This window comes from Dipteris shenzhenensis, chromosome 5, assembly GCF_047967505.1.
Source record: "Dipteris shenzhenensis isolate YYH24624 ecotype China chromosome 5, Dip_SZ_1.0, whole genome shotgun sequence".
NCBI classification, from domain to species: Eukaryota; Viridiplantae; Streptophyta; class Polypodiopsida; order Gleicheniales; family Dipteridaceae; genus Dipteris; species Dipteris shenzhenensis.
Window position 1 is genome coordinate 4,811,695 of NC_141600.1, and position 288,358 is coordinate 5,100,052.

General features: G+C 43.7%; 2 protein-coding genes, 1 long non-coding RNA gene and 1 pseudogene across 3 annotated transcripts; 1 reads left to right on the forward strand and 3 right to left on the reverse strand.

The window, feature by feature from the left end:
* Nucleotides 1-19,612: 19,612 nt before the first annotated feature.
* Nucleotides 19,613-20,580, reverse strand: LOC147901537 (uncharacterized; annotated as a pseudogene).
* Nucleotides 20,581-23,292: 2,712 nt separating this feature from the next.
* Nucleotides 23,293-26,685, reverse strand: LOC147901538 (pentatricopeptide repeat-containing protein At5g27110-like). Its single transcript, XM_087375165.1, has one exon. It carries the CDS (start codon nucleotides 26,683-26,685, stop codon nucleotides 23,293-23,295), a length of 3,393 nt encoding a protein of 1,130 aa, XP_087231291.1.
* Nucleotides 26,686-84,415: 57,730 nt separating this feature from the next.
* On the reverse strand, nucleotides 84,416-202,343 carry LOC147901539 (transcription factor TGA2.2-like). Its single transcript, XM_087375333.1, has 9 exons — nucleotides 202,309-202,343; nucleotides 202,010-202,177; nucleotides 136,558-136,641; nucleotides 136,265-136,324; nucleotides 135,542-135,619; nucleotides 135,382-135,457; nucleotides 112,054-112,325; nucleotides 85,124-85,366; nucleotides 84,416-84,960 (listed from the first exon to the last, which is right to left on the reverse strand). The coding sequence occupies exons 1-9, from the start codon at nucleotides 202,312-202,314 to the stop codon at nucleotides 84,814-84,816; spliced, it is 1,134 nt and encodes a 377-aa protein (XP_087231459.1). The 5' UTR covers nucleotides 202,315-202,343; the 3' UTR covers nucleotides 84,416-84,813.
* On the forward strand, nucleotides 171,382-198,340 carry LOC147901540 (uncharacterized). The gene is made up of 3 exons (XR_015540982.1): nucleotides 171,382-171,512; nucleotides 182,661-182,733; nucleotides 198,189-198,340. It is a non-coding gene; the product is annotated as an uncharacterized LOC147901540 (long non-coding RNA).
* Nucleotides 202,344-288,358: the final 86,015 nt, after the last annotated feature.

The following is a 288,358-nucleotide window of genomic DNA, read 5'->3' on the forward strand; positions in this document are numbered from 1 at the left end:
AGAGCTTCCATAGACCTTACTTTATCATCCCCGATCCACAACCCTGATGTTGCGAGGCAATATAGCCTCTCCTTGTTGATCCCCCCCAGGGGCTTCATCCCCCAGTCCAGAGTGGTGACTGTCTTGCAAACCAAAAGTGGTTTCAGTAAACAATCACTTCAGCCACAAGCTTGTTATCTAATTGTTGTTGTTCCACGTGCAATCCCCACAATTCACTTACTTGTACCATCTTGCCCCTAGTGCAAGGTCAGACAACTTCAAGAGTCAATGTGTATGCTTCAAGAGCTTGTCATTCACATTGTAGTATGTTTTGCTCCATTTCTTTCAAAAGTCGGCATCCGATAACTTGCTGTGGCTATGCAGGGCACAAACCTCTAGGATTGATGAATTGCTCTTTTTCTACATCAATAACCTACTCTAGACTCCTACAAAGATTTGGAGCTTGGTTGACAAGAGAAAAAGGGATATCTAGAAGTTCGACCTACACTGGCACAAAGGTGGATCTAGGCTTGTCTAGGTTAAAGTCTTGGAACCAAAATTCTAAATATAGAGGCTAGTGTCTAATGGTCTAGAGAGCATGGTGTAAAGCTTTCTAAGCCATGTCTTACATTTCAAAAAAGAAGGAAAAAAAAACTTTTCTTAGAAATCTTACACTAGTGACAACTAGGCCTTTTCTAATGTAGTTTCGCAACCAACCTTCAAGAAAAGCAACAAGAAATCTGGGTCCAAGAAGATATCCTATCAATGCATCAGAAGAAAGCCACTCTATAGATTGTTCTAGTCTATCTTTATCCAAAAAAGCTGCAACTCCTCCTCATCCTCAAACTGAGGATCCTCTTGCTGATGTGAGTGTGAACCTGCTGATGCATTGCCTTGAGTTGGGAAGCTAGTGTTTGTTGGCTTGGGCCCTCCATCAGCTCTGTCCTTGAAAAATCTTGCATTGAGAGCTACTCTGGCATCTGTGTTAGACCCCTGTACTGTGCCCAGTTGATGTGTTTGAATCGGTGCTCTTGGAGGTCTGCTACACATTCTCTTTTTTCTGGCTCTGAACGTCCTCCCTCCTCATGGAGCTTGGATCGGTGCTGACTATCTTTCATCCATTGAAGGAGCCTCCTCCAGTATCTTTGGATGCACCATGAGAATCTCCACTACTACGAGGACACACTATACCTCTTTTTGAGGCCTCCTTTTTGGCATCAGTGGCAGCACCAAGAGGACTACACGTGAATGAGGGGGTGAAAAGCCCTCCTTTGAACTTCTATACTACCCGTGCATAAAAGGGCCTTGCTTCCTTCTTGGAAGATCCATGACCAATGTTTGGAAACTGGGAGAGGGTGTTTTGATTGCTTTGTAGCTCATCCTCTCAGAAGAAGACATCATTAGCATTGAGGTGTTTGTCATGGAAGATCCATGACCAATGTTTGGAAACTGGGAGAGGGTGTTTTGATTGCTTTGTAGCTCATCCTCTCAGAAGAAGACATCATTAGCATTGAGGTGTTTGTCATATGTGTCCTACACATGCATTTGTTGCCTTGTCATCAAACATATTACGAAAACTAGAGAAGGAAAGAGAAAAGTGTCTCGTTATTGATCCTTACCTTCCACATCACCTGTGCGATGACTGGAAGAGGGTTTTTTACCAATGCTCTTTCGTAGCTGCCTTCTTCCTGTGGGCGTCCAACCACTCTTTCTGCTCGGTTGAAAATTTTTTGTGGATTGCCACATCTGAAGTAGCACCCAACACCCTGGCCTTGCAAATGAGGTCCAGAAAAGTGGTGGTGACAACCCCCTTTTGTGCTAGCCTGGCATTGAAAGTAACATATTAAATGATCCTTCAGCGAGGGCAAGGAAGCTAAAGACTTTGCATTCATGAAGAATGATCGAACTCTCCTTGTGGCCCTCCAGCAACAAAAGAATTCATGAGTTGAAAACAAATGAAACGTGGCTACTAATGTTGAATCACCAAATCAATGGACTACAATACTTACATGTTTTACCTCCCCCTTGCGATGATGTAACACCCCTGGGACCACGCAATCTTCTTTTTGTAGAAGTTGCACCTCCGTTAGAGGCATGTCCTCATCATCAGGCTAGACTATATCATCAAGTCTCTATTCACAAAAATTGGTAAAATGGGTTCAGGAAAATCCAAAGCCCACTCTAAGCTAATGCAAAGGAAGAAGGACATGATAGAAGAGCTCACTGCTTGTTCAATAGGCCACATGAGTAACGCGTTCTCATTGAGTTCCACTTCAGCCCCATCCTTGTTAATTCCTTTCAATGGGGCCTTCTCATACATGCTCGAAATGATGACACCAACATCGCTGGATTGAATGCCTTCCGATTCCTATTTCTGACTGGATGGGTGCCTAAGCCACAGGATTGTGTTTGTCATTATATAAGATAACAATGTCATCTCGCTTGAATACGAGTGATGCCATTCTTGCTCGAATGTAGATTGATGATACGATACAAAGTTAGGGTTTACAAGACCTGAATTCATGGCACAAAAGCCCCTCATTACAAGACAAAAAAGGGAAGGATAGGGGGAGAAATATAGAAGCACAAAGAGAGAAAGAGAGAGAGAGAGAGAGAGAGAGAGAGAGAGAGAGAGAGAGAGAGAGAGAGAGAGGGAGAGAGGGAGGGAGAGAGAGGGGGAGAGGGAGAGAGAGAGAGAGAGAGAGAGAGAGAGAGGGGGGGGGGAAAGAGACAGACAAAGAGTGAGTGTATGGAGGAGGAGTTGAGAGAGAATGAGAGCTTAAGAGAGATGGGGGGGGTTTGCAGGCTTAGGTGGTCTTTATATAGTTGATGTCTAACAAATAGCATTTAATGAGTATTTAATGCAAGAACAGATGTAAGGGTGAAGATGCCATTGTTTGTAAGGGGGGGGAGAGAGAGAGAGAGAGAGAGAAGGGGGGGGAGAAAGGGGAGAGATCATAGGAGAGAAAGGGGGTACCTTGATAGCTCACTCACAAAGTGAGGTATCATGGAGGGGGAGGTTAGCTTTTCTAAAAAGCTTGTTTTTTTTTTGGCTTTTTCCTCTCTCTTTTGTTTGAAAAAATAAAATAAAAAAGGGGCCATGTTTGGTGCCCAGAGGAGGATGCCGGCCAAAGGAGGGCACCGACACCCTCCTCTGGGCACCAACTTCACCCTTTTTTTGGGGATTATTTTGCAAAAAAATATAAAAAATATAAAAAAATAACCAAAAAAAGGGCAAACTTGGCACCCATAGATTCTATATAATTTTTACTAGTTTTCATGTTTTTCTAAGGGCTTGCTTGCCTTTCACATGAATCACCTACACTTTCTAATTGTTGCATAGTTAAGATTTCTTTGCCAAGAGCCATGATGCTCTTTTTTTGAGGGGGGGTTTAAAGATTTTTTTGTTTTTTGGGGTGGAGGTGGGGGGTATAGTAGTTTTTTTTTTATATTTGACAACAAATACTTTACAAAAAATGGCATGTTCACCCTTACTCCTATTCTTTTATTAAATACTCATTAAATGCTAAGTGTCAGACATCAACTATATAAAGACCCCCTAACCCCCCCCATCTCTCTCAAGCTCTCGTTCTCTCTCAACTCCTCCTCCATACCCTTGCTCTTTGTCCACCTCTCCCTCCCCCCCCCCTCTCTCTCTCTCTCTCTCTCTCTCTCTCTCTCTCTCTCTCTCTCTCTCTCTCTCACACACACACACACACACACACACACTCATTAAATGCTATTTATCAGACATCAACTATATAAAGACCACATAAACCCCCTAACCCCCCCCATCTCTCTCAACTCCTCCTCCATACCCTTGCTCTTTGTCCATCTCTCTCTCTCTCTCTCTCTCTCTCTCTCTCTCTCTCTCTCTCTCTCTCTCTCTCTCTCTCTCTCTCTCACTCACTCATCCCTCTTGAAACAATGACAATGTGGACCATACCTAGAATATATGCTCCTCGATCGAAAATTCCCTCGCTAGAGTTTCACAAGTATGGCCAATAGCTCGTGGAACAAATCTCACTCAAGATGAGATAAACTCCCTAGAGACGGGAGGACTTGTTCTACACAAGGTGTCGATAGAGTGTCATTCAAATGCATCTACACCAAGCTATCGATCGGGAGTCTCAAAAGCTACAACTACAAGGGTGAATTCCGCCCTTGCTCTAGAAGCAATAGTAAATGACCACACAGTATTGAAAACCTTGAAACATGAAGTTTTCAAGATAGAGACTAAAAACTCTAGAGTGATGGGGGAAAGTTATAATGCCGATGTTAAAAACCCAATATGTAGTTGTCGGGATTTCATGGATCTAGTGATGGAGGGGAAGGCATTCCTTCCATGCAACCATTTGTATTTTTTGTACCTCTCTGTGTTTGGGATGGATGCCAATGAGAACATGTTACACACCGATAGGATATTCAAGTATCCCTCCGGGCCCCACCAAGAGATGACTAAATCCCGATGGGATTTCTGGGTAGACTATGTGATGCTTACTGATTGCGGGGAGCCTTCTTGCTATAGAGAGGCTATGATGCGTGAGGATCAACGCAAGTGGGAGTATGCTATGCAATCAGAGATGAGTTCACTTATGAAGAATAAGACTTGGGACTTGGTTTCTTTGCCACATGGAAAGAAAGCATTGCCATGTAAATGGGTCTACAAAATGAAGGTCACAGGTGATGATGTGCCTAGGTACAAGGCCCGTTTGGTTGCTAAATGGTTCAAGCAAGAGAAGGGTGTGGACTTTGATGAGATATTCTCTCCGGTTGTGAAGATGACCACACTTAGATGCATGCTTGGACTAGTGGCATCAGAGGATATGGAGCTTATGCAGATGGATGTCAAGACAGCTTTCTTGCATGGGGATTTGCATGAGGAAATTTACATGGTGCAGCCGGAAGGCTTTGAAGAAAAGGGCAAAGAGCATTTAGTTTGCAAGCTAAAGAAGAGTCTCTATGGTTTTAAGCAAGCACCTAGAGAATGGTATCAAAAGTTTGATGCTTTCATTCGGTCCTAGGGTTTTAGAAGGAGTGAAATTGATCATTGCCTCTACACTAAAAGGGCTAAGGATAATAGCCTGATAATCTTGGCACTATACGTGGATGATATGCTATTGGCTAGCAAGAATACTTATGAGCTAGATGCTTTAAAGGCCAAGTTGCATGAGGCCTTTGATATGAAGGATTTGGGACTTGCAGATGGGAAGGGCCTACATATGAGGCCTTGCAGACAAGAGAGCTAAGAAGAGAGAGGGAATGTGTGGAAGACCAAATGAAGCCCTTGAAAGAGACTTGGAAAAAATATGGATGCACACTCTTATGCGATGGATGGTCAGATGCACGCAAGAGGAATGTGTACAATATTTTAGTGTCTTCTTGCAAGGGAACCATGTTCTTGAGAGCCATAGACGCTTCCACTACAGGTATAGTGATTACAGGGCTGTATATCTGGGAGCATTTATGGGCAGCCATTATGGAGATAGGTGTTGAGTATGTGGTGCAGGTGGTGACAGATAATGGCAGCAATTGTGTGTCAATGGGTGCCATGTTAGAAGATGAGTTCCCTAAGATTGTGTGGACACCCTGTGCCTCACATTGCCTTGATCTTTGCGTGAAGCTTTGGTTGGCCACCTAGTTCGTGGAGAAGCTGTTGAATGCTATCGTGGAGGAGTGCTGATTACTACCTGTGTGGGGAGATCTCTGATTTCTACAAAGAAGAGTTGCTGAATTCTGCCCTGCTCCTATTCGTTTCTTTCTAGCTCGTGGCTCCCTGCTTCATTTCCTACTTGAGATATTGATGATCACAAGGTTCCACCTCTGAATTTGCTACTTGCAAGTTGATTGCTATGGAGTCCTCGAAGTCAAGTGCCTTTATTGAAAAGTTCACGGGTAAGAACTTTCCGACATGGCAAACAAAGCTGCGTCTTATCCTTATGAAAGACGGGGTGTGGAACGTGGTTTGTGGCAAGGATAAAAAGCCACAATCGGATGAGAAGAAAATTCTACACTGGGAGAATTTAAACGACAAAGCCCTTTCTCTCATTGGTTTGGGTTTGGGTGATGAAGTTATTCATCATCTTGACTTTGATTCCACTGCTCAAGAATTATGGGAGAAGTTTGAAGGTCTTTTCGGCAATAAGGTAATCAATTCTAAGGTCTTTCTCCGCCAAGAATTCTTCAAACTCCAGATGAAGCATGAGGACTCTCTTCTCGCCCATCTGAATCATATGGAGTCTCTCATCACTCAACTTGCAGATCTACCAGATTATTATTGGGCTGAAGCAGTTGCTACAGCAGTCTATATAATGAACAAGACTCTGAATCCTCAGTGCCAGATTCACTTAGAAGATTCACCCTTGGAATATTGGGACATTTCGTGCGATAATGACCTTTCTGGTGGCACTCGTAGCATACAACATTAGCTCGGTCTCTTGGAGGGCAGTTGGCTTGATTTATGATGCCCACCATCTCAAGCCGAAGATCATTCAAGGCCTTGGCTAGGTCATTGACTCCGGTTTCTTTTGCAGGAGGGGCCTCTTTAGCTGGAGGGGCCAAGGGAGTAGAAAGGAGGGGGGCTTGTGGGTGAGGCTGGGGAAATCTTCGAGCCAGAGGGTGAGAATATACACCTTGTTGAGGGTAAGCATCTAAGGGAGGACCATACATTTGAGGTGGAGGTGGTGGATACATCTCATGGCCTTCCTCCATCGTGTAGTCTTCGCCACATGAAAGGGTATTACACATTGTATGAAGAGCTTTGTGAGCTCACTAGTGGCCTCCTTCACTGCTTGCTTTTGCAAGCGTGCTTGAATGCTAGACCTTTGCAATGATCCTCTTTTCCCCGCACTAGCATCCACACTAATTGATCCATGTGGCAAGGGTGTTCTTGTGGCACTAGGACCCATGCTCAATGTAGTTGATGCCCCTCTACTTCTCTTTGCAGAACCCAATGTGCTGGCATCATCCAATGGCTCAGTGTCAGCAGCCTCTTCTTCATCTTGCAGCCCTTGTCCTCCACTTTTTGCAGCCAAGGCTGCCATACGCGCACGCTTCCATTCTGTTAGGCCACCTTTCACTGCAATAGGCACGAACTCACAAGGTCCTACATCCTTGCAGGGAACACCTGCTAGATGGTCTTTCACCCGTGTGACAGACCCCGTCTTGTTTATGCCTCAATAGTTGCATCTCCACTTCTTGGAGCCACCGCCTCCTTTATAACTATCCAGGAGGGAGACATGGACCCAATAAGCATCTCTCAGCATTGAGGAGAATGGAGAGGTGAGAAGGAGGATGGAGAGGTCACAAGTGACTCGTGAGAAAGGATGGGAGGTAGACCGTAGAAGGAGGATGGAGAGATAGAGGTAAAAGAGGATGGAGAGGATGGAGAGGTAGAAGTGAAGGAGAATGGAGAGGAGGAGGATGGAGAGGTAGAAGGTAAGATTAAAGAGAGGATGGAGAGAAGAAGGATGGAAGGATGGAGTTAGGAGAGCAGGCTGCAGCTTGCAGGGGGGTATCACACTCCCCTGCGGGTGGTCCGAAAGTGGACACCCTTAACTTGCTACCTCCCCATATTTTTGTTGAGAGATGAAGATCTTGCCTGGCTCTTGCCAGACTTCAATCCCCAAACAGGTGTACCAAGCCTAAGTCTGTCATCTCAAACTCTGTGCTTAATGCCTTTCTAGTCTGCTAGATCATGTCTTCATAGTCACCTATAATAAGATCATCCACATATAGAACAATAATAGTAGATTTTTCACCTTTCCTGTACACATACAAGTTAGCATCTCAGGCACATCTTTTGAAGTTTAATTAATACGAAGATTTTGATCACTTGGAGTAAATGATTCATGTACTACAATCAATGCCTTCCCTTATACAGTTGATCCTTGTGACGTTATGTTCCCCCCTACTTGGAGTACCACTCCCATTGTGCCAATACACAAAGCAAGGGATCCCATGGGCATTGGGAACTACTGCACACTCATGATTGGTCGCACATTAGCCAAGTTTTATGAATCAATACTAGAGAGAGAGAGATTAGCTCCTACACAAAGGCATGGGGAAAGTGGGATTTAGGTCAAGAGGGTGTGTCAAAATCCTACATAACTTAAACAAGCCCTACATAACTCCCCACTGCCTAGAAATGACAAACATGGCTGACTAAACACCAAGTGCCGAGTCCACTTCTACCCAGTAGTGCACACTTCTAAGAACAACACACATAGTTGAATAAACAACTAAGTTCCGAACTATACCTAGATATTGGTTGGAAAGAAAGGTGTTACGACTCAATGACACACACGACCACAAAGATGACCAAGTGTTGAGGAGAGTAACATACCTATGCAAACAACCCATCTTGCCGAATGAATGACAAAGGGCCGATAGCTAGGTACCATATAAATGGCCTACTATTTTACTAGTTATAGTATTTTTGAATGACCTGATATGTCAAAAGTATGACATCAGGCCGAACATTTTTACATTAACTACCTAAACTAGTGAGATGACTCATTATGTCAAATTAACGACATAGAACCGAATCAAAACTATGAAATTAAAATTCAACATAACATAATGATAAAGGTTTAAATTTTACGTGAAGGCTGAAGGTTGAAGACTGTAGGACAAGTAGGTTGTAGGGAGATGAATGTGGGGGGGCCTGCCGGGATTTTTGATAACCCTAGTGGGCCTCGGTGGGATTTTGAGTTTTCTCGTCGGGCCCGATGGGAAAAGCATATTTCTCGGTGGGTCCTGGTGGGATTTTGCCAAATCCCACCGGGGTTTTTGTAGGTTATCAAGTCACTACATAGCGGCTTGTTACCAAGCTCTTAATAATGTGATGATGTGAAGTTGTTATTAACACATGTTATTAACGTAAAAAAGTCCTGTGATTTTGTAACTACTTGAGCCCTGAGTGATGAATAATAGAAAAACTATCATATTGGTATTGCTTGGTCATGTTAATCCTTAAAACCCAAATTTGGCACTGTTAGATGAAAAGAAAGTAGATTTTGAAGATAACTTTCAAGAGTTTATTCTACAAGCAATGGTATGAAGGTATTGTACCTTGTATACAAATAACAAATCAAATAGTAGAAACCTTAAGTCTTTTATAGAGTTGTCTTGTATAGTTAGCTATCTGAATCTTTCCAATTATTTTGTCCTATTCTTTTTTTTTTGGGGCAGAAAAAAGTTTGTATTATATTATATCATCATCATCAATATGCATAGTACATGTTCTTTAGCATAGAATAGCCAGCCCCCATGGGGATATGTTTCTTTAACAAAACATTTCTGACAGACACTCATGAGCTTGAGGGCTTCTGAGTTTTTCATAGCAGCAGAATTAGAAGAGAGGTACATATGAATCATCTATGCCATCATCATTAAAGTAGTTAGAGTAGTTGAAGTCCTTTGAATCACTAGAACTATCAGAGTCATCTGTGGCAGCAGCTTGGGCTTCACTAGGTGACACAGGTTCCTTCTTTACAATTGGAGAAGGGACCTGTTTAAGAGAACCAGTAAACTCAGGGGGGATTTTTAAAGAGTAGTGTTGTCCATCCCAAAGCAGCTTTGAACATGGTCATGTAGGTCAGCATCAAAGAGGGCAGCATCAGTTTTGAACTGGTTTATCATTTTTGTAATTTTCCTTTGGTCTTGTGCAACCAATTGAGACAAACTAAGTCATCATACAAATCAATTTGATTAAACTAAAATTTATTTCTGGTTATCCAAATAAACCACAATGCATGTGCTTTGATAGGTGTCCATATCTCTTGTTTTGTCCTTGAAGAGTCTCCTAGTAGTATGGCCTTCCAATTTATTGGCTCCCCTGTTTCAAATTGTACTATTTTCCACACCTTTCTAGCAATGGGATAGGCAACAAAGAGGTGAAAAATATCTTCATTTATAAAGGGGCACCTCATGCATTTGTCATTTCCCTTTCCAATTCTCAGTCCTCTATTGTTAGTCCACATAGCTTTATGTATTATTAGCCAAAGCAAGGCAGACAATTTGTCAAGAATTGAGCTTGATCAAATGGAGAAGAATCTAAATTCCATTTGCCCCTAGAGTCCTGTAATTTCCACCTAGTATTAAGGATAATGCAGAGATCACCTATGTTGCTGATTGGAGTGGGGATAGGGAAGAACGAAGTACTCTCAACCCAATTGAACTCTCTGTTGTAAACCAAGAATGATCCAACTTTCCATTGCTGATTGCCCTCCCAGAGGTGAATTCTGTTCAAGACTAGTGTCTGGCATTTATTGTTTAAATTGAACTCCCTCCTAATCTCAATCTAGGTTTTCCATCTCTTTTCCAAAGCTGACCCTAGCATTGCAGTCCCTTTTTGAAGAGTACAGCAGCCTTATCAAAGTCTTCATCACAGAGAACAGCCTCCTTGAAGATAATAGAGACCCAGATTTAGTCTAATGTCATAAAAGCTCCTTTGCTAGAGAAGAAAATTTCCTTCAAAGGCTATCCATAGTGAGAGCCAAAGTTGACTGCCTTTACCTTTGTAGGGTTCAGGGTTACAAATAGCTGACAGCATAGGGTACTTTTTCCACTTGGGAGTTCTCAGAGGTCTTAGGGAGTTGACAATCCTTAGAAGGATTTGGGTCCAATCCTCAAGACGATGGAGGATTGCTTTAATTATCCAAGTTGAGGATAGTTTCAGAGAAGCTTGCTCTATATTTATCACACCTAAGCCTGCTTTTTGCTTGGGTTTGATACAAAACTCCCACCTAAGCTTGGCTATCTTGCCCCCCCAAAGAAAAGATCTACAAATTCTAATGAGCCCATCAATTCTAGTTCTAGCAGGGGACTAAGAAGTGAGGTAGAAAATGACAATTGGGTATATGCAGTGGTTGAGAACCATTCTCCTTCCAGCTAGACTTGCCTAGAACCCTCTCCATTTCTCAATCTTACTTTGAAACCTGTTTAAGAACTAGTCCCATCTCTGTTTGATGGAAATGTCAAACCCTATGGGGATACCCAATAATCTGAAGGCTATACCATGTTTGATTCTCTAGCAGCCCATCTCTTCCAAGAAAGCCTGCTCATCCCTTTTGAGAGTTGCATATCCAGTCTTGGAGTGGTTGATTTTGGATTCAGAAGCTTTACAAAAGATCTCTAAGGACTCCATAACCTTTCTTATAACTAGAGTCTCATTCTTGAGGGTTAAATTTGTGTCATCAGCAAACTGTGGGCCAATCATGCTATGAGCATTGAAGTGCATCCCATGCCCATCCACTGTATCCTCATTCAGCACACTCTTCACCATAGAGCATCGCAATAAGTAATAATCCACACCCTCCTCATTTCCCTCCGAAGCAATAACCGCAAAGATATCACCAATACACAACATATCTATAAGCTGGTCATAATCTCTAGAGGAACTGAATCCCGCATCCTGATCATCATGTACCTCCTCCCAAGGTTGGAAGGGATAAAGCACTCGTCGTGCCCATGGATCGGCCCATGGTACCATGGAGCACCCTCCCCAATCATCATCAATGCATGCAGAGCAAAAACATGCAAACCGTCGAGAAAAGATTGCGGGGTGAGACTCACCTATGTTCCTGATGGAATGGAAATCAAGAGTGCCAGACATTGAACGACAATCAAAAGGCCTAGACTGTCAGATAAGTACCACCACCTCTACAACACTTGAAGTTTTCTGTAAAATAAACCTTCTTTTTTTGAAATTACAGCAAGACATTTTCTCTCTTGTATTAATAAAAGGAAAGAATGGAAGGGGAAGGGACATATAACAATGAACTTATTCCTTTTCCTCCATTAACCCAAGGAGAGAGAGAAAGAACACCTTCACCCCCTCTTGAAGAGGATGGATTAGGTGAGAGTTATACACATCTTGAGTATGATAACCCACAAATAGATTTATAGCAGTCTCTCCTTCAAGAACCTACTGATAGGGAGTTCTCCTTTCGTAATGAAAGAAGAAATGAGACCAGCCAAGAACAAGGTGATGAGTTCACGCCTTTAACTCAAAACCCAATACACATGGATTCTAATCCAAGTGCAAGAGGAAGAGAGGAGACTCCTGTTGATAAGCTGGTTTTCCACTTAGCAATATGATTGAGCAGTCCATTATGACAAGATTAGGGACTAAGAGGACTTTAAACTTCGGGGATGAAGAGTTGAGTAACCCTCCTAAGAGGTCCAAATTCCAACCGCGAGAGAGAATTGAGTTCCCCAAATATGATGGGGCAAGGGAGGCTGACAAAATCCTCAATTGGATTCGTCATTTTGAGCTATACTTTGCCCATCAAGACAAGACCGAGCAAGAGAAGCTTGCTCTTGCCACATTGCATCTGTAGAAGGATGCTCTAATGTGGTGGTCCTTGTCACAAACAAGAAAAGAGCCTATTCATGAATGGGCTAAATTTGTGGAGCAACTAAAAACCACTTTCATGCCACTGAGGGATGAAGAGAACCTAACCTTTCGTTGGGAGAGGTTTAGGCAGTTCGATAATGAGAGTAATGCAGATTTTACAGCCAGATTTTGGAAACTCTCTTTAGAGTTACCCGAAAAGAGTGAGGAAGATAGGAGAAAGAAGTATTTAGCAGCTTTAAGCCCAAAAGTAAGGTACGAGGTTGAAATGTTTAACCCGACCACGCTTAAGGACCTCACTAAGCTGGCTGAAATAGTCGAGAGAAAATTGAATCCTCGTAAACCCTTTAATAAGGAGTATGGGTCATCATCTAAGACCAATAATATACCCACTTTTAGGAAACCAAACCGGTTTAAGAATAATAAAGGGAAGGGTAAAGCTCTTGTAAGGAATGTGAATAGCCAATCACATCCTAGATGGGTGCCATTTCCTTCTATGACTGACGAAGAGAAGAGGAAGTTGATTAAGGAAGGAAAATGTTTCGGTTGTAAGAAACATAAGCCAGGGCATGTATGGCATAAGTGTCCCGTTCTCTTGGCTAAGATTGCCAAGATGAATTTAGTAAAAGGGAAAGCCAAGGCATCCAAGCAGGAGGGTGAGGCTTCTACCTTGTCACCCTCGAAATCTACTGTGACTATTGAGCCAATAGTGAATGCTGTCCATTCAGCCAATACCTTTGGGCCTCATGATCTTTTTAAGGTGTATGGATTCGTGAATGGACAGAGAATAGTGGTTCTCCTAGATGATGGATGTAATTATGACTTAGTAAGTGATAGATTGGCAAAATTACTCCATCTTAAACCAGAACCTATAAAAAACATGTCGCTTTCAGGAGCTTTTAGGGGACACAATGAAGAAGACACATCCATAGTACGAAATATTCCTTTTCATATACAAAAATATAGAGATCGAAGGGATTTTCTAGTAGCCCCTTTACAAGACGTTGACATGATACTAGGTAAACCATGGCGGTATGATTTTAACCCTGCTATTCATCCTCATACTCATCATTGTTGCTTTGTACATAAGGATCGTAGGGGATCGGGACGTGTATACAATTCCATTGATTACTCCTACCCAAGCCAAAAGATTGGTAAAAAGAGGGGTAGATTGTAATCTTGTGTATATACGGGATTCACAAGATCTTCATATCTCAAAAGAAGATTGGAAGAGAAATGAGTTCCTTAGAGCTTATGAGGATCGATTTTCAAGAGATGACTCATTCGAATTGCCCATGGAGAGAGAAGATGATCATGCCATAGACTTAGAGCCAGGAGCTTCCCCTCCATGTAGAGCCCCATATAGGATGAACAGGATAGAAATGGAGGAGGTAGAAAAACAAATTGAAGATCTGTTGCAAAAAGGCCTGATTCGACCAAGCAGTTCTCCATTTGGAGCACCTGTATTATTGGTTAAGAAGAAGGATGAATCATATCGTATGTGTATAGATTACCGTGCTTTGAATAAACTTACGATTAAGAACCGGTATCCGATTCCAAGAGTGGATGATTTATTGGATATGCTTAAAGGTGCTAAAGTTTTTAGCAAATTGGATTTGAAATCTGGTTATCATCAACTTCGTATGAAAGCTGGGCATGAACATAAGACAGCTTTTCGCACTCTCACTGGACATTATGAGTTTTTGGTCATGCCTTTTGGCCTAACTAATGCTCCAACCACTTTTAGTAGGCTGATGAGAAGGGTTTTGCGACCCTACTTGGGAAAATTTGTCATAGTCTTTTTTTATGACATTTTAGTGTTCAGCCAGAATGAGGAAGAGCATAAGGATCACCTTGCTAAGGTGATGGAGCTCCTAAGGAAGGATCGATTGTTCCTAAATATCAAGAAGAGTGAGTTCTTCAAGATAGAAATAGAGTATTTGGGACAATTGTGTCTGCCGAGGGAATTCGGGTTGACCCTAAAAAGGTCAAGGCCATAATTGAATGGCCAATACCCAAAAACTTACATGAGCTGAGATCCTACCTAGGGATGTGTAGTTATTATCGCAGATTCATTAAGAATTTTGCACGTCTTGCTTCCCCACTAACAGATTTGTTGAAGAAGCATTCCTTGTATGAGTGGGGAGAGGTTCACCAAGTAGCTTTTGAGGAGCTTAAGAGAACATTAGTGACTGCACCAGTGTTAACACTTCCGGACATGGACAAAGAGTTCTTTGTTGTATGTACGGATGCTAGTGGTACCTCGATTGGGGCAGTGTTGATGCAAGGAGGGATCCCATTGCTTATGAGAGTAGAAAACTTCAAGGGGCTGAATTGAAATATATCACGTATGAGAAGGAGTTATTGGCAGTCATTCATGCTCTAAAGTTATGGAAGCATTATTTATATGGTTCTGCTTTCAAGACTAAGACTGACCATCAAAGTATCAAGCACTTGTTCTCTCAACCCATTGTCTCTTCAAGACAAATCAAATGGGCTGAATATATTCAATCCTTTGGGCAACCAAATATCGAATATCAGCCGGGAAAGGAGAATTTAGTAGCTGATGCTTTGAGTAGACGGCCCCAAGTTAATCACGTTTCTGTGATTAAGGAGAAATCATTAGGAGCAATGGTTGAAGCTTATCCTTTAGATGAGGACTTCGCTGACATTTATGGGAAGATTCAACGTAATGAGGTTGGGGATTTTGAGGCTTATTCCATCGTGGATGGATACATATTTTTGGGACGTGCCATATGTGTACCCAAAACATTTCGGTATCTAGTCATGAGTGAGTTACATGTGAGTCCATATTCTGGACATAGAGGTATTAGAGGAACCATTGACAATATTGAGAGATACTTCCATTGGCCTAAACTTCGCAAAGAAGTTTCGACCTTTGTTCAACAATGTGACGTATGTCAGCGCATTAAATCTGACACAAGTAAGACTGCTGGTCTTTTACAGCCTTTGCCTATTCCTTCGGAAAGGTGGGAACACATTACAATGGATTTTGTGTCTGGTTTCCCCAAGGTTGGTCAGTTTGAGCAGATTTTCACTATTATAGATAGGCTGAGTAAACAAGCTCATTTTATTCCCTATAAAAAAGAGTTGTCTGCTCCTGAAACAGCAAGGTTATTCATTAGGGAAATCTTTAGGTTACATGGGTTACCAAAATCCATTATATCCGATAATGATGGCCGTTTCATTAGCAACTTTTGGACAGCTCTATTAGAGAATCTCGGAACCAAACTGAAATTTACTACAGCCTTCCATCCTCAAGGAGATGGACAAAGTGAGAATGCCAATCAAACCATAATTACTTTACTTCGAGCTTATGTCCATGACCAACCTAGAAGGTGGCCAGAGTTCTTACCCATGTTAGAGTTTGCTTATAATAACACTGTACATACTTCCACCAAGAAAGCCCCATTTGAAATCATCTATGGGCAATGTTTACCCACTCCAATAACACACTTGGGGGAGCGAATTTTTGCTGCTGACCAGTTTGCTGAGGATATGTCACAGGTTATTGAGCAGGTAAAAGAACATATTAAGAAGGCCCAGGTTCAACAATCCAAGGCAGCCAATAAAAAAAGAAAAGAAGTTTATTACAAGGAGGATGATTGGGTTTTATTGAAGATTGATAAAAGAAGAATCAAGTCAGTGAGAGGAAGTACCAAACATGTCAAGCTAGCACCGAAGTTTTATGGTCCATTTCAGATTTCAGTAGCTTTATATCCAGAAGAAGGATCCAGAGCGTATGAGCTGAAGTTACCAGCCCACTGGCGTATGAAGAACATCTTTCATGTGAGCAATTTGAAGAGATACCGTGGCGATACTTCTGCGTTTTTGGATACTCAGCAGCAAGAAGAACCTGAACTTGAAGATGGGACTGAAGTTCTTACTCCGAAACAGATCTCATAGAAGAGTACTCGTGGAAAGAAGAGATATATGTATTTACTGAAGTTTAAAAACCAGCCAGCTAGTGATGCACAATGGATGGAAGAAGAGTTCTTTACAGATTTTCCACAGATACTCACAGATTACAAAGAGGCGAGATTATTTAGTTAATTAATAGTCATTAGAACTTTATTATTATTAGGCGCCAATTTGATGGTGCGGTTATATGTTTGTATTTATGATCGATCAAGCGGTGTAAATAGTACTGCCAAAACTATGTAACATTGGCCAATGATTAGTAATAAAGATGTGCACACACGTGTCTAGGTCCTAGGGGCAATAGGAAAGGGAAAGGGTGCATTAGAGTGCATTGAATGGTAGGTGCATGGGTCATAGGCTAAGGGTAGGTGTAAATGGGAAGATGGAACTTGAGTGATCTCAAGGGACATTAATGAAAGGGTATCACCCTTTCATTGTGAATCTCACGTAGCATTCTTTCTACCACGTTGCATTCATCTTTCATCTCTCTCCCACCTTGCATGTAGGTCGAAAAAGAAACAAGTACTCTCACGAGGGCGCTCTTCCCCATTGGAGGGCCAATCGGCATTCAAATTCTGCATGCATTGCACACATTTGCATTTTCGAAAAGTGTGGATTTTCACACAACCATTTTCATACGTTGACTACAACCATCCTAGTCAGTCAAAAAGGAGTGGATCTTCGAAGTTGCTATATAAATTTGTGCAGCTCGAGAGGGGCTTGGCTACAGCCTTAGGGCTCTATGGGGGGATGTGTTGGATGGTGCATGTCTCATCTCCCCCTCATGCAAGACCTTGGCTCATTCTGATAGGCTAGTGGATGCAGTTCTTAAGTCTGCTACCGTAGCTTTGCAGCCTTGGCACATGTTGCACCAAAGGCAGTGTGTATGGCTTCTTGAAACATAGTCACACACTCTTGCCTAGTATGTTGCACTAGCATAGCAAGCATGGGCACCCTCATGCAAAGTATGAGGAGCTGATTTTTTTCTATTCTCGGACGGTTATGTGGTATGCATGCAGGACATACTTGATCCCAACTTTGGTGAAGTGGATCCACATAGATGGTGATCATTTGTTTTATTGTCTTTGTTTGAGGATGATAGAGTAAAGCGAATGCGTGTTTGATTCTTATGGTTGGGATGGTAGATTTTGTGAATCTTAATTCTCGACGGTTTTGGAAGAGATGGTCAGACCAATGAAACTGGTATGAAAAGCGATGTATGCTTTGCAATTTAAAGCCCAGGTTGAAGTAAATATATTGATATTGTGAAATGTTCAGGTTTCGTGTAAATGGCTTCTGTCCCAAAACAAGCTAGCCTCCTCTGTATATAGTTAAGATTAGTTACAACTGTTTCCACGTGTCACCACGCCACGTGTCATGCCACGTGTCAATACCCCTCACACCTCCCCCTTCAACTAAAAATCCTAACAAATGGTTTTATGCGGCATACATGAGCACAAGAGCGAGCGCCGTTAGAGATTCGTTGCAGTTTGTAAGTGTAGCGTTAGAGTTGCTTTATGATTTTATATGGGTCGATCCAATTGTGCATTAAGCTTTCGGACAACCCCTTTTTGTGCACAGGGTAGTAGACGGAAACTAAGGGCCTTAGCACATGGATGGGGCTAGGATGGGAATCTTTTTGTCATCATTACTCCCATCCTATACCAAGTGGTCTAGGATGGATTTAGAATGGGAGTAGACCATGGCCTCTAGACCCTGGCAGCCAGCCAGAATGGGTTCCCCTTTTTTAGGGATTCAAAAACATGCAAGGATGACATGTATCCTTGTCCCGTAAAACTGTTCCCAAACCTTCATTAGAAGCATCAGTTCTTAAAAGAAAGGGTTTTTGAAACTTGTGATATTTGAGAACAGCCGTAATTGTATATCAACACTTTCAACTTATTATATGCTGCAGCGCATTCAGTTGTCCAAACAAATGTTGTATTCTTTTTTAAGAGATGACGAAGAGGATGAGTGACCTGCCCATACTGAGGTAGAAACCTTGATATTGCATCTATCATGCCCAAAGAATCGTTGAAGTTGCTTGAAGTTCTGAGGTGCAGGATAGTGAGTTATTACTTGAATTTTTACGGGATCCATCTCAATACCAGCGGAAGAAATAATGAATCCAAGAAATTTAACTGTAGTGCAAGCCCATTTGCATTTTTTCAATTGAAACTTGAGATTGTATTTGTGTAGGCGTCGAAGAACTTCTTCCAAAACTTTGAGGTGCTCCTCCCAGGTGGCGATATGAATCAGAATGTTGTCAAGATAGACAACCAAAATTACTTTTTTCTGAATGAGATCAAAGAAGATGTGACCAGCCGTACGTTAAAACGTGCTCGGTGCATCCGATAAACCAAATGGCATGACCTCGAATTGATAAAGCCCTGATGGGGTCCGGAATGCTGTTTTCTCTGCATCTTGTGGATTGATGGGAATTTGCCAATAGCCAGCAGCCAAGTCAAGAGAGATGAAATATGTTGAAGCGCCCAATCGATCCAGCAAGTCGTCCATATGAGGTGAAGGATAAACATCATGAATAGTTACTTCATTAAGTGGACGATAATCAATACAAAACCTGAGCTCTCCATTAGCTTTTTTGGTGAGATGGGTTTCAGCAGCCCAAGGACTTTTAGAAGGTCGAATGACTTTCTTATCGAGCATTTCTTTTACTACTTTGTTGATGCAAGCTATCTACTTTGGTGATCGCCTGCGAATCGCCATTTTGATTGGGTGTACCTCTTTTGTGTGGATGGAATGATAAATAGGAGCAGTGGTTGTAGTCGGTTGATGTGGATCAGAAATGAATGATGGGAACTGAGAGAGTAAGCGTCGAACTTCTTGAACTCTAGTTGTGATGGGTATTTGTAGAAGAGACTGGGAGCAAGAGATTTCTGAATAGGATCCCCATCGTGACCAGGGAACGACAGTTTTGCCATGAAGAATCATATTATGATTTTTAAAATCTAAAACTGCATCTTTTTTGGCCAGCCAATCACACCCCAAAGTGAGAGGGAACAGCTCCTTTGGTAACAAGTAGACAAGATGCGAAAATTTTTGATTACCGAAATTGAATTGAGGATCGACCAGGGTTGTTGAACTATAGAGCGTCTGATGATCTCCGAAAAGGACTTGTACTGCTGGACCGTGAGTGGTAGCAAAAGAGAACTTGTGTTGTAATTCGGGACTGATGGAAGATATTGAACTTCCAGTATCAATGAGCACATTAAACCGGAAAGCATTGTGGACGGTGGAAATTACACAAACATGTCGGACTATGGACGGTGGAGGCTTGAACGTGCGGTTGGTGAGCCTCAAAGAGCCAACCACTCAAACGTTTCCCGGCAATTCTGCCAAAGAAGCGGTCGCATCTACTTGAGTCGCGTCGATTTGGGCATGTTGTATCACAGATCCACTATCTCTGGGAGATCGACAGTGTTTGGCTACCTGACCATACCGGTTACAGTTGAAGCAGCGTGGACGTCCGCGTTCATCACGATCTGGTAACCTCTTCCGGAAATTAGTGCGTTTGTTGTTTTGGACGTTCTGGACATCAATGTCCATTGGCACTGCTGAGTCATTAACTGATTTTCGCTTTTCCCAGAAAGAAGATGACTGTGATCCCTTGAATGTGTCACTGGCAATGCATGATTCAATACGTTGTGCGATCTGTACCGCTTCGTAGAAAGTTTTGGGGCCTTGATCTCGTGTACGTCGAGAGATATCATGACGAAGTCTGGGCCAAAGGAAGAACAATTTCATGTCTTCTGACATCGGGGAATCGCACGAAGAAGAAGTTGATTTAGCTTAACCACAAACTGAGCCACAGGTTCGTGATCCTTCTGTCAGTGTTCTTGCAATTGTTGCAAAGCAGTCTGAGTGACATCGGCGTGAGCAAAATTCTGGAGCAGTTGATGTTTTAGACTGGGCCAATGCTGTTTGATTGAGTCATGTTGTTGGATAAACCAAGTAGCAGCAGTACCTTCTAGCACGGTGCGCAGCTTGAGAGCCTTTCATTCATCCGGCCAACTGTGATAATCGGCGATATTTTCAAAATGATCGATCCAAGCCATCACGTCCTCCGTTGGTAGTCCGTTGAAAGACTTGGGTCGGATTTTGTTGTCTTTGGACGGTGCATGGGGAGCGGAATTGTGGTAGGAGGCCAGAAGGGACATGAGAGCTTGATTCGTTTGGGAAAGTTGTGTCATCAACGTGAAGACGGGATCTGGAGGCGGCTGTGGTTCTTCCATACGTTGCTCATGAACGAAATGGTGTTCTGGAGAAGCTGGGAACGACATGACGACGACGGCGTCTCCACCAAGAAGACGTGAAATGCTCAGGTCTCGTGTAAACGGCTTCTGGCCCAAACAGGCCAGCCTCCTCTGTATATAGTTGGGATTAGTTACAACCGTTTCCACGTGTCACCATGCCACGTGTCAGCACCCCTCACAATATCCAACTTGTAATCTGGGCTCGCTAATGATCTTTAAATCGTCGTGAGCTTTGGCACATTTAAGTGATGAAAAACTGCACTCGTGTTCCTTAAAGTATTCTTTTAAATTCCAGTTCTGCTTTTATTTAGTTCGGGCATGTTCCCTCGACCCGCTGAATGGAGACTGGTAAAAGCATTCGCAACCTTGCATGTACATGCTTGTTGTGTGTAAGAGCTTCACGTTGTCCTGGTAGTATGTCACAAGGTCTAACCCTTTCTTTGTTGTGATGTTTTTAAACCCTGGTAGAGCTATTACATTTGACGGGTGAACATGGGTTTCTTGCAAACATAGGATTCTGGCGTTCATGATGTTCGCAGAATGTAGGAAATCCTATGTGTGGCAAGGCAAGGACCTTGCGTTTAGGCTCTGTATTGAGTTTTTTGTTGTGTTTTCAGTTTTGCGAAGATGGTTTGGTCAAAAGACCACAAATGTGCTGTTCACAAGCGTTATATTCTTCTAGAACCAGTGGGTCGACTTTTATGTTTTTTTTTCCAATCCTATGAAGAAGGTTAAAATTAGCTGGGTTGATGAAGCTATGTAAACAATCCCACGCGTCTTTATATTGGAGGGTTCAAACACAACTACATCCATGGTCAGACCTTGCGATCAGTGTATAGTTCTGGCTGCTGCAGGTTGTATACGGAATTGTGCTCTGTAAGTAGTGTGACGTTTTACAGAGCTGTTGAAGTTCGAGCAGATGAAGAGCGACCCTTTACCTAGCGATGGAACCTCCATGGACGTTCACAAATAGGGGGAGTAGAGCGCCGCCACCATGAATCTAGGTAATTGCTTCAAAAGCTGCTTACAATGGAATTGATATAATTGTTGCATTGTCTTCACCTTACTGAAGCTGTCGTGTTCTTGTAAAGGACCAATGCTTAGGTTTGTTTTGTCATTATTTTCTTGCAGAATTAACAAAATACATGATGTGATGTAATTTTCCTATGCAGCTTAGTACTGTCAAGACTTACAGTGGAGAATTCAAGAGCAGGTTTATGTTTTGGACTCTTATTTCCCAGCTGCTGTCTCTAGATAATACTACATTCCTTAATGTAGCTCCATTCAGCCAACCGAACTATGACTTGGATGTCCTCCAAATAATTTTGTTGGCCTACCATGAGGAGTAAGTATTGTGACAGATCACAACTATATGCATATACTGTGTTTTCCAATTCTCATCGTCAAAGATTGTTTTGTAGTGGGCACTAGAGTTTGCTCGCATTGGATATCCAAAGTAGGCGTTGTTACCTAGCAAACTCGACGCAAGGTGACCATGGCAACGCATCATTATAATGTGTTGTGGGATATATGAGAGAGAGAGAGAGAGAGAGAGAGAGAGAGAGAGGACTATAAATCGGCATGCAGATCGATAAGAAAACTTTTAAGTGCTTTAGAGTGCGTCACCTAGGAGACGGATGTTTGTGAGAACATCACGACAATATGAGGCGTTGTTTGCTCGCATTGGATATCCAAAGTAGGCGTTGTTACCTAGCAAACTCGACGCAAGGTGACCATGGCAACATATCATTGTAAGTCCAAATAATGTGTTGTGGGATATATGTGAGAGAGAGAGAGAGAGATAGAGAGAGACGACTATAAATCAGCATGCAGATCGATAAGAAAACTTTGAAGTGCTTTAGAGTGTGTCACCTAGGAGACGGACGTTTCTGAGAACATCACAACAATATGAGTTAAATGTCCACTTAAACAAGATGACTTCAGATGTGTGGCAAGAGAATGGCCGAATTGTTGTTGCACTTAATTTTTTATTTGCCCATGCAACATGTATCTATCAAGTGTTTTTAATGATGTATATAACTTTCATTTCTTATTATATAAGCTCTTACTTTTTATTTTGCATTTCGTGTAGCTTCCACGATTAAGTTGCTACACTGAACTAGATGTGGAGCTGTTCCGAGAACAATGCATTGATGATATCATCAACAAAGCCCAGTTTCACCCAACTGATGCCCCTTCTAATTGGGTACCCCCTCCTCCATGAGTGTAGAGACCACCACATGACCCATTCAATTTCGAAAGGGAATTCGGTGAAAATTTTGTATACGTACCTCGTGAGTAGTCTCCACCGACCATATGTTTAGGAGGATTGGCATTGTACAATATTTCTCAATGTAAATTCATTCTTTACACTTCTTAATGTAATTACAGTTGTTTTGTATAAATATATTTACACGCACGTCCCATTGTACAAATTTGAGAACCAAAAAGTTGAGGCCTTGCTAAGAATCAAGGCCTGCTGTCTAAAGTTGGCCTACATAATAATTATGACATCTGCCACAGGTATATGGTTCATACCCTTTTCAAAAGCAACCTATACAGTGCCAAGTTTGAGGGTACTCAAATAAATTTGGGAAGAGGCACATACAGACTTGGACACTAGGCTAGGTCTTCCAATTTTTTTTTCATTAGTCTGCTTCAAATTTTCTTTTAGCAGTGGCATTATCGCAATTGGATTGATCATTAGCAGCACAACATGTATGTGCACGTTGACCTAGATCAAGTCAGATTCATAAGGTACTCTTTCTCATACACCGAAACATTTCTATTACTACATTGCTTGATAAGTTTATTCATATGATTTGCATTTTCCCCACAAGATGTCGTTTTTAAGGCACCTAGCAAACCTGGAAGCAATGCCCTTGTGTCAGGCACACTAACAGCATCCTTTATGCACAAGGTCAACGTCTGTAACTTGGCAAGTATATCATCCTGTTGAGAATCTGATGTGTCTTTAACAACTAAGTCATGCACCAGGTCATTCACCTCAATACAAAGATTACCTTGTACTTTCTTAACACCCTTATTTATCATTGCCTTCAATACATTGGACCTACCCAAGTTAGCATGAACATTTGCTAGCAATACATATGGTGCGGCATTCCTTGGATCTAACACTAAAACACAGTTTGCAGCACGCATGGCCCGTTCCAAATCACTGTGAACTCTGCATGATGAAAGCAAGATCAACCATGCTGGAGAACTATTATGTTCAAAAGGCATGCTGAAGATCAGGTCCTCTGCCTCTTCCAATAGTCCTGCTCGTCCAAGGAGATCAACCATGCACTCATGATGCTCCACAGAAGGGGTTATGCCATGGTCTCTATTCATAGAGACAAAGTATTGCCTCCCATCAGCAACTAGACCTGCATGACTGCATGCAGTGAGAATGCATAGGAAAGTGACCTTGTCTGGGTTTAAGCCTTCTTCTTGCATTTGACAGAACAGTTGTTGGGTCTCCCTGCCAAGACCATTCTGGGCGCACGCTGCCATCATGGTGTTCCAGGACACCACATCTCGTAGTGGCATCTCTGTAAACACATCCCTTGCATCATCTAAGCTCCCACACTTTCCATACATATTGATGAGGGTATTGCCCATGACAACATCCGACTCCCATCCATTGCCAGAAACAGTCGCATGCATACCTTGACCTTCTTCTAGGGCTGTCAAACTGACACAGGCATCCAGAACACAGATGAAGGTGATCTTGTCTGGCTTGATGCCTTCTGCCTGCATTTGATCAAACAAAAGTAGGACCTCCTTGCTGTGATCATTCTGGGCACAGGCTGTGATCATGGCATTCCACGAGACAACATTCCGGACTGGCATCTCTGCAAATACAGCTCTTGCATCATCTAGGCTCCCACATTTGCCATGCATACTGATGAGGGCTGTCCCAACGACCACATCCAACTCCCATGCATTCCCTGAAACAATAGCATGCATCTGTCGACCCTCGTCAAGGCCTGCTACAATGGCACACCCCTCCAAAACGCAGACGATGCTGATCTTGTCTGGCTCAAAACCTTCTGCCTGCATTTCGCCAAACAATTGTAAAGCCTCCTTACAGCGCCCGTTCCAGGCACACACAGACATCATGGTATTCCAGGACACGACATTATGCACTGGCATCCCTGTAAACAAAGCCCTGACATCATCAAGACTCCCACACTTGCCGTAAAATTTGACCAAGGTATTCCCAACAACCACATCCAACTCCCATCCCTTGTAAGCAAGGGCAGCATGAATCTGTTGACCCTTTTCAAGGGCTGCCACACTGGCACAAGCATCCATAACGCAGACGAAAGTGGCCTTGTCAGGCTCAACACCTTCAGTATGCATATTACCAAACAAGTGCAGGACCTCCTCGTTGTGTCCATTCGGGGCACATGCTGACATCATGGCATTCCAAAACACCACATCCCGCAGTGGCATCTCTGCAAACACAGCCCTTGCATCATCCAGGCTCTCACACTTCCCGTACATATTGACAATTGCTGTCCCTACAACAACATCCAACTCCCATCCATTGCCAGCAACAATATCATGCATCTGTCGACCCTCATCTAGGGCTACTGTACTGGCACACGCATCAAAAACACAGACGAAGGTGATCTTGTCAGGCTCACAACCATCTGCCTGCATTTCACCAAACAGGTGTAGGACTTCCACACCATGCCCATTCTGAGCACATGCTCCCATCATTGCATTCCAGGAGACCACATCTGAAAATGGCATCTCTGCAAACACTGAGCTTGCATCATCCAGGCTCCTGCACTTGCCATACATATTGACGAGGGCTGTCCCCACCACAACATCGAACTCCCATCCATTGTGAACAGCTGTATCATGCATCTGTCGACCTTCCTCCAGCGCTGCCATACTAGCACACACATCCAGAACACAGATGGAGGTGACCTTGTCTGGCTCAAAGCCTTCTGTCTTCATTTGACCATACAGTTGTAGGGCATGCATGCCATACCCGTTCTGGGCACATGCTGCCATCATGGCATTCCAGGAGACCACATTCCGCAGTGGCATCTCAGCAAACACAGCCCTTGCATCGTCCCAGCTGCCATACTTGCCATACATGTTGACAAGGGCTGTCCCGACTACAAGATCCGAGTCCCATCCATTTCCAGAAACAGTAGCATGCATCTCTTGACCCTCTTTAATGCCTGCCACAGCAACACCCACATCTAAAACGCAGATAAAAGTTATCTTGTCTCGCTCAAACCCTTCTGCCTGTATCTGGCCAAACAGTTGTAGGGCCTCCTTCCCATGCCTGTTCTGGGCACATGCTCCTATCATAGCATTCCAAGAGACCACATCGCGCAGTGGCATTTCTGTGAAAACGGCCCTCGCATCATCCAGGCTCCTGCACTTCCCATACATATTGATGAGGGTATTCCCTACAACAACATCTGACTCAAATTCCTTGCCAGCAAGAGTAGCATGCATTTGTCGACCCTCTTCAAGGGCTGTCACACTAGCACACGCATCTAAAAGGCAGATGAAGGTGATCCTGTCTGGCTCAAAGCCTTCTTCTTGCATTCGTCCAAACAATTGTAGGGCCTCGTTGCCGTGACCGTGCTGGGCACAAGCACCGATCATAATTGTCCAGGAGTACAAATTCCGACAGATTTTTCTGTCAAACACCGCGCGTGCACGTCCGAGGCTCCCACACTTGCTGTACATTTGGACGAGAAGATTACTCAGATATATGTTGCCTGCATGTCCACGCCTGGTCAAGTGCTCATGCACACGTTCACCGTCACACAGGGCCTTCGCTTTGATGCAACGCCTTAAAAGCGAGGCATAGGCAGCAACGTTCGTTTCTGAGCCCAGCTTACCAAGAATCGCCTCATTCAAGCTTTCAGGATAGCAGTCTTCATTTCTCGCAAACCCATTATAGCAAGTCCTTCCTAGCTCGCCTAGCAATTCTGCAGAGAACGTAGCCAAGTTGGGATCCAGCTTATCGCTAGTCCGAGTGCAACTTACTGACTTGTTTGGTTGCCTTCTCTCCAAGGATAGCGGCTCGATGGAAAGACGAGGTTCATCCGGTGCAAATGATGGAGGAGGAGGAATCCAGCAGAGGAATACAGCCATAGATTTCAGGTTAGTGACGCATTTCCCCCTCGTGGAAACAGGCCCCTAGTCCAGGAGATGTCACAAGGAACGACCGTACACAGCAAGAAACAGTATTGTCGCGCGAACGGTCAGTGGCGAAAGCAGGAGAATGAGAGCGATAGATTACGTACAGCAACAAAGAAGAGCAAGAAAGGAGAAGGTTGCAAAGTGAACAGCCATCTCCTCGCTAATATATTTTCATTGTGTTTTGGATGAACGAACAAGGTCTACGTAGATGTGCCAGAGAACTTGTTCTACGTAGATGTGCCAGAGAAGAGCGTTGCTTGCTTGCACACAACCCACTTTGGAGCACTTACATTAGTGTCTTTGCTAACAAACAGAGCGAAATAAGCCCCTAAGGCCATGTGTGTATTTCATCAAGGTTTTGCTTTCTCATAGAGTTACCTTCCATTTCAAAATTAGAGGATAAGATCTTAGCAAATTGATAGGAAGGTGGTCTAAAGTGTGCATGCATTGCAAGCCTAAGTTGTGGTTTGATGTGCTATTGTGAAGATTGTTCTACATTGATGTTTATTGACTCAAGATTAACGTTCACAAAGTATAGATCTACTTCCTCCTACCCAAGATTTTTGAGGTTTATATATGGGGACTATAAGGATAGTATTTCCAAGATTTATGTTGATGCACTACATTCCAGAGCAAGATTTTGTTTTGATGATTTTGGTCGGCTTCCTTTTCTCCATGCCATCACAACAATCTCTCCCCTTTGTCAAGTGGTTAATGATGCATTTGTGAATTCTTCAGTGTAAGCCCTCCATCTATGAGACGGTTTCCAAGGCCCTCCATGCCTAGGGATGTTCTAAGGATCCCATGCCTATCGTTGTTACTAAGAACCCCATGCTACAAGCTTTGAAGATTTAGAGCTTGAATTGAGGTTCCTTATAATAAGCTTTGCTTTACATCTCTAGATCAATGTTGTGCAATCACCTCTTTGGATGGGGAAGGATCATTGTTCGCTAGGCCATGCAATGTGACATGGCTCATAGAAAGTAACAACCTACTCTCCGAGGTTGAACTATACGGCCTTCATTAAAGTTCATGCACGATGCTGTTTGCCACAAAACTTGGTTCATTGTGAGGTGCTACCCTTTAGTGAGCTCTAATCAAGGTAGTTCTGGTACGCATACTGTACGAAATTTTACATATGGTACAATAGGACGATAGAGTACATGTACAGAGTCTTTTGTTTAAAAAAAAAGGTTTTTTTGTTTATTGTTGGGTGGGTTGGTGTGTTTAAAACAAAAATGTAATTTTTAAACAAAGGGTGTGGTTCAAATGTGTGCCCTTTCCTTTGAATGTATATCTATATCTATAATGCCTTCACAGGCAGCTCTCGGCTGGCACAAGGCTTTAGAGGCTCTATACACAGCAGAAAGGAATAAAGCTGCTCCCGTATTGTCATGTGGTTAATGATGCATTTGTGTAAGCTGGGCCTTCCATCTATGAGAGGGTTTCCAAGGCCCTCCATGCCTAGGGATGTTCCTAAGGATCCCATGCCTATCGATGTTCCTAAGACACATCACACCCAAAAAAAAAGATCTGGGCAAGTAGCTATATTGATCGGAGAATATGAATTTCATAAATTTAGCATATAACTACAGGTTTTGACTTTAGATAAATGACCTTTGCACATAGCAATTTAAGTATGGCACATAGCACTTTGTAATTCACATATGGCACTTTGCATTTAGCACATAACCCCATATTTGTATGGGGGAGAGTTGGCACAATTCCTCTCCAAAAATCATAAGACCAAGGAGTGTGCCCTTTTTTAGGGTTCATTTCAATTTGCATTTAGCACGCATTTAGCACAAAGCAATTTGAATTTGGCACGTAGCACTTTGAATTTGGCTTATGATACTTTGCATTTAGTACATAACCACACAATTGTGTGGGGGGAGAGTTGGCACATTCTCTCTCCAAAAATTTTAAGACCAAGGAACATGTCCTTTCTTGGGTTCAGTTTAATTTGCATTTCGCACAAAGAAATTGTTTGCACATTGCAATTTGAATTTGACACATAGCACCTTTGCATTTGGCTTATGGTACTTTGCATTTAGCACAGAACCACATAGTTGTGTGGAGGGAGAGTTGGCGCACTTCCTCTCCAAAAATTATAAGACCAAGGAACGTGCCCTTCCTTGGGTTTCATATAGATTTGCATTTAGCACATAGCAATTTGCATATAGCATATAGCAATTTGAATTTGGCACATAGCACTTTGCAGTTGGCAATTAGCACAGAGAATTTTGCATTTGCATTCAACAAATAGCACTTTGTATTAATAGTATTTGCAATTGGCTAGTCTACTCGACTAAAAGAAAAACTACTATGGAAGAAAACTTTACCTTTGAGCAATAAAGAATGATGGGAAGATGAGGATTACAATTTAATTGTCAACATAGCGACGAACAATTAGTGAGAACTGATGGCTTCTAAGCCTCGTAGTCCCTAATTAACTAGCTTCTTCTTGACAAGTGGTCACAAAGGTTGGAGCATGAAGGGCTTTACGTAGCACCTTCATTAACATATCGGAGAAAAATATGGGACCTTCTCACTTGATTTTTAAGGATACACACACATAGATAGATGGATAGCTAAAAGAAGGCAATAACTCTCTGGATGATGATCAAAGGTTTCGCCTGCCTAGTCCCTCCTATAATGCAAAGCTAAGCACTCTGGTGTAACCACACAAGAAGTCTTTATCTTTAATTACTACCCTCCATACAATTTCCTAAGGGCCAACTAGCTTTTTAATTTGACCCAAAAGGGTGATTGGAAATGAAGTCGTAAGATCAGGTTCAACATGTAGATCAAAATTCAAAATAGTATATGTAGTCACTCATAAGTGATCCACAACTAGCCTCACATAAAGAACTCTTACCTTTCAAATGTTGTGATAGATAGAAGCATTGAAAATGGAAGAACTTGCTCAATCCATCTCGCTAACTACTAAAAGTTGTATCTTTGTGTAGTTGTTTTCCTCTCATTCACCATAGTACCGATTTTAGAATTGTCTATGCCTTCACGTCCGATCAATGGAATTGTTGATGGGGATAAACTTGGACCACTCTCAACAGAGGCCACTATAGGCAAAGATATTGCAAAGCTGCTAGTGCCTTCATTGGTTGTCGTCCTCCCTGTTCTGCATCTCCCCGAAAGCAATTATTTTGATAGATACCTCTCCATCACCTGTAGATGCCCGTGTGCTAGGATCTCTATTTTGGTTCAATGCAAGTCGCGAAGAAGTACGTGAAGCTTTGTTATCAGATTGATGTATAGCACCTCTGAAGATGCCAAGCAGCTCCAGGAATGCAGAAATCGAAGCCTATAATAGACCAAAGGACAACTGCAGGCCATATCTCCTCCTCCAGTATGCTTTTGGAGAGGATCTAGAGCTCTCCATCAATAAAGCATGTAGTGAAAGGTTGAAGGCAATTCCCTTAGGCAAACAAAAGATAATTGAAAAGCAAGTGGAGATTATTGCGACAACCAAAAGTCTTGATTTTGCAAGTTAAGGCTGGTTGTGCCTTATTGTTCTCCTAGGATGACAATCCCTTTAGATGGCAGACTCGACTAGTACAAACTCACAAACAATACTCAGAACTTTCGTCAACGGTCTGTAGGGAGGGTACGCTACTTACGATTGAGGTAGGAGAAAGGGGAGGCAGGGCGGAAAAGTTGGCAAACTCACAAAATTGAGCAGGTGTATCCAAATTGATGAGTCGAGGGATGTTGTTGCACGATGTTTGCTGCGACAGCAATTGGTGTTGTGGTTGTTTGATGGAGGGGTGAAGAATAAACTTGAGGATGAGGCACTCGAATCTGGTATCCAAAATGTTGATCGAAGGCGAGGGAGCATGGATTGATGGTGTAGGGATGCTGTCTGGTATGCTTCTTTGTCCTCTTCCTTCTTCGTCTTCTTCTTCTTTGTCTTCTTCTTCTTTGAATTTGCACCTCCTCTGACAATGAACAATGATAAGGAAAAGTAGGGAAGCAATGAGAAATGCAAGAAGCGAGGAAGAAGGAATACGTGCACCCTAAACATAAGAGGAAAGAAGGAAAACGATGAGCGGTTACGCTGAAACATTTTCTTACTGTTCACAAAAGAAAAATAAATGTATTGAATTTTAAAAATGATTTTGAAATATAACACGTGGCTTCATGAGAGGCCAAATTTTCATTTCATGGCACAATGCTACCTGCCTAAATATTGTCCATTGATTCATTCATCACCGTAGGTCTATGTTTCATCAATCAATCCATCTATCACAATAAATTCATTACCACTCATCCCAATAAGCAATAAATATCTAAAACACCCTAGATTTTATTGTTGCCCCACTCCTCGTCCTCCACCCTTCTAATCTCCAACCCTACCCTCTGCTCTTCTCCTTTCCCCACCTTAAAAAATTTGCTCAATTTTAATTGTTAGTCCATCCATCATTATAGGGTTGTTCTCCTCCTTCACCCTCTGCCCCTCTAAAAAGCAAAAGAAGCAAAAACGAAATTGCAAAAAAGAATTATATCTGTCGGTCCATTGTACACCTCTTCTGGCCCATCTCCACCTCCTCTCCACCCCCGTCTGTGCATCTTATCCATGATCCCCTCTAAGTCTACCCCCCCCCCAAGAAGGGGAGGTGTGGGAAGGAGCTCACCTCTCCCACTCCTAGGCTCCCCCTAAACTCTTCTCCCATAGTATTAGTCCCTGAACTCTTGACCTCCATGATCTACGAGGGAGACGAGTTCTCCACCCTGTACTCTACTCTGAACCTTGGATCCTCCTTCTAATCCTTAAACTCATTCTAAACCCTGAACCCTCTTCTAAACCCTGGACCCTCTCCTAAACCCTTCTGAACCCTATCACATGTCTCAACCACCACCTCAGACTTATCCAAGGCAAGAAAACGTATGGTGTCCACATTGCATGGCCAATTATATAGCAAATGAATGTCCCATTCTAAGAGCCAAGATTAATGCAAAAATCAATCCACCACCAAGGTTGTGGTGCCACATCTGTGTAGTCGATGGGCATGAAGAAAATAGTTGCATCTTCAACATGTGCAACAACCTACCTTGACCTCAACAATACCAATCGGCACCCATCCTAGTGTATAGGAAACTAGCACTTGCACAAGCACCACCAGCTCTGAGGTTGAATCATGTTCTCGCCCGGACCCAATTCTCGCAATTACTCAAAAATCAAATCCATGCCAATATCCAAAAGCGCCAAATCAAGCTCCTCCGACAATTCAAATACAACAACTTCAAGCCGAGGAAGTGGAGTCACAATTTGATTATGAAGCTAAGTACCCAGTGTACTATGTGGAAGGAGTAGAAAGTTTGATCCTTGTCTATGCAAATCAAGTTTGGCACAACACATATTGAGCACCAATCAAGTGCTACAGTTGTCGAGAGAATCACTAGATTGCAGAATGACCTCATCATGGTAGCCCCGCTACTTTCCAACCACTCTGTAGAGATTGTAGCATTCGCCATGCTTATTTCAATTGTCCCTTAAAAACTAAGGCCCCACAACAAAACGAGACTAAGCCTGACATCCCAATCGACATGATTGGGGTAGACCATCAAAGTCTAGGATGCACAAGCATATTATCACAACATATGAATGTAATTACACGCCAACAAAACGAGGCAACCAAGGGGCCTACTATTCCAATTCAATCCAGAAGACCTCTCCAAAAGAAAGCACAAGTGCCTATACCTCCGCCAAGCAATGAGCAGCCAAGTACATCAACATCAGCTCTAGATCCTAAAATAAAAGAAGTTCCATACCCTAATGTAGAAGTGGAGAAGGTTCAATTTTAGGCACTTCAACAATGGGTGGAAAAAGAACAAGCTCAATTCGAGGCTAAGAAGCAAGCATAAGATCCAATCCCTGACTTGGCCCCACCAAGTATTGACACTGTTCTTGATCCTTTGTTCCAGCAACAAGATCCACAACATAATGTACCACCATGCCAACTTGAAGGTGTCGCACTCTCTAGCATTCTAAGTTGCCCTGTGTCCATTCTCATTGGAATCCTCTTACGGAATTGTTCCAATCTCTAGGAGAGTTTCAAAGGATGGATTGAATTAGAAAATCCCCCTCCACCTATGGAAGACACAGAAGATATCCTTGTGTGGATGGGTGAAAGAGATGACATACACAGCATCAAGCCAGTTGTGCAACGCTCAAGGCGATTGGGGGTGATCCAAGCTGAGGCACTAAAGAAAGAGGTAACACAACTACTTGATGCAAGATTCATTTTTCATGTTGATAATTCAGAATGGATATATCTCGTAGTTGTTGTCACACCAAAGAAAGGAAATAAGTGGTGGGTTTGTGTGGATTTTCGTCCTTTGAATGCATGCACCAAGAGGGATCATTTTCCTTTGCCATTCCAAGATGAAATACTAGACCAAGTGGCAAGGCATGAGATGTATTTTGTATGTGATGGGTATTCTGGGTACTTTCAAATTTGTATTCGAGAGGAAGATCAAAAGAAAAGAAGCATCAGTACTCCATGATTGGATAACTAATAGATTGACAATATAAAATCATGACACCGTAGTAAGAGTCAATGTGGGGCCATAAGCAATAAAATCCATTGTGCCTAGAGCATTGGATGAAACCTCTTCAACGATGGTCTCAAGCAAATCAGCCCTCCTGCAATAACATGCCTTAGCAAGAGATACACAAAGAAATGTCAACAATTGGATCCAAGCATTGGTGACCATTGACAATTGCCATACACTAGATCCAATCTTCTCACAAATTGAGGCTAAGGTCATGCAAGTAAAACCATGAAGAACCAATAGATCTAGAAGTGCCATTTTTTATGGTTGACCTTGAATGGAATAGTGATCTTGAAGAAGCTATCCATGACAATAAGGACTTGGATTTTCCTTGGGACCCGTAAGAAAACCGAAGGATGACATCGCCATAAAGCCAAGGCCGAAAGCCAAGGCCGACCACTTCAATGAGTTTGAACCAGTCCAAACTAGGATCGTAGAGTTGTATCTTACCAAGACATATCTCCCAAAATATCAGCTACCTCCTCTTGAATGGTCCCCTAATGGACTTAAAGGAGTATGCACAACCAATGAACCATTACTTAGGAATAATTTGCCAATGGAAAAGTTTCCCAACGTAACAAGTTTTTGAAGTTTAAGCCACATGTACGGATGAAGTTTGATAATGAGACTCTAGAAAAACAAAGTCCAAAAGATCCTCAAAATTTGGTTAATGATACTATGCCATACAGTGACCATAGCCCATGTAAGGCTAGTTCAACACCATCAGAGACTGATCTTCATGAAGTACCAGAGTACTTCAAGAAGTACCCCAATAGTAGTGTCCCTAGAGCAATGCCAAGACGAGTGTGAGAATCTGAAGTGCAAGAAACTGAGAACATTGGAGAGACTCAAATCTATGAGGGACCGGCCAAAACTAGAACGATAAACCTTGCCCTTGAAGGAGAGGAGAGAAATTGGTATTCATTTTGGGAAAAAACTCACACAAGAAGAGCAAACAAAGCTAAAATCACTCCTAATGGAATATCGAGATTGCCTAGCATGGTCATACAGGAAATCAAGGGAATTTCACCAAAAGTGGCAGTGCACACGATACCTATTAGGGAAGGTGCCGGCCCTAAGGTATGTGGACCTTATAGAACAAATCCAAAATATGGCACCATGGTCTATGATGAACTAGAAAAACTCTTAGATGCAAGATTCATCTATGAGATAAAGCACATTGATTTGTTTTCACCCACCATCATCATGCCTAAACACAACAAGAAGCTAGGGATATGTGTCAACTTAAAGAATGTGAATGGTGCCACAATCAGGGATCATTATCCCGCTACCCTTAGTGTTGGAAAAGGTGGCTAGATCAGAGATATACAACTTCTTGGATGGCTTTAGTGGCTATAACCAATTCCAAAATGCTCCTATCAACCAATCAAAAATAGAATTTGCCATAGAATGGGGAATATTTGCCTATAAAGTCATGCCCTTCGGCCTATGTAATGCCTCAACCACATTCTAGAGAGTCATGTTCACCACTTTCAAGTCATTTTTTGAATAAGCTCCTATAGGTATTCTTGGATGATTGATGCATCCACTCCAACAAGAAAGATCACTTAAAATGTCTTGAAGAAGTTGTGGGAGAGGAGAGCACACACAAAGGGATAAGGAGACACCAAAAGTGGTGGAGCAAAAGCTACTCCAGCTTATTCCTCTATCAAATATATATGAATATACAAGGGTACTGTACAAGTGGGTGGGCACACTGTACTTTACCCCAACAACCTCCCACTTAAAGGTAGTGTGCCTTTATGGGAGTATAGTACACATATAATACAATCAGCCATAGGGTGAAAAACAAGATGACCAAACCGTCATCCTATGCCCATCAGCACTTTACAATGTGCAAAATGCATAGAGGATAAGCTGCTAGCAGACATCAGGTCTGCAGGATAGAAAATGACAAGCTGTAGATGCCTATCAACCAAGATCTCATGCCAGATCTCACTAGGAGAGTGAACTCTCACCACCACGTGCTCTTGTGCTAAGTCCATAGCACCCGAACTATCACTGTGCAGAGAAAATGTCTCTGTATTACCTGTGACCATAAGCACATAACCTACAATAGACCTCTGCTAGTCTACCCAACCTGCATCACCTGCATGCTACTCCTGGAAGCATAAGAACCTGATGTCCACAACCGCTTCCCTAATGCCAAAATCTACCATAATCATGCTACCAACTCCCACTGCAACAGAAGCAAGAACCGGAAGTGTAGCCCCAATGGCAAACATGTGAGAACCAAGTCTCAACACATTCATGGATGCATGAAATACTATGGCTGCCATATCAACCATAACTTGCTGCTCAACTGATCTATGATCATCAAACCTGTTGTGTTTCAAGTATGGAGCCAATATAGGCAATGGAGTACTCAGTAACTTCCCCCTCTCCATACTGAAACAACCAAGTATCTGACAAACATCATCAAGACCATGCAGCTCCCACTGCAAAGCATCCCTATCCATAAGGAACCATATGGCAAGTAACTTCAGAAGGATAGCAACCTCCTGAATACTGAGACCATAACCTGTCTCACTGCGCATCACATCCTGAGCTCTCATAACCGTATCAAACCTATGAAGCCAAGCTCGAGGGGATTGCTTCTGGCCATGGAGGCCCTTATGAAGCAAACATATCAATGATTCCTGCCCATGCGCAATATGACCCAAGTCAATAACTGCAAAAACCACATCTGTCCTGGCATAACCAGCCAATGGATCACACCGGGCATTATTAGCCAAGGTATCCTCCTCACCATGCATAGCCTCATCCTCATCTGCAAGAGGCAATCCGCATCCTGGGAGTAAATTGTAATTGTCCATAGAAGATGCATCAACAATCTCCATAGGAGTATAAACCTGTGGAATACTAGAGACATCTGACCATCTCTGACCAAAATCAGGAAGTAATCATGGCTACCCCAACTTTATAACCTGCTCACCATGGGAAAAACCTCCCACTCCAAGGGATATGGGCTGCCCTTGCATAGAATTCAGAGGTATCAGTGCACTTACACCCTCCTAGAACACCACTCTCCTGCTATCCACAGTCACAGGCTGTCTAAACATAGCATCCTCTCTGAAATAGATATTATGGCTACGTATCAACTCTCTAGTTGAAGAATCCCATAACCTATAGTCCCTACTAGACTCACTATATCTAAGGAAGATACGCCTCCTCGATCGGGAACCATGAGCATAAGCCTCGCAGCCAAACACACGTAAATGCTCATAACATGGTGCCCTGCCTATCAAGAAGTCAAATGGCACTCTACCATTCAGAGATCTCCGATCTCCTGGGTGACCTATTAAGCAAGTATGCAGTTGTCTTACATGCCTCAGCCCAATAGCATTCGGTAAGACCTGCATATCGTAGCATGCTACCAATCCTGTCCAATAGAATCCGATTTATGCCTTCTGCCAAGGCATCGTGAGCAGAAAGATGAGGAGTGGTCAACACCCTCCTGATACCAAATGTATCACATAGATGCTGAAATCTAGAAGAGGTAAACTCTGCATCACCATCAGTCATCAAGCTCAATAGCTTCTTTCCTGACTGATTTTTAGCATTACCCAAGAAGCGCTGAAATGTATCATATACATCATGCTTCTGCCGAATCGGATATACCCATATGTACTTTGTAGCAGCATCAATAAATGTCACAAAGTAAGAGGTGCCACCCAGTGAAACAGTAGGCATAGGCCCACAAACTACACTATGAACCAACTGCAATGGCTCAACATACCTCTCACTGACTGTCTTCCTCACAAAACAGGATCCTGATTGCTGATCATCATCACAATCATGACATAAAATTTGAGAGACATCCATAACAGGAATGTATCTCAATGTTCTAAGGGCTTCCATACCTGCAGTAGACATATGTCCAAGTCTGGCATACCATAAACTAACTGATGGCTGCTTACTAATCATAAGCATCTTATCTTAGACATTTGATACATGCAATGCATAAGAGAATCCAACCCGTGATCCCCTAGCCATAACCAGATTGCCTCTAGCAATCTTCCATGCATGATCACCCAAAGAGACATGATAACCTGCCTCAACCAACTGTCCAGTACTGATCTTGCTTGTAGCAAGTCCTGGTATATGTCTAACCCTCTGTAGAACAAGAATAGAGCCACTAGACATAACAAGGTGGATATCCCCATAACCAGAGACATCCATAAAATGATCAATGCCCATCAAACCACTCTCCACAATGCATTCCTGATATGCAGTGAACCATGACCTATGAGGGGTCATATGACATGAAGCACATGGATCTAACATCCAATCACTGAGAATGGGTACATTAGTGGCCAAGAAGGAGGTGTCAGACATAGACAAAAGAATGCCTTCATCACTGCTACTGTCAGTGGAAACCCTGGCATCCACGCCTTGAAGCTCAACATGCTTCTTCTCCTTCTTCCTGTGATTTATAACCTTGCTCTTCTTCTTGCATTTTCTCAACCATTTCCAGCAATACTTTTTCATGTGGCCATACTTTCCACAATAGAAACATCTAACACAAGTCCAAGAGCTAGACTTGCTCTTGGAATTCCCCCTTGAACATGACCTGTTTCTACCAATTGATCTACCTCTGGAGTGCATATCAAGGCTGTATTTCAGCAAATCAGGGCATTTCAACCCATCATGCTATAACATGACACTATCATGGTCATACATCCGGCATATATGAGTATAGAACTCATATGCATGGCAGTCTACACCCTGTATACCCACCATCTTGTACCTGCAAGTAGACTGACTTTGAGAGTGATGACTGAATGATAAAGCATGCTTGCTCATCCATGTCATCCCAATCACTCTGTTTAATGCTGTTAGGCTTGACACCTTTGCATTGAATGGGCTTATGCTGCCTCTTCTGCACTAACACATCATAAATCTGCTCTTTCCAATACTGAAAGTTTGATCCATCCAACCTCTCAATATCAACGAGGGCACTACCAGCTGTAGATGCCATATTTGTGGCACAATAGCTCACAACCAAAGAGCAGTACAGTGCAATAGGCAACCCAAATGACCAAAAAATATAGTGTTGTCCAGACCAATCAGGTCTCCAAATAAATTGGCTGATCCAATGCTCAAAAGCACTCAGCCATAAAGAGGCATAAACAAGAATATATGCAGCCCAGCAACCTGCCAATGCCTGGCAATCCAAGTAAGAAATGCATTGAACCAAATGAGCAATGCCTGCTCAACCAATGGCAATAGGAGCCCAGCTCAACTATCCATAAACATCAGTGCGGCATCCACCAATGCAAAGCCATAATGCATCGAAATGGCATTTACTGCATCACTAATGCATCAGCTCAAGTGTGCAATCCTTTGGCAACAAAATCAAGCATTCATCACCACTTGCCAAATGTGCCAAAGTGACTTGCCAAAATGCCAATAATGCCCTTGGACTGAAGTGAGATCCCAATCACTTTTTGTAATTTACTGTTATGCAAGAGAAATCACATCCACTTTGGGCAAGATAACACGATGTCCTTGTCTTTAAATAGTGATATCTTTTCACCGAAAGACCGGATGCCAAAACTCTAAACAGCAAAGTTGTAGCTTGTAGAAAGATCTACAACTTATCAGTTGAGCTCAAGAGCCAAATCCTTGTGGATTCTTAGATATTCTCACCTAAAAAAACAACTTCCTGCACATTGGTCACAAATAGATAGTAGACTGCAACTTTTTGTGGTTTTACAGAGGCTGTAACTCCTACAACTTATACCAGATCACCTTGCTTCCAAAAGCAAAGTTGTAGTATTTTTGTGAACTACAACTTTTCAGTTCAGCACAAAGTGCAATTCTGCACCAGGAAAGAGATATTCAGTCCTAAAAATGATTGTTTTGTCATAAAAATAGCAACAGCAACAATTGTAATGTCTTGACCAATGGCAAACACAATGCCATAAAATCAGCCGTGAATACGATAATAAATCAGCCCCAAAATCCTAACAAAATACATCCAGTAGATCACCCCGTATGTCAACTGTAACACCAGTAAAATGGCAATTACAATGCCCAACCAAATCAGCCCCGAGAATGCTCACAGATCAGCAATAAAATAGCCCGAAAGCACTGGCAAAATAGCCTCAAAATGTGCTCCAAACAACGGCAAATCACTGACAATACATCCTCCTTAGCTGTTCAATGAACTTACATAAACACCACCATACATGTAGGTGTAAAACCGTCAAAATGTCCATTGAATCACTGTCAAAATGACCTCAAAGCATGTGTCCTCAATCGACAAAAGTATCTGCAATGGCCTTTGACAAGAGAACTCCTAACCTGAGTCTCTGTTAGCCTACTGTCACTCGGGGAGACCTACACCTATCCTCGAGCCAAGCCAAGACAAACTGAAAAAAAAAAACTGACGCTGTCTAATTCCCAACACAGACAAGATGCAGCAAATTATGTCTAACAGGACCCAAATGCACAGGAAAACATGAGCTAACAAAGCTCAATTGCAACTTAAAGAAGCTGCATAGTGCACAAGCACATATCCCACACAATGTCCACAAGGCGTACTTCTACAAAATGTCCCGCAAAGAGAACAAAATCAGCCAATGCTCAGCTCCAAGACCTCAAATGCAACACCGACTATCTCCCAAGCATACAACTGCATCAAACATGCAATCCACAAGCTCCCCAATAGCGAGTTGCTGCTAGTGTTGGGATGCTCTTGTTCCTTTGCTCACATCTCTTCCTTTTGAAATAGCCTATTTTGTGCCATCCTCTCAAGGGCACCTCTAGTGTCCACAGCTCCATCAGCCCTTACAAGTGCCTCAGACTTGAAATACTCTCCTGCTCACGAGCCATCTGCAGTAGCTACATCTACAAAGAGCTTCCCTATAGCCCTCCATGTAACACCTCACCTCCAATGACGAGCAAGATTCACTTGCAAGGGGATCTATGGCTGCTCCATGGCTCCATAAGCTGGCAACACATGACATCATCGATGATCTCCATCGACAGTCTCCTTCCAACGCTAGGCGATCGACTCCACAACCCTTCTCATAAACGAGCTCAAGGGCTCACAGGCAATCCGAAATGCCACCACCAACTGCTCAACAAGCTCCTGGATGGCTTCCGAACAAGCTCCGCAAAATGGCAAAGAAATATGTATGGATGATATCTACCCAAAATCTCTCTGTGAATGAGGGAATCGAGCTCTCCAAAGCTCCCGGTAGATCTCTCAAAGCAGTGACCGTTCTCCTCTCACCGAGCTCCTCGTAGATTGAATGCCATGGGCTCTAATACTAGTTGTGGGAGAGGAGAGCACACACAAAGGTGTGGAGCAAAAGCTACTCCAGCTTATTACTCTATCAAATATATATGAGTATACATCGGCACTGTACAAGTGGGTGGGCACACTACCCTTTACCCCAAGAGAAGTTCTAATCAAATGTAGGGAGCATGGCATCTCCCTAAATCCAACAAAATGCCAGTTCATGGTCATCGACGGAGTTGTTTTGGGACACATCATTTCTCAACATGGGATTACAACTGACATGGACAAAATCAAAATCATCATGGAATTGCCTCCTCCTACAAATTCCAAAGGTGTACAGGTCTTTATGGAACATGTTGCTACTATAGAAGATTTATCTTGTGATATGCCATGATAGCTAGACCACTTTACAAATTGTTGGTGGAATTCTTATGGACAGAAGAGTGCGACCAAGCCCTAGGGCGTCAACTCCCTTTAGTAACAAAAACCTATCAAAATCTTGAGTATGAGATGAATTTAAAAATATGCCATGAGTCAGAGTCCAACACTTATTTCATTAGTTTTGGACTTGTCAATGTACAAATTCATTTTTACATATACTTTTGGAGTAGTTTTTTGATAAATTTTAAGAAGAAATCCAATCTTCAAAGCACAGGTGAAAACATAAAAACAAGCATTTTTTTAAATATTTTTAAAGGAGATGAAACTAAAATTATAAAATTTAATGCAGCCTAGATAAGTTACATCCAAAAAATAAGCTTCACCAGTTGTAAACTCTCTTAATATTTATAATGGTGTTAACAAACACCTTCAAAAGTCACAGTTTTAAGGAAACTCTCACAATATTTATAAAGGTGTTAACAAACACCAAAAGTTACAATAAGCCTCAGATAAGTTACACCAAAAAATAAGATTCAACAGTTGTAAACTCTTTTAATATTTATAATGGTGTTTAGGAAAGATTCTAATAATTATATCATTCTTGTGTTCCATCACTTTATTTTATAGATTTCAATGTACTCAAAATCTACTGTCTCGCATTACGGTCTTGCATCTGTTACTTCACACAATCTAGTCATCTCAACGTCTCCCAATTCTTTATTCTCAATCTTTCATCTCACATTATGAGTCTGCAGTTCTATAAATCCCTCTCTAGTTGTTCGTCTTCTACATCTCACCCACAGTAAGCACTTCTTCCACTTTGCTCTGGTTACCTTACTCCTCTCCTCAAGCTTACTCCTTCCATCTTGCCCGCCGCAGTCTTACCTCCTCTCCTCAAGCTTACTCCTTCCATCTTGCCTTACCTCTTCTTGTTACCTTCCTCGCTCTCGTTACCTTCCTCCTCTCGTTTCCATGGATCTTTTAGAAGTCATTGATTCCGTCGAGCAAGCCATTAGCACTAGCAAAGAATGGATTACCGTAAGAACTTATCGTATGGGCATGCAGCTCTGCACCCAAGTCCATACCATCTAGCTTGAGGTATGTGCATAGTATTGTGCACATCGCATATGGTTTGAATGGTTGATCAAGAATTAAACATCATTTATGTCTTAGTGTCATGCACAACCATATAAAAGCATGGTCCTAGGTGTGCTATTCCAACATGCACATATCGGATGGCTGCTCCACTTTGTAAGCATGTAAATACCACCTAGGTTGAGGTGCATGCAAAGTATTGTGCCCATGGGATAGACTTTGCATTGTTAATCAAGCATTAAACACTATTTGTGCCTCAATGTGATGCACATCCGTAAAAAACGCTCCTAGGTGTGTTATCTGAACAAGTACTCATTGGATAGCTGCATCACTTTGCAAGCAAGTCAATACCATATAGTTTGAGATGCTTTCAAAGTATTGTGTCCATCGGATATTATTTGCATGCTCAATCATGCATTATACAACATTTTCCTCCTAGCCATCAATAAAAGCACTCCGAGGTGTGTTATCTGAACAAGTACTTGTGGGATGGGCATGCCACTTTGCATGCATACCAATATCACCTGAATAGAGACTTGTGCAAAGTACTTAGGCAATCGGATATGATATGCATGGTAGGCCAAGCATTAAACTCTACTTTTGCCTTAGTGTCATGCATAATCGTAAAAAAACATTGTCCTAGGTTTGTTATTCCAACAAGTAGTTATTGGATTAGCACGCCACATTGCACGCAGATCAATAACACCTAGGTTGAGGTGTGTACAAAGTATTGTGCCCATCGGATATTCTTTGCATGCTCGATCACATATTATATACTATTTTTTTCCTAGTGTTATGAACAACCGTCAAAAAATGCACTCCCAAGTGTGTTATCTAAACAAGTACTATCAGATGGGCATGCCACTTCGCACCCAATTCAATACCATCTACGTTAAGATGCATGCAATGTATTGTGTCCATCAGATATGCTTTGTATGGTCGATCAAGAATTAAACATCATTTTTTCCTTAGTGTCATGCACAACTTAAAAACATGGTCATAGGTGTGTTATTCCAACAAGTACTTATCAGATGAATGCGCCACTTTTCAAGCATGTAAATACCACCTAGGTTGAGACACATGCAAAGTATTGTGTTTATCGGATATGATTTGCATGGTCGATCACACATTATACACCATTTTCCCCCTAGTGTTATGCACCACCATAAAAAAACTTAGTCCTAGGTGTATTATTCGAACAATAACTTATTGTATGGGTGCACAAATTTTTACACAAGTCCATACCATCTAGGTTGAGGTGCATATAAAGTATTGTGCCCATCGCATATGCTTTGAATGGTCGATCAAGAATTAAACCTCGTTTTTGCCTTAATGTCATGCACAACCATCTAGGTGTGTTATTCCAACATGTACTTATTGAATGGTAGCTCCGCTTTGAAAGCATGTAAATACCACCTAGTTTGAGGCACATGCAAAGTGTTGTGTCCATCGGATAGGCTTTGCAATGTCAATCAGGCATTAAATACTGTTTTTGCCTCAATGTCATGCACAACCATATAAAAATATGGTCCTAAGTGTGTTATTCCAATAAGTACTTATCGTATGGACGTGCCACTTTGCAAGCATGTAAATACCAACTAGGTTGAGATGCATGAAAAGTATTGTGTCCATCGGATATGATTTTCATGGCCGATCATGCATTATACACTGTTTTCCCACTAGTGTTATGCACCATCATAAAACAACATAGTCCTAGGTGTGTTATTCGAACAAGAACTTATCGTATGGGCACGCAACTTTGCACCCAATTCCATACCATCTAGCTTGAGGTACGTGCAAAGTATTTTGGACATGGCATATGCTTTGAATGGTCGATCAAGAATTAAACATCGTTTTGGCCTTGATGTCATGCACAACCACATAAAAACATGATCCTAGGTGTGTTATTCCAACATGTACTTATCGGATGGGTGCTACACATTGCAAGAATGTAAATACCACCTAGGTTGAGGCACTTGCACAGTATTATGCCCATCGGATAGGCTTTGCATTATTAATCAAGCATTAAACATCGTTTTTACCTCAATGATGATGCACATCCATAAAAAACACGCTCCTACGTGTGTTATCCAAACAAGTACTCATCGGATGGGTGCACCACTTTGCATGCAAGTCAATACCATCAGATGGTTATTCCAATGCAATTCTATTTTGATAGCAATTTGCAATCTAATATTCTATCCTTGTATCTGTAATTCTGAAATTCCTATCGCAGGTCTGATTTGGGCTGTAACACATTTAGTGATCATGCAGTTGGTTCTCTCATAAAAGAGGACATTTTGATTGGTGTGTTGGCATTGAGGAGAAATGTGATGAAAGTGCAAACGAGACATGCTAAGTGCTACTCAAGATTGGGAGGTTTTTGACTCAAGAATGATCAGAATCAAAGAATTGAACGCTAGGAGTTTCTCAAATGCCAAGTTTTTTGAAGATTGCAAGCGTGAAGTGAAAACTTTGAATAACCAAAATGAAGGAGAGGATGGTGCTAGCGTCCAGCATCTAGCAAGTTTTGTGAGCAGTGAGTGCAAAATGGCAAAGGAAAAGATGAAACAAATCTTGACGAAGATTTTGCACAAATTAGTTGAGTGCAAGGAGTCCGCACGCTAAAAGAAGCTCTTTTAGAGGAGATCCAAGTGCATGAGCTTTCCACGCAACAACTAATGTGCATTGATGCTATGTTGATTAGTAATGGCACCTTCCTATAAGCAATACGAAGCTGATTGACATTGGGTAGGCCCATCTCGTGCATCAAAGATTTCCAAGCTATATGAGATTCAATGTTTGTAGAGGCAGATTAGTATCATTGAAGGGGATATTGCAACATTGAAGGCAATTCAAGCCACCACAAACTCCCACAAAGGAGGATTTCATTGGTCATCCACAATTCATGATTCACCAATTAGAACAGAAGATTCTTGACTTGTCTTGAGAAGAAGTTGTGCAACTAGTAAAGGGAGAATCAAATCATGAAAATTAGCAAAGCGGTTGATTTTTTTAGCAATGTTCATGGAGTTATTCTTTGCACATGTTAGACGGGGAGGAAGCCGCGAGTCTGAGTCCCCATTGCATCATGTTAGCCAGCCGTATTTCACCAAATCAAGGGCAAGAGATCAAGCCACTACTTTTGAAGATGATGACAATTCCATTTGAAGCTCCAATTTCTCCTTAAATCTTTTACAAATTGAAATTTTCGCTCTATTTGATGGATTTTTATTTGTAGGATTGCTCTACAAGCTGCTCGCGATTAAGAACAAATAGTTAGCACAATTTTTGAGCCAAATTTGGTGGCACATTAGGATGCTCTGATATCTTGCAAATGTGGTAATAACTCTGAATGAGCAATTCAACAAGGTTCCACCAGTTTGGTCAAAAGAATGTGATTTGGTCTTTGACAACTCAAGTTGATGCTAGCTAGCACCCTAATAGTCCAACCTCAGAATTGTAACCTTCACTTCCATGTTTTTGTGGATACCTCCAATGTAGTGGTAGATTTATTGTGTCTTGATGAAACAACAAAGACTAAGGTGGTATTCATCAGTTATTATGTAAATTGTAGAACCAACTATGCCACCATAGAAAACCCCATGCCTCTTCAAGTATACCACCATCCAAACTCTTACTAGGTGATCTATTGATCACATGCACTACAGCCTTCATTGCCTCATCACAAAAGCCACTAGAAAGACTTGCATTGGAAAGCATAAATTGCAATTTTTCCTATGGTTCATCTTTTATGCAGCTGGATTTTGCTCTAGAGTACGAGGGGACATGAGCTCCTTCTTGATCCCATGTGTATCACAAAAATACTGAAAGTCATGAGAGAGATACTCTCCACCATTGTCAGCCTGTAGGCATTTAAGCATTCTACCTATCTAATTTTCAACCAAAGCCAACCATTTTTGAAATACCCAAAACACATCTTCCGAGCTATAGCATAAGTCCACACTTTCCTAGTTGCATTATCAAATGAATGTCACATAGTATTCAGCCCCACTTAGTGACCATGTAGACATGGGACCACATATGCCTGAATGTGCCAAATCAAGCTTTTCAAGCTCTTTAAACCTTCTTTTATGGGCTTATTTAGTTTACTTCCCCTAGAGACAATTAAAGTTAGAAAAACTCAAATGCGGTACATAACCCAAATGGCATAAGAGTTTCATTCCATTTTGGCTCATGTGACCCAACCGACAATGCCACAAAGAAGTACTTGGCTACTCGGTTATTGTAACAATAGATCAAACACCCCTTATACATGTAAGGGATGCAATGTACCACACTTGGCACCTCTTGGCAAAACCATAGAGCCCTTGTGAATTTTCTAACTTTGAAAGCCAAAGGTGGTCTGAAAACTAGCATCATCTAGCTGACCCACTAAATGAGATTCTTGGTCAGCTTAGGCACATGTCTCACATTTTTCAAAACAAAAGCAGACCCATTTGCAAAAGAAAACTTTATGTCACCTGCTCCCACTATGTCACATGCATAGTTATTTCCAAGATGCACACAACCTATCTTTCCACTATTATAAGTGGAGAACCATTCCCTATGGGGAGTAACATGGAATGAAGCACCAAAATCCAAAATCCAATCCTGGGAATATGCATCATCTAAAGTGGTACGCAACTCTACAGGTAGATTAGACAAGAAGAGAATGTCATTGTCACTATCATCAGTGACTGCATTGATCTCCTCGATTGCTCTCTTTTGAGCTTGTAGTAATCCTTTTTCATGTGGCCCTTCTTGCCACAATGGTAACACTCAATGTTCCTTGCCCTGGATTTACAACGAGAATTCCTTCTTTCTTGGGACTTCCCCTTGACTTGTGACCTGCTCCTTTGCACATTTAAGGCTGCATCCTACTTGTTGCCATCCATAGACTTCCGTCTAATCTCCTTGGCCAACAAGCTATCCACAACATCATCAAACTTTAGTACTCAACTAGATGTAGAGTTATTGATAGCTGTACGGAAGGTATCCCATGAGGATGGCAATGAACACAAGAGGAATGTTACCTTAGTCTCTGTATCAAATTCAGCTTCTGAGCTTGAAGTTGGCTAAAAATAATATTGAATTCATTCAAGTGAGAAGCAATGGAGACCCCTTCCTTCATCTATAGTTCAAATAACCTCTTCATGAGGTAAACTTTAAGTCTGCTCATTTACTGCTATGAAATAGACTGACTCTACAAGATGGAGTCTAATAGTAGACTTTGCTATTGCATCTAACTCATTTGAATCATCCTCAGACATAGCTATAGACTTAGCTGCAATCCCTTCCAAGGGTTTAATTTGCTTCTTTTGAATAAACACATCCCTTATCTACTCTTTCCTTAGAGAAAATTTTGTCTCATTAAAATTTTCAATGTTGAAAAACTCCTTTTCAGACATGGAAGAGGATGACATGATGCAAATAAAGCAAAATCCAAAATGTAGTGCCTCCAAGGAAGAATCACACCAAATACTAGGTGCACCCAAATATGTCTGCCACAATGGAGGGTAATATCCCCAAAAACTCAAAGGATCAAAGAATAAAAAAATGCAACTAACTAATGTGCATATACTATGCATCCATATGAGTAAATCTAGCCCAAAAGAAAATGTCAACATGCAATCACAAAACAATGGCAAACCCAATGCCAATAAGAACCAAATGCCTTAAGCATAAATACCATCCATGGGCATAAGCATTAATAATGTCTCATCCAAGAGAGCATAGCACTATCAGTGCATCAATTGCAATGTGCCAAAGCTGTCCCTCAGCATAAAATAGCATCTATGTGCTAAACGTCCATCAATAAAGCATCCCACAAGGAAATCGAGGCCTCTCATCACATACAACAAGGATCACAATGCATCCAAACTTCCTATAAAGCATCCACTACAACCCAATGCAAACCATGAATGAGCAAACATGGCTCAAACTACAACTAGAGTGATCTGCATAAGGTATGTTTAAAATCACGACCTTTCTTCTTTGTTTTAGGGGGAAACACATAGCTATTGTTGCCCTGTTTATAGATATTTGATCTAAGCTATGCACACCTTTCACTTGCATAGATCATCTCTAAAGTTAGAGAGAAGCGTTATCTCTTGAGGTGTTGGTAGAGTTTTCACTCTATGAATTTCTAGGTATAGGCTAAGGCTTTTGAAGATTTGAGAGTGGTAGCCATTGAAAAAGCCTGATATCAATTGCTACCTTGAATGCTCCAACCAATTGTGAGACCATAGATCATGTTCTTTACTCTGATGGCAATGTTCAAATCTTATTCAAATGTGTGAATTTGTGATTACTACCTGCTACTACTTTACAAGGATCCCTTTTTATGCTTTGTTTCTCCCTTCGCAAAACATTGCAAACATGTCTTTCGATTTTGTTCTGATATGTGCTATTTCTTTCCTTAACTTGCAATATGCTCCTTGTGCCTTAACCAAGCTTTTCATCTATCCTATCTTGCAACCTCTATTTAGTTATCTTTCAATCCACAATGGGATACATCCATGGGGTGCCAAATCAATCTGTAATATGTTACTACCCTCGTCCAAATTCCAGGGTATGGGGGGACAAGGTCCATATATAATATGCATGGATTTGTTTTAAAAATTTCAAATATGCAAGAGAAAAATATGAAAATTTCATGTCCTCCCTCCCACAAAATATAAGTTATATACCTTCAAAAATATGCAAGATTTTAAGATTTGTACATATTTTTCATAATATGTGAGGCGCAACGGGGGAGGGGGGGGGGGTATTTTGGATGAGGTGGGGTAAAACAAAAAATACACTAAAATATGAAAACCCATATCCTTTCAAATTAATGTAACTTTTTCATGTGTTACCCAAATTTCAAGGTGTAAAGACATATTTGAAGCTCTTTTAGTGTAGAACACAACCGTGTTAATTTGAATAATTTCTACTCATGGCATATTGTTAAATTCATCTCATACTCAAGATTTTGATAGGTTTTCTTACTAAAGGGAGTTGGCACCCCAGGGCTACATCTTGTCATATATGCATAATGACATGGTGAACAACCAAAATAGAGGCTAACTAGCTTGTGAGGAGAGCAAAAAAAGAAGATGAGAGTCCAAATTACAATCCAATACACATATACATGGATGGCAAGAGTGGAAAATTTCCCTCCTCTCTAATCTACATTTTTTTTCTTCTAAGTACAAAGATCAAACAAGATTGGACCAAGCATATGGCCCTCCTATTACTAAAAAAACTTTGCTACTCATCTACCCATAAGTTTGTATTCCCCACTTACTAGTATTGTAGAGGTGCGGATTCCATTTGTGAGCCTAAGACTGGTGAAGATGTGGATGTTGCACTGATTAAGACTCCTCGCGTGACCTACAAAATATCCGATTGGCTTCTTGTCCCTTTGCTAAGTGCTCCAAAAGATCATGCAATAGGCGAAGGAAAGAGTGCCAACTTCCAAGGATTAGAGGTCTATTCAATGTAGGACTTAGAATTAGCCCATGATCCATTGCCTACAATCTTCTATGGGTCTCGTATGAAAATTAGGGAACTTTCGTGAGTGAGAGAGATGGCTAACAGCGATGAGATTCAATGGAGGATGGCTAAAGAATTCAAACACTTACTAAAGAGCTAAAGTGATTGAAAGGCAAGGATGTCGTTGGTAATTCTGAAAGAAACAAGATGAATGGAGATCTCAACAATGGTATTTATGTGGAAATACCTTAAGATGTTGATGCTACAGGGCCAAGGCCATGGAAGAGGACAAGATCCAAGGAAGATGATGTTGATATTGATGTAATAGAACCACGACCTCGAAAGAGAACAAGGGTTAAAGAGGATGTTGCTGAATCGGCTCTTAAGCAAGTTTTCAAGAAGGCCAAACTTTTAGAGTTCGATGGTGAGAAAAAGACTAGAGAAGACCTTGAGGCTTGGCTCAAGGAGGTTAAAGATTTCTTTGCCCTGTAGGAATTTAATGAGGTAGAAAAGGTAAAGATCACATCTCTACAACTCCACCGAGTTGCAAAGTGATGGTGGAAATCTCATCTACAGATTGGAGAAAAACCAAATGAAGCTATCACTTGGGCGGAATTTTGAGTAGTTGAAAAGAGGTATTGTTCCCCTCATTACTACATGGAAAAGAAGATGGAATTTAATAATTTCAAATAGGTTCAAGAAGGGAAGCATAATCGCTCTATGGATGAGTACAAAGAAAAAAACCTTCACCTACATAAATATGCACTCAAAGTGATAGGTGACTCTCTCACACACAAGTTTGTAGAAGGTCTCAGGGAGGATCTTTTATACATAATGAAAGGGACAAGGTTCAAGGATTTCTTAGATGCCATGGCCAAGGCAAAAAATTTTGAGAAATTGGAGGCATACTACGAAAGAAAGGTTGCAAAGACAAAGATAATTCCAACAGGTCAGCATTTTCTAAGAGCTCAAAGTTCAAATATTCCCCAACACAGGCCAGATTTTTCTAGTACTAATAAATTTCAATGGCATAATGAAGAGCAAGATGGTAAAAATTTTAGAAATCAAAGAAGGTTTGTTCCTTATAGCTAGCAAGGTTGCTAGAACAAAGAACAAGCTAATTAAACCAGAGAGGTCAACAAGCAGCTCCTTGGAAGAATGACCTTGCCTTTATTGAACGAGCACAAAGGCTTGGATTATGTTTTAGCTATGGAGAACAAGTGCATCGAACATTCGAGTGTCTAAACAAAGCAAAATTCAATTTTGTCAAAGGATCAATGATGGAATCTTGGATGGGTGAGATGAATCCAACCATCGATGAAGTAGAGGAAGAAGAAGGTAAGTCATTTGAACCTACAATGAAATCCATGTTTCTTCTTCATCTCATGCGCATGCTACTATGATTAGAGTAAAAGGAAGGATTGGAGTTCATGACATAAATTTCCTAATTGATTCGAGTAGCACACTTTGTTTTATCTCTCCCAAACTCACACGAGCACAACACTTAGAAGTTATGAATGAGATAAGAAAACTTGTACAATTAGCTAATGGGAAAATACACTATACCCAAGGTCTTTTTGAAAATTTACAATTTACCTTAGCACATAGGAAGTGTAAGGGAAATTTTTATGCCATAGACATGGGAAGATGTGATGCCATAATTGGAATGGAATGGATATCTGAGAACAAAACCTTAATTGAATGTGGAGAGAGAACCATTAGGTTTTTTGGAGAGGATGGTAGAAATAAAATTATTCAAGGAGAGGAAAGAGATAGTCAAGCTTTTCTTATCTCAGCCACAAAATTGCTAAGAGGAATGAGAGAAAGTTGTGAGACATTCTTGGTATTTGTTGTAAAGATCGAGGAGGAAACCCATAATATTGAGTGGGAGAGACAGAAGGAAGAACAACCTAAATATGTTTGAAAACTCTTTGATGAGTTTTCTGACATCTTTCCTGATGATCTACCTGGGATGCCACCACCTTGACATCTTGACGACGCTATAGAACTAGAACCAAGAACTCAACCTTATTGTAAGGCACCTTATAGATTCAATGTGGATGAATTGAAGGAATTAAATTCAATTAGAGAATTTACAAAAAAAGGGATTTATTCAGCCTAGCATTTCTCCTTGGGGTGCTCCAGTTTTATTCCAAAAGAAAAAGGATGGAAATTTTCGGTTATGCATTAAATATAGAGGATTAAATAGACAAACCATCGATAATAAATATCCTCCACCTCACATAGATTAGTTGTTGTTTCAATTTAGTGGAAGTACTATCTTCTCCAAGATTGATTTAAGATCTGGATATCATCAAATACGTATTAAGAAAGAGGACACATCAAAGATTGCTTTTAGAACTCGATACGGACATTATGAATTCATAGTTCTTCACCAATGCACCTGCCACTTTTATGTCTCTAATGATTTATGTGTTTCGTGAATTTGTAGATGATTTTATTTTGGTCTTCCTAGATGATATTCTAGTATATTCAAAGAACGTGAAAGAACATGAGATACCTCTTAGGAAAACACTTGAAAATTTAAGGGATCATCAATCATATGGAAAAAGTAGTAAATTCTTCTTTGCTAAAGATAAAATTATCTATTTGGTGTGAATTATTTCCAAAGAAGGCATCCATATAGATCTTGATAAAGCAAAAGTGATTTAGGAATGGCGAAAACTTAAAACAGTGACAGATGTGAGGAGTTTTATTGGTTTGGCACAATATGAGAGAAAACAAGGATTGCTCTAAAATAACATTCCCTTTGATAGACCTGACAAAGCAAGATAACAAATTTGTTTGGAATGAGAAATGTCAAGAAGCTTTTGATACAATAAGGAAAAAGTGGCAAAAAATTGCATCTTGAAGATACCTGAGCTAGGAAAACCTTTTATTATGACTTGTGATGTGAGTGGGATGCAAATTGTGTGGGTTCTTTCTCTTGATGGTAGAGTAATGGAGTCCGAGTCTAGAAAACTTAGAAAACATGAAGAGAAATACCCCACGCATGATCGTGAATTGCTTGATGTTGTTCATGCATTGAAACACTAGATACAATTTCTACTTGGTGAAAGATCATGGATGCTTCTTCTTTCCAAATATGATTTTGAGATTAAATAAATTGAGGGTTAAGAAAATAAGGTGGCTGATGCTTTGAGTAGACGTCCTCTTGTGAATCCTTTTTATGTTACTATCCTTGACAAACTTGCAAAGAATCCTTCTAAGAGAGTTGAGGGAAGATTTCACTTAGTAAATGGGAATTTGTATTGTAATGATAGACTTTGTGTGTCTAAACGATCTTCTATTAAGGCTAAAATTTTTCATGAATGTCATGATGCACCATTCTCTAGACATGTAGGATATAACAAAATGTATAGCAAAGTTAGAAATTCTTTCTTTTGCCCAAATCTGAAGAATGATGTTTGCTATTATGCTAGGGAATGTTTACATTGTCAATGAGTCAAAGTTGAACAACATAGAATGCCAGGTCTAATGGAATCCCTAGATATTCCTCTTCGAAAGTGGAAATATATTTCAATGGACTTCATCACTAAGTTGCCTACTACTAGGGGGGTATGACACTATTCTTGTTGTTTTTTATCATTTAACCAAAATCAAGGAAAAAAATAGGGGCGAATATTAGCCCAAAGGTGAATTTAGAGCCTTTTAGAAGTTGCCTATGCTAATATTTACAACATTAAATTTAATATATTTGCCCAAATTTTAACATAAGTTTCTCATAAAGGCTCCAAATTTAGCCCTCCAAGTACTCAAATTGATTGGCATAATTCATCTAGACACATCTATAATGCTAGATTTTTTAAATTCTATCTTATTAAAAACTTGCATCTATGAAGATTAAGTATACTTAAACCCATTAAAGCCTTGAAATGGTAGTATGGGATAATATTTGTAACTTCATTATCTATGTTCCTAAAAGATTTGCCCAATGACCTACACTTCATTATCTATGTTCCTAAAAGATTCGCCCAATGACCTACACTTCCATAACTATGTTTCCCTCTTATTTTTTACCCTGACCAAAATGGCCCATTTCTTCCCCATGAAAATGATTGATGGTGCTCTTGAGATAGCCAAATTATTTGTAAGGGAAATATTTTGCTTGCATGGTATGCCTAAGAGTATTTTTTTTTATAGGGATTCAAAGTTCACATCTAATTTTTGGCAAGCTACATTTAAAGGCATAGGAACCGAACTTAAAATGAGCATAGAATTTCATCTACAAACAGATGGGGAAACTGAAATAGTAAATCATTTTCTGGAAGACATTCTTAGAATGTATGTCAATGAGAAGCAAACTAATTGGATTGAATTCTTATCTTTGGCTAAATTTGCTTACAATGCTTCATGGCATAGCTCAATCCAATGACTCCCTTTGAAGCTGTATATGGACAAAATTGTCATTCACCCTGGTAAATTTTTTTGATTCCGAGAACAAATTTGAGATTTCAAAACAAATGCTTGAGAGGATGGATGAGGAGGTTAAACACATCAAACATTGTATTAAAAGAGCACAGGATAGACAGAGACATAACTATGACAAGCACCACAATTTTTGAGAATTTAAGTAGAGCGACATGGTATTTTTGAAAATCATTCTAAAGAAAAGTAATTTAATTCTTGAAAGAGATGGAAGGCTCTTACCTCATTTGTAGGACCTTTCAAAATTTTAAAGCGAGTGGAAAGATTGACGTACCAACTTGAATTACCTAAGAACATCAAAGTACATCCTATTTTTCATGTGAGCTTATTGAAAATCCATGTTGCTAATCCTTCTCATGTTTTGCAGGACACATCTAGAATTCAAGAAGATGGAACATTGAAGGTTGAATCTCAACTTGTTTTGGATAGATAAACAAAGCAACTTAGAAACATAACAATAGTAGAAGTTTTGGTAAAATTGTATAGTTGCCCTACAATGAGTTTATAGGGTGCAGCTTTTCTGGCATCCACTGCTTTCATTTCAGGGGGTGGTCTTCCTACCATTAAGTACCCAATGATATCTGCACATTAATCTAAAACAGCATCTATTTAAAATAGTGTGGCATCTGCAAGTCATCTTCTACTCCAATGGCTTCTTCTCCCGACTTGACATGAGACATGTGATCAGGAATGTAGTGTTGGGCACCTTTGCAAACCACTATTTTGAAATTGAATTCTTGAAGCAAGAGGAGCCATCTAGTTATTCTTCCTAGTGTACATACATAGATGGTTCACGAGATAAAGCAATGCTTGATATGGTGGTTGGTGTAGAAGACAAAATTATTTGCCAATAAATAGTGTCAAATTTTCTTAACACTATACGCCATTACCAGGGCTTCTCTTTCTATGGTGGTATAGTTGATCTCTGCATCATTAAGTTGTCAACTGGCAAAGTAGAATGGGTAGTCCTTCTTATGTTCACCATGTTGGCAAAGCACACTCCCAATTGCATACTTGGAGACATCAGTATGAACATGAAAATCAATATCCCAATTGGGAGATATAAGGATGGGTGTTGTAATTAGGCACCACTTTAAAAGCTCAAAGGTTTGGTCCCTGGGGCACCAACTCAATATGTATTATGTTACTACCCTCGTCTAAAATCCAGGGTATGGGGGGACAAGGTCCATATACAATATGCATGGATTTACTCTAAAATTTTTAAATATGCAAGGGAAAAATATGAAAGTATCATGTCCCCCCTCCCACAAAATATAAGGCATATACTTTGAAAAATATGCAAGATTTTAAGATTTGTACATATTTTTCATAATATGTGAGGCCCAAGTAGGGGGGTCTTTTGGATGAGGGGGGGGGAAACAAAAAATACACTAAAATATGAAAACCCATCTCCTTTCCAATTAATGTAACTTTTTCATGTGTTACCTAAATCTCAAGGTGTAAAAACATATTTGAAGCTCTTTTAGTGTAGAACACAACCATGTTAATTTGTCTACTTTCTACTCAATGTTCATTAATTTTGGACTCATATATCTATGCTTGGACTAATCCCCAAAATCCTTCCCAATTGAAAAGTTTACTTTATGAAAATATCATTCGAGAATCAAAAGTTTACTTTTTGGCACTATCATTTCCACATAATAAATTTTGCAATCTATCTCTATAATGGTGCACTACTAATGCAAAAACTTCGATTAAATCCTACTTTTTACTTCTTCTTTTTAATAATCCTATTCACGGTTTAAAAAAATCACGAGTTATTAATTTAAATCCATGAAAAATCACTTTCAAAAGAAATACTTATTAATATAATTTAATCCAAAAGAATGCACTTAAAATTTGATGTAGAAAACTATAACTCTTGTAAGTCCTAAAAATTTTAAAGGTTAAAATAGATAAGAGGCATATGTGCTCCAAAAATAGTAACAGCTATTCTTGCAATTTTACAATGTCATATGTTTACAAGAAATATTGCTCTCCATGAGTCTTTGTACAAAGGAGTCTGACACGCAGCCTTTTCAATAACTCAATTCTGCCTTTACAAATGTGTTAAGTACAAATAGGTAGCTAGTTTGTTTGAATGTCCGATTCGTCGTTGTCACTTGTTGCTTGGATGCTTGAATGGTATTGTCATGGGCATTCTTCATTTGCGCCATCTGCTTCTACTTCCTCCTTAGCGAGCATCTTCAAAAACTCTATAATGTGCGAAATAATGGGGAGCAGTATTCTTATTTTTTCTTCTACATCATATCCCATGTGCTTCCTTGTTTTCTTTGTCCTTGATTTCCAAGATACTATGGCTATCTCTGTGGAAAGCTCTAAAATTTCTTCATGGTTTAGAACCCATTCCTTTTTCAAACAGCCAATATACAATGTATTGTTATCATGGTTCTCCTTCCTACCCCTTGGCTCATACCATAGTGCTGTAAATGTTGCAACTTTTCCCTTGTCATCCATGCTCACGTCTACCACTTTTGCAACCCAGAACTTAACATTCTCATGCTCATCGTCCGATGGTCGAACTGCAACAAAGCAGTGGATGCCTATGTCTACTTCTAGCATAAACTCTCTCTTCCTCGGACCACAATATGGACATGGGAGTAGCAAATCAAACTCATTCTCAAAGACATCAAATGATGGGTGCAAGTCGTTACCAACATTTGGCCAAAATAAAGTCCGTTTTGCCTTGGCATCATTTGCTCACATTTTCTCAAGGTCCTTTATCAATTGATAGGTCTTCTTAATTACAATAGCAGTGTTTTCCTTCAAAGATGGCTTCCAATTAGGAAATCTACGAAGCATTTCCTCTTTGTATGCAATAAAAGATTTTAAGCCTTCTATTTCACCTTTAGATTTCTCACTGAATTCTTTTATAGGAGCCCATATTGGATGCATTTCTTTGCTCGAGATTGATGTTAAGAGACAGTAAGGTTCTTTGGGTTCCCATATTGTATCATGAGAATAGTGTTGCCACTACATCACTAGTTTTTCATCCTTTAAGAAAAAGTGAAAGTAGTGTGGAGCACTATGACCAATCAGGGCATCACCACCTTTTTGTATGAAAGGTAGAATAAAGCTCTTCCAATCATACATCCTTTCAACCATGGAGCATACTATACCTTCCTTGTGGCCACCAACTTGCCTTTCACATTTTTATTATCAAGTCGTCCATCATCTCCATGTCCTTGTGTTTTATCTCTGTTGATACTGTGCTAAAAACCTGATCGATATCCTCATGTGTCTGTCCAATCAACAAAAACCCAACTTCAATCTCATTGAAGATTCGATGAGCGATTAGCATTGAGAAAAATGCAAAAAAGAGGACATTCTTATTCTCTCATCCTCAATTGTCTGCTTGTATTCTCAAATTTGCTAGTAGGTGACCTTTTTCTGCATGTACACTGTGAATTGCCTTCATAACTGACATTACAACTTGATTGCTATCATGTAGTTGCAAGGAATAAATCCATATGTCTGCAAAAACCTTAAATCCATGCACTAAAACTCCACATAGATGTGTCTTCAAAAAGTATTTTCCTTGTAGCTTAGGTGGAGTATTTATGAATCGAGGTAATATTGTTGTGTTCTGATCCATACCATCTACAATAACGCACATGTACTCATTTGGATGAGAAATAGCTTGCTCCTTCCAAAATGCATATTTTAGTCTAGAATGCTGAACCAGTCCATGATGAAGTTCTCTTTTTTTTTGTATGATTCTCTTTGTTCCCGAGATGTTGCACTCTCAAGTGCTCGCTTTAGATGATCACAATCACTACACTTTGACATTTTTTGCCTTTTTGGGACTTTAACATGTACAAAGCTCTTCTTCAAAAGAGTATACAAATTGTGAAAAGCTCTTGGAGCATATGTCCTCTTTGCCTTTGTGTTTCTCCAATAGACTTAAACACTTATTTTTTTGTCAAACCTATCGGAAGATGCATTTCAGATAGATGGGGTTGAGGTAAAGAATTTTCATGAATGTAGTCTTTTAAAATTGATGTTACCGACACTGTTGAGGCTCTTGTTTTGGGCCTTCCTATGTTTCCATGAATGTTAAAATTTACTCCATACTTTGCTTTGTTTGCCAAATCCCAATATGTGCCATGTGATAATCCTATAGTAATGCGATATGCATTATGAGAGTGCTCTCAACAGAAGCAAGAACGGAAGAAGGAGAGAGAGAGATAGAGAGCCACACAAGTTTGGTGGGTGCAAAACCACCCTAATCTTCTTTTTCATTCATTTATATATGTGTTTGAGTATTGTACATAACCGGGGTTAAGGCACAGTGACCTTTAACCCCCACAACCTCCCACTTAAAGGACAATGTGCCTTTAAGGGAGAATAACTAGTGAGCATACTATCCAATGCCCATCAATACACGATAATACTCAAACCGCTGACTAGGTAGACTCTTCGTCAACATATCTGCAGGTTTATCATCTGTATGAACCTTGACAAGCTCTATGCGCTTGTCCTCAAGTACCTCCCTGATGAAATGGTACCTGACCTCAATGTGTTTGGTCTTTGCATGAAAGACCGGATTCCGTGCTAGCTGAATTAGCACTCATGGAATCACTATGCAATGTCGGTACACCTGTATGAATCCCCAAATCTCCCACTAGCCGATCAAGCCATATAGCCTCCTTGCAACCCTCTGTGGCTGCAACATACTCAGCCTCTGTGGTAGACAAAGCAACGCACTTTTGTGCACAAGACATCCACGACACTGCACCACCTGCAAAGGTGAACACATAACCAGAAGTGGATCTCCTACTATCCACATGCCCTGCATAGTCTGAATCTATGTACCCAAGTACACACATGTCTCCTCTACCAAAGCAGATGCACATCTCCTTGGTACCCTTCATGTACCTCATGATGCACTTAACTGCCTCCCAATGCCTCTTTCCTGGATTAGCCATATACCGGCTAACAACTCCCACTGCAAATGCAATGTCTGGTCTAGTAGCTATCATAGCATACATAAGACTCCCAACCGCTGATGCATAAGGAACCTTGGCCATCATGGCCCTCTCCTCTTCTGATTTGGGACTATCTGTATGACTCAGTTTCACATATGGAGGCAATGGAGTACTCACTGCCTTCCCCCCCTCCATATTGAAACGCTGCAATACTTTGGTAACATACTCTTTTTGTGAAAGCCAAAGGAGTTGCCTACTCCGATCACGCGTGATGCGCATACCAAGAATATGACCTGCAAGTCCCAAATCCTTCATATCAAAGGCCTCATGCAACTTGGCCTTTAATGCATCTAGCTCATAAGTATTCTTGCTAGCCAATAGCATGTCATCCACATATAGTGCCAGGATTATCAGGCTACTATCCTTAGCCCTTTTAGTGTAGAGGCAGTGATCAATTTCACTCCTTCTAAAACCCTGGGACCGAATGAAAGCATCAAACTTCTGATACCATTCTCTAGGTGCTTGCTTAAGACCATAAAGACTCTTTTTCAGCTTGCAAACTAAATGCTCTTTGCCCTTTTCTTCAAAGCGTTCCGGCTGCACCATGTAAATTTCCTCATGCAAATCCCCATGCAAGAAAGCTGTCTTGACATCCATTTGCATAAGCTCCATATCCTCTACTGCCACTAGTCCAAGCATGCATCTAAGTGTGGTCATCTTCACAACTGGAGAGAATATCTCATCAAAGTCCACACCCTTCTCTTGCTTGAACCCTTTAGCAACCAAACAGGCCTTGTACCTAGGCACATCATCACTTGTGACCTTCATTTTGTAGACCCATTTACATGGCAATGTTTTCTTTCCATGTGGCAAAGAAACCAAGTCCCAAGTCTTATTCTTCATAAGTGAACTCATCTCTGATTGCATAGCATAGTCCCACTTGCGTTTATCCTCATGCATCATAGCCTCTCTGTAGCAAGAAGGCTCCCTGCAATCAGTAAGCATCACATAGTCTACCCCTGGAACAAACCTATTAGGCGGTCTAGACACTCTAGATGATCTTCTCAAGGGCATTTCAGCTTGCTGTCCCACCTACATATCAGCCACATTTGGCTCATCATTTCCACCAATAGATAATCCATCATCTACCCTTGATTGTATACCTGTGGGAGTACTTGGTGGTACCATTTCTTGCACATTTGGTGCATGGACAGCTTGTTGTCTATCAACATAGGTAGGTGGATTCACATCCTGGAAAGTGATTCTCCTCATTTCCACATCCCTCATGGGTGCCTTATGCATCTTCTTCTCATTGAAGACCACATCATGGCTGCATATGATCTTCTTTGCTTCTAGATCCCAGAGACGATAGCCCATCTCTCCACTTTCACCATAACCTAGAAAGATGCATTTCCTAGACTTAGGATCTAGCTTCTTTCGAAGCTCTTTTGGCACATGTGCATATGCCTCACACCCAAATATACGCAAATGAGAGTAAGAGGGCTTCTTTCCACTCCATGCCTCTTCAGGAATACCACCATCCAAACTCTTACTAGGTGATCTATTGATCACATGCACTGCAGTCTTCATTGAGTCAGCCCAAAAACCACCAGAAAGACTTGCATTGGAAAGCATGCATTGCAACCTTTCTTGAATGGTACGGTTCATCTTTTCTACAACTGGATTTCGCTTTGGAGTACGAGGGGATGTAAGCTCCCTCTTAATCCCACGAGTATCACAGAAATGTTGAAAGTCATGAGAGAGATACTCTCCACCATTGTCAGTCCGTAGGCATTTAAGCGTTCTACCTTACTGATTCTCAACCAAGGCCAGCCATTTCTGAAATACCTAGAACACATCACTCTTCCGAGCTATAGCATAAGCCCACACTTTCCTAGTTGCATCATCAATGAATGTCACATAGTATTCAGCCCTGCCTAATGACCGTGTAGGCATGGGACCACATACGTCTGAATGCACCAAATCAAGCATTTCAAACTCTTTCTTTCCCCTTCTTTTATGGGCTGATTTAGTCTGCTTCCCATAGAGACAGTGCTCACAGAATTCAGAATCAGAGAAACTCAAATGCGGTACATAACCCAAACGGCATAAAATAAGACTCTTGGTCAGCTTAGGCACATGTCTCACATGTTTCAAAACAAATGTAGACCCATTTTCAAAAGAAAACTTTATGTCACCTGCTCCCACTATGTCACATGCATAGTCATTTCCAAGATGCACACAACCTGTCTTTCCACTATCATAAGTGGAGAACCATTCCCTATGGGGAGTAACATGGAATGAAGCACCAGAATCCAAAATCCAATCCTGGGAATATTCATCATCTGAAGTGGTAAGCAACTCTGCAGATAAAGTAGACATGAAGAGGACATCATTGTCACTATCATGTGTGATTGCATTGATCTCCTCGATCTTCACTTTTCCTTTGTCCTCCCTTGGACTCTCTTCCTTTTGATTTGCACCCCAATTTGCATTCTTTTTCTTATTCTTTTGCTCTCTTTTCAGCTTGTAGCAATCCTTTTTCATATGGCCCTTCTTGCCACAATGGTAACACTCAATGTTCCGGGCCCTGGATTTGCTACAAGACTTCCCTCTTTCTTGGGACTTCCCCCTAAACTGTGATCTGCCCCTTTGCACATTTAAGGCTACATCCTGCTTGTTGCCATCCATAGACTTCCGTCTAATCTCCTCGGCCAACAAGCTACCCACAACATCATCAAATTTCAGTACTCCACCAAGTGCAGAGTTACTGACAGCTGTACGGAAGGTATCCCATGAGGATGGCAATGAACATAAGAGAAATATTGCCTTAGTCTCCGCATCAAAATTCATTTTCTGAGCCTGAAGCTGCCTGAAAATAATATTGAATTCATTCAAGTGAGAAGCAATGGAGACCCCTTCCTTCATTTGCAGCTCAAACAACCTCTTCATGAGGTAAACTTTATTAGAGGCAGTTTCCTTCTCATAAGTGGCACACAGTTTCTTCCACAAATCTTCCGTAGTCTGCTCATTTACTACTGTGAAATAAACTGACTCTGCAAGATGAAGTCTAATAGTAGACTTTGCTAATGCATCCAACTCATTCCAATCATCCTCAGACATATCCGCAAGCTTAGCTTCAATACCTGCCAAGGGTTTAATCTGCTTCTTTTGAATAAGCACATCCCTTATTTGTTCTTTCCACAAAGAAAAGTTTGTCCCATCAAACTTTTTAATGCTGAAAAACTCCTTTTCAGACGTGGAAGAGGATGCCATGATGCAAATGAAACAAAATCCCAAATGCTAGTGCCTACAAGAGAGAATCACACCAAATACTAGGTGCACCCAAATGTGTATGCCACAATAGAGTGAAATATCACCAAAATTAAAAGCTCAAAGCATCAAAAGATGCATCTGACACATGTGCATATACTATGCATCCATATGAGCAAATCTGACCCAAAAGAAAATGCCAATAAGTGCCAAATGACTCAAGCATAAACACCGTCCACTGGCATATGCATCAATAATATCTCATCCAAGAGAGCATAGCACTATCAGTGCATCACCAGCAATGTGTCAAAGCTGTCCCTCAGCATAAAATAGCATCCATGTACAAAGCGTCCATAAAAAATAGCATCCCACAAGGCAATTTAGGCCTATCAGCGCATCCAACAAGGACCGCAATGCATCCAAATGGCCTATAAATCATCCACTGCAACCCAATGCATACCACGAATGAGCACACACTGCTCAAACTACAACCAGAGTGATCTGCATAAGGTATGCTCAAGAAATCATAGTCCCACGGTAATGAGCGGTACTGAAAATAGAACCTGAGATGCCTCAAAACATGGGCGCCATTGCATAATCGGACTCAGCAAGAAAATCTGCAAATATCTCTCTTCTGCCAGAACTCCAAAATCCCAACCGATGAGTGAGAAATGGGAGTCAACACTTATCCACTGCCATGTGGCATAAATCTAAGGTTTCAAAACCTTAGAATGAAAAATGCATAACAGAGAGACGAAATCGAATACACAGAGATCTATAACTCTGAAAATCCTCCACCGAATCGTGCAAGAACTGATAGGTAGGGGTTTTTGGGCGTCGGGAAGGCAATGGGACAGACGGTTTTAGAAACCGTGGTCTCAATCACTGGGTCCAACACACGGACTGAAAAACGTTTTTGGAAACAGAGCTGTTTGTAAACTCCACCGGAGTGCAAATGATGAGCAACATAGAAGTTTTAGGACCTCTTGAGTCCACTGGAACTGACAGATCTACAAATGGTTGCTCCAAACTTGAGTTCCAACACCCGGGCAAAAAACGCAGAAACTGACACAGTGAGTCAGAAATCCAATGAAATGATCCCAGATTCAAGAATAAAGGTGTTTCCAAGCTCCTGAAGTAATGTGGACACCAAAAGCAAGCAATAGTTGCCTCTACAAGTCAATACGGAGTCTCTGTCATCGAACGGAACAGGAAAAAGCTCAAAAAACGACTTTTTCTTTGAAAGCTCTTAACAGGCTCTCAAAACCACTTCACAAAGCCAAAGTGACTTTTCCAAAGGTTCCTCTAAGGTCTCTGCACACTCGGATGCAAGTAAAGTCACCCACAAAGCTTCCCACAAAGCTTCTCCTTCCTCCCACAAAGCTGCTAAGCTTCAAGCATTCACGCACGCTCAGCTAGATCACCTGGGCTCTGATACCAGTTGAGAGTGCTCTCAACGGAAGCAAGAACGAAAGAAGGAGAGAGAGAGATAGAGAGCCACACAAGTTTGGTGGGTGCAGAACCACCCTAATCTTCTTTTTCATTCATTTATATATGTGTTTGAGTATTGTACATAACCGAGGTTAAGGCATAGTGACCTTTAACCCCCACACATTATTGCAAATACTTTTTCCATTTATACGAGGCTTTATCTGTTGTTCAAAATTTGGCTTTTTTGTATCATTTACCAGAAAGCAAGAGAGCCTTGTGAGTAGATATTCGTTTCCTTTGCTCCCTCTTTTTTGCCACACCTATTCTCTACATACCTTGATGTCAAGTAATTTAATGGAATGCATACAACTTTGCTTGCAACATGTAGATTGCATTGCTTTTAGCATAACATCTTCATTCAATACTCTTATTCTCTTTGGTTGCTTTTCTACATCTACCTGGACTTGCTTTCTTTTCATGCATATGTATGTCTGTTTCTTCTATACGTTTGTACACTTCTCCTTATCAAATTTATTTGTCACTTTATTTTCATGGGATATTGCATCCTTTATCTTATTACAATCAAAGTCAAATATCGAATAGCCTTTTGTTGGTTTCTTTTGTACATCCAAGTTTTTAGAAATTCTATACTTCTCCCCATTGAATTTATTTGTCACTGTGTTTTCATGGGATGTTGCATCATTTATCTTATCACTGTCAAAGTCAAATACCGAATAGTCGTTTGTTGATTTCATTCTTGTCCTTGAAGTAATCTTCGGACCATTTGAGTCAAAATCCATGTCGTCCATGTTTGATAAGCCAACACTTTTGAACTCTTTGTGCTCCTTGTTAATGTGTATGAATTCATCCACTCCAGATGAGACATCACTTTTGAAACCTTTTGCTTTATTGGTACCAATGAACTCATCCAGTCCCGACAAGATATCACTTCTATAGTTAAGTGCATTGAAATCATCCAAGTTTGAGGAGACAACACAAATGATATCTTTATCTTTCTCAACGTGCATGAATGCATCGACTCCAGATAAGACATCACTTCTGTTGTCTTTTTCCTTCATAGTACCATAGAAATCACCGATGATATCTTTATCTTTCTCGACATGTGTGAATTCATCAACTCTTGATAAGACATCGCTTCTGAAGTCTTTTGCCTTCACAATACCACTGAACTCATCTACTCCTGATAAGATGTCACTTCTATAGAGGATTGCATTGAAATCATCTAATTTTTAAGAGACAACACTTTTGATGCCTTTGCCTTTCTCAATATGCAAGAATTCATCCACTCTAGAGCAAGCATTGCTTTTGAATTCTTTATCTTTCTCTGTATCAATGAACTCATCCACTCCTGATAAGATGTCACTTCTGTACTTGAGTTCATTGAAATCATCCATGTTTGAAGGGACAAAGCTTGGCTTGTAGGCATATTCTTTAAGTCCTTTGAAATTGTAGTATACTCTATCTTTGTCATTGAAAACCACATGTCCCTTTTTAATCTTCAAAAATTGCATGCTCCATCTCAAATCTTTTCCTTCCTCATAATAGGGACCATCCAATGACGTTGTGTTATCATCCATACCTTCATTAGTAACTTTCACAATCCTCATCTTCACAAATGGCCATTGATCCCAGTGTTCAAACCCCAAAACTTGACCTTCCGCTATGTTCTTATTTGCAAATGATATCATTTGCAAAATATCTCCCACACTAAAATCCAAAGAATTGCACTTTGTATTCCCGATGATATGTGTTGGATAAGTCTCGTCTCTATCCCATGCAATAAATGATTTATTGAAAACATTATAAGGCATAACATCTCCAAGTACATCCATATCTCCACACTTATGCTTTGGCTCAACATGTGTACTAAGAATATTTGATACAATAATTGCAACCTTATCTTCGCCAAGTCTTTGAAAGTGACAAAGAGAATTTGGATCACTATCATGGATTGTTAGCAAATGAGCCTACTTCTCTTTGGCAACATAATATCACGTCCATCCTAGGAATGAAATATTTTGCCATCTTCCTGTGAAACAATTATAGAAAATATTAGCCTCTTTTGAATATTTTTCCTATTAGTTGTAACTTTTTATTAAATTGATCTCTTTTATTTTACTTTTACTTTATTTTATTAAATTTTGATGGTGATACAAGGATACAAGCATTTAGCTAATAGAATACATAATTTAAATTTGTGATTTTATGGTTTAGAATTATAAAAGATAGTATAAATAATTTATTATTGAGTTGCATGCAATGTGGTGTGCCCATCCAATAAGTACTTCGGATAACACACCTAGGAGTGTGCTTTTTTATGGATGTGCATCACATTAAGTCAAAAATAGTGTTTACTGCGAGAATCGACCATGCAAAGCATATCGGATGGGCACAATACTTTGCATGCACCTCAACCTAGGTGGTATATACTCACATGCAAAGTGATGCACCCATCCCATAAGTACTTGTTCAGATAACACACCTCGGAGCACATTTTTTGACGGTGTTGCAAAACACTAAGGGAAAAATGGTGTATAATGCCTGATCAACGATGCATAGCATATCTGATGGCCACAATACTTTGCACACACCTCAAACTAGGTGGCATTTAGTTGCATGCAATATTTTTGCCCATCTGATAAGTACTTGTTGGAATAAAAAACTTAGGAGTGTGTTTTTTTATGGATGTGAATCACACTGAGCCAAAAACGATGTTTAATGCTTAATCGACAATACAAAGCCTATCCGATGGGCACAATACTTTGCATGCACCTCAACCTAGGTGGTATTTACATGTTGGCAAAGCAAAGCACCCATCTATTAAGTACATGTTGGAATAACACACCTAGGACCATGTTTTTATATGGTTGTGCATGACACCAAGGCAAAAACAATGTTTAATTCTTGATTGACCATTCAAAGCATATGCGATGGGCACAGTACTTTGCATGCACCTCAACCTAGATGGTATGGACTTGTGTACAAAGCCCTCTTTTCCACTTCTTGCATTGGCAAGCTTTTTTGGATCTTCAGCAGCCAGTAGTTACCCATAGAGGGAAAAGTTTGATATTGGGCATTTTGAACTCTATGGGAACCAACAACTCTTTAGATAGCCTACTCCTTCCACGTTCCACTATTTTTGGATGTCGCTTAGGCAATCCTTTTATGATTGCATGTCTAGTCTCAGATATATCACACTTTCTACTTGTCTTACATTGAAATCTTCTGACCCGAATTCAACTTCATTATTTTAACAACTGGTTGGTTTGGATGGTGGCAATAGGTAAGTGGACCGTGACCATGGAACCTAGATAACCTGATGAATTCGACACCTGTTTCCAATCTTGTGTTCCTATTTCAAACTCAATATGATTATAAATTTTCAATTTTATTAGAATTTTTGCAAATTCTCAATTTTTTGCAAGTCCCAACTTAGACGTCATAAATATTTTTGTACTTGTCTTTTATATAAGTTTTTATCCAAATGGTGGAATTAATTATATGGCTCATTTATTAATGGGACTATTAAATCTAAACACACACACACACACACTGGGGCATTAACTCAATATGTAATATGTTACTACCCTCGTCCAAAATCCAGGGTATGGGGGGACAAGGTCCATATATAATATGCATGTATTTCCTTTAAAAAATTCAAATATGCAAGGGAAAAATATGAAAATTTCATGTCCCCCCTCCCACAAAATATTAGGTATATACCTTGAAAAATATGCAAGATTTTAAGATTTGTACATATTTTTCATAATATGAGGCCCAAGCAGGGGGGTCTTTTGGATGGAGGGGGGTAAAATAAAAATTACACTAAAATATTGAGTTACAGTGGTGAACTTGGTCTTCTAGTAGCAATGTAGCTATAGATCAATGAAGGCTTGAGTTAAAGCTATAAGAAAACTATACATAACAATGGAGAAGTGAGAAGTGAACTCGAGGGAGACCTGTCGCCATGAGACTAAGACGATGGAACTTTTCTCCAGAGTAAGCAAGTGAAAGCGGGAACATGGATCAAGAACATAAAGAATCAAAAGGGACCTTTAGTTTTGAGGCGACAAAGTAAGGTAGGCGAATGAACAGCCAGTGTGAGCAACATCTGTAAGGAAAAACACAGTGAGAGGTACAAGTCGAGAGGAGTAGAGGGACAAGGTGACAGTACAAGAATGGTGCAGCAACAAGGTCTCTTGCTCTTTGTGTAAAGAGGCTAGTAGAGGGAATGTGATTCTCACATGCATGGTGGTGCCATGATAAAATTGTAAGAAAGGGTGGTGGTGCAAAACGGTTGTCATTGGGTTGGTAAGTTGGGTAAGGTTGAGGAGGTTAGGGAAGGTGTGAGCATGTAAGGGAGTGCTATGTATAATTGTAAATCTCGAAGAGTTTTTTAGTAAGTGTGTGTGAGAAAATGTATGAGTGTGCAAGAAAAAAAGGGAGTTTTCCATGAATACCATGTCATTGTGTAAGTTTGTAAGAGTTTCGAGTCAAGTAAAGAAAAGGATTAAGTGTAATGGAGGGTCATGTGTGAGGAAGCCAAAGTGCCAGGGAACAGCCATGCACAAAGAAGGAGTAGTAGGAGAGAACCATAAGGGGTGGAAGAATGAGGAAGCATACTTGAGGATGAGTGAACTTGTCATTGAGAACAATGGATGCGTCACAAGAAGCTATGCTTCCACCCTGACATGCAAGGTCATAGGCAGTGAAGAGAACAAGGAATTAGGAGCCTAGCAGTGGTCTTTGGGGGTTTATATATTTTAGGTTAAGCTTTAGGTAGTTAGGTTAATAAGTGAGGTTCACACAAAAATTATGGATATATTCTTCAAACCCATAAGGACTATAATGCTCTTCACATACATAATTCTTTGCTAAACTAGCAACTTAGCATAACAAGGTTAAATCTTAAGAAAATTAAAAAAAGTTGGATGGGGGGGAAAGAAAAAGGAAAAAAAGGGGGGGGGACAAATGTGTAAAATTTAACAAGATTGGGAGTGAAATTCCAATATAACCAAATTACTAAAATTTCAAAAAGGAATCATCTCATAAAGAAAGTGGGGCAATTAAATGTATAAATTGTGTGTATGTGTGTGTGTGTGTGTGTAATTATGCATAAGAATATAGAAATTGTGTGTGTGTGTGTGCATGTATGTGTGTGTGTGTGTGTGTGTGTGTGTGTGTGTGTGTGTGTGTGTGTGTGTGTGTGTGTGTGTGTGTGGAAGACTTGATAACTCCCCTTTGCATAGTGAAAAGACAAAAGAGTGAAGCTAGACAATGGAATAGGACTAATTGCATTAACGAAAAAGTTTGTACAAGTCGATGAAACCCTGTTTATAAAGGAAACCAGCAGTGGGCTATTTTGTAGAAATGACTTTGTGGAAACGGTAAAGAAGTTGAGCTTGGATAAGTCCTGGCAACAAGCATCACTTTTATTGAAGAGGGGAGACTGCATACCTGCCACCATCCAATAAGAAAAATGATAAGAACCATATTTTAACTTAGTTGGGAAGATAGGTGTCATAAACACCCCTCCCTTGTTATCGGGATCACAATAAAAATAGTTGCTCATGCTATAGACTTATAAAGCTAATTTTTGATATTATGCTTTAAGTGTAAAACTAATCGGGGTGAGTCTAAGGAATAGTAAATAAATGGTTATGTAAGGCGAAAAAACTCGGTGTATTTAGGTGTGTGAATGTAAAGGAGGAGGGGAGAAATTAAGGATTCGAGAAATAAATGTAATTTTAAGATTTAGAGCATAAGGGAAGGAGAATTTATATGAAAGGGAAACTTAAAGTAATTTCAAAGGTATTTAAGGAAAAATATTTAAGAATTTTTAAAAATAGAAATTAAAAAAAAGAATTTTAAAGAAGGAATTTCAAAGAAGGCAAAATTAGAAAATTTGGGAAGAATTAGGGAAAATAGAAAGGATTTGAAGGAATTAGGAAAAATAAGGAGAAATAGAGAACAATTAGGGGGAAATAGGAAATTAGGATAATAATTAAGGAAAAAATGGGGGAATAGCAAAAGGAAAAAGGAAAAATCTAGAAGAAATCAGAGAAAAAAAGGAAAATATACGGAATAATTCGAGGAAAATAGGAAATTAGGATAAAATAAAAGAAATTAGGAAAAAAGGGGGGAGAATTAAGAAATTAGGAAAAATAATTAGTATGGTCAAAAGAAAAAAGGGATAGTGTGTGTGTGTGTGTGTGTGTGTGTACCCCACCTTTGCCCCAGTAGGATACAACACACTAGGTGAGACAGTATGTTATCACCTAATGTGATGACCTACTACCTACCCGAAGAGAATAAGAACTATTGAGAAGTGCAATTTAAAGTAATGGAATGGAAGAGAAGTACTTGAGTGAGGTAGGTAAAACAGTATGGAAGCAAATTGGTTTAATAGATATATAGGTAAGTTGTGATTATAGTAATATTAGGCAAGTAAAGGAAGTGAACAGTTATGATAATAATCTAGGTTAGAAGAGTTTTATATAAAAAGGGAAAAACTAACAAGGTAAGTGTAATAAGATAGTATTGCTCAAAAGAGAAATGAAAGGAATCAAAAGGCCAAAGGCCATGATGACTTAAATGTATTGTTTGGGAGGTGGGAGCTATAATCAGGGTGAGCTATTGAGAGTTTTGGATTTGGAGTGTGACATCCGATGGATAATTTTGCAAGGACAAGAGAAGGATTGGAAAGATGTTTATTAGAAAAAATAAAACGAATAAAGAACAAGTTAAAGAAGGGAGTCAAGAAGCCAAAATAGCCTTAATGACTTAAGTGTACTATGTGCAACCGTCCAAAGTTGCAGGGGAAACGACCTATGTGTGGAAGACTTGATAACATCCCTTTGCATAGTGAAAAGACAAAAGAGCGAAGCTAGACAATATAATAGGACTAATTGCATTAACGAAAAAGTTTGTACAAGTCGATGAAACCTTGTTTATAAAGGAAACCAGCAGTGGGCTATTTTGTAGCAATGACTTTGTGGAAACGGTCACTTTTGTTGAAGAGGGGAGCCCTACCTGCTACCATCCAACAAAAACAATGATAAGAATGATATTTTAACTTAGTTGGAAAGATAGGTGTCATAAACACCCCTCCCTTGTTCTCGGGATCACAATAAAAATAGTTGCTCATGCTATAGACTTATAAAGCTATTTTTGATATTATGCTTTAAGTGTAAAACTAATCGGGGTGAGTTTAAGGAACAGTAGATAAATGGTTATGTAAGGCGAAAAAACTTAGTGTATTTAGGTGTGTGAATGTAAAGGAGGAGGGGAGAAATTAAGGATTAGAGAAATAAATGTAATTTTAAGATTTATATGAAAGGGGAGCTTAAAGGAATTTCAAAGGTATTTAAGGAAAAATATTTAAGAATTTTAAAAAAGAGAGAATTTTTAAAAAAGAATTTCAAAGAAGACAAAATTAGAAAATTTGGGAAGAATTAGGGGAAATAGAAAGGATTTGAAGGAATTAGGAAAAATAAGGAGAAATAGAGAACAATTAGGGGGAAATAGGAAATTAGGATAATAATTAAGGAAAAAAGGGGGGAAATCGGGAGAATAGCAAAAGGAAAAAGGGAAAATCTAGAAGAAATTAGAGAAAAAAAGGAAGATATAGGGAACAATTAGGGGGAAATAGGAAATTAGGATGAAATAAAGGAAATTGGGAAAAAAGGGGGGAGAATTAAGAAATTAGGAAAAATAATTAGTATGGTCAAAAGGAAAAGGGGATAGTGAGTGTGTGTGTGTGTGTGTGTGTGTGTGTGTGTGTGTGTGTGTGTGTGTGTGTGTGTGACTCCACACTCGTCAAATGCGTTGATGGAACCAACTACTCAACTCAAACGTGGAAATATAAATAACTCTAAAATCCTTATAGCTTATGGATCATTATTAACAATCTAAGGTAGGTCCATCTCTTACTCAAGGTGGCACAACTCTCAACCAAAGAGTTGGGGAGGCCTTGGAAGGCAAGAAACATGTTGGCTCAAGTTGGTTCATGTGCAGCATATTGATGGAAGATTATAACATTTTCAGCTCACACTCTTTATCAATTATGGGCAATAGCATTTTCATTGGTTGGGAGGGTGAATAGCACCTTCATGCTCCAAAGTACACCCCCAAGTTTATTCATGCTCAATGTATTAATGGAAGACCTTAGACTATATCCTTTTCAGCTCACACTCAATTTATCACTTATGGACAATAGCATTTTCATTGGTTGGGAGGGTGGAAAGCATCTTCATGCTCCAAAGTACACCGTCAAATGAAATATGACTCAATGCATTCATTGTGAGCTAGGGGAAATAATTACAACCAAATAAGTCATGTGAATAAAATATGAATTCATCAGCCACACTTTAACAATCATGTATGCACTGGCACTAATCATCACCCCACAAAATTCTAGGCAAGGCAACAAAAGGTCAGATGAAAAGAAATTACATTGAATGACAACAATGGTGAGGCATATAACTCAAAGTAAGGATCTAATTACAACAAGGACATAGTATGTTGCTATTATCATGAGGATGGGTATATTGCACACAAGTACAAGAGATGGGTGAAGGTTGTAACCTAAAAAAGAAGGGGATTTCTACGCTCATAGAAGTAGTCAAAAAAATGATAGAGGTTTCCATAATAGTGTACATTTTGAAAGACAATGCATTACATAGGAAATTGAGTATGCACTCACCATGGAGGAGCTCTCTTGAGAAGCAATTGTGGAGGATTGTTGAACACAATAGCCACATGTAATGATTTTGATAGGGGTGTTTTAGTAGCTACAAGCCCATGAAAAATCAGGTTATCATTACAAAAATGAAATCCATTTAGCTACCTAAGATGAAATTTAAATTGACACTACTACTCCTTGACAAAATGAAAGCCACAAAATGCATGAGATAGTGCTTATTTTTCATGTTGCCAAATATATATGTTTGTTAATGCAATGGGGACACTCTATATGTTTGTCAATGCAATGGGGACACTCAAAGGGGAGATGCATTTCAAGGGTCACAACTATGAAATGATAAGGAAGAAGAGCTATAATAATCAAGGATCTAGATGGAGGACCGTACCAACTTCAAGGAATCACAATGCTAACAATATTGGCACACATAAGCATCTTGTCAACAAGAAAAGATGAGTCATGGCATTGCTTTTATGAACCAATGAGCATGACTCTCAACCTCGTTAAAGAAAATAACTAGTCAAATGGATTGAAATGGTGCAACAAATTATGTATGTAGAGGGTGTATCTATGACAAGCAAACCCAAAACCTTTTCTCTTATCAAGCATTAGAGGAGCATCAATTAAAAAAGGGTCTCAAAGGGAGTGGACAAAAAATGCATTAGGGGACTAAGAAGGCCTAATATGAAGGGTTCCAATAGCCCCTAAAATATGCACCCTCCCTAGGCTTTTCTATCCAAAAGAGAGCACCACACTCCCAATTGGGGGAATCTCACACCCCAAAAAGTGTACCTCGCCCATGGTCTTGCCACCTTCCATTATGTCCACTACCTCTTTAAGGTCTTTTTTAGCCAAATTTGGAGTCTATATATGGTGCATCCCATTCCCTAAAAAATTTAGAAATTTTGCAAAAGGGACAAAATTAAGCCTCCCAAACCACCCCCCAAATGATGGATATGTACCCAAAGTATTCTCCAATTGCAAAATCCTTCTTTCCTTTGACCTTTTGCCATTTTTCAGCCCCCTACCTTCTTCCTTCAACTTGACTCACTTCAACCTCACCTAGCATATTTTGTGATGGCCTCATTTGATGACTTTACCAAAGAGAAGCAAAATTGCTCTCTCCACATTAAGGTTGTACATATTAAAACCTCTCAATGCAATGTTAGCAAGAATGTGGACAAAAACAATAGCCATACATGCAATTTTCATGCAGTCATCTTTTGATCAACCAGTCTTTGATCCGGGTGGACTTTCCTTTCTACATATCTCCTTCCTCTTCCCTTTGGTCTATTTTCTAGGTTTTATTCCCAAAGGTGAAGGATGACCCACAACGTAAGAGGGGGACATGCACCTTTATGTACATGATCACAAGTTGTACTCATTGTACATGCTTCTGCTATGTAGTCATTGTGCTCACACATGCACATACTACTCTGATTCTTTTTATTTTTGGATGCTATCATATGCACCAAATGAAATCCAAATATATCTTATACATACACCCTCTACTTAGCTAGTGCAATTTAAGAGGGGGGTGTTAAGGATGGTGTAAATTGCACCATCTAGATAGGGCATCAGGGGCTATTAACCCTAAAGGGGTACTCATGTAAACATGTTCAATACTACATAGTGTACAGGTAGCTATATAATGTGCACTCTTCTCTCTCTCTCTCTCTCTCTCTCTCTCTCTCCTCACTTTATCAGGTTCTACAAGATGAAAACTTTGCTACACAAAATTTTTTGTTTCTTTTCATAGTCTGGTTGCAAATTATGGAGGTAAGCTAGATTTCGTCATAAATTTGAACTTCCTAAAGAGAGACTCACCTTTGAAGTTGATCTTTGAGGGATCTCCAACTCCTGGTTTTGGGGACACCTACTTCCCACGTCAAAAGGCTTTGGGTTGTTCAATATTAAGTGGCATATGGCAAGAGAATTAAAATACTTGAAGTTCATCTTTGGAATTCAGATGCAAATGCAACGTACCCATGTTTGAGGTTGAAGAGCATGTTTGGAGTTAAGATGCATATGCAGCCTACCCATGCATTTTTTGCATCCAATAGAGGCTATCATCAAAGAAATACATGAAATGAAACAAATAAATAAAGGGAAGGAAAAAAAAGAGCAAACCAAGAAAGGGAAAGGGAAAGCAAAAGAGAAGAGAAAAGAGAGTGAGGTATGAAAAGATAAGGCAAAAGACACGAACAATGAGAACGATAACAAATAGAGGAATAAGACAAAAATAGGAAAGAGAAAAAGTATCAATGGAATAGTGGAATCTTGAGTTGTGATGAAGAAGCTACACATGATCGAGAATAAAAGGATAAGAAATGGGACACAATTTTAGAAATTCCATTGGAAATAGTACAATTTTGTGTGCTCCACGGATGTAGAGATCCAAGGGCATGTCATGTTTGCATGGAATGTGAAACTAACATAAAAGGTTGTGTCATCTATTGCAAAGATTTAAGCACTTTTATTAAGCATGGGCTACATGGAGGCAATTAATGCTCTGTAATATACTCACATTCCATGAGTGATGTAAATGTGCAAATTGTTGTTTCCAAATCACGAATTTTGGAAATATTTGTGTGAATGAACGATAAATTTGGAAGCAAATCTTATTTTTCAAAAAATTAATAGCACCATTCTGAAAATCACTAGGTAAGCTAGCAAAAATCTTGTGAAAGTGTTCCATCAATAATGATGACATGCAATTTAACAATTCCACTAAGTGTTCACTCAAGCAGTGGATGGATGGGCACCAATCACACATTACTCATTACATGGTTGTCCCAATATTAGCAATTCTCTTTGTGCAAGTTTTGTTTCTATTTGCATGGTATATTTGCATTATGGTTGTAGCCCCACGGTTTACTCAAAGGTAACTTCTTCTATATGTATGCACTGCTGTTGTAAGGTCTAGAAAAGTCACATTATAGAGCTAGAGGGACATACTACAAAAGCACACATGGGTGGACTCAATCAAAGTAATTCTCTACAAAGGATGTCCAAGTGGTTTATCATAGAAATTTTGGCTCCTATAATGTGAGGAAAGATTTGACCACATAATCGAGCCATGCTATTTGTGAAACTCAAAGAAGTAGAAGAGATTTACTTGAAAATATTATTTTGCATCACAAAAACATGGAGTATATGTGCAAGAAGAGTCCATTGTGAAAGGACTTAAATCATAACCCAATGATCTTGATTAGTATTTTCTCCTTGAAGAAACATAATTTGTACATGTCACAAACCATGATATAGCTATTGATTTTGTGAATACAAAAACATAGTATAAATTATTTAATTAAAATGGCTTGGAAAAAATCAACTTAACTTTTAAATTTTAAAATACTTTTTAGGTAGGTTCTTAAATAACAAGGGTCTTTTTGCACAAGAGCATCCTTAATTCAAGAAAGAAATTTAGGGACTCTTGGAAAAAAAGACATCATCATTTTTCAATATTCAGTACTCCCATAAACCTCAATTTTTTACATCTCTTTCTAAGCCATGAAAAGGAAAAAACATAGAATCACCATGATCAAAGGTCAAAATTATCCACCTCTATCTATTTTTGGGTGGCTCTAAACATTGGGGTGGTGGTTGTTCTATTCTTTATATTTTGGCCTCTTGTGTCTCTTCACGTCTCGCATAATATAAAAGGCCAATCTCCAAATGTCCTTTTAATAAAATTTCCATGGCATAGGTGTTAAGGTTTTAAACAATGGCAAAAAAGATTATGTATGTGTAGGTATGAGTAGGGGCTTGATTGCACTATCATTGTCTACAGCTGTGCGTTCTCTAACATTACCTTTTCTAGTTTTAGTTTATTTTTACAAAACTTAACATGTTACCATATTATTTTCTAATTATGTTATTGTTTTTCTAAAACTACTAGTAAAAGATATATTAGTATAGTAGTTGTTTGGACTTTTAAAAAGACAAAAAGAGTGATGTATGAGCGATCATAGTGCACATATTTTTTCCTTGCTTTCTTAACTTCTATTATGAAAATTGGTGATGCTAGAAGAGGTATTTTGAATAAGTGATATTTAGGATTCAAGTAAAAGAAGTTAATATCAATGTAACAATTAGAAGTATTTTTTAAACAACTTAATATTAATGTAACAATTATTAATAGATGTTTTGTTTTTCTTAAATATTAGTATGTTAGATGACATAAGTCTTTTAGTTGCTAGGATAAATAAGTGTATTAGTTGTTTTAGGAAAGAATTAGTTGTGAATGAATTTGTTTGATAAATAATAGGTGCTTGTTAGCATGTTTTGTAATTTGTGAGCATGTTTTGTTTTTTTGTTTTCTTTTTAAGATCCTTATCACTTTCATTGTCATTTCCATTATTATTATCACTACGATTTTCATCATCATCATCATTACTATTGTCATCTGTATTAGAGAATCAGCTCCTTGTGAGAAGCCCATTGTCTTTGTTTGGGAGTAAGGGCATGAGTAGATTTTTGAAGCTCTCCCAAACATGAGTAAGATTCGAGTTGATTTTAGAGCTCTCTTAAACATTAAGCATCTCAAACACGAGTGAGGTTTAAATTGATAATGGAAGCTCTCCCAAACATTTAGGATCCCAAACATGGGTAAGATTTGAGTCATTTGGAAGCTCTTTCAAACATTGATCATAAGGTATGATTTGAGAGTCAATTTTAGAAGCTCCCCCAAATATTGAGCAACCCAAGGAGCTCCAAGTTCTTGCAAGTCCTTGCTTTGTAGTATTCATGCAATACCAACTTATGATGGTTCATGTTCATGCATACATCTCAAAGTTTGCCACTATCTAGATAATGCATGTCAAGTTTTTTTACTTAACATATGCATCAGGTGGGGCATGTCACGTGTCAAATTCTATTGGCTTGTAGGTGGGGTTTTCAAAGCTTGCACGAGGGTTTAATGCTCCATTAAAGAGAAGATAAATATAGGTGTTGTGAATCATACTTTTTTACATAAAGGTTGGGGGCAGGTTAAGGATGGATGTTGCAAATTGTTGGGGGCAGGTTAAGGATAAATATAGGTGTTGTGAATCATGCTTTTTTACATGAAGAGCAGGTTAAGGATGGATGTTGCAAATTGTTTTTGCAAAGTCCTTTGATTTGTAGACTACTAAACAATATCATATATTTATCACCCAATCAATTTTAATCAAAAGCTTCACTGACAACAACAAGGTTGGATGATGATATTGAGTAAGGTCAGACTCTTTGGCTCATCTAATTTGAAAAGCTAACAAGACTTCAAAAATATTCTTCAATTGCTTTGGAGGGAGGGACCAACTTTACCACAGATGTTTAATATGCTTTAAGCTCATAACCTAATGACTAATCTAGCATCTAACCAAATGACTCTCTAACATCTATTTCGCCCCTACTTAAGCACTCTTAACATTTGACTAAATTAGATTTCATCCCCATATTAGGAAAACGTAAAAAAAGAGGATGTGCATGTAAGTGCAAGTCAGGGTCAAGGCCTTAATGTCACACCCACACATGCCCCTCTCTTTATAACCTTTCCCAAAAAAACTATACCTGCAACTATCTCCCTAATCTATATCATCCTTTAATCCATCCAAGATACTTATAGCAATATAATAAAAGAGATAGTGGACCTAAAAAGGCACATGACATAAAAGCTTGCTCAATGACTCTTCCTCCCAACTAAATCTAGCAGGATTCCCTTGCATGAAAGGCATAGTCTGCTCACAGAGCTAACAAAATCTACATATGCGTCCTTGTTGCGGCAAGGTGCTCTTGAATCCTTTCTGCTCTTCCTCTGTAGGGCTGCTAACTATCGATGGGGGCCCCTCTCTTGCCTGAGAATCTCATGTCTCCTACTATTAGTAATAGTATGGTAAGAATCACTAATACTAGACAAGGCTACTGTAACATGTGAAGGAGACAACACTCCACCCTACTATCATCTATGAGGCCCTCCTCTATATACAATGCATCTAGAATCTTGATACTAGTAGTGTAGTGCCTCTCATGAGGCTCAAAATCATAAGAACCACCAAAGAGTGATCAAACATGGTAACCCATGATAAGAGAATACCAAACCCCCTCCATTAGTGTCTGATCATCAATTTGCATGGATAGGCATCTGCAACCTCTTATTCAACGAAGAGAATAGGAGCAAATGTGGCAACATGTGGAAAGTGTCATCTGTCCAAGCATCTGCGCCATTGAACTAAAAGAGAAGAGCAGCCCAAGATGATCTCTCCAAAGAATGAATGCCATCTTTGCTACCAACTTTTTGTCTAAAGGCAGTAGCTCCACCATGTTGAAGTCACCTCCAATAATCCATGACTACAGTGGGCTCCCAAGAGAGAAGGTCCTTTAAAAAAGGATGCAGTCCCCCCTTCTATTGTTGGGGACATAGAGGTTGAGAAAAATGATTCACTATGCTCTAGAGAGTCTAATGATATTGTGTCTAACCACAAGGAGAAGTAAAGGAGTGTGATACTAAAATGCATGTAACCCCCATGGTGTGCCCAAAGCAGGAGACCAAGAAGTATGACTTGAAACTAATTTACTTGACTTTAAACAACCTCTAGCATTTAGTTTGTGTTCCTTAAAAAGAATGGCTATCAATGGACTACTAGCGACATGTGGATGAAGTTGATTGCTAATCAATTGCCTACGACAGTGATGAGGCACACCACCAAGGCATTGAATGTTCCAACTAAAAATCCTCATTAGAGGGAGGAAGTAGGATAGAACACCTTACTTGACCCAGTGGTAAAAACAAATCCCTCCAAGGTGGAAGGCCTGTTGGCATATGCATGAGCGAGGGTAGGAAGTCAATAGGGGAGAGGGCCCCCACACCTATAAAAGGAGCCACCCTATAGTTAGAAGGCCAATAACTAAATCATCAAATGTGGAGGGCACAAAATTCTCCTCACCAAAGTCCACCAAGGAAAAAAAAGAAATCCTATGAAACGTGTATGGCACCAAAGTGCGTAAATCCTTGCACTCAAAAAGTGAGGAGAGGAAAAATCCCCCTTCCCTCAATCAATTGGGGGAGTCAGAAAAGTGGACGAGGAAGGGGCTGCTCGGATGAGGGGCCAAGACCTCGAAGAAGACCTACATGAGAACCATCTCTAGTCTTATCCAAGGCTGGCTCCAGTATAGTGCTGGCCATGACCTGAGAAGAGTCTAGAGCCTCACTAGTCATGACAAGAATAGGGATGTCAAAAGCTCGAATAGGGGCAACCCTATCCAAGGCTAGATCTAGTGGAATATTGGCCGCAACCTAAGAGGAGTCGAGAGCATCTAGTCGCAATGGGATCAAGAATACAGAAGGCCCAAGAGGGACAGGATCCAAGGTGGGAGAGGACCTCTTGTGACTTGAAGCTAGTGGAAGAATGACTCTAACCGGAATCGAGCATGGAAGAACGAGTAGGATACAAGGTGGGAGAGGACACCTTGTGACTTAAAGCTAGTGGAAGAACAACGCTAACCAAGCCGAGCATGGGCCAACAGGTACAAAACGTGTGGTTGGTGCTAGACGAGATGGCAATGTTGAAGAATGTACACTCTATAAGTACGAGAAGGGCCATACCGGAAGCTTTCTTATGTCTTTTCTTCTTCTTTGGGCAATCTTTAGCAAAATGTCCAAAGATCCTGCATATCCAACACTGGTCCTGCCCGCCTGGGATCTTGGCTCTCTTCTAAAAAGAGAGCCATCCGAGTGCTGGAGCATGATGTAATCATCATAAATGTTAAGTTAGAGACAATGATCCTAATTCTTGGATCCCCATCTGATTTGATCACCTCTGTTGCTAAAAGGGCAGACTAGGGAGGGGGGATCTTAGTGACCACTTCAAATGCAGCTCCAATCGTGGCAAGGAGCTTATGGTATACCTTGGGAAAACCTGGAAATTTGATGAAAAGAGAGGCCGTTTGCCTGCCCTCCTAAACTGGATTGAATCCAAGAGAGAATGGATTGAGGGAATCTTCTTGAAACTGAGCACTAAAGGGTTAGCCTTGATCACTGTGCTTGGATCGTATCAAATGCCACCTAGAATAAACCTTGTCCCATATTAGAGAGATGCTAGGTGAGGTTCGAAGGCAAGGCCGCAAGCATCCAACCCTTAGCCTGTGATCTAGAAGGGTGACTCTATGGATGCATGCAAAGAGGGTGGTGGAGCTATTAAGTTCCACATCCTTTTGTAACTGTGGCAGCTCGTCTTTTGAAAGATACAGGTGGCCAGTGGAAGTGGACTAGGAATGATTGGATTGGTTGCCATTCGTCAATCAATGGTGGCCATTCAAATCAGTGTAAAATATGTCTACATTGAGAGAAAGTAGGATGGAGAGAGTGAGCTAGAATCTAGAGGTAGCGGGAAGGTAGGAGGAAATCTAAGGGGAGGGAAGTGGCTGAGAGAGTGAGGTAGGGATTAAGGGGGAGGGACAGAGAGGGAAGAGGATGAAAGGGGGGAAGGGGCCGTGAGGAGGAACTCTGGCTAACTAAAGTAACCGAGGGCTGCTTTGGGCCCATTTGGCAGGATTCGTTCCCATCACATCATAAATTCATAATTATTTTTCTTAAAAAATTTAAAATATTTCTTTCGTTAGGCTCAGTCATGAGAGGGGGATTTGTTTCAACTTAACATGATGTATCTCATCTCTTCTGATAATTTTTGTAACTTCTAAACATTCAAAGTCACCATATGGCATATGTATTCAATCTCCATTGTGTCTATAACATCACAATCTCCATTCTAAATTTTACATCATTGTACCTTTCCCTTTTTCCCTTTAATTTATTTTACTTTTCATGCAAAAAAAAACATCACAATCCAAGGGAACCGATCTCACGCATTATTTCTCTCATGTGTATTCACATATCTGATGTAATAAATCCAATGCATAGACTTATACCTAGTTGATGTGATTGATTACAATTGATATTCAATGATGGACATTTTCTAGCGATATTCCACTCAACTTTTATAGGAGTAATATTTGATTATATTATTGATCTCTAGCTTAATATTTGAGCCTTAAAAAGTTTGGTTTAATTCTAAGTTTGACATACTAAATTAATTGATTAAGGTGGGTGAGAATAGAGGGATAATTGGGCAATTAAGACTCACTCAACCTCTAACTAAGAGTTGAGGATCGATTTTAAAATATTTAAACCCTAGTCAAATTAATTGGAATAAAATAAATACTTATAGACACCTGGAGTAGGGTTAATAATCCCTATATTAATTATTTCTAACCCTAGATTACATTTTTATAAGCTTTGGGTAATGAATATGCTAGATTGTCTTTTTAAAAGATTAATTGCAAGAGTTTTGCCAGGCTAAATCATAATTTGCCTTGCAACTCGACAATCTTATGTCTTTTTTCTTGAAATATTAATAAAAAGTAGACCCTAGGATTGGTTCTCAATGCTGGTGGGGGGACACATTTCATTTGTGTCTAGTTCAGTATAGAGACCTTTCGATTCATGTCTCTATTTTTGCTTTATGGGTCTCAATTGATTGTGAAGTAGTGGAACAATTGAAATTTGATTTGGTATTTACGATCTCTGCATGACTTTGACACTAGGAGTTTTTAAAAGATGCTTTACTAGGAGGCTATGGCTTCCTTGAGGTCACCTAAACCATATAGAATAAATGCTTACTCTATAAGTTGAGTTCCAACCTAGATTGAAGTTGCTTAACCAAAAGCACTTTGTGGATTTTGTCTCGAATATCAGGATTTGGTATGCATGATTCGACAAGGTTATTTATAATATATGTAAGAAAGATGGAGAGTCAGATCATATGGAAGCTCACAAATTGTGAGACCGCACTTGGAGGGTCTTCAGAGCTTGGGAGAGGTGTAGAGCTACAGTATATTCCTCCTCCTTAAAAAGGTATGTCTTGAGGTGGATCTATTGCCCCCTCCATGGCATATTTACTCCTAAGATTGAAATTCACCATTGTCCATAGTAGATTCTCTCCCAAGATTGGGATCCACCACTGTTTGCCCTCCAAGGTTTTTATTTCTTCCTTTTTCTTTGACCAATTGTTCGAGGATTACCAGAATTCGAGCAACTGCGTTCGAGCGACGAATTTCATAAATTTTGACATTCTAGTGTGATGTTTTATGTTCAAAAAGTAGCACGCATTGCTTACTTTTACAGTTGTTGTCCTACCCATGATATTGAGTAATCAATTGTCTTATAAACAAACAACAATTTTTAAAAATTCTTAGGGTCAACGAAGGAGGGGTGGAAGAAAGGGGTCAAAGTATGTGTTTTTCTTATGCAATTTCCATTTTCAAGGCAAAAAAATAATGGGAGGAGGAGCCTCCCAAGAGGCTTATACTTATCTTTGTTTCATGAGAGCCGGACCTTATCAAACTCTATATTTAATTATGACCATGGATTTTTCTCATATAGAGTTTGGGTTCTTGGTTTCCTCCATCTTAGAGTTGTATACATGGTCAAGGACATATGAAGGTGATCCATATTTAGTTAGCATCATCATGGTCATAAGGTGATCAATAATTTTTTAGTTCCATAGTTTAAACATTTTATTCTTGTGATCATTTTGTGTACAAAATGGGATCAAATCATGTCAGTAGCATAAAAATCGATGAGCTACAAATAGTTGTTTGTGAGGGATTTTGCTAGGAGGAGCTTCTATATCATCGGTGGGACTATTGTTGCCATGTATGTAACTTCATAAAATAAAGAAACCTCTTCAACTCACGTGCTACCTTACATAATTCTGAGTGATCGCCTCGAGGTGAAGACATTGCAGCTTTTTTCCTTTTGTATCTATCGAATGATTGATAACTTACATGTATTTAATATTTATAGAATAATAGGTTTTCTCTTTGTATGTTGCCAAGAATTTTTCCTTTGGTATTCATTGAATGATTGCTGACACTTGCGTGGATTTATGAGTTATCCAATAGTAAGTTTAATCTTTGTAAGTTGCCAAGAATCATACAAAAAATACTTAAAAACAATACGTAATAGTGTCATGTAGATTCAACCATTTTTAGTAAAATTTTATTGCTCCTAGAAGTTTAGACAAAGTTCCTCATAAGCATCGCTCGAACTTTGGGCTCGCTCGAACGCAATCGCACGATGTTTTGACTTACCCTTGTTCGAGGATCCAAGACTTACAGAAATTAAGAATTATTAACTTCAATATAGAAACAAACTCAAGGTTTAGAATGCCACACTTTTTCGTCTAATTTCATAAATTATATCTTGCTAGTCTTAGCCAGCAATGCTAAGTTTTCGATCAATCATGCTTTACAATTAAAGCAATGATTTTACAGGCTGAACAATTTGATTGACTCTCTTTGAAGGACCTAATTCCTTTTATTTTTTGTTTGTTTTTACAATCATCACGGTCATTCTTTCAGATATTCTAATTAATGTGAACATTCCCGTTCGCCAATGTAATTTGTCATCCAAATGCTTACCCTCCGATTGACATGATGACTTTCAGTAAGATCTTGGAAGGTGCACTATGCAATCAATTATTTCAAAAGGTTATCACTAAAGACAAAACATGACTCGACACAGTCCCTATACAAAGCTCCTACAACCAGCATGGCTATATTTTAAAAGCCTCTGTGAACAACAGTTCAATTGTAAGCAGTGAATAAAATGAACTGCTAAAGAGAACAAGATCATAAATCAATTGCTGAACTTTGACAAATGTTAGTTGAGATTTCCAGAATAACTCATGTTAGAGGGAGACTCATCAATGAAACCTCAGGTTTCATAGGCAGATTTTCACGGTGTCAACAAAACCTGTCAAAGTAAAGCTCAAGAAATCACCTGAAGATATCGTGCATGAATCTATAAGAGAAATCATCAGAGTATGACTTGAGAAGAGGTGCAAATCGCATTTGAAAATACAGAAGTGGATCCTCAGTAGTTCTACCAAACCTTGTCAATATTATGAAAGGCATGAACAGAGTACTGGTTAAAGGCGAGACATTTCATCTTCAAACGAGGAGAAGGAATAATATATTCTTTTACAATATTGACATGATTACAATGCTTTACAGGTTTGCTGCTTCCACAGGCTATAAAACATGGCTGTTACCTCATTTTTTCTATAAAACATGGCTCAAGGCATGACAATCGCTGCGTAATAACAAGCAGGATGATTTTTTGTATTTATGTTCATGAGAATTGCATCCAAGGAACCTTGGCATACGTAGACAAATGAGCTCATTGCTGATAGCTGTAAGGATATCGTACAACCTCAAATAGAGTTCTCTGTTAATAAATACCCTGCCAGCCTTTCATTCTTACAGTGCCTTTAAAATAAAATAAAATAAAATAATAATCATCATCATCATAACAACCCTGCCAGCCTTTCATTCTGACAATGCCTTTGAATAAAAAATTACATGGACATTGGTGACTGGGATATCATGGAGTATCAAAAGGGTGAAATTGATCATCATTCCCTGGGACGTGCAGACCAAAGAGAGCTTAATGCACGCAGACGATTGAAATATTCACCCATGGCCAGAAAGGCCCGTGCCACCTGGTGTATTGTAAGAAGGCGGTGCATTTGTTGCAATGTCTGCTGTCTAAGGTGATCTGCCTATATCATTCAGGACATCATAATCTCAGTCATTCATAGAATAGGATTTATGTTTTCCTAATATTATGAAACATGATGCATGGAAATTTCTTGAAACACCAAAACTAGCTCTCAAGACGTAAAGTCACAAGAAACAAGAAAAACCTAGTATCTGTTTTCAGACCTGCCGCACAAACGATTCCAGTGTCCCAATCTTTGCCATGGCCATAGCCATTTGACCCATGTAGGTTGCCATGTTGCTATCTGCAGAACTTACAGGACCTGAAGCCATGGTTTCAGCGAGAGTTTGCTGCAAAGTTTCCATTCCCTGAGAGAGAGCATCTTCTGCTTGTTGTGAAGACTGTTGCAGATTATATATACCAATGATCTGTTGCTCTGTTAGAGGCTCAATTTGTGGAATCAATATCTGTGACCAATAAGTAAAATTAAAGATCAGTTGAGAAACACTCTTATGAGCACCATAGAAAAAAGTGAAACCTGTTTTAAGGAGAACCATTTTTACAGAACAAAACAGACCCACCAGAATGACAGATTATCACATATTTATTTAAGGTTTCCTTCTGACATATGTCTTAACAAATGAAATCACAGATATGTGAAATCTATGTTGATATAGATTCATGAAAGGCTTGGAGGGATCGAAATTACAAGGAATGAATGCACAACCAATATGTACATCTCTAAGCTGCATAAGATTTGGAAATCATTGTATACTAACTAATCTAAGACCTTGATAATGATCTGAAAACCAAAAGTCTATTCCAATGAGATTCAATGTACTATTTATGGCTCTCAGCATCACTGAAATTGTCTCCTCTGTGTTATTAAAAATAAACAAGATTCCATAGACATTCTGGTTTTGCCTTTTGTGGACAAGGCTCACAAGGGAACCTTTGTCATTCAAACGTGAAATGATCACATTAGTACGTATTGTAAGGACTTAGAAAAGAAATGGGATAATGGAAATCAAAGCATGTGCAGGGAAGTTTAGAGGAACAATGGTCAGAACAGGAAGCAATTGGTGAGCAGCTTTGGCATACACTTAGAGAATCAAACCTTCGAAAATGGACGAAGTCAGATGCATTTAATGACACAAACACAAAATTACTATAATAGTTTTAATACAATGGGGAATAATTAAGGTAAATTAAGCATCCCAACAAAAACTTTACACTTGAGTCTCTCCAGAGGTTTTTCTAGTGCAGCTTTTCTAGTCTCTCCATAGGTCTTTAAGGCAGGAAACTGTGTCGAAAGGTTACTTGAAATCTACAAAGCAGCAGTAGACAGCCCTTTTCTTATTCTTGGCTTCCTCCATTGAGGCTCCTGTAGCGACTTATGATCCACTATTGAGTGCTTAGGACGAAACCTTTCCTAGGATGGTACCCTGACTCCTTGTGCCTTCGCCCGTCTGCTAAGTTTTTCTCTACAATGGTGTCATACAGTTTGGCCATTAGGCTGTTTACTATGATCGTTCTGCAGCTTGTTGTCCCCTCATTTGTGGATCGATACAATTCTATTGAGCTTCCAGTCTGGGGGTAACCCCTCCTCCAAGGCTTTGTTTCGTCTCCTCCCCATGACATCTCAGCCCCAGTCCTTGTGCGTCTAGGGTCTTCCCACATTGTCTTCTGTGATGATGTCATTTGTGGCCTTGATAGAGAATCATGGTTGTACCTCTCTTCCCCATCTCTTTCGTAGAGGTCCTTGAGAGTATTATCCTAGGATGCTTTCCCACCTGATATTTGCTGCCATGTAGCTTTTGGAAAAAGTTCCTGGAATTCTTTTTAAGCTCCTCAAAATTTTTAAACTGTTTGTCCTTGACAAATCTCTTTTCTTGCTCCTTATCACCCTCTATATGCTCTAGCTTTGGACTCTTTCTCAGCTGTGTCTGCTGTTTTACAAGCATTATTTGATGTTCTGCATTCATTGAGGAGGCATTGGTGGCCTTCAGCCCTCATCGTGACATGTGGATTAATTGGGGACTTAGTCCCACATATAATTGGAGGCCATGGTGGCCTTGAATGTAAGGGAAAATAGTAGACACTCCGGAGTCTGGAGTATCCCTCCTGGGACTTTTGGAAGCTCTGAGAGGTAAATGTGGCTATGGGATGGGGATTGGGACGCCCAGACCTGACACATCGATTGATGACACATGGCTCCTTATGGGGCTCTAAGTTGGCATCCAAGCCAGTTTGTGCATTTGGCCAACCCTACAATTGTCACACGGCTGACGCGGGGTGGCTGTCCTATTTGGACAGACTGAATTGTGTGGGCTGACTGTCGCAGGATGTGGCAACCCGTGGCAGCCTGGCTAATGCTGCCGTGGAAAAGGCTGTGTGGTTGGCAGCGGACTATGTATGCTGATCACACAAATTGTGGTGGTAGCTTCTAAATCTGTGGGCTGTTTTTGACAGCTTGTAGATGGCCGAACGTGCAGTGGTGGGCAGACTGGTGGTGGCTAATAGTAGCTGTTGATGGTCCCACACGCTAGGACCATGGCAGCTGTATTTACTCGCTACTCATGTGAGTTGACCAAAATATATCCACTCGTGGATTTGGCTATGGGTAGGGTGTTGAGGAGGCATTGGTGGACTTCACCCCTCGTGGTGGTGACATGTGGATTAATTGGGTGCTTCGCCCTGCATACAATTGGAAGGCCATGGTGGCCTTGAATAAAAGGGCAAAAAGCAGAACATCCAAAGTATCCCTCCCAGGACATTTGGGGGCTTTGAGAAGTGAAGCGTGGCTATGGGACAGGGATTAGACCTTCGCACCCGATGCATCTATTGATAACAAGTGGCCCCTCTGGCTCTAACTATTCCTGGTCATACCAGTTGTTGCAGGGCATGCCTATGCTCCTCTCCACCCTTTTTATGAAGCATTTACGCGCTGTTTCCTGTAGTATTGCTGTCAGGCATTTACTCATTGCTTCGTAGGTAGGATGCATCTCACAATGTGATATTGCTATTTCTAGTTCCTTCTCATACATGTTAGCCTTTTTATAATCCATACTCAGCCTAGCAGCTGCTGTAGGTTTCTATGCTCCTTTGAGCCCTAATGATATTGCTTTGGGGTCAAAGTCCAAGGTCTCTTCATCAACATGAGGTATTCCACTATGTGTGTTGCATAATCATGTAGTTGATCATGCTTGCCCCAAGGGGGTTTTGCATGTAGCCTCCTATGTCTTTGAAAAAGGGGGTACCATAAAATTTCTGCAGTCCAAAGCATTCTCATAGCGTGATGACTTGTATCCCCATGTGGGTGATTTCTCCCATCTCCTCTAACACCCTTTCCCAACCCCTCCTTTCCTCATTGTCCTCTTCCATTTCCTCCATTTATGATGCCTTTCTTTGAGCAGTTCGTGCATTGAAATCCCCTGCCAATATAATTGTGTCTTTAGAGAACCTAGCTATATCCTCTCCGAGATGTATAAGAGGATCCTCTCATGATTTATGGTGGTTGTGTTTGCATATGGGTGGTTGGTGCAAAATAACATGCTGCTAGACAGATGCTCCCTTCATTTGCCGCTATATCTACCCACACATACTATTTATGTGGATCATCCTTTGCGAGCTTGGCCGTTTTGCCCTATAACATGTGAACCCTAAATGTCTTTGCAATAAGATAGGTTGTCTTGGAGCTCATGTAATTGTCCTAAACTAGCATGATGGTGGTTGAAACTATTGTTTTAGAATAGTTAATTACTTAATTTCAACCTGGATGGTTAGATGTTGAGGATTCATTTCAACATCATGTGTTATCCATAGCACTATCACGTAGAGTGCTAAAAGGCACAAGGGTTGGAAACCCTAACCCTAACCCTATACAATTAGTCATTTGTGGTGTGCTCTCTAGCTGTGCCCTCTACTCCTCATCTCCATTATTCTCCTCTCCTCTCTTCGTATTTTTTCATGGTATCAGAGCTCCCTTGCCTTCTGCTAAAGCAACGAAATCCTTGTTGTGAGAGTGTGAACGATTGAGAGTTCTCTAGTAATCATGAGTGTTCATTCTCTTCCTTTGAGAGAATTTTCATTCATTTGAGAGAATTTCCGTCCATTCACCTTTTTGTTCATTTAGTCCATTCTTCTTTCCTTTGTGTGCGAAAGAGAGAATCCCAGTTTTGAGACAGAGAAAGAAAGAAAGAAAGTCTATTAACGTCCACTGGAGACCAAAAGGTCTATGGGACAGCAAGAAACCCTCTAGTACATCTACTTTAGGGAGGGCACATGGCAGCTCCCAAGGAGTGCAAAAAGCCACCCACATTATTTAGAATACCTACATGATATCTAGAAGAGTAAATAGCCATACATCAGTTTAAGACTGAGAGTCTTTTGGTTTTGATTTGAACTCTCTGATTAGTGCTACACCTTCACGGTAAACTGCCCATTTTCCATCCTTTCTGGCAGCCCTAACTTCAACTAATTCAGTTGCCTTAATCTAAAGTTGAGCTTGTGTAAGCTCCTCTGCTATCCATACTTTGGTGCCCTTCAACTTGTAAGATTGTCGAAGAAGCTTAATCCGCATATCTTTTGACTTCAATGTAAGGATAGCATGACCTTTATAATGCAAAATAGAAGCTGGCCTGGAGTCGTCATCATCCTGCTCATCATCATCTACCCATTCAATGTTGGCAAGCTTGCTTTGATCTTTGTCAATATTTCACTATATGTGTCCTCCTCTTTGTACCAATCTTCTGGGAGTCCCCCTATTCTAATCTTTAGCGCATTATCACATCTAGCTTTGTGTTCTTTAATCTTGGGATATCTGACTTACATGCTTTCGTGTCCACTTCCACAATCACTTCCTTCTTAGCAGTTTGTACTTCAGTGTGAACAAGATCTTTGACTGTAGAGACTAGTTGCGGGGTAGGGGGGGGATCCTTACAAGATTTTACAGCCTCATCAATTACTGCCTGCTTACCAGGCCCTTCCAGAATGTGAAGTCGAGCCTTTACTTTTGCCAGTTCCAATCGTAGCTCTCTCACTGCCTGCTGTAGATAAAAGATCTGATCCTGTTGCCCAAGGATGGGTCGTTTTGAGCCTTCTTGTTGGTAATTCCGTGCATATGGAGAGGGTGTCATGGCTGCAACTGTAGAGTACCAAGTCTTGATGGATGTTGAAGGAGTTGAGGGAGTTGAGGGGGACTTGGAGGAGAGGGTAGGCCACTAGTCCATAGTTGGCTGTCTGTTTGAACCCCCTAGCTTAACCTAACCCCCGAGTTGGGTTGGGGTTTTAGCCCAGCTCGGAGTTAGGGTTAGTTAGCTGCTTCTAACGGGTATGGAGGGAGAGGTATGAATGGAGAGGTACAGCTTCTGCTGACGGGCGGTATGGTACTGGCTGCCTGCTGACGGGCTGTACGGACCGGGGGGGGGAGGTATGGACGACGGGACTGTACGGTACTGGCTATCTGCTAACCGGCTTACGGATGGGGGTGCAGAGGTACGAAGGTATGGACGGGGTACGGAGTTACGGACAGGGAAAGAGAGAGAGAGAGAGAGAGAGAGAGAGAGAGAGAGAGAGAGAGGCTAACGAGAGAGGAGAGGCTGAGCGGGGAGAGGTAGTTGAGAGAGATGGGGAGAGACTAAGGAGAAATCTATTCCTACTTTCCATTTCTAAGAGTTAGCTAGAGATTTGTGAGATTTAGCTACTCCAACAAGGACTTATACAATCTACTAAAACAACAAAGATACTACCATCTATAGAAGAACAGCATTGCAGCCCACAAGCAGCATCAGTGCCAATGCAAAGCCACATCTAGCAATATCAAAGGCCAATAGAGTCAGCGAGAAGGCAACAGCAACCCAACGAACCTACAACAACTGACTCTGACAACCAACACACATGCCACAAGTAGAACCGACTCAAGCAACGAAACAACACAACAAAATCGAAGACTTAAACAACTAGAAAGCAGCTGAATTCTACAACATTTACAACAACACGAGCTTCAGCAAAAGCTACAACGCTCAAGCGCTAAGTATCTAACGACTTTAGCCACTACACCGACCTACAATGACTATGTAGCTCCAGTGCACACACAACTGACCAATGCCTCCATCCTCGACCAAAGGCAATCGACAAGTATAGGTGAGTCTACACATAAAGCAAAGGCTAGGCAGCAGTGCTCAAGGCATACTTGCAAGTGACTTGATGCTGGCCCATGCCACAAACTCCTTAAGCTACTACATCAATCAACGCCTCATGAAGGGCAACTCACTAAAGTGGACGACTAGATAAAGGCAACAACGACCCAAATGATGCCCGCCATCAAGCAACAAAAGCAACTAAGGCGCATCCAAACAATGCCAGCAGTGGACACGACCTCAACTCAGAGGTGATGAAAGTGCAAAGCACACGAGATGACTAACCAAGCAAAGCACACAGTATGGCTAACCAAGCAACACAACCATAGACTTGACTTCGGCAAGCAAAAGCTTTAGCGGGCCAACAAAGCATCAAACGAGCAGCCCGTGACTACAACTCACAGCAAGCTCACACCAAAGTCAACAAAATATGCTCACCAAGTAAGCAAAACCGGATGCAAAGCCACCAAAACTTTCCTCCAAGTAGCACCTGCTTGACTCAAAGCCTCGACAAGAACACAATAGCCAGATGCTCCAACCTCAATGCCTTCATCATCTGAGATGCAAGTGACGTTGATAAAACAAAAAAAGCAATAAAATACTAGCACTATGAATAATGTAGGGAGACACATAGGTGCACATAGTTAGCTAGTGATGGGTTTTTTTCTGGCTCCAAAGAAATCTTTTCGCAAAAAAAGATGATATGATGTAAATATTTGACTATGAAATAAAATGTTTGTAGGAACTTCCTGTGGGAAGTGATGAAAACACAATATGGATGCATTCCAGAGCAATGTACCCATGTGTGACGGGGTCGGTGGTTAAATATCAAATGTAAAAGTTTTTTTTTTTACATGTGATAAATGGTCTTCTGTGCATGGAATGTTGTCATGTCAATATTTGTGTTACATCCAATGTGGCAAATGTGTGGACATGCATCAAAATACCTTGTTTTGAAGGATGGTTGTGTGCTAGTGAAATGTGACCCCAATTGTGTGAGCAATGGTCTTGGTGCAATATTTTTTGAGGCAAGGTAGAAGAGTGGTAAAAGGAGGCAATGACGTGGAAAATTTACGTAGAGAGGTGGCTTGCATGAGGAAGCTACAACTTTACGTGGAGCCAATGCTGTAATACGTGGAGACTTGGCTTATTACGTGGGTGGCATGAAGGATTTTCCAAAAGGAGTTGACGCTGCATTATAGAGGAGGAGCGCAGATTGTAGAGAAGGGGAGAGAGGCTTTCCAAAAAGCAGGAGAGAAGGTGAGGACTCTGCGTTCTTTTTTAGAAGAGAAGGAGGTGTGCGCTGATTGCACGTCGTTGGTGATCTACGCTACCTTCTGCCCTAATTGTGAGAGAGAGCTTTGCTTGCTTGAGGTGCACGTACAAAGCTTGCCCCCCCCTTCGATGGATTTCTGTCGTTGGTATTTGAAGAGCTGCTGATTGCTTGTTCTTGAGGTGAACGAGAATTTGAGGAGAAAAGCCAAAGGATTGCACAGGAGACTACTCATACACTGAGGAGAGATTACTGCATACGTGAAGACAACGCTGATTGGGAAGTTGCCCATACGTGTGGACAAGGAAGGGTGAGGACTTGGTTCGACTGAAGTCTGGAGGATCTGCAGGAGTTGTGGCTCATTCCTATCGCTTGCGGTACCATAGATGTGCATTATTCCTGTCTGACTGAGTCTTGTTCATCGTGTCACTTGTGCCATCTTGGTTGAGAGTCTTCCTAGTGTCTTTGTGCTTGTTTGTGGCCTGTTGAGGGTATCATCTCAAGTCATTGTGGTCTGGGTACATGCTCTGGGCATTGTGCATTTGCTCTATTTCTATTGGAGCCCATCTTGCTAGTCTAATCCCATAGGGAGTTCTCACCTCATCTACAGAGCTAATTGAATTATGGTGATTTGCTCGTTGTTTTTTCTCTCCTTTTGGTTTCATGAACGTTACTCCTGGCTATCTGAGGCATGACCATGCATGCTGAACTGGTAAACATTACCATGGAATGAAAAAGAGTTGCTTCACACCCATCTTGTCTTCAGTTGCATAGGCTTTTCACTAGGTTCCCTACCACTTTTCTTTCATCATCTGTTTTGGCGATCCTGCTGGGGACCCCTGTGTGTCTTGAATTGGGATGTGTGTACCCATAACAAGGACGCCCAGAAGTGTGGAGAGCAGTATTTGATGACGAAGCCTCGCATGCGAGTGATTATTTGTGAGGAATGTAAAAAGTGTGGTCACCGGAGCAAAGATTGCATTGATTACCGAGTTCGTGTGATTCGTCTTCAAGCTATAATCCAAAGAGTCCTCAAAAAAGTTGTTCAGAAGAAAAAGATGTAGAGTTAGATGCAAGCTTGGCACTAAAGGACGGAGATTCTGTGAGGGACAACTGTGTACAAGAGATAAGCAAGAACCGGAAGGTATGGCTCATGAATTTCCCCGCTTCTATGGGTTGCCACATGAGGATCCTAAAAAGTTTATTGAAAATCTAGAGTTTACGGCTCTGATCAAAGATAGGAATGCACCAGCAGTGTTACTTCAGATATTGATCTTTTGTCCAGTAGGAGAGTCTCGTGTTTGGCTGCAAGAATTTATAGCTGGTTTACATACTGAAGACGGGGCACTAAGGGCTCCGAATTATGCCGAGGTGAGGACTGCCTTTGTGGCACAGTTTGCATGCAACCAGGATTCTAATAAAATGTGGAGGGAGCTGTGTAGGTTGCAGCAGCATCCTAACCAGACTGTGGACAAGTATCTGAGTAGATTTACTGTGTTGTGGAATAAGTGGCAAACAGCCTTATTACCAGAGGTTCCACCCAGAGTGACCAAGAAGGATCGTTTTGTCTCAGGATTGAAGCATGAATTAAGGATAAAGATTGAGTGCAAGGAGTTGCCCACTTGTGAGGATGCTGTGAGGGAAGGCCAGGGAAAAGGAGAGAAAACAAAGGAGGCTGGCTGAGTTAAGTAATGAAATGCATGTGGTGCAGCCTAGACCTCAAGTCACCTTTGCTGTGAAGGATGATCTATCTAAGGCAGAGCCTAAAAAAGAGCAATCCTACAAAGAAGAACTCCAAGAGATGTTAGAGCTTATGAAAACCCTCAATCTAAACTTGATGAGTGGTAGAGGACAAGGAAGAACCTCCAGTGGGAGAGGAGCAGGAGGGCTTCCTCCTCTGGTGCTCCATACCCTTGGCAAGCAAGCCGTTGGATGGACAAAAGCAATAGATCCCAATCTGCCTTCACAGCCACCCTCATCCACGTTTAAAACAACCGAACAACATAATCACAAGGTAAAAGGCATTCATTCCACATCCTTGTCTCTACACACCTCCGGACACATCTCACACTCTGGTCACATTTCCTCTGGAAGCCTAACAACCTCAGAAAGAAACCCAATGGACCACACAGCCCAACACAAGCCCCTACCGACTGAGCTCAAGCTCACAAAGCATTCAGTTACATAATACATCCAATCCCACAATTCACTGGACAACCACCCACAAAGTGGCCACGGTCAAAAATCTTATCGTGTTTTCCCAAGACCAACATCAAGTATTAAAAATGATGCAGCCCGCCATCTCTGCTCTTACAGAACCACTTCACTATTTATTTCCTTCTCTTGCTCATAGAATACTCCAAGCTCACGACTTCATGTTGCCAACAGTCCATCCAGCAGAAAATCATACCATAGCTATTCCTCAAGCTTTTACTAAGCAATAGCTCATAATCAACCACGTACAAGCCCACACAGAAGACACCTCAAGCAAAGACTTCGGCCTCTTAATCTCATGCAAGCTCACGTCCCCCTAGCAAGCATTCCCGACCAATTCCCCTAAGTCTTCATCAATAGCAAAGCTGGTAACACGGTGGATGATCCAAATCCCATCATAGCCTCTCGCTCTGACTGGTCCTTTTGTTTCTTAGAAACCCAATGGACTCATGCGCAGCTCCCTGCTTTGTTGGCATGATGATCCCCAGCGCTGCAGTAGCTTCTCCAACCCAATTCAAGAACTCTCTGCAGAGAGCCATTGTCAAGCTCTAATATGAACAATCGTCCTCCTACGTAGCCCATCTCCCCTTCATGCTATCAAACCCAGTACTGTGGCTTCTTCCTTCCTCATGGAGCACACATCCTCTGTCACCCCGGTTCTCCTCCCCTCTTCTACGAGATCCCTCCTTCTATACCAGTAGCCACTCCTCGACCTTTTTTCGCACCCTCCACCGAGCAACAATAGACCTCCCTCGCTCACAGTTCTCCTCTTCAATCAAGTGGTCCTTCGATCTCCGCCTCTCTGACGGACCTCCAGGCCTTCACAGTTGTGACCTCTGAACCCGAGAGCTCTCCACAGCAACAATCCACCAGAGAGAAGCGCCAGCAAGGGAAGCCCACGTCCAAGGCTTTAGTCTCCCAGCAAGAGCCCGTCTGATACTGCCTCCTCTCTTGGTCTTGAAACTCCCTTCTGCCATCGCCTAGCTCACGGTTCTCCACCAAGCCACAGTCGTGATCCCCCCATCACCAGGCTCTCCCTGCTTCACATCCCTCTTCTCACCACATTCAAGCTCTCCACCCCCCGTCATCTGAGCTTCCCCTCCCTCAGTCGTCACGACCCATGCTCCTCCTTAGTACGGATCACCAGCCAAAATCCTCTCCTCTCAGCTTTCTTGCCCACCGCCCCGCAGCTCCTTTGCGAGCTCACCGAACCACCGAGCTCCCCCCTCCGTCCCCGAACCTCTTCCAGCAGTCCTCCTTTTTTTGTCCTCCCTCCCACGTAGTCCAAATCCTTCCTGCCAGCCGCCATCTCCATCTACGTCCAACTCGTCAACTAGAAGCCTCCCTTCATCCTCACGTAGCCACATTTTCATGCCTTTTTGATAAGTGCCACGTCACCTTTGCCTTTTATCACTCTCCAAGGATTCCCACAATTTCATACACCAAGGCACTTAAGCACATATTCATTGACTATGTGCACACAAATGCATGCCACCAGTCATTTAGCATTTAATTGCCCACCGACCATTCACATATGATGAACACAATCCCGACCCTGGATACCATGAAGTGTTCAAAAGCTGCTTACACAAAATCTGATTGAACGCCAGCAAGCACACACACAAGTTGAACATCACACATGTACATATGTACAAGACAAGTTTGGGGTTTTCAAAAATCTTCACACACCTTTAGCAACCCCACTCTTCTGCTGTGACATTCATGTCCAGCAGCTAAAGAAAAACATCAACATACCACCTGGATTAAAAACAAAGCAAGCTTGTACTCTATGCCTTTGCTTTTCTCCTCCCGGATCAAAAGGAATCAACAACACACCAAATTGATATAGGCACCAGCTCCTTCCATATATCCACATCCTCACTAAGCCTCCAGGATCCCATAGCTTATCTTGCCAAGACATTACACAACTCCACTGGCTATTAGCCATCACATTTGTATCATGAGTCTTGCTCAGCTTCACATGAGCCACATTGTTTGAGGTCACTTCCTCACACATAGATCTCACGGGCACAACCAGCTCATAATTTGTGATTAGGGACTTCTCAACATACCCTATTGCCTCAACCTTGAAAGCTGCAAAACTTAACCCATCACATGAATTATCAAGATCCAGCCAGGAGCAAACAAACATCCTTCCCACCTGAAGAATGCTCAAACATATCAGCACACTCTTTCTTGTCATTGCCAACCACACATGCAAAATCCACAAGGGTATCATCAAGTAAAGCGTCTAGCTGATCATCAACCACACTATCACTGCCATCCAGCTCAACATGCATGCTGGTGTTTACATTCTCTTCTGAAGAGATCAATGCTAACATATCATCCAGTGCATCATCAAGAATGCAATCCAGCTCATCATCTGAATCACCATCATCTTGTAAACACTGAATCTTAACCTCATCATACACATCAAAGTCTGCATGCACACAATCAACACTTGCTAACTGTAGGTCTTTTACTTTATCAGTAATAGCCACATCAGCTTCATCACTGTCAGACATGATTGAGCTCTCATCTTCACTGCTAGTTTCACCTCTTTCTTCCTCACTTGCTGAATCTGAAATCTCAGCCTCTTCGTATGCACAATCACAGTGTCAATCACGAACTGATTGCATTCAGCCATCATATGCACATCATCACCACACAACACTGGAGCATGATCATCATCTACACACACAGACTTATCCTTAGCTGCCTTTAATGGGCTCTCAACCTTTCTGCCATCTGTGGCAGCAACCCCTTCACTAGGGCTCTCCTTTGCCACCTCACACAGAACTGGTTGAGCAATACCCTCCTCCATAGCAACTGACAAGCCTCCATTCATAAGTGTGATGATCTCCAGCTCTCCTACATCATCAACACTATATGCATCTGGTTTCTTCAACAGTGAAGACAACTGACTCTCTTCCTCTAATGAGATTCTCTCTTCCTCTGTCTCACTCAAAAAATCTCTCTCTTCATCTGTGACTGTCTCCTCAAGTTCCTCTTCCAATTCCAGCCTACAGCTCATATTGCACTGCATGGGTACAAACATAATCTCTGGTGTGGTCTCCATTCTGATCAGGCTAATTGCCTTTCCTTTCCCCTTATCCTCCCATTTCATACCACTGATACTGAGCTGATTCAGATCTTTCACCTCCATACTGTAGTCACTTGGTCTATCATTTGTTCTTTGCTGCACAGGATAGACATCTCCCCCTGCCCTAACTGGCTTATCACAGTGAGGGCTGATATGTCCCCACTCCCCACAATTCCAGCATTGGACATTGCTCATATAACTTGGTACTCTCCTTGCACCAGCTGAACTTCCTTCTCCTCCATCCATAGCCTCTCTCCTGTTATTTTGACCTCTGCAGTCTCCATCCAATTTAGGCTAAGTGTTTTCATCAGCTCCACAATTTCATGCAAATTCTTTTTCAGGGAATCATCCTGTATAGTAACAGACACCGGCTCTCTCTTTGCATGTGCCTTAATCATTTCTGGGCTTCTAATGAGATTCTTAGGCTCTTCTTGCATGCCAAGCTGCCTCAGTCTCTGATGAACACAATCCCGACCCTAGATACCATGAAGTGCTCGAAAGCTGCTTACACAAAATTTGATTAAACGCCAGCAAGCACACACATCACACATGTACATATGTACAAGACAAGTTTGGGGTTTTCAAAAATCTTCACACACCGTGGACGTGGGAGTTATGTGCCTAATGTACAGTGTTACAACTGTGGAGAATGGGGGCAAGCCTCCTCGGGTGGGTGGAGAAATGTATTCTTTGCCGGCTGAATTAAATAGCCGGGCTAATGATCATAGTGTGGAGATGAAGGACGCAGGCCAGCCAAGTAATAGTGGAGTCGTGAAGGCTACAGCTGAGGAAAAAGGCAAAGGGAGGTGGTAAGGCTGCTTGGGTTAGAAGAGGATGAGGTGACAGCCATGCCATTGGGGAAAAGAGACCGTGAAGCAAGCACAAGTACAAACAAAGAAGAACCTGCTGAAGAGGGGGTTACTTACCATAGGAAAAGGATTAAAAGGGTCAAGAAGCCTAAAAGAAAATTCAAGACTCCAAACTATCCGATTGGGAAGGAGCAAGGAGAATATGATTTGGTAGAGGATCTTTCCAAGCGGAAGCCTGACATCACATTTGGTCAAATGATCCGCCTGTGTCCCAAGTTGAAGAAAGAATGGAGAAGAGCAATAAACCCTGGTAAGTGGAGCCCTCGGAAGGAAACAATCAAACTAATGTCAGTTTCTGAGCTTCCAGATATCTTGCCTTCAGTAGAAGCCTGGCACAAAGGAGTGGGACTGCTCATTATTTTTTCATTTGACCCCTTTTGGGATGTCGTGGCATTTTAGACCACCACCATGGCTTTTTTGCCACATTGTTGAGGCTAGGGATAGAGTACTTTCTCTCCCACCTGTTGTATGATTTGTTTTGAATGGAATATATCACTTTTATTTATTCAAAGGAGTGGGACTTGGTGAGGCTTATGTCGATGGTGGAGCTCAAATCTGTGTAGTCTGTGGAGTCACACAGTCATGTGTGGAGAAATTGGGCTTAAAGTTACGGTAGGTAGGAGCAATACAGAATTGGGAAAACAGAGTGATCACAGTACATAGTTCTAAGGGACAGAGGATGTGGTTTGATATGGTTAGTCATGCTGAAGTTTCTAATCCTGAAAAAGAGGCAGAGGAGGATAGTGAAAGTGATACTGACAGTGAAGAGGAGAGCAGCCTTACTTCAGACAATGATGATGCTAATGTAGCCTTTATAGGAAGGATGGAAAATCTGCAAGTGGATCTCGCAATTGAACTCAGTGAACAAGAAGAGAATAGAAGTGAGGTAATGGAGAGATTCATGCAGCCCAGGGATGCTCATGAGCCTATACAAGAACTGGTTCAGCATACAATAAATCCAGATCTTACTCCTGGAGAGAAAGAAGAATATTATAGGATGTTGCAGAAGTACCCCAATTTGTTCATCACCTCGTATGAAGAAATTAGGGGATTCCAGGGGAAGCCACTAAGAATTGAGTTAAAAGAGAATGCTAAGCCAGTATGTCAGAAGATGAGGAGATTAGGCCCAGAACAAACAAAAGTGTTGAGAGCAAAGATAGTGGAGTTGTTGAGAGCTGATATTATAATGCCAGTGACGCATTCGGATTGGGCCAGCCTTGTGGTGATTGTTCCAAAAAAAAAAGGGAAATGGAGAGTATGTGTGGATTATAAGCCCTTGAATGCTGCTACCAGGAGTAATCACTATCCTCTGCCACATATGGATGACATATTAGATAGGATAGCCGGCCATGAGATGTATAGTCTTTGTGATGGTTACTCGGGTTACTTCTAGATTGCTATAGAGCTAGAAGATCGCCACCTTCATCACCACTTCGTGGGGGTGCTTCTGTTACAAGCGGATGCCCTTTGGTCTCAAGAATGCCCCGGCTCACTATCTGGAGAATTCTAATGAGGTACCAACTCCTTATTTGGATAATTTTTGCAATGTACTTATTGATGATATCGATGTGGTACAATAATCGCAAGGAGCATTTGCAAAAGCTAGATGCTGTATTTGAAAGGGTGGATGCAAGTGGTGCCCAGCTGAATCCAATTAAGTGTCATTTGGCAAGAAGTAGTATCAAGGTTTTGGGGCATACTGTTTCTGAAAATGGAATTGCACCTAACCCAGATAAAGTGAAGGCATTGATGATGTTGTCTACTCCTTCGAACACCAAGCAATTGCATACTTTCATTCAAAAAGTGAAATATCTTGCAAGGTTTATTCACATGCTGTCCCAGGTGTTATTTCCGCTCCAGCAAATGGTTAAGCATGAGCCATTGGCATAGACTTGTGAATGTGAAGAGGTATTTGAAGCTGTGAAAGAGATGCTTTGTCACATTTCTAGTGTGAAGGCTCCTAATTTCAAGCAGACATTTTATGTGAACCCTTCAATGAGTCCTGATGCCATTGGAGCAATACTCTTGCAACAAAGTAAAAGTTCGAGGTACATGAGGCCCATGTACTACGCCAGTAGGGTGAAAAGTGAAGCTGAAAGGGGATATACAGCAGCTCAGTTGGTGTTGGCCAGCTTGGTATATGCTTGTCAGAGGTTCCGACTATACTTGTTGTCTCAAACTTTTGTAGTCTTGACCAATTGTACCTTGCTTCCGCAGTTGTTGAGCAATACTAATTTCTCGAGATTTATGATTAGGTGGATAACTGAATTGCAAGAGTATTCATTTACCTTCCTAGTAGAAGAATCTACAAGAGCATCATTGGCTGATCTGCTCACGTACAAAGAGGGTCCCATATTGGTGAAAGAAGTGGAAGAACGCATAGCAAAGATGGAGGACCAAGTTTTGGAAAATGCATTTGTCTTGCATTTTGATGGCTCTTTCAAAAAGAGTTTAAACAAAGCAACCGGAGGAATTCTATTGCATGATTCTGAGGGGAAGGAGGTTCAAAGGGCATGCATTCAGCTCAAGGCAGGCAACGATAATGAAGCTGAATACGCAGCTTTGTATGAAGGCCTCCAGGTATGTGCTAACCTGGGAATTAGGAGATTGATAATCAAAGGTGATACTTTGCTAGTAAGCATTAAGGAAAACCGTTAGAGCAAGCTCCATACGGGATACACCATGCAATGCATGAAAAGATCAAAAGCCAAAAAGAAAGGATTGGGGCTGATAGTGCCATCTCAATCTTGTAGAACCCTCCGAGAAAAAGGGAGAACCCCAAACTCGTAGGAATACAGTCCTCCTAGAAGAGGCTGCCCGTGAAGGGCCCTGCATGCTAGCCCAAATGGCTATCAAAGTATGAACCGTGTCAGTCCAAATACCAGTGAACACCTGTGAAGGGTGTATCTAGGTGCCATCCAGGGCCTCTGTACATCTAGCTCTCCAGATGTGCCAAGAGGAAATGCTAGCCAGAATCTCCCAGGAAAACAAATTTTAGGTGTTTGGAAAACAAAACATGTCCATCTCAGGAACTGGGTGAGTATTATCAAGAAAAGATTGGGACAGCTTGAAGCCTGGACTCTACAGCATGTGGATAGAAGTCAGAATACTGCTGCTCATGATGCTGCCTAGGGAATGACTGAAGCACATGTGAAGGCTGCAAGAATACAAGAGCCTCTTTAAAGAGGTCGGGAGTTCCTGGCAAAAGAAGAAAGTTTTCTAGCTGTCCGGAAAAGTTCCTAATGAGATACCCAAACAAAAAAGATACAGATTTGTGAAAGTCTGTCAACCTTATGTCATGCTTGGTGATGTTTTGTACATGAAGGGAGCTGATTTGATTCTCAAGAGGATACCATGGCATTCAGAGATCTTGCATATATTAGAAGCCAATCATGAAGGTATATGTGGAGGCCATTTTTCCTTCAAGATCATGTTAAGGAAGATTCTGACAGAGGGGTATGTATGGCCTTCCTTACAGAGGGACATCACGCATTGGTGTAAGTCTTTCTTCCAGTGCCAGCAAATGGGTAAGAGAATCCTTCATCCAAAGCTTCGAAATGTAGTAGTTGCTTTTAATATCTTTGAGAAATGGGGTATTGATGCAATCGGACCAATGCCAATGAGTACGCAAGGAAACTGCTACTTGTTGACTGCTGTTGATTATCTGTCTCCATGGGGTGAGGCAAAGCCTGTAAAGGCGGTCAATGCAAAGATAGTCAGTAAGTTTATTTATGAAGATATTTGTTGCCGATTCGGTGTACCCTTGGAGCTTGTATCTCACCGTGGACCCAGGTTCAGAAGTGAATTGATAAATCTCCTTTGTGACAAACTAAAAATCAAACACACGTATGCAACTCCTCACTACCCACAGTGCAATGCTATGGATGAGTATTTCAATGGTGCGTTAACTGGCATTATGGGAAAGATGATAAGAACCCATGAGAAAAGTTGGGACCTCACTGTACCATGGTGTTTGTGGGCATATCGTGTCGCTGTAAAACAAGGTACACAGTTTTCTCCTTTCATCTGGTGTATGGCAAAGAAGCTCTTTTGCCAATTGAAGTGGAGATTCCATCCCTTCAATTTTTTATGAAGATGAACGAAGAGCCAAATTCAGCATATGCAAATAGGTTATTAAGTTTGCAGGAAGCACAACTGGACCGGTTGAAGGCTGTGGATCATTATGTTGCTGCTCAAGAAGCAAATCAAAGGAGGAATCTGAAGTACAAAGATAAGTATATCAGAGAAGGGGATCTAGTTCTGAGATATGACAGTAAGTTGGATTTCACTTTCAAGACACGGTTTGTGACTAAGTGGGAAGGACCGTATCAGGTAGTGAAGAAGTACCCAAATGGATCCTATCAACTAGCTGATTTGGATGGGATGTTGCATAAGAATAGAGTCAATGGGCTGAGGTTGAAGAAATATGTGATCCGGATCATGCAAGTAAACACACGTGGCCCTCTTGTGATGCAGGATGGTGGGACTGAAGACCTCATGGATGAGGACATCTTTGAAGACCTCAAAACTATATTTGACTGCAAGACATGAATGTCTATAGCTTGGGGTTGGGCAAAACATGATAAGACAAAAAAAGCAATAAAATACTAGCACTATGAATAATGTAGGGAGACACATAGGTGCACATAGTTAGCTAGTGATGGGTTTTTTTATGGCTCCAAAGACATCTTTTCCCAAAAAAAGATGATATGATGTAAATATTTGACTATGAAATAAAATGTTTGTAGGAACTTCCTATGGGAAGTGATGAAAACGCAATATGGATGCACCCCATAGCAATGTACCCATGTGTGACAAGGTCGGTGATTGAATGTCAAATGTAAAAGTTTTTTTTTTAACGTGTGATAAATGGTCTTCTGTGCATGGAATGTTGTCATGTCAATATCTGTGTTACATCCAATGTGGTAAATGTGTGGACATGCATCAAAATACCTTGTTTTGAAGGATGGTTGTGTGCTAGTGAAATGTGACCCCAATTGTGTGAGCAATGGTCTTGGTGCAATATTTTTTGAGGCAAGGTAAAAGAGTGGTAAAAGGAGGCAATGACGTGGAAATTTTACGTAGAGAGGTGGCTTGCATGAGGAAGCTACAACTTTACGTGGAGCCAATGTTGCAATACGTGGGGACTTGGCTCATTACGTGGGTGGCATGAAGGATTTTCCAAAAGGAGTTGACGCTGTGTTATAGAGGAGGAGCACAGATTGTAGAGAAGGCAAGAGAGGCTTTCCAAAAAGTAGGAGAGAAGGTGACGACTCTGCCTTTGAGAAGAGAAGGAGGTGTGCGCTGATTGCACGTTGCTGGTGATCTACGCTGCCTTCTACGCTGATTGTGAGAGAGAGCTTTTCTTGCTTGAGGCGCACGTACAAAGCTTGCCCCCCCCCTTCGATGGATTTCTGTCATTGGTATTTGAAGAGCTGTTGATCGATTGTTCTTGATGTGAACGAGAATTTGAGGAGAAAAGCCAAAGGATTGCGCATGAGACTGCTCATACATTGAGGAGAGATTGCTCCGTACGTGAAGACAACGCTGATTGGGAAGTTGCCCATACGTGTGGACAAGGAAGGGTGAGGACCTGTTCGACTGAAGTCTGGAGGATCTGCAGGAGTTGTGGCTCATTCCTATCGCTTGTGGTACCATAGATGTGCATTATTCCTGTTTGACTGAGTCTTGTTCATCGTGTCACTTGTGCCATCTCGGTTGAGAGTCTTCCTGGTGTCTTTGTGCTTGTTTGTGGCTTGTTGAGGGTATCATCTCAAGTCATTGTGGTCCGGGTACATGCTCTGGGCGTTGTGCATTTGCTCTATTTCTATTGGAGCCCATCTTGCTAGTCTGATCCCATAGGGAGTCTCGACCTCATTTACAGAGCTAATTGAATTATGGTGATTTGCTGGTTGTTTTTTCTCTCCTTTTGATTTCATGAACGTTAGTTACTCCCTTGCATTTCAACATGCATCTTGTCATTTCCGTAAGTGTCATATTCTTTCTCTTTGAATAAGATTGTGTTGCGGTGTGTATGGCACGGTCTTGTGATGCTTGATCCCGTTTTCCTTCAAATACCCTTCAAAGGCATTTGATGTGTACTCTCCCCGATTGTCTAAACAAAATGTTTGTATCTTGGAATTGGTTTGGTTCTTAGCCAAGGATTAGAACTCTTTGAACTAATAAAACACTTCAAATTTAGTCTTCATGAGGAAGAGCCATGTGAATAAGAGGAACTGACTCCTCTGCAATCAACCAACAGAATGCACCTCAAGTGCAAATGTGTGCATGTGGGCTCGCCTAAAAATCCCTAAATGCACCTAAACGCCAGAAGCTAGAAAAGTTGTATGCCAAAGAAAATTTGTACGCCAATGAAAAGTTGTGCGCCAAAGAAAAGCTGTATGCCAAAGAAACATTGTACGCCAAAGAAAAGCTGTACGCCAAAGAAAAGTTGTACGCCAAAGAAACACTGTACGCCAAAAAAGTGCACGGACTAGAGCAACACACAAACAGAGTGGAACACTCCTTGTTGGCTTGGGCATCAAGCTATTCTGTGCCTACATCCTGCATAGTTGATGGCTCTGGCTCTATCCTGACTCCAAGGTCCCCAAGGTCTGTGGCATATCTCCTTGGCATGTTGCATTAATTTTCTCATCACTGTCACTGTAAATAGAACAACCAACCATGGTTGTTTTGCTGTTAACCTCTTGGTTGGTGATCTTGGATCCTATCCTTCTTCAGGTTAGTGATTTGGGGAGGGCTGTCAAGGTTGAGGTTTGGGCCGTTTGGCTTGGTGTCGCTTTGTCGATGGCATTGCAGGCATTTTCCCCATCTTAGTGAGTTGTCTTCAGCCTCTTTCACACATGCAGTCTCCTCTGAAACGTTATCTCATTGCGAAGCTTCCATATATTGGAGATCAGCTAGCTGCCATACGGCATAGGTGATGTCATTCAGATTTCCTCTATCACTGAGTAGCGAGTTATTCCAAGATGGTTGAATGAAAACTGCAAGCCTCTTTATCCAGTTGCTTAGCTTCCACCATATTGGTCTGGTCTTCGAACACTCCCAAAACAAGTGCATGTGGGACTCTTTCCTGGTTTTACAGAGATGGCATAGGGGAGAAACCTTAGGATTCCATTTGGCAATTCTCTCTCTTACAAGAAAGTTGCAAGGAATCAACTTCCATAGGAGTAGATTCAATCTGTTAGACTGTGTCACTTTCCACATATTTTGAATTCTGTGTTTCCACGTGTGGATGCCATCACGCGGCGCCTGCATCTTCCATTGGTCGCAAATTTCAGCAAGTTCCCAGAGGCTTGTTGGCTGCTTAAGGTCTTTAGGAGAGCATCTGACACAATTCATACAAATCTCTGCCTTCTTTTCTCGTATCACGGGCACGGGCAGAAAAAACTCAGGAAACTTCTTCCCGTCAACTCAAGCTCACAATCACAGGCGATGGCATCCAGATTATCCTCCCAGCCTATCTCATGGATTGCATGCACACAAGATACGTAATTCATTTTCTTCATGCCTATCCACAAGCCCACAAATCCCTAGATGGTTCCCTCCTGCCACATGTCATCATTTTAGACCTTTAGCTTGGTACACCATTTACCCCTCTCTTGGGGCACAATTAAAACATTTGCCCCTTGGCATTCTTACACATTTAGGTGCCCCTAGGCATGAGCACTCATAACCACCTAGTCGATGCCAATACACCCTCACCTAGGACCTTGGCAGTTACTTCCCTTGACCATTTAATTTACGCACATAAAATATTACAAAGTCGGTCCTCTAAGGGAAAATGCCCACCGATCTTTCCGAGGTCATGCTATCTCGGCTAGAGCATAACATTCCTTCCCTCTTCAAGCATCAGCGTCCTCGATGATGAAATCTGGAAATGCTCTCGGCATCTGATATACGGACTCCCAGGTAGCCTCAGATAAAGGTAAACCATGCCATGCAACCAACACCGTGGGTGTCTTCCGATTGCGCAATTGCATTATTCCTCGGTCCAGGATTCTTGTTGGTTTGCGTCTTGCATTATCCTCTATCTCCTGAAATAAAACAATACCCTCAATCAGTGAGTCACCAGGGTGTAAAAACTTCTTTAAACGAGAAACATGAAACACGGGATGCACCCTACACCCTTGTGGCAATTCCAACTTATAAGCAACCTTGCCTATTCTTTTCAGAATTAACCACGGCCCACAATACCGAGGTGATAACTTTGCACACTCTCCTACAGTCAAAGACTTCGAGTGTGAAGGAACCTTGAGAAAAACTTTTTCTCCTTCCTCAAATTCTCTTACCTCTTCATACTTGGATGAGGTGGCATATCATATATTAGTTCTTGCACAAACAAGGCAAAAGTCTCTCTGAGCTTCTAAGAGAATTTGGCAAACTGCCTGTTTTTTAACTTATGAGATAGCAGCTATGTTGTGCATGGTTCAAACTGCATCTATATTATTAAGCTCACCTTTTTTTTTTTTGCAAAAAGAGACTTCTATTAAGTATTAAAGAAAAACCGTTAGAGCAAGCTCCATATGGGATACATCATGCAATGCATGAAAAGCTCAAGAGCCAAAAAGAAAGAATTGAGGCTGATAGTGCCATCTCAATCCGGTAGAAACCTCCGAGAAAAAGGGAGAACCCCTCCAAACTCGAAGAAATATAGTCCTTCTAGAAGAGGCTGCCCGTGAGGAGCCCTGCATGCTAGCCCATATGGCTATCAAAGTATGAACCGTGTCAGTCCAAATACCTGTGAACACCTGTGATGGGTGTATCTGGGTGCCATCCAAGGCCTCAGTACATCTGGCTCTCCAAATGTGCCAAGAGGAAATGCTAGCCAAAATCTCCCAAGAGGTGTCCACTGAACATGAGAAGCTCTGAAGGGAGTAAGTAGCACATCTTGCAGAGAGCACGGCTCTATCACCTGCCGGCGGACCGAGAGTGCCCAAGAAGAAGGCTCACCCTCATAAAACACCTGGGGTCCGGTAAGAGATAACCATGCGACCGAGCCCCAAGTCATGAAGAAAGGGGAAGTGTGAAAGATGCTGAGTATCCGAGCAACCCCTTTCCAAACAGTCCTCGCCTGACTGCAGTCCCAAAGGCAATGTCGCACTGACTCCTCTGCAGAATGACATCGAGGATAAGTGGGATTCAAGATGGCAGTCATAAGAGGAGAGGCAGGAGATCCAAGAGGGGCTGATGTGAAAATCCAGCGAGGGCTGTCCACCCAATCATCTCCCAAGGTTGGTGTGCAAGCCTAAATGCGTCCAAAAATGAAATCCTTCCAAGGTTCCTGCCCAAGCATGAGTCCCCTTACCACCACCTTACAAAATGCCCTGCACTGCAAGTCCGGGTCAATGACATTAAGGCCCCCTTCACATGTAGGGAGAATAATGGCCTCCCAGGCCACCCTCTGCAACATCTGTTGTGCCATCAAGTCCACTCCATAAAAAATTCATGACTGGTCTGATGAGCTGAGTGATGCAATCCCTAGACCGGCACCAGCAAGAACACACAAATTAGGAGGTGGCCAAGAGAACCCGGTTCACTACCACAACTCTAGATGCAAGGTCGAGTTTGACAGAGCTCCAGAAAAGGAGCTTTTTCCTTATACTTTCTAGTACTGGGGCAAATAGCTGTGCTGGAGAGATGTCCAATCCTACCTGGCATCCCAAATACCTGATAGGAACACCCCTCTGAATCCAGGAAAAACCAATGTCAACTCCCTAGCCTGAAGTGTCCTCATCACTGATCCAAAAGCCAAAGGATTTATGCCAGTTAATGTGTGCCCTTGCAGCTGAGCAAAAAATATCCAAGGCTTTCCAGAAAGAATCAAGTGACTGCAAGGAGGCCTCAATAAAAATAGCAGTGTCATCAGCTAACTCACAGTCAAAAAGCTCCTGCTCCTGTCTCAAGGGCAATCTCAGCCCAAAAAGCTCAGCCTGAGATCTAAGGAAGATACTCATAGCTTCTGCCACAAAAAGAAAGAGGAAGGGGGCTAAAGGGCATCCCTGACGAACTGATCTGGAAATCTGAAACCTGTCAACCCTTACCCCTCCAATCAAAACCTGGCTGTGGACTGACCTGTAAAGGGATGCCACCCCTTTGATCCAAGCATCTGAAAATCCAAACCGTAGAAGAGTGCCCTTAAGAAAACCCCAATCTACTCTGTCATAGGCTTTCTCGAAGTCCAAGAGTAAAACTGCTAGCCTCTGCCCACTCTGCATAGCCCACTCTATGGCTTCCCAAAAGGAAAAGATATTATCAAAAATGCTCCTGCCATGCACAAAACCTGTCCGAGTATCATAGATGAGGTCTGCAAGAAGGGGCTGTAGTCGGATGTTGATCGCCTTGGCAAGGATTTTGTAAAGAGTGCCCAAAAGAGTGATGGGTCTCCAATGGGATACAAAATTCCTGTTGCCACCTTTCGGGATAAGGTGAATGAGTCCCTCGGTCAGTGAGTCAGGCATCTCACCCGAGTCCCAAATGCCCTGCAGGGCAGAAGTAATATGATCACCTATCATATCCCAAAAGGCTATTAAAAAAAAAGAAGTAAGACCATCAGAACCAGGGCATTTGCCCTTATGAAGGGCAGAGAGAGCAGTCTTGAATTCTGTGTTGGTAAAGCGTGCATCAAGTGAGCATAACATCTCTGGGGTGACCAACACAGGTAAACTCTGCCAAACTTCATCTCTAGCCACCTCTCTGGGGTGACCATCAAGCGTCTGGGATCCTGATACTGTGAGACCGTCCTCTCAGATGAGGCTCTGAAATGGACAAAATTACCGGAAAATGGTATGAAGTGGAAACACTGGGTGCAATGCAAACTGTGCCCCCTCTATCAAGAGCCCAGTCACCCACATAGAATCTATCAATCCGAGCATAAATAGGCATCTGCACCCTATGGTTCGACCATGAAAACAAAAGTGACTGAGGCTGAACAAGAAATGCATCATTTGACCAAACATATCTGCCACTGAACCTGAACAAGAAGGCATCCCAGGCTGCTCTCTCAAGGGAGTGGATACCACCTTCTCTTCCCCCTTTCTTATCAGAAGGTGCCTCGACCATGTTGAAGTCACCTCCAATAATCCACGAATCCGCAATGTCAGCCCACGAGAGCAACTCTTTCCAGAACAAAACACGGTCCCCTCTGTTGTTCAAAGCATAAAGGTTGAGTCAGAAGTAAAACCCACTGGGCCCTGGAGGGGGTTATGGTACCGTGTCCAATGACCAGAGGAAGAATAGAGTCTGAAATTGAAATGCAAGTACCTCCTCTGGTTCCCAAGGCAGGAAGCCAAATAGTCCGGCTTGATAGCAACTTACCTGACTTGGAGCAATCTCTGATATCCAGTTTGTGTTCCTGAAGAAAAAGAATGTCTAGGGAACCACCTGAAACACCTGGATGGAGCTGATTCCTGATCAGCTGTCTGCGACGGCGATGAGGGATGCCGCCCAATCCCTGTATATTCCAATTGGCTATCCTCATCGGCGGGAGGAAGTGGGTTGGAATACCTTACCCAACCTGGTGGCGGAAATAGAAACCTCTACCGGAGCAGACCTCCTGCCATATACACGAGGTCCAAGGGGAGGAAAATCCACAGGTGAGAGAGAGAAGGATCTCTCAATAGGGATGCCGATAACTGGCTCTCCAAAAGTAGAGGGTACAAAATCATCATCTGGGAGGCTAGAGAGGTCCTCCAAAGCGGAAAATGAGTTCCGTTGAGCCAGTCCTGGGGAGGGGGTACGAAGGATTCCTACCGAAGCAGGAAGAGAATGTAAAACCCCCTTCCCTCTTTCCAAAGAGGGAGGCACCTGTACTGGATCCTGATCAAAAGGTGGTGCATACGAGGTGCCAACAACCTGCGCTGCTGAGGAAGGTACAGCCTGATCCAAGGGTGGAGTCGAACAAGGCTCCTGAACAGTAGTCTCTTCTTGAGGCTCCAAGGGGGTAGCCTCCGAAGAGGTGGAGGAGTGAACTAAAGTAGAGGACCTAGCCGCGACCAGAACCCACCGTGGGCCAGAGGTGGCGCGGGGTGCTGAAGGGACTCGAGTAGCCCTAGGAGAGGGGGGAGCCCGTGTCTGAGGCCGTGTCTGTGGAGCGGTAGGTCCTGCTCCAGTCCTCTGTCGTAAGCTAGTACGAGCTGGTTGCTTTGTGGGCCTCTTTTTCTTCTTTGGGCAATCTCTGGCGAAGTGCCCCGAGGATCTGCAAATCCTACACTGGTCCTGCCGACCTGCAACCTCAAATCTCTGGCGGAAGAAAGACCCGTCGGGTCGCTGTAGCATGATGTGGTCATCTGAAATATTAGGGTCCTAGACAATGACCCTAACCCTGGGTACCCCGTCCATCCTGACCGCCTCAGCAGCCGAAGAGGGCTCACCAGGGAGAGGGGGGATCTCTGCCACCACACCAAACCTCTCTCCAATAACTGAAAGAAGCCGGTGATAAACTGAGGGAAGACCAGGGAATCTGATGAAAACAGAAACTCCCTGCTTGTCCTCTTCAACTGGGTCAAATCCCAGTTGAAAAGGAAACAAAAAGATCCTCCTATAGCCTAGAAGTAGAAACCCGGCCTATAGCAGGTCTCTCGTGACGTCCGGGGAATCTAGGCGAACATCCTTGAGGTGGGGGGCGAGGTCCTAAGGAAGCGCCGACAGCATCCAATCTCTAGCTTGTGACCTGGAGGGGTGTGAGCCATGAATGCGTGCGAAGAGAGTCGTGGAACACTCATGCTCCAAATCCTTTCGCAACTGCTGTAGCTCGTCTTTTGAAAAAGTAACAGTTCTCGCGGCCGGTGTGAGCGGAGATGGATTGACTGAATGGGAACCCATTCGTCAATCGAGGTATGTTGGCCGATTCAAACACAAAAAATAAAAACTCCGTCCGCTTTCCTGAAACCCAGGAGACCCCTATAAGAGAATAGGGGTATTCCAGATGAAGGAGTGGGTGAAGAAGAAGGGAGAGAGAAGAAGAAACCAGGGGAGGATAGAGGAGAGGAGGAGTGGAGGAGAGGGGGAGAAGAGGAGTAGAGGAGAGGGGAAGGAGAGAGGAGGGGAGGAGAGGGGGGAGAAGCAAGGAAGATCAGGGGGGAGAGGAGAGGAAAGGTTGCAGCGGGGGGGGGGGGGAGCAGCAGGCTGCAGCGGGGAGGTAGCAGCAGCAGGTGCGGGGGGGGAGCAGCAGGGGGGAAGCAGCAGCAGGTGCAGGGGGGGGAGCAGCAGGCTGCAGCACAGGGGGAGCAGCAGCAGGCGTGGGGGGGGAGCAGGCTGCAGCGCAGGGGGGGGAGGCTGCAGCTCGGGGGAAGGGGGCAGAGCGGAGAGGGCAGGTAGGAGGGGGCAGCGAGGAGGGAGCAGGAGGAGCAGCATGGAGCGGGGAGAGAGGCAGCAGGAGGAGCGGGGAGAAGAGCAGCAGCAGGGAGTAGGAGCAGCAGGAGGGAAGGGAGGGGGCAGCGAGGAGGGGAGCAGGAGGAGCAGCAGGGCGGGGAGAGGAGAGCAGCAGTCGAGCAGGGAGAGGAGGAGAGCAGGAGGAGCGGGGTATTAAGCTCACCTTTAAAATCTCCGAGGGACGAAATCCTCCCATCCACATAAAACATCTTTCTGCTGGTGTTTTCCACATTCCAGAAAGCAAATGAAAGACATCTGCTTTCAGAGCTACACATTTCAAACGGAAAATTTCTTTGTAGTGAGACATGAAATTTTCTACAAGAATTTGGAGGTCACTTTCACTCAAGTGTGCTTGTAAAGCAGCTCGTAGGTCACCCATTTGACGGTGCTTCTCATCTAGCCAGTGGGCATATTCCAAATTGAAGGCTGTAGCACCTGAAAAGGGCAAATTGGACCAAAACTGATCAGGCGCCACTTAAACATCAGCAGAAAGAGAAGAACAGATGACAACCTTGTCCTGAAATAAAATATAGCCATCACCACACACATACACAATTAGAGTGACATGGGAGCTACCGTGGCTGCGACAACTTACATGATGCCTATTACATTTGGAAAATATTTATTTCTTAATCAATTTTCTTTAAAAACATTAATTGCTGTAAAAGAGACAACTCAAACTGTTGACCTTGGGTCAGCACAACTACCAACCTGAGTTCCAGGTGACCAAGCACTAGGGTTCCACCAAGTACCCAAGTGGTGAGTGCCGAGTGGCTAGGACAAGCACAAGGAGGCCACACAAGTGGTCCAACTAGTGCAAACAGTTCAAAGAAGATCCTGCGCAGAAATTAGAAAGTTGGTCCATAGAACTGCTAAGTCCAAGAGTCTTAGATTTATTTAAATGAGGTATAACGGGTTCGCTTGAGTTGTCTAGTTTTGTGAGTCTATGTAGAGGTGTAGACCTTGACAAGTTGCTCTCTAGTGATAGTTGTGCCTTGAAATATGGCTTGGGAGCTCATTATCGTCCTTTATGGCATAAAATTTCAGCAATGCTCCAACCGTACTTGCCGGTACCTCATTTAGAAATACAGCATCGGCTTGAGAATTGGATTTTACGCTCTCCTTCCTCATATGTCCGTCCTTTGAAGCTATCACATATCACAGTGTCATCATTGTATAGAGTGTTATTACCTCCACCTTGGATTTCCAACAGAGCAAATGTGGAGAAAAAGGCTGCGTCTCCTTTGGCATTACAATGTCCCTCTTCGACAACAGCTTTTCCTATGGCGAGTTCTCCTTGGCATTTTTCCATCTGGACAGTTACTCGCACACAGACATATTGCTTCAGCTGTTTGTCACAGATGCTCGCACTCTACTGAATCAGTGCTCCACATCTTTTGGTCCTGTCCAAATACTTCTGATTTCATTGCTCTCATCAGACAGAGGCTTCGACAGTGATTTCCTACTGTTACTTTTGGCAGATTTTTCTGGTTGTTTGGATTTCATCCCCAGAGATAGGGTTTTGATTTATTTTTTATATGGGTGCGATATTGGATCCTATGGACTTTATGGATGGATAGAAATCATAGAGTCTTTAGTGATCCACTATTTTCATCCTTTCTTTTTTTCAAACGATCTCTGCAACAATCATTCTACGATTGTTTTCAGACTCGTTTGATTGATCAGGATGTGTATACAGCCTATACTGAGATCTTTTCTTGAGTAGTAGCTACTTCGTTTTTTGAAGCAGCTATGAATGTAATTATTATATAGAAATAAAAGCTTTCTTCTCACAAAAAAAAGATAGTTGTGCCTTGAGTCGAGGTGAGCAGTTGTGAGGTTTGCACCCAACATCTTGTTACAGAAGCAGCTCTGCAGCTACGTTGTTTGTAACGGAATAGACCCCTTCTTATAATACAATTGTTTGGCTTGCATATTCGGTTTGCATAAGTGGTTCTTTTGCAACACTTGCCTTGACTCGCAATTGATCACCCATCTCCATACGATTTTGCCCATAGCAACACGATCCCATATCAATACGACGATCGATTCTTTGGAACCAAGCACTGAGTAGGATTGTGGATTGCCAAGAACACCCTAGAGTGCAAGAGAGGGCATCTTTTACACCAAGCACTCTGCATCTCACCAGGCACCATGCACACACAAGCACCGGGTGCATAGGTCAACTGAGGGGTGAGGGAAAAAGACTATCAACATTTGGTGATCCTGTGAGGGGTAGTAGTGTTGTAAGAACAAGTGGGAAATTGAGTGGATCGAGCATAGTAGTCGACAGAAACGAGTGCACGGTCATTGAGAGGAGAGAAACTGTTCATGTTGACAAGCGATGAGCTACGGCAGTTGCTTGGTATGGCATATTACTATAAAAGATACATCCGAGTGTCTGAAGACAATTTGTGGTATTTGAAGATTTGCTTGACGACTGGGGAGTCTGGACTAAGTATTGCTCCTAGCCAACTTGCTGAATCATTCAAGCTTTGACCAATGTCTGACACGTGCTCACAAAGGTCCAAAAACTATGTGGCCAAGCATGAAGAACACCTGTGCTGTGGTGGAAGAAGATGACAAAGTATGGCCAATTGAGAAGCTGAAATGATCTTTGAACCAAGGATGGATGACTGAAGGCAAAGAGTAAGAATAACAGAGGGGGCCCCTGACAGTGGAGAGCACGAGGAAGGAGAAGACCCGGCCACGCACTCGGAGAGATGGCTATAGACTACTATACCAATACCAGGAGTGAACCAATCCCCGACTTACATTCAGTAGTGGAAACAAATATCCCGAGCATTTGTCTACAGAAAGCCACGATTTTGAGTCATCCAACAATTCGGTTCCTTGAGTCCAGCAGCTATCGACCTGTTGAGCACGCATTAAATCCAAAGAAGTGGGCCTCGAAGCAAGAACAAAGACAAGAAGACATGTCCATTCAATGTAGGCAATGCAGGAATTGAGACATGGCATGACCTCCCTTGTTCTTGGCAAACCTTTAGTTCATAATCATGTCGAGATTCTGACCATGCAGGGAACATGTCCAAAAAATCCAGTGTAGCAAAGAGACAAGCCCCTGTTCGTGGAAGGTGCATTCAATCACAGCCGGAAGCACTAAGCCGGAGTCCCCACAAGTATTAGCTCGACAATGTGGTGATACACTGCTAATAGGAACATCCAACTGAGCACTCATCATGTCCATAGTCAGGACTGTTACCATAGACCGGTTGGTCATCAGGATGCAAGAAATCAAGCTCACAATCCTTGTCGCCACCGCGAGACGAGAGAGAACCACAACCAAGGAGCCCCAAGCCGGTTGCCACCAAACCAAAATCCGCAAGTCAAATTCTAGTGCTTCAAAGGACCGAGGAAGAGGATTTCTACAATCACCTACAAAGCTTCCTGTGGTTTTGCCATATTAATGGGACAACAACCAAACAAGAGCACATGAATTACTTTCCAATCGGTCATTTTATAGATTGGCAGCGAATGTCCAAGGCCTTTCTTAGACAGTTCAGGCAAGAGACTAATGTTAGGGCCTAAAGGGTTTAGCCCTAAGTGGGGATGCCAAGAGTTGTGTGCATATGGGGATACCAAGGGGCACATGTGTGGGCAATGAAGGGGCAACTCCATATGTATGCATACAAGGCACCGGCTATCAATGCAGTTATCTTCTTCCTTCATTCTTGTTCGTGTAACTTCTTGCTGCCATAATAAATGTGGGATGGTTTTACAAAAAAAAAAAAAAAAAAAAAAAAGTAACTTCTTGCTGCTGTTTTGAGAGTCCCTTGTGTATTCTATTCCTTGTAGGGGCTATTAGGGCCTCTACACATGGCGACCACAATGGGCCGGATCTTCATGGCTTTGGAGTCAAAGAAGCTGATCGGGCATCAACCAAAGCACACATGTGATATTCTGCGAGGGGCACCTTCCCTGACAACGTGCGATCTGGAAGTACAAGCAGCCTAGAACCACTTCAGCAAATCTGAAGCATCCATAGCGTAACATATTCGAGTGCAGATACCATCCCGAGCTAGTCATGGCGTTTGCCATCCCCTTCTTTCAACAGTTCACAGGAATCAATATTATTACATTCTATGCTCCTGTGCTCTTCCAGACTCTCGGGCTAGGTGCAAGTATATCTCTGTATTCTACAGTGATACTGGGGGGAGCTGCGCTAGGGGCTGTGACGGCTGCCTCTTTTGGACAGGTTGGGGCGCAAGGCGCTCTTGTTCAACGGAAGTCTTGTGGTGGTGATAACGGTGTTTGAAGTCTTTCTGATGCTAAAGTTGATGCGACTGGAGGTTGGCATCATCTTGCGCTTTCTGCTATACTGTGGCCTTCTCGTTCGTGATGCGGCACAAAGTTCTTTTGTGACAATTGTTGCATACAGACCGGTTGTGGTGCTGTGATGCAGTCATTGCGGAGTGTTGATTTAAGGCCGTTAGAAGAAAGACAGTCATGCGTTGCACAGCCAACAATGTTACTACATCATTCCAAGAGAGCCAACAATCTATGGCCTAATATGGCGATCAAGAACATGAGGTTTTCGCAAGCGATGGAAGTGTCGAACGTGATGATCAAGATCATGGCTGTGGGTGCAGTGAGATGCTGATCAGAGGTGCGAGGACGTGATGACTCGACCGGATGCTGCGAGATGGCTTGCTTTGTGACTGGGAGAAGCAACCTGCTGTAAGCAAAGAGAGATCTAGACATAGTTGGACCAGATACCGCATGTGCGGAGTCGTGTCGTTGTGGCATGCAGAGAATAAACGAGTGAATTCGGGTGTTTCTGAATGAAGCTATGCTACTGTCGTAGAAAGAGATTCAGGAAGAGCATCCGCTGTGCAAAAAGACAAACGACGTGCATCTCCTTGAAATGACCAGATTGCGGGTGCATTGGAGTAAAAAACAAGTGATGCAAGGCGGTTTGGGAGTTGTGGTTTGCGTGCGGTATTTTCTTGCAGAGTTACGTATTAGATGCAGATGTGTTGCGGCTAAAGGTGCATGCAGGTGATTTTGGAAGTACGAGGGCATTCTGGCAGTGCCAACAACTGTAGCACCAAGAGATCGGCGGGGATGAGAGACATCAGGAGGTTTGCGGAGATGCAGTTTATTATTGCGGTCTGGTCTCAAAAGACTCAAGAGGATGGCGCATCACAGGAGGTTGGTGTCATCTTGGGGCGTGGCCTTTACGTCATTGAATGCATCTAGTGGTACACATCCAGCCAAGATGCAGATATTGTGTGGCTATGAACTTGACATGAAGGCAAAAGTGGGTACAGCAGCCAGTGCGGTGCCCAGATTCCGATGAGGGATCAACAATTGTAGGATAGTTCTGCAGTGGTTGTGATTGCATGAGCCATGACTAATTAACGTAGGGCAGCGAAGATCATGGACATGGTGCAGAGTCTTATGCAGGCCTGGGTTGCTGATCATTTGAGGAGCGGTTTCCAGCAAATTACAACAAAAATGTGGAGATATGTTTGTGCTTTATTTTGTCTCTTGAATAAGAATACACTTTAGTTCTTCTTAAAGTGAACCAAGGTAGTGTAAATTGTCCAAGAGATGGAGGTAGGTGCAGCAATGGGGGCCATACCGACTCAGATATAGATCGGATGGAGCACCTACTGGTGGCATCTGATTCATGGAGGGGCAGCATGCAGTTTTTGAGGTGATACGGCAAAGAAGAGTGTGGTGTTTTGCGGATTGCAAGTGTGGGGGCGGTTATTGGTGCAACTATTTTGCGATGGAAAGGCATGATCTACATCAAAATTGCGGGAGTTTCTTCATAATCGTGGCATTCCATGCTATTTTATGGCATTATATGAAAACTTTGTAATCATTCATGCGCTCACATAAGGTCCACTGCCTTGGCGTTGCCTAAAAAGTTTGCATCTCTTTTTATTCACATGCACATAAGGCATCTGACTTCCACTCATGGGATATTTGTGCATGTGTGGTTCTCACAGTCCACTGTGAGTGCCATGTGTTAGGGCCTAATACCACACGGGTTTAGCCCTAAGTGGGGATGCCAAGAGGTGTGCGCACATGGGAATACCAAGAGGCACGTGTGTGGGCAATGAAGGGGCATAGACCTCTCTTTCTATATGTATGCATAGAAGGCAACACGGTTATCAATGCAGTTACTATTCATCTTCCATTCTTGTCTCGTCTCTCTTCTTGCTGCTGTTTTGAGAGTCTCTCGTGGGTTCATTCCCTGTAGGGGCCAAGGGCCTCTACACATGGCGACCACAAGGAGCCGGTGATACGGCAAAGAAGAGTGTGGTGTTTTGCGGATTGCAAGTGTGTGGGCAGTTATTGGTGCAATTATTTTGCAATTGGAAAGGCATGATCTACATCGAAATTGCTGGAGTTTCTTCATAATCGTGGCATTCCATGCTATTTTATGGCATTATATGAAAACTTTGTAATCATTCATGCACTCACATAAGGTCCACTGCCTTGGCGTGTTGCCTAAAAAGTTTGTATCTCTTTTAATACACATAAGGCATCTGACTTCCACTCAAAGGATATTTGTGCATGTGTGGTTCGCATAGTCCACCGTGAGTGCCATGTGTTAGGGCCTAAAGGGTTTAGCCCTAAGTGGGGATGCCAAGAGTTGTGTGCATATGGGGATAACAAGAGGCACATGTGTGGGCAATGAAGGGGCATAGACGTCTTCATATGTATGCATACAAGGCACCGGTTATCAATGCAGTTATCTTCTTCCTTCATTCTTGTTCGTGTATCTTCTTGCTACTGTTTTGAGAGTCCCTCGTGTATTCTATTCCCTGTAGGGGCTGTTAGGGCCTCTACAATTAATGAAGAGGATGTCCACACCAAGCTAAGTGAGTTGAAGGAGAAGAAAAATGAGTCCATCCAAGATTTCATCTTGCAGATCTAGGTCCTCGTCAATTAGTTAAGCACACCACCTAATGACAAGTCTCTACATGCTTAGTTGATTATAGAATGCACTCGGGTGGATTTGTGCTCTCCAAAAATTGTAAATCCAACCAAGACATATGAAGAGTTGTTGAACCAAGTTGTCACCTTGGAGAAGAGTGGTACAACCAAGTCTAAGCTGAAGAAGAAATCCGAGGAGAGTGAAGAAGAGGATATCTCATCCAAGAAAGACAAGCTAAAGTCTAAGCTCAAGAAGGCCTTGCAAGAATTAAGCATCTAAGGTAAACCCGGTCTGAATGAAAAGCGGTGTAATAAGTGCTCACAACAACAGGGACACATTGAAGATTGACTGTCGGACCAAGTTACTAAAATACTTGTACTAAGTTTAGACACAATGATTCCGAGTGTTGGTATGGCAAAAACCGTACTATGGATGTCAACTAGGTAGTGCAAGATACTAAGCCGAAGGACGAGGAACCGTCGAGACCCGAGCAAGGCTGAGATAAAGGGAAAGGCAGAAATGACAAAGGAAAAGAATGAGCTCCCCTAAATACAGATGTACCATAGATCACGTGTTACTTGTTCGGAGCTTGTCACAGAAACTAGGCTTCTTTGATTTGATCATGCAATGAATATAATATGCATTCTCCCTCATAGCTTGGTGGCGACAGTTTTTGATGGGTCACCGTCTATGTGAGGCATCATTGCAATCCCACACTGCTGCTACGTAATCGTTTGAGACCACGGTGTTGATGCGGTGAAACTTCCAACCGTTTGGATCATGAAAAAGGATTGCATTAGCAATTGCGCGAGCCTCACCTTTCCTTGTTGGTAGTAAGGCAGCATCTGCCACACCCATTATATGTTTCATTGCTATCTTCACCCTCAAGTTTGGTCCTAGGACTTGTTGACCATTGTGAGAGGATGCCATGGCGAGTGAGAGAGATTAAGCTGATATTATAGGGCTGAGTCTTCCGTTGAGGCAGGAGGATGAGCTATTGGATAGTGAGTTGCAGATGATACGGCTGTTTTTGTGGATGCCACACCACAGACACTCACCTAGTTCAGGACGGCCTTGGATTTTTTTTGAACTACAGCAGGGGCTAATATTAATTGGAACAAATCCAATGGCTTTTGAATTAGTGATGAGGACACTCCAGACTGGGGCATTGACATAGGATTCGCTTGGATTCATAGGGGTGTTTCCATCAGGTACCTAGGATGCCAAGTTGGGATGGGCATCTCTCTAGCACAACAGTTTGCTCCCGTGTTGGAGAGCATGAGGAGACCCTTGTCTTTGATGTTCAGTCGGGAGGCATACTTCTCAGATCTTCAGATGATATTCTTTTGGAGGTTGCCTTCTAGCTTGTTAGGATTGTAGGTTACATGGAGTAGGGCACGGAGTCACAGTGGTATCTTGATCCTGACCCTGTTCTCCTGGCACTTGGGTCTTGGAGACTCTGGTTATATGGTGGTTCCCCCATCAGGTTCTTGCAGTGGGCCCAAGGGAGTGGGAATGGGTTGATGAAGGGCACCAAGAGAAGAGCATCCCCTTCTTTCGTTACACAGTCAAAAATGCCATGAGATTTCAGCTTAGCAATAGAGGTTGGAGGCCCTCCAGAGCTCCTCATTGGGATAGTTTTCAGATTTCTGTCGAAGTGCAAAAAAACTTTTGGAGAAGGCTCTAGAAATCCCTCAGAAATAGAAAGATCACTCTATTCTTTTGGCTTTCTATTCATGGAGGAATTGCAGTGAACCTTTGGAGATCCACGTTCAGGGCTGATCCTACTTGTCCTTGATGCCATGCAGCAATTGAGTCAGCATTGCCTCTGGGAGTGCAGACAGGTAAGGACGATCTAGAAGAGTGTTGCCTGGATTCTTTGCATATTTCATAGAGCACCCTTCTTCATGACTTGGGGATCAGTGGCATGGTTATGTCTTACTGGCCCTCACGTATTTTTCGAGGGACATGACTCAGACTCCTACTTCATTATACAACGACACTCTGCAGTGTCATGCTCTCTCCAGGATGTTCCCTTCACTCCTTTCAGAGCTGCTCATGCCTCAATAGACACATATTGGGATATTCTCGCTAGCATTGCAACTTGGCATATTTGGAGGGCCAGATGTACGGAGGCGATGGAGGGTTAACAGATTCACCCTTCCAGTATATGGATTGATACTATACACACACTAATGGCCATCTGGGTGAGCATGCAGGGATCCTCTAGAGCAGCTATAGCAAGGAGAGAGATTTTTTTCAGAGTTTGGAGAGGATCTCCCTTCTTCTCTGAGTCTTCTTCATGGTTGAGGTGGCATTTTCAGCCTCCACCTTGGGATTTTGTTAGCTCCTTTTGAGTTGTTTTTTCTCTCATGCATGACATGATGTATTCCCACATTTGAGCTTGCTCTTGTGGCTTTCATTCATACTTAATGAAGTAATCTTTTTGGAAGTAGAATAGGAAGCTCCGAGTTTGTGTTGATTATAGGAAATTCAATCGTCAGACAATGCTAGATCCCTTTCCAATTCCTTTCACTAATGGTATACTTGACCAAGTGGCAGAACACGAGATGTACTCATTTATGGATGGTTATAGTGGATACAATCAGATTTCCTTAGCACCCGAGAATCAGCAAAAGACTACGATAATTACCGAGTGGCGTGCATATGCCTGCAAAGTTATGCATTTTGGTCTGTTTAATGCGCCAAACCTTCCTAAATTACTTAACCGAGGTCATTGCTATTTACTTGGATGATTTCTGTGCGTATTCCATAGTCTCCCTACATCTTGCCTGGCTTGAAAACGTTTTTGCCACGTGTAGACAAGCAAGGAACTCCCTAAACCCGGCTTTTTGTGTGAAGATAGGTATGCTGCTTGGTCACGTGATCTAGATCCAAGGAAGCTATTTGGACGAGCTGAGCAAGATCTAAGCAATAGAATGAATGCCAAAGCCTGAGAATCTGATATAGCTCAAATTATTTATTTGTTGGGTACATAAACTTTTATAGGAGGATTTGTAAAAGAATTTGTTAAAATTGCAGCTCCTCATCGCTATGAGAAGACCAAGAAAGATACGAAGTTCTAGTGGACCGAGATGTTCTCTGCACATCTCATGATCTTATGAAACAAGTGACCGAGACACCGATTATGAAGCCCCCAAGATGGGATGTAATTTTCCATGTTCATGTTGATGCATTGGTACTATTCTGGCATAGCCATATGAAAGACTGGATTACCCGTCTACTATGCCAATAGGCTTATGACACTACTCGACTGTCACTACAACACTACCGAACATAAAGCTCTCGGGATGGTCTATAGTATTCAAAAATTTAGACACTATTTGCTCGGTAACCCCTTTATCTTCTCCGTGGCCACCAAGCCTTCTTGCATTTAATCAACAAAACAATCATACACGGATGAATGGTATGGTGGATGCTATTGTTACAAAACAAAATCATTCACAAACCAGGAAAGTCCCATGTGGGCGCAAACTACTTGTCACGTCTGCCTACCTCGGATCAAAACCAAGGAGTCAAACCTGAGCTCCCAGATGCACAATTGTTTGTTGTGAATCTATTTGAAACCACGTATGATGAGATGCTCCAATACTTGTCACAGGCCATGTTTCTCAAGCACATGCCCCGAGACAAGTGAAGAAGCTAACTTTGAATGTTATGAGAAGGTATTTTGACACCCCAACAAATAACAGAGAAAATAATTTTGACTTCGGTCAAAGAATGTTGACTTTGGTCAACAAGAGAAAAGTTGTTTATGTGCAAGTAAAGGACACCCCAGAGGACTAGGATTAGTCCAGAGAACTAGAATGCATGCATTAGCTAACCTTTTAATGGGTTAAAGTGTGTTGGATATTGTGGTAGGACCTTGGATAGTGCAAAAAAGGCTTTTAGGGGAAAAACACAAAAAGCAAGTCCCACAAGAGAAGAAATATGGAGCGCCCAATTTTGGGAAGAAAGCTCGTGGCAAGGGGGGAAGCAGCTTAAAAGAGGGCCCACAAGGCTGAAAGTAAGGAAATCGCCTTTCCAGAAGAAAGCTCTTGCTTTCTAGAGAAAAGCACCTATTTTTGGCAAGAAAATCAAGCCCAACTTTTAGAAAGCACATACTTTCTAGTTGGCTGGCCTAGTCTATAAAATAAGGGCCCCTAGGCTCCAAGTTGTATTAGCTGCATGTGCCACCGTGAGCCAATTGTAAAGAGTTTTCTATTTCACTAAAGACCTCGGAGGGAAGGGGGGGGGAGGGTCCAGCCCTTATTTCTGGGCGCTAGGGTGGCATCTTGTTTTCTTTCTGCCTCTCTCTTCCTCTATTGTGAATCATGTTCTAGTTCCATCGTTGAGTCTTGATTGCTGAATTGAGCTTCCAACCAGTCTCCAAATTCATATTTGAAGGTTAAGTGCTCAGATTTGCTTTGAATTAAATATTGAACTTGTGTTTTGGTTCGAGAAAAGTTTCATTGAAAGCTTGGAAGTATAGCTTGATCGGAGGACAGTTGTACTGGTAGGGCGTAGACGGGGTTTTGCGTCAATGGGCACCACCTCTTGAACGAGCAATAATGCTGGCCCATTTCCGGCTTGCTAGAGGTCAATCCAATGGTGAGCTCAGCTCCTAAAGTTTTGCAAGTGGGTTTGTGATGGAGTACTCTATTCTAGCATGCCCATGCTCAATGTGCGGGATGTGATGATTGCCAAATAACAGGGCGGTTGCTACCACAACATCATATGCTACTTGAACCAAGTCAGCCATGGGGAGCATTCTAGAGATGGGGCTTGGACTATATTGGTCTATTCAAGAATGTGGCTCAATTTACACACAACCAATATATTACTTTAGCCATACATGATGCTACCATGTGAGTATATATTACTTTAGCCATACATGATGCTACCATGTGAGTAGTAGCCAAGGCATAATAACTCAGCTCATAGTACAGCCAAGTTCATCTATGAAAACATCATTTGCAGGTATGGTCTCCAATTGAGTTTGTCAGTGAGACCAAGGAACACATTTCATGAATGATGTGTTTACGTCTCCAATGACCGAGTTTATGGTGGTGCACAGGATTGCAACAACTTATTATCCTCGATAGCCAAGACGAGTCGACCAACAAGGTACCCACTACTGAGTAGACCGCCTTGTCCCCAGCACGAAGTGCCCCAAAATGGGTGGCGGTACTTGAATTATTTTTCTCTGAAGAAGTAGATTTGCCTCCGGTGGACTTATGAGAAATTCGGCACATACTTGGGAATGAAGGGGCACAACCCTTCGTATCATCCATCATGTGGTTAAGTATTGGGTCTGCTTAGATGTTGCACCACGCCCACCATGCTAACCAAGAATGCAAGCAATGCATGGTTGCTCAATACACCTTTAGCCAGGCAGCCTTCAATAAGCTACAAATCGAGTATGATTCATTGAAGCTAGCCTTTGCCACCTTATTAGAGAGTCATGAGAGACTACATGCAGAGCACGTGGCTTCTCGTCCTTTAGCTACAAGAAAATCGGGTGCCATACAGACTACTGAAGCCGAGCTCACAGAAGTGGCAAGTGGGTTAAGGCACATAGGCAAACAAACTGAGAGCTTAAGTTGGCTACCGCTCCTCCTATCTTTTCTAAAGAGCTCGACAGATTACAAGCCCGCACTGCTACCCTCCAGGTAGAAAATACAGCCCTCTAGGATAGGTTGCAGACCTTGGAACAGATTGAATTGATGAGGTCATGCCGATTTCCTGATGAGCCTCCATTGAAGTTGCCAAGCCGACGTGGACAAGATGACCGATGATGCCACGTGGTCCCTGATTTGCTTCACAGACCCCTTCAAAGTTTCGCAACCCAGCAGCATCTACCAAGATGGCCGGCTCCAAGACAAGGCTCCAAGACAGCTGCCTCTAATAGCACCCAGAAGCATGAACCAAACAAACAAGAATCCAACCCACATCGACAATAGCACCTAGCTCTGATGACAAGTCCACTGGCCGTGTGCTACTTTTATTGGATTCCAAGTCTCACCCATCCCGAGTTGTATTTTACACCTTCAGTTCTCCAAAAAGATATTCGTCACCTAGTTTCCTTCGGCCTCATTTGCCCTTTGCTGAGCCTCTTCCCTCTACCAACGACGTTTTGCCATCAACCCTTTTTGCTCCAACTGACATTGTGTGGACAATCCCTTGCAAGGAAGACTTCAGTGTGTTTGCACTAGCCTGTGACTTTGTTCCACATCCACGTGGACATAGATGATGCTGAGCCAAGGTGAAATGTCAAACCTGGAACCCAAGTTCCAAGTGACTAGGCACCAAGAGTCCGCCTTCCAAGTACACAAGCGGCCAGTGCGAGCACAAGGAATCAAGATTGGTGGTCCAACCAATGCTAGCGGATGACAGAAGATCTCGAGTAGAACTTAGGAAGTTAGATCACGGAACCGTGAAGTCCAAGAGTCTTAGATTTATTTAAGTGAGGAACCCAAGATAGAACGGGTTTGCTCGAGTTGTCTAGTTCTGTGAGTCTATGTAGAGTCCTAGACCTTGGCAAGCTGTGTTGCTCTCTAGCGATAGTTGTGCCTTGAGTCAAGGCACAACTATTAGTACTAGCGGTTCACAGAAGATCTCGGGTAGAAATTAGGAAGTCGGATCACGTAACCGTGAAGTCCAAGAGTCTTAAATTTATTTAAGTGAGGAACCCAAGATAGAACGGGTTTGCTCGAGTTGTCTAGTTCTATGAGTCTATGTAGAGTCCTAGACCTTGGCAAGCTGTGTTGCTCTCTAGCGATAGTTGTGCCTTAAGTCAAGGCACAACTATTAGTACTAGCGGTTCACAGAAGATCTCGGGTAGAAATAAGGAAGTCGGATCACGGAACCACCAAGTCCAAGAGTCTTAGATTTATTTAAGTGAGGAACACAAGATAGAACGGGTTTGCTCGAGTTGTCTAGTTCTGTGAGTTTGTGTAGAGTCCTAGACCTTGGCAAGTTGTGTTGCTCTCTGATAGTTGTGCCTTGAGTCAAGGCAAGCGGTTGTGAGATTTGCACCCAATGTCTTGTTGCACGAGCACCCCTGCAACTACCGCTTGTTGCAACAGAAAGATCCTTTCTTATAATACAAGAGTTTGGCTTCCATATTTGGTCTTGCCTTGACTTGCACTCGCTCAATCACCCATCTTCAAACGGTTTCACCCACGGCAGCACAACCCCATGTTAGTACAATGATCAATTCTCTACACCTGTCATCATAGGGATGCGAATTTCTAAGCTTTAGGAACTTATGGTGACTGCCCTGGCCTCCAACTGATTAAAATTGTAAAGGCCACTTCAGTGCAATTAATTCCATGGGCCAAGGCAAAGGACCTGAAGGTTGGAGAGGGGTCAAAATCAAGTGACTTGTAGGGCAAGAAAAGGAGGGTATTTTTTGCTCAAGTGGATTGGGGTAAGCAAGGGCTGATTCAGCTCCCTCTCAGGGCAGAATCTCGATTTTCCTAGTCCCTAGCTGTTCACACACCTTCCAAGAGCCCATCTTGCTGATCACCACTAGCCAGGAGCCCTACCAGGGCTGTTTTTCCTGATTCGCACCTTGCCAAGGCAGTTCAAGGAGCCTGTTGCTGATTCGTAATTTGCCAGGGAGCCTCCAGATCAGTACAAACACTGTTGTAGCTTCCAGATCTGTTCCTGAGGCTTCTAGGGCAATCGCCTACTCAGTTTGCACCTAACAGAGGCCTTTCCGTGCTGCCAGACAAGTTCTCCTGCAAATTCACTACTATCTGGGCTGCTCCAATGCTACCAGATCAGGATGATTCATTTCCAGCAGGTGTTTGAGTGCCAAACAGCCAGCAAGTGCAGTCACCCATCAGAATTGGATTGTCAGGGATCAAAGGAGTGCCAGAGGGAAGGCGATTTGCAGTTTACCACCTGTCCAGTATTGTACTTGCTGATTTCGCCTACGGAGTGCTTGAGAACTGCTTCAAACAGATTCACATTTTTGCTTATTGCTGTTTCAAGGTTCCTAGAGCTTTCATATCAGTCAAATGCTTCCCAAAAGCTGTCCTACTGCCTCAAAATCTTCATATCCTATTGCCTTGTTGCAGCTAGCCTTTCTGTGTGCCAGGAACAACCAATGTTGGCTGTCTTGCTGGCCTTAAGGTATCAGAGCTGCCAGGACGGCTGATTTCTCTGCTGCCTGAACTCCTTTGAAGAGTTCCAGAGCTGCCAGGTTAGAACTATCAGCCAAAAACGGAAGAAAGGATGCCATTGGATAGTGCACTGGACTGGGATGCCTTTATAAGATTGAAACTGATGCATAGCAGGACGGCTATGAATGGATTATTCAATTGGCTGATTTTGGGCTGATGCGCACGACAGTGCTTTTCTTGTATTTGAATGCCTTCTGAATAAATGATAAAGAAATACTGAAAGGGGTGCTAAGTTTAGGCCAATAAGGTGTCCAGTGCAGGATGAGGGCAATCTAGCTCTTGAGTGTTGTGTTCGAAATTATAATGGTTTGCTGTGGGAATTTCTAAATGGCTGAAAGTTAAGTACTTGCTGCTTATTATCTGCTCGCTGCCCTTTGGAGTTTCCGAGGCAAGTTTCAACAACAAAGCACGTGGGTTGCCTAGCAGGGGTGAAGGGAAAAGACCGTCAACACACAAACCAAATTGAACCTAACCACAAAACCATGAAATGCATGAATTGAACAATGTTTTGGGTCTCTTTTGCATGATATAATATAGCTACCTGCTAATGACAACCGTCTAGTTCATGTCTTGTTAAAGGAGATTCCAAACTATAGATGAACAATCAGTGACAAACCTGGAAATTCAGCTAATGGCAAGCATGTGGGTAGGGACTGCATTAATATGGCTCCTAGAACTCAAAAAGAGGAGAGCTAACAGCAGTGACGTCTCACTATCCCAACTAGGAACATGTTGATTGTCTAAACCGAGAGACTAGACGGGGATGCGCTGTTTAGATATGGCAATTATGTTTCAATTTCTCCATTTCCCATGCGAGCAATTCTACTCAGCAGTTACTTCCTGCAGGCTACTCATTTGTGAGACAGTCCAGATCGATGATCAAAATGAAACTACTATTTGAGGAAAATTGGATAGCTTTTTTTTTCCGAAAAAACAGTGCTTATTATATTACTTCGAGAACAAAATACAAGAGGTCAGCTTATAGCTGACGGGCTGCGTTCACAAACCGGACGCAGCCCTAAAAGGTAGCATAATAAATCATACTCTCACGGAGGGATATGCTGAGTGTGAATGAACAGCCATCGGGGTGGTGAGTAGTGCCACCGAAGGCCCTGCGTAGTCTGCTCGAAGAAGAGGCTCTGTGTGTCCCAAGCCTGGAGGAAGCGTCTCCGCTTCTCCTGACCAGCCCGGGAGTCTCCCTGAATCTGGTCCCACTGGCCTCTGAGGGTATGAATAATCTCACTCCAAATCTCCGCCATGATCTGGGCAATCGATAAGGAAGTGCCACCGAGGATCTGCGCGCAGCGCGAGGTCCAGATGTGCCATCCTGTAATGCTGCTGATAATCTCCCAGACTGGCTGGCTCTCCCGAACTCCTGTAACAGCCTCTGCTAGGTGCTGTGGGATACCCTCGAGCGGCCCCCACGTCCCCTGTGTGATAAGGAAGGTGGGGTCCTGCTGGCATGCCTCGAACAAGTGATGAAGACCAGGTGCGGTGCTGCACCAACAGAACGCGCCCCAAGTGATCACTCCTAGCTCTGGTGCTGCGCGGGTAAGAAGCCCGAAGGTCCACCTCCACACTTCCTGGGCGCGCGTGCAGCTCCACAGGCAGTGTTTTGGTGACTCCTCGTCCGCATGGCAAATCTGACAGCAACCGTCCTGGCCTATCTGCCTCAACCAGCTCCCCACTGGAAGACCTTTGTGGGCAAGAAGCCACAGGAAGTATGAGATCTTCCGCGGCCGCCAGCTCTCCCACAAGGCCTTCCAGAATGCCTGCAAAAAGAACCTGGAAATACCCTGTGCGTACCAGCTAGGTCGCTGGGTGGGGGGGCGGCTCTGCATCCTCCCAAGAACTCGCCTGCCCAGAGTCGTGCTGTAAGCGAAGAAGGAAGTCGGCCCCTGTCCTGTCACAATCTCTGGCCACCACCACTCTCCTGGGTCCCACTCAAGCTCTGACAAGGCCCGCCCCTCCCATAGCCAAAGACGCCAAAGCTGCAACTGGTCCTGCTCGATACTAGGGTCGGTGCGCCAGACCTTCCCCAGAAGGCCTACGACCCTAACCCTCTGCCACGGGAGTAGGGGGTCGATGAGCGCATCCTCTCTCCTGAGTCGTCCATCCCCTGAAACCGCGAAGAAGGCGATAGAGGAGTCATCCAAACGTCCTGCGACCACCAGTGGGATGCCACGGGGGGTGAACTGTCCCAGCCAACGGGTGTCTCCAGGCATGAGGACCTGAGGCTCAGGTGGAGCCAACCAAGCGGTTGGGATCGCTCCGTCAATCTCCGTGCGTCTCGCCTGGACTCCACGTGCACCTCCAGCTGCGACTGCAAGATCGGTCATCTCCAGATGTCTGTACGTATCCCTCCAAACCCGAAGGGACCGGGCTGGCCCCCTCATCCAGCCGTCCCACCTGATATGTGATCTCTCCCCCAACTGAGGGCCCTCGGCGTCTCTGACCTGCCCATTCCAGACGAGCGGCTGGCGATCGATCTCCTCCTGACAGCTGGGCTGGGACTGTATGAGACTGAGACAAAGCCGCCTCCACACCATGAGGAGGCTACGAACGAGTGGAGAACGGGGCTGAGTGAGCGGGGCAGTAGTGAAGATCCACCTGAGGGACGGTGGCCACTCTCCACCTCGGCGCGGGACACAAGAGCCTATTCCCTGCTGAAGCAACATCTTCCACGTCTGCCCCCCCGAGGTCAAACCGCGGATGACAAGCTTGCCTAACAAGGCCTGACTCTGAAGCTCTGGATCGATAACCCCCAGGCCACCCTCTGCCTGCGGAAGAATGACTGTCTGCCAAGCAACCCTGGCTCTGGTATCTCTAAGACCATCCTCCCCAGACCAAAGGAAGTTCCGAACCAACCTCCTGAGCTGTGCCACGCTGGATCTCGAGAAGCACCAGCATGAAGCCACATACCAAGCCGTGGCTAGAAGGACCTGGTTAACTACCAGGGCACGACCTGCAAGAGACAGCTTAGCAGTACTCCAGAAAGCCAGCTTCCGTCGGATGGAGTCTAGCACCGGGAGAAACTGCTGAACTGGCGTGATGTCTAGGCCAACCTGGAAGCCAAGGTATCTAGCTGTCTGTCCTCGTGGAATCCATCTGAAACCCAGAAATCGCCCCCACTGAGAACACGCCCCAGGGTCTGTGAGAAAACCAACTGACTTGTTCCAGTTGATTTTCGCACCAGCGGCCGAGCAGAAGACCTCCAAGGCCATCCGCACCCTCTCTAGCATCCTCTCATCATCCTGGACATAAAGGGCTGTATCATCTGCGTACTCCGAGTCCAGAAGCTCCGTGTCCTCCCGAAGTGGAAGGCGAACCCCCCGGATCCCGGTAGACCTCGCGCGAAGGTAGTAAGTCATGGCCTCGGCGAAGAAAAGAAACAGGTAAGGAGCAAGGGGGCAACCCTGACGCACTGATCTCTCCAGGCTAAAGCGCTCACCCATCCTGCCTCCAATGATGACCCTGCTAGACGCTGTCCTGTACAAAGCTGAGATACCCTGAATCCATCCTGCGGGGAAACCTAGCCGCTCCAGAGTCCCCTCCAAAAAGGCCCAGTCCACGCGATCGTAGGCCTTCTCAAAGTCGAGAAGTAGAATGGCAAGGTGTGATCCACTGTGCTGAGCCCACTCCGCCGCCTCTGAAAAGGTGAAGACATTATCCAAGATACTGCGATCCTGGACAAAGCCTGTCTGAGTGTCATGAATGAGGTCTGGGAGTAGAGGCCGAACTCTGGCACTGATCATCTTAGCGAGGATTTTGTAGGCGGTAGTAAGGAGAGTGATCGGACGCCACTGGCGGATCTCCTGTCTATCTCCTCCCTTCGGGATGAGGCAAATCAGACCCGAAGAGAGGCTCTCTGGCATCAAACCGCTGCTGAAAATCCCCTGCAGAGCTGCGAGGAGGGGCTGATGGATCTGGTCCCAGAAGGAAATGAAGAAAGCTCGGGGAAGCCCATCCTCTCCTGGGCATTTCTGTCCGTCGATAGCCATCAAGGCCTCCAGCATCTCATCCGAGGTAAACGGCGCCAACAACATCGCCTGCATGCTAGGCCGGACCAGGGATGGAATGTGCCTCCACACCTCCTCACGGGCACGACTAGCACGAGGGGCAAGCGGCTCCTGCTGGAAGAGGGTCCTGTAGAAGTCAGTGGCCAACCCCAGGACCTCCCCCGAATCCGTAACAATGTGACCATCCGCTGTCCTGAGACTCCGAAGCTGATCACCTGCAGCTCTCTGGCCATGCGTCCTGAAGAACTCTCTGCACATCCGATCACCCTTCCGGGCCCAGAAGGAGAGAGAGGCGTGATAGGAAAACTCTGAGCGGCGCTGGAGTGTCTCCTCCAGGAGGGCTCTGGCTCGAAGGGCCTGGATCCGAAGCTCCTCCGAGCCCGGGGAAGCCTGCTGGAGTCGCTGAATGGATGCGAGGTCCCTCCGAAGAGCTCTCTCTCTACTCCACCACTCCTGACGAACCTGTAAGGCTGCTAGCTGGCAAATCTGGCTGGACTCCTGCAGAGCCTGCGCAACTGAGTCCACCAAATCCGTACACTCCCCCCAATCTCTGTCCCAAAGACTGCAAATACTACTACGCACGTCCTCCCTCGAGAAAATAGAATCGGGAATCCTGCATGACCGGGGGGGGAGGGTCTGGGCTGCCGAATCTAATGAGAGGAGTACCGGCGCATGGTCGGAAAGTGTCGTCCCTGGAACTATACCCGCCTGACCGCCTCTACTGATGGCCCAATCACTGACATAGAATCTATCAAGCCTCTCCAGGAGTCTGCCTCCTTCCCTGCGGAAGCCCCAAGAGAAGTCCAGGCTCCCGTGCCAACGCCGGAAGGACGGGTCTCTCCAGTTGTCCCTACCTCCTGTCGCGAAGATGAAGGAGTCCCAAGCTGACTGCTCTGCCTGAGCCATACCTGTAAACTCCGGACCTCTGCCCTGCTGGTCCTCCAATGACTCCAGATTGTTGAAGTCACCTCCAACAATCCAGGAATCCATGACTGGAAGAATCCCTGTAAGTGTCCTCCAGAAAGTGGCTCTGCATCGGAGGTCTGTAGGAGCGTAGATATTGAGTATTCCAATTTTGGATCCCTCCAAATCCAGGCCTACCCAAAGGGCTCGGCCTGGGATCAACGTGCCATGACCGAAAACTCCCTGGGCTAACTGCTCGCACACGGAGGTACAGACACCCCCACTCCTCCCCTGTGCGCCGATCGAGGGCTCCCAGTAAGTGTAGGAACGTCCAGGGAGAACCTTCCCGCAGCTACGGGAATGAGCCGCAGAGAGCTTGTGCTCCTGGAGCAGAAGTACATCCAAACGACCAATCACTGCAGGCTGAAGTTCCTGCCGCAAAATGAGCTTCCTGGGACCACGGGTGCCAGAAGAGTGAAACCCGTTCACATTCCAGGATACGAGGTGTAGGCTCATGGCGAGGGATGGGGGGCTGCGAACAACTGTCTGCTCGCGGTCGAAGTCGATGAAGAAGCAGGCATGTCGGAATGGAGGCGCTGCCGCTTATGAGAAGGTTTGGAGGGGGAGACGGGATCGTCCTGCCCGTCCTTCAACACCTTCAACAAAGGCGAGAGGCCTTTGGTGCCGTGAACAAATGCTTTCTCGAGCCAGCTCGAGATCTCTGAAGTGGTCATCCCATAGAAGGTGCGGAGTTTCTGATGGGACCAAGCTCTGACATCCTGGGGGAGAGGCCATGACGGGGCAGGTCTGAGGATCACAATCAGTCGGAAGCGTTTGGCGGCGCAGCGCCACCGCAAGCGCACATCGCCCTCGGACCACTGAGTCTCGAGAAGCTGCCCACCGGACGGGCCTATCCAGGAACAGACCTGGGCGTGTGTCTGCTCTCTGAGCGCCTCCCAAACCGTGTCGTCTGTCCAGGTCTCGGTGCCATCGCTGAGGAACGTGAAGGCGAAGCTAGGGCCATCCCTAGGGGCCAAGGCGACAATCTTCCCATCCGCCCCTTTGCGGAGCAAGAAGATGCTGATGTCGAGATAAGCCGGGAAGGTCCCAAGGTCGGCCACGTCCAAGTAGTCCCAAGGGCCTGATCTGTAAAAGTCTCGAGGAAGCGCTCTCTCCTGAAGCTGAGACCCATCAGAGTCTGCCACTGAGGGGCTAGCGGCCATGGAAGCCTGCTCCGGTGGTGGTGTAGACTCCGGGTGTCCTGCCAGCGGGGGGGGAGGGGGAGGAGGCTGAGGGGCAGGCGACTCGAGCTCCACGGAGGCGACTGGCGGAGCAGGTGGAGGAGGCGGAGCGGGGGCTGCCCTCGACTGGGAAGCCGAGGGTGCAGCTAACACTGTAGAGGAGTCGAGGGGGGCGGAGGGAGGGGGGGGATGGAGACTCCTCTGGAGCTGGGGCTGAGAGGGAGGAGAAGGAGACTGAGGAGGAAAAGACGGAGGCTGAGGCTGCGGGCCGGGCGAAGGGAGGGGAAACTGGGGAGGGGACTGGGGCTGAGTGGAAAGGGGCGGGAGAGCGGGAGAGGGGGGGATCTGAGGCTGTGACGGGCGGCCTGCCGTCGACGAAGAAGCTCTCCCAGGTCCCTGGGGCGGCTTCCTGTCAGGTCTCTGGGGTGCTGCTGCCGGAAGGGTAACCTCTGCCTCCTTGCCTTTATCCGAGATCTTCTTGTTCCTTCCTCTTTTCCTTCTAACCTCGGTCCCAGCCACCCACTAACTCTGGACCGGGCTCCGCCTGCCTCGGCTCCTCCTGACGTGACTGTCCAGGGGGGGGGGCGGGGGCGGAGGAGGCGGGGGCGGGGGGGGTCGAGATGAACTGGCGAAGCGTGGGCACGCAGCCGCCAAGTGCCCAAAGCCATGGCACCTCAGGCACTGACCTGGCTGTCCGGTGACTATCATGCTCTGGGTGATGCTGCCGGCATCTGTCACAATCTCGATCACTGCAGGGAGGGTCGCAGGGTCTGCCACAGCCACTCGGACACGGGGAGCTCCTGCCGTGGTCACCGCATCGGCGAAGGTGTCGTGCATAACCCATCCAAAATGGGAGCCCAAGTCCCTGACAATCGGCCGCAGCTCAGCAGCAAGCCCTGGAAAAACTAGTGTCACTGGGTGGCGAGGTATACGGAACCGAACATCAAAATCTGCTGCGCTGAATCCACGGTACCACGGGACTATCATGATAATCTTTCCATCCACCGATGTGGGGGAACCGGCAATCAGGTTGCTCGCAGCTTTCTCATTGGAGAGTTTGAGCCAGAAGATGCCCCTTCCCATAAGGGCCACCTCCTCAATATGGCCATCCTCTAGCAGGAGAGTGGACTGGAGCCAGTCCCTGATGGCTGCTCTGGAGGGAGAGTGTCCAATGACTCTACCGTAAACAGAGGTACGGGCAAAGTCAGTGGCAACCTCCTGCACACGGGATGATTGTTGCTCTGTCAGGATAACGCGGTAGGCATCTGGAGAGGGAGGGTCTGACTGGGCCTCCGGATCCGGGCAGGGGGCCGCCATACCGCCAAGACTAACTGCAAGCTTCCGATGAAGAACAGGCTGCCACCCCAAAAGGGGAGACGAAGCGGGAGGATGGCGCCTGGGTATGGAAGGGATGGTGGCGGAAGCGGAGGGTGGAGGCGGGGTGGGGAAGTGAAGCAGAGGGGCGGGCGAAGCGAGGTGGGTGAACGGGGGGGGGTCGGGCGGGGCGGGGTGAAGGGTACGGGGTAGGCGGGTGGCGCAGGAGGGCGGGGGGGATGTGGCGGAGGCGGAGGGGTGAATTGGAGGGCGGGGGAGCGGAGTGTTTTTATTTTTATTTTTATTTTTAAAAAAAAAAAGGCGGAGAGGCGGGTGAGGGCGCGGGGGACGGGGGGGAGCGGGATGGAGGCGGGGAACGAGGGGGTCGGGTGCGGGGGACGGGGGGGAGCGGGATGGAGGCGGGGAACGAGGGGGTCGGGTGAGTGAGTGAGGCGGGTGAGCGAGGGGCGGGTCGGGTGAGCGAGGGGGGCGGGTGAGCGAGGGCGGGGAGGGGGCGAGGGCGGAGAGGCAGGGGGCGGGGGATGGGAGGCGACGAGCGAGGCGGAGGGATGGGTAGCGGGTGAGCGGGATGGCGGGTGAGGCGAGCGAGGCGGCGGGTGAGGGGGATGGCGAGCGGAAGGTGAGGATGGAGAGACAGGGGGCGGGGGGTGGTCGCGGCGGGGGGGGGGGGGGGGGGGGGGGTAGCTAGCGATGGGGGATGGAAGCTCGCAGGAGCCGTTGTAGAAGCAGAATGCTTAAAATTGGATAGCTTTAGTATGTTTTACACTAGCATAGTCAGCTGGTGAAGCCATAAAATGAGAGAATGGACTTTCCAGTGGAATTACAATTGCAAAAAGATTCAGAGACCTCTGTCACTATAAAACACCTAAACAAGGTAAGAGAATATGCCTGTGCTATGAGGCCCATCGAATCCATTTGTTCCGGAAGACATGTCCCCCGAAATTCCACCACTGCTTAGAACTCCCTGAATTTAGACACTCACACCATAAGTAAAAGAACTACAACAGTTCAATTTAATAATTGGCAGTAATCTCATCCTCGCTTTTACCTGTTGTCGAGCTCTTTGAACCTCTTGCTCAAGCTGATTCAGCTTGAATCGGCTAGCTTCTAGCTGCTGCACGTATGCCTGTAAAAATGATGATGAAAAGGCAAGCACCCTATGATAATAGAACAACTATCAAAAAGTGTAATATATCATCAACCAGCCCCCATGAATTTATATGTAACCATAATTTATAATGTATCGTGGCACCGATCAGAATTCTCATTACTACAATCCAATAAAAATGCCTATGCTGATTCTTAAATATAAAAATGTGAAAATTTTAGATTTTGAATGCTATTTCATCCACTATAATAATGGAATTGTAAGCATGAGTGTTAGGCTCCCTTATAGCAAACCAAACTAAGACAAAGCGCAAATGCCAGGTTTGAATGGTAAATTTGACTGAAAGCAAAGGGTAGAAACAGTAGAAACGAACATGATAAAGGTGAACGATTATTCTATTGAATGAGAAAAACTGTTAAAAGTAAAGAATTACTGTACAAAATTCTTAGACCTTTCCCCGAGACCATTAGAGTAGCCATTCCTTGTGTATTGAATTATTTAAATGGAAGGGACTTTAAAGCTTCAAAAGTCAACAAACTCAAGATCATCAAGTTTGTTACATGCATGATGACCATCCAAAAAATGCTTTAGCAAGTTTCTTCCAAACTGAAATTGCATATATAACAGGATATGTGTATAACATTAAACATACACCTCACTAACCTTCTTTCTTAGCCGGCTTTTTCGAGCAGCTTCACGATTCTGAGCCAGCCGTCTAAGGCTCTGCCATAAATCCAAATTGTCCTCAATACATTGATACAGAGATTCAAATAAAATTGCTACACAATTAAATACCATCATTCACGCATAGAGGTCCCCATAAAAACTTACAATACTGCAGAATTCAGAAAGGTGTTAAGGGGTTGCTAAGAAGGGCTCTCCTCAAGAAATTGGCATTCATTTATGTTGCATATACTTGTGAACTTTATAGACCTTAGAACCCAATCTGTACATACTTTTGAGTCCAAGGTTCTTGCTGGCTCATGTTCAGCCTCGATTGATCCACCCAAACCTCCATGGTAGACCCCCCCATCCAAAGACTACAAATTCCAATTGCAAGGGGAATTTATTAGCAGCAGGCTTCTCGCCACTATAATATTAGTAGAGAAACACAATCCTTTGATAATACAACTCATTTTATCATAGATTAGAATAATATACGTAAAAATTCCAGAGTTGTTCTAGGACATCATCCATATTACCATCTTCCAAAACATTGAATGCATTGCAATTATAAAGTTTCAAAGATAACCTATAGAAAACTATCCAAATATAACCAACAAGGTATGCATTTGATACCACTCCATGACAAATATAGGCAAGTAAGGGTCATGATTCCACACCCCCAAGAACGGGCTTGGCTGTCTAGAGTCACCCATGAACTCAATGCGTAATCTCCTTTGATTCAAATCTTATAAGTACTTAAATATACCCATTTATTTTTTGACTTGAAACTAAGTAATGAGTATCCATTGCATCTTTAGAATTACAAGCATTTGGGAACCTTCAATATCTGGATGGTAGATCTTGGAATAGGTATGGTAGCCTGGGAAGCTAGTTCCACCTCTATGTGCTCGAGGGTGAGCTGGAAGGCTCTAAGGTTGGGTTCTTAGTTCCAGATGGTGTTTTGTACAGTCTGGTTTGGTGAACATGATCATGGTAGCTGACTGAGGTGGGAGTCATCTCAGGTACCTACTTGCCAAAATGCCAAATATTATATATCAAAAGCTCAAGATTTGACTTCAGCCATTGCTAGTGCCACAAACACTAAGAGAAAATGCAGCCATAAACTCTGTGATAGGGTTTTCAAAGTCACCTCAAGGGCATGGCACGATCTGAACAATTGTTGACACATTTGGCAAGTAGGTTCATTTTACTCCAAGCAAGAGAACCTTAAGGTTCATTTTTGTACTTTGTGGTATATTCTCAAAACAATTGTTCCAAATTGGTCAGCAGAAAAAATTTGCTCCCCCAAATGTGTTACTAGTGGGTAAAGATTGGCCATACATGATTTTGAATGGGTCTTTCTGAGTGGAAGTATGTACAGTATTATTATGAGCAAACTATACTATGGGTAAGAATTATGGCCATCTTCTAGGTTGGTCATGGACATAAGCTCGAAGTAAGGTGATTATGGTTTGATTGGCATTTTCACTTTGACAATCTCCTTGAGGATGGAAGGCTGTAGCAAATTTCAGTTTGGCTCCAATGTTTTTTTTCCAAATAAATTTTGTTCGAAGATTTTCAAATAAGGCTGTCCAAAAGTTACTAATGAAGCAGCCATCATTATTGGAGATAATAGATTTTGGCAACCCCATGTAACCTACTGTGTCTGATTTAATGCAATGACACAGATCATATTGTTGAGCAAAAGCTGAAACTTGCTTGCAAAGCTTAGGCAAATGGAAGTGCCTCTCAAGATTATCAATGGTCCCTCTAATGCCTCTAAGTCCAAAATATGGACTCGCATGTGACTAGATGCGGGATGTTTTGGGTGCACATATTGTATGCACAAACAGCAGGTCTCCATCCACGATGGAAAAGGCCTCTAACTAACAAGTCTCATTACATTGGATCCTTCCATGAATTTCAGTGAAGTCCTCATTAGAAGGATAAGCTTCAATCATTGCTCCTAGTGCCTTCTCCGTAATCATAGAAATCTAATTAACTCGGGGCATTCTATTCAATGCATTGGCTACTAAGTTGTCCTTCCCTAGCTGATATTCAGTATTTGGTTGACAAGATGATTGAATATATTCAGCCCATTTGACGTGTCGTGAAGAGCTTCAAAGCATGTACAACTGCTAGTAACTCCTCATATGTGACACATTTGAACTTGGCCTCTTGAAGCTTTCTACTCTCATAAGCACATGGGATGACCTCCTTGCATCAACACTGCTCCAATGAAGGTACCACTTGCATCCATACATACAACAAAGAACTCCTTGTCCATATCAAAAAGTGTTAAGACTCGAGCAATGAACAATGCTCTCTTAAAGTCTTCAAAAGCTCCTTGATGAACCTCTTCCCACTCATACAAGGAATGCTTCCTTAACAAATATGTCAGTGGGGAAGCAAGTCATGCAAATTTTTTAATGTATCTGTGGTAATAACTAGACACCCCAAGGAAGGATCTCAACTCATGTATGTTTTTGGGTATTGACCATTTTATGGCCTTGACCTTCTTGGGACCAACCCGAATTTCCTCAACAAACACAATGTGTCCCAAAGACTCTCTCTCCGGCTGGAAGAACTCACTTTTCTTTGTATTTAGAAACAATCGTTTCTTCCTTATGAGCTCCATTGCCTTAGAAAGGTGATCCTTGTGTTCCTCTTCATTTTGGCTGAAAATTAGAATGTCATCAAAGAAGACTATGACAAACTTTCCCAAGCAGGGTCACAAAACCCTCCACATCAGCCTACTAAAAGTAGCTGGATCATTAATTAGGCCAAAAGGCATAACCAAAAACTCATAATGTCTAGTAAGAGTGCGAAAGAAGTCTTATGTTCATATTCTATGTTTATCCGGAGCTGATGATACCAAGATTTTAAATCCAACTTACTAAAAACCTTAACACCCTTAAGTCTAGGAACGAGAATGGAGAAGAGTTGTGAACACAAGGGAACAAGAAGTGAAGACAAGTGAACTCCAACTGAAATGTTCAACCAAATGGAGTACAAGTACTTGGTATATATAGTTTGAGTACTAGAGCACACAAAAACTCTAAAATAGACTAAGTCCTAGTCTATCCTACACCACCATATCATTGTATATATCTCTACAAATCCCCCCTCAATGATATGGCTGAAATGCTTTGGAATGATCTCAAAAGGACTTGTGGTACCTAAAGTACCAAGGTTGCACAAATTCGTCTACATGTGGATATAGCAACCTATGGGAGTACAAAAGAAAACAATGCCATTTTACAACCCCCCTTGACATTATTTGAATGTCTAGTATCCCCAAGCCATGTCGATGTCATGTGAAGAGAGGCACTGATAGGCTTTTAGTGAAGATACTGCCATATTGTCCTCAATGGAACAATATGTGAGATCAATGAAGCCATCTGTGATACGATCTTGTACATAATGATTGTGATTTTCTATGCGTTTCATGCGAGCATGAAATACAGGACTGTTTCCAATAGCAATGCAACTCTGGTTGTCACAGAAGATCAAAGTTGCATCACCATCCTGAGCATGATGCAAGTCATGCAAAAGCTTCCTTAACCACATATATGTAGAGTCAAATTGATGTATGGGTGTGCCTAAGGGCTAGGAGTCCTATGCTAGGAGTGTGTGAGAGTAGGTGTGCTAGCGTTGGTAAGGATTCTAGTAGGTGTGATTTGAGTGAATCAAGGAGTATGGTGAGTGATTGAGAGAATGTAGGGATTGATTGAGAGAATTGAGGAGTTTGGTGCTTTGTAATTTCTTGCCTATATAAGAGGCTCATATTATGAATAAAATATAACTTGCCATTGCTTCTATCTTGTGTAGTCTCTCTCTCAACCATGGATCTCCACCTCCATCCTCCTTGAACTCTCCGTTAATCTCTTTCTCACACCCTGGTACCTTCATGTGGTATCAAAGCCAGTGGCTCTCCTACTCCTCTAGCCTACCATTCTCCTCGTGCTATTCTCCACCTGTAGTAGCCAGCCATCCTTATGGAGTAAGTCCTCAGCTTGCGACATTCCTTCCAGCAACCTCTTCTAGCCTACCCTCTCCTACTCCTCTTCTACCTTATCTACCTCTTCTACCTCTACCTCTCCATTGTCCCTGAAGATCCACGAATCCTGCTGATTTGTTGTTCGTGTTTGCTGCTCTTGAAGAAGCTGTGGGGGTATGACTATGGCACCGTTGAAGAAGCTGTCCACGCTGCTTTTGTGTTACCTCTCTTCTGCCCGCCAAGGTCGCCTTCCCTGCTCCTGCTGCCCACGCTTCTCCTCCTGCCCACACAACTCTATTATCAAGCCTCCTTGCTGTTGCGCTATCCCATGATGACTCCCGCAACTCGCACCACAGCCAGTCCCTTCTCTGCCATGTGACAGGGGGCCGCATGCCCCTGGCCCGAAGCTGCCCGCCATCCTTCAGCTCCTCCAGGACCACACTAGCCTGCCATAAACTCCATCATCGGTGTCTGGTTTTAATTCGTTTTTTCTTTGTTTTATCCAAAGGTTTCTAGACCCTTCAGATTGCTGACACCCGGCACACAATAACCTCCAATGAAGCACAGTTTCCTCTGCATAGGACATCAACTACCACGTGGCACACAGGTCTCTACAAGCATAGTTATTCTACTGCATGTGAACACAGAAAATTTCCCTAGTATAGGGAAAGGCGGTATTTGGATATATGCATGTGTCAATTACCTAATCAGTATAGTTGTCAGATTATAGGTATTCCCTAGTATAGGGAATTGTGTCAGTTTGTAAATACAGTGTTCTAGCGGTGTTTATTTATTAATTTAAAAAAAAAAAAAAGCAAAACACCCAATTGACCTGAATGGAAGCAGAAGAAGGAGCTTCCAGAATGGACCCTGTAGAGTCAGGAGTCCGGCCGACCAAGCAGGTGTCGCGTCCAATAGTTCACACCTTATCTGGTAGGATTGCATTACTTGAGGATGCCTTGCAGCAGTTATTAGCACAACAGATACAGGCAAATGCAGGCAGTCTGAACTTAGAAGAGTGATACACAGTATGTCTGCCAGACCTTCTCGAGATGAGAAAGGAAAGGCTCCAATGGAACCGGAGTCTAGTGTCCATACGGTCGAGCCTAGGAAGGCTAAAGTACCTAATATTGCCAATTATAGGTCGGAAAAGTATTCTGGTCAGATAAATGACCGTAGTTTTGATGTCATTGAGACTTGGTTACACAAATGGGACGAGGCGTTCGCCATTTGAGAAATCAGAAATGATATCAAGAAAATCTGCGAGGCCACCCACATGTTTAGTGAGGCAGCGGATCGGTGGTGGATTAAACAACAGAAAGATGGTATTGCATCCATTACCTGGGAGGGGTTTAAAAGGGAATTCAAAAAACACTTCTTACCTCCTGACGAAGCATCCTGAGCTTGGGATTAGTATAGAAACCTTCGTCAGAGAAATTTGTCTGTGGAAGAATACACTGATAAGTTTCGAGAGAGCGTGTAATGAAGGTTGATGAACCCCTACCTCAATCAATCCAAGTGAAAGATTTCATATTTGGATTGAATGATCGGATTAAAATGGAAGTTCGGGCTAAGTATGCGAACACGTTGGATGATGCAATAGCCATAGCCCTGAACTATGAAGATGCCAAGTGCAGCAGGCCAAGTGGGTTTGCGCAGGTCGGAACCCAGTATGGGTACCAGAAGAAATCTGGGTTTAAGAAGAAGTGGATTAGTAAAGGGAGTGGTTCTCAGCCGAGTAGTCAAGCCAAGCAGGCGAAACCAACTGAAACTCCTAAATCAAGTACCATCACTGGAGTGAAGAGGAAAGTAACACCAATGGCAGCCCGGGCTTGGTCAAAGTCTCCCTTAAACCCAGAGCAAAGAGAAAAAGCAAGGAGAGAAGGCTTGTGTTTTGGTTACCTTCAGCCTCATCAGTGGAAGGATTGTCCACGAAATAAGGATCGTCGGATGGCTGAGATAGTAGTCTCAGAATGTGACGTGGAAATGGAGGGAAGTCCCAGAGCGGAACAGATGCAGATTCAGCTAGCGGGATCTTCTCAGAGGTCAGTACCTTGTTTGTTATGTGTGTCTGTTGCTAAGCTAGTAACGAGTGCACCTGATAACATCCTATCTAAGCCCGCAGCAACGGGGTATACAGCCTTTAATGATATGGAGTTAATTAAGATGAAAGGGCAAGTGGCCAATCATGATGTCATTGTGTTGTTTGACTCGGCGTCAACTCACAATGTGATTAACTCCAAGCTCGTGAAGAGGCTGAAGTTAAAGACTAGCCCATCTGACTATGCGTATACAGTCAGGATGGCAGATGGAAGTTCAATTGAAGTATGGGACCAAAGGGTTACCCAGTTGGAGCTTCGTATTCAGGACTATGTTGAGAAGCTTGATTTTGAAACGACTAAGCTTGCTCATGCAGATATAGCCCTGGGTATGGCGTGGCATTCTAGGAAGAATCCAACCATTGATTGGAAAAAGCACGTATACCAATTCAAGATGAATGCTGTGCTTTATGTCTTACGAGGTGAAAAAGATATACCTCAAGGACCGTTGGTTTCCGTGATGGAAATCCGAAAAGCTCAAGAAGAGTTTTTATTCCTTTGTACAGCATCGGTAGAGCCGGTTGATGATTCTTCGGCTAGCACTGATGTTGTTCAAAGTGGTGAGATGACCAAGCTGGCTAATCTTATAGCAAAGGAGTTCTCTGACTGTTTTAGGGATGAGCTACCTTATGGGTTACCTCCAGAGCGAAATGTTCAGCATAAGATCGAACTAATCCCGGGGGCAGAACCTGTAAATAGACCTCCCTATCGAATGAGTTTTACCAAAGAAGTGGAGGTGCGAAGGCAACTGGAAGAATACCTCAAGTTGGGGCAGATTCAACCAAGTTTCTCACCCTTTGCTTCGCCAATGATATTGAAGAAGAAAAAGGATGATACATTTCGCCTCTGTATAGATTACAGAGCATTGAATAATATCACTATTAAGCACAGGTATCCGATGCTCGGATTGATGATTTGCTAGATGCATTACATGGAGCCGTGATTTTCAGCAAGATAGATCTTAAGTGTGGCTACCATCAGATTCCGATTAGAGCCGAGGATGTGCATAAAACCACTTTCAGAAGCAGGTTTGGTCATTATAAGTTTTTGGTAATGCCTTTCAGACTTACCAATGCTCCAGCTACATTCGTCATGCTTATGAACGATTTACTACATCCGTATATCGGAAAGTTTGTAGTACATTTTATTGACGATATTCTGGTATTCAGTAAAAGTATTACTGAGCATCGTGAACACTTAAGAATAGTGTTCAGTACTTTGAGGAAAGCCAGTCTTTATGTAAATAAGAAGAAAACTATACTGTGTATGGTTAGACTTGAATATTTAGGATTCATAATTACTCCAGAGGGGGTAGAAATGAATCCAAAGAAAGTGGCTGCGATACTGACTTGGCCAATCCCTCAGAGTCTGACCGCTTTGCGATCATTCTTGGGATTTGTCTAATTTTATCGAAGGCATATCAAAGGATATTCTGAAATAGTATCACCATTGACTGATCTGACCTCAGATAAAGTACCTTTTATATGGGGATAGAATCAACAAGAAAGTTTTAACACCACAAAGCAAGCTATGGTCACAGGACCGGTGTTAAAAACAGTTGATCCCCAGAAACCGTTGTTTCTGTAAACCGATGCAAGTGGCATTGCGGTAGGAGCAGTTCTTCTTGAAGAGGGAAGGCCAGTAGCCTTTGAAAGCAAGAAGCTTTCTCCCTCTCAGCGAAATTGGCTAACTCATGAATTGGAGTTGTATGATGTTATCCATGCTTTGAAAACATGGAGGCATTATTTGTATGGTTCAGAGTTTTATGTGGATGTGGATCATGATACTCTGAAACATTTTTGTAAACAGCCTGACTTGAGGGGCCGCCAAGCTAGGTGGGCAGAGCTCATGCAGGAGTTTACTTTGACGATTTGGTACCAAAGAGGGAAGGATAATAAGGTTGCTGATGCGTTGTCTCGCATTATGCACAATATGAGTTTTACGGTATTAGAGAGTGCTCTAATGACCGAGATTAGAGAAACTCAAAAGGTGGACGAGTTTGTCCAGAGCTTATGGCCTATAAATTAGAATTGCCACATGGTTGCAAGGTGCACCCACTTTTTCATGTTTCGCGCTTAAAGAAATTTTTACATACAGGTGACTCACTAATCGAAGGTGTGGTTTTGTTTCAGGAGATAGAGGATAATGCAAGGTGCAAACCAACAAGAATCCTGGACCGAGGAACAATGCAAGTGCACAATCGGAAGATACCCACGGTGTTGGTTGCATGGCATGGTCAGCCTCTATCAGAAGCTACCTGGGAATCCGTATACCAGTTGTGGAGAGTGTTCCCAGACTTTATCATCGAGGATGCTGATGTCTGAAGTGGGAAGGAATGTTACGCTCTAGCTAAGGTGGCATGACCTCGGAAGAATCAGTCGACATTTCCCTTAAGGACCTACGTTTGTAATATATTTGTTTGCGCTTCATGTAAATGATCGGGAGGGAATTAATGTCAAGGTCCTAGGTGAGGGCTGATAGCACCAGACTAGGTGGATCTAAGGCTAAGGGCCTAATGCAAGCAATGTGCCTAGGGGGAAAGGGAATTAAAGTATCCCATGAGAGGGGTGAAAAGATGCATTAGGAAAGGCCCTATGATGATGACATGTGGCATCTAGATCCATCTAGGGAGATGGGGCTTGTTGGAGTTAGTGAGAGAAGGAGAATGGACCTTCACGTGATTTTGGATTTCGATTTCTCTGAGAGCTCTCACGCTCTAGCGAGGATTTGGCTGGGAGGATATTCTATGGTGCTACTCCCGTGATCTGCTGTGTTAGATAGGAAGTTCGTTTCAATCACCATTCACAATGTCCCATAATCCCTTTCCAACCAAGATATTCTATACCGAAAGGTGGCAATAGGAATTATTATCCCATTGGAGACCCATCACTCTTTTGAGCACTCTATACAAAATTATTGCCAAAGCAATCAGCATCAGATTGCAGCCCCTTCTTCCAGACCTCATCCATGATACCCTGACAGGCTTTGTGCATGGCAGAAGCATATTTGATAACATCATTTCCTTTTGGGAAGCCTCATAGTGGGCTATGCAGAGCAGGCAGAGGCTGGCAATTCTACTCTTGGACTTTGAGAAAGCCTATGACAGAGTAGATTGGGGTTTTCTTGAGGGCACTCTTCTATGATTCGGATTTACAGATCAGCCCACAGCCAGATTTTGATTGGAGGGGTAAGGGGTGACAGGTTTCAGATTTCCAGATCAGTCCGTGAGGGATGCCCTTTAGCCCCCTTCCTTTTTCTTTTTGTCGCTGAGGCTGGTTTATATGGGCTGAGATTGCCCTTGAGACAAGAGCAGGAGCTTCTGGACTGTGAGTTGGCTGATGACACTGCCATTTTTATTGAGGCCTCCTCGCAGCCACTGGATGCTTTCCGGACAGCCTTGGATATCTTTTGCTCAGCTGCAGGAGCACACATTAACTGGCATAAATCCTTTGGCTTTTGGATCAGCGATGAGGACACTCCAGGCTGGGGAGTTGACATTGGCTTCTCCTGGATTCAGAGGGGTGTTCCTGTCACATATTTGGGATGCCAGGTAAGGTTGGGCATCTCTCCAACACAGCAGTTTATCCTAGTACTGGAGAGTATAACGAAATTGTTTGGGGGGGTGGGGCACATGGGTGCAAGGCGGGATGGGGGGGAGGATGCGCACAAGGGGGGATGAGGGAGCTCAGCCAAACTTGACCTTGCATCTAGAGTTGTGGTATAGTAAACCAAGTTCTGTGTCGGTAAATCGTGCATCAAGTGAGCATATCATCTCTGGTGTGACCAACACAGGTAAACGCTGCCAAACCACATCTCTAGCCACATCTTTGGCCTGTGTGTCAGCATCTGTAGAAAGAAGGGAGGCATAGAAATCTGTCGCTAAGTGCATGACGGTATCCGGATGAGACTACAAAACCCTGCTAGAGTCAATAAGCTACCTGACACTCTCTCTACTATGTCTGGGACCAAGTGTAGAGAAAAAGTGTTTATTGACTCTCCCTCCCATCTGTATCCAAAAAGACTCCCGTGCATGGAAGGCATACTCTGCTCTCTGATCTAGCAATGTCTACAAGTGAGCCCTTGCTGCAGCAAGGCGCTCTTGGATCCAAGCATTTGAGGGTCGTTTCTGCTCCTCCCCCTATAGGGCTATCAACTGCCGGCAGATACCAATCTCTCGCCTGAGTACCTTACATCGCCTAGTACTAGCGAGAGAATGATAAAAGTCGCTGATACTGGCAAGTGCTGTGGCCACATGTGAAGGTGCTGCCACCCCCCCCCCCCCCAGACTGCCTCTGTGAGAGTATCATCTGTGTGTAAGGCATCGGGGATCCTCATACTGGAAGATCATCCTCTCAGATGGGGCTCTGAGATGGACAAAACTATCGGAAAATGGTCATGGGTGGTATCCAAAATTGGGGATGGATATGAGTTTTACTGTGTCTCAGGATTGGGTCAGAAATTGTGGTTGATTGTGAGTTTTTTTGGGTTTGAAGGAATGTTCATTGAATGTGTGGGGTATTAATTGCTTGGTGTATGTTTTTTTGGGAAGAGGAAAAGAGAGTGGTTTAATGCATGAGATGAGGTGGCCAGCAAATGTGGGAGTTTTGCATGGATGTGCAAGTTGGCTACATGATCAGATGAAACGCTCAGAGGAAGAGGGGAGCCGGCATAGTACATGGTGGAAGATTGCTAGAGTTTCCAAAAGGGTGATGGATCCGTGGCTGTTTGAAGGAGGGGGTTGGCATGCAAATGAAGAGAGGAGCCTAACATCGTCGAAGGAGGGAGTGTGAAGGAAGAGAGGGAGAGGAGGATTCTTGATGGAGAGAAGCATTCCAGCAGGTCTTGATTGATGATTGTCGATTGGTCTTGATTGATGATTGTCCTAAGGGAACTGGGCTCTCATCGTGGAGTAGCAGAAGACTGCTGCAAATGATCGAGGATCAGAAAACGCTGAAGCTTTGGATCAAAATTCAAAAGGGTATCTCGATGTGGTTGTGATGATCTGTGTGATGGTCTATGGAAGAACTTCCTAAGGGAATTGGTCGACTTCTTGGTATCGTCTATTGCTGATTTGATCGTGAGTGATCTTGCGCTGCATCACGTGAAGATACGCTTGTGTAGATGGGCTGATCTGCCTTGAAGATTTTTGAATTTCATATTGAGTTTGGTGCGGGCTGGTGATTGCTGAAGATTCTTTACTGTGACGTGATGAGCTGGTTGCAGTACGGGCAGTAGATGAAGGGATCTCCTTCACGTCATTGCACTCTTGTGTCTATTTGATAACACAAGTTCATGACATATTTGCAGGTTCTTGCTTGATGAAGAGAGTAGAAGCTGGCTCTATTTTGTACGACCTGATCTGAGATATATGAGGATGTTCATGATTCTCTGGCTTGAGGTTGTCATTTCAATTGGGATTGGTGCTTGTTGGGTATTGTGAGTGTTGCTGGGAATGATTGCAATGAGCTTGTGTAAGACACGATTCCTGTGTTTTGGATCCATGCTCTGGATGGTGTGCTAGGCCTTGACTCTTGGAGCCAGTCCACTCTGCAATTCTGATTCCATGATTGCCCCGGCCTCAATATCTTACAGTCTGAAGGTTATCTGTTGTTTTTTAGCTGTGTTCCTCTTTTGTTTTATCAACGTGTATGCAAAGCATGCAGAAATTTGATTACACCCTCCAATGGGGGAAGAGAGCCTCATGAGAGTACTTCTTTCCTATTTGATGTATATGCAAGGTGAAAAAGAGAGGTTACACATGCATGCGAGGTGGTAGAAGAATGATACGTGTAATACCTATGAAGGAGGATACCCCTTCATTAATGACCCTTGAGACCTCCCATTTAGACCTACTATTAGCCTATGACTAGTGCACCTACATTTTGTGCACACTCTAAAGCACCCTTGAAGAGTACATCTTTATTAATAATCAGTGGCCAATAGTACATAGTTTAGCAATATCATCTGTACCACTTGATTCATCATAAATACAAACATATGCCACACCATCAAACTAGCGCCTGATGTAATAATGTGCTAAAGACTATTGAATTACAAAATAATCATTTCTCTTGTCATGACATGGCAAGGCGACTGGCCTGGCCCATCTCCTTCTGCCCTGACTTGCTCAGGGACTATCGCCTGGCAATCGTGGTGGCTGCCACCTCAAAGGACTAATATGATGATTCCATGTGCACTTTCCTCCTGCGGGCCTTCTCTAGTCATCTGCAACTGCTGCTGCTTCTGTCAACAAGTACATGGCATGTACTACCCTTGCAGGGCCTTCTGTCGTTGCCCTTGGCCATGTCCATGTGTTGCTCCTAGGCAGCCACACCCTATAGACATATTTACTAGTCAAATGGTAGCCAACATGCTGCCCATGTGGATCCCCACTACCCCTATCAGATTTGGCCCACGAGGCATCTCTCTGTACCTTATTGCTGCTGGTCTACCTCTCCTATGTCCTTGTTTGGGGCTCATACTTTGGGGAGGCGAACTATATAATCCCAACACCCTCTAACTAGCCCACCATGGGCCAATAGCCACACGTCGATGCAGATGCTCCCATGAGCTACCACTAAGAAGCTCTCAGAAACAAGTCAGAGACGTCCTTAATCATCAATCTTTGAGCCCACAGGTCCTGCTCTTCAACGTCTAGTCCCGTATAAGAAAACCATCTTGGAACACAAATACCATCCACGTAGCACCAAAGGTCAATGGCACCACCATCCTCGATCATGAACCTACCAGCATTCTCAAGCAATCTTGGCACAACCATCAAGCATCCAGCTATCCCTCTTAGAATCCAAGGATAGCATGAAAATCTTGCAAAGCACCGTGCTCTTCAACCCGTTACCAACTTGCACCATCCATAACCAAATAATGAATTTGAGTAATGAGATCTCTGTGGCTGATCCACATATATCTCCATCAACAAGTAGCTCTCCTGATATTGCGGAAACTTGGGTATAAACCACGACTCATAACAGCATCCTCCCCATATTTGTTGTGTCCCTGTCTCCACTGTAAAGGCTTCAACGGTTCACCTCCATCTTCCAGTCTCTTGCAACTGGGTTGTCAAGAAGCCTCTGACACTATTGTCCATGCCAATAAGCCATGCTCCTCAAAGCATCATCATTTTGCTTGACAAAAGTCATGCAACAGGCAATGATGCCCTTGGACAAACAATATGCCCGATACAAGCAATTGAACTCGGAAAACATGCAAAGGCAATACGCATACCATTTTATCCACTTGTACAAATGCTTGCTTTGAAACCTCCCAAAGGCACAGCATCCATGTGTAACCTTGTACTGCCATATTCCGTGTCCCTCTACCCCTCTAAATCTGATCCTTGGAGTCTCCATAAGGACACCTCCCTTATGCAAGTGGTGCCAACTTTGTTTTCAGAACATCCTGAGCAAACATTGCTGTCATCCACTTTCACAAAGGCCTTTGGTCCCTCTGACTCATCAGACCATCTCTCAATGCCATACATAGAAATAGGTTCACCTAAATCTTCATATCTAATCTCGGTAACACTTGGAGTTGTCACCAAGAAAAGTTATGTTTCTGTTACTACATTTTGCTCCTGGCTTTGACTATTCTCAACCTTGATTGAAATCCTTCCTCCTCTTTTGATTAGCCTTCTTCTTTCTAAAGTTTCTCACATAACCTTCTAGCTGCTTGCAATAGAAACATTTCTTCTTTTTCTTGCTTCCACTAGATGAAGAGTCCTCCTCCTCAATAGTTTTGTCATTTCTCTTCTTGTTGGGCTTGCCGTTGCCCTATGCCCATCTTGTCTTGTGCAAGTCACTGGATCCATCAGTCTTCCTCTCCAAACTTCTTCCTACGTGAGCAAGGGCACTAGCTCCTCGAATATAACTTGTGTCGACCATTTCCTGCAATCATGATTGTCACAAAACCTTTGTAGCTCGTGGGGAGCCTGCCAAATCAAAGCATGGCTATCTGAGCCAAATCCATTGTTGACTAACTGCTGACTTCATCCCTTACTACCTTCATCTTAGTGATGTGCTCCTGATGTATTGAGTTCCCCTCCTCCATATACATGTAGGATTTGGTCTCAACGTTGAGGATTCAAGTTGCATTGTTGATCTTGTACATGTTGTTTAGAATGGTCCACGATTGAAATTCCATGTTCGCTAGCCGTACCAATGATTATGGCTAGGGCCTCTACATCACGCAATACCCACTCTTTGACTGCATCAGATCTATTAGCCTGGCAAAATTGTTGATGTCTTGTGGCCTTAGCTCCACTCCTGCGGTAATCTTACGAATCATCCTTACCACCAAGTGGATCCAGATCTTCATCTTCCAAAGAGGATAATTTGTATCTTCGAGCTTTCTCGAGTCCCAAAAGCTTGGGATAGGTAGTTTGCTGGCCATGACAAGCATGTGAAAGGCTTAGGAGCAGGAACAACCAGCAATCCCTCACTAAGACACACTATCTGGATCTTGATCACCTTGGGTCTTGTGAGTCTTCCTTAGGACTCTAATACCATGTTAGAAAAAAGAGATGGAGGCAGCTTGCTGCAGCCAACACTCCCGCAAACGCAAGATTGTGAAAACGTCGCCCAGAAATTGCACGACGCTAACTTAAGTTGCACTCCTTTTCCTTATTTTGTACACAAGTGAATATAGATAGATGTAGATAGTTGATGAACCATGCACGTGAGAGTAAAAACAGAAAATAGCTTTTGCTCCAAAGATGGACAAATCTTATACAAAGGTGTGCACCCTTTGCCAACATGTAACATATAAGGAACTGCCTAGGTGTGGACCCCTAACACCACAAAACTATTCTTCTACCTCTGGCTTGCACTTTCAAAACACTATCAGCCTGCGTGCTCTCCGAGAGTTTCAGTGGGCTGAGTAGATGCCCTTCAATCAGACCTCCTTGTTGCATTGGTGGGAACCAAAGGTGAGGTACTGTTTGTGCCCTGATCCTTGACCTCCTCGCTGCTTCTGTCTGCAGCCAATGGTGAGGCACAAGGCTCCCTGATTCCTAGCCTCCTTGCTACTGAAATTACAGCCAATGTGTGAGGCATGTACTTCTGGACCTCCCTGCTCCCAGATCTGGAGCCTAGAACAAAGGCACCAAAAGACCATGAACTACATAATGAAATGCCCCTCCCCTCTTTACAGGGCTGGTAAGCCCCCAGCAGCAGATCAACCAGGTTTGCAGACTTGCCACGGCCTATGGGGTCTACCTACCTGCCAGCCTGAAGCCAAAGCCTGCTGTGTGTCCTTCTGACCCAACCAGCTTTGTAGATTGCCATCTGGCAGTCGCTGTTGCTGCCATCTCCAGGGCCTATATGATGGCCCTGGCAGTTCATACGCACTGCCCTATGTGCCAACTTGCTCTTCTCCAGTCATCTGCAGTTGCTGCTACTTTTGCCAACCCGTATCATGGCCGGTACTGTCCTTGCAGGGCCTTCTGCCTTTGTCCTCTTCTAGGGCCATGTGCTGCTCCTGGGCAGCCATTCCCTGCAGACATATTTGCTGCTCACATGGAAGCCAGCATGCTGCACATGTGGCAGCCCTGCTACCTGTCACATTTGCCCCCCTGACAGCCCGTCCTTGCTGCCCATGTGGCATCTCTCCATCCCCTATCTACTGATGGTCTACCTTCCCCATGTCCTCCAGATTTGGGATCTTACAGGTGGGGAGGTGAGCTATATAATCCCAGCCGAAACCTAGTTTTCTAGAGAAGGATATCAGCTTTACAAACAGCAGGAGCAATATGTCTACATGCTACAAGTTGCCCAAATGGAATAATCTCAAGCATCACTAGCCATTGAAAAATGTGTTGTGACAAAGAGGAACGGGTTGGCACGCATGCGCGTGCACACACACACACACTTTTTTTTCTTTTTGTAAAAGAGATATTTCATCAGGAAAATGTCCAAAGTGGGACAGCTACTACTCAGAACTAGAAACAGTAATAAAAGACTTCTAGCTGGCCTGAGGAAGGTCTTCATAGGAAAGAGCATTCTGAAAAGACCAAAACAAAAAAGCTCGAAAATAGGGAAGAGCATCCAGAGAAGAGTGCTCATACAGTCGAATGGTACAACGACCAGAGAGCCCAATAGCGGCACCATGAAATTTGATCATATTATGGCATTGAAGCATGCCTGCCAAATAACCAAAACTATTGCACGAGGGGTATGGATGTGGAGGGTAAGGAGGGACAAGAGGGAGATAGGTTATAGAAGCAAGGGGACTAAGAAGGCTATTAGGGAGAGGGCAAGGTGCAGGTTGTGGAGGAAAAAAGGTTTTGGAGGATGAGTAGGAGAAAGATTGGGCTGAACGACAATGGACTGACAAAGGAGAGGGGTTGTGAGGGAGACGAGCCTGCCAGGGAAAAGGAGGGGCTAATGGAAAACAAGAAGGATGCGAAGGGAGAAAGCAATGAGTTGAGGGGGAGCAAATTCAGAGTAAAGAAACGGAGACGTTGTGTGGATAAATTTGTAAATATGTTTTTTACTTGTTGCATGCTGATGGGTAGGTGCATAGCTAATGGGTGGTGGCTTTGAGTTATGGACACTCTCATAAAAGACTCTACACTGATGTAGATATTTTCTTGAGATTGTAGATACTTTTGCAGGGACTCTCAGGATATGATGATAGAGCAGTGTGGGTGCATCACGCACTCCAGAGCATTTGGTGTGGGATGACATGTCTTTCATTGTTGACCTGTATTATGTTTATCTTGCCATGAGTGGTTCTCGATTGTAAGACAGGTGAGTATTCATATCATGGAATGTGGGCTTCAGGAATGTGTGGTCATATGCGGCAATCAAGCACTAAGGACTTGCTTGAAGGTTGTGTATAAAAGGTGTGCTTAAAGCCTAAGGTTGGGGATTAATAGACCTAAGGTTTAAGAAAACCTTGGAGAGGAGTAAAAAAGCATGAGATGACGTGGCTTTTTTGGGAGAAGGCAAGCCATGCATGCAAATGGGCTACGTGATGAAGGAACTTTTGGATTGACGAGCAAGCACGTACGTGGAGCTGGGGCTTGCAAGAGAATTCCAGAAGGTTTCGTGGGCACACAGAGAGTGGGCACGTGAGCTCAGGGACTGGGAGCATCTTGTGCAGGAGGCGGCTATTCTTTGTAGGGGGGGTATCTCTCACAGGAGCTTGGGGGGGAGAGGAGAATCGGGAGCTGCAGGGTCGTCAAGTGTGAGGAGGGGTGAGCTCTATGAGCAACAGAGAGACCGTGGGAGCACCTTGCTAGTATCCGGCTGCAAGAGTTCCTTGTTGAGAGATGGAGAGGCTGGAAGAGCCGACTGTGCATCCACTGGAGCTTGGGACCAGAGTGGTTGGAGTCTGATCTGGAAGCCGCCGAAGAGGACCTTTGTCGACGAGGGATTGTGACTGCATGGACGGGGGGCGTTTTGACTATGGGAGTTGTGGGATCTCTACAGTAGGACTTGGCTGTGAAGGCGGCTATGTTGGGTCACCGCGCAAGCGAGGATCTCAGACGACGGGCTTCGGGTGACTCTGTAAGTGGCTGGGTGTAGCTGGTTGCGGATGAGAGACTCTATTGATCGACAGAGAGAGTAGGAGAGCTCTGAGAGTGATTTCAAATTGATGATGACTAAGATGACGGGAAGCCACACCAAAAACTGGGATTTGGAGATGAATCGAGTTTTGTGGGCATACAGGGTAGCGGTGAAGCACAGCACTCAATTCTCTCCATTTCATTTGGTATATGGGAAAGAAGCAATACTGCCACTGGATGTGGAAATACCAGCTTTGAAATTTTTGGTTGAAGAAGGATATGAGCCTGTAAACGGTTACAAGGAGAGATTACCGGCACTGCAGGTGATGCAATTAGACAGGAATTTGGCTTTTGAGCATTATGCCAGAGTGCAAATGCGGAGGCAAGAGTTAAAAAATGCAAAAATTAAGAAAAAGGAAATTGAAGATGGAGACTTGGTTCTCAGATACAATAGCAAACTGGATAGTACATTGCATACTGCTTTTCAAACCAAGTGGGAAGGTCCATATAGAGTGGAGAAGAAATTTGAAAATGGAACTTATCAATTGACTGATTTAGATGGTAAAAAACATAAGAAGAGAGTCAATGGTGTCCGGTTGAAGAAATACTTTGCGCAGTTGATGCTAGCACTGAAAGAGGAGGATCATGACGATAATGAGCTGTGGCAGAAGCGGTGGAAGTCAATGCAAAGTGAAGAAGAAGAAAATCTGGATCTTTCATCTCTTTTCGGCTCACTGCTGGACATGAATGTCACAACAGAAGAAAGGGGTTGCTAGAGATGTGTGGATAAAATTGTAAATATGTTTTTTACTTGTTGCATGCTGATGGGTAGGTGCATAGCTATGTACATAGCTAATGGGTGGTGGCTTTGAGTTATGGACGCTCTCATAAAAGACTCTACACTGATGTAGATATTTTCTTGAGATTGTAGATACTTTTGCAGGGACTCTCAGGATATGATGATAGAGCAGTGTGGGTGCATCAGGCACTCCAAAGAATTTGGTGTGGGATGACATGTCTTTCATTGTTGTCCTGTATTATGTTTATCTTGCCATGAGTGGTTCCCAATTGTAAGACATGAATAGAAACCAGCCATGGGAACTACCACAAAAACTATTATTGAGGGGGGTAGTCTACACCCTTAAATTTAGGAATGAGAATCAAGCAAATTAAATTATCAACAATTTGTAAGGAGGGTAATCCTCATCTTTGAAATATTAACCACAAGTAAATAAAAGGGAAAAAAAGGCACTAGTAAAATTAAGAAAAAATGACTAAGTAAAGCGACTTTAAAATAAAGAGGTTAACTAACCACATGTGAATAATGAGGGTCAAAAGGAAAACACAAGGGACACAAAATGCCAAGGGGTAAAGTCCAAGGCCACTCTTAACTAAGGCCATTTAATTAATAAAAGAAACCAATGATTAAATTAAAAGAAGAAAAGAAGGAAACTAAGAATTTAAAAAAGTCCATTATTAATGTTCATAAATATATAGAAGAGCATGCGGAAGACGTAAATAAAGAATCAATTGGTAAGACAAAGGGATATATAGTTGGGGATTAATGAACCTAAGGTTTAAGAAAACCTTTAAGAGGAGTAAAAAAGCATGAGATGACGTGGCTTTTTTGGGAGAAGGCAAGCCATGCGGGCTACGTGATGAAGGAACTTCTGGATTGACGAGGAAGCACGTACGTGGAGCTGGGGTTTGCAGGAGAATTCCAGAAGGTTTTGTGGGCACACAGAGAATGGGCACGTGAGCTCAAGGACTGGGAGCTTCTTGTGCAGGAGGCGGTTATTCTTTGTAGGGGGGGATCTCTCATAGGAGCTTGGGGGGGAGAGGAGAACCGGGAGCTGCAGGGTCGTCATGTGTGAGGAGGGGTGAGCTCTATGAGCAATAGAGAGACCGTGGGAGCACCTTGCTAGCATCCAGTTGCAAGAGTTCCTTGTTGAGAGCTGAAGGAGTCTGGAAGAGTCGACTATGCATTCACTGGAGCTTGGGACTTGAGTGGTTAGAGTCTAATCGGGGGTCTCTACTATGGAAGCCACCGAGGAGGACCTTTGTCGACGGGGGATTGTGACTGCATGGAGGGGGGGCGTTTTGTTGACTATGGAAGTTGTGGGATCTCTACAGTAGGACTTGGCTGTGAAGGCAGCTGTGTTGGGTCACCGCGCAAGCGAGGATCTCAGACGACGGGCTTTGGGCGACTCTGTAGGTGGCTGGGTGTAGCTGGCTGCGGATGAGCGACTCTACTAATCGACAGAGAGAGTAGGAGAGCTCTGTTAGCAAGAGAGCGCTATGGGCTGGGAGGCTTTGAAATTGGAGGGGCTTGACAACTATGTAGGCGGGTGCTCCATGAGCTGTGGGAAGCTGCAAGAGAGCAGTCACTCCATGAAGATAGAGACGGGCGATGGGGATGAGTGGGATGATATGAAAGTTGGTGGCTGTGGCAAGCTGTGATCTGGTTGGAAGGACGTCGATTACAAGCTGGGAGCTTCTTGGATTGAAGGAGCTTGACGACTATGCGGGTCTAGAAGCTCGTTGTGAGCAGGAGGCTGAAACCATTGCATGAAGGCAGAGATGGACGACGGGGGTGCTGCAGCAAGAACATGGTCTGGCTGGTTGTCGGATAGTGCACACATTGGTTTTGAGCAGAGAGACCTTTGGCCAAGCGGGAGTTGAGTGCTAGCTGCAAAGACCTCAGCTCTTGAGTACTCAAGGATGATGAGTTGTGACATGGAAGCTAGGCTCTCTAAGGATATCTATGGGAGCTTGTGGATGGCGGGTTTTCAACAGAGAGACTATGGGCAGTACATGGCTTAAAGTAATGGGCTTCATGTAGTCCAAAGGTGCAAATACATAAGTGCTTATGTAGCTCTCGGTGTGGGTTTTCTTACAAGTCTTGAGCATACAAGGAAGTGAGCTACTTGAAGTCAAAGAAATCCGGGGTTGTTCTTCACAGATTTTGTGAGGGCAGATATGAGCATGGTTGTTTATACCTTGAGCTGTCAGGAAGTGTTCATGGCAGTTTTGCAGTTCTGAAGTTGTCATTTTCTTGGGATTTATGTTTCATGGGTTTTCTAAGTATTCTCTGAGCTTGATCTCAGTCAGTAGGAGAAATTGACTCGAGCTGTATAGTCCATTGGGTTTTTTCTGAGGTTGTTTGGCTTCCGGAGGGAATGTGGCTAGAGTATGAGTTGTATATAGAGGTGTGTAGAGGCAAGGATTTTCAATGAAAGCCTTTAACCTTGTGATTGTGTTGATTACTTGTCTTAAATGTGGATGAGGGTGGCTGTGAAGGCAGTCTAGGCTCTATTGCTTTTGTCCATCCAACATCGGGTGCAGGAACCAAAGTGGAACAGACAAAGAGAGCGGAAGTGAGGGAAAAACGGGGTGATGGAGAGCAAACAAGGGTTGCAGGTGGAGGGAAAGGTTTAAGTGGGAAGGAAAGGATGGCTAGCATGTAGGTGTGGGCGGGTGGTGGAATCTCCTGGATCCAAGGGGTTCACTATGTTAAAATCCTAGATAGCATGAGCGTTCAAAGGGACAATATTGACACCCTTGTTTTATATAGGTGTTTTGCCCTAATCCTTCATAAACTTTTAGATTTTTTGAATTTTAAGTCACTTCTATAATTATGATTATGCAAAAAAAGTGTAAATAGTCTAATTCAAAACCACTTTCCAATGTCTGCATGGGATATCTTACATATTCCCTAGTGAACACCCTAGGCTCTGCTGGGCAAAGGAACAGAGTTGGATTTAGAGCAATGGTTGTGAGGTGTGGTTTGAATGGAGAGGGAGAACAATGGAATGGTTCATATTAATATGCAATATTATTCTAAGAAACATGCTAAGTTTAAAGCAGATCATCAACATCTGCATATTGCAAAAACAAAGATTATCAGGTGCCCACATAGCAGGATTTTAAATAAAGCATTCCAGACAAAGAGTAGAAACACTACATTTTAAAGACACATTGCAGTATAGATTTAAAGATTGATGAATTTACAGACAAGCAAAATTTGGTTTATTTGAAGATAAGGGGCCACTCATTCTTGTGAAGGGAGGCCTTCAGCATGTGTCTATATCAGCATATCAATAAAAAAGAGCAGGCTATATCGCAACAAAGAATGGCACTTAGAGAGCAAGTATGTCCAATCTAACAGTTGGAGCTAGGAAAGTATCACACACTCTCTCTGTTTGTTCTCTAATTCGATCACGGGAGTAGCACCATTTTTTTCCTCCCAGCCATATTTCGCCAAGGCTAACGAGCAGACAGAGATCTACGTTACAAAATCACATGAATCAATATCTTCTCTTCTCTCTCTAGCCTCAGCAAACCCCAATTCCCTAGATAGATCTAGATGCCACATGTCATCCATATAGGGCCTTCCTAATGCAACATTTCACCCCTCTCTTGGGATGCATTAAATTCCTTGCCCCTAGGCACAATCTTAGCACTAGGCCCTTGGTCTTAGATCTATCTAGTCTGGTGCTATCAGCCCTCACCTAGGACCTTGACATTAAATCCCTCCCGATCATTTACATGAAGCGCAAACACATATATTACAGAGATAGATCCTTTAAGGGAAATGTCGACTGATTCTTCCGAGGTCATGCTACCTTGGCTAGAGCGTAACATTCCTTCCCTCTTCAGACCTCAGCGTCCTCGATGATAAAGTCTGGGAACACTCTCCGCAACTGATATACGGATTCCCAGGTAGCTTCGGATAGAGGCTGACCATGCCATGCAACCAACACCGTGGGTATCTTTCGATTTCGTATTTGCATTGTTCCTCGGTCCAGGATTCTTGTTGGTTTGCGCCTTGCAATATCCTCTATCTCCTGAAACAAAACCACACCTTCGATTAGTGAGTCACCTGTATGTAAAAATTTCTTTAAGCGTACCGGGTGCACCTTACACCCCTGTGGCAATTCTAATTTATAGGCTACACTGCCTATTCTCTTTAGAATTAACCACGGCCCACAGTATCGAGGTGATAACTTAGCACACTCTCCTGAAGTCAACGACTTCGAGTGCGAAGGAATTCTGAGAAAAACTTTTTCTCCTTCTTCAAATACTCTTATAAACCGATTTTCATCCGCATACACCTTGGCTCTATCCATAGCCTGGCGGATATTAGCTCTCGCAAGTGCTAGCATCTCCCGCATCTAAACTACGAAGTTCGCGGCACTAGGCACTTTCTGAGGTACTCCAACTATAGTTAAATTGGCTGGCCTATAACCATAGTTCAGCTCAAATGGACTGAACCCAGTAGATGAATGTTTCCTATCATTGTAGGCAAACTCCAACAATGGCAACCACTTGTCCCATGTATGTTGCCTCAATGACACATATGCCCTCAGCATATCTTCTAAAGTTTGGTTGACTCTCTCCGTCTGACCATCCGTCTCAGGATGATCCCCACTACTCATTCCCAACTCTGTCCTTAGTGTCTCAAATACCGCTGTCCAAAAATGACCGGTAAATCTAACATCTCTGTCTGACACTATGGATCTAGGCAATCCATGCAGACGAAATATATGTCTAATAAATAAATCCGCCACTTGCGGGGCACGGGGCACTAACAGACTCTCTAGTCGGAATGAAGTGAGCCATCTTGGTTAGACGATCAACCACCACAAGGATAGAATTATACCCTCCTTGTGTTGCAGGTAGCCCTACAATAAAATCCATGGAAATGCTCTCCCACTTACTTAGTGATATTTCCAAGGGCTGTAAAAGTCCGGGTGGCTTCACCCGCTCGGCCTTACTTACCTGACACGAGAAACACCGTGTCACATACTCATGAATATGCTTTTTCATCTTTGGCCAAAAGAAATCTCGCTTCACGAGATCATAGGTCTTCTCGACACCTGGATGTCCCGCACACGGGCTATCATGGCATTGTCGAATGACTCTCTGCCTGAGATCATTCTGACCAGGTACTACAACCTTGCCATTTCTAACTAGCATACCATCCCTTATGGCATATCTTGCATAAGTTTGGCCTTTTCTGGATGCCAGGTCATCCTTTTCATTTTCCCCGGGTTTTAACACATGAGCCTTAGGCCATAAGCTCTGGACAAACTCGTCCACCTTTTGAGTTTCTCTGATCTCGGTCATTAGAGCACTCTCTAATACCGTGAAACTCAGGTTGTGTATAATGCGAGATAACGCATCAGCAACCTTATTGTCTTTTCCTCTTCGGTACCGAATCGTCAAATTAAACTCCTGCATGAGCTCTGCCTACCTAGCTTGGCAGCCCCTCAAGTCAGGTTGTTTACAAAAATGTTTCAGAGTATCATGATCCACATCCACATAAAACTCTGAACCATACAAATAATGCCTCCATGTTTTCAAAGCATGGATAACTGCATACAACTCCAATTCATGAGTTGGCCAATTCCTTTGAGAGGGAGAAAGCTTCTTGCTTTCAAAGGCTACTGGCCTTCCCTCTTGAAGGAGAACTGCTCCTACCGCAATGCCACTTGCATCGGTTTCTAGGAACAACGGTTTCTGGGGATCAACTATTTTTAACACCGGTCCTGAGACCACAGCTTGTTTTATGGTGTTAAAACTTTCCTGTTGATTCTGTCCCCAAATAAAAGGTACTTTATCTGAGGTCAGATCAGTCAATGGCGATACTATTCCGCAATATCCTTTGATATGCCTTCTATAAAACTGGACAAATCCCAAGAATGATCGCAACGCGGTCAGACTCTGAGGGATTGGCCAAGTTAGTATCGCAGCCACTTTCTTCGGATCCATTTCTACCCCGTGTGGAGTAATTATGAACCCTAAATACTCAAGCCTAACCATACACAGTATAGTTTTCTTTTTATTCACATAAAGACTGGCTTTCCTCAAAGTACTGAACACTATCCTTAAGTGTTCACGATGTTCAGTAACACTCTTACTGAATATTAGGATATCGTCTATGAAATGTACTACGAACTTTCCGATATACGGACGTAGTAAATCGTTCATAAGCATGACGAAGGTCGCTGGAGCATTGGTAAGTCCGAAGGGCATTACCAAAAACTCATAATGACCAAACCTGCTCCTGAAAGCGGTTTTATGCACATCCTCGGCTCTAATCCGGATTTGATGATAGCCGCACTTAAGATCTATCTTGCTGAAAATCACGGCTCCATGCAATGCATCTAGCAAATCATCAATCCGAGCCATCGGATACCTGTGCTTGACAGTGATATTATTCAATGCTCTGTAATCTATACAGAGGCGAAACGTATCATCCTTTTTCCTCTTTAATATCACTGGCGAAGCAAAAGGTGAGAAACTTGGTTGAATCTGCCCCAACTTGAGGTATTCTTCCAGTTGTCTACGCACCTCCGCTTCTTCAGCAAAACTCATTCTATAAGGAGGTCTATTTACAGGTTCTGCCCCCGGGATCAGTTCAATTTTATGTTGAACTTTCCGCTCTGGAGGTAACCCATAAGGTAGTTCATCCCTAAAACATTCAGAGAACTCCTCTGTTATAAGATTAGCCAGCTTGGCCATCTCACCACTTTGCGTAACATCAGTGCTAGTCGAAGAATCATCCACCGACTCTACCGATGCTGTGCAAAGGTACAAAAACTCTACTTGAGCCTTTCTGATTTCCATCACGGAAACCAACGGTCCCTGAGGTATATCTTTTTCACCTCGCAAGACATAAAGCACATCATTCATCTTGAATTGATATACGTGCTTTTTTCAATCAATGGCTGGATTCTTCCTAGAATGCCACGCCATTCCCAGGGCTATATCCGCATGAGCAAGCTTGGTCATTTCAAAATCAAGCTTCTCAGCATAGTCCTGAATCCGAAGCTCCAACTGGGTAACCCTTTGGTCCCATACTTCAGTTGAACTTCCATCTGCCATCCTAACTGTATACGCATAGTCAGATGGACTTGTCTTTAATTTCATTAACTCCGTATCATTGAAGGCTGTATACCCCGTTGCTGCGGGCTTAGATAGGATGTTATCAGGTGCACTCGTCACTAACTTAGCAACAGACACACAGAACAAACAAGGTACTAACCTCTGAGAAGATCCCGCTAGCTGAATCTGCATCTCTTCCGCTCAAGGACTTCCCTGCATCTCCACGTCGCACTCTGAGATCACCATCTCAGCCATCCGACGATCTTTATTACGTGGACAATCTCTCCACTGATGAGGTTGAAGGCAACCAAAGCACAAGCCTTCTCTCCTCGCTTTTTCCCTCTGTTCTGGGTTCAAGGGAGATTTAGACCAAGCCCGGGCTGCCATTGGGGTTACTTTCCTCTTCACTCCAATGGTGGTACTTGGTTTAGGAGTTTCAGCCGGTCTCGCCTGCTTGGCTTGACCACTCGGCTACGAACCACTCCCTCTACTAGCCCACTTCTTCTTAAACCCAGATTTCTTCGGATACCCATACTGGGTTCCGACCTGTGCAAACCCACTTGGCTTGCTGCCCTTGGCATCCTCGTAGTTCAGGGCTATAGCTATTGCATCATCTAGCGTGTTCGCGTACTTAGCCCGAACTTCCATTTTTATTCGATCATTCAATCCAAATATGAAATCCTTCACTTGGATTGATTGAGGCAGGGGTTCATCAACCTTCATTACACTCTCTCGAAACTTATCAGTGTATTCTGCCACTGATAAATTTCTCTGACGAAGGTTCCTATATTGATCCCAAGCTCGGGATGCTTCGTCAGGAGGTAAGAAGTGTTTCCTGAACTCTCTTTTAAACCCCTCCCAGGTAGTGGATGCTATGCCATCTTTTTGTTGTTTAATCCATAACCGATCCGCTGCCTCACTGAACATGTGGGTGGCCTCGCGGATCTTTTTGATGTCATTTCTGATTTCACAAATGGCGAACGCCTCGTCCCATTTGTGTAACCAGGTCTCAATGACATCAGAGCTACGGTCGTTCATCTGGCCAGAATACTTTTCCGGTCTGTAATTCGCAATATTTGGCACTTTAGCCTTCCTAGGCTCGACCGTATGGACACTAGACTCCAGTTCCATTGGAGCCTTTCCCTTCTCTTCTCGAGAAGGTCTGGCAGACATACTCTGTAACGCTCTCCTAAGTTCAGATTGCCCTACGTTGGCTTGTAATTGCTGCGCTAACAACTGTTGCAAGGCATCCTCCAGCAATGCAATCCTGCCAGATAAAGTGTGAGCTACTGGGCGCGATCCCTGCTGGGTCAGCCGGACTCCTGACTCACCAGGGTCCCTTCTGGAAGCCCCTTCTTCTGCTTCCATTCAGTTCAATAGGTGTTTTGTTTTGGGGTTTTTTTTTAAAAAAAAAATAAAAAATAAACACCTCTAGAACACTGTATTCACAAGCTGACACAATTCAGTGTACTGACACTCTGACACAATTCCCTATACTAGGGAATACCTGCAATCTCAAATTCACACTAACTATGCATTTGACACAGGCATATATCCAAATCTCGCTTTTCCCTATACTAGGGAAATTCCTGCAAATTAACTCTGACTGAAACACACAGGCACAATCTGTCCCTGCTATAGCATCAAACCTTCATGCAGACTAATCACTTACGAGATCCTTTTCATGTAAGCGGAGCATCAACAAAACTAATCAGAAAAAAAAACCGAGTTGATGGAAGCTCCCTGGTTGATCGCTCCTGCTTCAAGATTTGATCCCCTAGACTTTCACGTATGCAGACATCCTGAAGCCTGCAGCCTCCACGTCGGCTTGCTCTCTGATCTCAACTACAATAGATGAATGAAACTGGTGGCCAAAGAAGTCCCAGCATACGAGCTGTTTACATGCCCTTAGAGGGTTGCGACTGTGAGTCCGTTGCACGAGCCCCTTGATTGGCTGGTCGACGCTGCGCCTTCCGGAGGCCTTTCTTCCATTTGACGATTACCAGATCCCCTCTCTTGGTATCGCGTATCCTTTAGATTACGCTGTCCTCACCAACCTATGGACTAATTACGTAACGCTAACAATCTTTTTTTTTTCGTCAACCGTCTAGCCACCACGCTGTTCTGCGTCCAGTCCACATATCGCAATCCACATATCGCATCGAAAGCCTCACGTATGTTTGGAATCTCTACATGAGCGTCGATCAAAACTCTCCGTTAAACCCACGAACCACCTCGCATCTCGTGTCTGCGCTCTGGTCCTTCGACGACCGTTCGTGTCACTCTGCGCTCCACGCCTGCTATCCGCCACCAAAGATCAAAGACCCATTCGTCACGATGCACTTCACGTACTATTTCACTGTCTGTTTCGCAGGTCTTTCACCAGTAGCCTACGCTGCAACTTTCGTTTCATCGTAGATCACGAATCCCCTCTCATCCTCTAGCTCTGGCTCTGATACCAAATTATCACACACTCTCTCTGTTTGTTCTCTAATTCGATCACGGGAGTAGCACCATTTTTTTCCTCCCAGCCATATTTCGCTAAGGCTAACGAGCAGACAGAGATCTACGTTACAAAATCACATGAATCAATATCTTCTCTTCTCTCTCTAGCCTCAGCAAACCCCAATTCCCTAGATAGATCTAGATGCCACATGTCATCCATATAGGGCCTTCCTAATGCAACATTTCACCCCTCTCTTGGGATGCATTAAATTCCTTGCCCCTAGGCACAATCTTAGCACTAGGCCCTTGGTCTTAGATCTATCTAGTCTGGTGCTATCAGCCCTCACCTAGGACCTTGACATTAAATCCCTCCCGATCATTTACATGAAGCGCAAACACATATATTACAGAGATAGATCCTTTAAGGGAAATGTCGACTGATTCTTCCGAGGTCATGCTACCTTGGCTAGAGCGTAACAGAAAGAATCTGGTAAACTTAAAAAAGAATGAGCCCCTATTTCCAGTTAAACAGGTCTGCTTATGTTAGGAGTATATGAAAAACGATGGTCCATATCCCAACAAAATCCAAACAGATCTGTGAAATTCGTGTCTCCACACATCACATTAAAGTAAGATGAGAAAGAGTCTTGAAACAAATTTATGGTAACCGAAGATGGATTGAAGGATCAAACATGTTTCTGTTGCACCTATACTAGAAAAGGTACCCACTCACCCTAGCAAAACAATGATAATAAGGAGCTAGGAAAAATTCTGATTCTGGTATTTACAAAAGTGAAACGGCCTTCAATACAATCAATAACTATAATGTGCGAGAATTGGCTTCATGTTGCTAGACCATACCAAACTTGAATGCATTCAGACCAGAAAGAAAGAAAGAAAGAAAGTTTATTAAAGATTCGGAAGACCGATGGGTCTATGAGACTGTGAAAAACCTGATACAATGAGCTGTGGTAGTGGAGCTACTAAACGAGCATCCATACCAATGAAGAATGCAGAAAATGCAAAATGACACTACTAAATCCTAAGTACAACATAGTCATATCTCGACTATATATACATCAATCTCAGCATCATAACCATCATCATCATCATCATCAACAGCAGTAGGACATCAGGATGGATGAGGCTGTGGAAGTGGAGGCATGAGGTCAGCAATCTAGCGTTGTTGCCCCCCCAAGGGTGCAGTCCTAGTACGTCTCTTGGTCGTAGCTCTACGTCTGACCAGGGCCACTTTGACCCCCGTCGGTCGGGCTCAGACCCTAAACAAGGAGAGGACATCCCCAAGTATGATCTATGAGTCAACCCTTTGTCTGAGCTATCAGGTCACAGGCTCCGGGTCACAGTCATGTTGAGGCCTCGCCTCGTGCGGGTCTATGTGATCTGGCTGAAAGAACTCCATGATAGAGCTTTGAGAAGTATCAGTCGAGGAGGAAGTCTACTCCTGTCTCCGTGCTCGGAGTATCCTATCACGGTGTTTGAGCACCTCATGAATGAAAGTAGCCAAAAGTAGGAGAGGAAACAGGCCAAAACTCCATAACCATCTATGAAGAGGCAGTAGAAACGCCCTTGGATCTCATAGTAGATAGGACAGCTGAAGATGAAATGCTCCTCTGTCTCAACCTCCTCCATGTCACATAGTATGCATATGTGCCTCTCCCTAGGTAACCGCTCTGCTCTGCTGCTCTCAATACGAAGTCTGTGTGCAGAGACCCGAAACTGCCCAAGAAAGATCCTCAACGAGTAGGGTAGGTGAATCTGCGTGTATCCTAGTGGATCAATGAAACCCTCCGCTGTGATATGTAAGAAGTGATCTCTGTAGAAGCCCAGCTTTACTGGAAGATCACTCGGGCCCAATCAAGTCCGGAATGTGTGTAGCTGTAGTAGATCCTCACGGATAACTTGGTTGACCTCGTGTGATAGGAGGGGAGAAAAAGGAGCATCCATGCTGTACTAGAAAGGAGGCAGTCTATCCATGTGGAGCCTGAGTCCTACAAACCATCTCTCTGTGCGTGCATACCAGCACCTTTGGTCCCCTCCTGCTGCAAGTGCCATATAAGAGGACAATGCTAGCCATGGTATCCTGCTACGCCTGGATGTGTAATCCCCGTACTCCTTGACTCAATACAGATACGTGATGACTTGAAATGCAGCATCTAGCTGTAATGGGGGTGACCCAAACTCTGCCTGAACAATCTTGTGAGGGACGGATGGCTTACCACGGATCATCCATGATAACATGAGAACCTATAGCCGCTCCACCCTGGCCCACTCTGTATCCGACAAGTCTGGCCCGCAGCATGGACTACCATACATCCCTGCTGGGCGGACCAAGGAGTCAAAAAGTAACTCTTTGGTCTGTGGATCCTGAAAGTGAGAGCAGAAGCACTGTCTATCTAGCAGAGCCAATGAAGCATATCCTCTGCTCAGGCGTGCACGCATCGCGGGTCTCATGATGAAGATGGGTCTGAAAAAGACGACCCGAAGGTAAGTGTATGATGAAACTATCTCAACACGGGACCCATCAAATGTGAAATGCTCATCTCGCATGACAGCTCGAGATGTATTGAAGATCATAACCTTGGTTTTACCCAAGTTGACCTTCAAATCATGAGACTCGCAAAAGGACTGTAGTGTGTCAAGGTGTCTCTAGAGCCCCTCTGCTGAGGAGGACAAGAGAGCCATGTCATCTGCGTAGAGTAAAATCCGGATCAGCGTGCTCGCGAGGGAGAAACCTACCCCACCCTATGCCTACATCGCTATCTTCAGCTCGTCGATGTAGAGGCCAAACAAGGTAGGTGATAATGGGCACCCTTGTTTGACCCCTATAGTGTTCATGATCTCGTCTGTCTATCCAAATCCTATCCAGACTCTGCCTGAAACTCGCTCATAAAGTGCCATGATAGCCCAAATAATCTCCTCGTTGTAACCCAAATCCTGTAGGCGCCGTATGAGGCGGGCTCTCGGAACGGTGTCAAATGCCTTGCAGAAATCCACAAAGCAACAGTAAACCCTCTGCTTCTGTGCCCTCGCCTCCTCGATGATACATCTGAGCGCGAGAATATGGTCCATGGTCCCATGAACCGGCCTGTCCCCCTACTCTGAGTCCTCGACACTCCGCAAATCTGCTGACCTCGGAATCAAGTACTGGTGCATAAATCTTGGACATGACATGTCCGATCATAATGGTCATGTAGTTCTCTGGGTTCATGGGATCCCCTGCCTTATGGATGGGTGAGATAGTGTTGATGATCCAGGTGTGTGGGAACCCCAAGCAAACAGATTCATTAAATAGCTTGGCTAAGATTGGGGCTAGGAGGTTAATCCCATAGGCAATGAACTCAGTGCATAGTCCCTCATGATCCTTCGCTCGGCCATTATGAGGTTTCATTACGGCATCCTTTAACCCCCCCCTAGTGAAGAGGGTGCAAGACGTGGAACGTGGCATATGTGATAGGTTAGGGGCTGGTTGATTTGGGATATCATAGAACGTGCATGCATAATCAGTCCACACCTGAGTGTCAGTGAGTGGTGGGGGGGATTGTCCCTCTAGAAATCTCCGCCAGAAGTCCTTAGGGTTGTTACTAAACAGAATGTTCAGTAGCTCCTCCTCGTTCTGACGCACGAAGTCCAGTTTCTTCCTGCGTACCAGACGGCGTGTAGCATCTCTGGTTCGCCCGAAAGGCTGTTTTTTGTTTCGAGTCTGAGCTGATGGCGTAGAGCCTTACACTCATCATCGTACCAGCTATAACAAGGTACGATCCCAAGTGGTAGTGGGCGGGTGGAGCGGGTGGTATGAGGAAAGGCGTGAAGAGCAGCCTTGTGTAGTGAGCGAGAGACTAGGGCAGCACGATCCTCTAATAGGGATATAAAGCCAATGTATGCGAGAAGTATGTACAGATGGCCAAAGTAAGCAGGTGGGTGATCGCGATCAAAGTGTATATCATGGTAGGTGGAGTAAGAACTCAACGGGGTAGAAAGTGTTGTGCGGCAGGGGGTAGAAATGCTAAAGAAAAGATAGGTATGATCAGTCCCTGGAGGGAGAGGTGCTATGGTAAAGTCAGTGATGCGAGATGTGAAGGCAGGGGATCCCATGATGTAGTCCACAACACTGCAGCCTCCCCATGCAGAAAGCAAGTGAAGCCACCTGATGCAGGCCATCTGTCAAGACCATTATAGATAATAAGATCATGCATCCTACCAAGGTCTAATAAGGCCTGCCCATAAGATGTGAGCGGTCCTCGTTTGTCAACTAAAACTCATAGCATACATGCCTCCTCAAGGTCAATAACTGGCAGTAGAGTGGAATCATCCCTGAAGTCGAAAAGTGGTGCCTGACGAGCCTCTGTCCTTGCGTTGAAGTCCCCAACTAGGAGTACTTCCCCACGGCTAGAGAAGTCAACAATGGCTTGGTAAAGAGCAGCGAATGGGGATGTCTCATCGTATCTCTGGCAAAGCGGGAGGTCTTGAGGGGGAAGTAGCAAACTGCAATAAACAAATCACGGCTATCCATGTGTCGAATCCGGATCCAGAGAAACCTGGAGTGTGGATCTCTCTGCTCCACTAAGATGGCCCCCAAAAGTGTGGATTTGTAAAGGACTGCGACTCCTCCTGACCCTCAAACCCCTCCTGTATCCCTTGTCTCATCTTTGTAGGCAGACTCCCATGTATACTCGCTGACTACTGGTAGTGGGTGCTCTAGACTCTAATGTGTCTCTGTGTAAAAGACTATGTTGTGACCTGTATAGGATTCTGAGAAGTTCCCTGGTTCTTACCATAAGGTACCATTACAGTTCTAGATGGTACAGGATAGGTTCTCGAGTGTCTGGGTCTCATAGACCCCGCCTCCCTATGCAGTAGGAGAGGTGGGTGCCCGACGGGGCCTGTAAGGAGTCGTCCATCTCGTACTACTGCCCACTTCCCCTCCTTGCGGGCCTGATCCCGTTGCTGCAACAGAAAACGCCTCTCCTCAACCTATAGTGGAGTGAGGCCCTCATCCATGGAGATCGCTGGCTGGTCTCGTAAGGCTGACCTACGACGTAAAGCCGAAAGTTGTGCCTGGGCATCATGGAACCGTATGGTGAGGGGCTGCTCTCGGTTGGGGTCCCTCCCAACCCGCCATGCTCTCTCAATCCTGTGCTCAGTCGCCCCTAGGGTAGTGGTCACAAAGGCCTGCGCATCTAGCCTCAGTGCGGGGAATCCCACGTACTCTGATGTTGAGAGCCTTGCTGGCTCTTTGCTGCTGCTCCAGGAGGGTAGCCGAAACGGTTACCCTTGCAGGTTCCCGTTTGGCTGCGTCAACCCATCTCAAAAGAAGGGTCTATTCTAAAATTAGCACTCTAGTGCCCTATTACAAATAAAACAAATTCAACACATTTCACCCATTAATGGTTAGCCAAAGCATGTATTCTTGTACTCGGGACTAATCCTAGTCCTCTGTAGGCATCCCACTATGCACATGAAATAAAATCTCTCTCATTGGCCAAAGTCCACTCTCTCTTTGACCGGAGTCAAAACAAAATAATTCTCTTTATTTCTTGGCATAAATACAATTCTGCAACACCCACATGGATGGAGGTCCTTAAGTTTGTGATCTGTGCATCAACCCACTGGTATGTTTGTTGTGTCTGTCGCTTTGAACCTCGACTCCTTCCTCTGCTTGAGGCCTGTTGGTCCATACTTTTTGGATGGAAAAACTCAGTGATCATGCTTTGAGTGGAGTCAGGATGCCTATGTGCCACGTGCAGATGCTTGTTGTGTACGATGCCCTCATCAATGAAGATCAGCAAGCATCTCTCATCCTGAGATGGGATGTGGTGCCAATGCAAGAAATGCGCACTAAAAGGAGGAAGATAGACTTCCCTCAAGGGAGGGGAAGGGTCTATTATATAGGTATTGAGACATGAAGGTAGCGGAGGAGATGGGCTAGATCTACGAGGTCACAACCCTTATTGTATGATTGGCTGTGGTATAAGCATTTTTTTTTTTCAAGAAAATTACTTCATTAGGTATGAATGAAAACCGCGAGAGCAAGCTCAAATGCGGGAGTACATCATGCGATGCATGAAAAAAAAACAGCTCAAAGTGAGCTAATAAAGAACCAAGGCGGAGGCTGAAAATGCCCTCTCAACCCTGAAGGCAACTCAGAGAAGAAAGGAGATCCCCTCCAAACTCTGAAAAGAGTGACTGTCCTAGCAGTGGCTGGTTTGGAGGATCCCTGCATGCTCGCCCAAATAGCCATCAGAGTGTGTACTGTGTCAATCCAAATACTGGCCATAGTCTGGGAAGGGTGAACCTGGATAACCTCCATTGCCTTTGTACACCTGCTCTCCAAATATGCCAAGTTGCAATGCTAGCCAAAATCTCCTAAGACGTGTCTACTGAGGCATGAGCAGCTTTGAAAGGAGTGTGGGGAACATCCTGTAGGGAACAAGACTCCACTGAATGTCGTCGTACAATGAAAGCTGGATCTGGATCATGGCCCTCGAAGAACACCTGTGAGCCAGTAAGAGATAACCAAGCCACTGAACCCCAGGTCATATAGAAAGGTGCTGTATGAAAGATGCTGAAAATCCTAGATTATCCTCACCTGTCTGCACTCCCAAAGGCAATGCTGTACTGACTCAAGGGCATCATGCATGGCTGACAAGTGTGCATGTGCTATCAGAGACATGATGTCAAGACTCAAGGCCCCCTACAAGTTTGATGACCATATCGTATGGCATTCACTTTTAAATACTCGTGTGCCATGCATGGTAGAAAATGAGAACATGTTTATGTTTCACCATATAAAATATGTCAGACCCTTATTAAATGTCATGAGTATATGGAATTACTCAATCAAATCTGTGTACAAAGTTTCATAACCCCTCAACCCATACTTAAAGCATATAGATGCACAATTTCTTAACACCTATGCACCATGCATTGTGAAAAATGATAAAATGTGCATGCTCCCTCAAACAAACAAATTGTGACCGGCTTCCCAACTCTATTGATACTCTCCCTGAAGAGTGACCGTAACCACCTATAGTGGCCCCAATAGCTCAATATTGGAGCCACAAGAGGCTTAGGAGGCACTAGGGTATAGGAGCAAGAAGTCTGTATGAAAAGTTTTCGGTTTATGGAACTTGCTCATTGTGGAGCTCATTGCTTCAGCACTTCCCCGAGGAATTGAAGGCTGTGAAGGCTGAGGAGGGACAAGAGCTAAATGAAGTGTAGGTGGAAAAGGATGATGTGGAGGAACAGCAGGCATAAGAAGCTTTGGAGGTATGGATACATGACTACCAAGAGGGTGGCTAGTATAAGTATTCTCGTCTCTACTTGCAATGGGTGCGAGGGTGTCTGCTTGGATAGTTCCTGATGAAGTGCCCTCTTCGGCAGAAGAGATGCTGGTCTGGAAACTCCTCATATGTATGTGTCTGCTGCACTTGAGATCCATGGCCGGTGGGGTATGTGATCAATGTAGACAAGGGTTGCGGCAATGGAAACTTCACCCTGGTGGCTCGTGTCCTTGCAAGAGTCTGAGCATACGACAATCTGGCACCTGTGGAAGTAATCATTGTGCCTACGAGACTAGATATGTGCTCCACCACCATACGGCACGAGCTGATCTCATTAGGGAGCCCCAAGAAAAGGATCTGAAATGCAATCAGTTTGGGTGCTGGGGTAGCCATGTGGAAGCGTTTCTGCCACAGCCAAAAGTGGATGACCCTACCCTGGTACACTTATGGTGTACTAGCAAGAACTCTAATCGCCGGATGGGCAGTCTACAAACCAAATGAGAAATAACCCCTACCAAATAGCGTGAACATAGTGAGTCTGACACCCAAATCGCCATGTTGGTGTACACCTAGTCTCAAATCTGCTGGCCTTTGCTTGGGAGGAGCCTGGATGAGCTGCGTCTGACAAAAGCCCTCCTCTATGGCACCAAGTAGCTGCATAATATCAGGAGGGAATGTAACGTGGAGCTCAACTTTCTCTGGTTCAGTGACTGGAGAGGTTTTATTGTCCTCCATTGTCGGGGTTTACGCCAACCTAAGGATGAGGAGTTGCTGCTGAGAAGAGCGATGGTGGATGAAAAAAAGAAAAACCTTTCAAGCGATGAAGTCAACAATTGAACTCGTGAGTAGCCCTCAAGAACAATGAGCCTCAGCCAACAACCAATTCTCTTCATAAGACTGTCACCTGTCTAGGCTCGCAAGCTTGCTGCCCACAAGACCAACAGCGTTGACCTTGTTGGGGCAAGAAGGGTGTGGAAAACTGGGCCTGCAGCACACTGGAAAAGATGTACACAGGAGGGGCAGCAATGGCGCACTGTGTACAGCAAGAAAATAATCTGTAGCACACTGGATATGAGTACCTTTGGCGCAGCAGTGGTACACTGTTGACAGCAGCAAGGTCCCAGGAAACGGGTGCTCTGCTGCATGCTGTTGCATGCTGGAAAGGACCACGAAATGCAACAGAAAAACAGGCCCAGGAGGTGCATTCTACCGCTTAGAAGAGGTGCAAGTGGGAGCCGCACGCTCAGTTGGGTGGAAGCTCCCTCAGCTGCGATACTGCCTTTTTGCATACCTGCAGAGTGTGCTGAGCTTAATCGATTTGTGTTGAAGACTGAAGGCGGTGGGAATTAACGTAATGATTCCTCATTATTACTTTTTTCCTTTGCTTAGTATATCCTGGTTCTGCCACACGTGTAGCTTATTTTGGAATGCCTTCTATTTGTCCTTTTGTCGGACTACAAAGGCAATTTTGTGGCTTAAACAATCACAAAAAAAACATGTTCCAGCTTCTTTTTTTTTGGGCAAAGAAAATTTTTATTTATAATCTGATCATCTGTACAATGCTGTCAAAGAAATGACAGAAAGGTTCACCTCTAATGAGGGCTGCCAGCATACAAAAAAACCTCTTTCTATACATAAGAGGAGACAATTCTAGTAACTTAACTTTCCCCAGTTGAAAAGTCTCACACTATATATCCCAGTCCAAGGAGGAGGTAGATAACTATGGTACTCAGCAGAAAAAAGCAAAGAGTTGCACATGTGCCATCGTTCAACACTGGATCCTTCAGCAGTAGCCTGTGTACATGATATGATCAAGTGGAGAGAAAGATCCAGTTGCTGAAGTCTACTCAGCTGGTTCTTCTTTGACAGGGCATAGTGGAGGGAGGAGCTGTAACTGCATGTCAACCTTAGCACTTGAACATTTGCCTGCCCCTTGAATGTGGTCAGCCAATTCAGCTTGCAGTTGAGTGATCTGATCATCGTAATTATGGAACTCCTAATCCAAAAGAAGCTTTGCCTGAGGCACAACAGAGGATTTTCAGTTAGTGAGCAGAAAACAATCATATCAATTGCTAAAGAGGTGGTCAGCGTGCATGAGTTCATCATTGAATTGACAAGCATTCTTGGAGATCCAAATAAATCATAGGGCATGGGCTCTGATAAGTGACCATTTGGCATAAGAAGTTTTGAGGGCATCTCCCAACAGTATGGCTTTCCAGTTTATAGACTCCCCAATTCTGATTCGCACATGTTTCCATACCTTTCTTGCTCTAGGGCAAGCAATGAAGAGGTGAAAAATATCTTCTCTGTTTACCACACAACATTTGCAAGTGCCATCCCCCTTTCCAATGCTGAGACTTCTACTATTGGTCCAGAGTGCCTTATGCAAGGTTAGCCATAGCAGGGTAGGCATTTTCTCTGGAAATGGGCCGTGGTCCGAGATGGTAGGTTGTTGACCGGCACCCATCGGGCTCCCACCCGTACCCCCTAGGGGGATGGGGCCTATGAGACTCAGGTTTCCGAGACCCTAGACTGCACCATATGGAATTGTAATGGTACCTTATGGTTAGACCCAGGGAACTTCTCGGAGTTTTATACAGGACGAGACATAGTCTTTTACACGGAGACACACCAGAGCCCAGAGCGTCCACTACCGATAGCGAGTGGCTACACATGGGAGTCAGCCTTCAGGGATGAGACGAGGGTTATAGGAGGAGTCCGAGGATCGGGCGGGGTCGCAGTATTGTACAGGTCTTCCCTCGTTGGAGCCATCTCCATTGAGAGGAAGGACGCACACTCCCGATTCATGTGGATCCGGATCCGACGCAGAGACACCCGTGACCTTTTCATAGCAATATGCTACTTCCCGCCAGACACATCCCACTTCGCCAGAGTGGCACGAGAAGAGGGTGAGACATCGCCATATGCACCCTTACATTAAGATATCCCAAACCTTTCAGCCCGCGGGGAAGTTCTCCTTGTTGGGGACTTCAACGCCAGGACGAGTACGCGACAGGCACCACTCCTGGACTTCTGAGACGACTCTATCATGGTGCCAAACATGGACCTAGATGGAGCAGGTATGACAAGGACCTCATCGGACTGACACGGGCTTGTTACACCATATGGACACGCGCTCCTTGATTTGGACAGGATGCATGATCTCATCATCTACAATGGGCTCGACCTATGGCCCTCCTCAGGTGGTTTTACTTGCTTCCCACACGGGGGGGGGGAGGGGGCACTAGTGTAGTAGATTACATCATGGGATCCCCTACCTTCACTTCATGTATCACCGACTTCACCGTAGCACCACTGCCTCCAGGAGCTGATCACACATACCTATTCTTCAATATCGCCACCCCACGCTTAGCCACACCACACACACCACATAGGAAGCACGACACCTACCACGACATACACTTTGATCACAGCCTCTCACCGGCCTACCCTGGACGCCTAAACAGACTCCTAACCTACATCGATCACATATCACTCATAGAGGACCGTGCTGCCCTGATTAGTCGCACACTCCACGAGGCTGTCCTCCAAATCTTTCCCCACACCACGCAGTCCACTAGACCACCACCTCTTGGTTCTGTACCCTGCAACAATTGGTACGATGCAAAGTGCAAGGCTTATCGCCGACAGCTCCGACTTGAAACCAGATGTCACCTCCCGAACACACCAGACACGGTACGCAAGTACCGACGTCTCGTACGTCAGAAGAAGCAGGCTTTTCTTCGTCAAAATGAGGAGGAGCTACTGCACATCTTGTACAGCAGCAACTCTAAGGATTTTTGGCGGAGATTCCTTGAGCGTAGGTCTCCATCACCCCTCACCGACACGAGAGTCTGGCACACGTATGCACACCATCTATATGATGTCCCACACCAGCCCACTCCAGACCTCATACACACACCTCGTCCCACCACCTGCACGTTGTTCACCAGAGGGGGAGTCAAGGACGCGACATTGAAACTGCACAATGGCCAAGCTAAGGATCAGGAGGGGCTATGCATTGAGTTTATCGCATATGGGATCGACACGTTAGCCCCGATCCTAGCAAAGCTATACAATGACGATGTTTGCCTTGGCTTCCCCCGCACTTGGATACTCAACACCATCACCCCCATCCACAAGGTAGGGGATCCCATGGACCCGAGTAACTACAGGACTATCATGATTGGACGTGATGTCCAAGATCTATGCAGCTGTATTGGATGCATCGGTCAGCCTATTCGCAGAGATGAGAGGGCTTAGAGCAGAGGGTCAGGCCGGTTTCAGGTGAGACCATGGGACTATGGATCACATACTCACACTTAGGAGTAGAGGCTAGATCATGGAAGGAGAGGGTATACTGTTGCTTTGTGGATTTCCACAAAGCCTTTGACACAGTATCTTGAGCTCGTCTTATCACACGCCTACACACACTGGGATTTGATCAGGAGATCATCTGGACAGTCATGGCACTGTATGAGAAAGTCTCAGGCCAAGTTCGTACAGGCGCAGGTTGGACAAATGAGATCCTGAGTACCATAGGGGTCAATCAGGGTTGTCTCTTATCACTGACCCTGTTTGGCCTCTACATCGATGAGCTTGAGACTTTCATGGGGACGTTGGGAGGGACCGGTTGCTCACTTGCCGGAATCATCATCATGATTCTTCTTTATGCAGATTACGTGGCACTCTTGTCGTCCACACCCGAGGGGCTCCAGCGACACCTGGATGCACTGCAGGCTTTTTGTTTATCCCATGATTTAGAGGTTAACCTTGGCAAGACCAAGGTCATGATCTTTAACACCTCTCGAGCAAACATGCAAGGGAAGCGGTTTACTTTTACTTTCGGTGGGTCACCAGTTGAGATCGTATCCTCATACACTTACTTGGGGGTCATCTTCTCCGGCCCGATCTTCAGGATGAGACCAGCGATGTAGGCCAGATTGAGCAGGGGATACGCCTCACTAGCTCGGTTAGAGAGACAGTGCTTTCACTCCCACTTCCAAGACCCTCGGACCAAGGCTTTTCTCTTCAACTCCTTGGTCCGACCAGCCGGTATGTATGGTAGCTCTTGTTGGGGGCCTAACATGTCAGAGATAGAGTGGACACGGGTGGAGCGTTTGTAGATCCTCATGCTCTCATGGATGATCCGGGGGAAACTGTCTGTACCACATCACATCATTCAGGCCGAGTTTGGTGCTTCTCCACTCGAGCTAGATGTAGCCTTTCAGACCATCACATATCTACACCGGGTTAGATCATATGGGGACTGCACATCAGGGAGACAGAGGCTGCCATGGTTGGCTCTTGATTCCTCCATGAGGTTGGCAGCAGAGGGAGACGAGCGATGCTGGTATGCATGGACTCACAGATGGTTTGTGAGACTAGGGTTCCACATCGATAGGATACCTCCTTTTCAGTACAGTTTAGATGCCCCTCCGGTACTCCCACCCACCATCCCGATTGGGCCACATACCAACGAGGTCATTCGAGAGGATCTCTTGCAGCTACACACCTTTAGGACTTGGTTGGAGTTGATTGAGCTTCCAGTGAAGCTGAGTTTCTACAGAGATTACTGTCTTTGCATTTCGGAGGAGGGATTCATCACACCACCGGGGTACACTGAGCTTCATATGCCTCACTCACTACGGATCTCCATCAAGGAGGTTGAGTCGGAGGAGCATTTTATTTTTAGGTGCGCAGTGTACTATGAGATCCGAGGTCGCTACCACTGCCTCTTCAGAGACGGCTCCAGGCTCCTTTCCAAATTCCTCGCCTACCTAGATCAGAGATGCCTCTCGCGGCCTTCATTCACGAGGGAGTCCGACATAGAGAGTACTTACTCAGGCGACACATCATCAGACACCTCTCAGAGTAGGATCACAGAGTTCTTCCCATCGAGTGACATTGGTCGTCCAGTCTCTAGCCGCCGACGTGACAGAGACCCTGACCCGACGATCGCAGCACGACACATGAGACATTGAGGGGACACACAGATCACTCTGGGGGACCTCTCGTCATTGTTTAGACCCGGGATACGTCCCATGGGAGTCACGGTGGCTCTGGTCTTGCGTCGAGCCTCGTCCAGGAGACCAAGACGCATGGCGTCCCTTGACGGGCACCAACGTCCCATCACCGGCTATGCACCAACCACGGGGACATAACATATGGAGGATTCCGCTCCGCTCCAGTCCTTTTCCTTTCATTGTTACATCCATATGTATTTGATTATGTATGATCAGACTTAGGATTCAGCACGGGTGATGATGCTCGTTTCAGTAGCTCCACCCTTATTGTGATTTGTATCAGGTTTTCTTTCAGTCTCATAGACCCATCGGTCTTCCGAAGACTCTAATAAAATTTCTTTCTTTCTTTCTTTCTTTCTATTCCATATCAACTCAAATCTGAGTGCCCACTTTTTGGCATTATCGAAATAGTGCCACCTTTTGTTTAGCTTAGAGACAACCTCCTCTATGCCTTCTGAGGGTGTGGGTATTGGTAAAAGAGATGAGCTGCCAACCCACCCAAACTCTCTGGAGAAGTCAAGTACCCTACCTCCATTCTAAGAAATATCCCCCTCCCACAGGTGCAATCTTCTCATGACCAGCTCTTGATCTGCATTTTATAGTCTGAACTCTCTTCTTATCTCAAGCCAAGTTTTCCATCTAAAGTTGTTCTTGTCCCAAAGATCACCCCAGCTAGAAACCCCCTTCTTTTCCAAGTGCCAAGCTCTTTAAAAATCATCATCACTTAGCTGCTGCTGCCTTGGAAAAAAAGTAGAAACCCATATGGAATCCAGGGTCATGTAACTTCCTTTCCCCGTGAGTGTGATGAAACATTTAATCTGTTCAAAGGCTCCCCAAAGAGTTTTCCACAGTTGGCTTCCTTTGGTAGAGCAAGGCTCTGGGTTTCCAATAGCTGTCAAAACAAGGTAGTCTTTCCATCTTGGGGCTCTAAGAGGTCTGACATGTTTAAAGTTCCTGAGCAGAAGGTTAGCCCAGTCTCTATCAGGATTGGTAATTGCTTTTATTACCCACGTGGCTGCTAGTTTGTAGGCAGCCAATTGGATATTTATTACCCCCAGCCCTCCTTCTTTTCTTGGCTTGGTACAAAAAACCCATTTAACTTTAGCAATCCTTCTTCTGGTGTCACTCTCACCCCATAGAAAGGATCTACATATCCTTATGAATTCTTCTAGTTTTGCTTTGGATGGGCACCAGCAAGAGAGATAGAAAATAGCCATTGGATAGATACAGTGATTTAGGACAACTCTCCTCCCTGCTAGGTTTGCCTATAGCCCCCTGATACTGTTTAGCTTCATCTTGACATTGAAACCCATGGGGATACCAAGCAGTCTGAATATCTGACCATGAGGTATCTTTTTGCATCCCAGCTGGTCTAATAAATTTAGATTGTCACCTGTTAATACAGCATACCCTGTTTTGGTGTGATTAATCCTTGACCCAGATGTTGTGCAGAAATTGTCCAAGCACTCCATTGCTGTTTGGATGTCCACATCTGTGTTTCTGATTGTGAGGGTGGTGTCATCTGCAACTTGTTGATTGACCAGCTGGTTCCCTGAGGGGAGTTCTATGCCATTTGATTTCTCCTGCTACTACTTGATCTTTAATCAGCCACCCCTAGGCATCAGCAGCAATTGCAAATAAGAGAGGGGCAAGAGGGCACCCTTGTCTAATGGATCCTTTTAGCATAAAACTCTGAGACATCTCCCCATTAACACAAACCTTTGCAGAGGCATTGGAAAGTAGCAAGGCTACATAGGATATGAAAATCTTCCCCAAACCCAAGCTATTAAAAAACTGCAGAATAAAGTCCCAGTTGAGTTTATCATACGCCTTATCAAATAAGACAAATCTCCTGTTTTGTTTCCTCAACATGTGTACAACCTTCCCAGAGATTGATAATTGCCTCCAACAAGTGTCTGTTCTTTATGAATCCTTTTTGTTCTTCCAGAATCCACTTGTCCATTTTGTGTGTGAGTCTCAAGGCCATTGCTTTAGCAAATATCTTGTAAGAACAGTTAAGCATGGTTAGGGGTCTCCAATTTTTTAACACTATTCTGTCCCCTTCCTTTGAAATAACTTTGATGACACCTCCATTTAAATGCTCTGGGAGCAGCCTCAATTGGATACTCTCATTCCAAACATCCAGTAGAGAAGGACCAACAGTATCCCAAAAAAATTTGTAAAATTCAGCAGGGAATCCATCCTCTCCAGGAGTTTTTCCATCAGACATTGCAAAAACAGCCTCTTTGAGCTCTTTAAGGGAAAACACTGAGAGGATTGCCTGGCTGTATGACACTTAAGTCTTGCCTCTAAAACATTGTGGTCTGTTAGATCCACTGTGCTAAGCAGGTTTCTGAAATGGCTGACAATTATCTCCATATTTTTTGTTTCTGAAAGGGCCAGCTCTCCATCTTCCTTTTGCAGCAAAGGTATTTCCTCCTGTTTTCTTTTTTTTCTGATCCTCCTGAAGTTTTCTTTGGTTGGCCTGTCTATCTTGCCTGCCCACCACTCTTTGAAGTAGATGTTCGCATTATGCAGTTTAATCTGCTCTTGGATTCTGATTTCTTTCCTTTTGAGCAATAACTGTTATTGGGCATTGGTGTCATTGCATCTAGCCCTTTATTCTAGCTCCTCAATGTCTTTCTTTAGTTTATCCATCCTTTTGACTCTAATAGTTGCTCTGTTCTTTCTGGCTTCCTTGAGTATTGCTTGTACCTTTTCAATAGCATCTTTCCATCCTTGTGCCTTAGAGTCAGCTGCTGCAAAAGAGAAGGACCACCTCTCTATTATCTGTTTTTGAATAGTCTGCAGTTTAAAGAGGGAAGGGTCAGCCTTGAACCAGGAGGAGTTACCTTTCTTTCCAATACCCATGTCTAGAGAAGCCAACACTGGTTTGTGGTCAGAGAGAGGGAGAGAGTAAAAAGTGACTTGCTTGATATCTAGAGCTTGATCAATCTCATTGATTGAGCCAAATAAAACTCTGTCTAGCCTAGCTTCTCTTCTTAAGTCCCCTACCTATCTATTGCTCCAAGTAAAAATACTAGGAGTCCCAATGTCTACTACTTGGAGAGATTCTTTGACATCTTCCCACAGCTGAAATTCGGAACCCCTGAGAGTTGAACCCTTCTGCATCCATCTATCTTTAGTAGACTCAACCATATTGAAGTCCCCCAGGATGATGCAATCACTCCCTAAGTTCATCATTGAATCCCATGTAATCCTCCTTTCCAGAGAGCCCGTGGGAGCATACACTGAGACCACTGTAAATCAGAGGCTTTTTATCATGAAGTCCAAGGCAAACCACCTGTGATTGGGGTCATGTCTGCATCTGATAACACAGTCTTGATAGTGAGAAAGAAAGAAAGAAAGAAAGTCTTTTAACATCCATTGGAGACCAAAAGGTCTATGGGACAGCAAGAAACCCTCTAGTACATCTGCTTTAGGGAGGGCACATGGCAGCTCCCAAGGAGTGCAAAAAGCAATCCCAATTATTTAGAGTACCTACATGATATTTTGGAAGAGTAAACAGCCATACATCAGTTCAAGACTGAGAGTCTTTTGGTTTTGATTTAAACTCTCTGATTAGTGCTACCCCTTCACGGTAAACTGCCCATTTTCCATCCTTTCTGGCAGCCCTGACTTTAGCTAATTGAGTTGCCTTAATCTTGAGTTGAGTTTGTGGAAGCTCCTCTGCTATCCATACTTTGGTGCCCTTCAGTTTGTAAGATTGTCGAAGAAACTTGATCCGCATATCTTTTGACTTCAGTGTAAGGATTGCATGACCTCTATAGTGCAAAATAGAAGCTGGCCTCATCATCCAGCTCATCATCATTCATCCATTCGATGTTGGGCAAACTTGATTTGATCTTTGTCAATATTTCACTATATGTATCCTCCTCTTTGTACCAATCTTTTGGGAGCCCCCCTATTCTAATCTTCAGCGCATTATCACATCTAGCTTCGTGTTCTTTAATCTCTGCTTGGATATCAGACTTACTTGCTTTGTTGTCCACTTCCACAAACACTTCCTTCCTAGCAGTTTGTACTTCAGTGTGAACAAGATCTTTGACTGTAGAGACTAGCTGTAGGGTAGGGGGGGAATCCTTACAAGATTTTACATCCACATCAATTACTGCCTGCTTACCAGGCCCTTCCAAGATGTGAAGTCGGGCCTTTACTTCTGCGAGCTCCAATTGTAGCTCTCTCACTGCCTACTGCAGATAAAAAATCTGATCCTGTTGCCCGAGGATGGGCCGTTTTGAGCCTTCTTGTTGGTAATTCTGTGCGTATGGAGAGGGTGTCATGGCTGCAACTGTAGAGTACCGAGTCCTAATGGATGTTGAAGGAGTTGAGGGGGTTGAGGGGGACTTGGAGGAGAGGGTAGGCCAATCCATAGTTGGCTGTATGATGAACCCCTTGGCTTAACCTAACCCCCGGGTTGGGTTGGGGGTTTATCCCAACTCGGGGTTAGGGAGGACTAGAACTAGACTAGGATTAGACTAGGTACGGACGGGAGATATTGAGGATGGAGAGGTGTTGATGGGTAAAGGTACGGCTGTACGGGAGGTACGGCTGTATCACTTTAACTTCTTGTAAAGCAAGAAAAGTTGGAGACAGTGAATTGTCTCTCAGCCATTTGGCTAACTCCTAACTCCTCTAAGGGTCAAACATGTTCCATCTTTGTGTAGTTGAATTGCTGACTCTATGGACTGAGGTGTGACATATTACTATGAGATGCGCATGGCCAACTGACAATGAGTCATTAGGTCTTAGTGCATAATGAATCTGAATGAACATAAAATTTAGAATGCTTTGCAACTACTTTTAGAATTAGATGAGTGGCCTCCTAAAACTCTTCTTGTTATTTTTTTAAATGGCACTTACAACCAAGAGTAATTTTCCCAAGTCTAATTGAAGATATTTTAATTGTTGTGATCATGATGTGCTTTTTTATGCAGTTTGAGAGTGTCTTCCATTTTAATTGCAGTCGGTATGTGTAAACTCATTTTGTTAAGTAAATTTAAGGTCGGAGTGCATAATATGAGACCATTATCTGGTTATGGACTCGTGCTAAAATACTTTACTGCAATTTTTTCGCTGTACTGCAGACTTTTACACGGCATGGGCTGTCACATGTGATTGGTTTCCTGAAATTCCTTCCAACTCTCTTTTGGCAGAAAGGTATCATGAACTCATCTTTGATTTCCATATTCTGGATGATGTGGGAACATGCTTAAATGAAAAAGTTCCATGGGACTGAATGCACATCTGTGTGTGTGTCCCTCCCCATCTGTGTGTGTGTGTCCCTCCAAAGATGCACGGGGGTTTGAACATACTCAAGATTCAAATGCATATAATTGCTCATAGGGGAAAAATGATGTTGCAGTTTATGCAAGGGGATTAGCCCTGGGCTTATATGATCCGCTCTTTTTTGTTGCATATTGATAATTCTGCTTTTGGGCATTGGCAGCCTACATAGTGGGATTTTCTATTTGGCTCTATTCAAGGCAAGATCAGAGGCTGCCCTTTTGTCTCTCGTTTGCTTCTTGATTGGAAGCATATCTTATCCCACTTGGAATGGAATGGTAGGGATTCTTTGTTGGGAAATTCCTTGAGGGCTGAGAATATTTATTGGTCCAAAGTATTTCACCTAAATCCAAAACTCCGTGAGGAAGTCTGAAAAAGTCTCTAGAGTCACACAAATCATATCCTAGGATCACTTTAAAGTTAGACAAGAACAACGTCCAAGTGGATTCTCATGATTGTAAAATAATATGGTCCAGTGTTTTATCTCCTTCTGGGTATCCACAACAGTCATTCCTAACGTTGAAATAACAATTCATGTTGGAAAATGAAAACAAAGGCAAAACCTAAGTCTTGCCCCTCCCCATGACATCCACCACAGGTTTGGTCACCCTGTTTCTGCTTCTCCTGGCCCCCGTTCAGCCTTGGCACACCTGTGCCATATCTCAGCAAGGCAACCTGATCAGTCCGACACCCCCTGGAGCATTTTCCCTCTGCTCACTCTCAGTTCTTTCTCTCTTCAAGACAGGCCAGTCTCACACACCCTGAGGATCGCCATTGGACAGATGCGGGCTAGTCTCATTAGCTGAGGATTGAGACAGGGAGAGCCACATGTACAAGTAGAGAGCAATGAATCTGCAAACTATACACGCCGGAGGAGGTGGAGACAGAGGAGCATTTCTTGTGTGTGTGTCCAATTTACTATGAGATCCGATGGCCATATCATTTTCTCTTTCAAGAGGGGTGTGGTTTTGGGCCTCTCTCTCGGTTGATTCACTATCAGGACCAGGTTTGCATTGGCCTCCATCTAATGGAGATGCGACAACATAGAGAGAACCCGCTGTGTCAGATCAAACATTAGGAGAAGACAACGCCACGGGAGACAGAGATGGATAGAGCCCAGTGACATGTCATAGATCTCTATGCATTTGAGTCTGCCCCCAAATATGGTGGAGTAGAGGAGGAGATGGATGATATGAGGGCTGTGTGGGAAGAGATGATAAGGAGAGATGCAGGCACCACACATGATGCATAGACTGACTAGGGTATGCACGATGAACAGCCCATCAGAGCCTTGCTTGGAGGGCATTGCCCGAGTAGGGGCGTCACTCTCGACCTGGCCCATCGGATACAGAGATCTTAGAGACTATGCCCCCCACCACTGAGAGAGACGACCTAGCAGACAGATACACGATATTTTTACTGCTCACAGGAGAGCCACCATGGCACCTGGTTATGCATTTTGATTTTGAGATTGAGTACTAGTTTTGAGCTTTGAGCTTTGAGCTTAGTTTCGTATAGTACTCAACAAAGGGCCTTAGCGAGCCCTCTACTTCAGCCCATAGTGGCTTGTATGAGTTACTCTATGATTGCACTTTGTCTCATAGGCCTCTCTACGAAAGATGGCCAGCAAGGAATGTTCGAGCCTCTCTACGAAATCCCCTTCAACTCCAACAGCCTCAGCCAATAGGGCCCGATATGCCACAGTTGCAGCCATGACACCCTCTCTGTATGCACAGGCCTGATATACCACAGCCAAGACTCTCCCCGTTTTTGCACACATACCTATGAAGAGGCTTGGACATACCCATAATTACAAGAGCAGGTAAGAGAGTTAAAGATGCAACTGGTAGATGTAGTAATAGCTAGAATTCAGGTTCTTGAAGGACCTGGCAAGCAGGCAGTAATTGATTAGGTCCTAAAATCTTGCAAGGTTCCTCCCCCCCAGCTAGTCTTTACAGTCAAATATCTAGTTCACATTGAAGTACAAACCGCTAAGAAAAAAGTGATTGTGGAGTTTGATACAAAAGTAAATAAAGCTGATATTCAAAAAGACATTAAAGAACATGCAGCTAGATGTGATAATGTCTTGAAGGTCAGAGTAGGGGGACTCCCTGAAGGATGGTATAAAGAGGAGGACTCTTTCAATGACACTTTAACACATGTCAAAGTAGCCATGCCTAACATTGATTGGACGGTTGACAAGGATGATGATGTCGATGTGATGATGATGAAGCCAGAGCAACTCAAATCTCACAGTCTATAGGTCATGCTATCATTATGCTTAACTCACAAGACCTACATGTCAAGCTTCTCCGACAATCTTACAAGTTGAAAGGGACTAAGGTGTGGATAGTTGAGGAACTTACACGAGCTTAATTGAAAAATAAGGCAACAGAATTAGCTAAGGTCAAGGCTGCTAGGAAGGAAGGAAAATGGGCAGTATATCGTGAAGGCATAGCAATCATTAAGGGGTTTAAATCTAAGCCAAAAGACTCTCAGTATTAAACTGATGTATGGCTGATTATGTTTTTTCCCAAGCTGTAATGTAGGTACCCTAAATAATTGGAGTTGCTTCTTGCACTTCCTGGGAGCTTCCATGTGCCCTTGCGAGTATGCCATATTAATGGTGCCATGACAAATGAAGAATACATGGATTATTTCCCATGTTCTTTAACGCTCTAGGCATAATTGGTTTTATTGCTCCTATTCCCACATTATCACTTACTGCGGTGTTGTGATTTTGGATTGTCAATCTATCAGTTCCCAATCATGGAGGACCGATGCTTCACGAACCAAGGATATCCAAGCAAGATTTGATAAGATTGCTTGGGGAGATCCAAGATTGTGAATGAAGCAGATGTACTAGAGGGTTTTTTATTTTCCCATAGACCTGTTGGTCTTCCGTGGACGTTAATAGACTCTCTCTCTCTCCAACTACAGATACGTGACATCTTTGCGTCTCATTGGAGGGATACCACCACTCCCGGATATGTCCTCGGAGCTTTCACTGGAGTCTCTTGAGAGCTTTTGAGAGTGTGTTTTTGAGATCATTAGCTTAGCTTAGCACTCAGCAAGGGCCTTAGCGAGTCCTTTGCTTCAGCCCATGGTGGCTTGTATGAGTTATTTTGTTGATTGTACTTTGTCTCAGGCCCCCAGGCCTCGCGAAGACGTTAATACAACTCTCTCTCTCTCTCTCTCTCTCTCTCTCTCTCTCTCTCATTGTGACCAAAAAATGCTACACAAACTCTGACAAAACCCGGGAACAAAAATGCAGTTTATAAGCAGGAAATTAACTCAATGGACAGTTATGGATGCAGAGATACCTTGGGGAAGACATCTCAACATATAAAAGGCATCTAATTTACAAAATCAAAGCTAGTTCACACAATCTTGAGATAGAGAGGGGTAGATGGGTAAGACCCACGATCCCCAGAGAGGAAAGAATCTGCAAAATCTGCTCCACAGGGGAGGTGGAAAATGATCAGCATGTACTCCCGAGATGTAGAGCCTACACAACTACTAGAGAAGGCTATAGGGACAACAGAGATCTAAACTGGAGACACCAGCAAGCTAGGAAGCTACTTGAAGGAAATTTTGGAACATCGCAACAAAATACTGGGTCTAGCACACAAGCTAGCCCAACAAGTACTCCATACATGATAAGTTTGTAATATTTTCTCTCACTGGATGTAAGGGATCACTATTAATTGATAGTGATCGCCAGTCCTGTAGATCCTGAAGGAGGCCAAAGCATGGAAGCAGAGGGTTTAGCTTTGTGGATTTCTGCAAAGCATTTGACAAGATACCATAGGTCTGCCTCATTAGACGATTGCAAGATCTGGGCTATGACCAGGGAGTCAGAGGAGCATTTCATCTTCAGATGTCCAGTATATTATGAGATCCGAGGCCGCTTTTACTGTCTCTTTAGAGATAGCTTCGGGCTCCTTTCCCGCTTCCTCGACTTCCAAGACCAGTGATGTTTAGCTTCCTTCATCCATGAGGCATTTAGATATTGGGAGCGCTTACTCAGGTCACGGAGACAGGGGCAAGACACACGCATGAACTCTGCCTAGAGCAGGATTACACAGTTTTTCGAGTGAGACCACACAGGTGTTCACCCCACAGGCTCTCGACACTAACGGGACCTTGAGCCAGCGACATGACGTATCAAACAGGGGATAGACTCAGAAATGACACATAAGAGTCACAGGGACAATGCATGATGCAGAAGGTTGACCATAGCACGCATGATAGATGGCGTGCCCATTCATGCTCTACTCAGAGGAGACAATTCGAGCCAGGGTGTCACTCTTGATATGGCCTATCGGATATAGAGATCACAAAGACCACACCTCTCGCCCACAATGAGAGATTACTCGACCAACATAGGTATAAGACATCTTTGTATCCTATCGGAGAGCCACCTGCATATGTATTTGGAGCATTAGGCTTGAGTGTTTGAGCTTTTGAGACCATTAGCTTAGCGCTTTAGCACTCAACAAGGGCCTCAACGAGCCCTTTGCTTCAGCCCACAGAGGCTTGTTTGAGTTACTTTCTTTCACATCCACGCGTTTGTCTTTTGAAACACAAGGTTGTCTTTTATCACAATTTTCAAGTTTTCACACGTTTATCTTTTCAAACACAAGGATTCATAGTTTAAAAAAAGGCAGGAAATTTGAAATTCTAGTTTCCACACGTTTCTCTTTTCAAACACCAAGGTTTATAGTTTTGTTTGTTTAAGTTTCGACTAAATCACACACCAATCTCCTCTAATATGCCTCATTGATTGTAGCTCCCAAATTCTTCCATCAAAACATCTCTCCTTTATCTCTTCTTGATCGTCGCCCACTCATTTTTTCTCCTCATTGGTAAGATTTTTTATCTCAATCGTACTTTCTCTTGTGCCCTTCCTCTCTAAATTTTCATCAAACACCAAGGTTTATAGTTTTGTTTGTTTAAGTTTCGACTAAATCACATACCAATCTCCTCTCATATGCCTCATTGATCGTAGCTCCTTTATCTTGTCTCGATCGTCGCCCACTCATTTCTCCTCTTCATTGGTAAGATTTTCTATCTCGATCGTACTTTCTCGTGTCCTCCCTCTCTAAATTTTCATCTCTCTCACTCTTCTCTCTCTCTCTTTCCTCTCCGCTCTAGTCTACGTTTCCTCTCATCTTAGTCTACTCTCTCCCCTCCTCTTCATTTCCCCCCTCTCTCTCTCTCTCCCTTTCTCCTCACCTTTTCCCTCTCTCTCACTTGCTCGGGGGGCTCACTCATCATATGTAACCCTATCACGTGAGTTCAACAGAAGGATTTTTTTTATTTCTAAAATTTACAGAAATAAATATACATAAGGGACTATTTAAAATAGTATTGGAAAAAATTTACAGATTTGTATAGAAAAGGGGTACATTTATAGTTGTGTGGCTTAAAACTTTGAGCTGAGATGAGATGTGCACTCCTCGACTCTCTGATACTTACACATGTAGTAGCTACTCTTTGTTGGTGCGTACTTTATCTCAAAGTCCCATGAGGCCTTCCGAAGACATTCATCTCTCTCTCTCTCTCAGCACTTTGCATATGGACAGGAGGTTTTGACCTCGGTTCTAGCAGAGCTGTTCAACCATGCCATATTCCATGGCTTCTCGCCTACCTGCAGCACTACCACCATAGTACCGATTCATAAGGCAAGTGATACAACACTCTTATGATTGAATACACTCTGGCTAAGATATATGGGTCAGTACTAGAGAGGGAGATCAATAGCCACACACAGGGTCATGGGCAGCAGGTTCTCGGACGAGCAGGTTTTCGGAGACATTCTACACTTGCTTTGTAGACTTTCGTAAGGCATTTAATACTGTCCCACGCTCCTACCTGATCAGGAGGTTATAGGAGCTACAGCCCCCAGAGATCATGATCTGGGGGGTTATGAGTTTATATGTATCCATTAGAGGGAGGGTATGTGCCCCAAGGGGTCTATCAGATTGGATTCAGAGCACTATCGGAGTGAAGCAAGGCTACCTCTCACCGACTCTCTTCAGGCTCTATATTGATGAGATCACATCCTTTGTAGATCGCCTAGGTGGAGAGGGTTCACTTATGAATGACCTGATGCTGCATATATTGTTGTATGTAGAGGACATCGTCCTCATATCATCCTTAGTAGAGGGAGTGCAAAAACATCTAGAAGCCCTGGAGGTGTTCCGAGGAGAGAGAGAGACTTGAAAGTTAACCTTGGGAAACCCAAGGTTACCATCTTCAACACCTCACGAGTAGTGTCCCGTCGCCATAGCTTCACGTACCGAGATGAGCCAGTGGAGATAGTGCAGTCTTACGCATATCTGCGGGTAGTGTTCACCGGACCAGGTTTCACAATGATTCACACAGGTTCATCATGACTCACACGAGGACAGGGTGCCTTGGCCCGACTAGAGAGGCGGTGACACTTCCAGGACCCTCCGACGAAGGGTTGGCTTTTTGACACCTTGGTGAGTACCACTGCCATGTATGCAACACCTTTATGGGGGAGTGACATTTCAGTTGACAGAGTGGAAGAGATTTGAGAGGCCACAGGTGACTATGGGATCTAGGATGATTCGAAGTAAGTCGTTGGTCCTCCATCAAATTATACAGGCAGAGTTCGCCAGGACCCCTCTCCAGGTTGATGCCATCTTTCAGACAATGGCGTTCCTCCAAAGAGTTCAGGCCTTACCCCAGTGGAGATTACTGAAGCTAGCATTGGAGTCTTCTAGGTGAGTGGCAAAGGGCGATGTTGATACAACATGGTATGCATGGGTATCCACATGGTTTGATAGTCATGGCATTCAGATGGACAAACTTTCCCCCTTTCAGTACAGCATGGATGCACCACCCGAGATGATCGTGTGAGATGAGATTGACCGTATCATACGGTTGGACCTCCTCCAGCTCTATATGTCTAGGGCCTGGGGTGGAGAGGAATTTCCCACCAAGATTCATTTCTACCATGACCACTTCTTGAGGGTCTCGAAGCATGGTCTCATCATCACACCTCGGTATCTCGAGGACAGGAGAGTCTCACATGCACTGAGGATCGCCATCGGCCGGTTGCGAGTCTTGTCACATCAGCTGTGGATTGAGGCAGGGAGAACTCCAGGCATACCTAGAGAGCAGAGGATCTGTAGACCATGCCAGATGGGAGAGGTTGAGACAGAGGAGCACTTTTTATGCATCTGCCCAGTCTACTATGAGATCTGAGGGTGGTATCACTTCATCTTTCAGGAGGGGTATGGCTTTAGTCCGCTTACACGGTTGATTCATTTTCCCAACCAGGTTTGTGTTGGGCGCTATCTGATTGAGATGCGACGACATAGAGATACACTGATGCGACAGAGACCAGGGAGCAGCAGGGAGCGATGCCACAAGTTCCCGAGATTGACAGAGCACATATTAAATATTTCTATTCATGTAAGTCAGCTACTGGGGTGGATGAGAGAGAGGAGCTTGAGGAAGTGAGAACATCATGGATCAGCAGTGAGCGCCTCCACCACGATGTTGCCAGACGAGAGGTACACGCTAAGCATGCCACACGGAGAGTGACTAGAGCACGCACGATCGAGGTCCGGTCTATTTCAGCCCTCCTCAAAGGAGACCGCCAGAGATGAGGTGCCACCGTCACCCTCAACGTAGCCCACCGAATACAGAGATCGAGGAGACCACGCCCTCCATCACATCCAGAGCCAGCTCGACAGATGCAGATACGAGAGCTCCTTGCATCCCATCAGAAAGCCACCAAGGTTGAAGGTACTTGGATATATGGAGCCTAGGCATGTACTAGGAGCCTTAGTTTCGAGCACCTGATACTCCTATGCTTTTTATTGCCATGGAGAGCGCTTTCGTCATCTATGCATCTCATAGCTAAAGAAGATAGAGGTGTTGGTCCATAGGAGTATCTAGATGGTTTCAATTGCAGGGCATGTCTTTTTATCACCTACCACCATACCAGTACTCACTAGATGCCCCGTTCTTGCGCTTGACACAGAAGGAGATCCATTAGATCATTTGTGATGACGACCTACGACAGGTTTACATCCTTACATTCCCCAACACCCACCAGGATGGCCTTCAGCAATAAGCATTTTCTCGATTTGGACGATGACAGCTTTATCCAAGCTATGGGATACTTGAAGATCCACCTCTCTCTTGTAGTTCGGATAACCATGGACCAGCTTAGGACATCATCTAGATTGAGGCAAGATGCGAGATCTGAGATTTTGCACACTATGTGACACACAGGAGGTGAAGATAGAGGGACATGCCTTGATGTGACGCTCACAATGCTATGAGATTCGAGGGAGGCACCATTGCCTTTTCACCAGGGGGTTTATCGACATGAGTTGAGTCATTGACTACCAGATCAACGGTGTGCTGCACTTTTTGTACAAAAAGTCAGTCGACTCAGGCTCAAGCTCATGCAACCTACTACACCACTTGGCCCCAAAGAGATCACTGACTTCTTCTTTGACGAAAGAATTGATTGTGAGGTGCCGTGACCGCAAATGCCGACTTTTAGATACATCAAACTAGCAAGAGATTGGATATGGGCCCCGCGAGCACCCAACCCATTCGGGGTACCATCATAGTAGCTTCTCGACATCAAACAGCATCATGGCACGCCTAAGTACGCCCTACAAAGAGGCGCGAGGAAAAGATCTCTAATATGACCCAGCAACATCAAGACTCTCGGTGGGATCCTAGTCGGGCCCACATAGAGGCTATGACATGGACATGATAGGATCCTAGTCGGTCTCACATAGACACTGGACATGCTATGACATGGCATGATAGGATTTCCTCCTACCTTAGTTAGGGCTATCTCTGAGTCTGTGTTATTCAATCTGGGCTTTCGTGTCTCAATTCATCAATATTTTCTCTTTGGAGGTGTGCTATACACCTCTAGTTCCCCCCTATGGGAGTGTATTTCTCATGATGGATTTTCTCCTTGGTCTCATAAACTTTTTTGGCCTTTCATAGACGTTGATAAACCTTCCTTCCTTCCTTTCTTTCCTCACTTCAGAAGTAGTTCACATGATCTCGAGGTGGAGAGGGGTAGGTGGGCAAGACCCAAGGTCCCCAGAGAGGAAAATCTTACCCAAAGGAGAGGTAGTAAATGAGCAATATGTACTCTTAAGATGTAGAGCCTACACTCACATTAGAGAAAGATACGAGGGCAGCAAAGAAAATTTGAAGAATCTGTTGGTACAGCTAGGAAGTTACTTGAAAGAGGTATTGGAACATCCAAACAAGGTACTGGGTCTAGCACACAAGCTAGTCCAACAAGTCATAAAGTTTGTTATATTTTCTTTCATTGGTTGTAAGGATCACTATTTGTAGATAGTGATTGCATGTCCCACAGATCCTAAAGGGTCTCACAGTGGACTTTCATACAATCATGTCATCTCAGCTAAAATTCTTTGAACAACAAAAAATCTAAATTTGTATGATTGGACTTATTCTAGTCTTACAAAGGTATATTTTTCTATCACCTCAGCGGACATGCAAATTCTTTGAATTTTCGTCCAAGTGGTGATCAGCTGTTCAACTACATCGATTTATCTTACACGGGTGCAAAAGCCCCAACAACTAAAATTCTTCGAACAACAAAAAATCTAAATTTGTATGATCGGACTTATTCTAGTCTTACAAAGGTATACTTTTCTATCACCTTAGCGGACATGCAAATTCTTTGAATTTTCGTCCAAGTGGTGATCAGTTGTTCAACTACATCGATTTTATCTTACGCGGGTGCAGAAGCCCCAAAAGCTAAAATTCTTCGAACAACAAAAAATTCAAATTTGTATGATTGGACTTATTCTAGTCTTACAAAGGTATATATATCGGTTTTGTCCGAGCGCCTGGATAGATTGATTGATATGATTATATTCTGTTAGCATAGATTAGTACTCAGCAAGGGTCCTAGCGTACCCTTTGCTTCAGCCCACTGAGGCTTGTATGAGTTCGCTTTTCTGTGCACTTTATCCCATAGGCCCGCGAGGTCTCCCGTGGACGTTAATATATCTTTCTTTCTTTCTTTCTTTCTCTCTCTCTCTCCGTACAGTCCCATCAGCCTCTCTGTATAGTCATCAACCTCTCCGTACACCCCCGCAAGCCTCTCCGTACAGTCCCATCAGCCTCTTTGTACAGTCGTAAGCCTCTTTGTACAGCCCCATCAGCATCTCCGTACAGCCCCGTCGTATCTGCCTTACAGCCTTGTACATTCCCGTACAGTCCATCGTACTTGTCTCTCCCGTCGTACCTACCACTCTCTCCCCGTAGTACCTCTCCGTACAGTTCTTTCTTTTTTCCTCACCCCAAGCTAAGGTAAGCCCTTTGGCTTAGCTTGGGGGTTAGCATCAACAAAAGGGCACATTCTAAGTTTGCACAGGCCACTATGGAACTCCCCGAAGATGAAGACTTTCACCTCTACACCGATTAGAAAGCCCTCCTACTCTGACATTGCAGCCTCCATATCGATACCCAGCCCCTATGCATTGCACTACAAGTGAAGGATTGGATCTGATCCACAAGAGCAAATATACTTTCTACAGCAAGAAGTGAGAGAGCTCAGGCTTATGGTTGCAGCTCTTGGAAGAAAGGTGAAGGAGATGGAGAGCAAAGGCAATCAAGAAATTATTGCAGAGGTTATGGAAAAATACAACACATCTCCAGTAGCGCCAATACTTGTCTCCACAGTTGAAGAGACGATCACCACTCAGGTAAGCTCAGCCAAGAAAGAGATGGCTATTCTAGCCGACAACAAAATCAACAAAGCAGACCTATATACGGAGGTAAAAGAGCAGGAAGCCATAGCAAAAACAAGAAGAGATTGCGTATAGGGGGGCTGCAAGAGGATTGTATGGGCTGTACTGCAAATGATTTTACGGAGGGATACACAGTAGAAGAGAAGAGCACAAGTCTCAAGAAGGAGATACCACAGATAGAATGGGATGAAACCGACATCAGTTGGATCTCTCAGAAGGGAACACAAGTACAAGTTGAGTTCACAGAGAAGGCAAGTAGAGTCAAGATTCTCCGACAAACAAACAAATTGAAAGGCACATGGGTATGGATATCTGAGGAGCTTACCCCGAATCAGCTCAAACAAAGGAATGTTGAGCTTACTAAAGTGAAGGATGCACGCAAAGATGGAAAATGGGCAGTATATAGGGATGGACAAAGCCTTGATCCGTGATTTCAAAAGACTCTCAGTCTTAAACTGATGTTGCTCAAGCTGTTTTTTTTTTTTCTAAGATAAAATTAGTAGCTAGTTATGCATCTAAATAAACTGGGGCTGAGATGATATACTCCCCCAAAGACTCTCAGTCTCTAACTGATGTTGATGTTTTTGGTGTGTATTTTTTTGTCCCATAGACAGGCCTACCACAGTCCTGGTTAGGCAATACCATAGTACCTATCCACAAGTCGAAGGACCCTATGGAGCCGTCGAATTACAGGACCATCATGATTGGCCACGTTATGGCCAAGATCTATGCATCAGTTTTGGAAAGCCGTATAAATGACCATGCCGAGACGACAGGACTCAGAGCCAGAGGACAGGCTGGATTTCGCAGGGATCATTCGACGCTTGACCACATTCTCACACTCAGGGCACTAGTAGAGGAGGCGAAGTCACGAAGGCAACGGCTTTATTGTTGCTTCGTGGACTTCAGGAAGGCATTTGATACAATTCCGCGATTCAGATTGTTTCAGAGGATTCGCGAGATGGGCTTCAGTGGAGAAACACAGTGGGCTATCATGGCTTTGTATGAGAGGGTCACTGGTCGGGTTCGGACACGTGAGGGGCTCTCAGAGGAGGTATGCAGCACGATTGGGGTAAAGCAGGGTTGCCCGCTCTCTCCTACTCTCTTTGGACTATATATTGATGAGCTAGAGATGTTCGTACAGATGACAGGCGGTGTGGGCTCTACTCTCTCAGGATCCTCCATTCCTATCCTCCTGTATGCGGACGATGTGGTTCTCATTTCCTCTACTGCTCAGGGCCTCCAGGCACATATTGAGGCACTCCACAGGTTTTGCCAGGACAGGGGATTGACCGTAAACCTTGGCAAGACCAAGGTTATGGTTTTCAACACCTCTGATCGTATCTACAGCACGGATGAGTTTTGCTTCACTTATGACGGACAGCCCATTGAGCTTGTTAGAGAGTACACTCATTTGGGGGCAGTTTTCAGGGGACCGATCTTTACCATGACATATGCAGCACGAGATAGGATTAGTAAAGGGTATGCTTCGTTGGCTCATCTTGAGCGTCAGTGTTTTCAGTCCCACTTTCAGCATCCCGATACGAAATCCCTGCTATTTGACACATTGGTGAGACCAGCTGCGATGTATGCAGCTCCTTTCTGGGCAGGAGACCTTGGCGCTGCAGATTGGAGACGAGTAGAGAGGTTACAGATCATCATGTTCTCTCGGCTCATTAGGGCCAAGGCTACAGTTCCGCACGAGATCATGCTAGCAGAGTTTGGAGCTACTCCCCTTGCATTGGATGCAGCGTTTCAGTCGGTCATGTATTTGCACAGGGTTAGGGAGTTTGGAGACTCAGCAGCAGACAGAGCTCGGTTGCCATGGTTAGCACTTGCATCTTCTATGGAGTTGGCACGATCTGGGGCCCGATACTGCTGGTACTTCAGACTCACTAGGTGGCTCACATCTCTTGGACTAGACATGGATAGACTGCCTCCCTTCCGATACAGCATAGATGCCCCTCATCTCGAGTTGACTCGCCACGAGCTTAGTCAGGTCACGAGAGCAGACTTGCTGCAGCTTCATACGTACCGCACTTGGATTTATCCCACGCAGCTTCCGACAAAGATGGCCACATATCGTGACCACTTCCTTCGGATCTCAGAGGATGGATTTGTCATTCCACCAGGCTACACAGGTATCCACATGTCCCACTCACTGAGGATTGCCCTTGGCCAGCTTAGAGTCTCTTCGCATCAGCTCGAGATAGAGGCTGGTAGGATGCGACGCATGGAGGATGGACGGCGTCCAGGCCGAGAGACCAGGATCTGCCCTTGTTGCACCATGGGAGAGGTGGAGTCAGAGGAGCACTTCATTTGCAGATGCCCGCTATATTATGAGATCAGAGGGAGATTCCACTGTCTCTTCACGGATGGCTTTGGACCTCTCTCACGAGTGATGGATTATGAGGATCAGCATTGCCTAGCTCTTTATGTCAGGGAGGCCACTATGCTTCGACGACACTACCTCAGAGACCATCAGCACAGACCGGAGCGTGATAGAGCCCAGCCCGATAGAGCTCAGACACACGCTATACCAGATGACAGGTATCAGGATGAGCACGAGGAGGTCAGAGCTCACACAGGACACATGCCTCCACCCTGTGGATGTACATGTGAGATGGTTTGTAGACGCCGCAGGATCTTGTTACATAGGGGACGTACTCGCCGCTTCATCTCCAGACGATCCAGGATGATGGCAGCTTTTCGGAGGAGACTTACTCATGGAGATCTCGCCCTACCAGCCGCTCACCTCACTTTTGCTCAGATTTGTACTCTCATAGCAGGAGGCAGAGTCGATGGACAGGATTTCCAGTATTATTTTGGTTCTCAGACTCCGTGATACATGGACTTGTATCTTTGCATTGACATATTGTTCTCATCCCCCCATTTTGCACCCAGGGGCGGTTTCCTTGCATCTAGCTTACTTTGTATTTAGGCTCGGATTTGACATTATGTACTTTCACTTGCATTGTATTGCGTAGCACTTAGATGATATTCGACGATGCCTCTTCTTTGTGGCACGTTGATTTTGTGCTATCTTGTACGCAGAGTTCTTGATGTCCCATGGGCCCATTTTGGCCTTTAGTGGACAATAATACACTTTCTTTCTTTCTTTCTTTCTCTCTCTCTCTCTCTCTCTCTCTCTCTCTCTCTCTCTTGGACCACATACTCTCAGAAAGAGAACAAAGCACACAAATATATATGCACACCTATCTCTCTCAGGGCAAGAAGAAGCATCGCAATCATCCGAACTCGATCACACTCCCTAGAAGTGGAGAAAAAAGCATGGGAAGGAGTATCAAGGGAACAAAGACTCTGCCAGCTATGCAACTTAGATGAAGTGGAAAATGAGGCACATGTTCTTTTGACATGTCCGCGATATGAGCATCTAAGAGAAGATTTCAGCAATGTCACGCAGCATCACAACAGTTTGGAGAGCTTGCTTTCCCATCCTCACTCTCTCTCTCTCGCTCTCTTTATTTCTTCTCTTAGCCGACTCCTAGTTCAATTCACAGTTCTCCCCCTCTAGATTGGTCTTTCATCAACACGGTGGTTAGCTTCAGCAAAAACAAGGGGAAGAAGAATCATATTTGCGAGCAGCTAGACTAGATGCAGGGGCTGAACCCCTCTTCTGCAGATCGATAATACACATTAATTTGCTCAGCCCCTTCCTGCAATCATATACCCACAATGTGAGTCTCCTTGATATGTAGGAATACTTGTTTTCAATATAGCAGGAGATTGTATACGCCATAAGAGATTTGCAACAAATGGTGAAGAAGTTGGAAGAGACAAATACCACAGCTAGAAAAGAAGGGATCCATGAAGTGATCCAAGAGTGTATTTTTTCCCCTGCGCCTTAGTTAATGCCCACTTTGAGGTTACCCACATGCAAGGGAAAGTAGTATGGGCATATACGGTCCTGTGAGAGAAAGCAGGGAGGGGGGGAAATATGCAAGGTGAGAAGACAAAGATGTGCGCTGCAAGACACATTGGCAAGGTATGGATGGTTCTACTACAGCTGATGGTGATATACAACAAGCCAAGTCACTGGACTGACAAACACATGTTACACACTATGAGGATGCAACTTCCAGTGCAGAAGCAGTACAGCTGAATTTCTCAATAGGTGTACGTGCCTTCCACTAGAGGATGAAGGCTTTTGTTTAGTCGATTGGGAGAAATATTTCCGTTACTGGTTCTCCTTAATTTACCTTATAACTATGATAATGGTATTTTCTTTCTATGGTTTACTTGTTTTCCCCAACTTTTGTGTATTGCTGCTTTAAAAGATAGCAAATTTTAATGTAATTTGACTATGAAATTCCATTTTCCCATTCATTGTGCTATCTCTTCCAAACAATGTTTCCCTAGTCGAAGTTCAGTGCTGGCTTGTCAGGTTATATTTCTTTGTTGTCAGATGGGATTTTTAGGTTTTTTATATTTACCTTACCCACAGTGTTTATGCTGATCTTGGTCCGAGAAGAAGCAACTTGTCCTAAATAATACATCATTGTGAAGTCTGTGTCAGTTTCTACAGAATGGAGCACTGGATGCTGCTGCATATCCAGATGTTGCAAATAAGATCCTGAAATATCTATGGGAAGCTGCAACAATGTTTGATGGTAATGATAAATCTAATGGTAAATGGTGGAGGGTTCAAGAACAAGCACTGAAGGCACTTGCAAGCTTTGAGGTCAGCCACCCTTTTATTTATTTTCGTGTATCAAGATTTTCTGCACTTTCACCATCCATGGATTCAGCATTAGAGGAAGAAGACTCCCTTTCACCATCCAACGTGGGATTAATTGTTTTTCTCCATGTTCTGTGAAGTGTGGTTTATATAATGCTTTGTGTTTCCAGTATATCAGATTTATAGCATACATTCCACATTTTCTTCCCTGGATGAGGCACCTTTATTCTTATTGATCTCAATGCTTGAAATGTACCTTCAACATATGAGAAGAGACAACCTTTTTCTCGAAGCTTTGGACAGGACCGAGAGTATTGGAGGAGAGGCTCGTTATCTGCATGCTTTGAACCAAGAAGTATGTTCATTTATTGGAATGACCTGTAGTTTCAAAGCTTTGAGGGACAGGAACTAGCTATCTGGATGCTTTGAACCAAGAAGTATATACATTCATTGGAATGACCTGTAGTTTCAAAGTTTTGAGTGACAGTAGTTTTTGTAAGTATGAGAAGACAGGGCATTATCTTCAAAATCAATGCTTTTCAAGCAGATGCAAAGAGCAGGCAAAATACAGCTAATAGTATTGAACCTAAAAGGTAAACCTTAGGGCATGTTACATTCAGTGATAGTGGATCACAAGAGATATGAATGGAGGATTCAGTATCAATTGCCAGTGCAGGAAAAATGTTATGCTTGAAGATGAAGACTATGGAGTCTCAATCGAGAGCTCAATAAAAGTTAATTTGTATAGGGGTGGGTCTCGACCCTGTACCTACATCGCGGGCTAATAAATTGTACCCTGGACAAATAAATACTAACACAAGGTTCAGCCGTGGGCTTCGAGTCCATTCTATCTAGAAAGAGGCGGGGGAAGGGGGAGGGGGGGGGGGGCCGAGAGCAACTACCTGCATTGCATATGAATATTTGCAGATGATACCTAATACCCTAGAACATGAGCTATAAGGTTTCTGATTATTAGCATCTTGAAACTCTCTGAGGGGAGAAAGCAGGTCAACAAAAGGCCAAAATCTGGGTTCCCTTACATTTGTAATGGTATAGATTATCTAAAAACATCTCAGTTGTGTTAACTTAGATGGCAAAGTGAGGGATAGGTGAATGCTCATTGCTAGTGTTGCATTGGTTCATCAGCCTTCACAAATTTGTTTTTTTTTTTTTTTAACGAAGAAGATCTCTTATAAGAATGAAAAGAGCCCAAGAGCAAAGTGTTGGAGGCAAAACCCTGTGAGGGTCAAGCCCTACAATACAGAAAAGCCCAGTAAAGATCATGGCTGAGGCTGAAAGTGTCACCTCAAACCTGAACCTTGAGAGAACCCTATGAGGGTCAAGCGCTACAAAACAAAAGGGCCCAGTAAAGATCATGGCTGAGGTTGAAAGTGCCACCTTAAGGGAAGAAGGGACAGCCTCTCCATTCCTTGAGGAAGATAGACCTCCTAAGAGAAGAAGCTCTGGATTCTAGAAATCGCTCGCTTGTCTGCAATCCCATAGGTAATGTTGAATGGACTCCTTCGCAGAGAGGCAGCGTGGGCATGAAGGAGTCCCAAACTTGGACCTTCACTAATTTACTGCAAGATAGGCAGCATGGGCATGAAGGAGTCCCAAACTTGGGACCTTCACTAATTTACTGCAATCCCTCCAGAATAGAAACCCAAAGATACGAGCAATTTTTCTACTCCTGAGAGATGTCCAGAGCATCCTTTTACAAAGTTTCTGCGTATCTACAGAAATCCAAAACCCCCAACAGTGAGAGGCTTTAGAGGGCTTCCAGCCCCTAACACTAAGTTGGAACCTCTTGTCGTTGCTAATTGTGTAGTGGAATGATGGGAGCTCTTCTCATGGTTTCTTGGATCAATCCACTCCCATTTCCTAAGGTCCCACCATTGTGTGTATTTATGGAGGCACCTCCTTGAAGACAAACCCTTGATGAGTGTGACAAGCGGCTAAATACCAGCCAGAAGCAAAAAAACACTGCTTGACGTGTCCCACAATCTTGACCGGCTCATGCATCCATGAGGATATCCTCCTCATCCATGGACCTGGATAACTTGCCTTCATAGTGCACATTAAAGACTAGAGCATCCCCATTTGTATCTCGTCAGACGCTTATGACCCAAAGCAAGGTGCTGGTCCTCGAGAAAGCTCCCATTCATTTGACATGATTGTGTCGTCTCTTATTTGTAGGGACCCAGTCCAATGATAAGACTTCGTCAATCTGCTTGATTCTCCTTCCACTTCCTCCGAGGTGACTAACCATCTGAAATCTGCATTCATCCATAAGGTTTACCATCTGAAATCTGCATTCATCCATTAAGGTTTTTAAAAGCCTTTCAAAAGTCCACAAAGCAACTTTGCCTCTCTCCCATTTGTTTGCATGTTACAATTAAAATCAAGGAGAAGAGGCCTTGGCTGCAAACTCAAGACCTTGGCTAAAATCTTGTAGGCCAAGTCTAAGAGGGTGATCGATCGCCATTGTTTGATATTGGCTTAGTCCCATGAGGTAGATCGTGGCTTTAGGAGGGAGGGGCATGAAACCCAATTGAAATATTTTAGAATATTCGGTGGAGTGGGGTGGGTGTGAAATGTAAGAATGATGGAAGAAAGGGGAGAAGATACCTTTGTCTCTCGGGCACTTTTGCCTAGGTGAAGCCTTCAAGTTCTCAAGAAGCTCTGTGTGCATGACAAATGCCTCCAAATGACTCTTGGAAAGCCATTGAGCAATGAAGAGTTCTTTGTTGTTACCTTTTGTAACTTTGATCTGTTGTACTTTGTACAGTCATGGGTTGCTATATCCCTATAGGATGAACATGTGCAACCATGAAATTAGATATTCACGTATCTTGAGCCATGTCCATTGTCCATGATACTTCAGCCCATACCATGGAGGGGGGTTTGTAGGCCATTCTATGGGCTATCCATAGGTGCCACTTATTCCTTGGTATGTGCCTTGTAGGCCTACTTATAGTCAGTTAGGACTATTGGTACAGTTAGTACATGTACCACCTAGGTCAATTAGGACACTTAGTCCAGTCAAGGCTTTTAGCCCTAGGGTTTTGTTATATTGGCATTTTCAATACAACATCTCATTTTTGCTCTTCCATCACTCTTTTTTAAGCTTCCATTGTCTGCCATAGCCAAAATAGACTTAAGCCTTTCCTCAATGGCTATCCAAAGAGGATGGGTAATTTGAGGCATAAGTCATGCATATGGAGTTCTTGAGTCCTTAAAGGCCTCACCTGGGTAGAAGTGCCTAAAGCAAATGATCTCTCTTGGACATTCTTCCGAGCATTATGGGATTTCGTATTCACGCCACTTCACCAAGTATTCCAATAGATCTTGATTCGAGTTTCATATCCCCTCTCTAAAGGCTAAATTTGCCTCATGGGACAAAGTCAATATCCAAGAGTGGCCACCACTGATCACCCTGATCGAATAGCCTACAAGGTCTTAAGAGAAACAAATTGCTTAAAAAAGGATAACAGAATAGCATATTCAATGGTAGGCAGAATGCTCTTTGCATTGTTTTTAAAATTATGTTTAAACAAGAACTTAAGTGAAGTCCAGCAAAAAGAAATATAGGCCAGACTGTGTGTCACAATATTTTCTAACGGGAAGGTTAAAAGGTGTCAACAATAACCTTAGGGTCCACTTCCATATAGTTAGAGGTAGCTGCCTGTCGATGTTCAGTTACAGGAGTAGCCCAAGCCTGGCATCTAATAGATGGTGGATTGAAAGAAGATGGTGTACTCATACATGAAGCTGTGTGACCTGAAGCTTTAGAATGTGAAATTGTATGTGGAAATTGCTGTAAAATTGAAAAATAGCACTGTTTAGTCAAAGCTAATGCCAATGTATTATGGGTAAAATAAAAGTATTACTCAAGCAAAATAATAATAAGTCATTTGTAAAAAATTGAGAAGAATTGAATAGACTAACCTTCATTGATATATCAAAAAGTACAGAAGCAGCAGGTAGTAAATATCTGCAGACTTGACTGAATCAGAATTCAAGATTGACTCACCAACTAGAGGTGAAAAGCGAGATCTACCCACATAATGCAGTAACATGATTTATATCTTTTTTTTAAATGAATAATATTAACTCACCGCAACCCTTATAAGGAAATTACATTGCCTTTGAAATTCACAGGCACACTTACAAATTTCAGTTTGTGTTCATCGCCTAGGAGGAGAGGGCTCCCTATTGGCTGATTTGATGGTACAGATACTACTGCTATATGCAGATGACATAGTCCTCATTTCGTCCTCAGCCGAGGGATTGCAGAAACACCTGGAGGCCTTGGAGATTTCTGCAGAGAGAGGGACCTGACAGTCAACCTTGGGAAAACCAAGGTTATGATCTTCAGCACGTCCCAAGCACTGCTTCATCGACATCGACGTCGACATAGTTTCACTTACCGAGGGGAGCCAGTGGAGATAGTGCAGTCCTACACGTACCTAGGGGCAATATTCATGGGACCAGGCTTCACGATGACCCATGCCGGCAAAGCATGACTCACACGAGGGAAGGGCGCCTTGGCCCGATTAGAGAGACAGTGCTTCCAGGTGCATTTCCAGGATCCACCGACGAAGGGCTGGCTTTTTGACACTCTTGTGAGACCAACTGCCATGTATGCACAGAGTAAGCCTTCAGTTTCCCATCAGATCATACATGCACAGTTCGCAATGACACCTCTCTAGCTGGATGCCCTCTTCCTGACCGTGACTTTTCTCCACAGAGTTTGGGCCCTACCTCACTGGAGATAACCGAGACTGGCGCTAGAGTCATCCCGACGACTAGCAGATAGAGGCTTTGATACAGCATGGTATGCGTGGGTGTCCACATGGTTTGATAGCCATGGTATCCAGATGGATAGGCCTCCCCCCATTCAATACAGCATGGATGCACCACTCGAAGCTCCTTCCACATGATGAGATAAACCGTATCATATGGTTAGACCTTCTCCAACTTCACACATCTCGGGCTTTGGGGGGGGGGATCAGGAGTTCCCCACCAAGAACCAATTCTATCATGACCACTTTTCGAGGATATCGAAGCATGGTCTCATCATCAGGCCCCAATACCTTGAGGATAGGAGAGTCTCACATGCCTTGTGGATTGCTATTGGACAGATACGAGTCTCATCCCACCAGTTGCAGACTGAGCCTAGGAGAATGGCCGGCATACCTAGAGAGCAGTGGGTCTATATACTATGCACGATGGGGGAGGTCGAGATAGAGGATCATTTTCTATGTGTCTGTCTGGCCTACTATGAGATCCGAAGTCGATACCACTGTCTCTTTCAGGAGGGGCTCGGCTTCGGACCACACACACGACTGATACATTTCCCTGACCAGGTTTGCATTGGGCTCTACTTGATAGAGATGCAGAGACACAGAGATTCCCCTGCGCGGCAGGCTAGAGACCACCAACTACAGTTGGTGATTCCTCAGGACACCGAGCTAGACTGAGCACAGACACGCATCACTAATTTTTACGCATCTGAGCCAGCACCAGATGAGATCGAGGGGGAGGAACTCGAGGAGACGAGAGCACTATGGATCAGCAGTGAGACCCATCACCAGGATGTGGCTGGACGAGAGACGCGGAGATCACACACAACACGTGGGGCGACCAGAGCACGAACGATTGAGCTCTGACCTATCTCAGCCCTCCTCAGAGGGACCACCACGAGGCATTACTCGCGATGTAGCCGATTCGATACAAAGATCCAAGAGAGAGTGCCCCTCGCCACCGTGGGAGACAACCTAACAGACACAGATACATGAGCTCTTTGCATCACATCAGAGGGCCATCAAGGAGCCAAGTTATATAGAGCTTGCACATGTACTTGGAGCTCTGGTTCTGAGCAGTACTTGATTGCTCCTTTTCCTACTATATTTTGTACTAGTTGTTTGCATTTTTAGCACTTAGCACTTAGCACTCAGCAAGGACCTTTAGTGAGCCCTTTGCTTCAACCCACAATGGCTTGTATGGGTTACATATACTTGTATCTTGTCTCATAAACCGGCGAGGTCTCCTAAGACATTAATACACCCCCTCTCTCTCTCTCTCTCTCTCTCTCTCTCTCTCTCCCTCTCTCTCTCTCTCTCTCGGAAGGGGTACACTGCGCTGGCCAGACTCGAGCGACAGTGCTTTCACTCTCATTTTCAGGAACCTCCGACCAAGACTCTTCTCTTTGACTCTTTGGTTTGACCAGCAAGTATGTATGGGAGCCCGTGTTGGGGACCAGACCTACTAGATATAGATTGGGCCCCGTTGAGAGGCTTCAGGTCCTTATTCTTTCACGGATGATTCGCAGTAAGCCTTCAGTCCCACGTTAGATAGTGCTGGCTGAGTTTGGGGTATCCCCACTATAGCTTGATGTGGCCTTTCAGGTGATCACATATCTTTACCGCATTAGACAGTATGGATCTCACACCACAGGTTGATGCAGGCTTCCTTGGTTGGCCCTATCTCTTCCATGGCATTGGCAGCAGAAGGTGATTAGAGGAGCCGTTAAGCACGTACATGTAGATGGTTTGAGAGCTGAGGACTACGCAAACATAGATAGGCTACCTCCCTTCCAATATAGTGTTGAGGCCCCCTCTATCCCACTTAAGGGTTACCGTCTTTATAACCCTGTTACCAAGAAGGTAATTGTAAGTCACGATGTGGTCTTCTCAGAACAGCCGCATCAATTGGAGGAGGATGCTTCCTTCCCAGACAACTAGGACTAGGATATCCAGCAGACCGAACTCCCCCAACGATGCTTGGGAGGATTCAAGATAAAGAAGATGAAGAAGAGCCTATAGAACCACAACAGCAATGGCCATTCCGGAAGTGGGCAAAGCAGATTTTGGACGGTAGAGAACCTCCAGCCATTGAGAAGGAACCATCCGAACACTGCCGGTCCAAGAGATTAGAGGAGCAAAGAAGGGCGTAGGAACACTTGGTCAACTACGCGTTGATGACAGAGGTGATCCATGCTGATGAACCCAAGTGTCTTGAAGAGGCACAGGGTGATGAGGAGTCAAGTTGAGTCATCTTTGGTGTGTTCTAGTGAGTCCTAGTGTGAGTTTTACAATACTAGGTGTTTAGAAGTGCCATGTGTCATATTGGGAGTTATCCCATATACATTTGGTACTTAGTGTGTGTGTGCCTATCCTACAAAGACATTGTACTTGTCACTTGTCAAATCACTCAACTCATTCAAGTACAAGCTACTTTGGTCTACATGTGAGTACTTGTTCATTGCTTTCATTTCCTTTCCATTTTATTATGTTTTCTATCTTTCCTTTCCGTTCCTAGTGTTAGCTTGCTTCTCTCCCTACCACTATGTGTTAGAAATCAATCAACAGAGGTACGCACAGTGGAAGACTAATAGAATATCCCAGGAGCTCACACTGTGCGTGTGTGGGAGTGGAATCACAAACTTCTTTACTTAATGTGCATCACATAGATGTGCAGACGCATCAATAGACAATGATCCAGCTAGATATAAAAACCACCAAAACAATATATTTCCATCCAAAACTATGGACACAATACAAAAGAGAGATAGGTCCAAAGTCCCATCAGAGCGTGGTCCTTTGGTCTTACCACAAGGTACTTCTACTATCTGCCAGATATCTCTAGACTCGAGCCCACGTGCTCCACCTCGAGCGTATGTAGACTCTCTGTCCAGATCCCTTGCACCTTCCTGTCTGGAAGACAGCCTAGGTGGGCAGCCCTTTCTCAGCTTTGTCTGCAGTCTATGATGTACCTCCTTCACTTCCAGAAGATAGGCCCAAGGTAGGTCCTCCTGCTGCTCCAATCTGCTGACTTCTGGCTGCTCCAGGTGATGAATGAATGAGGCCCAATGGCCTCTTTTTATAGGCCCAACGCCTGCTCCAAAAAATCGAGCAGTCAGGCTGCTTCTGGCTGACCAGGCCCCGACCTGGTCTGCCCTATAAATGCCCCTGTGGGGCTCTCATTTCTAGGGCCTTTGGCCCACAATTCTAGGGCAGATGCCCTATATATATGCAGGGTCCAGCCCCCCCTTTTGTGCAGCCCTGTTCCAAGCCTGATAGGCTGGCTGTGACCAGCCCTATCATCCTTCCAAACAGCCAACCAAGGTGCTGGCTCCCTTTGCCATCTGTGCGCCACTTCTAGGTCTTGCTGCAGGTCGCTTTCCTGCCCACAATCCTTGCCATCTGACTTGCCACCTAGACGCCTACTGCCCAGAGCCTCCCTGCCCTGCTGCGCCTCCTGCCAGGCCAGATCCAAGGGCTTTTGCCCTCACCACCCTTCCTGCACATGGCCGTCATCTGAGACAGCTTCTGGAGCTCCAAGTATCTTTCTACCCTTTCTTGGATTCCTACCCACATCATGGCAGCCAATACCTTGCCCATGTGTCAGTCTCTCAAACCCTAGGTTCACCCCCCCCCCATGCTCTCCTCATATGGGGGCTTACAGATGGAGAGTGACCTTTCCAACACCCCCTCTCACCGACACATCTCGGCCCAATGCCAACACGTCGATGACGATGCTCCAGTAACTCCTTGGGCGTAGTCCTCTAGAACATTTCGATGTCGAAATATTTTACTGGCTTTTCATCCAATGGCTCCTGCTCCACCAGGTCCGGTTCTGCTTCTGCACACCATCCTGGTATACATGCCCATCTCTGGTAGCACCTCCTAGCACCAGCACCTTCGGTCATGCTCCTGCCTTCGAACTCGAGCAATCCAGATGCCACGACCTTCTAGTTGTCCCTCTCATAATTAGTGAACAAACTACAGTCTTCTAGGCACCATGCTCTAAGGGTCTGTCTCAACCCTTCCTTCCTTTGGCAAGGTCCACAACAAAAGAACCATCTCGAGAAATGAAATCCCAAGAATATCTCCATATAACCTAGACTCTCACTGAGCTCTCAAGCATGTACTCTTCTGGCTTCAATACACGTTGTCCATCACCTTCTAGCAATCTATGTCCGAGATTTGAACTGCCCCCCTCTAAATTATAGCAACCATCTGAACATGAAACCCTAGGGCACTCCATGGAATCCAACGTCGTGTCACTATCAACAGCCATGCACCTGGAAGATTCCAAGCACTCCATGCTATCCTTCACCTTCACAAAGGTTTCTGACTCCCCGTCGGCCCACATCTCAATGTTAGACATCTTCACTATGGCTTCTAGGTCGGCATATTTGACCTCAGTAACACACGGAGATTTCACTAAGAACAGTTCTTCGATTACCACATTAGCTTTGGCTTTTGTGTCACCTTCTGAATCTGAGTCGTGGACTCCTCCTTGTTTTTTTGATCCGCCTTCTTCTTTCTGCAGTCTTTGAAAAATAGCCTGGCATAACACAATAGAAGCACTTCTACTTCTGCTTCCTCTTGGAAGTGTCCTCATCATCAGAGTCATCCTTCTTGGACTTGCCACTGTTAGGCTTGCCTCTAATGGACCCAACTCCTCAAAATTCAGAGGTTTGGTCCTCTGTCCTGCTGTCATCACAGTCGTAACAAAGCTTTTGAAACTCTGAGGTAGCCTCCTTAGTACCATCAAGGCCAATTGGCACGAGTCCACCTTCTAACCAACCGATGCTAGTTGATCCCTTACCACCTTGACCTTCATCAAGTAGTCATGTACCAAATCTCCCTCATCCATATCCAAGTTGCAGAGCTAATACTCAAGAAGCAAGATCCGAGATGTGTTATTTGTCTCGTACGGATCCTTCAGAATGGCCCACAACTCTATTGACATGTCGGCCATGTGGATGTGAGGAAGCACAGAGTCCGCCATAGTCCCTATCATCAATGCCAAGGCATGGGCATCTCTATCTTCCCAAGCTTCGAGTTCCTCTCCATCTACTAGTATGAGTATCTCCCCCTTGTTGTCCACCATATCCTTCGACTTTGCCTCGGCTCCCGTTGTCAGTTTCCACAGCTTCCAAGCTACTAAATGACTCTGGATCTTCACCTTCCAGATAGGGTAATTTATTCCCATCCAATTTCCCACACTCTCCAAAGTTAGGGATGGTGAAAGAAAGAAATATGGGGGAGGAGGAAGGGAGAGAAGGTGCTGAAGAAGCTTCTGAAATCGACATCTCTGTTGCTAATCCACATAGCAAAGTCGAACAAAATCAACCTTCCATAGACCAGAACTCTATATGCACCTGATTGAACCTGAGTCACCCTCCTCGCAAGGGCACTGTCCTCCAATCGTGGAAGTCGATTCCCAAGAGCTTCTGAATCAGGGTCGTCCTTCAGCATGGTCCCTGCTTTCAGGCTCCCACACCCGTGAGCCTCCTACTTGGTATCTGATACCATGTTAGAGATCAACCAATAGAGGGTATGCATAGCAGAAGACTGATAGAATAGCCCAAGAGCTCACACAAAGTGTGTGGGAGTGGAATCACAAACTTCTTTACTTAATGTGCATCACATAGATGTGTAGACTCATTAATAGACAATGATCCAGCTAGATATAGAAACCACCAAAACAATATATTTCCGTCCAAAGCTATGGACACAATACAAAAGAGAGAGAGATCCAAAGTCCCACCAGAGCGTGGTCCTTTGGTGTTACCACAAGGTACTTCTACTATCTGTCAGATATCTCTAGACTCGAGCCTGCGTGCTCCACCTTGAGCGTATGTAGATTCTCTGTCCAGATCCCTTCCACCTTCCTATCTGGAAGCCAGCCTAGGTGGGCAGCCCTTTCTTAGCTTTGTCTGCAGTCTATGATGTACCTCCTTCACCTCCAGAAGATAGGCCCCAAGGTAGGTCTTCCTACTGCTCCCAATCTGCTGACTTCTGGCTGCTCCATGTGATGAATAAATGAGGCCCAATGGCCTCTTTTTATAGGCCCAAGGCCTGCTCAAAAAAACCGACCAATCAGGCTGCTTCTGGCCGACTCAATCAGGCCAATCAAGACCTGACCTCGCCTGCTACCCTATAAATGCCCCTGTGGAGCTCTCATTTCTAGAGCCTTTGGCCCACACTTCTAGGGCTGATGCCCTTTATATATGCCGGGTCCATCCCCCCCTTATGTGCAGCCCTGTTCCAGGCCTGATATGCTGGCTGCGACCATCATCCTTCCAAACAGCCAACCAATGGTCGCCATTTGAGACAGCTTCTGGAGCTCCAGGTATCTTTCTATCCTTTATTTGATTCCTACCCACATGGCACTCAATACCCTGCCCATGTGTCAGTCTCTCAAACCCTAGGTTCACCCCCCCATGCTCTCCTCATATGGGGGCTTACAGATGGGGAGGTGACCTTTACAACACTATGTTCCTTCATGTGGTATCATAGCTATGTATCTAGCCCTTCCCCTACTCTCCATGCTCGATCTAGAGGATGAGGGAGGCCCGCAAATGAAAGCTACCCTCTCCTCCAAAATAGAGCTCCCTTCCCTCACCCTTATCCTCTCCATGAGCTGATCTACATCGACATTGGAGGTTGGCAACTAGCTGTGTGGACTGCTACTTCAACTGTTCAAAGCTATTCAACTGCTGAAGCTGTTCGTGCTGCCCATTTGATCGCCATTCTAGCCCGCCATCTCTGCAACTCCAGTCCGCCATTCTCTGTCAGTCTACCCGCTATCTTTGCCCATTATACAGTACCACCTGTCCGCCCTTTACAGCCCGCCATTCCTGTCCTGCTGCCCACTTTCTGTCCGCCATGTACAACGAAAACTGCCCGCAATGATCGTCTTCACCATTGCTCGTCTGCCCATCATGCTTTCTCACTCCTAAAGTACTGAAACAGCCCGGTGCATTCCTCGTATAACTGAAGACTGGGGTTGGCATTTCCCACAATGAGTTCTCTCTCTTCAACCTCATTGCTCGTGGAGAAGTTCATGGGGCAAGGATTTCCTACTTGGAAAACCAAGGTGTAGCTGCTCCTCATGAAAGAAAATGTATGGGATGTTATTGAGGATGAAGCTACCACAACGGATCCTCAACAAGTCAAGATATGGAAGCAACACAACTCAAGAGCTATTGCTATTTTGGAGCCCCAGTTCTAGAGATCCCCTAGGCAGTGAGCTGGGTTTCTCTGGAACAGGCCAGTTTTTCTTTCAGCCTTTTCCGGTTTTTTCCATACTCAGCACCTTCGGGGCTGCTATCTTGTAGAAAATCTTTCAAGCATTAATAGAAGGTTCCTTTCTTTGGAAAAAAAAAAAGAGCTATTGCTATTATCGACTTTGCCTTGATGACACTTTGATTCATCACATCGACTTCAAATCAACCGCCAAGGCGATATGGGCGTGTCTCAAAAATCTTTTTGGTAACAAAATCACAAACTCCAAGGTTTTCTTGAAGTTACAATTTTATAAGTTGAAAATAGAGGACAGTGATATCTTGAGTGCACATTTAGCAAAAATGCAATCTCTTGTTCAACAACTTTCAGCCTGAAGTGTCCCCCAGACAACAAGGACAAAATGGTTGTCCTCATGAAGAGTATGGAAGGAGTCACTCGTTTTGAGAATACTCTTGAAGTACTTAGGCTTGCCACAACTACCTTTGATGATAGGGTGACTCTTCTTCTCTAAAAAGATCTGTATTTATATGGTCATAAATTTACAAGATTGGAAGTCTCCGAAAAATGGAGAGTATCCCAAAGATTAGAAACATAAAAAGAAAAGCTCTATGCAAGAAGCATCTATATCACCCTCATGGCAGGCATCATATAAGGATTGCCGCAATGAGGCTCAGAAAGATTCATATGACTTGTGAATCTGCCGACCCAAGTATGCCAAATTATGCTCACTCCAGATTGTCCAAAGAGCCCAATATCTCAGAGAGAAACAGTGAGTATTGAGACAAAGACCTCATAAATCTGCCAAAAAGCCAAAAATGTTTCCCAAATCTGTGACTCGGGAAACGGAGTTGAAGATGATCTGAAATTCTCCCAAGGAGATTCCTAGAACACGGGCAGTGCCAAAGCAAATGAGGGACAGTCTCTGAAGGAGCTTGACATCGTAAACATGTGGATGGTGCAATGCGATGTTTGGCAAGTGTGACTCCCACTAACAATGTGCCTGTCATGCATCTCCAAAGAAAAAGTCTTTGTTTCAAAGGCATTTTACACTTCCATAATATCTGGAGATTTTTCCGCCACCATGAGAGAGGCTTCCTGATATGCCACAAAGTATTAGCATATTGCTGAATCCATGGAGCAGGCTGAAGAAGCCTGTAGGCTTTGATGGAGGTCAAGGTAGGCAGAGGAACAGGATGAGAGCATGTAGCAGAGGGTTGCAATTGCCAATCCATAAGCCTGTCTGTGTCAGCCACAGGGGGAATAGGTAGAAAAGGATGTAACAAATCAGCAATTTGCTTCCATATCGACCTATGGTACATTCCCAATGCATAGGAAGCAGTGGCCTAAGGGAAAGAGAAGACATAGCCCTGATTATCTACCACATCATGTATGTATTGAATTCCCAATTTCATGAGATTGTATGCCCGAATAGGTTCCTGTAAAGCAAGTGGAATGTCAAAGATGGCACTCCAATGAATACTTTCTTTCCTCCTTGAGTTTGTCCCCGAGCAATTATGAGGAGCCAATTTGACCTTAGAAAGGACTTGTTTCCAGTCAAGTATCAGAGCAGTAGAGAAAGGACAGCTAGGTATCTTCCCTACAAATCTCCCAATGACAACTTCCCAATGATCAGTAGTCCAATGACAAATCTCCCAATGATCAGTAGGCAGAAGTCCTCATGTTGACACACATGGATGCTATCATACAAGTCCATGGCTGTTGTTGGCGGAAAAAAGTATGGAGCATAGTCGCCTTCCTTGCAAGTACATGATATCTTATATTGAGGATATTAAGTCCACCATGCATCCTAGGAGAGCACACCATTTCCATCTTCATCAGTCTCAATGCTTTCACAGCAGTTTTTGTCCTCCATGCATCCTAGGAGAGCACACCATTTCCATCTTCATCAGTCTCAATGCTTTCACACACACACACACACACTTTTTTTGTGAAACCAGTAACTATAAAATTAACATGAAATCAATTTCCATGACATTAGACTCCAAAAGAGAGCCTAATGGAAAAACTCAAAAACACTGAGAAAACACTTCAAGGCTAGTAGCATCCAAGTCCCTCGCAGCATAACTATCATATAAAGATTGCTTGAGGACATTCTGAAGAAAGCATATGCCTGAGGAAACTGTTGTCCCATCCTAAAATGCAATCTTTGTGTCCAAATAGTCCATAGTACCAAAAAACGAGCCCAATGAAAGAAAAGGAGGAATGGAGACATCTGAGATGAGAAGCATCCAAACATCCAGAAGAGTTTCCCGAATCTAATAGAGGAAACCGAAGCTGTGGCAAATGAGAGACATGAGTGATCAATATCCAAGAGTGCGGGCAAGACCATAACAAATGGGTAACAAATGGGGAACTGTCTCACGGTGATGAGAGCTACGGGGGCAGGAAGAGGAAGCAATACGACGTGCTTCCAATTTCACCCCAATGGAAAAAGCTCCCACTATACATACCCAAAAGAAAAGCCTCTGTTTCAATGGCAATTTGGCTTTCCAAATTTTCTTGAGTTTTGACTGCCACCAAGAGAAAGGCCTATCCAAATTCCAAAGAGTGTTGGCATGCTTATCAATCCATGGCGGTGGAAGAAGAAATCTGTAGACCATCGAGGATGTCAAATTATGCATTGAAAGTGAACAGGTAGCAGGAGACAAGGAAGTCAGATTCCAGTCCAGTAATCTATCCTGTACAAACATCCTGTACAAACAGCGGAGGAACAGGGACAAATGGCTGCAACATAGTTGTAAGTATTCTCCAAATGGGCCTATGATGCAGACCCAAGGGGAATGTCCTGCAAGCTTGTGGAAATGAAAGCACATAACCATGTTGATCCACCACATCTCCGACAAATATTATGCCCAATTTCATAAGATTATATGCTTTAATAGGTGCCTGTAAAGCAAGAGGCGATTCAAACACCTTGCTCCAATGGATGCTTTCCAAACGAAGAGAATTACCATGATGGAAGGAAGCACCTGACCATTTAGCATAAGAGAGAATTCTCTTCCAATCATGAATAAAAGCAGTAGAAACAGGACAGCCAGGAATTTTCCCCCTGAAATGTGGTCATGACTACTTCCCAGTGATCTGTAATCCAATGCCCATATGCGTGGGACTTCATGTTTCCACACATAGCTGCTAACATAATAGTCCATGGCTGTTTTTGCTGAAAAAAATCAGCAATCATAGTGCTCTTTCTTGCCAACATATGAAACTGAAGATTGAGAATACTCAGTCCCCCATGAGTCTTAGGAGAACAAACAGACTGCATGGGAAGTAGTTGCAAAGCCTTTTTGTGAGATTTACTTTTCCAAAATATCTCTATAGCCTGGGACATATAGGAAGCCAAATGCTTAAAAGACCAGTGAAGAAGAGGCAAATAAAATTGCACATATGCCATTATGATAGACTGTACTATCCGAAGTCGAACATGTAGAGGCCAAGTTGACAAGTGCCAGTATTCCAGCTTCTTGTTAATCTTTTGAAGCACCCATTTAAGCTGTTGTTGAGGGGTAATATTCCAGCCAATGGGATACCCTAAATGCCTCACAATGGTATGGGAAGAAATAATGTGGCCTGGCCAGAGAAGTGCATGCCAATCAGCTTCTTTCAATGCTAGAAGATTCGATTTCTGAAAGTTGATATGCAATCCAGCAGCTATGTCAAAATCATTCAAAGTATGCATCAAATGAGAGAGGTCACGTTGAGAATTCCTGGGCATGAAATATGAATCATCAGCATATGCATGTGCAAGAAACGGCTGTGCTCCTCGAATTTGCAAGCCATGAAGCTGCCTAGTATCTGCAAGATGGTCCATATGCAACAATAACGCATGAGTAGCAATGGCATACAGTAGCGAACTAAGAGGGCATCCCTGTCTCACTGAACGGGTCATAGTCCATGTCCTTGACAACCCACTACCAAGCAGACACTGTGCAGTGGCATGAGAATACAACCAGTAAATAACATGGACCAACCGAGGGCCAAATCCCAATTTATGCATAGTCTGAGAAATAAAATCCCAATGGATAGTATCAAATGCTTTCGCAATGTCCACTTGCAGTGTCCACTTGCAGTCCACTTGCAGAATGAGAACATCTTGTTTAGAATATTTGGCATACTCAATTGCAAGCAAAACACTGGAGATATTGTCAGTAATCTGCCTTCTGGGAACAAACCCATATTGCCTGGGATGAAGTCCTGCTTGCAAGATAAATCGAACCCTAAGGACAATCATCTTGGCAATGAGTTTGTAAATGACTGGCATAAGAGATATGGGCCGCCAATCATTTATTGTCTCAGACAACCTTTTTTTGGGGATCAATTTGACAAGGCCATGTTTCCAAGAAGGAGGAAGAGATTGTTCTGCCAGATGAGGGAACGCTACGGAGCCTTTCCTGTCTTGCGACCTGCTCTCTTACGCTCTCCGTCACAAACACCCTCCTCTCTCTCACACACCTCTACACACACACACACCACACACACCCTCTCTCACCACACACACACACACATACACACTTTTTTTGTGAAACCAGTAACTATATTATTAACATGAGATCAATGTACATGACATTAGACTCCGAGATAGAGCCTAATGGAAGAACTCAAAAACAGTCAGAAAACACTTCAAGGCTAGTAGCATCCAAGTCCCTCGCAGCATAACTATCATATAGAGATTGCTTGAAGCCTGTCACTGCCATTCAATGTCGGAATCGGAACCAGAGGAAGTAGGAGATCAGCAATAGCTTTCCAAATAGGTCTATGATGCATTGCCAGGTTGTATTGTCTACATGCTGCTAGAAAAGGGAGAATATTTCCTTGCATATCTACAACGTCATCAATGAACCGGATACCCATTTTCATAAGATTGTAAGCTCTGATGGATTGTTGAACAGCAAGGGGAGAGGAAAACACAGCACTCCAATGAATACTCTCCAATCTGAGTGAAGATGCTAGAGAAGCAGGATGAGGAGACCATTTGATGTGAGAGAGTACTTGCTTCCAATTCGAATCAAGAAATTAGAAAATGGACAACCAGGGATTTTACCTTAAAATTTTCCAAGTACTACTTCCGATGGATCTACTATCCAATGTCCATAAGCATGTGTGCGCATCTGACCACACAAAATTGCTAGCATAATAGACCAAGGCTGCTCTTGTTGAAAGAATGTTTTGAGCATAGTGATCTTTCTTGCCAACACATGATATTTGATGTTTATTATATTCAAACCACCATGCATTCTGGGTGAGCAAAGCAAGTCCCTTTTGAGCAACCGTAAAGCTTTTTTATGAAGCTTGGTTTTCCAAAAAATATCCATGGCTTGAGACATAAAAGATGTGAGATCTCGAGATGACCAATGTAATAGAGGAAGGTAGAACTGGACATAAGCTAGAACAATAGACTGGACAATTCGAAGCCGTACATGCAGAGGCCAAGTGGAGATCTTCCAATATTCTAATTTGTCCTGAATTTTGTTGAACACCCATGACATTTGTTGCTTATTGCTGATTTTCCAGCCAATAGGATAGCCCAAGTGTCTTACTATATTTTCCGGTTGAATAATCTGGCCTGGCCACAGAATAGCATGCCAATCACAATGCTTGAGAGGCAAGAGTTTTGATTTCTGAAAATTAATTTTAAGACCAGCTGCCAACCCAAAATCTGAAAGGGTATCCATCAAGAGGCGAATCTCCATTGGACTGTTCTTTAGCATGAAGAATGAATCATCTGCATAGGCCTGTGCTATGAAGGGTCGTGAACCAGAAATTTGAAGCCCCTCTAGCTGTCCAGTATCAACCATGTGATCCATATAAAGAAGCAAAGGATGTGAAGCGATGGCATAAAGCAAGGCACTGAGAGGACATCCTTGTCGAACCGAACGTTCGAGAGTCCAAGACTCAGACAAATGTTTCCCTATAAAGCATTGTGCAGTGGAATTTGAGTAAAGCCAATATATGACATTAGATAGCTTTGGCCCAAAACCAAGTTTTAGCGTGATTTGAGAGACATAATCCCACTGTACTGTATGAAATGCCTTCGCCACATCCACCTGCATGACCAACACATCTTGATCTGAATATTTAGCATATTCCATTGCGATAAGTGTGTTAGTGATATTGTCATGTATGTGCCATCTTGGAACAAAACCATATTGCCTGGGATGAAGTCCATCATGAAGGATATCCTTTATCCGGTGTACCAACATTTTGGCAATCAGTTTGTATATCACCGGCATCAAAGTGATGGGCCTCCAGTCATCCATAGTCTCACAAAGAAGCTTTTTGGGCACAAGCTTAACCAGACCATGCTTCCAAGCTGAGGGAAGATGTTGGTGCTGCCATGCTGCATTAATAAACTGCAGAATTGGACCCTTCATTTCAGGCCAAAAGGCTTCAAAAAATTCAACCGTCAGACCATCCCAGCCAGGGGATTTATGTTTACCCAAATGCTTAAGGGCTTCATCCAATTCATCATCCGAAAAAGACATTTCCAGCATTGAGGCTTTTTGCGGGGAGACAATGGGAGAAACAAGTTCAGTAAATCTGTTACGAGCCAATGCGACCGGAGGTGTAGAAGAAGATGGCTGAGAAAAAAGAAGCTGAAAATGATCCAGACATTGTTTTTCGAGCTGAGAGAGAGACAGGGTCCAAAGACCTTCTGATTTCCTTACCCTCATGATAGATTGGCTTTGTCTGTGTGCATGTAAGTTCCGAAAAAAAGATTTAGAGGAACAGCCCTTATCTAGCATAGGTTTAACTCTGGCCCTAATCTGCCATTTGGACAGCTTGCATTTATCATTGGCATCAATTATAGAGGAAGCACAAGACAGTAAATGCTGCTCAGAATCAGATAGAGATCTTTGATGACTAATCTGTACAAGATACTGCTTGTATGATTTTGCCCACTGGATATGCTGTCTAGTTTCTGCCATGTACCATCTTCCATATTCCTTAATGACATTTTGAATACGATGTATGAAAGAGATCCAAGCAAATTCCAGATCCTCCTGAGCATGGGATAGCAATGGCCTGCAAGCCAGTCTGATCATATGCTGAAATTTTTCGTGAGAAAGATAGAATTGATTAACCTGTAAATTTCTGACTGAAGAGAGCTGCAAGTCATCCAGAGGCATACCAAAAGAAAGGGTGAGCCAAAGTGGAGTGTGATCAGATAATTGTTGTGAATAATCAGTCCACATCTGACATGTATATTCATCATATTGCTGAGCATGAATGAGATAATATCTATCAAGCCTGGCCCAATAATCTGTAAAAGCATTATGATGATATGTAAATCCCATCATTGAAGGATGAGTTGCTGTCCATAAATCTGCAAATCGAAGTGATGATGTCATGTGTTCCCATTGCTGGATTTCAGAGGGCAGCATATGTGATTTATGAGTGGTATTGTCCTTCCAGTGAGGAGAATTGTTGAAATCACCACAAAGTAGAGCATTAGAGGACCAAGGATATTGCTTTATGGAGTTCCACATTTGAGCTCTGGAAGCTGAATTTTGAGAGGCATACAAAGATCCTATTTCAAAAATCTCTCCATTGATCATACATTGGATAATCATCCATCGTCCACCTAGATCATTATATGCTATCCAGGGTTGCAGATCATGTCTGGCTAAAATGCACAGCCTAGAGAATTGTTCCGATCCTGAATAAAATATACCATATCCTGAAAAAAACCCATGCTGTCCAGCAAAAAAATGCTGATTATGGTCTTGCAGACATACAACATCCGGATGAGTTGTATTTATATAATGCCAAAGAAGCCTCCATTTATTCTGGTTGCAGAGGCCCTGTATATTATAGGAAAAACATTTAAGAGAAGCACGCATGAAAATATATACAAGAGAATGATCGGTCCTCCAAAAGAGCGGGAGGCCTCAAGCCTCTGCCATTGCCACGGGGTCTTGCTGACCCTCAGCTTCCAATTCCCTGATAATGTCATCTTTTTCACAAAGGGGAAGACCCTTCTTGACTGCATCGACCCATGCCTTTGAGATGGGGCTACTTGAAGAGGTAGAAGATTGTCCTGGAGAAGGAGCAGAGGCATCCCAATTACGAGATTGGAGAGGTCTTTGTTTGAGAGGCACCGTCTTCTTTGCAGTCTGCCATCCCTCATGAGATGATGAAATATTTTCTCCTAACTTGCTTTTGCCTTTATCCTTATTTTGAGCTGAATTGGCCTGGCTCCCTGTATGAACTGAAGGCTTTGCTCCTTTAGCTTCAATCTTTTCCACATATGTCTTCTAACCTCCTTTATTAGGTGGCAAAGGAATAGCAGCAGGAGGAGGTGGATGAACGATAGAAGGACACTCCGAAGCAAGATGCCCAAATTTGTGACAAGAAAAACAAGCTCCAGCAAAAATGCCCCATTTTAAAGTGAAATATTTCTTGCCCAAATTAACACCCTCAATCTCAACTGCAATAGAGGAAGGGGTCGGTCTATCAGTATCCCATAAGATGCAAAAACGATTTTTATTACCTTTTGGACGAGGGGGATAGATCACTTGTCCCAATGTCATAGCTAAACCTGGAAGCTCTGTTCTCATATAATCTGGAAAATCAACCACTTCAACCCATACGGGGCAATGATGCTTGATGAGGTTCGGATAATCCTTATAGGGGACCAGGGCATGATATGCACCATCTGGCGACCAAAAAATAAAGGGGACATTTCCAGCATCTTTTGTTTTGTCAAAGCATCCAAAAGATGAACTTCATAAAATCCTCGGAAGGCAAAATAGACTCCTTCTACATAGCATCCACCTAGGAGAGAATTCACCCATTGTCCCACATCATTAGCAGAGGGAATTTTGCCTGGGAAAAAGATGATAACTGCAGCTTGAGAGAGCTTCTTCAAAGGTTGCTCTCACACACACTTTTTTTTTTAGTAATCCAGTGCTATATATTTATAATATCAAAACTTTACAAGAGGGAAAGTCTCCAAAATGGAGAGTATTCCACAGATCAGAAGCATAAAAAGAAAAGCTCAATGCAAGATGCATGTATATCACCCTCATGGCAGGCATCATATAAAGATTGCCGCAATGAGGCTCTAAAGGATTCATATGACTTTTGAAACTGACGGCCCAAATATGCCAAATTATGTTCTTCCCAAATTGTCCAAAGAGCCCAATATCTCACCCATGAGAAAAAGAGTGAGTATTGAGATAAAGACGTCTTAAATCTGCCAAATAACCAAAAAAGTTTCCCAAATATGTGACTCGGGAAATGGAGGCGAAGATGATCTGAAATTTTCCCCAGGAGGTTCCGAGTAGACTGACATTGCCAAAGTAGATGAAGGACAGTCTCTGAAGGAGCATGACACCGTAGGCAAGTGGGTGAAGCAATGTGACGTTTAGCAAGTGTGATTCCCACTGACAATGTGCCAGTCAAACATCTCCAAAGAAAGAGTCTTTGTTTCAAAGGCATTTTACACCTCCATATTAGTCAGAGATTCTTCCGCCACCATGAAAGAGGCCGCCTGATATGCCACAGAGTATTAGCATATTGATGAATCCAAGGGGCAGGCTGAAGAAGCTTGTAGACGAGTTGCTCTCACACACACACACACACACACACACACACACACATACACACACACACACACTTTTTTTTTTGTCCAACACACACACACACACACACTTTTTTTGGTAATATCCAGTGCATATATTTATATGATAATAAATTTACATGATGGGAGGATTCCAAAATGGAAAGCATCCCAAAGTTCAGAAGCATCTACTAGAAAGAGGTGGCAAATCATCCAGTGGCAGACCAAGTTGCAGATTTATCCATAATGGGGCATGATCTGACAAGGCCAATGAGAAATCTATGAGGAGATGAGGGCTAAAATCTGCATATTGTTGTGGGTTAAAAAAAAACCATCTGTCAAGCCTTGCCAAGTATGTAATAAGTGCATTATGATGAAAAGTATATCCGGGCACTGACCCTTGGAGAAGCAGCCATAAATCTTCAGCCTGCACAGAAAGAAGCATGCTATCCCATTTCTGCCTTTCCAATGATAGCATATGAGATCTTGAAGTGGTGTTATCTCACACACACAAACACACACACTTTTTTTTTTTTGTAATATCCAATGCAGTATATTTATATGTTCATAAATTTACAAGATGGGAAGTCTCCAAAATGGAGAGGATCCCAAAGATCAGAAACATAAAAAGAAAAGCTCTATGCAAGAAGTATCCATATCACCCTCATGGCAGGCATCATATAAGGATTGCTGCAATGAGGCTCGGAAAGATTCATATGACTTGTGAATCTGCCGACCTAAGTATGCCAAATTATGCTCACTCCAGATTGTCCAAAGAGCCCAATATCTCACCCAAGAGAGAAATAGTGAGTATTGAGACAAAGACCTCATAAATCTGCCAAAGAGCCAGAAATGTTTTCCAAAAATGTGACTCAGGAAACGGAGCCGAAGATGATATGAAATTTTCCCGAGGAGGTTCCAACATCACGGGTAGTGCCAAAGCAAATGAGGGACAGTCTCTGAAGGAGCCTGACATCTTAAACATGTGGATGGTGCAATGCGACGTTTGGCAAGTGTGAGTCCCACTGACAATGTGCATATCATGCATCTCCAAAGAAAAAGTCTTTGTTTCAATGGCATTTTACACTTCCATAATATCCGGAGATTCTTCTGCCACCATGAGACGGGCTTCCTTACATGCCACAGAGTATTAGCATATTGCTGAATCCATGGAGAAGGCTGAAGAAGCCTATAGACTTTGATGGAGGTCAAGGCAGGAAGAGGAACAGGATGCGTGCATGTAGCAGAGGGTTGCAATTGCCAATCCATAAGCCTGTCTATGTCAGCCAGACGAGGAACAGGTATAATAGATCAGCAATTTTCTTCCATATGGACCTATGGTGCATTCCCAATGCATAGGAAGCAGTGGCCTGGGGAAAAGATAAGACATAGCCCTGATTATCTACCACATCATTTATGTATCTAATTCCCAATTTCATGAGATTGTATGCCCGAACAGGTTCCTGTAAAGCGAGTGGAATGTCAAAGATGGCACTCCAATGAATACTTTCTTTCCTCATTGAATTTGTCCCCGAGCAATTATCAGGAGCCCATTTGACCTTAGAAAGTACTTGCTTCCAGTCAAGTATCAGAGCAGTAGAGAAAGAACAACCAGATATCTTCCCTACAAATCTCCCAATGACAACCTCCCAATGATTAGTAGTCCAATGACCATAAGCACAAGTCCTCATGTTGACACACATGGATGCTATCATACAAGTCCATGGCTGCTGTTGGCGGAAAAAAGTATAGAGCATAGTCGCCTTCCTGGCAAGTACATGATATCTTATATTGAGGATATTGAGTCCACCATGCATCCTAGGAGAGCACACCATTTCCATCTTCATCAGTCTCAATGCTTTCACAGCAGTTTTTGTCCTCCATAACATCTCCATTGCTTGAGACATAAAAGCTGAAATATCTCTGGAGGACCAATGCAGTAAAGGCAAAAAGAACTGGACATAGGACATTACAATGGACTGTACTATTCTGAGCCTGACATGAAGAGGCCAAGTAGAAATTTTCCAGTAGTCCAGTTTATGTTTAAGTCTTTGGAAGATCCATTTTAACTGATGCTTCCTGGTGATATGCCATCCAATAGGATATCCCAAATGCCTGACTACATCTTTGGAATGCACCACCTGACCTGGCCAGAGACCTGGCCAGAGAATAGAATGCCAGTCACATTGTTTCAGGGGAAGCAATTTAGATTTGTCAAAATTGACATGCAATCCCGCTGCCAAACCATACAATGATAGGGTGCTCATGAGCATGTGAACTTCCCGGGGAGAATTCTGTGGCATAAAGAAGGAATCATCAGCATATGCTTGTGCCAAAAAAGATGCAGCCCCATGGATTTTAAGACCAGTCATCTATCCTGTGTTTGTAAGATGATCAAGATACATTAAGAGGGGATGGGTCGCAATGGCATAAAAGAGAGCACTAAGAGGGCAGCCCTGTCTAATTGATCTGCCCAATGTCCATGACGGAGATAGATGACCCCCAAGAATGCACTGAGAAGTAGAGTCAGAATAAAGCCAGTAAAATGCATTTGCTATCTTGGAACCAAAGCCCATATTTGTCATGATTTGAGAGATAAAGTCCCATTGAACAGTGTCAAATGCCTTAGCAATATCTACCTGCAATATGAGCACATCTTGATGTGAATACTTAGCATATTCAATTGCAGTCAAGGCATTGGAGATATTATCATGGATTTGTCTGTGCAGCACAAACCCATATTGATGAAGATGAAGTCCCGCATTCAGTAGCCCGTGAAGCCTATACACAAGCATTTCTGCAATGAGTTTGTAAATACATGCATCAAAGTAATAGGCCTCCAATCTGAAATATGGTCACACAGATGTTTTTTGGGCACAAGTTTGACTATGCCATGCTTCCAAGAGTGCGGCAACTGATTTTCTTGCCAGGCAACATTGATCATTTGCAAGAGGATGTCTTTCAAATCATCCTTAAAGGAAATATAAAATTCCACTGTAAGGCCATCCCAGCCAGGGGACTTGTATTTACTGAGGTGGAACAATGCATTATCAAGTTCTGTGTTAGTAAAAGGTCTCTCCAAGATAAGAGCATCATCCATTTCCACTATTTCAGAAACATATTGGAGGAATTCAGTCCTAGCATCAGTCATTTGATTGGATAGGGAACCAGGAGCAGAGAACAATTTCTGAAAGTAATTTTGGCATTCATCTTGGAGATCAGAGAAAGAGTGTGTCCAAGAGCCATCAAGCTTCCTTACCCTTAGACATGAGTTTTTCTTTCGAGTAGCATGTAAGCCTTGGAAAAAAGCTTTTGATGAGCAGCCCTTATCCATGAGGGGTTTCATTCTTGCCCTGATCTGCCATTTATGCAATTTCCTCTGATCATTAGTAGTCACACACACACACACACACACACACACACACACATACACACACTTATTTTTTTGTGTGTGAAACCAAGAAAATTATATTATAAAACATTCATTTACATCAGGGCAGTGCTCAAGAAAAGAGCCAATGCCCTATCCATCAGAATCAGTTAAAGAAAAGCTGAATACAAGAAACATCTAAATCGTCCTCATGTAAGGCATTATATAAAGACTACCACAATGAGGCTCCGAAGAACTCATAAGGGTGCTGAAGGGGAGAATTCAGATATGCATGATTTCGCTGCAGCCAGAGGGTACACACATACTTTTTTTTAGTTAAATCCAGTGCAATGTATTTATTTTCTCATAAATTTACAAGATGAGAAGTCTCCAAGATGGAGAGTATCCCAAAGATCAGAAACATAAAAAGAAAAGCATAGAGACCTCATAAATCTGCCAAATAACCAAAATTGTTTCCCAAATCTGTGACTCGGGAAACGGAGCCGAAGATGATCTGAAATTCTCCCGAGGAGATTCCTAGAACACCGGCAGTGCCAAAGCAAATGAGGGACAGTCTCTAAAAGAGCCTGACATCGTAAACATGTGGATGGTGCAATGTGACGTTTGGCAAGTGTGATTCCCACTGACAATGTGCCGGACATGCATCTCCAAAGAAAAAGTCTTTGTTTCAAAGGCATTTTACACTTCCATAATATCCGGAGATTCTTCCTCCACCAAGAGAGGGGCTTCTTGATATGCCACAGAGTATTAGCGTATTGCTGAATCCATGGAGCAGGCTGAAGAAGCCTGTAGACTTTGATGGAGGTCACGGCAGGCAGAGGAACAGGATGAGAGCATGTAGCAAAGGGTTGCAATTGCCAATCCTGTCTGTGCCAGCCACAGGAGGAACAGGTAGAAGAGGATGTAACAAATCAGCAATTTTCTTCCATATCGACCTATGATGCATTCCCAATGCATAGGAAGCAGTGGCCTGAGGAAAAGATAAGACATAGCCCTGATAATCTACCACATCATTGATGTATCTAATTCCCAATTTCATGAGATTATATGCCCGAACAGGTTCCTGTAAAGCAAGTGGAATGTCAAAGATGGCACTCCAATGAATACTTTCTTTCCTCATTGAGAACTGAACATAAGACATTACAATGGACTGTAATATTCTGAGCCTGACATGAAGTGGCCAAGTGGAAATTTTCCAATATTCCAGTTTATGTTGATGTTTTTGGAAGATCCATTTTAATTGCTACTTCCTGGTGAAATGCCATCCTATAGGATATCCCAAATGCTTGACTACATCTTTGGAATGCACTACCTGACCTGGCCAGAGAATAGAATGCCAGTCACATTGTTTCAGGGGAAGCAATTTAGATTTGTCAAAATTGACATGGAATCCCGCTGCTAATCCATACAATGATAGTGTGGTCATAAGCATGTGAACTTCCCGGGGAGAGTTCTGCGGCATAAAGAAGGAATCATCAGCATAGGCTTACGCCAAAAAAGATTCAGTCCGAGGGATTTTAAGACCAATCATCTGTCCTGTGTTTGTAAGATGATCAAGATACATCAAGAGGGGATGGGTCGCAATGGCATAGAAGGGAGCACTAAGAGGGCAGCCCTGTCTAGCTGATCTACCCAATGTCCATGACCGAGATAGATGACCCCCAAGAATGCACTGAGAAGTAGAGCCAGAAAAGAGGTGGCAAATCATCAAGTGGTAGACCAAGTTGCAGATTTATCCATAATGGGGCATGATCTAACAAGCCCAATGAGAAATCTATGAGGAGATGAGGGCTAAAATCTGCATATTGTTGTGGGTAAAACAAATACCATCTGTCAAGCCTTGCCCAGTATGTAGTAAATGCATTATGATGAAAAGTATATCCAGGCACTGACCCTTGGAGAAGCAGCCATAAATCTTCAGCCTGCACAGAAAGAAGCATGCTATCCCATTTCTGCCTTTCCGATGATAGCATATGAGATTTTGAAGTGGTGTTATCTCTCGGCAGAGGGGAATTGTTAAAATCTCCACAGATAAAGGCATTAGATCTCCATGGATATTTGCTTAAAGAATCCCATAAAGAAGCCCTCATGGCAGAGGTCTGGGAGGCATAGACTGATGCAAACTCAAGAATATCACCATTGACATTACATTGTATGACCATCCATCTGCCACTGCTGTCCTTGAAGGCTAACTGAGGCTCCAGCTCATGTCTAATCATTATGCATACACCTGAGTAGGTAGTGGTACCAGCATAATATATATCATAGCCGCCAAAGTAATCATGATGACCAGCCTTAGAGTGTTGATTATGCTCTTGCAAACAAACAATATCTAGCTGCATTTTATGTACATAATTCCAGAAAAGCCTCCACTTTGAGACATTGCAGAGGCTCTGTACATTGTATGTAAAGCACTTAAGTGTTTGATGCATGAAAGAGGTATCACACACACACACACACACACACTCTTTTTTTTTTTTATGAGAAGAATATTTTATTGCTGTGAAATAATTACATTCATAGGTACTCCAAAAGCGGAGTAACTACTACTCAACTGAAAATCTCAGTATAAGCCATATATACATCATGGTCAATCAAATGAATCTGAAAGCAATCATAAAACGATTGCCGTAGAGATCGTTTGAAAAAAACAAAAGATGGAAAAGTAGGATCACCGAAGACTCTATGATTTCTGTCCATCCATAGAGTCCAAAGTACCCAGTAGTGCACCCAAACAAAAAATAAATCAAAACCTTGTCTAGCTGGATGAATAACCAGAAGAACCTGCCAAAAGTAACAGTAGGAAATCTCGCTCGAAGCCCCTGACGAATGAGAGCGAGAAAATCACAAGTATGTGGACAGTGCCAGAAAATGTGAGGCACAGATTCAGTAGAATGTAGACATCGGTGGCAAACAGCCGAGGCAATATGTCCATGTGCGAGTAACTGCCCAGATGGAAAAACGCCAAGTAGGACTCGCCAGAGAAAAACCTGTTGCCGAAGAGGAACTTTATAATGCCAAAGGAGACGTAGCCGCTTTCTCCACCACTTTGATGGGTGATCCATATGCCAAACAGAATTGGCTCTGTCAGAAACCCAAGACGGAGGTAACAACACTTTATACAGAGAAGGCACTGTGATATGTGACAGCTTCAAAGGATGGGCTGAAGAGGAGGAAGAATGGAGAGTCCAATCCTCAAGCCTATCCTGAAGTTCCACACAAGGTACCGGCAAGAAAGGTTGAAGCATTTCGGAAATTTTGTGCCATAAAGGATGATAATGAGCTCCCAAACCATACTTGCTAGCAGCCGCAGAAAAAGATAAAAGGTGCCATCATCCTGAAACATCCGCCACAAAAGCAATACCTTTGAAAGATATAAAATAAGAACGCCTGGGTTCTTGTATAGCCAAAGGAGGGTGGAATACTTTGGACCAATAAATATTCTCAGCCCTCAAGAAATTTCCGAACAAAGAATCCCTGCCATTCCATTCCAAGTGGGATAAAATATGCTTCCAATCAAGAAGCAAACGAGAGACAAAAGGACAGCCTCTGATCTTTCCTTGAATAGAGCCAAGTAGAAAATCCCACGATATAGTCTACCAATGCCCAAAAGCAAAAGTATCAATATGCAACAGAAGAGAGCGGATCATGAAAGCCCAAGGCTGATCCCCTTGCATAAACTGCAACATCATTTTTCCCCTGTGAGCAAGTATATGCACTTGAATATTGAGTATGTTCAAACCTCCGTGCATCTTTGAAGAACAGAGACGATGCATAGAGAGTAATCTGAGACTTTTCTTGCTTTTTTTTGAACACCAAAAAATCTCCATGATAGCAGACATGAAGGAAGCCAGATCTGCCTTAGTAAACATAATGAGGGGTAGATAGAATTGTATGTATGCTATCAAAATGGATTGCATTATTCGCAAATGAACATATAATGGCCAAGTTGCAAGCTTCTAATATTCAAGTTTTTTCCTCAGCTTTGTGAGCATCCAATCAGTTTGTTGAGAATGAGCGAGCCCCCAACCTAGAGGATAGCCAAGATGTCAAATCAATTGAGAAGGTGGAACAATTTTCCTAGGCCACAAAAGACTATGCCAGTCTTTAGCATGCAACGGCAAGAGCTTGGATTTCTGAAAATTCACATGAAAACCAGCAGCCAAGCCATATGTGGAAAGAGCCTGCATAATCAAGGAGAGATCGCTCTGGGTATTTTTCGGGGTAAAGAAAGAATCATCAACATATGCTTGAGCGATCATGCTGCGTCTGCCAGGAATTTCCAATCCATGCAACATGCCAGTGTCCAAAAGGTGGTCCATATATTGTTAGCAATGTTGTCTGTGATATGCCTACGAGGAACAAAACCATATTGCACAGATGCAACCCATCATGCAAATAGCCTTTTATCCGATCAACAATCATTTTGGTAGTAATTTTGTAAATAACTGGCATAAGCATGATAGGTCTCCAATCACCCAAAGATTCACAAATTTTCTTTTTTGGAAGGAGTTTAACAAGACCTCTCTTCCATGTGTCTAGCATTTTCTGATTTTGCCAAGTAGAATTCACCATATGCAGCAAAGTATGCTTCAAAAGAGGCCAATATTCTAAGAAAAACTCAACTGTAAGACCATCCCACCCTAGAGATTTCCATCTACCACAGGATTTGATTGCATCTGACAATTCCCTTTCAGTAAAAGGTTCCTCCAATTCCAAAGCCTGAGTAGTGGAGATAATAGGAGAAACATGCTGTAAGAGCAAATTTCTTGCAGACAAAACCTACTGAGGAGGATTTGCATAACCAAACTGCTGAGAGAAATGATGTACACAAACACAAGCAAGCTATGACCTTGATGTAGTCCATGAACCATCAGGCATAAGCACCTTGCAAATGTTTGTGTTTAATCTCTTCTGATACAAGCTTTTAAAAAATTGTTCAGAAGAACAACCTTTATCTATGAAAGCTCTTTGTCTTTCTCTGGTCTCCCATTTGGCAAGTTTTCTGTGATCATTGATTTGGAGACAATGTTTAGCTTGGCACAGTGTTGTTTGCTCATGCAAGAACAAAGGACGAAATCGACTGAGTTCAGTGAGGTCTTGGCAAGTCAATTTAGCTTGAGCAACAGTTTCCCTCATAGTCTTCATGTAAGACTTACCATAACCTCTAATTACAACTTGCATTTTGGAAACAAAAGAATCCCATGCATTATCAATATCAAAGTTGTAGGATCGATGAATAGAAAGAGAGAGAGAGCAAGGTACAAAGAGTCGATAGAGTCTGCCGTCACGTCAAAACTAGAATAATGAAAATAGAGAGTACAAAGTACTTGTATCTAGACCTAGGACTAAGTGTCCTAGGTATCACATAGGACTAAGTGTCCTATGTGGCCTAAAAGGCACTAACACCACAAGTGCCTATATTTATGCCTACAAGGCACATACCATGGCCTATAGGGCATCACTAGAACCACCAAGAGATGGCCTACAAACCCCCTCCCATGGGATGGGCTGAAGTACTCTGGAAACGTCTCAGAATACCTGGTATTTTCTGGTCATGGTGGCACATGTTCATCCAAAAGGATATAGCCACCTATGAATGTACAAGGGATGTCAGATCATGTAACAAAGGGAACCAAGTGTAAAGCCTGTCGGAAGACTTCGAACTTGGGACGAGGAAGTGCCTTTGTAAACATATCTGCTATGTTGTCCTCTGTGGGAAGATAGAACAACTCTATGTATCCTACTGACAACCGCTCCCGAACATAATGATAGTGAACTTCAATATGCTTGGTACGCGCATGAAACACTGGGTTATGCGCAATGGCCAAAGCACTCTGGCTGTAAGTGTAGACAATAGTGGAAGATGCCTCGCGAATACCAAGATCTGTAAGTAACTGTCGAAGCCAAACACACTGTACTGTAGCAATGAAAGCTGCCCTACACTCAGCCTCACAACTAGATGTGGCAACTATTGGTTGCTTCTTGCTGAGCCAAGAGATACATGAATTGCCAAGCAAAAAACAATTGCCAGTATGTGACACTCTGGTGTCGGAACATCCTGCCTAGTCACTATCCGTGTAAGCATGCATGGTAAGTGAACCCTGATCCATAGTTAGGGGAAACGAAAACGGGGAAACGGGGAACGGAAACGGAAACGGAAACGTTTCGGGATTTTTGGGAGGGCTGAAACGGGGAAACGCCACGTCAGCAAGGGAGGGGAGTAGATGCTGATGGAGGGCTGAAGCAGGCTGCAGGAGAGAAAGGAGAGGAAAGGAGTGAATGGGGCTGAAGGAGGGCTGGAAAACCTTGAGGATGGAGAGAGTATGAGGCTGAAGGAGTGGAAGGAGCCTGGAGACCAAAATCAAAAGAAAAAAGACAAAAAATGTGATTTTGGAGACCTAGCAGCCTGTGTTATCTGAAACGGAACGTTTCAGGGCTCTGAAACGCATTTCAGATTGGCTGAAACGTTTCAGCCAGCCGTTTCAGGGTCCTGAAACGTTTCAGACCCTGAAATGCATTTCAGGAAACGGCGCTTCTCTGAAACGGCGTTTCAAGCCTGGCTGGGCTCTGAAACGCGTTTCAACGTAACTGTGCCCTGATCACCATAGAAGAGGGCTAAATCCTGAGTGCCTCTAAGATATCTGAAGACTCTCTTCACTCCCTGCCAATGCTGTATACTGGGCATGTGCCTGAATCTGCTGAGCTGAGATACTGCGTATTGCAAGTCAGGTCTGGTGTGACATAAATAAATAAGGCATCCAACAGCCTACTGATAAAGAATGATATCACACGGTGGGCTCCCATCATGAGCTGAGAATTTGAAGCGACGTTCCACTGGAGTAGAGATTGGCTCGCAATCCTCAAACTGAAAACGATCAAGGAGCTATCCAATATACTTGGACTAAGACATCATGATACCCCCCTCAAATGAGCAAACTGAATGTCCAAATAATAATGGAGCTGTCCCATGTCTGACATTTCAAAAATCAGTCTTGAAAGCTGCAATTTGCTGAGTATCTGGGCTCGTGATGAGCATATCATCCACATATAAAATCAGCACTAAAAAATCAGATCCACTCCCACGGACATAAAGAGTGGGTTCTGTGGGACTATTCTGAAAACCAAGGGATAGTAAGTGTGCATGAATTTTGGCATACCATGCCCTGGGTGCCTACTTCAAACCATAAAGGGCTTTTCTCAACCGGCATACCTTGTTTTCAGAATTAACAACCTCAAATCTAGGAGGTTGGGTGACAGAGACTTCTTCCTACAGATCCCCATGAAGAAAAGCAGTCTTGATGTCAAGTTGATGCACTTGCCAATGATGATGGGCTGCAATGGCAATGACACATCTAATGGTAGTAATCCTGGATGTGGGAGCAAATGTCTCCTCAAAGTCAATGCCTTGTTGTTGGGCATACCCTTCTGCAACAAGATGAGCTTTGTATCGATCTATGCTGCCATCAGATTTTCTTTTTAATTTGTAGACCCACCGGGTACCAATGGCATGCTTGCCGGGAGGGAGATCTACTAATTCCCATGTGTCATTTTTAGCAATGGAATGTAACTCAGCTCTCATTGCATCCATCCACTCTTTGCTGTCAAAAACATCTTTATGGCACAAGGGCTCTTCATTGCAAGCTGTAGCAAGGAGTGCAAACTCAAGAAAGTGACCATGCATCTGTCCCCTGATCTTGTCCGGGCAGCAAAAGGCTGATCTTGTTTGCTGTCCCTCAATGTATCAAGAAGCCATCTGGGAACTTGCCATTCCTGTCTATTGACAGCTCTTTTTTCAATGACCGCACCATGAATAGTGGGATCATTTTGTGCCGGAAGAGAAACTTGCAAATCAGCATGAGGTAGTGGCTCATTATTGCTTATACCTAGATGAATCCAGGAACATTCCCAAACTCATCCTCTAAAAACACAACATAGTGCAGTTTCAATCTCACGAGAGTCACTCATAAGATTGAAAACCATAAACTCCATCACGCATAGTAGGGACTAGCTACTATGACATTCCCACTGATGTCATCAGCTACTTTTATACTATGGGTGTAGACCATAGTATAAAAGTATGCTCTCACACATACAAATCTACACACCCACACATACTTGAGCATCCATTTATAAAAATTCTTCGTACTGAGTTTCTGTCGGCACTGCGGAGGTGAAGGGCAAGCTCAACCATGACGAAGGCTAGCACTAAAGGAGAAGGCTAATCAAAAAGTAGTCCAAATCTCTTCATTCAAGATACAACTTCTTGTGAAGTCTAAACGATTTTATTTTAGTCTCTCCCAAACGAGCATCTAAATCTAAGTCTAGCTGATTATTGCTTGGTGGAGGGCCTGCAGGAGGCTCATGTTGCTGGTCAAAGTTCTCTTCTGAGTATGGCAGAGGTAACCAAGATTCAAAGGTATCAAACATGTCAACATCTGGCTTAGCTTTGCGGTCCACAAGAGGAGAAGCTGAATGTTCAGCAAAGATTACATCTCTACTGACAATAAACTTCCCAGTATTTGGTTGGTATAACCAATACCCTCTGCTCTCCTGGTTGTAACCAATAAATATGCATTTGATTTCCTTGTCATCAAGCTTATGTCTCAGCTGAGATGGTACATGAACATATGCAAGAGACCCAAAAAATCTCGTGTGTGATAGTGAAGGCTTCCTACCTTTCCATGCTTCATAAGGTGTAACAGTCTTCAATGCCTGTGTAGGTGATCTATTCAGCACATAGTTGGCACACATCACTGCATCAAGCCAAAATTTATTGGGCAAAGACTTGGCCTTAAGCATGCATCTGGCCATCTCCATTGTCGACCTGTTTTTCCTTTCAGAAATAGGATTCTGCTGAGGAGTGTAAGGAGTAGTGCATGAGTGAACAATGCCCTGTGAAGACAAAAATGTGTCAAACTCCTTTGACATATACTCTCCCCCCCTATCTGTGTTGAGGGTGACAAGCTTACATCCTGATTCATTCTCAACCATATTTAGCCACTTCTGAATGCATAAGAAAACTTCAGATTTGGCTTTTAAAGAATATATCCACAAATATCTTGTGAAGTCATCAATGAGAGTCATGAAATATTTGTACCCCCCAATGGCATTTGTCCTCATTGGGCCACAGGCTGCAATTTCCTTTGTGAGAGTTTTGGACAATTCTTTTGAAAAGGAAACCGATGCATCTTACCCAAAAGACAACACTCACACACATGTTTGGAAACTATGTGAGTTTGAGGTACATCATTTGCCATCTATTGTGAATGTAGCTTTGCAAGAGCTCTATAATTGAGATGGCCCATTCTCTAGATGAGTTTCAGCAAGCTGTGAATCTGAAATAGCAAATGCTTCAATAGAAAGTGCAGCTGAGTGATGATCAAGGTGATAAAGCCCCTTTTGCAAAGTGCCAATGAGAACTATGGCATTGTCATCACGAAGATAGGCATTTGTAGCCATCAAAAATCACTCTGAAACCTAAGGTGGCAATTGCTGAAATTGAAATCAAGTTGACTTCAATTCCAGGCACAAAAAGACCATTTGTCAAAGTGACAGGATGGCTTGAAATGGATGTGAGCTGCACATCTCCAATTCCTTTTACAGCATATGAAGCATTATTAGCACATGTGATAGTCCCCCCTCGAGGTGCATCTGATAAAGAATGAAACAACTGTCTGCAAGATGTGACATGCTTGGAAGCACCACTATCAAAGTACCAGGACTGAGCATCATTAGCAATAAAGAATGCATCAGCTTGGGAGGGATCAAATGAGCAATGGACAGCCCATGCCCAATCATCCTGAAGAGCATGTGCATGTGAAGCATCTGCTGGCTCATGGGATTCAATAGCATGTGAGGCATTAACTGTCAATCCTACTTTCTTTTTCTCCGAAGCAATGCGCTTCCTGCATTCTGAAATGTCATGTCCACGCTTGCGACAATAGTTGCATCCTTTCTTCTTTGACTTATCTGCTGTATTTTTAGATGCATGGGAGGAATTGCAGCTGCTATGCACAGATTTAGGCTTGCCCATAGGCTTGGAAGCCTTGCCTCTTCTTGTCTGCTGTGAAGCAAATGCATGATCAGGAATAATGGCTTGTCTATTAGCTCGACTTTGCTCTTCCTGCAAGAGCAAAGTAACTAGCTGATCAAAAGAATAGTGGTCTGGATTACCCATGGCCACTAATCGAAGGGTTGTAGCAAACCCGTGATATGTATCTGTAGTCCATTCAGTGTGGTACTGACAAGCGGCGGTGAATTTGGCACCACCTCATCACTGTTGGCCAGTTGTTCCATGAGGTCCTTGACCTTTGTCAAGTATGCATCCATAGAGTCACCTTCATTCATACTCACTTCCTATAATTGCCTTCTCAAATATGCAACACGTGCTTCATTGCGAATCTGATAGAGAGAAGCCAATTTGTCCCAAGCATCCTTTGCTGTCCTGCAAGACCAGATGTGTGGAATAATGATTCTCTTGCATTGGTTTTTGGAAGAGTAGTAGCAGGAGTGCTAGAGGATGAGGCATCAGGAGGAGTACCCCCTGCAGAGGGACCAGCAGTAGAGGCAACCATTGTAGCATTGACTGGCCTCAGATCAATCCCAGAAACAATATTCCACAAATGCTTTGCAACAAGAATATGTTTCATGAGATAAGACCACATCGGATAGTTGGTGCCATCCAACTTATCATCTTCACGAAGAACGCCAAATAGATCTTGATTGTTCCCAGCCATAACAAATGTGATACCCTGAAAAAGACCTGAAAACCCAAAAACCTCAAGGCTATCACTGCAAAAAGCTGGCTGTCTAAAAATGACAGCAAATATCTGCAAATTTACAACCCAAAACAAAGGGCAAATGCAGATCTAACCCAAATGTGACTGTGGCAAGCAATGTCCACTGCAAAAACAGCAAATCTGGCAAAAGCCCCAAATTTAATGAGGGCAAATAGGCCAAAAAGAGGGCAAATGCAGAAAAGCCCCAAATTTTTCTGAAATTTTTGCAAATGTGACCCAATGAATGATAATCTGACTCAATGTCCTGCAAAAGTGACTCAATGTCCTGCAATCTGACCCAATGTACTGCAAACAACAAGAGATTGCAGACCAAATCCCAAAGCCCCAATGTTCTTGCAAGAATTGCAACCAAAGAAGGTGAAAAGAACTCGAAGCCCCAAAAAATACACTTGTACGGAGATCTCGAAAGAAGTACTAGCTGTACGGACAGCTCAAGTACAATTTACAGTGACTGTACGGATCAAGTACACCGTACGGTGTACGGCTATACGACCGTACGGAAGAGGTAATGTGTACGTTGTATGGAACAGTACGTGGCTGTACGATGTACGGTATGCAAGTACGATGGCTGTATGGTGTGCGATGCAAGTACGTGGATGTACGGATTAGTATGCAAGTACGTGGCTGTACGGCGATGCATGTACGTAAGTGGTATGGACGTAGTACTGAGCAGGTTGTACGACGGCGCAAGTACTGAAGGATCTATACAGTGATTGAAGTACGGAACTGTACGGAGTCATAGTACGTCTGTTGTACGACAAAGCACAGTACGATACCTTGTACGGACAAGTACATAGTGCAGGTACAGAGACAGGTACAGAGAGCAGTACTGATGTACAATGACGTAGGCACGAAAATGTACAGCGGGTGTACTGATCGCAGGTACGACAGATGTACGGACAGCTGGTACGAAAATGTACGGACAATTGGTACAGACTGTACAGGGACAGAAAGCAGATCCGGGCTCTAATACCACTGTAGGAACGATGAATAGAAAGAGAGAGAAAGCAAGGTACAAAGAGTCAATAGAGTCTGCCGTCATGTCAAAACTAGGATAATGAAAATAGAGAGTACAAAGTACTTGTATCTAGACCTAGGACTAAGTGTCCTAGGTGTCACATAGGACTAAGTGTCCTATGTGGCCTAAAAGGCACTAAACTACAAGTGCCTATATTTATGCCTACAAGGCACATACCATGGCCTATAGGGCATCACTAGAACCACCAGGAGATGGCCTACAAAAGTGGGTCTGAGAAGACAGAGATTGATAGGCATTAGTAACCATTGCCTTGAAAGTAACATGCTGCAAATAGCTATTGTTCACAATCAGATGTCTCCTTTGAGGCAGTCTATCATCTGGCATAATGTGAAAAGATAGCCTCAACCATAACGGTGCATGATCTGAATGCACAAAGGCATAGTCAACCCACATTTTGCATGTGAAAGCATCATTTTGTTGCCGGGCTGCGCTATACCAGCGATCCAGACGTGCCTGGTAAGAAGAAAGGGCATTATGTTGAAAAGTGTATCCAGCTGACAAAGGTTACAATTCCTTCCAAAGATCAACCAAATCAAGATGAATCAGTAATTGAGACCATGCATGCATTTTAGAGGTTAAGATATGAGTATTTCCTGATATATTGTCACCCTGTTGCAGAGCATTATTGAAATCCCCACATATAAAGACATGATATCTCCATGGATATTGGTGCATGGCATCCCAAATTGCACTTCTAGCCCGAGAAAATTGAGGTGCATATGCATAAGCAAATTCAAACACCTCGCCTTGAATGATGCATTGAAGAATAATCCATCTGCCTTGATTGTCATTTAAAGCAATAACTGCCTGAAGCTCATGCTTAATCAGAATGACTACACCCTAGCATGAAAGATATCATAGCCGCAATAATGACCTGTCTTTCCTGCATAGACATCTGATTGTATTCTTGTAATGCCACTATATCAGGCTGAAATCGATTGATATACAGCCACTATGTCAGGCTGAAATCGATTGATATACAGCCACACAACACATATTTATAGGAAAAAACGGTTATGTACAGCAGCAACCTTCAAGAAGTGGGTGTGGGTGATGGTGGATCAAAAGGTGGTGGTGGGTTATCATCAAAACTGTTATTGTCACTGTCATGAGCTTGAGGTGGCTCATCCTGCTTGTCCCCTTCATCATCAAATTGTGGAGGGCCTTTGGAGGATTGGGACCAAGAGAATCAAAAGTTGCCTTCGCAAGTTGCAACTCGTCCTCAGGGTATGCAACATGGGAGTCATCAAAAGCGATGATGCCACTCTCTCTTGATTTCAGTGATGCAGCTATGTATATTGTTATACAACATGACAACGTCTAAGGAGTGGTATTGAGGGAGGTCAACTTGAGCTGACTGGTTCCTATTGGTCTCCACTGCAAGTCTACCCTCACCGTTGAGCCAATCAAGGGCTTGCTCAACGAGGAGAGGGTTTACGGGGTAGTTTAGGAGACCGGGCGTGGTTTGGTGGTCAAGTCCAAACATTTCTCCTCATCAAGGTTCAGGTTGCCTCAGAAAATTGTCATTATAAGTACTTACATCAATGAGGGATGGAACTTTTCCAAAATTTTAATGAAGTGGTGTCTTGATTTTGGCTATGATTTGCACATTCTAGCACTTGAGGCTTACATAAATTTCTAGCACTTGAGGCATATAGTGGCTCTGCCCACACAACGCTGCCAGCTACAATCCAAGCATCAAGCAATCTCCTATTTTGTATCCAAAGACATCATGAGGGGTAGCGCCTCTTTTTGCATGTATTGAAAAAATAAAATGTATTCAATTATTATATTCTTCCTTGCTATATGAATGCTTTTAATGCATCCAAATTGTAGAACTACTTCAATACTACTGCTTAGTTATATTGTATAATAACCTCCATATGTATGCTCATGAGACACCAAAAAGGGGCCTGGCAGCCCCAAAATGGCAGCACGTTGATGCACTGCCATTTTTGGGATGCCAGGCCTTTTTTTTAAATTGTCTCACGAGCATAAGAACAAACACTTTTGTACCTTACCTTTGCAATGGGGATCTTGATTTTGGGACGTGTATGCCAAAAATTGATAAACAACATTATTTGATGCATATAGTCTTATTACATGGAGAAAATAGGCATGAAAACCATCTAAATTGGCTGTTGCTGTTCGATTTGATGTATGACATGAACCCATTTGGATTTATAAGTCCAAAGATACGGGGTCCTACTTTTAGGGCCTGAATGCTTGAAATACGCAGCGCGTTGACATGGTTTTCATGCCTATTTTCTCCATCTATCAAAACTGTATGCATGAATATATACATCAATATATACATACGTACATACATACATACATATATGTATATATATATGTGTGTGTGTGTGTATATATATATATATATATATATATATATATATATATATACACACACACACTTTTTTTTTTGGTAAATCCATGATTATATTATCAGCAAAATTTACATGAGGGTCTCAAAAAAGCAGAGAGCCTCAACAGGAAATCAAAAGCAAAGAAAAACTATTTCCAGGCATGACTGAGGAAGATCTCCTTGATGGCAAGCATCATAGATAGATTGCCGTAGGGAGAGTCTGAAATATTCATAAAATTGCAAGAACGGATTCCCAAAATATCGCATGTTGTGATCCTGCCATATGGTCCAAAAAGCCCAATATCTGACCCAGTTCAAAAATAAAGAGTAATGGACCAGGGTTGCAGGAAGTCTGCCAAAAAGCCAAAAATGTTTCCCAAAAGGAGAGTTAGGGAAACGAAGGCGAAGCGACATGGAAATTTTGCATAGGAAGGTCTTAGTGCTGGAACACATCCAAAACAAATGAGGCATCGTTTCAGAAGGGGCCATGCATCGAAGACAAGAAGCAGATGCAATCCTTCGTTGAGCCAGAGTGACCCCCACGGATAAGGTTCCTGTAAGACAACGCCATAGGAAAAGCTTTTGCTTGAGAGGCAATTTGCTTCTCCATAAATTGCGGAGACTCTTTCGCCACCAAGCAAGTGATTTTGCCATATGCCAAAGAGAATTAGCATGTAAGTGAATCCATGGTGACGGCTGGAGGAAAGAGTATGTTGTGCTAACCGTTAGGTTAGGAAGAGTAACAGGACGAGAATTTGAGCCCACCGGGTGTAACTGCCAATCATATAATCGGTCCCTGTTAGATAAAGGAGGGATGGGAAGAAAAGGCTGCAGTAATTCAGCAATTTTTCCCCAAATAAACCTGTGATGCATGGCTAGTGGATAAGAAGCCATGGCTTGAGGGAAGGAAAGCATGTGACCAGTAGCATCAACAACGTCATTTATACACCTGATCCCCAATTTGCTGAGATTATATGCCCGAATCGGCTCTTGGAGGGCCAATGGAGGATCAAAAACAGCACTCCAATAAATACTTTCTTGCCGAAGGGAATTGGCATGAGATAAAACGGAAGGGGCCCAATGAGCATGCGAAAGGACCTGTTGCCAATCGCTAATAAGTGAAGTAGCAAAAGGGCAAACCCGGGATAGAGCCTACAAATCTGCCCAAAATGACCTCCCAAAAATCAGTGATCCATGCACCATGTGCAGTAGTACGTAAGGACGTGCACATGGTTGCAAGCATATGAGTCCATGGCTGCTTCTGACGAAAAAAGGTGAGTAGAAGAGGAATTTTCCTGGCCAAGACATGGTGCGCAATATTCAGCACATTCAATCCACCGTGCATCCTTGGGGAACAGACTTTTGTCATCCTCATAAGTCTTAGAGCTTTAGCAGAAGACTTTGTTTTCCATAACAGTTCCATAGCGTGAGACATAAAGGCAGAAATGTCTTGAGAAGTCCAGTGCATCAAAGGCAAATAATACTGAATATAAGCCATAATAATCGACTGGACAATCCGGAGCCTAACATGGAGTGGCCAAGTGGAGAGCTTCCAATAATGGAGTTTGGCATGAAGCTTATCAAAAATCCACTTTAACTGTTGTTTCCTAGTGATGTGCCAGCCAATAGGGTGACCAAGATGGCGGACCACATCACAGGGCTGCATAATGTGCCCAGGCCATAGAAGAGTATGCCAATCATATGAATGCAAAGGTATGAGGCTAGATTTATCGAAATTAACATTCATGCCAGCAGCCAAGCCATATGAAGAAAGAGTGTCCATAATAGTCTTCAACTGCTGTGGAGAATTATGTTGCATAAAAAAAGAATCATCTGCATAGGCCTGAGCAATAAAGGAAGGGGCTCCAGGAATCTGAAGACCAGTGAGAAGACCTTGTGCGGTAAGATGATCCAAATATGAGAGAAGTGGGTGAGTGGCAATGGCATATAACACGGCACTGAGTGGACATCCTTGTCGAACCGAACGACCCAAGGACCAAGATTGCGAGAGATGATTTCCAAGGATGCATTGGACTGTAGAGCCAGCATATAAACAATAGATGACATTAGCCATTTTTGGCCCGAAGCCCATCTTAGCCATTGTTTGTGAGATAAAATCCCAGTTGACCGTGTCAAAAGCTTTGGCAAAGTCCACTTGCATAATAAAAACATCCTGTTCAGAATATTTTGCATATTCAATAGCCATGAGAGCATTGCCAATATTATCATGAATCTGCCTCCGAGGGACGAAACCATATTGCAAAGGATGCAAGCCCTCATAAAGCACTTGATGAAGACGGTGCACTAGCATTTTAGCAAAGAGTTTGTAAACAACGGGCATCAATGTGATGGGCCTCCAATCCATAAGATGCTCACACAATTTCCTCTTGGGAATGAGTTTAACTATGCCATGCTTCCATGAGGAGGGGAGTACTCCTGTGTGCCAAGAGTTATTAATCATTTGTAGGATGACACCTTTAAGATCCTCCCAAAAGTGTAAGAAAAACTCCACTGTGAGACCATCATACCCCGGAGCCTTACCAGGGCTAAGATGAGACAAGGCATCATCAAGCTCCTTATCAGTGAAAGGCATATCCAGTTTGAGAGCTTCCTGTGGGTTGATAATGGGATGCACTTGATGCAAAAGAGTCTCCCGAGCTTGTAGTTCTTGCAAAGAAGTAGTATTAGGGGGTGCAAACAGCTTCTGAAAGTAAGAAAAGCATTCATGTTGAAGCTCTGAGAAAGACCGAGTCCATTCCCCATCCCGTTTGCGGACTCTGAGGCAAGATGTCTTTCTCCTGAAAGCATGTAACCCTTGAAAAAAGGATTTAGAAGAGCATCCTTTATCCAAAAATTGAGTCATCCTTGCCCGAACCTGCCACTTGGCCAATTTACGTCGGTCATTAGCTTGCAAAAGAGCTTTTGACTGAGCGAGAGTGTCCATTTGTTGGGAAGAAAGGGGCTGCATCTGAAAAAGTACAGTCAAAGATTGAACCACTGCTTTAGCATGCCGAACTTTAGCTCTCCAATCAAGCATAAAATGACTCCCATATTCATGTATGGCATGCTGAAGCCTGTCCACAAGGCGTTGCCATGCAAAATTACTGTCATAATGGACATGTGCTGCAAGAGGAATTATGGCATGTCGGATCAATTGTTGAAAATGTGCATGCTGCAGATAGCCTTTATTGATATGTTTCATCCGAATGGAATGCAAGGGCATGTCATCCCAGGGCTTACCAAACTGAATGTGCAGCCATAAAGGAGCATGGTCAGAGAGACCAAGGGAATGATCAATCTCAATATGAAGGCAGAAATCTGTATATTGCTGAGCCTGCAGTAAATACCATCTATCTAGGCGAGCCCAGTAGTTAGTAAAGGCATTATGATGATAGGTGTAGCCCCCTATTCCAGTGTGCATGGCTGTCCATAAATCTTGCGCATGTGTCGTGGTGAGTAATTCTTCCCATGATTGCTTTTCATAAGGGATCATATGAGATCTTTGAGTAGTATTGTCAGAAGACATGGGAGAGTTATTAAAGTCTCCACCAAGAAGAGCACAAGATCGCCATGGGTAAGAAGCAATAGCATGCCACATGGAGGCTCTGGAAGTAGAAGTTTGTGAAGCATAAACCGAGGCAAATTCCCAAATATCACCATTGACATCACATTGAATCACCATCCATCTGCCATCACAGTCATTAAAAGCAAGCTGGGGCTGCAGCTCATGTCTGACCAATATGCATAGACCCGAGAAAAGCTTAGTACCTGCATAGTGAATATCATAACCCCCAAAATGGCCAACTTGGCCTGCCATAGAATGCTGGTTATGTTCTTGCAAACAGAGAATGTCTGGCTGCCTGGTTAAAACATAATTCCACACTAACCTCCACTTAGAGGGATTGCAAAGACCCTGTACATTGAAAGTAACACAGAGAAGTTTATCAAGCATGAGGATATATACAAAGGAAAGGACCAAGAATGTACAACCAAAGAGTGCTAATCATCTGCCATCATGGGCTGCAGCCCTTCCTTCCCTGGGTCAAAAGATAGCCCTTCCTCAGATTCACAGATAGGAATATGTTTTTTGAGGACTCCAACCCAATTGAGTAAGGGCGAGGGAGTGGCTGAGGTAGAAGCTTGGCCTGGAGTAGGAGTAGATGCATCCCAGTGGCGAGATTGAAGGGGTCTTTGCCTGAGAACCCGCTTGGGCTGTAAGAAGCCATCAATATCAGGAGCCTTCTCTTTCTCTTTACCTTTATCCTTGGCTTTGACTATGGCTGGGATTTGTGAAGCCACTTTTCCAGCTTTAGAGGCATTTTTATCCTGATTCTTAGACCCAATAGTCTCTTGCTTACGAGCTGGCTGAACCATTGGAGGAGGTATGGCAGTGGCTGGAGGAGGATGCAAGACAGTAGGGCATTCAGAGGCCAAATGCCCGTACTTATGGCATGAAAAACAAGCACCTGCGAAAATTCCCCATTTCAATTCAAAGTACTTTTGCCCCATCGGCAAACCTTCAACCTCCACTACAATGGAGGGGAGAGTAGGGGTATCCGTGTCCCACAATATACAGAATCTATTACGATTCCCAGCAGGGCGAGGAGGGCAGATAACTTGGCCCAGTGCAGCAGCCAATCCTGGCAGTTCTTCTCGCATATAGTCTGGGAAATTAACCACCTCCACCCAAACAGGACAATGATGCCGAATGAGACTTTGATAGTCCTTGTTAGGGGACCATGGCATAGCATGCACCATTTGCCGGCCATAAAACAAAGGAGAAAATTCAAGCACACGCTGTTTCTGCAAAGCATCGGTGAGGTGAACTTCATAAAACCCACGAGAGGCAAAGTACACTCCCTCCACAAAAGAGCCTCCGAGGATGGACTGAATCCATTGCGCAACATCATTGGCAGATGGTATCTTTCCCGGAAAAAAGATAATGACTGCAGTGTGGGCAAGCTTGTTAAGTGGCTGTACCAAGGATGGTAGCTGCAATTTATAAGTAACCTGGGGAATAGGCTTGCTCCAATCCTGGCGAGATTGAAGGAAGTCATCCTTGAGAGTATCAAAGACATATTGGGCCTCTAAATCCATACTTGCGTCTGAAGTGAGATCAGGACAGCGTCTTTTAACCTCCTGTGTGCGCTCCTTGCGCACATAGGTAGTTAACATAGTAGCATCTGAAGCCATAGGGAGGAAGAAGAGACCAGAAAGTGAAAGGTAGGAGATATAAAACAGGAGTAGTTAGGCTCAGAAACAGGAAGGAAAAAGAAGAGAGAGCAGGCTGCGTAGGGTAAGCAGACGGAAGCAGGGCGGCACAAGCAAGGGCAGGGCAGCGCGAGCTGGAGCAAGGCGGCACAGGGGGAGCAGGCGGCGCAGGTTGGAGCGGGCGGTGCAGGCACACACAACACTGTGCGCATATACAAATCCACTGACGACGACGCACACACACGTAAGGTTGGAGCGGGATGACGCAAAGATCTGCAGAAAGGGCAAGATGATCGCACGGGCTGTCCGTACTGGTGTACGGTACCTGTACGACAGCCGTACAGGTATACGGAGCAGACGGGGGAGCTATACGGAGCTCTCACGACCGGACTGTCTTTCTCCTCTCTCTCGTCGTCACGCTCACACACACACACACTACACACACACACACACACACACACTTTTTTTTTGTGAGAAGAAATCTTTATTTCTATAGAATAATTACATTCATAGCTGCTTCAAAAGCGAAGTAGCTACTACTCAAGAAAAGATCTCAGTATAGGCTGTATACACATCCTGATCAATCAAACGAGTCTGAAAACAATCGTAGAATGATTGTTGCAGAGATCGTTTGAAAAAAAGGAAGGATGAAAAGAGTGGATCACCAAAGACTCTATGATTTCTATCCATCCATAAAGTCCATAGGGTCCAATATCGCACCCATACGAAAAATAAATCAAAACCCTGTCTCTGGGGATGAAATCCAAACAACCAGAAAAATCTGCCAAAAGTAACAGTAGGAAATCTGCCAAAAGTAACACACACACACACACACACACATACATATATATACATATATAGATATATATGTATGTACATACATACATATATACATACCTGCAGCAAAAGTAGGACCCCATTGGTTGCCTATTTCATGCATTTTGTTGTCTCATGAGCATAAGAACGAGCACTTGTGTTCCTTACCTTTCTTTGCAATGGGGGTCTTGATTTTCGGGGGGTATGCCAAAAATTGATAAACAACATTATTTGATGAATATAGTTTTAGTAGATGGGGAAAATGGACATGAAAACCATCTAAATTGTGTGTGTGTGTGTGTATATATATATATATATATATATACATATATATATATATATATGTATGTACATACATGTAGCAAAAGTAGGACCCCATTGGTTGCCTATTTCATGCATTTTGTTGTCTCATGAGCATAAGAACAAGCACTTGTGTTCCTTACCTTTCTTTGCAATGGGGGTCTTGATTTTGGGGGGGTATGCCAAAAATTGATAAACAACATTATTTGATGAATATAATTTTAGTATGCAGCAACCCCTTCTTCAGGGAAGAGGGTTCTGCTAGCTGTCATTGTCACAAGGACATGAAAAGTGATGTAAAGTATCTTCGTAACTCAACCTACGCTTAACCCAAGGTTACCCATGGTTAAGTGTTGTAATGGTTTGGCCGTGAGGGACTGGCTAGATGAAGTGCACACTTCCTAGAAGTTCCTAAGGGCAAAGTCTAGATGCACCACTAGGTCCTAGGGGCAAGGAAAAGGCTTTAAAAGAGGGGTCTAAAAGTTGGGCCCAAGGACAACCAACATCGTCCTTGGTATGAGGGTTAGGACTTTAATGAAGGGGCAAATGGCAAGGAGGAGATGCCATTTGTCATGCATGTGTATGCATGCCCTTCCCCCACCTTCCATCTCTCTCCCCTCACTCTCCTAGAGGTGTTGGACGTTTTCAGTTGTTCTTGTGCAGTTTTTGAGATGTTTGAGCTGTTTCAAGCCTGTTTTCAGTTGTTTTAAGCCGTTTTAACTCTATTTTGACTGTTCCAAGGCTAGTACGCACTTCTAGGAAGTGACAGAAGTCATTTTTGAACTTTTTGAAGATATTCGTATGGACGTCCGTCCGGCTGTACGGAATTCATAAAGACGTGTTCAGCTGCCTCCAACAAGTGCCCGGGGTTGTCTTTTGCTGTGTTGGACCTTTGTGCACATGTTTTTGGCTGCGTGGTGGCTTCTGGAGCTGTTTTGGACCAGTGCAGGCTGCAGGAGGAACTTTCCCTGCTGCTTTTGGCACCTTCTCTTAGGAGGACTCAGGCACAGATCCCAAGGCAATCATTTCGGGACAGATCTGTGAACCATCTTTCCTCTACTGCTCTTTCTTGTTCACCCTCCGCTCTCTACCTTCATTTCTCTCTTCTCCTGATTGCTGGAAGACACTTGCACCCTACAGGGAGCCTGGAAAAAGGATAGGTGCGAGGAAGGAGCTCGCCCCTCTGCCACAGATAGCAGGAGTTGATTCCAGGTTCAGTTTTTCCTTGTTCTTTCTTGCTTTGCAGGTTTTTGCAGTGCATGCGTGTTGTGTGCAGTCCTTTCAGGACTCCAACAAGTTCTAGGAAGCACCCAAAGGCAAGGGTCATCTTGTGAAGGCCTAAGGACAGTGTGGCTGCATGTGATAGCCTTGAGGCTGCCTTGAGCTCAGTTTGCCAGTGGTTTGGATGCCTAAATGCCTCTAAGTTGTGTCAGATCAGAAGTGAATGACTGAGTATGCCTTGCCAGTGGGAACTCATGGTGGTGTGGCGGATTTGCTTTCTGGCTCTCTCTCCCCTCCATCGGTTCTCTCCACCCTTTACACACCACACTCAAAAGCGCGCTAGTTTGGCGGCCAACTATTCTCCTCCCAACTCTCCTCTCCTTGGCAACCAGCTCTCTCCCTCCTCCTTGGCAACCAGCTTCTCCTCTCAGCTCTCCTCTCCTTGGCAACCAGCTCTCTCCCTCTCCACGCAGCTCCCTCTCCTCCCCTTCTCTCCCTCTACTACTCGCCACCCTGCTTCTCCCCCTTTCTCCTGCGCAGCCCCTCCCTCCAACCCCTCCCTCCTCTCCCTCCTGCGCAACAGGCCCCCCCCTCTCCCCCTTTACCCACCACCCTGCCCCTCTCCCCCTCTCTGGCCCAACAGCCCCCTCCCCCTCTCCTGCGCAACAGGCCCCCCCCTCTCCCCCTTTACCCACCACCCAGCCCCCTCCCCCTCTCCTGCGCAACAGGCCCCCCCCTCTCCCCCTTTACCCACCACCCTGCCCCTCTCCCCCTCTCTGGCGCAACAGCCCCCTCCCCCTCTCCTGCGCAACAGGCCCCCCCCCTCTCCCCCTTTACCCACCACCCTGCCCCTCTCCCCCTCTCCCCCCTCTCCTGTGCAACAGGCCCCCCCCTCTCCCCCTTTACCCACCACCCTGCCCCTCTCCCCCTCTCCCCCCTCTCCTGCGCAACAGGCCCCCCCCTCTCCCCCTCTCCTGCGCAACAGGCCCCCCCCCCCTCTCCCCCTTTACCCACCACCCTTCCCCCCTCTCCCTCTACCTGCCTCACCCTCTCTTGCACAACAGCCCCCTCCCCGCTCTCCCTTTACCCACCACCCTGCCCCTCCCCCTCTCTCCTGCGCAGCCCCCCCCCCCCCCCCTCTATCTGCCTACGTCCCCCTCTCTTGAGCAACTCTCCCCCCCTTCTCCTCCCTACACCCTCTGCATCACCCCCTCTCCCCTCCTTGCTCCAGCCCCCCTCCTCCCCCCTCGTCACCCCTCCTTCCCTATCAGTCTACATCCGTCCTTTTGCTCTCCCTCTCCACCGACACCCCTTCCTCACTCTTTTCCTCTCCATCGAAGCATGGGCCTGCACTGGTGGCTCTGCTAATAAGGAATTCTATCGTAGCAGATTCCGGGCTCCTCTCTTATTAACCTCGACATCAATACCTCCTCCTCCCTCCTTGCCTCTCCAGACCTCGACATCGACACCCCCTCCGCACTCTTTTCCTCTCCATACGACGCCATCGTTCATGCCTACCCGTGCCCCTCGCCACAAGTACAAACCCAGATTACCCCGCGATACTTTATTCGTTGACTTCCATCGGGCTCGGGCAGGCCACAACACAAGATCGGGACCATCTTCCATGGCATCACTTGGCAAACGCACCACTGATGACCTGGGTGCCGGGTCTACACCACAGAGCACTTCGAAACGACCTCGAGCAGCTGCAGATTCACCTCCCTCCAACAGGATCACTATCATATCGGATGAGGAGATATCCCCCTTTTCGAGTTCCTCTGATTCAGATCATGGAGGCTCTGACTATCTGCCCCCCACAGGTACAATCAAAACACCATCCAGTGGGCACAGTGGTCACAGTAACGGTGATGGTGATTTGGCCCCACAAAGTACAGCTTGTGATCTTCCACCCCCAGCTTCATCCTCCTCGATCATTCGGGTGGTTTTCAAACCTTTCCTCGATCCCTCACTCAAGCTGTCTAGCATCTTGTCACCTGATGAGATAGCCCGCATGTCTCTCATGGAGTTTGATGATGTCACACTTCCCCAGGTGGACGTCCAAATGTGTACCGCGTTCATTCAGTCTTATGACTTTGCAACAGACACATTCGGATTCTTGAATTCCCGTCACATGTTCACTCCTAGTCTCGTATCCACATATCTCGGTCTTCCCACACTTCCCTTTTTGCCACCTCACACCGACTCACCCACATTCCTGTCCTTCTTGTCTACCTGTAAAACTCATCGTAGAGGACATGAGTGCAAGAAGGTTCTCGAGGGAAACAGCCGAGAGGCGCTTCTAGCGAGGTATTTGTTCATGCACTTCTACTCTGCCCCAGGGCACTTCTTCATCACCAAGGCGATCCATTCTGCCTTAGACTCCATTCTCTCCGTCACTCCCTATGATTTCGCCTCACTCTTCTACTCTGCCTTTCGTAACACAGTTCGCAAGCATCGGGGCACATATACCTATACTTGTGGGCCCCACCTCACCTTCTTACTTCATCAGTGGAAGGCCAACCCTCCTTCCATTGTCACAGGTCGCCTCCCTTCATCATCTCTCTCCCCTCCTGTCACCCCCTCTTCCACATCGTTCACTGTCACTTCCAGTGTTCCTTCCCCCGGGACTGCCTCCTCTCCTCTTTCGATCAGGAGGACACCTCGGCGAGCGCCACCTCATGAAGTCTGCACCGGAGCTTCTTAAGTATATTCTGTTACCGGTGCCACAGGGTTCCCATCAGTGACATGTCTTGTATCTCCATCAGTCGTGCCCGTGCCAGGACTTGCCTCTCCATCAGTCACACTTGTCCAGGCTTCTCCAGGGATCTCCGGACTTTCAATGGGAGGGATTGCACCAGGTACACCTCCTGTTGTACCAGTGATGACGACTGTTGTACCAGGGACTTCCTCGAAAGGTGTATTGTTACGAAGGACTGCAGCTGTTTCATCTTCACTCCCTACCACTTTCATTGATGCAGTCATCACCACAGTTCAGGCGACCTCTGACCATGTTTTGGACCAGGTGTTGGACCTGAATCTTAGCATGGGACCCGACTCCCACTCCCACGGGCTTTCTCAGGAGATGTTATCCCAGGGTGTACTTCACATTTCGGCCTCCCCAGGCAGAGACAGGAGCAGAGACCGGAGTGGGAGCCCCTCTCGAGGAGATCCTCCATCGGCCACTTCAGCATCATAGGAGGTATTTGAGGGAGGGATTCTGCCCCAATCTGTGGATTGCCCACCCCTTCATGAGAATGATATGTTCATAGCTTACATAGCTGCTTCATCGGGCCCACCTCTTTCAAATATTTCCCTGGTGAAAAAACAGAATGAAGATTACAGCCAACTACTATCTGTCCTTCACAAAAAACGCTCACCAGTATGTGGGGAAGAGGAGGATCTCAATCAAATCTTCACCATTCCCTTGCAGGACTGCCTCGCACAGAACAAAAAGATCTCCAAGGCCCCGACATGTTTTGTGCACTTGGACAAATTGGCACCTACAGGAAACCTGTCAATCGAGAAAGAGGGAGTTCTCCCTGACATGTTTGAGGAATTGGGGGACGTCATTAATTTGGCAGACAGGATGAATTACAGCGACAGGTATGCGTGGATGAAAAGGTCCCTGCATCTTGCTCAGCGTATCATGGACGACACCTTCGCGCAGCTTGGGACAGCAGTCTTCAATTCCACAGGTTATGCTCATAAGCTCCTCTCTCAACAGCAACATTTGAAGTTAGAATTCGAGAGAGCACAGGCAGCCCAGCAGCGCGCCACTAGCGTGACACTTCGACAACAGGAGGAAAGGTGGCAAAAAGATAAGGACTCAGCAATACATGAGCGTGACATCGCTTGGAATATTCAGCAGGCTGCCCTTGAGGATCGCCTCCATAATCACAGGAAGGAATGGGAAGCAGAAATGACAACACTACGCAGCCAACATGCCGCAGCTCTGGCAACTTTGCAAAGCCAGCATATCACAGAGGTGACCAGATTTCACCAGGAGATTACACAGTTAAAAGAGTCTTTGTCTTCCTCCGAGATTGCCAAAGAAAAATCAGAATCCAGAGTGGCTGAATTGGAAAAGAAGCGTTCATCCATGGAGGAAGAATTCACAGATCTTCGGATGCAGTTGGCCACCCTCCAAACTTCCCAGTCCACCTTGCAAGAGCAAAAGGATCATTACTACCGGCGATACCACCGATATAAAGACAAGTATGAAAATCTGAGAAATGTGATGGACACGCTTGAGTGTGAGGAGGAAGCACCCCATCCACAGATACATATGACTGAGCCAGAGCAAAGGGATGCGCAAAAGGCCACAGAGCCAAATACGAAGGCGGAAGAGGAGAAGGCAGAGGAACAGGCTGCTGATTACCACCCTCAGTAATCTCATACAAGGGTTGATACATGGGTGTTGGTGTTTGGGTTTTTTTTTGCACTGTTAGATTTTGCCAAGCTGTTTGGCCCTCACTATAAATATCAGTGTTTTACCTCAAGATGTACTCAGTTTTTTTTGCAAATTTCCATGCTGTCCCTTATCATGCAGCAGTTTATTTTTCACGTTTCAACTTAATACAAATCTTGAATTACTCCCACGGCCAACCACATGGTCTGTACCATTTCCTTTTCCTACTCCATCACCATATCAATGGTTTGTAAGTTCATTTTTATTTTTCTTTGACGGATTCGTCCTCCATTTCTATTCACCGGGACGGTGAATGATCATGGCAGGGGACACTGTTACCTTATCACACGACCACCTGTCAACAGGTGTTGACCACATGACGACATCTGTTGACCACATGTTGACCATGTGTCAACACAAGTTAGCCACACGATCACACGGGTTCATCCAGGAGTACTATCCGAGGCTGTCAACCACAGGTCGACACATGTCAACCACAGGTCAACCAGGAGTATCGTGTCCAAAGTGATCTCATCAAGAGCTGCGCACATGGAGAGTGAGCTTAGCACATGGAGCAGTCAGGAGTATTTATATTTACATAGTGGTTCAGTGATACAGTGGTGCAGTGGTGCGGTGAACCAGTTCACCTGCACATGGAGAATTTACACCATCAGGCTGGCGAGTCAAGGAGTCAGGAAGTCACCGAAGCCATCAAGAGGTGTGGTGAACCAGCTCACCTGCACATGGAGAATTTACACCATCAGGCTGGCGAGTCAGGGAGTCAGGAAGTCGCCGAAGCCATCAAGAGGTGTGGTGAACCAGCTCACCTACACATGGAGAATTTACACCATCAGGCTGGCGAGTCAGGGAGTCAGGAAGTCGCCGAAGCCATCAAGAGAGCTAGCGGCGCAACGGCTATCCTCAATAGCTAAGGAGATAAGAGGATGACCAATGGGAAGAAAGGGAGGGATTCTCAGCGAAGAAGGGACCCTCCAAGACGGGGGATGAGGATGAAGGAGAAGGGAGAGAGAGAAAAAGGGGCATTCGGCATTCGGCACGGGAGCGAAAGAGAGAAGAGTGAGGAGAGATAGAGGCTAGAGCTACGAGCTCGCCAAGGAGAGAATGTGGAGAGACTTGTGTGTACCCTTTGTCTACGATGGGGATAGACCTGTGTATTCTTGTGACTTGCGACTTGTGACCTGGGGACACGTCCAGTGATATGTACTTTGGCCAACTCGGTCACTTTCTCATCTCTCTTGTCTCTTCCCGATATGGGGATTGTTCACCAGCGTAGGATTTTCTTATTTTGCTTATGTTGTGGAGTTCACCAGTGATTGTCATTTAGCATAGTGCATTCGTACGTCGTCGTTCACTGCAGTATAGCATACGACACTCACACAGTGATTGTCATTTAGCATAGTGTACTCGTACGTCGTCGTTCACTACTGCAGTATAGCATACGACACTCGCACACTACTGCACGGTGCGCTCTGCGTGATCCATTGCATTAGAGCATTGCAAAACTCATGCTTCTCACACCAGTGGCCTTTGGCCTCCGGTAACACCTCCGGAAGGATAGAAACCCCTCCTCTCAAACAGCGTACATTCAATTTTATTTGCCTTTAATCATGTTCACCAAGGCAGACCTTGCTTCCTTTATGTCTGTCATTATGGATGTAACAACTAACTATCTAATTTATACTGCAGATCACGGGAGCAGCACCATGAATCACCTCCCAGCCAAATCTTGCTGAGGCTAATAAGCAGATAGAGATTCTTCGTTCGAAATCATACGTGAATAATTTCCTTCTCTTCTCTCTCTAGCCTCAACAAGCCCCAATTCCCTAGATAGATCTAGATGCCACATGTCATCCATATAGGGCCTTTCTAATGCAACATTTCACCCCTCTCTTGGGATGCATTAAATTCTTTGCCCCTAGGCACAACCTTTGCATTAGGCCCTTGGCCTTAGATCTACCTAGTCTGGTGCTATCAGCCCTCACCTAGGACCTTGACATTAATTCCCTCCCGATCATTTACATGAAGCGCAAACAAATATATTACAAAGATAGATCCTTTAAGGGAAATGTCGACTGATTCTTCCGAGGTCGTGCTACCTCGGCTAGAGCGTAACATTCCTTCCCTCTTCAGACATCAGAGTCCTCGATGATAAAGTCTGGGAACACTCTCCGCAACTGATATACGGATTCCCAGGTAGCTTCGGATAGAGGCTGACCATGCCATGCAACCAACACCGTGGGTATCTTCCGATTTCGTATTTGCATTGTTCCTCGGTCCAGGATTCTTGTTGGTTTGCGCCTTGCAATATCCTCTATCTCCTAAAACAAAACCACACCTTCGATTAGTGAGTCACCTGTATGTAAAAATTTCTTTAAGCGCGAAACATGAAAAACCGGGTGCACCTTACACCCCTGTGGCAATTCTAATTTATAGGCTACACTGCCTATTCTCTTGAGAATTAACCACGGCCCACAGTATCGAGGTGATAACTTATCACACTCTCCTGAAGTCAACGACTGCGAGTGCGAAGGAACTCTGAGAAAAACTTTTTCTCCTTAAATACTCTTATAGACCGGTTTTCATCCGCATACACCTTGGCTCTATCCATAGCCTGGCGGATATTAGCTCTCGCAAGTGGTAGTATCTCCCGCATCTGAACCACAAAGTTCGCGGCACTAGGCACTTTCTGAGGTACTCCAATTATAGTTGGATTGGCTGGTCTATAACCATAGTTCAGCTCAAATGGACTGAACCCAGTAGAAGAATGTTTTCTATCATTGTACGCAAACTCCAACAATGGCAACCACTTGTCCCATGTATGTTGTCTCAATGACACATATGCTCTCAGCATATCCTCTAAAGTCTGGTTGACTCTCTCTGTCTGACCATCCGTCTCAGGATGATCCCCACTACTCATTCCCAACTCAGTCCTTAGTGTCTCAAATACCGCTGTCCAAAAATGACCGGTAAATATGACATCTCTGTCTTACACTATGGATCTAGGCAATCCATGCAGACGAAATATATGTCTAATGAACAAATCCGCCACTTGCGGGGCACTAACAGACTCTCTAGTCAGAATGAAGTGAGCCATCTTGGTTAGACGATCAACCACCACAAGGATAGAATCATACCCTCCTTGTGTCGTAGGCAGCCCTACAATAAAGTCCATGGAAATGCTCTCCCACTTACTCAGTGGTATTTCCAAGGGCTGTAAAAGTCCGGGTGGCTTCACCCGCTCGGCCTTGCTTACCTGACACGAGAAACACCGTGTCACATATTCATGAATATGCTTTTTCATCTTTGGCCAAAAGAAATCTCGCTTCACGAGATCATATGTCTTCTCGACTCCTGGATGTCCCGCACACAGGCTATCATGGCACTGTCGAATGACTCTCTACCTGAGATCATTTTGACTAGGTACTACAACCTTCACACATAACAAACAAGGTACTAACCTCTGAGAAGATCCCGCTAGCTGAATCTGCATCTCTTCCGCTCTGGGACTTCCCTTCATCTCCACGTTGCACTCTAAGATCACCATCTCAGCCATCCGACGATCTTTGTTATGTGGACAATCCTTCCACTGATGACGCTGAAGGCAACCAAAACATAAGCCTTCTCTCTTCGCTTTTCCCCTTTGTTCTGGGTTCAAGGGAGACTTAGACCAAGCCCGAGCTGCCATTGGGGTTACTTTCCTCTTCACTCCAATGGTGGTACTTGGTTTAGGAGTTTCAGCCGATCTCGCCTGCTTGGCTTGACCACTCGGCTGCGAACCACTCCCTCTACTAGCCCACTTCTTCTTAAACCCAGATTTCTTCGGATACCCATATTGAATTCCAACCTGTGCAAACCCACTTGGCTTGCTGCCCTTGGCATCCTCATAGTTCTGGGCTATAGCTATTGCATCATCTAACGTGTTCACGTACTTAGCCCGAACTTCCATTTTTATTCGATCATTCAATCCAAATATGAAATCTTTCACTTGGATTGATTGAGGCAGGGGTTCGTCAACCTTCATTACACTCTCTCGAAACTTATCAGTGTATTCTGCCACTGATAAATTTATCTGACGAAGGTTCCTATATTGATCCCTTGCTCGGGATGCTTCATCAGGAGGTAAGAAGTGTTTCTTGAACTCTCTTTTAAACCCCTCCCAGGTAGTGGATGCTATACCATCTTTTTGTTGTTTAATCCACCACCGATCCGCTGCCTCACTAAACATGTGGGTGGCCTCACGGATCTTCTTAATGTCATTTCTGATTTCACAAATGGCGAACGCCTCATCCCATTTGTGTAACCAGGTCTCAATGACATCGGAGCTACGGTCGTTCATCCGACCAGAATACTTTTCCGATCTGTAATTGGCAATATTTGGCACTTTAGCCTTCCTAGGCTCGACCGTATGGACACTAGACTCCGGTTCCATTGGAGCCTTTCCCTTCTCCTCTCGAGAAGGTCTGGCAGACATACTATGTATCGCTCTCCTAAGTTCGGACTGCCCTGCATTGGCCTGTAATTGCTGCGCTAACAGCTGTTGCAAGGCATCCTCCAGCAATGCAATCCTGCCAGATAAAGTGTGAGCTACTGGGCGCGACACCTGCTGGGTCGGCCGGACTCCTGATTCACCAGGGTCCCTCCTGGAAGCTCCTTCTTCTGCTTCCATTCTGTTCAATGGGTTTTTTGGTTTGTTTTGTTTTGATTTGATTTGTTTGTTTGTTTGTTTGTTTGTTTGTTTGTTTGTTTGTTTGTTTGTTTGTTTGTTTAAATAAACACCACTAGAAAGCTGTATTTACAAGCTGACACAATTCAGTGTACTAACACTCTGACACAATTCCCTATAGTAGGGAATTCCTGCAATCCCACATTCACTCTGATCAGGCATTTAATACAGGCATATATCTCAGATGGCGCTTTTCCCTATACTAGGGAAATTCCTGCAAACTGACTCTGACTGAAGCACACAGGCATATGCACAGGCATAATCTGCCCCTGCTACAACATTAAAGCCTCATGCAGGCTGATCATTCACGAGATCCTGTCTATGAAAGTAGAGCACCACCCGACTAAATCGAGAAGAAAAAAACAACAACACGAAACTAATGGAGGTCAAAGAAAGCTCCCTGGTCATCAACGATTTCACCACTTCTTGGTTCCCTGTAAATCCCGCCAACAGTCCGCAGTCACAGCCTTGGATCTCCCTCGACACTGATGAGTGTTTGCGCGGCCTTTTATACTTGCCTACCATGTTCAAGCCCTACGCTTCTGCGCCCAATCTGCGTCCCAGAGTGCCGCTGGATCGTCGCCCCAGTCACTGCTTACGAGCAGGTTACTTGGCGTTGGAGATCTCTGAGCACACGTGTGCCAAAGCAGCAAATCATGGGCTAGCCACAACTATGCCCCACTTCCCGTCGCAATATGAGTCAACAGAGATCACTTCGATATTCGTCGATTGCCCCGCATGGGATCTCCATTAATGTAGTCTAGCGCCAATCGATGCGTAGGCCAATTGTCCGTCGTCATGTCGCAGCATCACACAGTCAACCCGTCGATTTGGCGCTCAGGTCCTTCGACGATCCATCTCTATCCATCACGTGAAGGTCACAGTTGGACGACTCGCCACCTACGCTCCATGCCTATCCGTCGTCAGCCACCAGGCCTCATGGATGTTTCCTTATAACTTGCGACCCTTCAATTCCATCGAATTGCCTTACGGGAACCCTCCACTCCAGCAATAGCTTAGACGCCTACGTGTCCCGCTCCTGCACGTCACGTCTCCCGTGCCTGGCCTGGGCTCTGATACCAAAATGTAACAACTAACTATCTAATTTCTACTGCAGATCACGGGAGCAGCACCATGAATCACCTCCCAGCCAAATCTTGCTGAGGCTAACAAGCAGACAGAGATTCTCCGTTCGAAATCATACGTGAATAATTTCCTTCTCTTCTCTCTCTAGTCTCAACAAGCCCCAATTCCCTAGATAGATCTAGATGCCACATGTCATCCATATAGGGCCTTCCTAATGCAGCATTTCACCCCTCTCTTGGGATGCATTAAATTCTTTGCCCCTAGGCACAACCTTTGCATTAGGCCCTTGGCCTTAGATCTACCTAGTCTGGTGCTATCAGCCCTCACCTAGGACCTTGACATTAATTCCCTCCCGATCATTTACATGAAGCGCAAACAAATATATTACAAAGATAGATCCTTTAAGGGAAATGTCGACTGATTCTTCCGAGGTCATGCTACCTCGGCTAGAGCATAACAATGGAAATCTTTTGGCGTTCCAAACATGGTAGAAAAAGTCTCAGACTGCTTTCGGTGCATCGAATTTTTTCGCCTAAATACCATGGAGGATTGAATATCACTAATATCCAGGGGCACATAAGGGCTCACAGGGAAAAAATGTTGCTGTAATTTCTGAAAGGTGATCAGCCCTAGGCTCTCATTGGTCACACATATCAGTACCCTTGCTTTTGATCATTGGCAACTCACTCAGTGGGATTTCTTGTTTGGGTGCATTGATGGCACTTTGCATGGCTGCCCTATGGTCTCCAACTTGCTTCTTGGCTAGAAGCATATTCTGTCTCACCTAGAATGGCGTGGTCGACAGTCTTTGATGGGTAGTTCTTTGTGGGCTGAAAGCATTCATTGGTCAAAAGTTTTTTAGTCTCCGCTTGCTTTACAGGAACCTCGCCGTTCTTACTTTATTTCTTTTAAAGAAATCAATACTATTGCTGATGTTATTCATGATGATGGCTTCATGCTTCCCTTTTCTTTGGCAGCCACACAGTATGGTTTGGGTTCTCATTATCGTACTTTGTGGCATAAAATCACTTGTATGCTTTCCTCTTTAGTTCCAATTCCCCCTTTGGAACTCTAGGATTGATTAGAGGATTGGACAATGACTTCCCTTAGGTCCTCCTCTCGTCCTTTGAGGCTATCTCAAATTACTGTGCCTGCATTATACAAAATCCTTTCACCTCAACCTTGGGTTTCAGAAAGGGGTAATTCTCTTTGGCGAATGCATCAACCAGCTAAGTGGTGGAGAAAAAGACTGCGGCAACTTTGGACATACAAGGTTCCACTTCGGCAACAGGTTTTCTTATGGCTAGTGCTTCTGGGAATTCTTCCATCTGGATAGTTGCTGGCCCATAGTCATATTGCTCCTGCTTTATGTCATCAGTGTTTGATTTCTCAGGAGATTGTGCCTCATTTATTCTAGCATTGCCCTTCTTGTCAGCAGTTTTTGGAATCTCTTTGACAAAGGCTACGAGCGAGCTTCCCGACTCTTCTCTTTGGAAAATTTTTCTGGCTCTTTGGTTTTCATCCACAGCGACCGGAGTTTCATCTTTTCTTTGTTTGGGCTCACTATTGGGCACTTTGGACTTTAGGGACAGACCGCAATTGTAAAGTCTTTAGTGATCCCAATTTTTCTTTGTTTGCTTTCTTTAAGCGTTCTCTGCAACAATCTTTCTTTGATTGCTTGCAAACTCGCCAGATAGATCATGATGTATATTTGGCATATACTGAGATCTTCAGTTGATGTATTTTCTAGTGCCTCTTGTAATATAATCAATCAAAGCTTTCACTAAATAAAATGTGTGTGTGTGTGTGTGTGTGTGTAAGTCTAAGAAAAAAACAATTTCAATTGGTGATTTCCTGAAAAAGTCCTTGAAGCACAAGAGAGCCATAGGAGAAGCTTCTAGTAGACCAAGAGACACGAAAAAGCTCATTTAATCAACTTGTAATCACAGTTCGGGAGTCTTTCAGTGTTTTGTATCTTGACAAAAGTCTCCAGCAGTCACCAAAAGTAGATGGCGAATTCAGATCTGCAACAAAATAATTAGTGTCACGTTTTTCTGGCTGTCCCATAGACCTAGATCACCCTCCCAAGTGCTTCAATATATTGTTGTAATATGAGGGTCAATGTCCCACTTGTGAGCCCCCAAATGAAGAGGACTAGTGGCTTGATACCTGTAGCAATATGGGTATGGGAGGTGCCATGTGTGCATGTGTACTAGGTGCCACATGGGCACATAGAAGAGGTGAGAGAGAAGCATTGTGGAAAAAGGGAAGGACTTTGCCACAAGGGCTGACCAGAGGGCTACTACGACAGCAACAGCAGGGCAGCCTTGTAGACCACCCAAGCCAGCAGAAAAGGCTGGCAATGGCCATGGCTTAGGACTGCCATGCTGGCTCATGCAGGCCCTGAAATGGGCTGAGTATGGTGCAAGCAGCAGGGCCTTCTATAGGCAGCAGGCCAAGGAGGCTAGGCTGTCAGCCTTGTTAATAGTCCACATCTAGGCCCTGGTCGGCCTGGTGGGGCATTCCTTTGTTCAGTTTACAGCAAGCGTCAGCATTCTAGGGCACTATTTCGTACAGACCTACAGAGCCCAAGTGAGTGGATAGGAGGGAGCAGCAGAGCTTAATTATAAGCAGCTTGTGAAGTCAGCCAGAGACATGCGGTTGTTTTAAAGAGATTTATAGAACAGTAGAGCAGCAAATAGTACACAAAGAGTGCCATACTTACCAAATGGCAAGTAGTGGCCTACTGTGATTTACGTTTTGTACTTGATATCATTAATCTATACATGAGTTTTGGCTGTACTACTCTGTGTCATCTTTTATATCTGAAGTGTTTTCTACATTGCTTGTGGGCACATGCTTTGAAGTGAGATCGTGGTTGTGTTATCCTCACAAAGTGTACGCATTAATGATTAGATAACGTGTGGTCAGTAATAGTGTTTGATGTAAGGTCAATGTTCTATCTACATGATGTCTGAGCTTGATCCTCACAAAGTGTATGCATTAATGATTAGATAACTTGTGGTCAGTAATAGTGTTTGATGTAAGGTCAATGTTCTATCTACATGATGTCTGAGCTTGATCTTTGAACTAGAAATATGTGCGTAGGTGTGTTTTCCAACATGGTCAGCCAGTCTATAACAGTGTGTAACAGGTTTGGGGGATACAAAGCCTATAAAAGAGCCCCATTGTGGGGCAGTCTAGTATTCAGCAGTCCAAGTGAACAGATCATTATTCAGGGTGAAGAGCAGAGGAGATTGAGGGATCAACACCATTAGTTATTGCAGGGCAGAAGTCCACACATCCACAGAACACCTTGGTGCAGACCTACATGCTATAGGGAGAATAAGGTGCTGCAATGGAGAGAGCTTCATTTGCAGAGAGCTTGTGAGTAGATTCTGCAGGAGTGCTCAACCTCCTCATCATGTTTGGGTAGAAGTAGTAGTAGTCTTCCAACTTCATGAGCCATTCTTCCAGTTCATTGGGAGCATGTTGTCACCCTTGAACTTGTGCACTGTGAGCTTATCCTTGACATGTTTCGCTGCATAATTCTTGCTTTGGTCACTCCCAATTGTACCGGCATCATCATGCTTACGCTCACGTGATGAAGAGCGCTATGCCTCGGACAGCATATCATCAATCCCGGGCTTCTGTCCATAGACAACACTCTGACGAGATGTAGAGCCAAAGTCTGATGCATGGGCTGTGTATAGCTATAAGTACTCATTGGCAATAAAATGGGAGCATGAATCCTTGCCAAATGCATCTCGTTGCAAGGACTAAATACCAAGAGGTTGAGAGGAGGATTGACCTCTCTCCCACTGCTGTGGACTACTCTCGATAGCAGGTTGCTCAAACTGAAACAAATTTAAGGGCTGAAATCCTGCTGTGCGTCGAGTATCTGCCATAAAAACACCACGTGGGGCGGAGATGCATCTTGGCTGTCCAACTGATCTCCATGCTGGGATATTGCCTTTTGTCTAGTAATGCATATGTGGGGGGCTGAGTAGTAGGAACATCTGTACCACCATTGGATGCACCCACTGTGGAAGGTGCATGCTCATGCTAAGCAGCCTGATCACTGTCTCTTCAACACGAGGGACACACTTGGCCCCATGCTGAATTGTCACCACGGGAGAAAGTAAGCCCAAATGTAGCTAGCTTCCTGCAAGAGAATTCGGTGGCGTAGGTGGAGCAGGTCGGTGGCATCTGCAGGGCTAGTTTAGGTCAAGTCAGGATGGACTAGGTCGAGATGGCCAGGTCGGGATAGGACAGGTCGGGTGAAGTAGGAGTCGTGGGTCAAGAGGGCAGGCCAGCTGGTTCATAAGCTTTCATCGGCTTCTTCGTGGAGTTGCATAAGGCTGCAAAGGTATCAATGGTTGTGCCTTCCAGCCACCTGTCAGGGCAAATGGCTCCCATGATGAATCATGGTGCTGGTGCTCCTCAAATGTGCTGAAAAGGACAAGCAAGGCAATTTGGCTTTGCACATTGTTACAATCCTGTGGCCGTCATGTTTGCTGCAATCTAATGCCTTGTGCTGCTGGCATGGAAAATTGCTGACAAAGCTGGAAGAGCTTGATGTACGGAAGCATAGAAGGGGTGCTTGATGATGTCATAGTTGGTCTAGGGTCTGTAGTTTTACTCTGCTGGACGTGAGTTGAGAAATTGTCCGAGCAACCCTCCTACTACAACAGCTTTGGCTACGCTCAAGTTGGCTGGAGCACTGAGTGGGTGCTAGCTTTGGCACTTCTTGCATTGCGTTGCAATTAAATTGGAGCAAGGAAAAGGGAAAACAAAGGTGCCAGGGTTTGGAGCTCTGATACCGATGTAAAAAGGGGATCGGGGCAGATTAGAGAAAGGAGATAGAAGAGCGGAAGGGAGAGAGAGGAAGGGGGAGACGGAGGGAGATGGGAAAGGAGAGAGAGGGAGGGGTGGGAAAAGAGAGAGAGAGAGGGAGAGAGAGAGAGAGAGAGAGAGTAGGCAGCAAGTAGGAGGAAGGCGGGAGAGTATATAGATAGATATGTCACATCAAAAAGTGGTACAAGAGTGGAGGGCTTGGACTTGCATAGTCCCCTCCATTATCCCCTCCAAGCCTCACTAAAGTACCCCCCAATTCAATCCCTTTTCCCCTTCATTATATGCCAAATTGTTAGTCTAAAGACCAACTAATTATAAGTACCCTCCTTATATCCTATCAAGATAATTCATGAAAACTTGCATTTTTGTACATCTACCATTTTGGGAACAATCATGTCAAGAAAAGAGTGAGAAGTTTGGACTAATGTCTCAAGAACTCTCTCTCTCTCTCTCTCTCTCTCTCTGACTGTTATCCTCATCCTTAGGCACTGATACTTTTGTTGGATCGTAAATTGTTAGCTTGGAGCATCCATCTCCTTCCTTGGCCACTCTCATTGTAACTTTTCACCTATTGGTGCTAATGAAGTTCGTGGAACCCCTTTTCCATCAAATCTCCAATTTCAAAGACCCAAAAATGTACCAAATGTTGGTCTGAATCGAACCTTGGCTTAGGACTATGAGCCAACTCTTAGAATGGACACTATAGATTTCTCCATTATGTGGTGGCAAGCAAAAATCATTTTCCTCATCCAGCATCAATCATGACATAATTCACTCCTAGGATTTCATCCAAAACCTGATTCTACGACAACATTTTGTCCTACGACTAACCAAAGCTAGAATACTCCTCTCAAATTTCAATGCGCACAAGTCATGCATGAATCCTAATTTGTGATTCTAAAACTGCCTTACTAAATTCAATATTATGGTATTTCCTAAGTAGCAAAAAAAATTACCGATTCCATAGCAAAGTCAAGGCTACCCCTGAGACCAATGTTAATCCCATAGTTGGCACCACCTAAAGTAAAATCCATCCCATGCTTGTCCAACTTGCAACTCGACAAGCCCACCAGTGGGATCCATATATAAACTTCATTGCCATCCAAGCAAGTATAAGCAAGTAATGACTCTACCCAGCCATTGGTCCACTATGTCCAACTACCCCAAGCTTTTAGGTCTAGGACACAGAGAGCTTATCTGCCTAACAGTAAGAGCCTTATCTCAGCTCATGTCTACTTTGAAGGTTATTGGCTTGATGAAAAATCTGAAGTTCCTTCTTGCATGCTGAATTCCCAACTAGTTGATCAATGTCGTCTATCTTACACAGACTCTGTTATTACTGGGACAACTTTCTTTATATTATAAATGGAGGTATCAAAGTCTTGTCAATATATCAATCATCCGCATCAAGCCAGTTTGACTTTTACTGACTTTTTGTTTCCTCTCTTCGAGCTGCTTAAATTTATTTCCTTTCCACGTTCGCATGTACTTTGCTAACTCTTTAATCGTGGGATTTCATGAACCATTTTATCATAATCTAACTAACTTTTGTTTAAAAGGCACAAAATCTTGGATGGTAAATGAGCTCATACAAGGTCAACTTTATCACAAGTAATGGCGTTGCTCATACAGCAACGGAGAAGTGAGAGACTCAACAGGGATTTAAAGACACACGGTCTCAGACTGGCCTAATCTCTGAGTTTTACTTCTTGATGTTTTGCACTTGTGTGAGCACAAGATAGGCATCGGATAGTGGCTTAGAGCATTTGCATTGTAAAGGAGATGCTTTATGCACCCCAGTTTAGATATTCTTGTATGCACTTTCATTTCTTAATAGATCATGTTTGATCTACAGTGGACATTAATAGATTGCCCCCTCTCCCTCTCTCTCTCAAAAGAACTCTATATGAGTGTAGCATTTCTACGTTTGAAATTGAGATCTCGACAGATACTGTGAAGTAGCGCATTGTTCATTTGCCAAGGAACCAGCTGCTACTGATAAAAAACTCATCTCGTTGTTCCTGTTAGCTGAGGCTTGAAATTGAGACTTCTACTCAGAACATGCTTCGGAATTGTATGCCTGAATTTTCCACCAATTTAGCTACTGACAATAAACAGTCAGTCTATATTATATTTGTTAATCTCAATTGTGCATCAATATGTAGGCACTCAATTTCAGAGATAAAGGGTAAAAAATATAGCAAGCTATATTCTCACAACGGCCCTTTCCCTCCCAATAGATGAAGAAAGGAAAATAGAAATTGGATCATGCATGCTGAAGGCTGAGGTTTTAAGACAACGAGAGGGGATTTCCCACTTATCATCAGTATTCAATTTTCACTAAAGAAGGCATTCCCATGCTGTACTTGTCCCATAGATTTCATGCTAATAGCAAGGGGCCACCGTGTACAAGATTGTCAGTGATCCCTCGGCCTACTTTAATTAGATAAATAATTTTTGCAATTGCCATTCAATAAGAGTATGCCGATGTACTTACAGAGAGAGTCTCAATGAGCCTCTACGTGTATGATATTTGTATGATATCGCTTCAAGCGTATAACAAGCGTTTGCAGACGCGCTGTTATTGCTCTCAAGCAGAAATGCCTTTAATCCTCCAAAGTGAAGAACTTTAAAGTTGATGCTGACTAATGCCAGGGCATTCTATTGATAAGACACTCGAAACTTTTGTGGCAACTTGGCGCTGAGTCCTAAAAAAGGTTATGCTAACAAGTTTGCATAACGGTCTGGTGATGGGTTCTTGGAGATGGTTCCCTCCTTCAACGCTTTGACTATTTCTCAATTTGAAGTACTCTAGTTGCCCGTCCAAACAACCAGGCTGAACCAATTGTAAAATCACGCTGCCCTCGGCAATCACTCTCTCCTTCCCTCTGGACAAAGAGCATTCCACTGAACGTTTGTTACCAGCAACAAAAACCAAAGAAAAGCCGCTGGAACACCAATACTGTAGCACGAGAAGCGATCTTACTTACGTTTGTCTTTGCTGTCGAAAGTCCCCTCTCGATCGAAGTTCAGGGATTGCTCTAGCTCTCCAACGTCGTATGCTTCCGGTTGATCTCTGCCGGTTTCTGCCCTATAGGCATTTCTGCTTTTACAGTTGAATAAACGCAGCGTCAACGATAAGTCTTTTACGCACTTCACAAGTTTCCACACAAATTTTACCCTATCACAATGCTTCTCGCGTATTCGACGGGTAGTGAAAGGCAATTTATCACTCCATAATATCCCAAGGTTTCAGAAAAGAAACGTATATTCCACGCATTCCTCTTGAGGGTAAGTAAACAAGGGAACGGTCGCATTCCGTACCTAGTACAGCTTGGGGAATTATATATGACCAAAACGTAGACCGATTCACTGGATACATCATGCAGGCACCATTTTAAGGGATAGCGCTTAAGCAATACATGATATGGGAGGAGCATCCTTGGGAGAAGCCTTGCATGCGATAATGCGAACTGGGTGCTACCAGAACCCGTTGTTCACTCCTATCTGCCATCAATTCTCCACCATTCTTTCGCTTCCTTGTGTAAGACTTTGCTTGTCTAGATCGAGTCGTCGCAAAAGAGAGGAGGTCCAATGCCTAGTCACAACGTAGGTTCCAAACTCGCGCATATCCATTTTGCTCAACTCTTAACCTCTACAGAATCTGGCCAGTTTGCGTCGTTTCTAGCTATACTCAATTGACATTGCCCAATCTCTAGCTATCCTCAATTGATATTGCCCAATCTCGGTGTCGTCCAAATCGTTGAGCCAAATAATCATCTTTTGAGGTGATGCGCTCGATCTAGGGGAAGAGTTTCTCTCTTGCTATCGCTCGATTAGCCGCAGCGTTTCTTCCATTTCGCCTCAAATGGCTTCTATAATCACTCTGTTCCGACAGCACAGGGCGGGTGATATTACAGTACGTCGCAAATTCGCGTAAAACCAGATTATCTGCTCTCCAGAATGGATACCTGTTCTAGTCTATGTGGCATGAACTAACCCGCGAGTTTCCCGCTCAGCTGTCTATCCTCCTCTCGCCCCTCAGACTACCAACTTCCTGCGGTGTCTGAGTCCGGGCTCAAGCGTGATGCGAGATGCTCTCCAGAATGGATACCTGTTCTAGTCTATGTGGCATGAACTAACCCGCGAGTTTCCCGCTCAGCTGTCTATCCTCCTCTCACCCCTCAGACTACCAACTTCCTGACGTGCCTGAGTCCCGGCTCAAGCGTGATGCGAGATTCCGATTGCGTCGCAGGGGTAGCATTGAGCAAGCTACGTGGAGAGAAACCGCGAGGATTGCTTACGACCTGTGTGCATCATCCGAAGGAGACTTTCAAGGCACGTTGTGCTTCGACGCACAACAGAGATGGTCTGCGCGCAGATCAGTTTGTCTAAACGTGACGAGAGCAGGAGTGCGCCGCGCAAGGAGAGTGAAGGTGCCGATTTCTAGGGCAAAATGAGTCGTCAGCATTCGGAAATCCACTACGATCTGTGTGTGTTGATCCAATTGGGAAGGACTAATAATGACGTACGTTAAGAAAGTGTTCGGGTTGCGGGAACGACATGACATGCATCATGATGCATCGCCAATATGGCAAAAAATTTGCATTCGTCACTGTGTGTCTCACACTCGTGTGAATCGGGCAGGCGAATATAAGTAGGAAATGTAGGTACTACGAAAAGGAAAGTCCAACCAAACAAATGAATTATAAACAATGGACGGTGCCGTGCGGACTCCAGAAGCACAATCCACTCTCCACTCCGCCGCTTATTTGCCGATTCCCTTTTCCTCTCAACCCCCAAGCAACTTTTGTAGCCCAGCCCATGTTGGCGAACACAATAGTTGCAACTGAACTAGTTACCTTGTTGCATTAAGATAGCCTCCTTGAACAAGTTTTGGTTTTGTGAGCCCTCATGAACAACTTTTACAAAGGTGGCCGCCAAAGTGAATACTTAGCTGTTCTATCTTGGTTTGCTACTTGGAAATCATTATTTTCCATACAATTCTGACATGGGAAGATCACTTGCAACTTGTGCTATTATCCATACCCTTGTTTCTACCTCTTGCCTCATAATATATGCTTTGAGAGCTAATGTAAGTACTTTCTTTGCCTTATCATATATATCAATGGTACTCTATTCATCTCTTTGTTTTATCTATACAACAGTACTGTTGTGACTCCACCAAGATGCATAGTTTTGAATTGTTTCCTCTTATATCGACTGAAAAACTTGTAGACCATTTATTTCAACCCTTTCTCTATCAATGATAGGGGCTCACTTTCTAGCCACAATTCTTGAGTTAGATCAATGTAAAGATGCAATATGGATGTTCAAGTTCCCATTTATTGTCAAATTATTTTCATAACTCAATTTTCATCTATCAAGAAGACACAAAATTAACGTGGATTACTATGTCTATTCAATGCTTTACTAACTTGTTATAGAAATGTCTTTATAAACCCCTTCCCATCATGTATCCATTTGAGTTTAAAGCATACCCTAATTTGCTCCATTATTTCATTTGCCTTTCACATCACCCAATAACATCATACATGTTTTTTATGATTTCCTTTCATTTGCATATTTTCTTCACATGCCTCCATGCGTTTTAGTTATCTTAACATTGTGTTGAAAACTTCCTCATCATCAATAACCCTTGTGTGTATGGCCAACAAAGAAAAATCCTAGCTTGACCTCAATACAAATTCAATGAGCTAAAAAAATGAGAGCATGAAAATGTTCTTATTTCTCTCATTATTTTCTTGTATCCTTCAGATAGTGGATGATGATCCTACACCCTATGGATGTCTTGCATAATACACGTTGCAATTTGTTAATTACATAATGGCAATGTCATTTGATGGATAGTGGCATGTCACTAGAGCTAGGAGTGTGCCTTGGAGCCAAATGTGCCCAAGATGATTGTAGAGAATGAGGAAATAGAGTCATATAAAGGGAATAGGGTTGGCCCTCCCTTCAAAAGTTGGCATGTGTAAAATGCCAAATGGTTGACTTTGTTCTTCACTTGTTGGTTGCACACATTGGAATACAAGCTCTCATTCTCCTCTTTGGAGGTGTCCCTTGTTCCCTCATAGTGCCTTTTGTAATTGCATGTTCTCTTATCCTCTTCCCTTCTTCTTCTCCTCCACTCCTTTCTCCACTTCCCTCTCCCCTCTCCCACTTCTTCTCCTTATGGATTCACGATCGCAACAAGCTGCGAGTCGCTAGAGTGACACTAGTGGATGGCATTTTCTTGCATTGCTCTCAACCCAGAGTAGCTTGGAGGAGTACTCCGTTGGTGTTCCTACAAGATCCTCATGACACGTGAGTACAATTGTTGATGTCTTGTTAGTGTAATACCATGCAACAATACCCCTCAAAAGTGGTTTTGAAGCAGTTTTTTCCCTTGTAGATCTGTAGATGGAAATCAAACAAGGAAATGTTTTGTGTTTTGATATATAACAAGGCACATGAATTTCTTAGGACGTATAATGTTTAAGCCATTCTAAAAAAGCATATCCTTAACTTAAATGTTGAAGATTTCCCATATTTATGAAACTCTTTTTTCTTGAGATGTGATGCCTTCTCAATTCTAATTTACTTTTTCATAAATAGACAAAATCCTTTCCTTCTTTGTCCCATGAAAGAGTGCTTCCCCTCTATGAGACAAGGGTAGTTGAGGCTAAATTTGTACAATTGCTTTGCTCCTTGTTTAATTCTTGCTAAAGTTTCCATGAATGTCGAATTTGGCTCCATTTTTTACCATTTGAACTAGTCTCTAATAGTTCTATGTGATAGTATGCTTTGTTGCAAATCTGATTACTATTTAAGATTGGAAAAAACAAAGTAAGTGAGGACTCCAAGGAGGTGATCCCTATCTTTTTACATATGTTTTACTTGCATGTACATGTGGGGACGTTAATAATTGCATGCACCTTTGTTTGTATCATCTAAATCCCAATGCATCCACCATGCTTACTTTATTTAACAAACTTACCATTTTTTATTAAATCTAAATAGACTTACCATTTATTTAATAGACTTGTATCACCTAAATTCCAATGCATAAACCATGCTTAGTTTATTTAATAGACTTACCATTTTTTTCTTTCTTATTATTGATACATCTACTTATATCCAATGCAAATGATTTTGATAGCCTTAACCAACCAAAGTAAGTATACAAAGCCTAAATAGAAAGAGGACACACGTGTAACTCCATCCAATGTTGCATCATTCTCTATGTTAATGAAGGTAGCCACCAAAATATCCCTTTTGCTCTATCAAATTTCCTTATCATCAAACTCTTCAATCTTAGAGAGGCATTGCTTATTGATCTAGTTGGAATTCTTATTAGACTTCAAGAATTCTCTTCATGTAGATTGCTACCATTGAGCTTGGATTTTGTGTCAATGAACTCAAAGCCCAAGCAACTCATTGTATAGACTTAAAATTATACTTGCTAGCAAATTCGTTAACCTAGAGAGAGCTTATCTACATGCACTTTGTAGTTTGAGGATTATTTTCATGTCCGTTGATTTCATTGATCTCATATAATCCTTTATAAGTCAACAACTTGTGATTGTAGGCTCAGAATCAAATTCATTCAGATGTACAAAAATATATCTCTTGTAATTAAGGCTTCCAATTAAACTTACCTACACTTGAGAGCGAATCACTTCTTTAAGCATGACCAGTCTTGTCATTCACAAAAAAATTTATTGTACATTGAACATTGCATAAGCTTAAATAACCATACATTAGTTCGCCCATAGAGCCTTCCATCTTTGTTATGTATTTTTCCACGATAATATACATTATGATTTTCATAATTTTTTAGAACATTCTGTGAGTTTAAAGAACCATAAATTGGTTTGCCTACAGCTACATTATGCCTTCCATCTTCATTATGTCTCTTTCAATAATAATATGCATTACATTCTTCATTAAATATCAAAAGTTTCTCTCTCATCTTGAGAAATGATAGACTCTATATCATGACCTTTCCTACTCGTAATGTTGCATAATCATTGCTAACTTTGTTGCCATCCTATATAAGTTTGCTAACCTTCATGGACAAAATGAGTTTTTCTAGATGTTCCAATTGTTGTATTTTTTGTATGCCACTAATTTTTTGCCAAATGAAAGCATTTGTAAGATGCTTCCATATTTAAAATATCCAGCTTGAAGATGCATATTTAGAGCAATATCATGAAATATTACTAGCCCCTATCCAACATAACATATGCTGCATTGAATGTAGTGTATGTCGCAAATTACCAAGGGTTTCCATATCTTCGAATGTGTAATGGATCTCATCTAGTGGATGAAACACCCTAGAAATAATAATTACAAAATTTCCATGACCACATTTTTAAAGTGACACATGGCATTAAGATAAGTAGAATACACTACTAAAGCGTTCCTTCATGAACATTTAATCACATCCATGCTTGAATCGAATATGACACCAATGACATTGTAGATTATGTGCAAGGTTACTATATGAATAAATAAATAGAAAATGAGAAGGATCCAATTATAGTGGATAAAGTTGTTTTTTAAAATCTTATACCTATGAAGAAGGAATATCAAGTTGCACAAGAGAGACTCTGGGTGTTGCAAAAGCTCTTCCACAAGCTAGATTTATTGGAATTGACCTACTTGGCTGCTGCATGTTTGCCTTTGAATTGTTCAATGTATTCTCATGGCTTATGTGTAGTTTTACTTGCCTCTTACCCTTGGTCTTCTCAAGATATTCACAAGTTCATCGCTAAGGTTATGGAATGCTTTTGGAGCACCAAGCACAATTGTAAGACTCTCTGCCTTCTTTAGTAAGACATGGCAATATAAGAAGAGTGAATACATGATGGTAGCCCTCCTTTAAGGATGATTAGAGATAAACATGTACCGGTCTAAAAGGTAGGGCTGGTACATCATCCAGATGGCATGACTCTACTAAGTGTCATCGCATCAAGAAAGCCGAAGAAAAGTCACGCCTCTCATAAAATACGTGCGGGCCTGAAAGGGAAAGCCAAGCAGTTGGACCTAGGTCATGAAGAAAGGGTGCTTGGAAAAGATGTTGATAATCCTAGCAATCTCCTCCCAAATAATCCTCACCTGTCTATAGTCCCATATGCAATGTTGAATTGATTCCACCATAGAGTGGCAATGAGGACACACAGAGTCCACCCCAAACTTGGATCTCTACAAATTGACTGCAATCCCACCATGAATTGAACTCATGTAATCATGCAACAATCACCAATAGGGCTCCCATATTCTTCCAAGGAGGGCTATCATCAATGGCTCCTGTTTCCAAGCATGCAATGAGTTGAATCATCACGTTGAATAAGTAATATATCCTTAGGATGGGAAGTGAAAGGTTTTATTTGTGAGAGAACTAAAAGTCAAGTGGACATCCCAATTTTTTTTGACATATCTTATGTTGTTGCTTGTAGGACAATAAGGAACTTGCATATCTTTTGGCATACCCAAGAGCATCTACATGTACATGGAAGATAACATCCCACCTTGGTTGCCTTAGAATTGGAGTAGCCATTGTTCGGTTCTTCAATTCATGGAAAATCATAGTCAACTCAACATTCCACTCAGACTTGGCATCTATCTTTGTCAACTCATACAAAGGAGCTGCAATCTTGGCACTGAGTCTTTGATAAAACTGTGATAGAAACTGATAACCCATAAAAGAAACAAATTGAGTTAGACTCTGAGGCTCAGGCATCTGCTGTATAGCTTTGATGTTACCTGCCTCAGTTCATATGCCTTCTTGAGAAATGACATGACCGAGTAGTATCCTGACTCGAACACCATCTCAACTACAATGAGGCACACACTACTCCAGTGGAGATGATACAAAAAGTGATCACGATGGCAGATGGTCCGTCTTCCAAATTAGCATGCAGTCGGTGATTTTGACTAGGGACCTTAACGAGATGAAACTCATAGACCTTAAGCTTTAAAAGCACTTTTATTTTTAGCTCAATTGGGTCAACGTTTGCTTGGGTGTAGCCAATCACGAAACTATTTTCGTGACCATTTTAGGACCGTGAGGCAATGCACTTCTGGGTAAATATTTGAATTTTGCGCAGACCCTCGCTCTCGCCAAAAAATTTTCCGACATCATGAAGGCACACTAGCATAATAATGAGACACAATCTATTTATTCAGAACACCGCATAGCTCGACACATGGCATCTCTGCACTACTTTGTGCAATGCAGTCTCTGGACTAAGCCGCCTGACCACTTAACGTAGCCTTCCACATATTTGCCACTTAATTGAAGGTTGGCTTGGAGAGGCCACCGTGCTAGTTCTTGGCATAATAATTAGATGCAATCTATTAGTTTGAACACCACCGCAGCGCAGTCTCTGGCCTAACCACCTGTCATCGTGCAGCCTTTTGCTGCCTCTTTGCCCGCATCCCATGCAAATCATAGGTTGACTTAGAGAGACCACCGTGCTGGTTTTTGGCATAATAATGAGACACAATCTATCATTCTGTTCATCACCTCAGCGCAGTCTCTCGCCTAACACCCTATCATCGCCCAGAATTCAAGGTTGTCTTGGAGAGACCACCGCGCTGGTTCTTGGAGTTATAGCTCCGTTATCTATTTTTACGTATTATAAAAGGAGGTCTATGACGACCTGCACACTGGCAAATAGAAGGAGATCTATGACATCCATCGTGCTTATTCTTGGAGTTATATATTTGTGTACCAAGGAAAATGTATTCCATTGTGCAGCCAAGCAAAATGCAATTGACGATATGGCCCTTAAGAGGTCCCCTTTACGGGCAAGGGCCATATCGACATACCACTTCTAACCACCAGTGGCATTCTGGATATGTATAATGCATGTCAATATGGCCCTTTCCCCTAGAGGGGGCCATATCATTAATTGCATTTTTTGAAATTTTAATTGTATTTTTCTAGATGTATCTCTATGCAACCACAACGGTGGGTCGTTGGAGTTATTTCGGTGGGTCTCATAAATGAAGGAAATTGTAGTCCTTCTTTACTGGTATTTTTTTCCATGTTGTAGTAAATATAAATGAGGGAAAAAGTACAATTTATTGAGTGAAAATTGAGCAAAAGAGATTACAATGTACATCTACGTCCAATAACAGGTTATTTAAAAATTAACAACTTATACTGAGCAAACATTGAACTGAGGATCTTACATTTATAAAAACTAGCAATTGCTGAGAGCCTTAGAGGCTAAAAGATTACAACTAGCAACCATAACCATTCAAATATAAAAGTTAACAACAGTGCATACTGAGAACCTCAAATTGAACAAAAAGAGATTACATAAATGTAATAAAAACTCAACAATTGCTGAGAGCCTTAGAGGCCAAAACTTTACATCCAATGAGCCAAAATATTGTTGAGAGCCTTACAGGCCAAAAGATTACATCCAACCATTGTTGAGAGCCTCGCCTGAGTAAGAGGAAATTTGTAGAACTCAGTTTTTTGCTAGCCTAGCTTGTTGCATTAAAAAATTTTAGGGAGCCAAAGGAGGATACGATGGAGAGGCCGAAGACTGTGCACATTGCCAGGACTCAGATTATTGCCCCCCCAACAAGTCGAGAGTACTCTGCTCTGAAAATACTGAGGTCTTCATCAACATATAGGGGGCACCCATACAACACATCCATAAAGAGGCCCTCTATGAGCATGTCATCTAAGGTGGTGACATGCAGATGTGGGGGAAATCGAGTGTGGGAACGAAGGGTCTCCACTAGTGCTAGCATTTCTACTCCAAACGAGTGCAACGCAATCACCTTATATGAGAAGGTAGATAACATTGGGATCACAGAGCATCGAGGGGAGGTGGTAGTACGCATGGTGAAGATGAGTGGGTGAGCAGTAGATTAGCAAGGGAGCAGATGAGTGATGAGAGTTAGAGGAGGGATCATGGAGCAAAGTAGAGTAGGGGCAGAAAAGAGCTGGAGGAGGGGTGTGGAGCAAAGAAGAAGAGCATGTGGAGAAAAGTAGCAGAGTAGGGGCAGATGAGAGCAACGTAGTAAAATGTCAAATGTCATGGATCTTATATATTATAAAGTTCGAGCCACTGTGGTGGTTGGAGCTCGGGTTCCATCCATATTAATTGTAGGCCACTGTAGTGGAATCTTAGGCGCCCCCTAAATGGGCTGGTAATCATGAAGCAGATGCCATGTGGTGGGTGAGTAGGCCACTCTAATGGCTAGTAATGAACTGCCAGCCTGGTGGAATCTTAGCCACGACAGACATGGCTGATGAGAGCCACCACCACCGGGCAGTAATTCCCACAAAGGTAAATCATGAAGCTCTAATCACTCATTATCATACACTCTAGTTCTCTACTGAGCATGTGAGCCTGGTGATTGGTAATTTTGACTGCACTCATAGTGATCATGCATGCTTAAGCTCGGTGGTGGGTGCGCAGTGGCTGGTAATTTTAACTACCAGCCCGGTGGAATCATAGCCACAATAAACATGGCTGTAATCACTCATTACCATGCACTCTAGTACTCTACTGAGCATGTAATCCCAGTGACTAGTAATTTTTATTGCACTGGTAGTGATCATGCATGCTTAAGCCCAATGGTGGGTGAGTGATGGTTGGTAACTTTAACTACCAGCTCGGTGGAATCGTAGCCACGACAGACGTGGTTGATGAGATCCACCACCACCAGGAAATAATTCGCACAAAAGTAAATCATGAAGCGTAATCACCTCGAATCCCTCATTACCATGCACTCTAGTACTCTCCTAAGCATGCAAGACTAGTGACTGGTAATTTATTGCACTTGTAGTAATCATGCATGCAGACCCGGTGGTGGTAATTGGAAGGTGAGTAATTGCAGGCCATTGTAGTGGCTGATAATTAACTGCCAAGCCGGTGGATCTTAGCTGCCACCACAGATGTGGCTGGGAATCTTAGATGCCACCACCTCTAATCACTCATTACCATGCAATTTAGTACTGCCACCTTGAATTAATCAAAATTTAGGCAAACCACCACAGTGACACTCACCTTGATAGTGCACTCGGGCTACAACCATTGCGGTGGCTCTCACCTTGACAGTGTAGTCAAGCTACAAACTACCATTCCATTCCCGTAACCATTTTGTCTTCTAATCCTCTCGACCATTTCATTCTCCCTTGCAATCAGATTGCAAACTCAGGCCTCCACTATTCCATTTCCTTCATTGTTTCATCTTCTATCCCTCTCGACCATTTCTTTCTCCCTTGCAATCGGACTACAAACTCAAGCCTCCACTGTTTCATCTTCTATCCCTCTCGACCATTTCTATCTCCCTTGCACTCTTCCTCTGCAACCTCTATCCCCTCTTGTAATGGACCCTGCACAGTCTTGGAGCTCCTCACACAATCTTTCCTCCCCTCTCCAACACAGTGCGAGAGCCTCTCCTCCCTTGATCTTGAAATTGTGACATATGGGAGCTCCTCACTCGCTCTTCAAAAGCCCAATTTGGATTCTCTCCAAAACTTTACCAGGTTGGTACAGGAGGTGAATGTGAAGGAGGGCAACTAGTATGTCAAGGTCAGAAGATTACCATCAATGAAAGTGTGATTGAAAATGCTCTAGTAATGTTTGGAGGCAGTTTTCAAGAACACTTGAAGCAGTAGAAGAGACAGGATATTCTAGATGTATACCCCAACACCTAGATTAGTAAAGATGGTGGAGTCAAGCTTTCTAGCTTGCAAACAGACCTCCAAGATATGTTGAAGAAGACCATTCACTTCATTCTTGATATGAGATATGAGAGGAACTGTGAAGTTCTAGTAGGTTCAAGCAATAGTAGAGCAACTAAAAGGACGTGATGTATCTTTTGAAGGGCAATCTCCAAGAGCATGTTAACCAACCTAAAGAATTGCATGGATGGCAAATCCCAATTGCCATATTAGTCTGTTGATTTGCCATTTGGGCAAAAGATGCAAAAGACAAGGAGCTCAAATTGAAGAAGGCCAAGACTGAGAGCCTGACTGCAAGGAAAAGGAGCCTAAAGGGAGGAACCAACCCCCTTCAGGAAAGGAGTAAGAAGGGCCGAGCGTGTAACCAGGAAGATCAAATCAAGGAAAGAGGAAGCTAAATGAAGGGAGGGGCCGGGCCCCTGTAGGAAGGAACCATCCCCATTCTAGAAAGGAGTAAGGAGGGCCAAGCCTACAATCAAGGAGCTCAACAAGGAGTCCTTGAGATGTAATATGAAGGAAAGGAGTTTTTGAGATGTAATCTATCTAATCTATGTGTAATCTATTGAATTGTTAATCTTCTCTAGAGTTTACTTGGGCAATGTTTTCTTAGCTATGTGACTAGATAGTGTCCTTTGATCCATGCCAAGGACCATAATGTGAGACGAAAGATTTCAATTTGACAACTAATGTGAGGCAAAAGATTTCAATTAGATCACTAATGTGAGACTGAAAGATTTTGATTGGTCAACTAATGTGAGATGAAAGATTTTGTGAGACAAAATATTTCAATTAGACAACTAACATGAGACTGAAGAATGAGAAGGTCGGGCTCAATGAACTCAAAGATTTTGGTCAGACAACTAACATGAGATTGACGAATGAGAAGGTCAAGCTCAATGAACTCTCTCCCTATTTAAGTGCAGTGTAGACACAATTAAGAGCCCATTTTTAAATCTAGCCCCAAAACTCTGTACATTGATCCAAACTCTGTACACCAATCCACCTACTGCGAATCTATGGCATACCCAAAAGTTTTTGGAATGCTTTTGTTCTATCTGAAAATGATGTTGGATGACCTCCTCATAGAAACTGACCTAGAGAAGGAGGAAAATAGCAGCAAGGAGGACATGCTTCAGTGGTGGGTGTATTACTTGGAGTTGGCCCCTACAGTGAATATTAATTTCCCTAGCTATTGTTTTTCTTGCTCCTTTAAGGTACTTGTCAAACTCATGATGTAGGTTTCTTTTGGTAGGACATGACGTGAAGATGTATAGAGCACAAAGACCAGGATGAAGAGGAGCCCCAGCAAAAGGAGGAGTTACTATGGGTGTACAAATCGGCAGAGTCAAGCAAGCAATATGTAATCTAAGTGTGTGAAGAGATTTTCCATTGTGCATCAAACTAGCCTAAAGAGCTAGAGATGCTTGCTATAGAGAGGCTGATAAAATAGTTGGGACTATGGAATTTCCTTGAGCCGCAAAATGTCATCGTATTTTGAAAAAATAAAAATCTTGCAAACATTTCTTGGACTTGTGGACTTTCTCATGGTGCTCGTAATACCTAATTTTCTATCGCCTACTTCTATATTAGTACTTAAATGTTTTAAGTAGCCGTTTGTCACTCCATTTGAACGTAGAGGAAAAACTTGAATTCACTTCCATGTCTTCACAGTTGCAATATTCTCACAATCATCACAATCCCTTATGATGCACACACTGCAGAAACAAGAAAGTTTTCTTGTTTTAATCAGTTGGTTGTTTGAAAAGCCCCATATGCTGTGTAAACCATGAACTCCTTTAATTTTCTTGCAATCGTGTTGGCTTCTCCTTTGCACTTCATCCACTTTCACTTCATGGAGCACTTTGTGTACTACAATATTCTTAAGGCTTTGTTTACAGTTTGTTGAATGCATGCCTCTAGAGAGGTTGGCTACAAGCCATGTTACAACATCATGGGGCATCATTGAGTTCTTCTTGAGGGCATGCTAATTGGTGTTTAAACAGAGCTTGCTTAATAGCAACACTACATCCATCATGTTTACCCTTGCCATGGCTAGATTCAAAGAAATTCCACATCATGTCTAGACCACCAGTCAGGGATTTGAACCTTGAGACGAAGTAGAATCCATGGGCTGATTTCAATCGAGTGGTAGCACCATCTGACGACACCCAATGTTGTTTTATATTTTTTGCATGGGGATTTTTCTTTTTCAACCATTCCCAATGTAGTATGAAAGCATGCTGCACAAATAAGGTGTCATGTTCCCTATCATCAGAAATGTAGAAATGGTACGTGCGTTGCACTGACCTAGAGTCTTGTGAGTTAGCAAAAGCAAACTGGCATCAGGCATGGAAGAATGAAGCAAATGACTATACGTGATATGCACAAGAATTGTTATCTGCTTATTGTACCAGTGAGTGCTTTGTATCTCATCTTGTTCTTGAAATGAATAATTTTCAGCAAAATCTACGATAGATACAATAGTGTCACGAGGAAAATTGGCAAGGCATGTCCTGAACTACTTATCCTGCCAGCTGGCCATGAAATTCTAAAGCACACATTTTGGGATGGATTGAACCACATGACATGTAAGCTCCCTTGGCTGAGTGCTCTTATATGACAATAGCCATCTCTTTTTATCAGATCCTTCAACATTGACATTTTCAAACCTCGTCCATTTTAGAGCAACATGGTTGTCTTCCCTCACTTCATTTGGATAGACATGAAATGTCTTCTTCAGCTTCACACTGTAGTGCTTCCATGTGCCATAAATGCATTCAATGCGGTGCCACTCACAGTCTCCCTTTAGACAAACCACTAGCTCCCAAAGAGACCTTAGGCTACAAAACCTACTCTCCCTTGCAACATAGGATGAGGATCCAAGTGGCCTAAAGATTATGCATTCATCGGGGAGGCATGGGCATCGATCCCCATGGAGCAATGCTCCAACACGACTAGATCTCAAGTTATTCATAGCTTGCTGGGCTAGGTCAAAGTCTATGTGTGTTTTGCAACAACAAACATTCTTGTCTTTGAGTTTCGGATGTACCAGGACTTACAATGCTTAAAGCTCCTCTATCCAATTAAAATGTCTGGATTCTGATCCATAAACTTGAGATACAACTCTGTCTCTGCTGACCCAACATGCGGGAACAATAGAACAGTGAGCCCCTTTTTTGCTACTACTAAAAGAAGACAAAACATAGTCTAATTAAAGTATGTAATGAAGCAAAATAATTTTTACCACCGCATTGGTTTAGGATAGTCACAATTTCAATCACCAAGCTGGTTTACGACACATTTAGGATAGTCAACCATCGGGCTGGTTTAGGACAGTCAACCATCGAGATGGTTTAGGACACATTTAGGATAAATCATCGCCGTGTGCCTCTTCAAGACACTTGGGTTCATCAGCATGGATCACTTCTGTCATCAAAGCATAGTTGACCAAGTGTTCCGGCGCCCTTCTTTGCTCCTCTAATCTCTTGGACCGTCAGTGTTCAGATGGTTCCTCCTCAATGGCTAGAGGTTCTCTGCCATCCAAAAGCTACTTTACCCACTTCGGAAATGGCTGTTGCCATTGTGGTTCTGTAGGCTCTTCTTCATCTTATTTATCTTGAATCCTCCCAAGCACCATTGGGGAGTTCGGTCTGCTGTTGGTGGTGTTACTGGATGGATATCTTGGTCCTGGTTGTCTGGGAAGGAAGCATCCTCCTCCAATTGATGCGGCTGTTCTGAGAAGACCACATCGCGACTTACAATTACCTTCTTGGTAACAGGATTATAGAGACGGTAACCCTTCGCCTCTTCACTGTAGCCCAAGAAAATACACTTCCAGCTCTTCGGTTCCCATTTGGTCCTCGTAGCATCAGGGACATGCACAAAACAGTCACATCCAAAAGCTCTGAAATGTGCAGCTGAAGGTTTCTTACCAGAAAAGGCTATGATTCAGGATGTAAATTGCAGTGTTACATGCTTCAGCCCAAAAAGTCTTGGGCAAATCTTTCCCTTTCATCATACTTCGGCCCGTTTCACAGATGATGCGCATCTTGCATTTTGCTACTCCATTTTGCTGTGATGTATGTGGTGAGGGTTTCTACCTCTTGATTCCGTGACTTTTGCAGTAACTTTTGAATTCAGTTGATGTAAACTCTCCACCTCTGTCTGATCTCAACTTCTTCACCTTCCTCCCCGTTTCTTTCTCGACCATTACATGCCATTCCTTGAGCGTACTAAAAGCCTCGTCTTTAGTCTTCAGGAAGTATATCCATATCCTTCTACTGTAGTCATCGATCAACATCATGAAGTAGTAGGAACCACCCAAAGCTTCCATCTCCATCTTTTCACAGAGGTCCATGTGAATGAGCTCTAGAGGAGCCTTTGCCCTACTGGCCTCTTTAGGAAAGGGATGCAGATGCTGCTTACCCATCATGCAAGCTTCACATACATCGGGCAGATCTGAAATTTCTAGTAGGTCTGCAATCTTTCCACTTTTATGCATCTCCTTCAAGAACTAAGGTCTAAATGACCAAACCTCTCATGCCACAGCTTAGTGTTCTTCACATCCGCTCGAGTACTGAAAGCTGAGAGTTCGTAAATGTTGTTGCGATGTGTACCTTTACCAACGACCTTCCCTTGAAGATCCAGAATTTGTGTACCATTCTTATCGAACTGAACTTTGAGATCCTGATCCGTGATCGTGGAAATGGACAACAAGTTCCTCTTGATATCTGGCACATAAAGAACATCGGACAACTGTTTTACAACTCCATCTGACTTGAGAGCAATTGTACCTTTTCCTTTTGTTGGACATTTTGCATCATTGCTGACTGCTACCAGGATGTCATTCCCTACCGGCTATAGAGAGGTATACCAATCCTTCAGACTGGTCATGTGGCATGATGCACCACTGTCAATAATCCACGGTTCATCTGCAGGTACATGAACTGCCTCTGTGCAAATCTCCTCAATTGCGATGAATAGCTCTATTGGTACTGTCTGCGTGCTATTGTTGGACTCTTTCTTTACTCCATTCTTCTCATCTACAATCTTCTTTCAGCACTCATTCTGCTTGTGCCTTGCCTTGCTGCAATAGAAGCACTTGATCTTCTTCTTTCTCCTTTTATCATCATAAGAAGATGGGTTACTAGAGTCCTTACCCTTACCTTTCTTTGATCTAGTCCAGAAAGTTGAATCTTCTCCAGTCCTCATCTTTTGACACATCTCCTCCTCCAAAAGCCTCGCGTTAAAATCCTCAAAGTTGAGGGGCAGATTTTTATTTTGCGTATTCAGTGCCGTAACAAGACCGTCGTACTTTGATGGGAGAATCTATATGCACCTTCATGCTAGATTCTTGCTGGTGATGGTGATGCCAATCGTAGTCATCTGATCATGCAGATTCTTCACCCTAGTGATGAACTTCTCTATCGCTTCAGACTCAGACAACTTCTCATTCATGAGTTGAGTCTCCAGATTTTGAATCCGCATCTGATTCATGGTCTCGTACTAATTTTTCAAGACCGTCCATGCCTCCTCTGTTGTGGTGACTTGTTGAATTAACACCATGATAGAATCATTAACACTGCAGACAATAGAACACAGCGCATCTACATTTCTTCTTGTCCATGTGAGAATCTCATCCGCAGTTGGTACTATCTGTTGTCCTGCATTGGCTGGATTTGGTCTCACAGCCGGCCTCACATCCACCCCAGTAGCAGTGTCCCAAAGCTCATATGCACTTAGGATGGTCTTCATCTTGAACTTCGAGAGTGGAAAGTTAGAGCCGTCCAACTTTTCGCTTTCGCCGAACAGTGGGATTCGCAGTCTTGCGGGCTGGGCCATCTCTCACAATCTGCCCACAAACAGAAAACACACTACCAAATCTTCTTACTGGAGTCCACGCTCTGATACCATGTAAGAAAATAATACAAAGCTATGCTCAACAGATAACAGGATCTCGTACACAAGAGAGAAAACAAGATAGTATGGAGAATCAAAATTTTGATTACTATAGAACTGATACAATAGATGGCACTACCTCCCAACCATGCGTTCCTATGAAAGAAGCTTTGATGGCATGCTGGAAACAGTAGAAGACGGAGGCTGGATGCTAAGGAATCAGGGTTGCTATAGCCAGTGATGAAATGGGCTTCATGGGCTTGCTCTTATATAGCCACCAATCGTAGTTGGTTAAGCTCAATTGGGTGACTGACCCAGTCTACCCAAAATGGTCGTCTGGGAGTCGGTCCCGAAATAGGCCACCGACAACAGAGCAACTAACCGACGGTCTCCATTTAGCCCAGAGCCATCCGATATCATCTGAGGCTCCAAACGGGCCCCGCAACCCAAGAGTGGGCTACCCCTTTAAATGCTCCATCTACCCTCAGTGCGGTTAGTTAAGGGATGCCTTCCCACACTTGCATGTAGCCTAGTTGGTAGTGTGCTAACTCTATCTGAAGCCGTCCAGCCATCAGGCCACACATGGCCCCCATCTGGTGTCCAAACCAGGACCTACTGGATAACTGAGCTACTCAAATGCCTTCTGCTCATATGGGGGGCTTACAAGTAGAGTTAGCTGGTTCTCGCATAGTTAGATGAGAGTGGAGCATTGATATCTAACAAGAACCTCCTTCGAAACCTTTGAACCTCCTTCTAACCCTTAAACTTCTCCTAAACCCTGCAACCCCCAATGAAGGTGAAAGCCTTCATTACCTCAACCATGATGCTGCACGATCCTTTTACACATGCATGCACTATGTTTGCTTAACACACTTAAGCCTATGTGTCTCACCGGAATATGACTCGAGGTCCTAAGCTACACGTATACTACAAACAACAACCCCAATATATCTATAGGTGACAAAAAGCCTCAGAACCATGCATACTGAGAATACCCTGCTCTTCTTGTGGAACTCGTGGGAAAAAGCCAACATTTGGCACCGCTGCTGGGGAGACTAGCATCTCAAGAAATGAGTAAACATACGCAAGTATGTGTAAAAAATAAACTACTACAAATTTTCACGAACATAACACTCAAGGGCAAGGAGAGTAAAAAGTTTTCCAACTCTAGCTAAACATATCAACCCCAAGAATCAACCTTGGGTTACTACCTTAAGAAATTTTCTTTATTTCTTAAAAAGAAGCCACTTAATAAATAATCAAGCTAGGTAGTGGACATGAATGTGTAGAGCTTGCAATTTTAATCATTTCAGCTTTTTACAAAAGGGCGATCTAAGCTAACCATAAAAAGTTACGGCTTGGGAAGAGTTTAAGGTTTAACCCTAAACCTACACCCATTTCCTATAAAAACCCACTCCATCCCCTCATTCTTCATCTTTCACATCTTGCCTCCATCCTCTTCCCCATTTCGAGCCCTACGCAAGATACTCCTCCCTCTTTATCGATCACCACCCTACTCCTATCCTCACACGGCGAGTTACTTTGAGCCCATCTCGTAGCGATAACCTAGCCATCCACCCACTGTCCATTGGTCCTCAACAATCTTGTTACATCAAGAAAGACTTGGAGAGCGTTCAGGTGACCATCCTCCCTCCCTTTGGATTTCCATCAAAGTTTTTCATCCGTCAAGTTTATTTCCCATCCCCCTCCACCCCCCTTCCACCACCATCCCCTCCATCCACCCCCCTTCCCCCCCTCCTCCTCCATCTACCCCACCATCTCCCCCTCCACCATTCCCCCCCCTCCATTTCCCCCCCCCCTTTTCCTCCCCCCCCATCCTCCATCTCCCCCTCCACCCTCCCACCCCCCCTCCTCCTCCATCTCCCCCTCCACCATTCCCCCCTCCACCACCATCCCCTCCATTTCCCCCCCTTTTTTCGTTGCCCCCCTCCTCCATCTCCCCCTCCACCCCCCCTCCCCTACCAACCCCTTCCCCCCCCCTCCTCCATCTCCACCACCCCCCCCTCTCCACCCCCCCCCCTTTCCCCCCCCTCTCCTCCATCTCCACTACCACTCCCCCCTCTCTCCACCACCCCCTCCACACACCCCCCCTTCCCTTTCCCCATCCCCTCAACCTCCCCCCCCCCCCCTCTCCACCCCATCCACCACATTTCCCCCCCCCCCCTCCACCACCCCCCCAACCCCCCTCTTCCCCCTCCATTTCCACCCCCCTCTCCCACCCCCCCTCCATTCCACCACCCCCTTCCCCCCCCCCTCTCCCTCTCTTTTCTCTCTTCTCTCTCTCTTCCCCCCTCCCTCTCTCTCTCTCTCTTCTCTCTTCTCTCTCTCTCTCTCTTCTCTCTTTCCTCCCCCTCCCTCTTCTCTCTCTCTCTCTCTCTCTCTCTCTCTCTCTCTCTCTCTCTCTCTCTCTCTCTCTCTCTCTCTCTCTCGCCATGACCATGAAGCTAAAAGAAGACATGATGCAGGCCATGGAACAAAAGCTTCACTTGTCTCAGCCGCCACCTCAGACTTATCCATGGCGAGAAAATGTATGGTGTCCACATTGCATGGCCAATCATACAACAAATGAGTGCCCGGGTCCTAAGAGCCATGATCACTACACAAGCATATCCATCGCTAAGGTTGTGGTGCCATATATGCATCGTCGGTACCATGATGAAGTAGTTGCATCTTCAACATGCGCAACAACCTGCCTCGACCTCAACAATACCAACCGACACCCATGCCAGTGTACAGGCAACCAGCACTTGCACAAGCACCCCAAGCTTTGAGGCTAAATCATGTTCCCGTTCGGACACAAGTCCCACAACTACTCAGGAATTTGAATCCATGACCATATCCAAGAGCATCAAATCTAGCTACTCAGGCAGTTCCAATACATCAACTGCAAGCCGAGGAAGTAGACTCACCATTCGAGTATGAAGCAGAGTACCCAGTGTACTATGTAGAAAGTGCAGAGGGTCTAATACCAGTTTATGCAAATCAAGTACATGCCAACACCTATCGAGCACCAATCAAGTGCTACGGTTGTGGAGAAAATCACTGGATCGCAGAGTGCCCTCATCGTGGTAGCTCCGCTACTTTCCAACCACTTTGTAGCAATTGTGGCATAGGACATGCATGTATGGATTGTCCCATGAAAAATAAGGTCCCACAACAAAGAGAGGTTAAGCCTAATGTCCCAATCGGCATCATTGGGGTGGACCATCAAAGCCTGGGGCCGGCAAGCATAATATCACAACTTGTGAATGTAATTACACGCCAGCAAAAAGAGGCCACCAAGGACCCTAACATTCCAATCCAAACAAAGCGACTTCTTAAAAAGAAATCACATGTGCCTCCACCTCCGCTAAGCAATGAGCAACCAAGCTCATCTACATCAGCTCCTGAGCCTCAAATAAAAGAAGCTCCATACCCAAATGCAGACGTGGAGAAGGCTCATTTTTAGGCACTTCAACAATGGGTACAAAAGGAACAAGCTCTTCTCACAGATAGATGCTAAGGTGCTACAGGTAGATCCTCCACTCACACAAGTAGAACCAATCGATCTAGAGGTGCCATTCTTTATGGCTGACCTCGAGTGGGATAATGAACTTGAAGAAGGTACCCATGCCAATGATGAATCCAATTTCCCTTGGGACCTTGAAACTAAGGCTGAGAATGCTGAAATTGAAGATCAAATATTTGATAGTGACGTAGCCATTCTTCATGCCCTAATGGCAGTCGAGCTTCCAAAAATTGAACCTCTAATGTTGAATAACAATAGAAGATCCCACAAGAAAGCTGAAGGAGGAAATTGTAGAAAAGCCAAGGCTGAATACTTCAATGAATTCAAACGAGTCCAAACAAGGATCGTCAAATTGTATCTTACAAAGCTAGCTCCCTCAAAATCAGAACCACCACCTCTCGAATGGTCCTGTGAGGGACTAGAAGGAGTATGCACAACAAATGAACCCTTACTTAGGAACACCTTACCGGTGGAAAAGTTACCCCATAATTCCCAGCGTAAGAAGTTTAGAAAGTATAAGCCACATGTGCATATGAAGATCGATCAAGAGAATTCACCCAAAAAAAAAAAAAAAAGGTATCTAAGAGCCAAACAAATTGGTTATAATACTATGCCACTCCATACACATGACACATGTTAGGCTAGTTCAACACCATCAAAGGCTGATCTTCAAGAAGTGCCGGAGTACTTCAAGAATTACACAAGTGGTAGTGTCCCCATAGCAATGCCAAGACCACTAAAAGAATCTGAAGTTCAAGCTGTACTCCTAGAAACATTTGACGAAGTCCAATTCAACACAACCATAAATGGGAGCTGATTGAAGCAATACAACACCAACACGCAAGCCATCCCCAACAATAATGAAGTTTTGGGAACCCCAAGTCTTCAATAGTTTGCACTAGATTGTTACATGCACACTCACTAGCATATGCACATTTTTGCACATATAGTTTGCATTAGATTGTTACGTGCACACTCACTGGCATATGCATGTTTTTGCACATTTAGGAAGACCTAATTAATTTTGTATTAGGGATTATTGAGTCTTAGTTTCCTTAATAAATCCCACAAATAAGCATATAGTTAGTCCCTACCTAATCGACACATCACGTGCACTCACACGATTTTGCATAGGCACATAATAGATTGCATCAATAATAGTATCACACACTTTCATTCCATACTCTCAAAGCATGCAATGAATTCACAAAAGCAGGACAAGAAGCTATGCCAAAACTCAAGATGAATTGGCAAAAGAGTCTACAGCCTCTGCAACAACGAGACCCCCACCAAACATCACAGCTATCTCTTAAATGTAAAAATATCAGACTTGTATACAAACTTATCTACAAGTTCAATGATACGGGTGCAATCGCATCCAACATGTATGCAAGATAGCAAGAAATGCCAGCCTCAACAATGAGACCCCCGCCAAACCTCTTCCCAAGAAGATTCAATGGCAGTTTTCACAGCCTTAGCAATGAGATCCCCTTTGAAATTCACAACCGTCTACCCCTCCTCAAGAGGAGATAAGCTTCCTGGACTCCGAACCATAAATTGTATGGCGCAAAAGCATTACAGGAGGAATGACTCACATGCCACAAGCTCAACAGCTGCTGGGTTATGCACATGGCATCCCAACTCTGAGTTCTACATATAACTTCTACATGCAACATGCAACTCCTACATGCAACTTCTATATGCAAGTTCTACATGTAGAGAGAGAATGTCTTACAATTTCTACATGCAGAGAGAGAATGTCTTACAATTCCTACATGCATAGAAGCTCTCCAACTTTTATAAATACCCCATAATGGAATGAAGCCCACACTCTTGGGGGCATTGTGTTGAGTTCTACTTTGGTATTCCAAGCAATTGTCTCAAGTGTCCATGCTTCCTTGCACTCCTTGTCCAAAAGCATGTCCTAACCTTGCAACTCCTCCTCCCCTCTCCCCCAACCTTGCAACCCATCCTCTCCCTCTCCTCCTCCCTCCTCCTCTTCCCTCCTCCTCCTCTTCCTCCCTCCTCCTCCCTCCTCCTCCTCCTCCTCCCTCCTCCCTCCTCCTCCTCCCTCCTCCCATGCTCTTACACCTTCTTCCTCTTCTACTCCTATGCTCCCCCTAAGCCCTTAGTTCCTCAACCCTTAACCTCCATGATCTACGAGGGAGACGAGTACTCCACCATGTACTCTACCTTGAACCTTGGATCCTCCTAACCCTGGAACTTCTTCTAAACCTTGGAGCCTCCTTCTAAAGTTTGGAACCTCCTTCTAAACCTTGGAACCTCCTTCTAAACATGGAACCTCCTTATAAACCTTGGAACCTCCTTCTAACCCTGAAACTCCTACTAAACCCTGCAACCCCCAATGAAGGTGAAAGCCTTCATTACCTCAACCATGATGATGCACGATCCTTTTACATGAAGCACGTGTAGGTCATTGAAGCATGTGGAATGTGAACCACCACCAAATATTAGGAGGTAGTGATTTGCTTAAACTGCTGCTAGGTGTGGGTGGTGTCCCCTTGCAAGGTACACATGCCAACAAGACAGTTTAACGACACTACATAATTGGCAGACTACAAGAATTTCTTGCTCAGGAAGTCCAACTGGGAAATCAGGATACTGATAGTGCACCAAAATAGCTTGAGAGCAATAGCAAAGAAAGATAATGAAAGGTTTGCTCACGTCCTTTTAAGCTCAGAATATGGTTACTGTTGTGCGCAAGTGTGTTATAAATCAAAAAGATAAGCCGGCATTGCTTACCACACTTAAGCCTACGTCTCTCATCAGAATATGACTCGAGGTCCTAAGCTACACATATACTACAAACAAACCAATATATTTGTAGGTTACAAAAAGCCTCAGAACCCTGCATAGTGAGAATACCCTGCTCTTCCTGCGGAAGCCGTGGGAAAGAGCCAACAGCATCCAAGCTTCAAACTTTGTGGATTTTGATGGAGTCTCCTTGTCCCCAAAATCCAACTCCTAAAGTCCTTCTTGCATCAAAATAAGTTGCATTTTTGTTTTCCAAGTTGGGAACCTTGTACTTGAGAATCTATCCAAATTATTCATGGGATGAATAGAGCCATGTTGACATTGAGAAGCCTCAAGAAAATACTCCTCTATAAAATTCAAGAAAGTGGATGAGACCAACCACATTGGGAATGCAATGATACACCTAAAAAGAAATGATTCAAGCAAAGTTGGCTGCAGCAAGTGTGTCTCAAACCAAAATATGGCATCTTTGTGACTGCAGGACTTTGAATAGATAGTATTGGCAACTTGCAAAAAAATTTACCAAACTTTTCTTCAAAACTAGAAGCAACATTTGGAGTGTTGAAGGCATAGCCTCCACCCACATGGACACTTACCATAGGATAGGATAAATACACCTCTGGTAAGAGGTAGTTACTAGAATAAAGTAGTGGAAGCATTTTGTAACTGTCCCTAACAGCACCCCTTAGTGGCCTAATCCACCACATAATGTTTTGGACTATGACTGTTACATCTTGAAACTTACTATTGCCTTACAAACAGTCAGACATATCTCGGATGGCTATATAAACCTTGTATCAGCTCTTGTTGAAGAGAATTACTGAGTTGATGTATTCTCTGCTAAAACATAATATACAAGAAACATAAATATGTACACATCCGTATTGTAAACAAATAATCTTCCAAAGCGAGCTGAGGCTCAATATAGTTGTCATTAAGCATCAACTATAGGCGCAATCATTAAATCTAGAAAGGCTCAAAGCTTCAAGCTGCAACTCACAAAGAAAGACCTCGACAAAAGAAACAACAAGCAAAGAACACCTGATAGTCAAAATCCTATTAGAATAGTGGCATATGACAACAAGATCAACAAGACACCGAAACAAGCACAGTACATCAAGGTCAGCAAAGAAGATCATAGCACCGACATCACAGTTTCATTGTGAAAGCAGCACGCAAAGCTTAGCTGATAGTATCGCATTCCAACCACCTGATAAGCTACTATAATCACACCCCTCTCCTTCCCTTTCCCATGTCATATAGCTCCGAAGAGGAAAGGTCGCCTCACCATATTGGTATTGCATATTTTACAAGAAATAGAGGAGGTTGCTTCCCAAATAGATGATCCAAAGGATATCTTTCACAACCCTAATTATATCCCTAGTGGGATGAATTCCTCTGATAATTCCCTTCATAGCCAAGAGGTGCAAGAGGCAAAAACTGAGCTAGAAAGGTTAATGCTATCCACTCCAACACAGGAATTACTACAAAGAGCAATTGCCACTAATATTGTAGCCAGTGTCTTTGTGACTGCAAGGAAACAACTGAATTTCAATCCCCTCTCACCACCTCCAAAAAAGAAGAAGAAGCATGTCAAAGCTCAAGCTCAGCTCAGCAAAAAATGCAAAACCCATTGGTCAAAGCTACAAAGTTTACTGGCAAGAAATGTCAAGACCCTGACAGTCATGTTGGGCAATTTGAGACAAGGTGGACAGCTGGTGGATTTGGACAACTACTAGATGATACCAAGAAGGAGAAATTTGCAGCAACATTCAATGGTAAAATAATGAATTGGTTTATGCAGTATGGTATGGCACATTTTGCCACTTAGGATGAATTAAAGATTGCTTTCTTAAGTTGTTTTAGGAAAGAAAAAGCACCAGAGGACATCTTGAAAAAACTGAGAACAATGGAACAAAAAGGCCTCATGGTTGAGGACTATTCACAGATGTTTAGAAACCTCAACAGAAGGCTAACAGCAAACCAAAGACCCACCCAAGTAAGTGGGAGACTATTTTTACAAAGGATTGAACAAGGAACTGAGAACTGCAGTAGCTTGGAGGAGCAAATAATTTTAACAATACAGTGGAAGCTACCCAGAGGGCAGAGAGAATACTTGGTACAACATCAAGATCCAAAAAGACAAAAAAGAAAAGACATTCAGATTCAGAAACAGACTCAGAGACAAACATAGATAGTGAAA

What these genes read in the sequence shown, in the direction of transcription:
- LOC147901538 (XM_087375165.1), bottom strand. Translation starts at nt 26,685, where the DNA reads ATGGCTGTATTCCTCTGCTGGATTCCTCCTCCTCCATCATTTGCACCG.
- LOC147901539 (XM_087375333.1), bottom strand. An exon ending in CAAGAACCTTGGACTCAAAA is followed by an intron (nt 136,325 to 136,557) that starts GTATGTACAGAT and finishes GATTTATGGCAG; the next exon opens with AGCCTTAGACGGCTGGCTCA. An exon ending in TTCAAAGAGCTCGACAACAG is followed by an intron (nt 135,458 to 135,541) that starts GTAAAAGCGAGG and finishes GTCTAAATTCAG; the next exon opens with GGAGTTCTAAGCAGTGGTGG.